Genomic DNA, 278,136 nt, shown 5'->3' on the forward strand with positions numbered 1-278,136 from the left:
ACTTATTTGATGCAAAAATGTTTGGCTTCGTCTACATAAACCTAAGAAGATCAGGTACGTGATTAAAGTTTATTAAAGTTGATAATATTATTAATGTAATTTTTTGAAATTAACCAAAAAATTTTGACCGAAATCACTCCTGAGGAAATGTGGTTATGCAGTCTAACGTGGAAGTCAAGATACTGCCTATTGATTTGAAGGAACCCATATTATACAAAAGTGACGGGAATACTAAAGATCTTTGTGGTGCTTTATTAGAATTAGAAGCGTTTATTGCATAAAGCAAAGCGGTACTCTTCATACTTGTTTATGGAGTTTTCCACTCATCCCTAGAAGTAGAAAGTTGGAAAAAAATCCACTTTCACCCATCAGGGAGAGTGGTCTGTGTGTGTGGTGGGTGAAATTGATTTTTTTCCATTTCAACTGGTATTTTGGTAACAGGGCGAGTGGGCGGCGTATAAATCGATGGTTCGATGTAAGAAAAGTGAGGGTGGTACTAATTACACGAAGAAATCCTGAGCAGTCTCTTATTTCAAATCCTTTTTTTAAACGGGTTGCACTTACCGTCTGTTTCCTTGTTCCCTAATCTGTCCTACTAATTGGAGGTCTATCCGATTAATTGGTCCTACTAGAGGGAGTAGGAAGTCCTAATTCGAAGGTGGCGATGTGTCCTATAACGACATTGCGCCGAATGCTTTAATCAACGTGGCATAACCATTCCTTGAACGACTGCAGTATTTCTTTTCAATGGTGCCAATTCTACTGTAGATACGTATTCATCATCAACACATTACCGGCCCACTACAAGGCTCGGGTCTCCTCTTAGAATGAGAAGGGTTTAGGCCGTAGGCCTCCACGCTGGCCAAGAGCGTATTTATAGACTTCACACACCGTTGAGAACATTATGGAGAACTCTCAGGCATGCAGGTTTCCTCACGATCTTTTCCTTCAGCGATTAAAGCAAGTGATATTTAAATTGCTTAAATTAAAAACGCACGTAACCCAGATATGTCAGTGGTGTGTGCCGGGACTCGAACTCGGTCTCTACGAAAGGGAAACCAAAGCTTTACCTGCTAGACTATCACCGCTTCGTGTGAATAGGTACGTAATACGTATTAATAATAACATCTATCCCAAATTATGTGACTAAATTCATCAAGACAGAGCTGTGTTTTAACTAAACATCTAAACACAAATAATAAAATCCTTAGGTACACTTTCGCATTAGCACGGATTATTGAATGAAGATTATATGAGGCGCCTATAGATAACTTATTTGAAATTTTGAAAATGACGCCCACCCCGAATTTCTAAGATGGAAGCTACTGTTACGGGTAGTTTATATGCCTATAATCGGATCATACCAGGGCCCCAAGTCTGCTATTTTACAAGATTTGTCATTATGACACCATTCCATTGCAATCCAATTATCATTGTGCCCAAAGTCGGTAGTCTACTAAATTCACAATGGTCTTACAATTGGATTGTAATTGGATGATAATTGCATTGTGGTAGAAAGGGAATCAGTGTTGCCATTTGGTCAAACTGTGTTTGAGAAGTAAAATTAAAAAAACTACCATTAATTAATAATGTCCAATTAAGCGAATTTTTGATTAGAAATATTTTTAAATGTTATTGATTTGTGTTCTAAAGACGAACTTTGTATCACATTTGGTAAAACAATCGAAGGAACCCAAAAAACAAATATTTTGTGTGCCAAATTTTGTCAAAAATAATTATATTTAATCTGTAACTGTCGAATTGACATTAAATTTCATTGACGTTATTTTGTGCTAGTGAAAATATATAAATTATAATCAAAACAAACAAAATGCTCCTCATCGAGCAAACTTCGTCGCTGCTTTTGGAGAGTTAGACAGATCAGCCTGGACACTGCAGCTGTACCAATAACGGACGTTGCCCGGCGAAGCGACATTGGGTTGCGTACCTACGCTCAAATTTTATAAATAAATTCCCACTGAAGAGCGAAAGTAAGTAATGCAATCTTGTACTGTTTAAGCATGATATGAAGTCTAAGTAGGTATCAAATTGGTGTGTTTCCAACAGTATCTCTGGTAATTTAATTAAAAAAAACACAAATATGGGGAGTAATCAAAAATTTAATAAAATTCTTAAATTCTTTATTCATGTACGCTTATCACAGGTGCTAATGAACTTGTACTTATCATGGTGGTGCTAACTACATTTTTTAACTTAAAACTAAAGCTAGGAGGTTTTCATTCCATTCTATTTTCTTTTAAATTTTTTATCTTTTATTAACTTGTGGACCCATTTAAGGTGCACAAATTGTGACCAGCATCCCTGTAACAGAGTAAAAAATTGTTGTAGAATAATTAAAAACAATAGATTAATAGGACAAAACACTATGTTTAACCCTTGGAACACATATACTCATAATATATGCCTTTGTCCACAGTCTTTTGACAAGAGCCTGCTGCAGTGCCCAACCTTCAAGCAGACCCTGGTTTACTCGTTGAAGTCTCTGTGAACCAAGTCCTTATGTGATAGAGCTTTCCAACTCGGCTCTAATCGTGAACAAAGTGATTTGCTGTTATCTGTTGAAGAATACTGTCCTCTATCTATAAGGAACTTCATCAGATAAAATAAATAATTCTTGGAATGAATATAAAAAGGGTAACAATAAAGGTTTGGATTTCAAAATGAAATTTGCTAATTAAAGAAAAAATTATATCCTCCTGCTTTTATTGGAAGCCAGCTGAAGAGTCTTCATTTTCTACATGTATTCATTTGTAAACTAAATTACTGTAAATAAAAATCATTGTTCAGTGTCTTATCTTTATTAACTTGTATTATTTGTCTCCTCATAGATTTATAAAAATAATTTTAATAACACACAAAAGTTAAATGCCTCTTGCAGAAGAATTGCTTTAATTGTGTTGTGGCTTTTATATTGTGCCAAACACAACATGCATCTGCAATCTTGCCAGCAGTGCAATTGTTTAGAGCAAGTATGCATTATAATGCATACTTGCTCTAAACAATTACCAGAAAAAGATATTTGGAAATAAAACACTTGACCATCAAACTATGTACATGAATTACTACAGTTTTCAATCTAGGAGACCCTAACATGCTATCTAAAGCATTTTATTTACTTTACCTGAAACATTCTTCCAATATACTTTTACAGCGCTCTACTGTATTGCATACAGTCACAAGTTTCATGCATAGAGTAGTGTGGTGTATCTCCCCTCTATAGTATTTAAGTTGTGGTCATCATAGTTTTTCACAGAGGAAAAACTCACCTGAAAATCCAACCAATCTTAACCTTGACGATTAAAAATCTATATTGGAATTAATTAAAAAAACCTAAAATAAGTAATACCTAAAAAAAACCTCATGCCCCATTATCATTTAATGGAGTTAAGTGTTGGCTGAGTGGGTGACTCTGCCACACATTGGAGTTAAGAGCAGAGCCTGGGTTGCAGGCACAATATATTTAAATCTGCGTCACAGATTGTTAAATAAATTGAAGATTATTGGCTAGATATATCACATAATATTAAAATATGAGTTCAATATTAAAGTTACTATTATAACAGTTAGGGAATGCAATACCTTAGTGTTATAATATTGCCTTTCATGAACATTTGGCCTTATCTGAAGTAATTTTTTTCATAGAAGCTGAAAAAGCATTCTTCTTGGTAAAGTACTCAGCATATAACTGGTAAAATATAATTTCTTCCTTCATCCATCACTCCACTTCAGCATCCTTATCACTCTGGACATTTAACACTTTTTATTAAATTTGGTGTTAAGCACCTCCGTTATTTGTCCCACAGCTCTTGAGGCAGTGATCTGAGAAACATTGTGGGGGGCCCAATCGTTATTTTTTAGGGCCAGATGCATAAAATGCTAGTGCTACCAGTAACTGCAACAGAAATACCAGCATTACAACCATAGTCTTAGCCAACTTAAAAATATTCCACCTTAATCTGAATATTATGATCTCACACTTCACAATTGAATTGTAATCAACAATAATATTGCTAAAAGGCAATGACTGCAGAATTGCGTCTCAATGGTCTCACAATGATCAATAGAACTGTCAAAATATTAGCAGACTACCAATTCGTGCGATCATTGAATTGTCATTGTGCAGCAGACTAGCAAATGTTCATTGAAGTGTCAGTGGTTTTCCATCGGAAAATCATAATGACACCATAATGACACCATTGTGTTAGCAGACTACCAAATATGCCAAAATTGACAATTATGAAGTCACTGATCGATCACTGACACACAATTGTAATAGCAGACTTGGGGCCCAGGAAGCGTAATTGCTTGGCTATGTGTCTTTATCGGTAGTTGGCCAGGGCGAGAGCATTCGATTATACCAGATTATAGAAAAATCAGAAATTATAAATTCTCATTTTTTTTGTCGGGAATCGAACCGGTGACCTAATTGTAAGACTACGGCGTTCATCACTGCATCAGATAGGTCGCGACATTATTTGACGCCAGGGTCAGAATGCGTTATATCTGCAGTGAAGGAATAGTGCAAATAAAGATAGAACGAAAATCGGAACGCCAAATTCCACCGCTCTTTATATAATCACGATAGATTCCTAAATCTAAAGATTAAAAGAATAATAGTTCGATTTCAACTTTGTTTATTATTAATCAATTATATTAAAAGTGAATATCATTATAATATGTATTAAAGTAGGCGAATAATAAATAATTAAGTTCTAGATAGGTATTTACATTGAGATAAGAGACCAGACTACTTAAAAAAATAATGGTGCTGCCACACAGAAGTTCACATTGTTAATAAACGTTATAAAACATGTTGCGATGGGGCCGAAGTGTGAACAAGGTTACGTACAAAAAATACTGTACTTGAGCGAACTAAGAACGTTCAAAGAGTATCTGAGGAAAACGAATCGTTATAAAAAAAACTGTGGGAGAACTTAAGCCAACGACAGCCCAAAAGATTAGGAAAGTTAAAGGGGCTGGGTAGGTCTTGTCTGTTGTAGTTCCGTGGGCCATTGTGGCAGATGTCCAAGAGTGAAAACCGCGCACCGGTTAGCGCAATGAAGGAAAACCTATGGCTAGGCTGGATATAGGTTGGATCGAAGCATCTGTTCTCCAACAGACCTGTGCAGCAGTGCACCTACGCTTCTAAGCTGTTGATAATAAAACATGTTGCATTTTCCTTCGTGTAGATGATTCAATATTATTTTTTGTCGTTAACCACACTTGTTAAGCGTTTTGTAACAATGTTTAACTTCTGTGAGATATCACCCTAAGACAGCGAACTGAAGAAGAAATGTAGGTAAGAGAATCTTTTAATCTTATCTTATAACTAAGTACAGTAATAATATTTCTACCTCTGCTAGGCATGTCGCATAAACATTATTTATTAGATTAGCAACCTATATTGATCAAGGCACAACATTCTTTTGGGATTCTATTCGGAGGACTAGGTTCGCAATGGACCTATATAGGTACAAAAAAGTATCTATGTGTGTAATTATGTATACCATAAAATATGTGAGGTATAGTTAGAATGCTAGTGTCATCCTTAGTGACACTGACTGAACAATTAAACATGGCCGCTGCATGGGGCCATTTTCAAATGTGAAAATTCATACAGAGCAACAGGAGCTGAGGGCAGTAGGTAGTGATTGTTTTTTGTTTTTTTTATTTTTACGTTATTTCTTAAAGATACATTTTGTGTTGTGAGCCGTGTACCAGCGTTCCAATGGTTTTAGGGTGGTATTTTGACTAATTTGCAGCAATTGTTACAACTAAAGTAATAATGTTTATACGCCAGAGATGATGGTACAGAGATATCAGACAATAATGCACAATTATTGCATTGTACTACACATTTAAATGTTGCGGGTGTACTGAATTTAAATATTCTCTAACATTTAACTAATCTACATCTAAGTAGTAACCTGGTGGTGTTAGTAGTTAATGATCGTGGTGAGCCATTGACCATTTTTGATAATTAAGAAACACTTAATTATTGTATGTGTAAAAAATATCATATTTTTTTCTTATTACCCCAGTTCCTTCCATGTTACATGATAGAAGGACGTACGTAAGCCTCTCCGTTTCTCTAATACTTACTGAAAGTAGAATTGAAGGTGAGGAATATTGCTGAAATAGCAAACAGCCTAGTATGCCTACCTACTTTGCTTCCTCAGTGTGTAAGAGAATGAGGAGCGTGTTCAAGAAAATCTAACCTTGCTTTAACGAAAATAATGTTCATAGTTTTTCCACTGAACTTGAGATAACTATATTTAACTGTCAAGTTAATTAAGATGAAACTCGAAAAAATTGTTTTGTATTAGTTACAAAATTAAAGGGTGGCCGGTCATCTAACCGCACTTCGAAGATGTCTTAGGTGCCTAGCCATAGTTTAGGCAGGTACAATGGGTCACCACTCCTACTACTGGTAAGTATAATAATTGCGTGCTAGTAATGAGATCCATCATAATATAACACTGAAGCCTATCATACTACTACTATAAGTACTTAGCAAACTAAACAGTATTTAAAACTAATATTACCTTTAAACAACGTCAAGGCTACCGAACTTACATAAGAACTAAAACCTATCCTGCAAATAGGAACAACAAAAATCACTATATTCTACTGACAGTAGTTCAACTCAGTTTAAGAAAAAAGAAGATGCCTGATTAGTTAAAAATAACGAAAAGTAAGTAAATAAGAAAATTTAAAAAAAAATAACATGAACAACCGTTACGTCAACGTTAAACATTATACAAATATCTATACCTCTTACAATATATAATGATTAAATACTTCTTATGGATATTTTAAAATTCAGTTCGCTGCCGCAGAAAGTACAAGGAATAGTAAAATTCTCAAAAGTTTTAACAGGTTGGTACCCACCTAAGTTTTTGCTATGTAGGCTTAGGTCGGTACATTTTGTAATATGACGAGTAAACGCGATATACATAGTTTTACTTTCGAATTATTTAGTTCAGAAATTAGCATAGAATGCTTTCCTTTTTTATTTTACTAAATCTCAATTTAATTCTTTAGAAGCATAACTTGTTTAAAGTTTTGAGGTTATGTACTTAGTGAACTTTAAATTTATTTAATTTGTATTGCTAAAAAGTCGCGTTTACTTGACTTTTTAAACTAAAATAAAGAATTTTCAATAACTGATTTCCAAGACTTTTTGGCTTTTCAAGCAATTATTGAAAATAAGATTGATCGTTACTTTAAAACGTTAGCTAAGATTTTGAAAAGCTTATGTAAAGCACACAATTTTCTTTTTATATATATACTAATTTTAATTAGTACACACCCAAGTCCAAACACTTAATTGCTAGTCGAAATGCACAGCCCAAACAATTTCCTACTCTAGTTCGTTTTGTGAACGAACTTAAAATTACAAACATGCCCAAAGACAAAAACGGACAGCTTAGGAACTGAAATCTTCGATCAATAATTAACTAGATTCCCGATAAGCATTACATTACTTATGAGATTATATACGGGCCAGTAGGCACGTCAGACTGTAATCAAATCCTGCAAGTGAAATTTTTACGAGTTTATTGAATTTCAACTTTGGTGGTTTTGGACATGAATAATAAATAATGTAAATGTAAAAAAGTTATCCTAAAGTTATCCATGGGAACTTTGCCTTGCCTTGGTATCGATTTTGGTTCTAGGCTCTGACGATTAATTTGTTTGTCTATTATTATTTATTTAAAAATGAAAATCAATCTAATTTGATAATAACCATATAAAATATGAGGTTTTTACATGATGCCTGTACTTTACCTTTTACTTCTAATATATATTTTGAAGTCGTGATTAAATCATCATTTAATTGTTTAGATGTTTTTCTCATTGCTATAAATATTAATGAGAAGTATTTTTTCTTCTAGTTCTAAGTATTTTTGATCGAAGACCGTTTCAAACTTTTCAGTTCTAGTACCAAAACTTACTTTGAAAAAACAATGAAAAATTGACTAAGGCACAAAAGACAATTAATTAAAGTACCTACTCGTACGTAACATTTGAAATTAGAAACCGTACATCGCTTCCATTTTTTACTAGGCACTTTATTAGTACCGATAGAGTAATCAAGGTACTAATATACTTACTGAGTATTCCTATTACGGAAACATTATAAAATAGGTATTTTGTAATTCTTTTGTACCTTACATCAATACAAATATCTTTAATGCATTTGCTTGAAAAGTTGATCTTATTCCCCGTTTTCAAAATTTTAAGAGTTGCGTATCCAATATCGACTAGCACCCTAAATTAATAGTTAGTCAATTTAATCCGAAATCTCTATATAAAATAACCATGTTATTAGAACCAACCTTCCAAGTCCAAGTAGGAAAAGGGTAGCCACACTTAATTTAATCTTCCATCAGAAAATTTCCGGAGTAGATTGATTAATTAAAAATTTGTATCGAGCGTTAATTAATCTGATTTGAATGTTGTATTTTTCCTGGTGTGTGGTAGGTACATGAAGGGTAGTCCTGGTTGACGTTTTACAAATGTGTTGAATATCGGCGCTTTTCAAATTTTCGCCTACCACTCGAGTTTTAAATCTGTGCCTCGACTTTAAATTTCCAACTTTGCGTACTTGTGTCACAATTAACTACTGGTAGCTAATGCAATTCTTTGAAAATTGCTTAAATCCTGAAAAAGATGTGAATTTTTTTTTCAACCTAGTAGCGCACAGTATTATAGGCGCAGAAAAAGGAATGCGCAGTTCTAATAATTAATAATTTCTACTCAATTGATTTGAAGGTCGGCGCATATGCTACTTTCCCACCGTACTTTTATCCTATACATAGTAGGTATTTATGTAACTCAGCGATCAAAGAATATTCTTGTGTATGTTGTTCAATAGAATATTATTAAAAACCGCATTGATATTATTAACTTTTTTTTTAATATTGAATAACAATTTTTACAGTTTTAACATTTTAACTTTTTGAATTGATAAAAGAATAATTATCACCACGATCCGTCCCGGAGCTTTGCCGCGAAACATGCTTTCGTGAGATAATTACGTTAATTAGTAACTATGGGGCTGTAAAAACCCAAAACGTTTGTTAATAATACCAAAAATTCATTATTTTCATTTATATTGTCCCAAAATACAAATTTAACGATATTTAATGGGGCGCAAGTCTTAAAAACCTAACATTAATCAACAATTAACAATCATTTGGGAACATTGGTAACAAAATATTCGTAGATGATTATCTCATTAATGCGTTGATGATCTCAAATGAATTTTATTAGTTTAATCATTCAGATTTACAAATGTTTTTGTTACTTAGTAATATTTTTTTGAATAAGTACTAATTCAACGGCTATCGCAGCACGTAGATGTACAATAGCAGTACTTACTCGTATATCGGTAAAATAAAGGTTCACTGGGCATAACCTTTTTGTTCTTCAGTTTCTTACCCTACAATAAAACAAATTAAATCTATGCCGATCACCTATGTTTTCATTCCTTGACTCCTGGTAATAACGCGTGTAACGCAAGTTTGATTAACGGCATAATTCAATTTGTTCCACTAGTAAAGTCATCATATTGAGCAACTGGATTAAAATTGAGGGGGAGATTACTGCCACAATGAATAGATTGGTTACAAAAGTTCTAGTGATGCGTGAAATATTAGGGAGGTTCTTCATCCAATGGTCATTCTCTCGCGCGGATGTGGTTATCTCATTATTGAATATACTTTAAAAATCAAAAATATAAACTTTTACGATAGTTATTAGATATAGTATTTCGAAAAACAAGTGACTTGGTCACCAGTATTGCGTACATTAAGTTAATTTGCCAATATGAAATTTGAAGCGAAGTTAGTGTAAGGACAGTATCAAAAATTTCCGGAAAGAGGGATCCAGGTGCTACTTTTACCCGACGAGGCTAACGCTTTAAAACGCTAGGAAGAGACAGTTTACTCTGCAGTCGGCGTCTCGCTATTATTTTGAATCTTTTTATTAGTAAATATGCTCAATGAAATATTTATGTTTTTGTATTCAATCATCGAAAGTTAGAGTTTGTATCATTTTTCAATATATAATTTTCATTAATTATCTATTAATATGCTGTTTGATTACGTACCTAAAATGCAATAAGTGTCGTTTTTTAAGGAGCAATGCAATTTAAAAAGAAAATAACGGGGTTAGTGGAACGTAAGGTAAGGAACTTGGCGAATCTCCAAGCATTCGATTTTTTAGTATGCCAGAGTCGGTCAAATTAATTGAATAAATCTTTCGCAGTCCTTTTTAATTAAGCTCGCACTAACAATAAATTCTTAGTATGTTTGTTATAAAATAATAATATATAAAAAATACCTTTTATAGTTAGGTAAATTCATATTCAATTAATACGTTTTAGTAGTGTTGAAATATTATGCACAACAAATAGTAAAAATAAGGTGATTAAAATCAGCAGATGTTTGTTTTTCTCTTAAAAAGAATCATTGTGAATAAAGTCACAGTAACCGAGTAGAAAGTAAACACAACATAAAAAAAACACCCACTATACAGACTTTCCCAGTGTGGGTGCCATAGGAAATTTTTTATACATTTTAAAATTGCTTAATTTGACTGAGGTTTTTTTAGTGACATTTCTTTAATTAACACTAAGTTGTTAACGAAATTCGCAGGCACACTTTTATTAGCAGACTTGGGTCCCTGATTCAACTATCAAACCAACCAATGCTTTACGCATTCATATTGGCAAATGTGAAGCATACAAAATTAATAGTAATTAAATATTATCATAAGGGGGTTTATGTTTCAGTAAATGAGAATTCCGGCGAGAGGATGACCGTCGATTAATCGCCCCCAAGAGAGAGTGCCTGGACAATGCGGGGGTCGGCCTTGCTTCCTTCACGGAACTCCTCGAGTGTGAGGCGGTCGTCATGGTTCTTATCCATCTGATCGAAGATCTTGTCGACGCGCTTCTGGGGTGTATTCTCGTCCTCTGGTTGTGGGGTTTGTCCCTGAAGCGAAAGAGTAAAGTCAAATGCAGGAAGTGCCAAAAATTATTGACAAGTATTGTATAAATATTTAAAATGTACATTTACATCGATTGCGATACATCGAAAAGAACAAACAGATATATTGGGTTTTCTAAAAGCATAATATTTGAACTTCAGGAAATTCAATTTTGTTGTTATTTAATACCCATTTTTGCAGCGGTTACAGTGAGTTGAAATATATCGTGTAGGTTTTTGAAAAGTTTTCGATATCAGATATTTTATTCCTGAATAATAAATATTGCTCAAAAATATTGATATACCAAGCAAAAAAATTATGTTTCGCCTGGAAGCGTTACAGTTATACCATTTCCTTATAAATAAGCCAAAATACACTGGCTATTTACGAGTACAATAAGGTTTATTGTATACCTAATTATTGTTAAAGGAAAGGAAGGAGTATTAAAAAAGTTTTTAGCACGGTCTTACTTTGCTAGACTGAAATTGGCTCTCATTTTTTTTTCTCCTAATAAATAGCTGCAGAAATATATGGTTCTTAAAATATATGGTACTAGCTGTTGCCCGCGACTTCGTCTGCGTTTGATATTGTTTTTAAAGTATTCAGTATCGCTAAGCCTTAAATGAGTATAGTAGTATATATATAACATGTGACTGTCAATTAATTATAGACAAATAATTTGCAATAAAATAAAATTGCGACTATAATTAAAGATCTAAGCTATCCTATCTCTTAAGTTGGACCAGACTGCTCACGGTGTGTCAATTTAATTTAAAATCGGTTAAGTAGTTTAGGAGTCCATCGCGGACAAACATCGTGACAGGAGATTTATATATATTAAGATGTAATATAAAGAATAAAAACAATATTAAGGTCAGTTAAGGTTGACAATTTTATTGTTTAGGATAGTTTTCTAATTATGAAAATTGAAATACACGTTATTTGGAGTTTAAACATTTCCTAGGTGGCTTACCTTCCTAGGTGGTGGTAGGTTACCACAAAATAGATTTTTTGATTGATGTTTCTCAAGTACAAAGAACTGATCTAATTCAGTATTAGATTAGTTCTTCGAATCCGTTCTATTTTGACTTTGCAATGTTACATTTTAGGCTTCTTTAGACTTATAGAAACAAATGCTTACCACCATCTGGTAGATCGCGTCGACTATGTTGTACATTTCGTCCCTCGTTATATATCCGTCGTTGTCAACATCGTAAAGACGGAAGGCCCCTGAAAATTGTTGGAAATTATATTAATTAGTATTTTTGAAGGTTTTTATGGGACTAATAATAATTCTGAGAATGCCTTTTTGAATTAATCACACAGTCACAAGTCCTGCACGAACCGCAGGAGTACGGTACACAAACCTACAGTTTTTAGCACGATGGGGTTGCATTCGCACGGCTGTTATACTCTGAGAAGGCAAACAGTGGCATAGCTATGTAACCAACGGGCATAGGTTCATGCAGCCGATATAAGTTTATTAAGAAGTATTTTTTTATAATAAAACAAAAATACACCGCTCATAAAAAACACGAAATTAAAAAAAAAATTGGAACGTACTTATTTAAAATTGCTATAGCTAATAACTAAAACGTTTCATTCATATACGCCATTTTTCTATGATCATGAATGATCTGAGTCTAAGATAGTAAAGTAGAAAATAAGTTAGATGCGTAGACAATGCACATCATGCTACAAGAAAAATACTGTAGACGTCAGCAGTTGATACAAAAAAAGACGGCAACAGATTATGAATTCTTTTTCGATCAAACCTAACCAGTAAATTGCATTCAAGTATATAGTAATAACCTGCATCTTATGCCTTGTATAAATAAATATGCTTACAGTGCAACTTTTCGTCCAAATTTCCCCTTGACGTAACCGAAAGAGCTCGTATAAACTCTTCAAACTCAATTGACCCGTCCTGAAAAAATCACATTGCATATTATGAGATATTATTAACATGATGAAGATGAAGAACATGATGAATCTATTTTTATACGTACAGTTAATAAATATTCGCTTTGCTTTAGTAAATAAAAAAATGCATCGCCGCGTAAACGCTGTGCATAAACATGGATTTGGCTTTTAGCACCTACTATAACTATTAACTATAACTCACATTGTTTTCATCGAAAACTCGAAACACAAGCGAAGCAAATTTGCTCGGGTCACCTTGAGGGAAGAATTGTTTGTAGATCTTTATAAAGCCCTGTAACAGAGATATACCAGTTGAATATAAATTACGATGAATCACAGTTTACTTAGCGGAATAAGAATACGGGTGATATTTACGACCCACATATATTAATCTGAGATAAGGAAAGTTATTTTTTACAGAAAGTTATCTGGTTTAAATTTCATTTTTCTTTAAGTATATTCCAATATTGTAAATGGAGTATTTGGACTGTATTTTATTCATTATCTGCTTTCTATAAAATTTGTATAAAGTGATTTCATTGCAGATAAATATAAACCTAAATAATAATATATATCTAGGTAAAAAGTCATTTCTTTTTCAAAGTTCTGTGAAAATAACATTATCAATTATCACTATGTATCTTTATGATATTTTGCTAACCTGTTCAGTCAGCAAGCCGTTGGGACAGTCCTTTAGAAAGCCTTTGTGCCTGAAAAAATGCAAGTAAAAAGTTAGATAATTACATACCGATATGCTTTGAAAGTGCTTAAACTATAGGGCTCTTTGTACAACTCTTAATACCTTACTCGATCGTTGGCTCACGTTCCAAGATCTTTGTTGACTCAGTATTTACCGTGAATTCTAACTCAGATTCTGTACTATTTTTTTGTTGTTCAAATGGATTTATTACAGACATTAATGAAGCGTTAGTTTAGCTATTTTTGTTGTTAGGTGATGTTGGTAAATACATTCGTTAATTTACGGTAATGCTACAAGTATTTGTCTACCAAATCAGCAAGTGTCACGATTTATAAAATAGTAGGTACTTACCAGAGTCGTATTTCCTTTTCGGTAACTGTAACAAACAAACAATGTTTTAGTTAAAATGTACGTCAAAGGTGATTATCTTTTTTTCCTGGTTAAAACAAACTATTTATTTTATAACAGCATATTAATTCAATATCCTACCCGGTAGATGAGAGTGGAATTTTATTCCAATTAACTGGTAGGGATGAGTGGAATAAAAAGGTTTTATGTACCAAGTATGTTTTTGTTAGTTTACGTATTATTATTATTGAATTATTCGTCAATACGATTTCTTAAAGTACTTAACTACGCACTACGTAGTACTTAGTAGATATTAGTTGTAGTCAGTGATAAATCTTTGATTTTATGACTTTATGACGGAGAAAAATATTCTGTCGATAAACTGAAATTTACGTAAATGCCATTTTTTAAGTCTTCCAACCGGGGGAAATATTTTTGTTTTTGTGTACCTTTTATAATAGGTGAATCTATGCTTTCCGCGCCGTGTTCAATGTGCAATTGAATTTCGATCAGCCTATTAATATAGCACTGTAGGGTACAGGCCCCATCACATAGTAATTCTTCAATAAGTATCCAGTTTGGCCTTAAATAAAAGTGATAGTTCTCAAAGGACTTCATTGATTATTATTTAATTATAAATATGTAGTCAAAATTTAGCTTTTGAAATTAATTTTTAACCAAAAACATGTGTCATTGTGAGATTTTATAACAGAGCATATTAATAATATTTTAAAAGGCAATATTAAATATTTTCTAGTATAGGGCATATACATTTACGATACAATATGGATAATCATAGAAATTATTCTTCTGCCACATATATTTTTAGGTATATTAAAAATGTTCGTATTCCGTGGAGATTTTTCCAATCCTAAAGGTCGTTTAATAATTCTGATTCTCGAAAATTTGCCTAGCAAAAGTTGCTAGTTACATAAAGACGTACTTTTAAGTTTTTACATAAAATTATAACAAATGTTGTGGAAAATACGTCAATCTGAGATCGTGGTAGGAGCAGTTTAAAAGATCTAAACCATTAATCTCAATGTGAATTAGAAAAATTTGGAGTCCAGGAAAGCGTCATCTACTCAAGGGAGGTTATCAACTTTTGGGGTCCACGCCACTCGTCTTTCTCCAAAATGAAAATAAAAACTAAGGTACTATTTTTTCAGAACCAACACCGTATTTCCAAAAAACTATTAAATACTTTTAACATATACTTATTGTTGTTTGCAATGATAAAATGTATCAACCTCTAAATTGGCAAAAGTGGTATAGCCTCTAAAGCTATAATCCGTTCTTTATAATATTATAATATATTATTATTTCTTTTCCTTTCTTTATTTATTTATATATACAAAGTTATTTTTCAGGCAGCATGGAAGCTTGGCTAGATAATCACATAAATTCGATTCCGGAAAAGTATGGGCTAATAAGTTTTTTAATGTTATAGTGACTAATGTACTGAGCATTCATAACATAGGTAATTTCTTCTTTATACATCAATAGATAATATGAGATATAAATGGCAATCAGTGTTTTTTGTATGGACTGCACTACACACTTTGCTTTGGTGATACTTTTCAGGTAATACGCAGTATTAGGTATGTATGGGATTTCTTTAATAGAAAAATTCATTATGTTCAATTTTTTATGTTAATGCTGAAATATTAAAAATATAGCATATAGAACATAATAATATTATTGAACATAGCTATATAATATTATGTAGAAGTTTCATTTTGTTATGTATAAATCATCTATCTAATATGGTTTATGATAAAGGCTCGTTTTTTATGTTATTGATTACATCAAAAAGCCTACATTTTAATATTATAAATATGTTATTATATAATAATTATATCATTGGTGACACCACCATAACTATTAAGGTTCGAAAACATCTGCATTTAGATAGACTTTGCATAAAATATTGAGTTTGTAAACTTAAGGTTACGATATAGTAGATAAAAGGCCGATTAGCGTTTTTGGAAGCGGAAAACGAAGTTCACTTATTTCATAAGTTAACCGACTAAAATATGTACGACTTCTGTACAGTAACAAGAGGTTTCCCGCGACTTTGTCCGTGTACATATTCTGAAAAGTTTTCTATACAAACTTTCATCCGCTATTCTACGGAGTATATGTCTATCCACTGCATCGGGTCGCCCGTCCGCTTTTAACTTCGTTTAATTGGTTTCTAAGGGATGTTATAGCCTCATAACTTCTTCGAGAATTGGGATATCAAACGATAGTTTTAAAGATTTTCTTGTTTTAACCAAAAAATGAATCTTTATGAAACCCTTGCAAAGTAAGCATTCATACTTGGTATCCCGCTCAATTTATTGACTGAATAGAGGAATGAAATTTTATAGTCTGGTGGCTTCATTCAAGTGAGTTGTCATAATATGAAACGACTTTAAGGCCCCTAAATTTTAAATTGGTGTATAATAAAAAAAGACATAACACTCCAATAAATTAAATTCAGTGGCGTATACCGTTAGAAGAAAGAAGGTTACGGGAATAATTATTTATAGTTTACTTTTAGAAAATGTCTACGTACAAATAATTATATAATTATTGAGTGTATTTTTCGTGTATAATCTAGTAACGTTTAATTATTGAATTTAGTTTTTGAACAATGCGATGTTACTTATTAAAAGGTACATAATATTATATCTGTCTTTACATATCCAAGGCCTAAGAAGCAGCTGATGTTTATTGGAATAACAAACGCATGGTTTATGCAAAATAATAAACATAAATCTATTAACAAGTTTGGAGAAAGCTTAATATATAACTAAGGTAGTGAAGATTTTACCTTATTTTGTTGGTGACACTAACGCGGAGTTGTTTAATATGTGGTGTTTAACGGTTCGTTGTGTATTTGGTGTTTGAAAATGGTCAGATTAAATAAAAATAAGTGTATGAATTATTATACCAAAAAGTTATTCATTTCAGATTCTCAATGTTATCGCTTTACTACAAAGTGCACAAGGAGGATATGAGTACCCAAAACCAAGCATTCCATTTGAGCTGCCAAACGTAGCTTTGCAGGACACTGGAGTAGAAATTTTGAAAGAAAATAATATAGATAAGTCTACTGTATCATACTCTTTACCGCATAGTGATTATCCATACTTGCAACAGCATGAAAACGAAGAAATAATTCAAGGTGGCCAAAATGCAAAAGAGGTTGCTGTTTCACAAAGCTCTTCGATAGCAGAATATAATGCAAACCCACAACCCTTATTGTCAGTGAATCAATTGATTTCAAATATTAAAAACAACGTGCCGCCCCTAGTTAATCTACTGAATAGTGAATATACGCAAAATATAAGAGAAAATGGTGGCCTCGAATATTTGGAACAAAACAACGTGATACCCCAAGCAAATTTCAATATTAATCAAGCTCCCAGTTTCACAGAGAATATTCTACCACAATCATTAAAAAACCCAAAAATTGAACTGCAACTACACGAGCATTCAGGTGATGTACAACATATTCAACCTCCAGAAAATGTAAATAATGTAATTAAAAGTATTGAACTACCCATTTTAAATTTACGAGATATCAGTGCACAAAGTAATTCTAATAACCTAAATGAACAGATACTGAATTTTCAAGATAATCAGAATATATTTCTACCAAATATTAATGTTGAACAACCTTCGCTGCACTATCAAGGGACCCAAGCTACAATTTCCGAAGAATTAAGTTTACTAAACAGCCAACTTAACTCATTATCATTGCAAACTTTAAATGTTGCAGCACCAGCTATCACTAAGAGTATTTATTATCATGTGCCACCCCCGGACCTTAATGAGCCACCTGCGTTACCTGCGGTATTACCACCTAGAAAAATATATAAAATTATATTTATAAAAGCGCCTACATATGATAATCTGTACAATCAACAGCTACAGACAGCACTTAACAGTAACTTGGCACCTGTTGAAGAAAATACTGTAATATACGTTTTAACAAAGAAACCTGAACTGCCTGAACAAGTAGTTATACCGCAACCAACGAAGGTTTCAGAGCATGAAGTTTTATACGTTCAATACAAAGGTGGTCAACCTACAGAAAATGATGAAAGTTTAAGGCAATTACCTCTTAATTCTGGTAGCGATGTTGCCATAGAAAGAAGAGTCATTAATGGTCATTAAAAAGGTATTTCAATCGTTAGTTATTAATCGTTAATTAATTTTATTTAAAATACTTCTGAATTTAACTAATTTGCCACATATAACTTTTTATGTTGGTAGTTTTTCGGGCTTTTATATAGAGTAAACATATTGATACAAAATATTGAGATAATAGATAGCTAAACGTCTATTCTAATTTGTACAAGTTGTACAGATCCTTTGATTTGTATAACTTATATTACAGTTAATCAAAAGGATTAGAAGCAATCCATAATTATTTGCCTATGATTTATTTTTATCTGATAATAATTGTAAAGATCATTTTAGCTAATTTTTTTAAGGATTCAAATAAAGATCGCGTTCCTTACATAACCTATCAGTGAAGTGCAAAATCGTTTCTGTAAATATATAGATTTTTCTACGTACGATACGTTTGTTACGTATAGATTGTTTTAAAGTAGTATACACAAGAAAGTTTTATAAAAACTAAGTAATGATGCTGCTAATAGTAGTAGCTATTTTAAATAGAGTTATTTAGGGTAACATACGTGCCACGAGATAATTTGATGTCAACAATTTTCTCGTCCTATGCCTATGAGAAGTCTAGAAAATGGGTAGACATAATTATTATCTCATGGTTTGCATGTTACCCTTTTAGATACATTAAGGCAGCCTTCCAATTCATACATTTAGTTAATGGTATCATAGTTGTTTAATCTGTTAATAAACTTATTTATAAAAAATGTGTTTTTTAATTTCTGATAAACTCAAAGTGAATTTATTAGTTTGTGGTACATTAGTGTTATAATAAAAGAATCTCACTAAGCTCATAGAGAATTTGGAGGACTGATCTCAATAACAGGTTCTAGGTATTTATCTTTCTAAAAAAATAAGAGGAAAGTAGCAGTTAGCAAAAATGTCTATCAAGCATACTCGAATTACAAAATAATGCCCAAAATCCTATTAAATACAACCCGTACCACAAAACAAATATATCACATAATAGTACTACCGGCACTCTACCCGTCATCAATCAATGTACAGCCGGCCTGATAACATGGAATATTTACGACCTCACATTACATAATTTGTGTTATTTGAATATATTATATTATACTAATGCAGTAGCAGTTCAACTTCATTTATATTTATTAATAATATCAAAATACATGGAATTAGAATTTTATAGTAACTCTGTTATAATAAAATAAGTAAAATACCATATCCAATATCTTTTTATGTTGCGGTCCTTGAGACCATCTCTATGTAGATCTGCGTAATCTTGTATAGCGGTGGTGCCATTGTTTTAATATTATTCTATGAGTTGGCAACTTATAGTGCAACTTGTCACACCTTTTTTTTCTTGCTGCTTGCTGCTTCTTTAATAATTAATCTGCAATAGCTAAGAAAACACATCACAATCTGCAGAGAATTTTAGACTTCACAACACAATTGCAAGCAATAGTGTAAAATACTTATATACATAAGTACTACTACATACACTACACTACTACATAAGTATTTTACACTAGTAGTACTTATGTATACTTATGTATAATACATTGCTACTTCACAATTGTACGATTCATGTTTAATCATGACTTATGGTGATATGTTTTTACACATTAACTGTAAAACATTTTTATAGAAAAGCCATTAAAAGAGTTGTTTACAATGTGTGGTATCTGAAGATTTATGTGAAAGTACACCGTCATAGGTTTAATTGTTCAGTTTTATTGGCACTCACCTATCTAAGTTCTATGTCGTAAAATTGAGAACATAAAACTTTATTGCATAGATTTTCATATGACAGGACATTAGAGCTTCGAATACTTCATTGCAACATCTATCGCATAGTAATCGACTTATGATTTAAATACTCCACCGGCTTACTTTTTATTAACTAGTTCTGGTTCCAGCTACTCTTCCCTAGCGAAGGAAATATTCGCGTTAATAATACTTTCATTTTGAAGTTTTATGCATGCGAAAGTCCCAGCGTGAAATTAAACTAACAACACGACATAAAATAAATGAAAGTAGTTTTTCCGAGATAAAAATCACTTATCCTGGATACTTTTCCTACACCTACTAATCGCAATGCCAAATTGCTTGCTCATTTAGGCATTGTAAGAGGAAGAGGTGAAGAACGAATTCCGCCTTTGATCTATCCCACATGAACCGGCCTATAACATTTCTGGATCATAAACTATTTCTTTGCAACATAAACGAGAGAGAGAGTTTGCGAGAGAACCTACGATTCGTTGTCATTTTTTCTAAAATTGTCTAGAATAACAACAAAATGTTATAGTTTTTATTCATGTTAATATTCAAACGTAACACGAGTATGTTTCTTTGTTACGTCTGCTAATAGCATTAGTTGCGATTCTTTTGTGTCTCCTATGCCAGTCTCTTTCCACTAGGAGCTTCCAAAGCGCTTTACGTTAAAGCGAAAGGAAAGAAACCTTATCAGCACCCTGCTCTCTCAGGAAATGAATATTAACAACCGTTACTTCTTTGGTAAATTCGATCTTGCAACGTATTTATATTGTCTTATTATGGACGTTATGAACATATTATTATGGACATATTTATGTTACTGTAATAGAAACAGGAATATATATATATAATACAATGTGAAGGTAGCATAAATTATAAAGTATACTATTTCCAAGTCAGCAATTAATATTCGATGAGCCCGAACGGTACAAATTTAAAATTATTAGAGAATATTGGTGAAAAGTATTTTTTTTTTAATTGTAAGGAAAAGAAAGTTTGTATATGCACATAATATAGGTCTGCAATTTTTCAAGTTATTTTCATATTACCTAGTATTCGGGATTTCAGCAAAAAAGTAGGAAACAGATCTTTTATAGTTTTAAAAATGCGACCTCCAAACGGTTCATTTATTTTGCATAGCAAGTAATGGGAATTTGTATAAAGGCCTCTTACTTTATCTATTAGGTAGTATTTTAGCTTTCGCTTAAATATTAGACAGTTTAAGATAATAACTTAACCAGAGGGTTACAAAAAGTATAAAAGTTTATAGAAAAGCCGGTATTTCTATTTTCAAGCTTTAGCCATTGATGCTTTAAGCAGCTTAACTGACCTTTGAGCTTGGTTTCTAGCGGCAGGTACAGGCACCGCTGGATGATTTCTGTATCCCACGGGATATTAGAAATTATTCGCAAACGAAGTTGATTGAGTTGACTAGTATGTAAGCGTATCTACATCAATTCTTCAAAAAAACTCGTTTAATTTTCTTTTATCTTTTAACTAAATCATTTTTGTGCGAAAAAAGTAATTTTTATATGCCATGAATCGGAATCAATTTTATTCACTCGTTAGAAATCGAAAAACTATGATCGAAATGTTACTGGGGTTAATTATTTACCTAAAGTGAAATCCACAATTAATAAATGAAACGGACGAAATTTTATAATATCTATCTAAGTCAGAGTCATGGTGGGAAAAATTAATAGCCAGATCTCTTCACAAGGTTTAATTAAGAAAACCTTTTTTTTGTTTTTGGGAGATAAAGGCGCGTTACTTCCATTCCTAATTAAAACAAAGCGGTAGATAAAATATAGTATATAAAGGAGCAAGGAGTATAAATTACTTGCTGACGAAATATTGCACAATTTAGCGACGGAGATAAACAAAGACGTGGATGATTTATTACATTTAACGGCGCCAATTTTGTTGGGCACAAATCTCTAAACTAAACAATATTGACTTTGTTATAATCTACAAGACAATGTTGTAAAAAAGATAGCACTACTTTAAGACAGCTCACTTTAATTCAGTATAGAAATTTTGTACAAGAGAGTTAGCACCTATGTGCCAGCTAGCCTCTGGGAGTACGATAAGCCGTTGGTTCCGGTTATGATCACCATGTGATGATAATCGTATAAGCCCGTCAACACACAATTAAGCAGGATGGTGGGACTAAGCTATTAATTTGTATGAGACTATTACAAATATTTTCTGTCATTTATTGATAATTATCATTGTTTTTAAAATTCTTAACAATGCTTAATTAAAAACACTACTAAAAAGTTACGTAAAAAAGACGTTCACCATCCGCTTGCGGGGCGGGGCTTGCGTGATGAACTTCCTCACAATACGCGCCGTCTCAAGGAATTCCTTCTGTATCCGACCCTTGATCCAACAACCAAGCCAAAGCTTCTTAAGATGTTGGTCCAAGCGAACGACTATTATTATTATTATTATTATTATTATTATTGAGACTATTTATTATTATTTCTGCGATACTAATATCTCGTGTACCTAAGATAAACTGTTTTGAGATCACAGTTGTCCGCATAGACTGCATTTGTATCGGTATTTCAGAATTCCCGGAATAAAACGTTAGGGATTCGTTTTTCGCTAGGGTTTCATCACCTGATTGCATGTTAAATATGCAAAATTCGCAACGATTGGCACACACAATGCGATTTCTAGTAATTACATTTACTGAGGATTATTTGTTTTTAAAAGTTTATTTTACATAAAAACTGAAATATGAATATTATTTGTATTATAATAATAATTAAGAATCAGTATTCATTCATTTAATTTCGGTTTAACAAAGGAACTTTTGTCTGTTTGTTGTTACTCTACCACCGGTAGGCAAGGACTATATCGAGTGTGAGTGTACTGTCAGTTTATGTTTTACGCACACCGAGTGATTCTCCAACTTAAAATGTCACTTTTTTTATTCTTTATTGCTTTTATAAGTGAATATAAATAGAGTAAATGTTGAGAAAAAACACTATTTTTAACACTCATGACTAATTAAAAATTTTTTTTTAAAAAGTTCTGTCTTGGACGTCCGTGTGTCTGTATGTGCGGATCCCGTATCTTGTGGTCACGATAACGAGCGAAATACTTCACTTATCGAGTTGGGTTTTTTATAGGCTTCAGTATTTTGAATGCCTGTTACTTTTCACGGTATAATTAGACGTAGTTTAATTATTATTTGTTTGCAAATAATCTCAATTCTATTGTAATGAATGAGATTATGAGGCGTGCACTTTTGGATTATCCAACTGTTTTTCTTTTTTTCGTGGAGCTAATCCTCATGGGCTCGTACCGGCTAAAACCCCTCGGTGTTCCAACCAGTCGCCTGGTGACTGGGCAACGGAAACGCTTTCGGAACTATCCGCGACTTCTCTTTATAAGTACCTAACCTAACCTTTCGCTGTATTTGTCCCACAAAATCCAGTCTCAGTCTCCTTCTCATCTCTTTTTATTTTTTCCTCAATCATTATCCCTACTAACATTATAAATGTCAATGTAAGTTTGTTGCGCTTTCACGCAAAAACTACTAAACTGATCCTCATGAAACTTTGTACACATACTCTTGGAAGTGTTAGAAGTAATATAGGATACTTTTTATCCCGACATTAAGCTCGTTTCTTTTGGGAGACGGGATGAAAGTGGTTGACGATTTTACACCATAACTCCGACAAATTATAACCGATTTAAATAATTATTTTTGTACTATAGAGGTTATAGCTATGTGTTTAATTTTCCGCAAACTTTGTGTAGATATGAATGTGGTTGGAGGAATGCCACATCAAAAAACAAAATCAAACGCACACGAAGTCGCGGGCAACAGCTAGTTATCACATAAACCCATTACCGGCCTACTAAAGATCACGGGTCTCCTCTCACAATGAGAAGGGATTAAGCCCGTTGTCCACCACGCTGGCCCAGTGCGGACTGGTGGACTCCACACACCAGAGATCATTATGCAGGGCTCTGAGGCATGCAGGTTTCCTCACGCGGTTTTCCTTCACTGTTGAAGTGATATTTTACGTTCTTAAAACTCACATAAGTTAGAAAAGTTAGAGGGACATGCTGGGTTTCGAACTCGGCCCCCGAAAGTGAAGTCGAGCCCCTACCCAATGCGCGAGGACCGCTTCTGCTTCTTCGACAATTATATTGGTAACCATTTCATCAAGACTTAGTAGGTGACTAAACATTTTCCATCTTCTGATTTCCTCATATTCCTTTCTGACAAGCGCCATATAAATCGATAAAAATAAAACAATTCTGCAGTGTCTACATTGTAATTTACTCAACGTACAGTCAGTCCTTTCTTCTATTATACAGTTGCGATGGCAAGATAAATAAACCTGTCAAGATAAATAGGGCAGAGAGAGATGAAAGAGACATCCTCTAAGGACCGTTTCAAATAACGTAGATAAGGCGTAGATCTTTCACGTCGGAAGCCTGAAGCGAATAGTGTGAATAATCGCACCGACATGCCGTTATTTACAAATAGATAACGATTGAATGCGTTTGATAAAACATTGAATTAAAATGTTATTATACATCGGCCCATTTTCAGTTACGACGAAAAAGGCAATGCCAAGTTAGTAACACCTAATCAAAGATGATTCCCAGGCCTTTCCTTTCACCAACCAATTTTCACTACAACAAAAAGACACGCTCCGCGTTTTGTTAAAAAAGGGGAGGTATTGCAGTGCCTCGGGCATGTTTGCCGATGCCGAAGTCCCCGACTTCTGCGCTATACTTCGTAAAAGAATTGTGAGTTTCTGGGAAACTGTCGAAAATTCTAATAATAAGCTCCTTAGAATCGTCGCTCTGGCAGCCCCTGGCAACGTATTTTTTAAACATTGACAAAAAGTGCACCAGATTCTAAACATGAAATAATATAAAAAAATTTGAATTGTAATTTAATTTATTTTAATTTTAGATTTTAATTAATTATTGTTTTTTTAATCTCAGTGTCTTTTATATTTATTTTATGTAAATCTCTTAATTTTGTATGTGGGTCCCCGTCCTGAAATAAAATCATTTTATTTTTATTTATTTATTTTAAAACATAAATCATATAACCTAACTTGCCTATAATTCTTGCCACTAGGTGTGGTATTTTAAGTTTATATTATCAAATTTTTCATTTATTGTACGGATTTAAGAGAAAAAAGTCGAATTTATGTTTTTTTCATCTGTGAAGTGTCAGTTTATGGCTTCCCTAAACATTACTTTTTACTTTATTTTACTCTTCGCATCACCTAAATTATTAGATATGCGTTTTAGCGTTTCCCAGGTTAAGTCAAAACGGGCATTAGAAAGACAATTTTAACTTAAAAAATTTGACGGCCAACCAGCGCAGAGGGCAGCGACCTTGCTTATCCAAGGCCGGGGGTTTGATTCCCACGAATGGAACATGTTTGTGTGATGAACATGAATGTTTTTCAGTATATGGGTGTTTATATGTATATTCACAAAAATATTCATCAGTCATCTCAGTACCCATAACACAAGCTACGCTTACTTTGGGGCTAGGTGGTGATGTGGGTATGGTCGTAGTATATTTATTTATTTATTTATTTAACTTTAATCTGATCGTCACTTTTAAGTAGGTACATCGATCTAGGTTAAAATAACTTTAGCGAATATTGAATTCACAGTTTTGAAATGCGTATGAAATATAGTCGTACTCATTGTGTCGGCTACCTCATCCATTTATTAACACGATGATTGATAGTGATTATCCTGTCCATAGCAATTCTATCGATGGTATTATTTTCGCGGGGATGTAGACAAAATCAACTGTGACATATTTCAATACAGAAACGTATGGGCATTGTTAGAACCACGACTTTCTGTTATATTATAGAGTAAGGATAAAGAGGTCCGATAAGCCGTTTAGATATATACGAGATAGCAAAGGTGCGGGTAAGTGTGGGAGTATAGACTCTGTTGTGACGCTATCGATACCTTGTTGGCATTTACCATAAAATCAAAGGCGAACGAACAACTGTAAATCTTCTTTGTACTGTGGTTACATCTCCAAGGAAAATTATAGTTCAGTGGGTATGGGTCTTTGTTTTATCGCGTTCAGTTCAGCGCGTTTCAACTAAAACATTCTCTCTCGCAAGGTCAAGTGCAAACAATTTAACACAAAATATAAATTTTGTGGTATACAGCTAAAATTAAATGTTGTTCATAGCATGATCTTATTAAACATAAGGAAGTACAGAAATTCTGATATAGGTAATTAATTTGGTCCCTCGGAATACGAACGCTGCCAGTATGCAAACAATCTATGTACCTAAGCTAGCAACTTGACACTTCTCTCCGTCGTATCTCTATTGCATGGTATGCGAGGTCGGCGAAAACAACTTCCCTGACTCAGTGGTGAGCGCTTTGGTATTATAAGTAGGAGGTCACGCGACCAACGGCAGGGACAATTCAAGAATTTTTAATTTCTGGTCTTTCTTTGGTCTGGCATGGATGGAGGCTTCGGCCATGGTTATTTACGACCCTTACGATAAAGACGTGCCGTCGTGCCGATTTCACGTTGCAGTACGATGCCGTGTAATATTTCCCTAACAGATTAGTCCGCTACTATTTTAGACTGCATCTTCATTTTACAGCAGGGGCTAACTTGAGAAATGAAAAAAAAACCAAGACAAAAAAATGCGGTCTACCGATTAATAAAAGTTTTGTTTTTAATTAGTATTTAATAAAAGTGTTTTATGCCTGACCGTTATTAGGTATTTATTTTTAAATCAAAATAAATAAAATTTATATAAATTTGGATCCCCTTACACATGAAAACGTTTAACAAAATCTAATCTAACCTAGCCAACGAATCGAACTGAGAATATCCGCTTTATTTCGAAGTCGAAGCCGGTTAAAAACTGACGTCTACTTTTGCTATACGAGCTGGTAAGTTTAAAAGCCCGCTTTGAATGTCGATTCTAAGAAATCTTTTGTCCCAACAAATAATGAGTTAGAACCCTTTCAGAGGTAATACCTACCTTCCAACTGTAATGCATTTCCCGTCATTAAAGAAACAAAGCTTAGGATTCGGAATGTAATAGGGAAGAACAATGAAAAATCAAGACTCTTTAGATTGTGGGAAAGGAATGTTATATCTTTCTTTATATTGAAATCTAAAAATCAATAACTGTTGCTACTGCCTGATCTTTTTGCGTTGAACTAATTTTTTTTCAATTTTTTTTGCCTAAATATTGGTATGGTTCCTACCACAGGTGGGATTTCTGGGGTGGGCAAAACTCGAAGAGGATTTATGTAATTTGATAAAAATATTATAAAAAGTACAGGGAGCGATGATCTTTATTATTTTTGAATACAAATCCGCTTACTTGCATTGAGCATGATATTAATTGTGCCCAGATGAGGGACGTTCAGTGTCTGATGGTGATGATACAAGCTTGTAGTGTCGGAAATCTGGACAAAGGCTTCGCCCCGTTTCTCGTCACAACTTCCTATTCTATTTTGTGCCTCTACGGTCCAGCCAGATGAAAACGTATCTAATTAATCGCGGCAACATCGTTTTGGCCTACCACTATGGCGCTGCAAGCTTGAGTTTGCAATTTTAATTAAATTTAACAAAATATTAGAAACACTCGGTTGTGTATATTCACTTTACTATGCCTATTATAAGAACACAAATATATATATATAGCAACCTGACACGAATAATATAAATTCGGAAAAAATTAAAATTTGTTCATCATCATTACCAACTCCATGCCCAGTACACATAGCACTTTGTCTTTCAAAGAAGAAGGGTTAAGGATGAAATCATTAACGGTGAAAACAATGGATATTAAATTCCTTAAATAGCCCATAACTTGTTCTTGTGCGGGCCAGAACTCGGTCGACCGAAATGTGATCTCGAGAGCTTGCATACTCTAGAAGTTCATAGGATGCTTTTTATCAAGGAATCAGATCAGATAGTGGTATATTAATTTATTTGCGATAAACTGGCAAGAAAAGAAGCTTGACAGTCAGTCAGTCTGCTGGGGGTGCCTATTCTAAGAATTTTCATAATACTCAGCGATCACACGATGACTTCTAATCCTACATATGATTGCTTTACATAAATACATGATTCATGTTTACATTAAACGAGGTAATTAACTGTGAATAGGATTGTTATTTGGGATGAAAAGTAGATTACATACAGTTGGGCTACGAACCACCGCTTTAAACCACACGCAAGTACTTTTGCGGTCCAATAATTTCAGGCGATATTTTCTAATCAACATTTAATTGGTATTTCATTCAAGGGAAATTGTAAGAATTTTATTTTAAAATAAAATTACCGAATGAAATCTTTGAGATCTCTGTCAATAAGTTCAAAGCATATATTAAACGTAAGCTAATAGAAAAATCTTAAACTTCTCGTAACTTAAACGATAGGTACACAAGCTGAACTTTAACTTCCCAGCTAAATATAATATAAGTGTGAGATGGTGATAATAAAAAAAATAGCTTTAGCCAGAGCGCGTTTGGAACCCTCGTAGCTCTAGACTTAAGTTGGCGAACGTATTGATCACCATCACCTCACAATGATGTAAACAAGCGGTGATAGAAACTGGTCTATCACCGCTTGTTTACTCCCGAAAGTGAAGTCAAAGTCCCATCTACTGAGATAGGACTTCGACATCACTTTCGGGAAACAGAGTTCGAATCTAAGATGTGTGTTTATAGGAATTAAAATATCACTTGCTTAAACGGTGAAGGAAAACATCGTGAGGAAACCAGCATGTCTCTATGATGTTCTCAAAGGTGTGTGAAATAAACCAATGGGCCAGCATTGTGGACTACGCCCTGCTCATTCTGGGAAGAGACCCGTGTCCTGTATTGGGCCGGGGAGGGGTTGATTTGATGATGATGGTTATGATATGTCTGAACGCTTCAGCCTGTGACAGGCGTCCAAGAATAAAGAATTTTTAAATATGAATTTGTTAACTAGGTATCACATGTTAGTCAGGATAACCGGTACTTTGCGTGTTCTCCGCGGCATGGAGATAGATAACGTCAATTTCTTACTAGTACGCCATGATAATTAGTCAAGCCTAAGATTGTCTACCTTAAAATGGCCAGCTTGACCCAGCTTCTTCATAGTGGCATGTGGATATGTGGTCGCACTATTAAGGCTGCGGTCTGTCAGATTCCATCGAAGAAGTTTAGACATTTATCGGGTAGATAAATCTGTCTCACTAAACTGCGCGGTTTTTAAGGAGTTATTGAAGACATCCAACAAACCAGGCCGCCTTTAAAAATAATAAAGATTAAGAAAACATGTAACAAAATATAAATATTTGTGCAGCAAACTCAACAATACAATGAAATGTACGCGACAAAAGCATTATGTTGTCCATAAAATTCCCGCAGTCGCCATCGTACAACGCAATATAGGCAATATAAGACACTTGCTATAGAATTGACTATAAACAGTCCCACGTCGCACCCTCTTTATCATCCGTATCTCTATTATGGGCCAGTGCATACCGAGCGATTCACTGCGCATAGTTTGCACTGTGATCCAGTAAAATATATTCTACAATATTTTATTTAGAAAATAATATACTAATAATACGATGTGTCCCACATACGTTGCAATATTGCATTGTCTCCCAAATCTATCATCATATCAAGCCATTACCGGGCCACTACAGGGCACGGGTCTCCTCCCACAATGAGAAGAGGTAAAGCCGTAGTCCATCAAGCTAGCCCGGTGCGGATTGGTGAATTCCACACGAGAGCACATTATGTTTTGTTATGAGCAGTTTGAGAACATTATGGAGAACTCTCAGGTATGCAGGTTTCCTCACCATGATTTCCTTCACAGTTGAAACTAGTGATATTTTAATTGCCATACCGATAACGATTCGAACTCGCCCCCCGAAATCTATATGGTGATAATTTTGTTCGACCTACTCTTGTCGGTGTTGGGTTTATACACTAAACTCTCTTTTTTAAGAGAGTGAAAGCCCTGCAGTGGATTATCCTCGTCCATCAATATCGTTATCAGCCAATAATGATAGTCATTTCTAATGTGCCAGTGCTATAATGAATTATGTATACATGTACCTATATATAATTCTAGTCATTTAATGCAGTGAAATATTTTCTTTATCCTCAGAATATTTCCTTCATTAAAACGGCTAATAAGTATTTTTTTAATATTTTAATACAGGGCAAAATAATGAGGGTCCAAACTTCTGTTATGAAACTACAATCCCTATTGAGTTATTGCTTTTAATTATCCCCTTCGTTAATGAAAGTGTTGTTGATGAAACTCCTGAAATGAGGTTACCTCTTATTTGTTTGAATTTCTGAACTGTATACAATTTCTTCTGCCCATATATTTATATTTTGAAGACATAATATGCGTCTTGGGCCGGAATGAAATTGTTTTACCAGATATATAAAGTAAAATTATTATAAATTGAATACTAAATCCAATATTATTCTACTTATTAATGAACAAATTCAGATCAATGTAATGCAACCTATGTAATATTCTAATTGATTCATTGGTTATGATTGTCATCACAGTATTGGGTTCAGGACAGTATTGGGTGCAATAACAATGCGTAATCATGATGCAATTGTCATTTATAAAACCGTTTCAACACATAGTGACATTAGCATGTTTATTTTTCCCATTACGAACTATAAAACATCCTTAGCTAATAATAGTGTGTTTGTAAACAAAGCAAACAATGGCCGCTCAGCCGATTTAGATTGCTGCTACGGTTAGTTTATCTTTGCAACTTCGCTGGAAAGTATCGCTATGCCTTCATTTTTAGTGCCTCTAGGAAGTGTATGTGTGATTTGTTGTTTTATTTAATATATCGATAATTTTGGTTAGAACTTATAATTAAAATGCAGTAAAATTTACAGGTTATCAAAGCGTTTTTATTGCTGTTGTATATCATGGGAATACAAAGTTTACCAATTAATAACAGAATCAGTGTGAAGTTCAATCCTAGTTTGGGGAAAGAAGAAATAAAAACGCAGTCGTCTGGAGGCATATTTGCCAAAATTCCTCAAGAGTTAAAGCCGGAAGCAACGCACGAAGTACTTTCCAAGGTAGTTCTCCCACAAGATGCAAACTTGGGAATGGGATCCACAAATCAGATTACAAAAATAATATTTCCAGCACAGCCACCAAATGATGATTCTAAAGCAAAAGAAAACAAGAATTATATTAATATACCGATTATTAAGCAACCTTTTGGTGATTACAACATTATAGTTGCCACTGCACCTAAAAACGTGAGAATTGGTAAAGGCAAAGATGCAAAACCGGTAGTTATATATGTTGTATTTCCTGATGAGGGTGGTGATCCTAAGTCTCCTAATATTCCCTCTATATATTTCGTTACTAAACTAGAAGAGCCCTTGCCTTTTCAAAAGAAGAAGGAAGATCCAATATTAGTTATTGACAGCAATCGAACAGTGACCGGATTAAAAAGCAAAGCAATGACTAAATTTGTAAAGTTCAAGAACAAAATGACCAATCAATTTGAAACCAGTTGATATACCAGTTGGTTCATCAGTTTATACTTAAATAGGACTCCATTTGGATAGTTCTTTCTACAACAATAATATTTACAACAACGTTTCTGCTGTTAGGAAAGGAGAACAGTACGAGATAAATTTTGCGCCATTTCACTTTTGCCCACTTCAGAGAGCAACGAAATTTGGTGTTACTTTATCAGTTCATTAGATTTTCTAGGCCCATACTATTTTTTTTTAATATTTATTGTTTTATTTCTTGCTCACAAAAAGCACTACTTGAAGAAGAAACTGGATTGTGTAATTCAATCAGTTAAATGTTGATTGTTAATTGAGTAAAAGATTTGGTGCTGATATCGACCGACGAATTAAATTAATGTAACCCGAAATTTCCATAGAGAATGGTACATTGAGTCAAAGGATGATAAATTTTATTTAAATCCGGTTTTACATAAGCAGTTAGAATACTTGAACTTAAAATTAAACCACGGAAAAGAAAAGATACTTAAATGTGATATGCTGCACGGTGCTGTAAAAAGTTAAGATTAGTTTCCAAATAAATTTAACTGTTTGCCAAAGGTCGGAAAAAAAAAAAAAAACTTTTCCTAGATGACGAATAATAAGAAGCCCAGGCAACTTTTTTGTAAACGTATGTTCGGTAATGGTAAAGAATGATTGGAAAATTGCGTCTTGCATTCCCAACAAAGATTCTAATTCATGCATAACTTATATTTATTTACTGCTATGAGGGACGGTTCTTTTAAGGAATGGTACCAGACTCCTCTCTCTAAGGATGTGAAAAATCGAACCGAATATATATAAAAAAAAGTGTGTGCGTGTAACCTTTACGAGCGTTTGAAGTAAAATTTTTATTACTATTTAATTTAGGGTGGCGCAAAAAAAACGACTATTTTTTTTTTTTGAGTCTCGGATGAAAAAATGTTAGTTTTTGATGTTTTAAGAGCCCTCTCCAAAGGACAGCTCAAAAAAAAATTTTTAAGAGGTCACTCCAAATTTTTTTAAATTTCGAAAATCGTCGAAAATCGAATTTTTTTTTTTTTTTAATTTTTTTTCTCGTTACGGTATAATTTTATAGACCAAAAAAAAATAAGTTTCTGAAAGTTTCAGTTAAAAATTTTAATTTTGAAAGGTCGCTCATAATTTTTTTTAATTTATTAGTAAATGACTTTAGATTTTTTCGAGTGACCTTTTAATATTAAAATTAAAATTCCGGCCATTTTTTTTCCTTTATTTAGTACAATAATCTATAAAAATACACCACGAGATGAACTAAAAATCAAGGATAACAAAAAAAACACATTTTTTTTCTAATTTTATCATTTTATTTAATCAACTACAACATTTTAACAGTATTTTAATGAACTTTGTTTGTAATTATTTATATATATATATATAATATATATATATATAAATAATAAATAATTAATAATATATGATATCGATCTAAATAAAGTTAAAATCGGTTATAATTTAAAATTTAATTTCAGAATTAATAACAAAGTTCATTAAAATACTGTTAAAATGTTGTAGTTGATTAAATAAAATGATAAAATTAGAAAAAAATTGTGTTTTTTTGTTATCCTTGATTTTTTAGTTCATCTCGTGGTGTATTTTTATAGATTATTGTACTAAATAAAGGAAAAAAAATGGCCGGAATTTTAATTTTAATATTAAAAGGTCACTCAAAAAAATCTAAAGTCATTTACTAATAAATTAAAAAAAATTATGAGCGACCTTTCAAAATTAAAATTTTTAACTGAAACTTTCAGAAACTTATTTTTTTTTGGTCTATAAAATTATACCGTAACGAGAAAAAAAATTAAAAAAAAAAAAAAATTCTATTTTCGACGATTTTCGAAATTTAAAAAAATTTGGAGTGACCTCTTAAAAATTTTTTTTTGAGCTGTCCTTTGGAGAGGGCTCTTAAAACATCAAAAACTAACATTTTTTCATCCGAGACTCAAAAAAAAAAAATAGTCGTTTTTTTTGCGCCACCCTACTATTTATTGATGAAAGATTAAAATGTTCCTGGGACTCCGCCATTTCATTTAACATTGACTATTTCATTTTATATGATAATTATTGAAATAAACTAACTTAATATTAAATAACGTACGTATGTTTTAAGGATATACTCATTATGAAGAGGCGAGCAAAACTTAAACTTTTGGAATATCTTGTAGAAAAGCTAAACTAGATTTCTTAACGTCAACGATGTGCTATTACAAAATAATGTTTACTATGTTTTTTGAACACATTTTCCTACAGTACTTTAAAAAATGTTTAATGTAAAACTGTGTTGCATGTAAAAGTTCCTACGTGCGATGAATGTTATTTGAATGATTAAGTATGTATTTGAATCAAATTCATTCAGTCATTATAAATTTTCTGTCTCATCATTAAAGTCTGGTACGACTACAGAATATAATTCTGTACATTAAGGTAATAGCATTTGTTACCTTTTTTAATGATATCGAGTCTACCGGTGATCCTATAGCGGGCAGTTACCTTGGCCAACGAATTAGTTTGGCCATCCAAAGGGGCAATGCTGCCAGCATCTTAGGAACTGTGCCTCGCTGCGGTGGTTTCGAGGACGTTTTAGATATTATTTAGTTTTAAATAGTTTATTTTAGGTTATATTTATATTTTAAAGAAACAAATATGTATCATTATAATTAAATAAAAAAATATTTTATTTTATTGAATATAAAAAAGAAGGAAAACTTTGTCAGAAAACTTGCATGCGGAATGTTCTAAAAGGGGTGTGGATTCTTCCAATCCGCACTGGACCAGCGTGGTGAACTACGGCTTCTCTACTGGCGCCGTCTTGTGGGCCGGTACTGGGTTGATTTGATGATGATGATATACAAACTTTCGTGTCGAACTGGGTATTTTTGAATTATTGTATGGTTTTTTTTAATTTGATATATCGAGTCTGCACGCCTGCGACAGATTTATTAAATTTGCCAATCCATAGGAAAATAAAGCTCGCAATCCCTGTTTGATTGTTGTGACAACAATATTTTTGTTTCAATAATTGTATTTCTTTTAGTATATACAGGTCATAGGACATAGTAGGTCAGGTACTTACTATGTCTTTTTGTTCAATAAATAATAATTATATATACTATAGCATTATACACATCGCCATATAACTAGCCCCAAAGTAAGCGTAGCTTGTTTTATGGGTACCTACTAAGATGACTGATGAATATTTTTATGAATAATATACCTAGGTAAATAGTTGTAATATACAGATTCACACCCAAACACTGAAAAACATTAATGTTCATCACACAACCATTGTCTAGCTGTGGGAATCGAACCCACGGTCCTGGACTTAGAAAGTATGATATAAGTTTTATATAGAAAAACAAACGCCTATAAATAAAAAGTGACAGATTATATAGTTAGTCCGAAGATACCTTAAACGTTAACCTGAACACTATTAGAATCAGTTTACTGACTTCGTTTCTACTTAACGTTTCTGGCCTATACAAATTGTGAGAATAAGTATTTTTGAATGAATGAATTGTCAGAAGTATTTTTGAATTGACGAAAAGCGGTGATAGCGTAGTGGGTTTCGGGCTTCCTTTCTTGGAGACCGGGTTTGAGCCCCGGAACGCACCACTGACTTTTTTAGTTACGTGCGTTTTTAATTTAAGCAATATGAATATCACTTGCTAAATGCCTGCGTGAGGAAACCTACATGCCTGAGAGTTCTCCATAATGTTTCAACGGCGGCGTGTGAAGTCTACTAATCCGCAGTTGGCTAGTGAGTAATGGTAGACTACGACCTAAACCCTTCTTATTCGGAGAGACCCGTGGCCTGTAGTGGGCCGGTAATGGGTTTTTTAAATGGAACACATTTCCTTTTTTCCTCCGACATGGTGATCGGATACTGTTTTAGGTCAGTACTGGATGATGATGAAGCAAGATGACCGAATGTAGTTTCACTTCGTGTGTTGGCCTATCTGCCCGCCTGTCCGAGTCCAATGATTGGGAATGAAGCTTTATGTTTACTTAAAATTTACAATTAATATACCTCAGCGAAAAAGTGTTTAAGTATACGAAGCTTTGTAAGAGATTGTTCATTTTTAAATTCCGCACTGACTTGTAGAGTATTATTAAAATGCACTTTTAAACGGAGCGATAGCAATTCATTAAAAAACTCATTTCTACTATTACCACTAATAGCAGTCATTCATAATAAAAGTAATACGCTTAAAAAAGCACAAATTGTTTTCCGTAGCAAAAAGCTTTTAACATCTGTCGATAGATGATAATAATACTGTCATGCACCGAGCATTTAATTAAGAATTTCAATTTTAATGAACCTCGTGGAACTACTGTTGTTTACTTTGACCTCGAATATATATGAAGTGATGTAGTAAGACGTCTTTTTTTTTAATTTTCAGTAATAATTAAAGGACTAAGCAGAAGGCCCAACTGTACGTGTAGCGTAACGACGGTGAGTGGAAACATCGCCTGTGAGTAGAGCAAAACTTTTCAGGTTAAGGCGTCCTGCAAATTGCTGGGCTGTGCCCGTAAATCTGACGCGTAGGTGTTAAGCCTCTTGTGCCTATAAATACACTGGCAAAGTTACAATGCCGCTTGGCAACAGCAATACTGATTTGCGGCAGACATAACCATGGCGTTAGTTCCTCCAAAGACGAGTTCTATAACAAAAAGTTCTAATGGAATTGGAGAAGTTAATCCCCGTTTATTATTGATCATATCATCATCATATCAACCAATAGACGTCCACTGCTGGACATGATCTTTTGTAGGGAGTTCCAAATTCCACGGTTCTGAGCCGCTTGGATCCAGCGGCTACCTGCGACACGCTTAATGTCGTCTATCCACCTCGTTGGGGTCGAACAACGCTGCGCTTACCAGTTCGGGGCTGCCATTCCACCACCTTGAGCCCCCAACGTCCATCCTTTCTCCGAACTATGTGCCCGGCCCATTGCCTCTTCAGCTTCGCGACTCGTTGAGCTATGTCGGTAACTCTGGTTCTTCTAAGAATCTCCACATTTCTGATTCGATTGCGTAGAGATACTCCGAGCATAGCTCTCGCCATCGCCCGCTGAGTGACTCTGAGCCTTCTTATGACGTTTATTTTTACACATATATTATTTCCACTTGTGCGCCAATGCTCTGAGAGCTGATAAAGCTATTGGAGAAGACAAATTTTTATCCTGGGCATTGGGCAGGAGCCCATGCTAGCCGTGTCGGTGTAATTACAGGCAGAACCAACACCTCAGGTTAATGGACACAGGGCGACACATTACAGGACGTGTTCCTTGCATGGCTTGCGAAGTGTTGCTCTGTTTATAGGCGATATTTTTCCGCTAACCATCCGGTGGGACATCTCCTTGGCCCGCGAAATAATACAATAAAAAAAAAGTAGTTTTATAATTACTATAGTAATTAAATAACGTTATAACCATCAAGTCTGATAAAGTGACCTGGATTAATGATGATGTTAAGACGGATGTTGTGTAACAGCAAGTAGTTCGAAGAGCAACTATTCAGTTCCAAGCCAACGGCCGACAATGTAAGCCGATAAGTTTACGGAAACAAGAAATGATACGGCTATTGGCGTAAGGTATACAAACTCCTGCAACGGCATATCAACAAAACAAACATGTGTATCTATATTGACTCGCTTCAGGAGTGTGCACCTTAATAAAGTACCTACCTTTTTGGGTAATATCATGAGCATACTCACTTGAAGTAAGATATATGACCTATATTGGGACTGCATAAACATGACGGGTGATTGCAGTCCAGGGCTTACTTGTAAAAAAACAAATGAAAGTATAAAGGGTAAGATCTCTCGGATCGTCTCCGATTAAATTTCCGGCGAGGATCATTTATGAATCGGCTTAGGTCTTGTCTTCTGTTGTAAGCGGACTTTCGGCAATCTACCTAGTAGTAGGAGTGCACCAAAAATCTGAATTACGTCAATAGTTATCGCCGCCACGTGCCAAAGCTGGCACTTCCAATACCTATAAAAGTCTCTAGTATAAAATATAACTTTTGCTTGTTGTTATCTGCAAACGCTGTTTTTGGACTGTACCCAAAAGTCCATTTCATTAGTGGATAAACTTGATACTTACCTACATTCTGAGTAGCTATGAAAAACTAACTAAGGTAACTAGAGAAATATTTGAATGATATTCCCGAGCGCCGCGCTGTAAAGTAAACAACTTCTGCGAGTTTATTTTGCAGAGATTCAACTACGTAAAATGCTACACCGGGACATGTAGTGGAGTGTCTGGGGAGTTTGACCTCGGAATCCAATTACTTTGAATAAATAAATGCAATAAGAACCTACCTTTTGAATGTTCGTTACATAAAATACTAAAAATTTGACTCGTTGCATAATTTTACGTCTTAATTCCTCAATGGGTTGGCAGACTTAAGTCATCATATCTAATTATCATCAACAGCCTATTAGTAGTCCACTGCTGGAGAATAGTCCTCTCCCAAAGGGAGGATTTGCCATAATCACCACGCTGGACAGACAGGTTGTGATCGCAGTAAATGGTAGTAGCAGTAGGGAGAACGCTGCTGCCCGATCCCCGTTATATTCCCTTAGTCACCGTGTAAAACAACTGCGGCAGGAGGACACGGCGATCATATATTACTAATGACGAATATAATGAAATGTTTATTAATAAATAACCGAGGTAAGGAGACCGCAGCGATCACCGCTGCACCAGGTAGGTTGAAAAAAAAAGGTCGGAATCAATTTGCCAATTCTTACTCACATCCAGGGGTAGCTGGAAGAGATCTCTTATAGAGATAAGCTTTCCTTTGAACACTTCATGAATCATGTATCTTATGTTCACAATCACAATTTATGGTACATAAATAATAAATAAATATACTGGTCTGTTCTCAAATCATAAAGCCTTTTTATGATTTAAGAACAGAAATTGCTATCAAATAGTTGAAGTTATTTATGTAATTATTTTAACATCGTTTATTAAACAGGTACGCTGTAATTTGTGTCGCGTTGCATTATAAATTATATCAACACAAGTTTTAATTGTAGATTACGATAACACAGTATCATCGTTAAATTAACGGTTCGATCAATGCTGGTCTCGCCTGAGGCCATTAGCGAAGTTCCAAAATTGATGTTATTATGAAACAGATTGATGGTGGCTTTTTGAACTATTTCTGTGATATTTATCTTAACGGACAAATTCCTATTGCTTTTTTTTAGACCTTTTTGGTTTAGTATATTTACTATTATTATATTTATTTATAGGGTTTACTCAATATCAATATTTTAGATATTGTCAAATGAAAATGTCGTGTTTGTAAAGTTTATTGTGTGTACCTATATATTTTCTAATCATTATATTTTATTAATTTACTAAATTTTATAGTAATTTTAATATTTTTGGGGAATATAACGCAGAATGGGAAGCAATAGTATTGTCAATGGCCTATAACAGTCCACTGCTGGACTAAAGAGCTCTCACTACGGGGGTTCCCCATAATCACTTCGCTGCTGGGCAGACGGGTTGGTGATCGCATTAGATGTTAGGAGTAGTATCAAGGATACCGTTGCCCGGTCTCCGATATATTCCCTTAGTCGTCTCGTAAGACACCCGCAGGCAGTGGAAGGGTGGTGACATCTGCATTCTTGTCTGTCTTCACCACGCGGCATAATATTAGATTCTTACATATGAAATTGGCGTTTTGTAAGAGAGGAACATAAGGTCGTTTCTTTTAATACAATATATTTATTGAATAAAAGTATTCACCATTGTTATCTATGAACATGCGCAATCTTTTCCCAATTTATAATCTTTTTCTCGAATAAAGCGCTGTAGCCAATAAGGGATTTGTATCAGGCAAGCCAAAGAGGGTTTTGGTTCGAGCACACGTTTTACTCCGTCATGCACACATTTGTAAAATACATAAGCTTAAAAGTCAAATTCCCAAAATTTTCTGCCTAATTATATCCTATCTAAAATACTGTTAAGCCATACCTCTTTTACCTTTTCTTCGGGGATGACAAAATTTGGTTCAAAGACGAACATATGATTCCAGAAAAGCGTTACATCTACTGTTCTTGCAGGAATAAAAAACGAAATAAAGAAGAAGAAGAAAGAAGTGCCAAAAGATAGAATCTATGCATCTTTATGTAGATACGCAAACACAAAGTATTTGCGTGTCTGTAGATCAGTGGATATATTTGAACATTGAAAAACATTTTTTTTTTCATAAAATGTTTATGTAATTCAATATTATATTTATTCGATCTTATACAATTAAACCTAATTTGAAATTAAATCTACAAGTCCAATAGTCCAATTTATTTTTATTGTTATATTTGCTACCTCAGTCTTCTTGATACCATGATAGGTTGAACGGACAACTTTGTAACTATTGATCTGGATTTAATACTTGGTATTTTATCGTTATTGCAAATTTCTGTGACATTGCTTCAATAACATCTCGTAGTCTTGTCTAGTCTGCGTTGGTACGTTGAACTGTTGTTGTCCCTCGACTACTTTAGTCTTTTTTTATTTTATATTAAACCAGGGTGCTTATTCGAAGACGCATCAAAGACAAACTTTAAAAGAATCGCAATTCTGATCACGTAAAACGTAGACAGCATTTTCAGCGTAAATCCTGTGGTTCTTGGTTGTCTACATAATCTTAATTTATATCGTCGTTTATGTGGCGCCAGTGTGAATTTTCCTCTTTAACTATATATAACACCCCAAATATTTTCTTTTTGCTTTTATTATAAATACAACATTTACAATCTAGTTATACTTAGAGAAATTAATACATGAAAATCTATATAAAAGTAGATAACTAAGTAACGCTAATTTGGTTGTATCCAAATCTTAACTTTCCTAATAGACTTTACTAAATTAGTGGTCCTTTTCACAATGTTGGTAGAAAATGTGTCGAGTTTTGCTTTGTAATGACAATATATCGAGACGAGGAATTTTATCTGTATAAGCAATGAGGTGTTATTCGAATTGTGATGGCGCTATTAAATCTTTTTAGGTTATATCAGTGGTAGATAAATGATCCTATATATTATTTTATTGATTTTAAAATTTATAAAAATTGCTATTTCATTAAAGTGTAGGTAAAGACACTGATAAAAATTATTAAACACTCACGAAACGAGCACTCGTTTACAGTGCAAGCCATAGAGCTGTGGAATACGCTCCCAATCGACATAAGGCAGTCTAAATTACTTAATATATTTAAGAAATCTGTCAAAAATCACTATAGTATACATTAAAGACGACTTGTAATAGTATTTACTGTTATTAAAGTATTTATGATATGTTAAAATATATATTAGTTTATTATTTATTTTTAATGTTTATTACATTATGTATTGTTTTATTTGTGTAATCTAGTTTAAGTATTAGTATGTATTTTTTGTTAATATGCACAACCTGCAGTTGCCTGTAAGAGATCGCTACGTAGCGATAAGTCCGCCTTTTGTGTACTGCTTCTGTCTGTGTTTTGTTTTCATTCTTCTTTTGTTTTTTTTTTTGTGTTCAAATAAGAGTATAAATAAAATGAAATAATAAAATCTTGTGAACTATATTGGTGAACTTGCTGGTCGAGGGACCAGCCAGTTCACAAAAGAGTCTAAGCAATGTCTTTCAATTCTTAATCAAATTCAAATAAATATTATATATGAGGAACCAAAAGATAATCTTTTATGATAAACAAACTACCAAATGTCATGATTAACACTAAATTGTCATGTTAGTTAACTTTTGTAAGGGCTTTGAATGAGAATAGTGTTTTAAAAAACATGCCTAAATGTTTCAATCAACTTACTGTTATCTCTAACGATCACAACTTACGTTCACAAACGTACAGGAAACCGATGAGTCAAAAGAAAACAAGATTGATTGAACATTGATGAAGTGATAGCGATATCTTGCAAGTAGCATCTGACGTTGGCTATACACGTTTGCGTTAATGTGATCATATGATAAGTGGAAAGAAAGTTCGTTCGTTTATGTTTAATCAAGGCATTAAATTAAGAGAACATTGAGCGAATAATAATAAAGCATAGTATAAAAGCGATGATAGCATAGTTGGTAAAGCTTATATATTCTGTCCCTGTAAGGGGGAACGGGCTCCCTTCCGGGGGAAAAGATCCAATCCCCGCACGCACCTCTAACTTTCAGAGCTTTGTGCGTTTTTTATTTAAGCAAGTAAAATATCAATTGTTTTAACGTCGATGGAAAACATCTTGAGGAAACCTGTATGTCTGTGAGTTTTCATAACGTTCTCAAGGGCCTGTGAAGTCCACCAATTCGCACTGGGCCGCCGGGGTGGACTATGGCCTAAGACTTCATTCTGACTTCTAAGAGGAAACCCGTGCCCTGTAGTGAACCTATTAACGTTGCATTTCTGGGCACATGGGATACTTGGATTTAGAAACTGGGTGGCGGGCTATTAGCAAATATTGTGGCCGTTTCTGTTATGCAATAATCTTGTACTTTATCAACATTATATGTTAGATTCGTAATTTTGTTGTTTTCTCTAGTGATGGAAACATTAATGAATATTTACCTATAAAATACAAAGTAATAGTTTCTAGGAGCTGTACATATCGTATATGTAACGCATCCACGTAAATTTATGCGGTATGGTGTCCAGTGGTAGCAATCAGTAATATGTACGATTTTATATGTCAGAACCAAAATCCAATCAACTCTAACCTTATGAAGAAGGATCAAATCTGCGGTCTAATTTGGATTTCATCCATAAACCGTTTAGCTAATTAAGGCTTTATAGTTTGTTGGTCAATGTAAAACTCGTTACATAATATCAAATGTTCAGTAAGACCGGTATTTTACGCCTACTTAATATACGCCCGTACACTATATTTGTATAAATGCTATAACTTAAAAAGAGCGCTGGTGAATTTACTCATCAGTTAGTGAGGTTTTACAATAACAAGTGAAAAAGTCTTCTTGCTATAAATTTTGTATTTACTAGCCGTGTCCCGCGGTAACACTTATTTTATATCCTTTACCAATATAAAGGCTATCAAACGCAATAGTATTTTACAAATCAGACTGGTAGTTTCGAAAATCTGCGAGTCAAAACACACAAACACACACTTTAGCTTTAAAATATTAAGTACTCCAGTTTAATGTTAAGTTAGTATGATTTATATTCATAAACTTGCAATATAACAGCAATATATACGCATCGCCCAACAACCAGCATTAACGCAGCGTGGTGGCTCTATGCTCTGTCTCTCCTATGAGAAGAGGCCTGTGCCCAGAAGTGGGACGTTAATAGACTGCGGATACTGTTATACGCATATAATATTATAAATTTAATATTTAAAGCAGGTTAACCGTTGGCGTTCGTTTTAAGTGAAATCTGCAATACCCAGTGACCAAACCTATGAATGATAATGAGACACCGAATGTGTTTAATTGTTTGTTTAATCCAAACAAGTACATAGTCAGTTATCTAGACATCTGAAATATATGGTTACTTGTTATATATTTTAGATTCAATTTCAACACATGCACGTAAGAAATATGATAGAACCTTTACTTTTGAGCTGTGGAATGGGTAAAATATTGTTTCTCCGTGAAAGCCTTATATTATCGTTATGGCACTCTGCTATAAAGGGTAAAATTGAACACTAAGTTATAATAACACTTACATGGGAATGCCCGTACACTATCTTTGAATCTTTACAAGAATGTAATATGTAAAAGATGAAATGCAATAGATAGTACCTACGCGTATAAATATTCTATGAATATCAATATCGTTGCCGTATCTTATGAAACACTTTGTCAACCAATAAACTGCCGTGAATTTGCCGAACAAAAATTATATATGTAGCACTTATTTCAATTCCATTTTCCCGCTAGATTAAAATATTTGTCAGAATAAAAGGTATTCCATCCATATTGACCTAGATCCATCCTCGTTTACCGAGTACTTGGTCTATATGTACCAGATATCATTTAAATTTATTAAGCCGTACCTACTGCAAATGAGCAACATAATATATCTTTAAAAACTTTAATATTTAAAACTTTAGCTTCATCGTGTAATTAAATAAATGGAACTTAGAAAACTGGAATTAAAAAGAAAATAAGTAAATAGTATACGCTATTACAACGTGCATGACCTTATTTGCACAGAAATAAGTGTTTTGAAAATATAAAATTATGAAAAAATATATTAAAGTGAAAGCAGCTAGCGGGCGTCAAGGTTAGGCTCAAGGTATTTGACGTTTACTGTGCGAACAAAATACCAAAAACACGTCTAATAAAATGTAAGGTTCCTCAACGTTTTTAATGGCGCATCCACACATGCCCGGCGGCACGGCCGGCGGCATGGCCGGCGGCCGGGCCGCCGGCCATGCCGCCGGCTCATGCATCTTTTACCTGCGGCACGCGCGGCTTTTGGTGCCGGCGGCAGTTTGCTTGCGGCTTCGATACGGAGTGGTAGTGTTGTCGTATTCATTTAAATAACAAAATGACAGAATTTAACTGGGATGATAGTGCTGTACTTTTATTAATAGAAAAGTATCAAGAAAATGAACTATTGTGGAACCCAAGGCATATGGATTTCAAGAATCGCAACAAAAGAAACGATGCTGTTAGGGATATTGCTTCTGTGTTCAACATAGCATCAACAGAAATTGAGAGAAAACTGAAGAATTTATCTAGCCATTATTTTCGAGAAAAACGTAAATTTGAAGAATCTAAAAGGAGTGGATCTGGACGGGATGATGTTCAATTGCCGAAATGGTTTGCTTATAAGGCGTTATCATTTCTTAATGACAAGAATGCACCGGTACCGACTCTGAACAGCCACACACCTAGTGTAAGTACCCATCAAATTCTTATAATTACCTAAGTAGACTAGTTGGTCGACCATAATAAATTTAAAATACATATTTCATTATGCAATATTTTCGTTAATAGGGGTAGGTACAAAGTTTTTGCTTCGCGTATTAATATTTTAGATACCTACTACCTACAACCCGGTAACAATACATAATACCACGGAGCGCGGGCGAGCATACTCTCGTTTTTGACCTTATGTAGTCGGCATAACACTTACCGAAAGCGAAGTATTCGGGAATAAGCGCTCGTGAAGAGTGTACAGGGTTACTGGTGAGACATTTGCAATACTTGAGGACGTGATATATGGCCAACTAGCTGATGCCCGCGACTTCGTTCGCGTGGATTAAGTTTTTAAAATCCCTTGGGAACTCTTTGATTTTCCGGGATAAAAAGTAGCCTATGTCACTCTCCAGGACCTTAACTATCCCCATGCAAAAAATCATGTCGATCCGTAGCTCTGTTGCGGCGTGATTCAAGGACAAACCAACAAACACACTTTCGCATTTATAATATTAGTATATATTAGTATGAAGTATGAAGTATGATATGTAAGATGAAAAAAAATATATAAAGAAATAATATCAATTATTTACTGAGTAAATGTAGCTTAAACTTACATAATTATTTGTATACACTATACATACATGTTATGTTTATAAGCTTGGTTTTTATTTAATATTTACATACTGATAGGATATATTCAAAATATAGTATTGAAGCTTGTTTGCAATTATTTATAAGATTTCCTTTTTATTTTCAGTCTTCTCAAGATAATATCACTCCCCAGACTACGCTACCTTCGACAAGGACTTCACGAAAGCGAAATATAGAGAGAGAACCTGAAGTTGATGAAGCTTTGCAATTACTGAGGGAGATCACGTCTAATGCAAGGCAACGCGATGATGCTGCTATATTTGCAGACTATATAAGTAGCAAGTTGAGGAAGATGGATCATTACACGATGTGTACAGTACAACATCAAATCCAGAATATTATCTATGAAGCAGAAATGAGAATGGGTTCGATGAATTTTGATACTAGTAATACTACTCAGCCTCTTCGTTATCAAAATGTTCGTCCAGGATACTTCACCGGCCAACCTACAACGTTAGCAATGTCACCGTCGCCCTCAACTTCGCGCTCTTACTCTGTTCAATCAGACTATGAAATGCAAAATAGCCCAGATGTCAATACAAGTGACAGTCTGTTACAAGTCTTGGAAAATAATTTAACCAAATAATTTAACCGAAAATAGTGTAATAGATTAAAATAAGGTTACATATTAAAATGACGAAAAACGCAATGCCTTTACTTAAAACTAAAATAAATGTTTATATTTTCGGTTAAATTATTTTATTTTAATAAAAGCTTAAAATTATTGATACATGTTTCTGATTCCTAAATAAAACAATTATTTGAATAATCATATTTTATTTCTTTCAAACATTATATTTGATATTGCCAAGGAAGCTGACCTTGTTCCGATAGAAAATAACATTTTAGCTCATTTCTAATTACACTTGGTTCTACATTTAGAGCGATCTGCGGTATATTTTGTTGCATTTCGTTCAAAACTCCATCAGTAGTTCTTTCATTTCTCTTCATAAAATTATGCAGATGCACACAAGCCATCACGACAATTTTTGCTTTCTCATTTTGTAAACCAATGCGTGAATGCAAAATTCTGAATTTATTAGATAAAATGCCAAACGCGTCTTCTACAACCATGCGCCCGCGACTAAGTCTATAATTAAAAACCCTCTCAGGTGATCCTTTTGCATGATATCCAGAAAACGGTTTTATTATATTCTGTGAGATGGGGAAAGCATCGTCACCGATGAAATAAAAAGGTACAGGTGTATTTCTCCCTTGTAATGGAATCGCTTGTGGCAGACTTAAAGTTCCATCTCGTATCATATCAAATAAAGTTGAATTTCGTAGAACTCCACCATCAGATATTCTGCCCTGACATCCAATGTCTACGTATAAAAAGTTATAATTGGCATCGATTAAAGCTAGCAAAACAATACTGAAATATGACTTATAATTAAAAAACTCAGAACCGCTATTAGTTGGACATAGTATACGTATATGTTTCCCATCGAGGGCACCTACGCAATTAGGTACATTCCATTTCTGCATGAAACTTCGAGCCACTGATAGCCATTCTCCATGTGTATTCGGCATCTGTAAAAAAAATTGTTTGTGATATTTGTGTGTTTAGTTCTAGTTATATGTATGTAAAATGTGTGTGAAGTTCCAGGTAGGGGAGAGTGGGTAACGGTGGATCAAGGGGTACAGTGGATCGAACGCGGCCTATATAATGCGCACATTTACACGATATAGCATTTTACGTTCTATTTTGTATTGCCCTTGACTCGCTACCGGGGTGCGACGGAAAAGTAAGTATGAAAGCAAAATATTTTGAAGTTTTAAAAATGTAATGCTGCAGTTTGTAAAAAGTATTTAATATGAATCAAAAGTCACATGGCGTCATCAGATATGACTATTTTTTTTAAAGAAAGGGAAATCCTTTCTTTAAAAAAATAGTCATATCTATAAACCTGAGAAAGGTAGCCCTAAGATTGCTATGGCAGTGTGTACCTTATTGATTTTGCTCAGGCTTTATTATAAAAACACATTCTAAAAGTGTTAAATTGTGGCAATATTTAGCTCTACAAAAAAGTTGATTCACTGTTACCCATTGCACTCTCCCCTACAGTATAAAATCAAATATTATAATTGTGTCTTGTACATGCCGTAACTGTGTGAATGTATGTGGTCTGTTTTGTTTTCTAATGTAGGTGTTCAGTTTCTAACTACCTAATGTGTTACGGATATTTTGTACTTACCCTTAAATAATTGGATAATGTAGACACCAAAGTTTGACAAACATCTAGAATTATTAAAGAAATAACTTGTGGAGACACTTTAAACAGTGTACCGAGTGAAAAATAAGAGTCTCCTGTAGCCAGGTATCTCAAAGTAATTGCTAGTCGATCGGAAGCTGACACAGCATTTCTCCAGCGGGTGTCAGTTTTTGATATCATGGGTCCAGTTAAATTCAGTAATATTTCAAATTCTTCACTAGAGATCCTTAGAAAAGTGTTAAATTTCGAACGAATATTTCTTCGGTTTATGTCGTCCCTTCTAAAATCTTCAAGTATCGGGGACACATTAGGCCTATTTCGAAGACTTGGTCTGACCCAATATCTTCGTTTGATTTTGCGGTTCTTTTTATGAATAATGACATACAACACTACACTTGCGATACACGCAACTATATCATAGTCCAACATCTTTCGATTCTACGTACACGACTAATTTCAACGAAAGTCACAACACTACTGCGTAAATTGCAACCGCGACTGCAGGCCGCCGGTAAAGCCGGCGGCAAAGTCAGCGGCAAGGCGGTCTGAAAGTCGGCGGCAAACCCGGCGGCATAAGCCGGCGGCATGTGTGGATGCGCCATAAGAGTTTTTCAGTAAAATGCTTGTATTAAAAAAAAGGTTGAGCTAAAAATCTATGTTATGTGAAAGTTGCTGACGTATGTATAAAATATGTGATTTATTGAATTGTTTGAATTTAAATATTACAACAAAGCTGCTTGCTTATCTTGTACTCATATTAAACGAAACAACCGCAATCCGCGTTAAGTTAGCCTAGTTAAGATAGGAATCGTCACGTAAGTAAAACGCGTAATGCCTTCTCTGTAGTAGGTAGGTTCCGTCTTAGTTTATTTTATTTTATTATAGTAATAATTGACGAACCAAGCAGATTGCCCACTCTATGGTAAGTGGCAAACTATCGCCTATAAACAGAGAAGTACGTCGCAGGATATGCAAGGAACACGTCTTAAAAAAGTACCGCCCGGTATCCATCTACGTGAGGAGTAGGAGTGAAACCTAATTAACCTATTACACAGTCAACTATGCTCCTCAGACCAAAATACTGCAATGCTGCTTAGCGGCAGAAATAGGCATGCCGATAGTATTTCCTCCGACGAGCTCTATCACAAAAAGCTGTAGAAGCGAACACGAACGATGCAGAATAAAAGCAATTGTTAAAATGTCTGTTTCCAATACAGCAATAGAATGCAATAAAATCGTCAAATATGCCATGCAGCAACGGTGCAGCTTCGGTGCAGCCGGTAAACTTGGCTGATCAATAATGCTAAAAGTATTGTGAGGGGGCCCTAATTGACACTTGTATATTGATTTACATCTCAGCAAACAATTCAAGCACTTCTGGGATGCTTGAAATCGGATACCTGATTATCGTATCTTTGTTTGTGTATTACTCTTTTGTTTATGTTTTTTTAGGGTTCCCAGTAACAAAGGAATACAAATGACGAAATGTTGATGTTCTGAAAAGTCTATTGTCATATTATGATAATTTTTGTAAGGTTTAGTTTTCGTGCTATTGATAAATAGCTTGTATCGAAAACAGACACTTAAATAAACCCTTAATTAGGTATTCATTCTTAAAATTGTTTTTTTTTGTATTTTAAATATATACTTTGATCCTATTTCTATTAAATTAATTCTATAAACGCGATTACAAAAAATAATTTCCGAACTGATGACGAAAAACAGAATTGTTAAAAAAAATACATTTAAAAATTTTTACTTAGGTATTCCGTGAGTATACTTGCTACTTGATGAATGTAAATTTATAAAAAGTTGCAGAATATCTAGTGGATAACACCTAAATCAGAAACATAATGTATCCATTGTATTGTTGTAAATGGTTTTATGTCTAGCAGTATGCTTGTTTTAATTGTTAATTAAACATTTTATAGGCGGCTCAGCCAGATGACATATATTAGTGTTTTGTAAAAGTTCCAATTACTCTGTACACAAATCTCTAATCTTAACTAAATGGGCTAGTCAATAAATAGCGCTTAGCGAAACGCCCTTTACTTGGTTATGTCCATTAATTTAGATTGTACGTACACAATATAAATATTGGACAAATTGTTTAAGTAGAGCAACGGCTCAGCCCTTTTTATAATTCTAGTAGAAGTATACTTCTCTAATACTTAAAAACTTATTGTTTTGTAAGAATCTGTATCTCAAACATTATAAAAAAGAACACACAAAACAAAAAGCAATTTAAAATAACACGTCTGACCCTTCAAAACCGATGATACATTACATTTTTTGTCACTCCGCTGAAGCAACTTTTTCTCGCCGGGAGAATTTTAGTTCTATACAGGATCCTTATAAAAACATGATACTACTAAACTATGATGATATTGGATTTTTACACTTAGCTTTTTTTTGCATATAGTAAATATGAATACCTCGAAAAATATTATACTTTAATGGAGGTAACATTGATTTTACTCTTTGCAAAGCGTTGCATTTGTGTTGTATATATTTTTTATTCCTAAGTTTTACAGATATTTATTTCAGACTGAACTATAGAGTAGCGTAAGATACAGCTTAATATAAAAGCGAAATACGATTTCAAATCTCAGAAACTTTTGGATAGAAGCAACCGTTACTTTGAATACCATGATATACTATGAAAATAATATAAAACTTAATTTGCTATATGTAAGAAAATTTGGTTTCTTCGGATATTTTTGAAAATCTATTTGGTTAAATGGTGATCAGAATGTTGTATGTAGGTACCTAAACAATTATTTGTTATTCCATAGCTGAATGAAAACTCTCGCCATAACCAAATGCACTCCAGGTATCCCGATACCAATTTTTTTTATAGGATCTTACTTAACAGAACTTGTACGTGGATATACTCATGGGAAACGTTAATGTTCAAAAAATTAACTATAATATTAAAGCTTTTGTAGGTGTATAATCACATGAATAAGAAATTGTTATACCGATAGTCGGACAACTAAAAATAAAATAGTCGGATCGCTAGACACTTGTTATTAAAAGCCACATAGTTTCCACTTTGTTATAACAATGGAGGTGTGTGAGTTATAGTGGAAATGGTTGGTGGCAAAAAAATGGGTCGCAAACATAAAAAGAGCACATAGGCACATATTAAGTGGGAGCGGTTCGGGTGACCTCATACCTAAACCACAACAACCTTAAAGTTACTTATCTATTAGCTATATTATACATTATACAACTATGATTTTGATATTCTATTTTTATGTGACACAATTAATCCTTGCAACATTATCGATGGGGAAATAGTTGGTTTTATTATACGTCACTCTGCATTAACTTCAACGATGCATATAATATGTGGAGTAGTTGGGTGGCAAACACATGTACCTACAAAAAAAGTAGGTACTATATATATTAAATATATACGCGTGTGCTATTTCGATGTTTATAATTTTAAAACCGCGAGAACAGATACTTTTTCCGGTATTAAATAAACGAATGCAAGTTATCAATACGCAAACTGTAACCAAGTTTGGCGTTGCTTTGCCAAAGGCTTGCAAGAAAATAATTTTCAATTCCTCAGAACACAATCCTGTTTCTTTTCCGGGATAAGAAGTTTTCAATGTTCATCTCCAGGAAGCAAGCCGAATTTCAACAAGATTTAACATATAAACAAACTGGGACATTTTGGTATTATATTATTAAATTAAACAAATGCAATTTTTCCTAGGTTACGGTAATGTTCACTAGTAATTTAAGTAGGTACTTCAAGCATAAAGCAAAAACGTACTAAGGAGTCAAAACATCATTGGCTTGATAAAACATGTTTCTAAGTTTCATTAACCTAATCCAAAATTACATAACCAACATAATTGCCTTATGTTCGCCCACACTTTATGGTTATTTTACTAACATCTAATTCAGCAGCTTTGCTGGCTAGTAACAGATAAAAACAGTAATGACGGGACTGTTACGATAATTGCATTTACACATATCGTTTGAGTTACTCTATTCCTATAAAAGAAAATCTTGTGTGAGACTTTCGTTTGTATAGCTTGAAATCCCGCCGGATTCTCTTGTTTCCCGGTTTCAAAAGTACGAGTTTCTATCCCATTTCACCATCATCATTTGGATGCAAGGTACCTCTATACCAAATTTAGTCAAGATTGGTAAGTATAGCTGTTACGACGTGCATGGGTAACAAAGGTTACTTTTTAAACGATTTAAGTAACAAAGGTTACTTTTTAATTTAAGCGATTTTCCGGTACTTTTCGGGACTACAATTTATTGAAATGAAAATGAAATAAAATTGAAATGAATTTTATTGTTAAAATATTAGTCATTTTACAATAGTGTTGGGAATCCTGAAGTAAGTTTTAAAGTAAAACCTGTGTCTCAGGGTCCCCGCTCTTCTCCGTTTACATTTATCTATCTTAACATAGAAAAACAAAGTACCTATAATCTAACATGCTAATAATAGTGTGTGTGTGTATGTTAGTGTGTATGTGTGTGTGTCTGTGTGTGTGTCTGTGTGTGTGTGGTGTGTGTGTGTTTGCGTGTGTGTGCATTAGTGTGTGTGTGGTTGTGTGGTTGCGTGTATGTATAGAGTCTCTAGAAACATACTTGACGTTTTAAAAATGATTATCTTATGCCTACCTGAAATATATGCAATTGGAATTTTGAATAATAAGTGCTTGCGTGTGTGTGTGTGTGTGAAAATTTATTTGTATTCGTCTACAATATTTTTATCAAATTTCATCAAAATTAAGTGCAGTTGTTGAATCAAACATCAACAACAATTAAACAAAGTAATAAATAAAATAAACAGGTACACATTCCCGTTTCAAACAGAACTATGGATTCTTTTATACACGCAATATACAAATATTTTGAACAAGTATTTGTTTTAATTCTTTATATAATAAGTAATTATATCAAATTTCATTAAAAAAAACACTTATTGGTTTTAACAATGCATTTAAAACCCCGGTATTTTTTTGTGAAAAGATTATTAAGTAGTTCAATGTTCTTAATATTATATTGATGTCGAGAAGTGTAAGAACTAATGTAAATTCTATTTGCAATACACAGATCTTAAAGACGAACTCTTACGCAGTTAGTGAACGGTGTACCTACTATGTTATAATGTCACAGAATATGATTATTGGCGCTCTCAGAACAACAACTTAATGGAAATGTTTCGAATCGGTTTTTAGGTTTGTGTTTATCGTTTAGCCTCTAAGGACAAAATTTTTGTTCTAATACTCTTTTTCCTATCACACATACAAAAAGAAGAAACAAGCAAAAAAGTTAAAGGCGCCTTGATTTCTGTATTAAAAAATTCTGTATAAAATATGAAGTAAGGTGATTATAACGTGCTTATTTATTTAGGAATGTTTTAAGCGGAATTAAATCGTTTTCGTAGTATGGTCATAAAACAGAAAGGCAGAGAAAAAATCTAAATCTGTTGCTATCTAAATCACGTGCAGTATGATTTATTTAAAGATATCACGTGCAGTATATTAGTTTGCTAAACTAATTTTTCTCACTTATTTTGACCGGTTACCATCTCAAAACCATCGATAGGCGTCTTTTTGAGCACAAATTCAATTTCAAAAACAACTGTACGAATCTAACCAGACGTCACACTTTTTTAAAGTTATTTTATTTTCTCGCAATCAAAGTGAAAAGTAGAGTGATTAACTCGCGGCAAAAACCCATTCAACTCGATTCTATAGCCTCCCGAGTGACAGCGTGGGAGCCTACAGAATATTCTTTTCTTTTTTTATTCTTTGTATATAGAGCTACTTACTTCATGACATATTATACTTTATTAATGCCATATTGCTGGTCATAAGCCTCATCTCTGATAGGAGAGAGGACTCAAACACGGATAATGATCGGGACAAACGGATGCATGTGCTCTGCTTGGTACGGGAAAAGGTCGTTGAACCCGCATCCACATTCTGAGACCGATCAATGAATTCAATTGAACCTATTGAATTTTGCTATCAACGCTCTTACTTTTATAGCTAACATGTTCCTTGTTACTTAAATATGTCATAAGTCAAAACCAATGCCAACTCAGCCGCCAAGTAACTTGGCACATACAACTGGGTTAAGCGAACACTAGGGCAAGTTCTCATTAGTACCAGACTCATGTTCGAGGATGCAACCTGCAACCTGCAAGCATCTGAGGATAGGTTCCAGTATGGCGCTGCCAAATATGCAAAGCATGTTCACTCTTCACCACTATATATCAACTGACCCGAATTTGACACATGTAATTGATGGCAAGGACTTAAATTTCCTTAAAGAAAATGGAAAGAATAAGGGAAATTACTCACTAACCTCTATTATACTATAGTAAGCATAATAAAGGTCAGCGTACCTACCAAACAAACATGATGTGATTGTGTGTGCAAAACCGTCAAACCAAAAAAGTACAGTTAAAAGTTACATAGCCGCTAATAAAAACGGCCCTAATAATGTTTAAAGTTTTTAATTTAAGTTTCTCTTCAAAGAGTACTGCGAGAATAAAAATATATTTTTGTAACTTGATAAAGTACTACAATCAAATCTAGTTGAGTGGCTAAGGATCGTCACAAAAATGTATAGTAGTTGGTATAACCATCGAAAAATAGCTGATTCTAGATTAGTACCTGCTTTTATGACATTAACTGCTCAGACGACTTTTAGTTTCCATTAGGGATCGGAAATGTTACACTTTATCATGTTTCTAAACTCGTTTGCGGCTATTTATATTTTGAAGGAAGTCTATAAATGTAGTCACGTGTTATCATCATCCTTTTATTTGAGGATTGTGTGTATAGAAGTGAAAGTTAATCAGATTGGTTAAGTAACGTTGATTTAAATTACTAATACGGTGAATGGTCGAAAACTGTGTTACAAAATCTGCGAAAGAGCAAATTATGGGCTTTTGATTTCGGTCTTCATTTTACACCTAACAATGACTATGCCACCAATGCCACGGTGGATTATGATAGGTACTGGCCACGAATTTGTATTGTAATATTGATTGCAAACTACTGCGCAATATAGATCGAAGATATTAAGATATGGTTTTAGTAAATTGGCCGACTACAATTATTTTAATAGGTACAAATTGCAATTGCTAAAATATAAGGCCTATACCACAAAGTGATAAAATAAATAAAAAGCTGTCAAATAGAGCCACGAAATCGCAAGATTGCATCACAATGAGATGTTTAAATAGTCATCGATTGTTCAGGTAGTGGCATGCATAGTAAGACCAAGATATTAAAAAATATTCTTAAAAATGAGAAAGAACATTTAATATAATTGCATAATTTTCTGTAGTAGAAGAGTTTTTTTGTGGCAGAGTTAGCCGGGGGAAGTACCAGTTACCGCCGTTCTTAGTTCTCCGTTACAGCTTTGCTATGTCCGGTGCTGCCAGTCTTAATACAGGCACATAAAGTTTAACAACTACATCGCAGGTTGATGCACAATGTGGCACTTTTTAAGACGTGTTCCTAGCACCTGATCTGCGGAGTTTCTATTTATAGGTATGGTTTTCCGCTGACATATAAATAACCATCGGCTTGGTCCATCAAACATACTTCAAAAAAATTGTACCGTCTTTTCCCTTATTTTTGATGTGAAACATCTATAGGCAGAGGGTAAACCTGATTTTTGGCTTGGCGACTCAAGCCGTGGCGACGCACCGCCACGCTATATTATTGAATTATTGTATTTCGTATGAAACAATAAAAATAAATATTAATTTTGTATTAATACAGTCATTATTAACTGACTTACAAAAAGGAGTGGTTATCCATTTGGTTGTATTTTTTTTTATTTGTGGATCAAATTTGTAATGCTTTATCTTTTCATTATGCAATATCTGCAATAACTTGCAGAAAACAATTTCGATGTTTCACATCTGCCAGACGTCCCGTGACGGCTCACACGTTTTCTTTTTGATACGTTCCATTTTAGTATATTACTAGCTGTTGCCCGCGACTTCGTCTGCGTTTGATTTTTTTTTTGTTGTGGCATTAAATTTAGTTGTTGATCTAAGCCTTAAATGAGGTGTTTGCTGCTGTCCGCTGAGGAGTTCTGGCCTCTATCTCCAACCACAGTTTGGGCAAAATTTAACACATATTATATATATATTATGTATATATTGTATGTGTCAGAGTTATGGTGTAAAATCGTCAAACACTTTCATTCCCTCTCCCAGAGGACGGTCCTTTATGCTGGGCTAACTTTATGTTGGGATAAAAAGTATCCTATATTAATTCTTACACTTCTCAGAATATGTGTACATAGTTTCGTGAGGAACGGTTAAGTAGTTTTTGCGTGAAAGCGTAACAAACAAACTTACATTGACATTTATAATAAAAGTAGGGATAGGGAAGTAGGGATAGGGATAGGGATAGGGATATCTTCTGTTTGCTTAAATCCATACCGTACCATACCCTTACCTTGATTACTACTAACGATTTGAGAGTATTTTCAGTCGTAATACTCTTTTCATTTAATATAACTATATTACGACAATATACATATGGCAATCTAGCCCCAAAGTAAGCGTTGCTTGTGTTGTTGGTAAGTTATCCTATTATGATAACTGATGAATATTTTTATAAATATGTATGATTCAGATTAATTCAATTCAAAATTCATTTATTTCAAGTAGCCCTAATTAATAAGCACTTTTGGAACGTCAAGTCAGTCTGTTTGTAGTGACTCTACCACCGGTTCGGAAGGCAGATTCCACTGAGAAGAGCCGGCAAGAAACTCAACAGATTGCTTTTTTCCAACATAATTTTAAAGTTTAACAATCTTTAGAATTATTCGGTTTTGTGAGAGTAAATAAAACAGAAATACTTGTAATATACAGAAAAACTGCACCACTCTGCCGTCAAAGTGCTTTTATGGAATGCCACAAGTGTGATTCAAGCCTAAACGATATATCGAAGCAATCGAATAGTTTTGATGCGCTTATTTGGATGTCGTAAGTGAAAGGGAATTTATATCTTTACGTAGCGAAGCGTTCGGACACCGATGCACTCTGCAGATCCTCACTTATTTTTCACGAGTGTAAGATGAAATAGATAAAGTTAGGAGTTACGCTTATAGCCGTATTGCGAAAGGTAATTACTTTAACGGATATTGTTTTGGGGCAACATCTTTGCAAGATCTTAAATATCTAGTGCATTTACTAGATTTAAGATAATTTTAGAATGGAATGAAATAGCTTGTTGGTAATACGAAATCGTGGCTTAAATAAATAAACAAAGAGCTTTGTTAATAAAAATTACAAAAATTGCAGAACAACCTAACAGGAAATCTAACCTCGAACTAGTTTGCGTATGACAAAGTTGCTTGGTTATATGTTTTTCGCGCTTGCAGCATCTATGAATGAATCCATCCATTCTAATTAAAAAGCCTATGTAAGTAACTTTTCGTAAGTAGAATTTGGACCGATAGAAATGTGTCGTATAATCTGTCCAACTTTCTATACCCTCTTTTATTAATATTATTCCGTTTATAATTCATTTATATTATTTCTAATACAGTATATTAAATTATATCTGTTATTGTATAAATTTTCAATTCACGCGGACTTAGGCTATAAATAGCTTGAACCGCTCGCTTCTGCAGTAAAAAGTGGTTTTAATATCAATTGCACATCGCCAAATACCGCCGTATACCCTATATGGCATTAGATTACGGAAGTAGCTTAAATAAACTATTTTAGAAGTATTAGCTAGCTGCCTAATTTTCTGTATAGCAAAGATGGACCTATTGAAGTTTGCAGTCAAAAGATAGCTATTCCAAGCAATACTTTATCTTCAACATTCTCGAACTTATAAGTTCCTAGTAGAATTTCATTGTCAACCTGTCTATAAATGGTAGAATTGAATGCATGTAGTGTTTTTTTAAATTCAATAGCAAATTGTTTGCTAAAGCCATTACGAAACCTGAGCTAGAGCAACATCAACTTCATTTAAATTTTCATTCGGCTGTAAACTAAAGTGAAACAGAAAACCTTACGTTATTTAATATGAGATTATCTGCACATATGGGTCAACAATTTATATTATTAAGCTTTCGAACTACAGTGGCTTTTGCAACTACAAATCTGGATGTGAATATGGTTAGGTGCTCGACTGCGAAAACAATTCGTTATAAAGTTCAGCTTCTAATTTATCTGGTGGAATCACCTAAAATTGGTACAGCATTAGATCTAGATATTTGTACACATTGCGCAGTTTATTGCAGCGCGTGCGCCGTGACTTAGCATGAACGTCAAAATACGTGCAATGATCTCAAGGTCACACCAATTTTTTCTAAATCGGTCCAAGAGTTACTTTAAGTTGAGCAGCAAAGGAAAGCAGAGCTGCGGAGTTGTGTTCTCGTCTGGATAGAACGCAGCTAACATCATTGTATTGTATTATTTACAAATGAAACGTGACAAAAAACCAGGATTGAGTGGTTAAGCTGCCTATAAGCTTAGGACTCCGATTGGTTCCACTTTTGGATTTTTGCCGCAGTTTAACATATAACCAATGTCTTCTTCTTTAGTTCTAACGATACAGATAAAAATAATCCAGATTAATAAATAAGGCGAGGCCAAACAACGGTGTCAAACCAGCGGCCTTCGCGGCGTTCAAGTTTGCGGCCAATAATACCTGTTTGTGCAGAAGTCATATTATGATGGGTAGAACGCAGGACTCAAAGTTTGACTCCCCTGAGGACGCGGGTGGGAGGCCGCGGTGTGGCCATTGCTTTACACTACTAGTACAAATATATTTAACAGGTACTTATATATCAAAAAAGAATAATATTTACCTGAAAATAACCACGGAAAAATAGTGCCCACCTAATGTTGATGATACTAAAAATGAAGACTTACGATAGTGTAAACTATTTTTAATTGTTTGCAAATTCTTTTTATAAAACGTCAATAAACAAAATAACATATAAAAAAATAATAATTAAAAAGCCCATCAAACTATCAGTTCTGTAAACTAAACCTAATTGTTACTGGCGAAAATTAATTTAACTATTGCACTCGTTTTTACACTCGTTTTACGATGATGTGAAACGGAGACAAATTATTTCAATTATGAAATAGGCAATAAAACGAAAATTCGATAAATAACCTTCGAGAAACGAATAAGATTAAGTTAGTTCTCTAATAATAATTACCACCATCGAGTAGCTTTTTCGAAACACGATATTATGTTATGAAGCGAATATAAACTAGTTTTAACCCAACAATCGAGTTCGGCCAGACGGCCGTATTTGTTCTCCTTTCTCTACTTTGTAGGCCCCGATTGAAATAAATATTGTCACAACCCTTTTATGGCCTTTCCTCAATTTAAAGCCAAAGATTGCTTTTTATAATTTTTTTTCGACAAGAGGGAAAATTTTACCTCATTTTATAAACCTGTGTCCAAATATAATAAAATTATAGTTATCGATACTTAGCCCTCTCTAAATGTTTTTCACGCCTATATTTGCATTACAAGCGCCCTCGGTAAAATGTAAATCAATAAGTCATCCAGTTATTGTCACTATGTAGTCAAGTTTGTTTGTAGCCCGGTAACATACATTTGAGCTGCAGGTCGTTTTTTTTTAATATCCTACAAGTTAGCCTTTGACCACAATCTCACCTGGTGGTAAGTGATGATGCAGTCTAAAATGGTAGCGGGCTATACTGCCTAAGATTTATCAAAAGAACAAAGAGACATTTTGCGTGCTGGACTAATAGCTGCCAATTCCGGCTAGCACAAAAATGTATTGTGTTGATGATACAAAACTTAATATCTGTTAGATACTCTGATAAGTAATTATGTTAATGATCTTTGTGGAAGATATGAATTAAAAATATGCGGAGACAGTTGTCAAAAAAATAATATTGCTAAAATCATGATTTGATTCCAAACTTAAACTTATTCGATAATTTGTATACTACGTCCGTGCGCTTCTCTTGTGTAATCGTACGTATACAATACAATGACGCGATCCTTTGAAACCGGTATAATGAACAGTTTCACTTGCGTGGGAGATCCCGTACTCGATAAATTATTCAGTACCCTTCGCACCTTATTTTAGGGTTCCTTTTTAGGTATATTTCAAGGAGACAATCAACGACCTTACGCTGAAAAGACAACGGTTGATCACAGTCGAATACTGAAAGTCAATAAATTAAGGCCATTTTAAAAAGTCAGCGTCAAGTATGGTTAATTGTATGAAAGAGATTCCAAACTTTTCAAATTATAAATAACCCAACTAAAGAAATAAAATAAAATATCGTTCTAAGTTTTATTATTCCTTGGTTGTCAAGTTTTTTTTATGATTTTTATTATTATCCTATTAATTGTAATTCTCCTTTTTTATAGGAAAAAGAGATTAAGGACGTATATACCCACCACACTGCTACTATGCGGATTTACGGGCTAACATCACACAGTAGTGGTAGTAACCCAGCTCTGGCTTTAAAGAGTCTTGGTGGAAAGGGTCAAATTCCTCAAGGGGTCCATACGGAGCATAATCCGTCGCTTGACAATCCGCCGCAAGCCATGGATTGCACGTTTATATCCAAACAACTAGGTACATAAAAACAATTTATGTAGGTGTTTGATTTTGGAGATCACTAGCAATCTGGAGCGCTTTTACCTGCAAGTTCACTCGCGTAAGTGTAGGAGTCTCTTATATAACGTTAACAAATCGTCCGTTATTATTTATTGTCAAAGTTACTGGTCAGAGCGTCATACATTTTTTTTAACGTTACTACAAGTTTGCCCTTGATTTACTCAGTCTAAGATGGTAATATGGCTAACTTGTTATATTTAACCCATAACGATACACGATTTTGTGTTACATATATATACACGGTAACTAGCCACGGCCGAAATCTGTCACAAGACCAGGCCAGAGAAAATTCAGAAATTTAGGATTCTCAAACCTCCCCTGCCGGGGGTAAAATTACTGATTCAATGAAACTTAACCTTAGAAATAAACTTAAGAATCTTCTAAACTATTAAAATACCGAAAACAAAAATCGTTACTCCCCTTAATATGGGAATTTACTATATTAATTTGATATATTATATATTTGAATAAATAAATATTATAGAGCTTTGTATATTAACGCTCTCACGCTATCACGCGCACGCGCACACACGCACACATGCATAGATACACTTGTAAACATAATTTATTGAATATTGATTATGGAAAATTCTAAAAATGTATTCTCAGTTTCGATGCACGTATGGCAATACAATTCCTCCTGAGAGGATCCGGAGGGGTAAGTGTATTTGAGGGTTCAGAGTAATTAAAGAAAAAAAAAACTTTTGATCTAATAAAAACATATAAGTTTCTGACTAGCGCATTGTGCTTGCATTTTTCTGTGATTTGTTTCGGTCTATGTGCAATCGATTATAGCGACCGATTGCCTTTGAGTGGATACCTTCACTCCTGTATCTTCATTTATTTTACGTTACCGGGAATCAAAATTAGGACTCCGTGATCATTATAACCGTACATGTCAATTAAAAGACCTAAAGGGGCAGTAAAACATCTTACACCTACATAATATAAGACTATTAAGAGGCTTAATCGAAGCTTTATAAAGCCAGATTATTTTCTCATTGTAACGGTTATTGGAGTAAAATACGAAGGTCTAATACCTATTTAATTTACTAAGAGGATAAAAAACATTCGCCTGCTTTTATTTTACTTATGTTTTTTTATGAATACTAATTTATTCGTATATAACAAAATATCCTCCAGTTATTAGCTTTGTTGCTGTATCATCGATGTAAAAAAGTTTTTATTGGGCCCATGTCCGGTGCTTGATGTTTCATTTATTAGATTTATTGGAACATTAATTTGACTTTATACTTACACAAAAAGAGACTAATATAGTAACTAAATATTGCTCCGATTATTTTTCTCTTTTTCAGACCAAAGGTCTCTATTAAGTAACACCAGTAGATATTATAATCATCCCCCTGTTGGTTTCTGTAATGTTAATAATTGTCTGACCATGCAGATAGTAAGCAATGGTAATTTAGATACCTGATCGTAAGTGGAAAATCATCGCCTATAGACAGAGTCACACTTCACCGACACTTCACAGGGCATGCAAGGACCACATCATGTAAAGTGTTGCCCTGTGTCCAGCAACCTGAGGCGTAGATTGAAGACTCATGTGCCTTTACACATTATTACTTTTTTTATTACACCAGCACAAACGCCCTTTGGACCGGGACCATTGCAACAATGCTGACTAGCGGCCATAGTGGTAGTACTTCCCCGGACGAGCTCTGTCACTAAAATCTCTACTACTACTGGTTAACATCCTGGGTAACATGTTTAACTAAGAATCACGAGGTCCTGGGTTCGACTCCCCAGGTCGGGGTAGTTGCTGTTCGGTTTTATTTTAAGAATTTTTTCTCCAGCTCGTAGTTCTTAGGAGACCACGCTTAGCCGGCTATACATAACGTTTATTATCACTCATCATAATCATTATCACATCAACCCAGTACTGGCCCACTAAAGAGCACGGGTCTCCTCACTCCTCCCACAATGACAAGGGGTTAAAGTCGTAATCCACCACGCTGGCCCAGTGTGCATTGGTGGACTCCAGACACCGTTGAGAACATTATGTAGAAATCTCAGGAATGCAGGTTTCCTCGCGATGTTTTTCTTCACCGTTGAAGCTATTGATATTTTAATTACTTAAAAGGCACATAACCTAGAAAAGTTAGAGGTGCGTGCTGAGATTCGAACTCGGCTCCTCGAAAGTCAAGTGGAACTCCTACCCAATGCGCTATCACCGCTTCGCTATTTGCTTTATTATCACGGACTTGTGATAATTATCGTTAAAGTCCGCCAAAACGCATTGCAGCAGGGTGTTGGATGCTCCTACCTCGCTTCTGAGAATCGAGGCCGGCGCCTAGTAGTGGGATATTTTTAGGCTTAGGATTATTGATGATAATGATGTTATTAAAAATATGTCAGTGCGGTCTAATTCCTAAAGCGTACATCCCAAACCAAAATACGAGTCAGTAATTTGATGTTTATGTCCGAAATTGGCCTTCACCTTTCCTCTATGCTTCGGAGAGCACGTTAAGCCGTCGTTCCCGGTCATTATCACTAACGCTTAATAATAATATTTATCTATGAGTTCATCATGCCAGCGGACTAATGGAATTCATATTATAAATTTCCCTTTCTTATGAAAGAAGCCTGTGCGCAGGGACCTTACTACTACCACTTAAAGCTTATTATAATATTTTTGTTGTTTTTTTTATGACGTTGAAAATATACTGACTGGCATTTAAATATAGTAAGGCATCCCCAGCAGCTGGATATTGATAAGGTAGAATTTAAAATCCCTCGTTGCGTTGTATCCTATTGGGTGTGAGTCATGACCCCATCCACTAATAACCTATAAAACTCAATGTTTTTTTCGATTATTAGAGTCTTTAGTACTTCGGTCTAAAGCTAAGGATATAATTTCAACGACTGACACATCGGGTTACGTCCTTGAGGAAGCTTGGCTTCTTAGTTGCCCTTAATAACTAAGTATAATCACAAGATTGTCTTACTCATTTCTGGCAATATTACCGAACTTACTGGCCAATCTTCTGAAGAAAGGTTGAATGATTATTTGTAATACAGTGGCGCCATTTTTCGTAAATCTAATTGGCAGCTCTTAAAATAAATCAGGTCTTAAATCTTTTCTTCGCCAAATATTCTGAAAATGTCAGCAGATTTGTGTACAAATGAACTGACAGCAATAACATTAATTTGGACGTATAAAGGATTTGTCGTCGAATATACTCATCAACCTAAAAAAAGGCACTTGTGAATACCCCAAATCGAAAGTCGGAAATCACATTCCCATGCGCAGCAATTTCGAGCCGAGAATAATGATTGATTTGCTCATGACGATGACAGACTGGGACTACTACAAATATGAACTTACACTCACGCTTGAAAAAGTGCATCCATTATGCAAATCAATTAGTTTGGAAAGCGGAATGCGGTTTGTTTTTATCCGAAATTCGAAAACGGCGGGCTTTCAATATTCAACGTTTATTTTTATTGTATTAATAGGATTTGCTTAACTTTGCTTTTGCTTACTTTAAAAGTTACATCAAGTTCGTACAGTACCGGTGTCAGTCTGTAATCTTTCTAGTTAAATTTTAACCACTTCTCAGATTTCCAATTGATCTGAATTTTTAAGCATTTGTAAGTCTAATGACAATTAAGTATTATTCTGGTACTGACGTAATATGAAATATTCGGGCATTAAATTTATCAAGAGTATATATTTTTATTAGTCAAGCCCTTTTATTCGATACCCATATTAAGGAAGTTGTGAAAAAAATGGTAATCCGCCATTTTGCGAGGGCGGCCATCTTGGACCGATTTTCATCAAACATAGCTAAGAACAACCCCGACAAATTCACCTTCCAACAAAAAACTAATTATAATCGGTCTATCCGCTCATGTGCTACGACGCCGGAGATAGATTCATACACACGTATGCACACAAGCATACCCGTCTAACTCAGAACGACCCGCCGTTTTAGCGTTGGGGGTTACTAAAAAGACGCAACTTCGGTTAGTTTGGGCTCTTTTGATTTCTCTTGACAAGGACTCTGATTCTAGGGAAAAACGATAAATGCTTTTTTAAAACCGAAATTTTCAAATTACATTCGAAATAAGAAAATGCAAAATATCACGGTTTGAACGGAGCCTTAGTTTAAGTAAAAAAGAATCTCAGAAAGTTTGAAATCTCTCAGGAAAATCTCGTATAAAAAAACAAACCATAAGTCATAAAGCACAACAACATAATAAGCAATCTGTTTTTGTTTTCTTAATTTTTTATAATTGTAACGTTTGCTTTTGAATCTAAAGTCTGCTCAAAGGACTTTCACTACGTACCGTTGTCTTTAGTCGCTATGTTACATTGTCGAATACCTTTGCCTGAACAACAGCGGACAAAAAAATAAACACAGCAAAAAGTATTAAAAACTGTTGAGCGACACGTAATTGTTATATGGGCTGAAGCCGCATTGGCTATGGAAAATTGGACGAAGTTATATTTAATTTGAATTTAAAGGCGAGTAGCCTCTTCGGAAGTTTCGATTGCCTAAGTTCCCGGCCTACAACGATGTAACTACTATTGTTTATGTTATGAATCGTAGCTTGAACGCACACACGGCCAAGTTTACGATTTATTCACTGTACTTCTTAATGTGAAATTAAATCGCTATCATATTCATACGGCGCGGACTGCATTTCAATTCGCTTAATTCGCCGCAAAATTAATGTACTTTAAAAGACTTGATTGAATGAAAGTGAATTATGGCACTCTCTTCGGAATGCGGATTAAGATGAAGCGATCGTTAAAGTTTTAAAGTGACTTTATGCCTACGAATTAAAAAAAAATATTAAACGAAATCCGACTTTTAAACCGACGCGGTTTAGAAATAAAATTGTTTGCTTATTATACAAGTGTACAAAATTAGGGATTCAAATAAATAGAGATTTGTTGCAGCCCTTTTAGTGGCGAGATTATTAGTATTTTCATTTTTATTAAAATGAAATTAAAAAGGCACCTACACTTTTATACACAAACTATTATCGGCTAACTATAAGGCAAAGGTTAGGACCCCGGGTGTGATAGTGCCCAACGCTGGCCAGGTGCTAGTTGGTAGACTTAACACGCCTTTGGGAACATTATGAAGAACTCCCAAATTTTTCTTATGTTGCTTTATTCCGATATTTCATCATCATCATCATATCAACCTATAGACGTCCACAGCTGAACATACTTGGTCTTTTGTAGGGAGTTCCAAATTCCACGGTTCTGTGCCGCTTGGATCCAGCGGCTACCTGCGATGCGCTTAATGTCGTCTGTCCACCTCGTTGGGGGCCGACCAACGCTGCGCTTCATGACGATATTTAAACGTACTTAAAAAAATAATAGTTAGAGATCCGTGCTGGGGATTGAATCTAGTATCGTGGAAAGGAAGGCCAAAGTCGTAATCACTGGGCTATCGCCGCTTCTTCTTACACTTAATTCTTATCCACTTGAGTATCGTATTAATTGCAGTTTAAAATGTATTTTGAACAGTCTTTTAAATTTATAAGCATTTTATCAGTCTTGCGGTTTCTTTGTATTTACAAGTACCATTTTTATAGGCCGTCTGGCAAAGTATTATCCTAAAATACAAATATATCTCTGAAATAAACAATCTAAGTTTGTAATTATGCATTTTTCTGGTTGGTGTACGCCAGACTTGTTATGGAACAGCTGAACGCGAACGAGCTCATGACCTAGGATGGGATCGAAACTAGTCGTACACATAGTTATGTTTATCATTTAAATAAGTATATTTTATTTTAAAACGCTCATTAAGCGTTGTATAATTATAAATGTTAATCGGTTTGGTGCAATCTGTTACCAGGTTGGAATGTAACATAGTGTACTGGAATTGCGCAAAGGTTTTATTTAAAGCGTGGGGGCAAAATTCGACACTAAAGTCGAGCGACTGAGTTAATAAGCAAGTGATGTTATCTTATAGTGAAAACAAAATGGTGCTTAAAACATCGAGTGTGGTATTAATTTGAAACGTTCACAAACTCAGTTGAATGTACATTTATATGAAATAGATAAAATGATAGTAAATGAAGGAACACTTCATTACACACCAAAACAACACAATGCTAGACGTAGGTCTTTCGTGGGAGTTCCAAATACCACGATTTTGTGTCCAGTACGTACGACTCTTTTGATGTCCTCAGTTAACATCGTCGAGGGCCTACCAACGCTGCGTTTACTGGTGGGAGGTCGCTGTTCCAGCACCTTGAGACCCCAAAGCCCATCTCCTCTATGACCTATGTGGACTGCCCATTGCCAATTCAGTTAAGCGACTCGTTTAGCTATGTCGTTACGTAGTCCTGTTTCTTCCACGGATCTCTTCACTCCAATTTGATCACTAAGAGATACTAACTAATATTAAAAATGAACGCTTTACGCCAAAAAGCTTTCTTTACTGGGAAGTCTAGCAGAGGAAAAGTTAACAGTGTCATAAAAGGGTGGACCTACACAAGAATAACTTAGAAAAGTAAGTAAAAATAGGACAAATATGAATACCATCATACTATGGAACCACTTTGAAAACATCATCATACATAATCATCATCATCTTTAGGCTAACAAATGCACTACCTGTCTACCCTTAAAATTTCATATTCCAGAGGGGGTGGCGGATGCTGTCCGTTCACCGTTATTTATATTACCTTAGTCGCCTCGTACCAAACCTGCAGGAAGACCCGCAGAACAGGTCGACAACTATATTCTTATCTAAAATACATACCTGATTAAAACTTCAATACATAATATGTAAGCGATAAATTGAAGATTTATATTTATACATTTAATTAACTAGACAACGAATTTAGGCTATATTACATGAGCGATTACGTTTCACCTTAATCTCTGTAGTGACCAAAATTCTTAATAGGGTTAGTGTGCGGTCATTTCGGAAGAGAGCGAAAGTGGATTTGCCAGATGCGGTCATTTTTTGGCCTAGATCGGCAACTCTAGTTAAGGCACTGCCGTTCACCTAAAGAGTACGTCACTCAAACACGTATGCTTTGCTTTGCGTAACGCGCTAACCCACGGTCAGTGAATGAGCATAAGTTGCCAAGGTTCGTAATAAATTATATTGTGATTAATTGGATGGAATTCGAACTATCTTTTTTAGTAATGTTCAATTTAGTTTTATTGCACTCTGACCCCTAGTATTCGTTTTATAATTTAATTAAATAAATATACTATGAAAATACACACATCGCCATCTAGCCCCAAAAGTAAGCGTTGCTTGTGTTGTGGGTACTAAGATGACTGATGAAAACTTTTTATGAATAAGATACAAAAATACTTATAATATACATATAAACACCTAGACACTGAAAAACATTCATGTTCATCACACAAACATTTTCCAGTATTACAGGTGTGGTGCAACGCCGGTATCCAATACCGGTCGTTTCATGCATGGATGCATTATTAAGGAAAGATTTTTGAAATAAACCTATATATATATGAGTTTTCGACTATATGCATATATATATATTTATAAATATATATATATATACTTTTTTCGACCATATATATAAAAAAGTATACTTTGACACAAAAATATGGTCATCGTAAGGATATTTTTACGCACGTACCTATTTTATTCTTTATGTTAGACTTTATATTGTACCTACCTACGGAAAATTTACCCTACAATATAAATTCTGTAAAACAAGGTTAATAGACCAACCCACAAATCGCAGACGCTAAAGAGGCGTTTTCTTTGTGCACGCGGCCCATAGACCGCTTTATCGGTTTAATCGTTTGTAATTAATGGTTTATTAAGGTTAGCTGACAATAGCTTTTGTAGAACTCTTAATCTGTCTATTACGAACGAAAATACGGCGTACATCTTGGTAAAACAGTAGGAAGGGTTGAGATTAGGGCTTAAATAGATTAAAAATTAATTAGAATAACCGAATAATTAATCTAACCGTTACTTTTCTGGCGCTTTTAATCGTTATTTTATAATATTATCTACATAGCATCCTGAGTCGGAAACCTATGCCTAATCGTAAATGCCTTTTTTATGAAAAATGTTACTGGCAGTATATAGATTCTATAGATTTTTTTTTATTTGCACAAGAGCAGCAATAGTTTTTATATTTTTTTTTATCGGTTCCGTCGTAATAAGAATAAACATAGTTTATAGAACAAAAAAAGGATACAATATTTGCCACTTTTGTATAAGTGACTACGATAAAAGTAAAATGTAAGTGTATCAACAGGTGAACACAACTGTCTCTAAGAAAGGAATAAAAAGTTCTTCAGTAAAAATCTTTTATTTACGACATACTTTCAAATAGTAATATTTTAAAAATAAGATAGTTGGATGTTTTTTTATACGTAGCTTATACCCCATAAACCACGCTATAAGAAGTACACCACAGAAAGTAAGGATAGTCACCCTGGAACAAGTGTTACAGGTGCGGTGCGACGCCGGTAACCAATACCGGTCGTTTCATGCATGGATGCAAACTGAAATCAAGTTTTGTTAGCGATTTCATCAACAGTTTCGAAACAGTTTCGGTTTCGTTACCTAAATAATGGGTTTAACAATTTGTTTTTAACATCACAGTAGGTATAACAACTTTTTTAAACAAAAAAGACCGAAAAGTTTGCCAGAGAGGCAGGATAAGGACTCGCCTAGAGCTGAAAAACGAGAAACATGATCCATTATCGTCATGAATGACCGAAATTTTCCCTACATACCCCGTGATACTACCACAGAGCTTAGGTCAGACTCCGTGTAACTATTTCCCTATTATATATAATTATTCCCTTCGAACGACGTTGCCTCGGTTCCTTTATATACACCTCTGGAGAGAGAAAACTTTAGTAGCGCGAGTTAGGAAAAACTCTTAAACATAGAAATTTTTGTCCCCGTGTTGTTTTCTTTACAGGTAAATTTTATGATACTTTCCTCTTCCTTTAAATTATTTATATTTGGTTTAAGAATTAAAACAATATAGTAATGGAAAAAAACTTTGAAATATTCCCATGTCTATGACGTCAGACGAACACACATTTCACGAGCTTCTAGGATAATAACTGTTTTGCAGGTGTAAGCGGAGTAGAAGTGCTTTATATGCTCTTTTTCAGTAGAATTGTTAAAAAAAAGTTTGTGTGTTTTCTTCAATGCCAGCAACATTTCAAAACAAGTCGATCTTAATATGCCTTTTCGGCCACAGCCATTGTAGGGTCCGTAGTTGCCCCTCTCAATATGCGGGTTTATAAAGGGGCTCTTTGTTTGATATTCTGAACATATTTCCACATCAATCAATACCAATGGTATTTGAATCGTAGTAATCCGAACGTTCACTTGCTAATAATAATACTTATAGAGGGGATGTTATGATTTAATTTTTAATCATGTCAGGTATATGGTTCGGAAACTAATATTTACTAGCTGCTTTACACAACCAACAACGTAATCTGCGTTTTTCAATAAACGGTAAGTTTTATCATAAAAGTACCTCAGACAAAAATTGTAGATCATAATATAATTATCTATAAAAAATGTATCAATACTGTTTGACCTTCGAGCCACCATTTCTGAGATATAACGATTCAAAAAGTTATAAACGTTGTTATCGTCATAATATGCACACATTTCCACGCCACCTCAGTGTACTTAGCGTACTTTTATAACTTTTTGAATCGTTATATCGTTAAATCAATGTATCATGCTTGTACATACCTAACAATAAATAAGTGTATAACAACTATTCTATATATAAAACCAAAAAGTACATAAATTCCGTAGTAGTGTTTACCTAATCTCGTTACATTACAATTATTATGCACCTCACGCCTTACAATGTTTTGAAAGGATCCACCTAAGTTTGTGTGAAATACGGAAATTTGTATGCAGGGTCTTGAACTCCTCCGTCAACATCCGAAACATACACACGAGCGTATTTGTTATAATAAATGCTAAGTACTCGTTAGTTCGTGTGGTGACGTAGGCTCGTGTGGTGACGACAGATGAGAATACAGCAAATGTCACCACCCCTCTTCTTTTTGCGGTGTCGTACGAGGCGACTAAGGGAATATAACGGAGAGCGGGCAGCAGCGTCCTCTGTGCTACTACTACCATCTACTGCGATCACCAACCCGCCCGGCGTGGTGATTATGGGCAAATCCTCAATTAAAACTAAAGGCTCATCCCAAGATAAGCCTTTAGACCAGCAGTGGACTGTATAGACGACGATAGATGATGAGTATCGACGCAAATTCTCAATAATAGCACGGCTTTAGTAAACTGGCGCTGTCCAACCCAGTTTGTTGGATTGTTCGCGTTATTGTTATAATACTCTAACCCTTACTTTCGTTTGACCGAATTGTTTTTAAGGTTTAATTACCTAAATAGTAGGTATAACAACTTTTTTAAACAAAAACAGACCGAAGAGAAACTTTGAAATCAAGTTTGGTGAGCGATTTCATCACAGTAAGAACCCCGTGGTGTTTCGAAACATTTGAATTAAGAAACCGTCCAACAATGTTTTTCTTTTATACAAGCAGGTACAACGCGTGACTACGCTTACACAGAATTTCTGTTTTTACATTTTTACAGTAGTATTGGAAACGAAACCGTAAAAATGTATAACCATACTTTTTAACAAAAAGAGACCAAAACGATATTTTGAAATCAAGTTAAGTGGTAAAATGAATGTACATTTTATTTTATTCGTTCGGAAATTCGTTTTCGCGACCGAATTATTTTTAAGGTTTAATTACCTAAACAGTAGGTATAACAACTTTTTTAAATAAAAACAGACCGAAGAGAAACTTTGAAATCAAGTTTTGTTAGCGATTTCATCACAGAAACAACCCCGCGGAGTTTCGAAACTTTGAAACAAAAACATTTATAATGTTTTTCCTTTATACAAGCAGATACAACGCGTTACTTCTCTTACGCAGAATTTCTGTGTCTGCATTTTTAGGGTTTCGTTTCCAACACCATACTTTTTAACAAAAAGAGACCAAAACGAAGATATTTGAAATCAAGTTAAGTGGTAAAATTAATGTACATTTTATTTTATCCGTTCGAAAATAATTTTTAGCAAACGAATTGTTGTTGAATGGAAATATTGATTTTTTTGACAAAAACACTATATGCCTCTTTATACCTATAGCTTAACCCAGCCGCGGTTTATTTATATGTTATTTCTCTCAAAAGTCTGCACCTATAATCGATGCTGGGATAGGTTTTACACATTTTTTATTATTGATTATAAATTTCAGAATATCGAGGTCAAATAATGAAAGCTACCGTAAAAATACATACATTTTCTTTCAAGTATTTAGGTTTCTATTACCTTAAGTCACGCAGCTTTGAAGCTGTTGCCTTACTGTTGCCTTTACATACAACTTCATGAAAATGTAGAGTTTATACTGTTCTTGACGCTTTGATTGTAGAATCATCGCATTTTTCAAGCGGGCCCTATCCTTCCATTAGGCGTGATTATCGTATTGGACTCTTACCACTGTTGCTTACATTCTGGAAGTAAGTTGTAAGGCAAGTTTGAAGCAATTATTTACGTAGTAAAGCAAAACATGTTCTATAACGATATCACCAATTTCAAATGATTATCACACAATTATTTGAAATTGATTATATTGGTCGTGATTTCGGTAGAATGTGGAGGTTAGGTAGGTACGTCAAATTGCATGTCACGGGCAGAGTCTATCTACCCAGCTAAATCAATATATCTTCAATTTAAAAATGTTATTATCGTAGTATGTACCCGTATATCCAAGACGTTGATTATCCACAACAATATGAGTTTAAAAGTCATTTATGATTCGGGTAATTTGTACATATATTTTACATTTAACTGGTAATATTAACAATGCAGTGTTGTATCTAGCAATGTAATAATTAATATTTTAAATGTTATCATTTCTTATACTGTCAGTAAAAATAATGTTGAACATTTCAGAAACTTGATTAACTGTGTTGTCTACTTCACAGTCGTGTTGGTTAAATTTTTTTTTTACTGATGTCTAAAAATAAACGGTTTAATTTATTTTATCACCTTATCTGGCAGTACGTACTTCGTTTAAATATGACATATTATGATATGTAATAATGTGAATTTAGTACAAAGCAAATCGTATAGCACAACACATTTTGGATGGTTGGCAACTAGTTCTAGACTATGCTTAATCCTAATTTGTAATCTTCCCTGCCCTGGATAGCTCTCAAATAACCCCGCATAATTCATAACCAGTTCGCTTTCTTGCACAGCTGCAACTTTTAGCTGGAGCAACAATGAGGCATCTGTTACAACCGTAACTTTATAACTTTGTTTTACTGAGCAATATAGCCGTACAAACTTAAACGGTATGCGCGAAACTTATTTCCAATGCCAAGGTCATCTTTTTTCAATAATGGACTTGGAAATAAGGTTAAAAATTAAATCGATGGAATCAAAAACTTTCAGCTGGCAGTTTAAATTAACCCCAATCTATATTGTTTTTTTTTATGTCAGTTGTCTCAACGATAGCTGTCTGTTAGCTACTCTCTTTTTTTTTTGCATTCAAGTCACTTTTCAGAGAAATACGCATAGTAAAAATCCAGACCACCTATGGTTCTGTAAAAGGCAATGGCTTTCTTAAAAATGTATCTTTATGAAAGTGATTTACAGAAGCTGAAGTCCACAATGAATTAAATAAATAAATAAATATAAATAAATATACTAAAGTAAGCGTTGATTGTGGGTGTGGGTAGCAGGGTCGCTGCAAACTGCGCCAATCGGCCGTCAAATTATTATATAAGGAATGGCATTCAACAATGGCAAGACCAACTTTCTTCCTAATGAAGAACCTTAAAAGTCATTATCTACTAGGAAAATCACGAAAAGGATAGAACTACTCAATTTAAATTGATGATTAACATAACGAGTCAACCTCTTTGGTATACAATCACAGAAGCCTTTTTCCAAGCAGCGTATAAACGGGCTTTGGCATTGAACGCGTTTCCATCCGTCGATTAACCTTCGTCTATCTAGATACCATCTGAACCGAGTAATTTCACCACACCACAGCGTTTCCTTGTAAAACAATCGCCGCCCTTCGTGTTTGTAAGCATTCGATTTCCAGTTTCAGTTCACTAGCAAACCGCTGACTCACCAATGCACCGAAGTCACATACATACGTTTGAGCGAAAATCAATTAGTTTGCAGCAGTCAGAAACCGCTCGCTGGAGGATTCCCATATGATTTAGATATTATACGCTTCCTCATTTTTCAGGGTTGTATTCGAAAATTCTCCGTTTGAATACTATTTACTTGTACAATGTTTTTTCTTAAAGTATACTTATTTCTTGTGTTCCTAACTTGTAACAGTTAATTCACTCAACGAAGGGTCTAAGAAACTAAGTAAGAATAATTTGTATTTTTTTGTGCTATTCATACTCCGGTTATCTCACATATATTGTAAATCACCTTACCGTTCTGACCACACCACTTGTCTTTCAGTAAGAAGATTATTGTATTAAGGGCGTTAAGCCGGAAAGTTTGTTTTGAAGTTCGGATAGCCAGAAGCATGCAGATGATGTTGGTTATGATGCCTTTTAGCAAAATATCAAACAGTCTAGTAATTCAATAAATTAAGTCACTGGACCAGACTTGTAAATAACGCCTCATTTTTTTCATATCAGTCGAAAATATTCACCAGTGGTGCATTTTTGCAATTGATCCTGCTAATAAATAAAAAATAAATTTATAAGGAGCACTAACTATTACTCTAAGTATTACGAGGAGTTTGCGTTTACGTGGCTAGTTACCAACCTACCGACAAAGACGTGCCGCTAAGCGATTTTGTGTTGCGTTGCGTTGTTGCGTAGACATCGATTAGGGGTACGACTACTACTAACAGGTTAGCCCGCTACCATCTTAGACTGCATCACCACTTACCACCAGGTGCGATTGCAGTCAAGGGCTAACCTGTAGAGGAACAAAAAAAATGGACAAAATAAGTTTTTGCAGGTAAGTAAATTCCTAAAGGCTGAGAAGGGCTCTTAAGATATTTATAAGAGTCTAATAAATAAGAAATAATCTCCAAATGGAACCACTTAGTCTAATAGAATCTATTTTCACTTTGTGCTCGTGTTTTGATCACTTGGCGAAATTTCGTTTATTACTTTTTTTGTAGCTTAATTGAACTCTTTAAGGGTTCAATTTATACTACAAAAACCAATTCCAACAATTACTTATTATTGTTATCCATTCATTATTTGTTTATTAAAGTATTATTAGGTGTATAAGGCAATGGTGACGTCGAAATCATTTAATGCGGATTTAAATGATATCGACGTCAATTTCAAATTGACTTGGTTTTTATTTACTTTTTAATAAGGTGGAAAGAAAACGGAGAAAGCGTTGTATGGAGTGTAAAACAATATTTCCCACGTAAACAGTAATTCTGCGTTGACATAGTCGTGAGTAACTGCTAGTAATGAAATAAGTAGGTATTATGACCACATCAAAGAATTTGTTTTGGTTATTCAAAGGGTAAAGCTGTCAGGGTTTTGGGCATAAAATTTCCCTGTGGTGAAATGTGTACAGTTTTAGATTATACTTACTCATTTGTATATCCGTATTAAAGTGTTAACCGGTATTGTAGCATTTTTTTGTGTGTTTATCGTTGTGATTATACACTATGCTTTCTCACTTCTTATATATGCTAACATCAAGGGACATCGCCTACTAGAGCAACCGATGCGAGTAATCGCCAGTGGTATTCGCACATTTGAAAAAATATTCCAACTACACTCTCGCTTCCTGTTACTCGCCAAGTCATTTCTAGTTTGCAGCTTAAATGGTTTCTTGCTAACCGGCAGTTATAGCTGAAGTGCCTAAGACTATGTAGGATAAACTACAACCAACTTTTTTTTTAACTTATATTGACATACTGAGTATTTCAAAATGGAGTTAAGTTCTTCGCGGATAAACAACGATATGCTATTTGGACTATATCACTGACTGAGAACTTCATAATTATCCGTAAAAAATAGCTAATATTCTCCTAGTCGCCTCGTACGATACCTGTGGGAAGAGGAGTGGTGGTATAAACTGTATTCTGATCTGCCTTCACCACGCGGCACAGAAGTTATCTTCGGTACGCGATTAAGTAATATTTTCTGATAATTTATTTACAGAAAAAACGGGCAACCTATCTCTAGCACGGAGTATCAGTTGCTTATTAAAATACACGTACACCTACAGACGTACATGCAGTCCAACAATAATGTAACCTAATTATACTCAACCTCTAGGTTTAATCTTACTAAAATAAATACAATCAAAACTGACTGTGGAAGATAATAATATTAAGAATTTCAACAATCTCTGTCAACAAAAGATTAGGTACGGTGCAGTACGCTCCAGCATAATCTGCAAAAAGTACTTTGAACGATAAAAGTTTTGTCGAAAATAATAAAATAATCTTTGTAACAAAAACTTAAAACTTTAGTAGTACTCTGTAAATGTGATGAGTTAAGTAAAGTCTATTTTTTTATCTGTCCCATAATTAGAACAATGTTGTCGTTACTATTTATTGTAAAGTTAAATTGTTAATAAAAACACATTTACATAGAGAACATCTCTTTTTATTTATTTTATAAAATTTATTTTTTTATATTTTTAAAACACACTTTGCACTTAAAAATTATAAAATAAATTAGGTTACATTATTGTTGACATTATGAGACAAGTTAGAAAGAATTTAATATTTGAATTTCTTTGGACGTGCGTATGGTGGTTGTTGCATAATAATGTTTAAAGAAGAAAAAAAAAACTGAAAATAGGCAAACTTTGTCTTAGATTAATGCATACGAGTATTTTTTATCCCGAGATAAAATTATTAAGTCCCTCTGGAAAACGCAAATTCCACACGCCAAAAGTTTCGTGATTATACTGTATATCTATAAAGTACCCATAAAGCAGCTGATTCGACTGGGCTATATAGGGGTGGCCTGAAGTATTCTTAACTTCTTGACTGGGTACTTACAAAAATTACCAATTTGGTTAATTCTACGCAGGAAAAAATCGAAATCAGCTCCGATGAAGCGGTGAAAACGCTTTCAAAGAATTTATCGACTTTATGCCGCGGACGACAATGCTTCGATACTTTGTTTTGATGTTTGTTTCTTTTTTCGATAAAAAACGGAAAGTTATTATTAAGATGAGTACCTTTTTTATTGTTTTTCTTACTAAGCAGATTTATTTCGGTCTAAAAGCGAAATGGTCTTTAAAAAATTAAGGAATGTCCGCTTTTGGTTTTACTAACAAATTACGAAATAACCACAAACAATGTAAACGGTTTGAATGTGTTTTACAAATTAGCAATGCGGTGTCGACGGCCTTGTTGTTTGTTGGGATAAAGACTTTATAAGAACATTAATTCAGATTTCGAAAAGGACATTATGTACAAACGATATACCTACTTAACGATTGTATATGCTACCCAAGATCTGGTCGACCTGACGACGTAGTGATTTTGTAAGTGGGAGGTTCCAATTTAGGATCCCAGCAAAATTCATAATTACTGGATTTTCCGTGTCTATTCTGCGAAAGATTTGGGCCGTGGCAAGTGACCGAATCGCCAAGCGATTAAGCTTTGCCGTAGAAATGGATTAAGGGTATCAGTTAGATACAACACCCATACCTCAAACAGGTAAGCTCGTCACTATCTAAGACTGCAACGAAATTAACCTTCACGCGAGTTTTCATAGCTGCGCTTCTTGTAACATTTTGCTAATCTACCCGCAAAGAGTATCCAAATACTCGTTTAAAATATTTGAGCATTCGATATATTATGACGACATTCGTAACAAGTTTGGTATTATGAATTATTGGTTTCGTGGATTGAGAAGCTCTATTTATTTCACCGTATAAAAGCTATTGGGTCATACATGTTTGTATTTGCGGATTGATTCCTTTTATATCTCAAAAGATTGCTTTTATTGGTTAGCATTGGTAGAGAGAGTTTTACAGAAATATTTGTAAGGAAAATATTTCGAACAGCAAAAATTCAAAGATTTATTATACAAAATATCGCAAGTGTAGTAGTCATTGTATGGAAATTGTAGCTTAGTTAACGTGTACCGTGTGTGTTAACCAATTTTAGGGTACTACTTCCTCATATCGACCCATTGCCGGCCCACTACAGGGCACGGGTCTCCTCCCACATGAGAAGGGGTTTAGGCCGTACACTCCACATACCTTTGACAACATTATGCAGAACTCTCAGGCATGCAGGTTTTCTACGATTTTTTCCTTCACCGTCGAAGCAAGTGCAATACGCACATAACTTTTTTTTTTTAATATTTATGTTTATAGACGCGCGCTTGACTGCAATCACACTTGATGGTAAGCGATGATGCAGCCTAAGGTGGAATGCGCTTGCCTTGAAGATGCCTATTCACTCTTGATTTGAAGGTACTCATATTGTAGGCACTGGGGGAAATGGAAGCTGGAAGGGCATTCCTAGCAGTGCGGATCAGAAACGATGCGAAGCGCTTCGTACGCGTCCGCGGTATTTCGACCACGTAGGGATGCAGATCCTTACGGTGCCTCGCGGTTCGATGGCTAAAAGGCGAGGGGGGAACCAGATCAAATAATTCTTGAGCACACTCTCCGAAATATATCTTAGAGGTGCGTTCAGGGATTCGGCCTCACGAAAGTGAAGTTGAGCTCCTAAACACTGCGCTATCACTGCTTCTTAGGTAGTACCTACTTACTGTCTATAAATTCTTAGTACCAGCTTGGGGATTTCCCAAGTGCATAGAGGAGCCCTGTACCCAGCAGCGACTTCAATAGGCTGATGAAGAAAAACAGGATCCATGGTTTCATCAGCCTATTAAAGTCGCTGCTGGGTACAGGGCTCCTCTCTCATAAGAGAGTGGGTATATGGAGTATACACCCACGAGGGTTGGCGAACTTTAACGATTATTGTCACATATTAGTGACGATAAACAGGGTCGACGTCGGCCTAACATTGATTCCTAGCTGAGCTGATTAAAATAATTTTTTAGTAGTAAAACTAAGCGCAAATTCTTGGCCCGAGCCGGGAAGGCATTATCCTCATGATCCGTAGGTAAAAACACTAACCACTTTTTTTTAATAATTTTAAGGGGAAAACCCTCATGGACATCCGTCTGGATAGTGCCAGACTCCTATCGGCTAAAAACCCCTCCTACCTTCTAAGCGTTAGTGTACCTGCCTTTTGGCTTACCACTAACGTTGTATTTCTTCCTTTTCATCTTTATCCCCACACTGTTATGGTTGAGTTTATTCTTTTTCTACAACATTAGTCTAAAAGATGATATAAGTATCTGAAATATTGCTATCGCTCACTTAAGGCATTAATTAAATTATTCAACTCCTTTTAACGACTTCAAGAATTTACGACACATTGCATTGACATTAGAAAAGCCTTTGCATTATATAAACCAGCACACAAAACATCTAAGGGTTGTCTCATAATATAATCTTGTCACAGAAATTTCGTTACATCTTTTTTTCGGCTCTGTTAAACTCATAAAAGAAAGTAAAAATTCCAAATTGGAACGAATTTTTTCCTCAACAATTTTTATTTTTACTGTTTAAGTAACTTTATGGAACGAGAAACCAAGCTATTCTGCGTAAACCCTTTTTATTGCACCTTAAATTCGAGATAGCGAACCGCTTCCGCGTTGTTATAATTTGTATGACTTGTCGTTAGCTAGAAATCATTTTGATACATTATTAAAAAACACCATCTTGCGTGGCAATGTCCGGTCCACGAATGGTGAGTATGATATTAATTACGAGACCTGAATAGACTTCTACATCTCCTTATCAACGTCATTTTAAGACAATAAAAGCGGCCTTTTGTATGAAAAAAGAATTTCATTATTATCACAATTATAATTACATTTTTTAAATATGATAAATCTTTTTTCCAACATTCATTTGCTGATTGAATTATCGAAAAAGTGATATTAATTTATGTTCAACGACATAGTCAATTATTAATGCTAACTTTTGGATCAGCCGCTATGCGAAAACGAGTGCTCGAAAAATTACGGAGCAATCTAATAATTTTTTGGCTGGCTTCGGCCATGGCTATTTGCTTACGAGTAGGTATAACAGGTCAGCCTGCTACCATTTTAGACTGCATCAAAACTGGTATAAAAAAAAGTAACAAAGTTTATATTCATCTTACGAACCTGTAACTAGTTGCACGTATTTTTCTCATACAAAACAACAAAGGCTGTTAATGACATAAAACTTATTAGTGTGAAAAACGTTCTAGCACTAGAGAAAAATGAGCATAAGATAAATTTAGCTAAGGCGCTGTGCAAACGTAGTACAAAATGTTTGCTGCACAGGGTAAATCCTGTTTGCACCGACCGATTATTGTAACTGGACTAAGTCTCTGAGTAGTCACTACTACTCCTAGTACTATGCCAAAGAATTATCATCATCTTTGGGTAAGCTCTCCAACTCACATTGGATTTGCATGGATTCCCTCTCTCCTAAGAGCTTGTACCCAATTGAGGGGCAAAAATTAACAATCATAAAACCCAAAGTCACTGATATTGCCCAAACCATCAGCGAGTTGAAATGGCAATGGGTAAACCTTCGATAACCATGACCGCTGGACTAGAAAAATCCTCGAGTGGAGACCGCAAACAAGCAGTCGTAGTGTGGGCACGATGGACCGACATAAAAAGAGTATCAAAGGAAGAAAGAAAGTAAAGAGAGTGTCAGTAGTTGAGCAGGGTGGAGGACCGGGAGTGGGTGCGCTCTTTGGGAAAAACCAAGTGCTGCAGTGGACGCTCGAAGGCCAAAATGATGACATCGATGCATTCTCTGAGTATATCTCTCATATGATATGCCGACAAAAAAATGCTTGTCACTTGGTGTTGCCTAAATGGTCTACGTTCGCGTAGTGCCTAAGTTTCGTTTTATTTTTCAACGCCAGTGAAATGGAGCGTCACATGGAAACGAGTTTTTATTTACTCGGTGAGAAAAATAGGGCGTGGAAAACCGTGGTACGCAAATACAAATAAATATTTGAGTCTTTTTCCTTTGCATTTTCGCGGCTCTCGGCAAGCATGATATTATTCTTAATCAGGATTTTCAAAACAAAGTTCTTTAACTCAAGACTTAGCTCTTGCATTATATAAGTAAGAGGATAGATACTTTAGTCTATACAGAAATAGATAATATCTTTTCCATACAGGTTGTTGGTTAGTATTTTTGTTTTTGTGTCACCTATGTTTGGCATTTTACACATCGTTAACTCGTATTGCAGAGACGGACATAGGATACTTTTATCCCGGGAAAATAAAGAGTTGGAGGAAAAATATTCAAATATTATAGTACTAGCTGCTGCCCTGGTATGAAGTAGCCTTTGTTACCCTCCGTCCTTTTAACTAACTATATTTTTTTTTTTCTTTATATTTATAGACGAGCGCTTGACTGCAATCACACCTGATGGTAAGCGATGATGCAGCCTAAGGTGGAGCGCGCTTGCCTAGAGGATGCCTATTCACTCTTGATTTGAAGGAAAACTAACTATATACCTATCAAATTTATTGCTTGGTTAAGGCATAAAGAACGACAAACAAACAAATACACTTTCGCATTTATAATATAAGTAAGGATGACTTATATTATAACTGGATTCCCTACGGTCCTCCATTTTTTTTTTCATTTTACATATTAACTGTACTCATAAAATCTAAGTTAATCAATAGCTATGAGATATATATATATACAATAAAAATGAGTATTGTATACTTACATTAATTTAATACGTTAGGTACTACTTTTTGTATATGACAAAGTTCCCAGGTTTCCGAGATGTAAGCTATCAAAGTTTTACTGGTGATCAGAAAATTGACTTTTAACTAATATTTGGGTCTAAGATATTGTTTCATGGTAATACAAGTTTAGATCAACAGGAGATGAACCGTCAAAGTCAATCTATAAAGTATATTCAGCTTAGAGTTTGTTTGTTATTCATTCCACGGCCAATTTGGACGTTCAATTTTAGTTTTTATTATGCACTGATGGCTCGACCAGTACAACTTTGATTGAACCGGCTTAAAGCTCGGAAACCAAATGCTCTGTGAGATTTATTCTGGTATAATTATTTTTGGTATTGGCATATATACATGTCTTTTGTGTTTATTTTGAAAATATAACGGAAAATGGTGAACCATTAGGTAACCAAATATGTTAAGCTGAAGTCAATTTGTTAGAGTATTACAATGATCAATTCGAAATTAGAGATAACTTAAAGCTTGTTTCTATAAATGCTACAGTTAGTTTATTTTTATCTTAACGAATGAAAACACTTCTATATACTTGTTTATCTATATCTATACTTATATTAAAACTGTAACTGGAAGACTTCTGTACATTTAATATATTTTGAAAATTTTGATTGGGGGATGCTTTATAATCGATACTGAGCCCAAAACAGATTTTTATTTAATTTTTGTCTGTCTGTCTGTCTGTCTGTCTGTCCGGGCATCACGTGAAAACTACTGAACGGATTTAAATAAAATTTGGTATACTGGTAGCTGGTATACCGGATCAACATATAAGCTACTTTTTATCCCGATAAACAATAAGTTTCCTCCGGGAAACGGGATGAAAATTTTTATCAATTTTACTTCATAGCTCCGTTAAATTTGAACCGATTTAAATAATTCTTTTTTTATTTGAAAGTGTATACTAACAAGCATATAATGTGTAATTTTAATGAAGATCTGATAAATATTGTTGGAGATAAAGGACATAACTCTTCACAGATACTAGCAAGTCGCAAGGCACCACGATTGAATGCATGCGTACCATCCTATTTCTGTAAATTGGCTGAAATATAACGATGTTTTCTAAAGATGTCATGCTCACTTTTAAGTCACAAAGTCGGGCCGCCCGGCCGCGAATAACATAAATAAAAGTGGACCTTGTAGCGTTGCAATTTGTTTCTAGGTTTTTTAAGATATTGAAACCTCTAATAACCGATTCGGTGCAGACGAAGTTGCGCTGGTCAGTTAGTTATTAATAAAATGATTATTATTGATATTAACGCGATTTATTAGTAAAAGCCAATAAATAGCCGGATGCTTATGTGATAATAGAAGAAATGTATGTTTATAGATGTGACGCAAGAAGTGAAAGAATTCGATGCGCCGATTAAAATTCAAAATAAAGCATAATTCCCTCGTTAGATGTTGTTAGAGAACGTTTTAGAAAGGTCAGGCTAAGGTTAAGTAATCCACCTCTGTACAATTATAATATGAATCGTTGAATAATATTTGTAAAGATTATGTTTTTATTACAACAATTATTATAACATGAAAACAAAATGATCTGTTGAACATTTTGTTTTATGTACGGTAAAGCATAATCACGACTGTATGTGAATCAATACTGTTGTATTTTTACGTCATGGTTGTGCATTACTGCAATAAATTAGTGTGTCTACCGAAACTTAATAGATCTGCTTTGAGCACACTCTCTAAAATATATAAAAAAACACAATAATCTACCTCCGGGTACATATATTTAGGTATTAATGTAATGTATGTTTAAGAGCATTTATTTCTATGTATTAAGGTTATGTTTGGATCACTATATATTTATCTTGTACACGAGTGTGAGGGTATATTTTAATGATAATAATTACCAGCTTTATTACACACCAAAAGTAAACATAATACATCCCTACCCCGATCCCTATCCCTACCCCTATCCCTATACCTACCCCTATCCCTATCCCTACCCCTATCCCTATCCCTACCTACTAAAATTATATATGTGAATGTAAGTTTGTTTGTTACGCTTTCACGCAAAAACTACTTAACCAATCCTCATAAAATTCTGTACACATATTTTTGGAAGTGTTAGAAGTAATATAGGATACTTTTTATCCCGACATTAAGCTCGGTTTCTTTGGGAGAGGGGATGAGTATTTGACGATTTTACACCATAACTCCGACAAGTTATAACCGATTTAAATAATAATTTTTGTACTATAGTGGTTATAATATGTGTATAGTAGGTGGTCGGAGATAAAGGAAAGAACTCCTCAGCGGACAGCAGCAAACCCCTCATTTAAGGCTTAGGGATACTGAATACTTTTTTTTTTTTTGGTTTCTACAACTTAATTTAATGCCACATGAAAAAACAAAATCAAACGCAGACGAAGTCGCGGGCAACAGCTAGTAGTATTATATAATTAGGGTGTAATTTGTGAAGCTTTGGAGCTTTGCATCGACTATCGTCTTATCGTCGTTGAGTTTTTATTACTGGTAGGTTGCGTTAACTTCTTGCACTAGACGACAAAAATAATGAATCTAGGTAGTTTTATTTGTTGTTATGACCACCCGGTTACGGAGTTGAGTCTTCGTTACACATAGTAGTATGAGGTTACATACATAATATACTGTTAGATAAGAAGGTTACTTCATGTATCGTCTGTATCGATTACAAGGGATCTGTGGAAAACATAATATGAGAATAAGCTTCGGAGCGAATAATGCTGTGTTCTTGATAATCTATATATTAATAGGTAAAAAACTTTGTACCTCTTTTTAAGCAAATTGCTGTAGCAAAGTTAAGGTTTGTATGGAGAAGGAATGCAGCAAACTAAAAATAAACTATAAACTCTTATTTCGCCGACTAAATGATCAATAATAAAAAAAAAAATAAGTGTACCTGTAAATAAATTAAATACGTAACACTCTGAGAATCAATCAATAATAATATGACTGCCGAGTCAGATTCAAATGTTTTTTTTAAATATTTTTAGCTTTGTCCATGTTGCATAAAAAACCAGCAGATGGAATTCATTTAACAGCGTAAATAAATACATCGACGCAACTTTTTTAGGGAGAGTTTAAAACTGAAACAAACATGACCAACAACTAAACTACTGAGTCTAACTGTCGGTCATGTTTGTTTCAGTTTTTAAAAATTATGTAGAACCTGTTTGTTTTCCTGGGTTATTTCGGTCTCCAGAATGACATCAAGATTACCGAGAAGAAGCTATGCACAAGCAATACAGTTTGTTATTTTTTTATCCCGCGGAAATGGTCTCCGGGTGCTTTTCGGAGTAAAAGCAATCAAGGTGAGCTAGGTAAAATCAGGTAGCCTGTCTCCTGGAGACGGCTCCGCTATACAATCTATCAGTATTTTATGTACTGTAATGCCTAATATAATGATAATTTATTAATAGTATTAGTCAATTTTTAACTTTAATGACAATTATGTATTTTGATAGTATTGTATAGAATACCTAGTCGTTCCATGTAATGCCGGTTATCCTAAGAAGTGGCGTGCTCTATGCACGCCACTTCGGGTATGCACAGGGTATGCAAATGATATAAAATGAAGAAAATCTCCAGTACGAGTTATTAAAAACTTAAGAATAGGCTTTGTAGGAGTTTATATTAGTAAGTATTTGAATTTTAGACACAATGTCTACAAGTGAACGGTATTTGTTTGGATATCAAATTATTAGTGATCTCGTACCATATCTTTCAAGGTATTAGTTACAACACTAATTCAATTCACTTATCGGAACGTTGGCGTCTATATCACGATATAAACGAGAAAAGCTGCCGTAATAGTAGCCGGACCGAAATATAAAATATCTCTTTTTTGTATTTATAAATAATAGACGGACAAAGAAACAGAGGATAAAATCATCGCCTATAAACAGAACATCACTTCGCAAACACACCTCCTACAAAGTCATGTCCTGAGCCTTTTGAGACTGTAATTACAGCGGTCAATACTCTCTTCAGGTTGCTGGGCAGCAGAAATAAGCATGACAGTAGTTGCTCCAGACGAGCACTGGCACATAAAGCTATACTATTACTAAAGTATATTATTTTTGTTTATAAAGTTATAATTATTTTGGTGCGCTGTGACGGCAGAGTTAGCACAGTTATGTGAGAATAGGAGAGGTAATAAAGGAAATGCAACCAAATTAAATATCTCCATCGGAGCAAAAGTCTAAGATCGTCGTTATCGCTATTAAGTATTTATGTTTTTTATATTAAAAAATAGCACATATTGTCATGTGTTTTTTTTAAATAATGCCCACAATTATAATTTTAATTGACATGTCTGTTTTTCACATAACTGTTGTAACAATATTTAATTATCGACGAAAGGCAAATCTATGCTTGAGTAAAATTAACACGGCTAGTAGAAATAGGAATTGGGTCAAGAAGGAGGTATTGGTAATTACCAATACCTCCATCCCAAATCTAAATTACTGGCAAAATACAAAATTAAAAAATGCTAAGTTATTAAAATTAAAAAATGCTAAGTTATTTCAAATAAAAATCAATTTGTTGCGCTAAAGATAAATAGCCTTTGAACATGCGAACAGATACAAGAGTTTTAATTTCTAACGTTGTTCAGTTTTACTGTCCCTAATTTTCTACTTATATTTTTATCAGCGCAAGTTGCTGCACAAAAGAAGGACAAATAAACAAGCAATTAATTTAAAAAATGGGTTTCCGTAATAAAAGTGTCAAGGGTTAGCAAGGATTACCAACTGAGAAACAACAATACATTTAATCAAAATCTGTTCGGCAACTTTAAAATGAGGCGGTAATAATAGAATTTCTTTTAAGATTCATGCATATTTTACGGCCGATTGGCGCAGTGGAAACACCGCTTTCTGATTCCAAGGCTGTGGGTTCGATTCCCATAACTATTTATGTATATTATTCATAAAAATATTCATCAATCATCTTAGTACCCATAACACAAGCTACACTTACTTTGGGGCTAGTTCACGATGTGTATATTGTGGTAGTATATTTATTTATTTATTATTACTATTTATATTTATAATTTATGAAACAACTATCCGAACCATTCAATACTTTTATCTATATCAAAATTTACTTGTATCGGTTTTTATAGTTACCAACACATCCATTTTCGCATTAATAAAAGTTTTCGAATTTAAATAAAGTCTCAACAATGTTAGATATCGAGTTTTATCTTTAATACTGATACTTTTTATATTGTTTATGGTTTTAGTAACAAAGCTAATTAAACTCACTACAGGAGATGCTGACTTCTCTGAATCATTAGTAATACGAACGGTCGGGAAAGAATTTTATTACAGAACATATCCAATTTAAAATTGTTTTTAACAGGTATCATAACATCTAACTAGATTTCATTGAAACCGCGCTCTCGTTAAAAGTTTTCAAACGTTCCAAATATAGTACATGCATATCGTATCCATACGTCACACCCACTACTTCTTTCCGGTTCAATTTACTGAGACGGCATCTGCACTGGCTCCGGCACTAAATTGGTGTGCGGAGCCATTGTGGGTGAGGTCCAATTTAAATGCATGAAATTCGGTGAGAACCAAAATTTGAAAGTACAATTCTTCAGGATGGCACGCCAATTGGCAGCTATGTCCTGTTGCCTCTGCGTTCATTTTATTTTTACACAGGTATATATATTTAAGCTTTGTACCACTGAGGTGTAAGTCTTACCACGAAGTTGGACCACCCCCTTAATTATCCTGGTCTACACCAATGGTATCCTTCAGCCTTCGAGCCTTAACTGTTAATTTATTACCAGTACTGTTTGAGGCACGGGTCTTTAATCAGAATGAGAAGGCTTTATGCCGTATTCCACCACGATGGCCAAGTGCGAACTGGTTAACTTCGTAGAACGTTACGAAGAACTCTCAGGCATATACATTTTCTCATAGTTTTCTTAAAACGTTAAAACAAGTGCTATTTAAATGCTTAAGATACATTTTACCCTCTAATTAAATAACCTACTTCTTTGGTATTTTTATATTATACATATCTTATATCTTTAAACGAGCAATTCTTGTATATATATTAATATACATTGAAAAAATATATATTAATATATATACAAGAATTGCTCGATTATATATATATATATATGTAATTGAAATCGGCTTCAACGATTTTCATGAAATTTAGTATATATAGGGGGTTTCGGGGGCGATAAATCGATCTAGCTAGGATTCATTTTTAGAAAATGTCATTTTATTCGTCTTTTCCGGTAATACCCGATTTGGTGCAGACGAAGTTGCACAATTCAGCTAGTATATATTAATATGAGAGTACATTCAATCTAAAAGCTTTCTATTTAAATGTATGCTTTGGCTTATTTATGGCAGATCCCTTTTAGATAAGATGAACTCCCATCCGTAAAAGTTGATCTTGTGGAACTGTAGAAGTAACATTAGGTATAATTTACGATCAAAACTTCACGCACGGAAGGTCCACATATACTTTTGTGTGTTGTCTGAACCAGCATTAAAACTAGGGTCGTGGATAAAGACTTTCATCATAGGTACTAAAATGTTATATAAGATTACCAAGTTGGCCTACGGGTTACTTTTGGTACGGTCGATCACCTCAGTTCGAATCCCGGGTCTGACAAAAATGGGTGGGTAGGTACTGTTCTGATTAGATATTCTAAGTATCAACGCGAAGTTACCGTTGCTGCTGCCCACCATCTTATACCGGAGAACACGTTAAACCGTTGGTCCCAGTTATTACCACCTATGTGATTATAATCTCTTAACGGAGAGATTTGCCCAGTAGTGGGACCTTCATAGGATTACATTTTTTTAGTTTTATAAGTTCATAATTGCTTGTTCCAATGGTTTTACAATTAAGGCACTCAGTAATTATAGTCGAACCTGTAATGAGTTCTGCAATGAGAATCGTAATTGGCACTTGTTATGAAAAACATTGAAGAGGGTTGTTTTAAACGCGAATGGAAATGTTTGTGCACACCTATAACCAATTTACCAATCAAATAGAGTTTTAATTCTTGTTGTTGACACTTTGCACGGTGCTCGATTACAACAAGCGTTCTTTGGATATTTGAATTTAATATAAATAATATTGAAATAGACAAAAATATTATTTGTATTGATCATCATTTTAAAACTAACTACAGAGCGTGGGTCTCTTCTTAGGATTAGAAGGTTTAATGCCATGGTTTAGGAGGTATAGTACGCTGGCCAAGTGCGGATTGGTAGGCTTCACATGAATTTGAGAATATTATGGAGAACTCTCCGGCATGCAGGTTTCCTCACAATGTTTTACTTCGCCATTAACGCATATTTAACTGCTTAGAACTCACATAGTTCCAAAATAAAAGACGCGTGTCGGGGATCGAATTCGGTCCCCGAGAAAGGGAAGCCTAAGTCCTAATATCAACGGCACGGGCTTCTTCTCTCATAAGACGGTTTTAGAGCGTAGACCCACTGAGCTGCTCCAATGCGGATTGGCGGGCTTTAACAACTATTATTACAAGTTAGTGATAATTACCGGGGCCGACGACTTAACAAACCCTCCAAGGCAGAAAACTATATCAGAAAACAAAATATCTAACAGTTATTTGCCCGACCTGGGATTCGAACCCTAGACCCCGTGTTCTGTTTCATTGTTTTAATTGTACTTATTACAAAAAGTTAACTTTATTTTGCACTCTACTTCTTCATTTACTAACATTATTTAAAATTGATTTAGAAGCTGAAAATATCTAATATCTATCTCTTTCATTTATATCTCAAAATCAAAAAAATTAAACACTTATGCAAGTTTTGTGTATTAAAAAGGATGATTTTATTTTTTACGTAGCAAATTAGTAATGGTGAAAAACTAAACCAAATTACTTGCAGTTACAATGCAAGTTATCTTAGTGAGCGCTCCAATTTCAAAATCCTGATCAGACAAAACTTCTTGAAGCCACCGATAGTTCATTTACTTTTGCTTTATTCGGCAGAGTATAACGCAATCTATATTACTTTCTTATTCTCAGAATTATCGAAGGACTTTATACATGAGTATACTTTTATAATATATTATCGTGTAATAAGCTTTTAAATAATGTCGTTATGTAATATTAAACAGCGCATTCAACTGTTTAACGACCTGAACCAATTAATGTAGGGTATTTATAAAAGGGTATATTATTATAAAAATATTAATATTATTCGAGCTAAATTGATTGTCTTTGCATCACCGTCAGCCAGCCTGTCCATCAGTTCGCATCGGTATATATAATTATATCGAACACTTACAACGAGAACAAGCCGAAAAGATAAAAATCTGTTGTTCTTTTTAGCGTGTATATTTTAAAGTTTAACTATTAATTATACATGTTGAATAAGATTATATCGGAATTAAAGAAATTTATCAATTATACGGTGACTTCAATTTAATAACCGGTTTTAACTAAACTGTTTGATCCCCGACTACCTCTTACTTTTCAGAGTTAAATGCGATTTAAGCAATCAAATATCATTTAAAGACGAAGAAAATTGTCTTGAGGAAACCAGCATGCGAGAATTTTGCATAAGGTTCTCAAAGTCATACGAAGTCTACCAATCCGCACTTGGCCAGCGACCACCAAATAACCAGATTTAACATATAATAAATAAATAAATAAATAAAGAAGATGTTTGTATTTATATTTCTATTATGTTCGTATCATCATCATCGTCATCATAACAACCCATTACTGGCCCACACCAGGGCAAGGGTCTCCTCTCAGATTGTGAAGTGTTTTGGCCGTAGTCCACCAACCTGGCCCAGTGCGGATTGGTGGACTTTACACAACTTTTAGAGCACTATGGAGATCTCTCAGGCATGCAGGTTAACTCCCGCTATTTTCGTACGCGTATATATTTCGCGATCATACGAAAAAATAGAGAATCCTCACTAAGAAAAGTAGTTCTATCCGAAACCAATAGCTCTACCGACTAGAGTCTTGATTTGTAGTTCGTCTTACAAGTTTAAGTAGAAAACTTTTCTTCCTAAGACGTGTAAGTGGTTCTACTTACTGTACTTTTGATTTTTTGTAGGTAGATACTACAAGCAGTGTCTTTGGACTAATTTAATCATTTGATGGTGTTTATTTTGAATGACTTTGACACAGAATTAATTCATTCAGTGGGTTTTGTATATTTAAGTCTGCCAAATTTTTTGGCTGTATCTAAAAAAGTGAGCGATAAGGATGTTTGTTATATGTCTAATAATCGAATCGGAATTTAGTGGTAGTAGACGATCTGGCGCTGCGGTGAGCGATATAATTTTAAATGGAAGGTCCTGCTTTCGATCTCCAGCAGGGGTACTTTGGGATTTGGCTGCGGCCGTGGCTAGTTAATACCCTACCGACAAATTTGTCGAGTAGAAACCGATCACGGTCAGGGTTTAATATAACTTCTATTCACACTTCCATAAAGTTTAGCCCGATAACATTGCAATAAAATAAATTGCTATGTAATAAAACAAAAAGTAATGTTTTTCGTGACGGCGTGAAAGTACTGGAGCAATGCATTATTGCTCCAGTACTGCATTATTGCTACAGTATGCTCAGTGGAAATTTAGTATTATTAGAAGAGTAAAGGTTCCTACTTTAATGTGTTGAAGTGCATAATACTTTGCAATCGATATGAAGATGGACACTAAACAATGTGCAAGGTTAAGAATCGAATATTTAAAATGAACAAGGTTATATAAATTTGTATTACTATGTCTAAGGCCTTAATACCGTTCAACCTTGTAGCGAGGCGTCCCATCGTTCGTCAAAAGTTACAATAAAATACGTACATATCGAGAGTCCGTATAGTATAGGTAACACGAAGCGGAAATATAGGAAGGCAATATCGTATCAAACGAGCATTCTAGCATGGCAGTATTATTTTAAAATGACAGTTTTAATTCTGAAAGAGCTGCAACAATATGGAAGTAAATTTGCTTTCAGCGATGGTAGTCAGCTCACCTTATTACTTTTATGCTTAGACTAGCTTTTGCCCGCGGCTTCGCTCACGTTCAATTTTTTATACGGCAATTTTTAACTACGAAGGTTTAAAAAAATGTCTCGCTGCTAATGGAAAATAAATGAACGTAAATTACTTGAAAAAAATCAGAAACTTTCATATAAATTCTCATCCCCTATTGCTTATATATTGTATATATATAGATGCCTTTGGAGTTGCAATTTTTTAAACTTGTGAAACACGTATTTCTTTATTTTTAATCGACAACCTAAACTATAAGTTTCATGGAATTTTTTAGCTTTAATACAAAATTTCATCCCCCATTTAACCCTCTTAGGGTTGGAATTTTCAAAAATCCTTTCTTTGCGGATGCCTACATTGTAATAACTATCTGTGTGCAAAATTTCAGCCTGATCCGTCAAGTGGTTAGAGCTGTGCGTTGATAGATCAGTCAGTCAGTGAGTCAGTCAGTCCCCTTTGCCTTTTATATATATAGATTTGTTTTTATGGTATGAAAATAATCATGTCAATATCACAGGAGGCCTGTACCCAGAATTGGGCTTTAATAGGCTTTGGATGATGATGATGTAATTCTCAGCGACTTTATCTATCTCGGTGTCAAAAATATTGATGCGTTGCTCTGGTGCAACATTTACGTAGGAGTTAACAAAAAAAATCACTAATAATAAAAAATTACATAAGATTTTTTTTTACTATATTTCATTATTAATACTATTTATATTTTTCATCTAGATTTTCAAATATATATCATAAGCATAGGTACAACGGAGAGTATAACCTATGATAGGTTATATTCTTCGATGTATCCGCGTCTTGGGTGTTGTTTTGAAAAATATAAATACATTTCAAAATTGGACAAGTACATTTCAAGTATAAAATAATTTACATATTTTTTACGGATGGCTTTCACACTATATCGTCATTCATTTAAGGTATTGCTAATGTCGTTAGTTTAACGCTAATATCACGTAATATTCACATTCAATATTCATTGATTAACTCTCTATGGAGGTATTTTTATCGCTCTTGAGTTGTTATCGTATGCGTAATAAACTTTATTAAGGCTGTCGAAATGCGCGAGGATTTTTTTTTAATGATGAAATAAAATTTGCCATTTACATAATCGTCTTAGAATTTTAGTCGATACAATAAGTATGTAAAATATTTTTTCCTGCGTAACTGATCTATGAACGACAGTGGTATTCTTTTATATGTACCTCCTTCAAATTACCTGATTTCAAATTGGATTTCCTTGAAAACCCGTCATTTTGGCTTCTAGTTAAAAAATAATAAACACGTATTTGCAAAATTGAACTCCAAACAGGTGAAACATTGGATAGAAATTTGTATCGAAGTACTTCGTTTCTCGGATTACATCCACAAAATTGGTATTTTAATTTTTGGTGAAAAGTAACCGAAATACCAATACTCCACGCAGACGAAGTTACGGGCGCCCTCTATTATTGAGATATATTTTGTCTGTGGTTATAGTATGTCGGTAAGTTTTTATTACAATTACTTTTTGCACCATTAACTGTCTACCTATCCAACTAAGCTCGCCACCGTTCAGGTCCTCTAAAAGGTTTTATACAATATGAATATACAGTAGAGTTGTATTGTGTCAGCAAGGTTACCTGGGTTCCCGATCCAGCGTGAAAGCTTTAATAATCGTAATGAAGTCAGGCGGGTTAAATTCACAGATTTACTTATTATCGTCATCATCATCATCACCTCAAACCAATACCCCACTACAGAGCACGAGTCCTCTCAGAATAAGAAGAGTTTAGGCCGTAGTCCACGACGCTGGCCAAGTTCGGATTAGTAGACTTCATACTGCTTTCAGAACTCTCAGACGTGCAAGTTTTGTCACGATGTTTTCCTTCACTGTTAAAACAAATGATATTTAGTTCTATGAATTAAAAAAATGCAAACAACTCTGAAAAGTTAGATGTGCGCGCTATGGATCGAAAATCGACGAAATCGAAGTCCTAACCTAGGCTATCACCGCATAGGTACTTATTTAACAGGAATTAATTTTTATGATGAGAATAATAAGTTTGGCCGCGGCATTGATGTAATGTTACTACTGGGCCTCGGTAAGTTACCAGTCTATAGTGAGTTACTAACGTTCTAATTGAGAGGTAGACATAATCGATTTTCTGTAGGCATATGTGTGAGCTAAGGGATCGGTTGGTATGGAATGACCAGGGTAACATATCAAAAATTTAATTTCCGTTATTTAATTGCGTATATTGACGCTTATTTTTGTCAAAACCGTCAGGAGATTTGTATCAAGTTTAACTATTTATTATAAAAAATGCGAAAATTATTGTTAGTACAATGTCTGTTTAAGTGAAATACAAATTGTTTTAAGTGCAATTTCTCCGAAACTATTTATCAACGCACTTAAAACTCACTGAATAGCACTAAGTCAAATCCTTTTAGCCTTGTGTTTGACTATGGTTCCACTCGACGACAAAGGACACATTTAGCTTAGAGCACACATTCGAATTGTATGACTTATAAATAAAGCTAAAAGCATCATATTGCATAAAATATTATAAAGAATAGTCAGTCCTCGATCTCTGTTTGTTTGAAATCGCAAATATTAACTGAACGAATTTTATTACTGTTTTCTCTAATTTTTGGAGTGGTTGTCTGATAAAAGGTTTATATGAATACTAGCTGTTGCCCGCGACTTCGTCTGCGTTTGTTTTTGTTTTTTGATGTCTATAGTACAAAAATAATTATTTAAATTTGTCGGAGTTATGGTGAAAAATCGTCAAACACTTTCGTCCCCTCTCCCAAAGGAACTGAGCTTAATTTCGGGATAAAAAACATCCTATATTAGTTCTAATACCTTCAGGAATATGTGTACAAAGTATCGTGATGAACGGTTTAGTAATTTTTGCGTGAAAGCGTTACAAACAAACTTACATTAACATCTATAATATTAGTAGGTTTATAGTTTTCATCATACTTATTCATTGGCCCGACCTGCAGTATCCTTATATCCCCCAATTATATCCCCTGACAAGGGATATAATTAACGTGCCCACCTGCTAAAGCACGGGAACATGGAGTAGGAGAAATTTACCCCGTTTTTTATTACGCATATTACCATTTGGATATTATTTTCACTTCTGCGAAAGTGTTCGGAGAGTTGATAAAGCTGTGTTTATCCTTTCCGGGGAGATAATTGTGTGCGGCCCATGCTAGCCGTGCAGAGGATCGAAACTAGGACCTTGTGATCTGCAGTCGTATATGCTCACCACTAGAACATAAAGGTAGTCAGTGGGCTGTATTTTTTAATTAACACGGTTTTATATAATTTGAAGACATACTTCAGTGATTGAACAATAAAAACTGAATAACGTAGTACTTAACAAGCAAGTACATTCACTTTCATTTAAAATTTGGTTAATTATAATTTACTAATTCTCTTATTTTAAGCACTTTATTAACTAAGAATAATTATATTACTTTTTCAACTTTTGTGTCAGTAAAACCGATAGGTATAGACTACCAGATTTGAGAACTATTTCGAAATATACTCTCAGATAACCTACTTTGTGGGTTTTGCAGAAAACATTTAAGTATGTCAAACATACTATCAGGTTTTGTGATTGTTGTACCATTTCAAACAACAATGATGATTTTAAAATTATTGCAAACGAAAAACTGTACTCCTTCGCATTGGTAGCGTGCCAAGATACTAAGTTGGGGTTTACCCTACTTTTAATTTGTTGGAATTTCTAAAAGCTTTTATCGGTTTTGTTTTATTAAACAATGCAATTAAAAATATAGTCAAAAGCCAAGTTCAATTCAAGGTTACGTATATATTTCTTTGTGATGTTCACAGTCATTGTATAGCGGCCTAAAAGGCGTTTGATTATAAAAAGTGAGAGTTCAATTATTTATTACTTAAAAAAGCCGAAGACACTTCTAGTTAATAATATTCTTGTGGAATAATTTGTATAACATGCTGTCTAACACGCGCTGGGCAGCCGTCTATTATAACTGGTAATTACTGTACCCTTGATCTTGATCCAGTTCACCGCCGTATATAATTATGTGGTATGTATCCAGTGGACACGATATGAATATACATTTCAAATATGGGCAATGGTTATCATTTCATTTACTTTTATCTATTAACTTTTCATAAAAAAATAGTTATAGAACTACTTTTTAAATAATTTTTATTTTCGTCAACTTTTATCTAAATTGCCATTCGGTTTTCCATAGCAACTTCTACCTTCCCTCTCATAGTAAAACCCAAACTGCAAAATTAAGTACCCGGTTTGGGAACAAAATAGGTACTTGAAGATTAAATATTATAGATCTAGTTACGTAGCTTCACACAATTATATTAATCTGTTTCAAAAAGTTAACTTTAATATTTAAAGAATTAGTCCTCTGCCTATTCAATGTCACACTGCTGTTTTAGAGCGTAGAACAACGCACGTTAAGCTGTCGGGACCGACAGCTTAACGTGTTCTTCGAGCCACGGGGGGAGACTACGCCAATTTCATGACAACGGGCGATTTCATGAACCTTCATGGTCCGTGGTGTTGACCACTAGACAAAAGAACACATAACAGTTATAGTACAAGTATCATACCTATAATACTTTAACATATTAATAATAATTCTATTCAATAAGACCATTGATGCTCAAAGGATTACGACCCGGAAAATTTTGCGTCGCTGCAGCTGTAGAATTTATAGTTCATTTCCAGCGCTATGGATGATCTTATAATCCGCTTATGTACCATATTTTGTGGCAAACTTCGATTCGGACTATAATTCACAATGCGATAATATTGCAAAGAGTATTTTTAATTAGCCTCACTTACATAATATCGACGATCAACGAGTCACCAGTATTAAACGATTATCAATTATATTTGCCTACCTCGTGCATAAATATTAGTTTTTTAATATCAATGTAGGCACTTATTCGTTGAAGAAACTTTGTTGTAATACATCAAATTTAGAAGGAGCATTGAGTATGGATTTCAAAGAATGGAAGTTTGTGTTAGAGTTTATTGAAGCCATTCAATATATACTTTTCTAGTACGTAATGTGGAATGTGAACACAAAGGAAAAAGGCAGCCGAACAAAACAAAATGAGCAAGAGAACTGATCGCTTTGCAAATATAGAGAAAAATATCCTGGATTCCCAGCAAGCTCTTTGAATTCTTACTGACCACAAAAGAGATCATAATAATAAAGTATTTTTTCTTTTTCTAGTACTATTTTTTTTTCTTAAATAACTATACAACTGTTAATCCTGCCAAAAGCATAGGACCAGTGTGGTGTGTCTATACTCTAAAACCTCTCCCTCCAATGTGACGCTCGTATCCAACTGTGGGATCACTTTGGAACGTTAATAGGTGATGACGGTAACTTTTAAATCCGGATGATGTTTCCGTCGGTGCACTTGTATGCCCAGACAGCTCTATATTAGTATCTGTTTTTAATGAGAGTCAAGTTTAATAATGACTGCAACAAGAAAAAAGGATTGCCTATAACTATTCTAAATATAAAACCGATAATTGAAGTTCTGGTTACTCAATTGTACTGACATAGGACATAGTTATCGAAACGCCATTTATATAACTGAACCCCTTGAAATTAAAATAAAAAAAACAAAAGTGTCAAAGATAATTTGTGTAAGAATCTATATATACGAGTATAAAAGAGAAAGTGTGTGGGTATGTTCCGTATAGGCTCCGAAACGGCTGGACCGATTTTAATGAAACTTTCACGGGAATCTCCGGATTGACCTGGCGAGTAATCCTGTAAAGTTTTGGTGACGATCAGAGCTCTCCTATTTTTGAACTGTCAAATACAGCTTTTATTTACTATGATGATATTCTATTACTGGGTGTACATGGGTGTAGATAATGATCTTCACCCGCTCGAGAAGACAATAGAAGAGAATGAATACGTAGAGAAATAAATGATTTAATATGTTATGAGACTTAAATTAAAAATTTAATGATGTAAGTTTATTGTTTAAATAAAATAACGCAAAATCTAGCCCGGCGAAGCGGGCTGGGTACCTACGCTAGTAGGTTATGAAACAAATAGCGTGCTAGCCTTGTGACCAGTCAACAAAATAGTTAATATGTTTAAATTCGTGCAAGGTTTTTTTTAACGCTACGCTTATTTTGGCCAAAAATAGTTTGAATACAAATCACTGCGAAGTTCAAAAAACTCTAGATCTTGTGTTTTCCTGAAGTAACTGATTTGCGAATGCCCGCGATAGGCTTATTAAAAAAGTTTTTAGTTTTAACTATCTACAAAGCATTACTAATATCAATCATCATAACATTTTCATACAATCTTTCAACCCCCATTTCCCTTTTTAGAGGAGAGGTTCTACTCAAACAATTTTATACAATGTTTCAACATGCATCGATTCCGAAATTAAGTTTGAAATGTTAATGTGACAGCTTTGTCAAAATTAGCTCAGCTATTCAATGATTTGCTCAGGAATTCCAACAGACACACAGACAAACATTTCAAAGCGTTTTTTGGGTTGATGCTGTCTTTGAAACAATCATTATATCAATCATCATAACATTTTCATACAATCTTTCAACCCCCATTTCCCTTTTTAGAGGAGAGGTTCTACTCAAACAATTTTATACAATGTTTCAACATGCATCGATTCCGAAATTAAGTTTGAAATGTTAATGTGACAGCTTTGTCAAAATTAGCTCAGCTATTCAATGATTTGCTCAGGAATTCCAACAGACACACAGACAAACATTTCAAAGCGTTTTTTGGGTTGATGCTGTCTTTGAAACAATCATTAAGACTTTATTTTTTTTTGTGGATTGTAATATAATTACGCCAGCCACGCCACTTCTAATTCACAGTTACAAACTTTGGAGTATCGTCTTTTAACTTTGGTGTATGCAAATAAGCTTTTTGAAGTAACAATGATTTTTATTTTAATAATCTTGGCTCAAACAAATGTGGAGCATTCCAACATATAGGTACTTCTTTGTTAGGCTGAGTATATATATAGAAATTGACAGCCTATATTAATTTTAATTTATGACTTTCATAGCGTCACTTTACTTAAAAAATAAATAAATAAATATACTACGACAATGCACAAATCGCAATCTATTTATAATATATAGATAAACACCCACACACTGGAAACCATTTATATTCATCACACAATCATTTTCCAGTTGTGGGAATCAAAGCCTTAATACTAATGTAATAATGTTTCCCATTGGTCATATTAATTATGCTTATCTCGAATATTGTGGTAATTTTTTAAATCCAGATTCTCAAATAGTGCTCCTTTTGTAACGTTATACTGTGCGGAAAGTGTTCTTTTTTGCACTAGTGCTTTTTAATTTTTCGTTTTTTAATTTACTATTGTTCCAAGCGATACATCCAAACAAAGAGTTACCCTTTTATTTATTTTATAATTACGTCATTTACCATTGTAATGATAAAATACTTTATAAAGTGGTTTTACTGTAGTAGCATAGTGCTTAAAATATACTATTTTTCATACCAGCCGCTGCACTCAGATGAATAAAGTTAAAATAAAAACCCTCGCACAAAAAGTACATACGATTTTCTGCATTGCGTTAGTTTAGTCTACCATATGAGTTTTATAAATAAAATGGCTTGCGTAAAATAATTCTTTTTAACCTCAATTTATTGCAGTATTTTCATAAACTGTATTTCCAGCTTCTAAATGAAATCTACCGGAAAACATGAATGATTTTTACAAAAAATATAACACAACCGCGATGGTCTTGCCTATTATGGTACATATCTAGCCTTTTCCACCGAATTAGCGTAACCGGCCAATCAAACATTTTTCAAAAGAAGGTTTTTTTTAAAATATCTTATTTTGTTGATTTGTCTGTTACGCTAATTCGGCGGCAAGGCTCGATACATTATATTTTTTTTCTTGTAAATAAATAAGGTCCTGTCAACTTGGCAGGATAAATGAAAAATATTTTATAACACAACTCAAAGGCTAAAATATCGACTCACGCTCTGACTGTATATCTGTTGGTCTTCAAAAATCTATAAATGTTTTAACTTTAAGAAAGTGCGAACGTTGTGGGTTGGGTGGGTTGCTTGTTTTAAAGTAGAAGGTATTTTCTATGTATATATTCCTATCTAAGCTGTCCCTTTATAAGATATATATTTATGAAAATATATTGACATTCCGACATAAAAAAATAAAAAAATCTAAATATGAAGCTAAATAGGTATATTAAAAAAATTCAATTCAAATTTGAAATTCATAATTTCTTTATTCATGTAGGCCTATCACAGGCACTTATGAAGCGTTCATACATATTTGTTTACATAATTGTAAGGTGATGGTGATAACTTCGTTCGCCCTTCATGATGTGGGGATTTGGCAAAGTATCCTGGCGGCACCTTATTCAGAGGTAGCCAGAATGCTATTGAAGAGCCCACAACAAACTTAGCCGGGTAAATTTTTTTTTGTTATCACCATCTTCCAGAAAATTTATATTAAGCTATGAAGCTAGAGCAATTCACAACCAAGCTTTGTTATCGTTTAAGTAATCCTTAATATTATAATAGGATTTATCTGTAAGCTTACGTTTTATATAAATTTTGAACTTATTGAGAGAAATCTCAAAGATTTAATTTGGTAATTTGTTATAAAATAATATACAACTGCCCTTGAATGAATTTGCAATTTTGTGTAGCTTAGTAAACTGCACAACGAGTTTATTTTTGCTTCTAATATTTATATTGTTACAGTGCATTTTCTTTTTAAATTTTTAAAACCAAATTATTAAAATACATAAAGAAATTAAATATTCATTTAGATCTTAGTAACGTCTTACTTTCTTAGTACGAGCCATTTACAGTGTTTACTCTTTAACAAGCGGAAGCGGTGTTAGCGCATTGGGTAGGACCTCGACTTTTCTTTTGGGTGGCCGAGTTTGAATCCCAGCACGAAGTTATGTGCGTTTAAGTAATTAAAATATCACTCAATTCAACGGTGAAGGAAAACATCGTGAGGAAACCTGCATGCCTGAGAGTTCCTCATAATGTTTTCAAAGGTGTGTGGAGTCCACTTATCCGCACTGGAGTCAGATGTTTGTAGCACAATAAATAAATAATAAATAAATATACTACGACAATACACACAACGCCATCTAGCCCCAAAGTAAGCGTAGCTTGTGTTATGGGTACTAAGATAGCTGATGAATATTTTTTTTTTTATGAATGAAATACACATAAATACTTATAATATACAGATAAACACCCAGACACTGAAAAACATTCATGTTCATCACACAAACATTTTCCAGTTGTGGGAATCGAACCCACGACCTTGGACTCAGAAAGCAGGGTCGCTGCGCAATGCGCCACTAGGCCGTCATAATTGATGCCGTCTACAATGATGTGATTCGGTCTGAAGAGCGTGAACATCATGCTTAACATCAGGTTGATAGACACAGGGTGGAACGTTACTGGTAAAAAGGTTGTGTGTGTGTTGGTTGTGATAGACCAAAAGGTTGTGTGTGTGTTGGTTGTGATAGACAGAAAGGGTGTGTAATGTAGTCATTCTAATTATCTAATGGGTAAGTTAGAGTTTGCAAAAGGTATATTCAGTAGGAAACAAAGTAAAAACAAAATCGTGGTCGTTATTCATCATAATACAGAATTTTGCTCACGCGGCAATGCGAAGCTTAAAAGGGTTTTCGTGTTGCATATTACACGAGATGAGTACACTTTTAAGCCATTCTGACTAAAAACTATTACCATAATTCTAAGCACATAAATGTGTTACGCCAAGTAAGGTTAGCACTTGAAGCTAATGTATACTCATATTTTGCTTTTTTCAATTCTTCACGTTAATGCAATAAGATTTAACACCATTTTTGAAGTGATAAGTTTATAAAATTTCGCGGAAACGGTTCGTTTTACCAGGATAAAAATTATCCTATATTTTCCAGGATGCAAGCTATTTCCATGCATAGGTAATGAAGGCTCTTTTTTTAAATTCTGATGAAATATTTCCCAGATACTTTTACGGGATCAAAAGTTGCCTATGATTTATAACTGCGTGGCTGAAGCGTGTTATATTTTTTTTAACTACAAATTTTAACTAAGCCCTTTTTTTTTAAATTATTACTTGTATAATCTTTGATGTATCGCATCGCACACCGAGCGTTTTATGGCAGCCAATTATTATTTTTTCCAATATTTGTTAGAGGAATATATTTTTTTAAATCCAATATTAGTTAGCGCTTAGGTACTTTTATCTTACCTGGTGGTAAATGTTTGTGCAGTCTAAGATGGTGGGTGATGGCGAGCTACACTGTTTGGCGGCTATAATAAACCCATTTCTATAATAAGTTTCCGCGCGAAAACGTACCGGACGCTTAATCGCTCGGATGAACGCACGGCTTTGTCGGTGGCATTACAGTCACGCGTGGCCGAAGCCTCTTACCAGACCAGTTCAGATGTAACCCAGAAATAATACATTACTTGCGGTTACAGGCGTTCTTCGTGAGCGTTTATTGCATTTCTTCTTAAGAATACCATTGGAACCGATTGTTTTCCTGCGATAACAGCCTAAGTTACTCTCCGTTATTTCAACTAACTCCATCAAACTTTCTGATTTATAGTATTTGTAAGGATATTAATATCTACTGCAACCTCGAGTTTATCGCGATAGTTATATCAAATTCTGTTAAATTCATTATAAAAAAGCAAAGTAATACATTATTTCTTCCAGAATAATACTGATGTTATATTAGAGATTGCGCCGTCACTTACCATTAGTTGTGATCTAAAAATAGAAGAATCTCGAAAATAGTTTATGTTGGAAAAGAACAACGGCTGAGTTTCTTGCCGGCTTCTTCTCGGTAGAATCTGCCTTCCGAACCGGTAGTAGAGTCACTACACACATACAGACTTGACGTTTCAAAAGTGCTTATATTAGGCCTACTTGAAATAAATGAATTTTGAATTTTGAATTTTTGAATTTTGATCGTCATCTAACCCAAACTTCAAATTAGTAACTGGTAAAGTGCGTGTTAGAATTGGCATGAGATAGGGTTCTGTATTCATGCTTCGAGGAGATATAAGATAATCCTACCAGTGCATATTTCTGTGTTAGTTACACACATATATATCTCTTATACATATCTCACTCTCTCTTTCTTATATATCTCTTATTTTAAGTTTATCAATATGGTTGGTTAGTTATCTAGCGCCTTCATCTCACTACCATGTACACATGTAATGTACGCATCATTAGTGCCATGGTTCCCATGCTAATAAATGCATAGATTAACTAAAAACTTAAATTATTTAATTTTTAATTCCTCTACAAGCCAGTTTTTCTCTGCTATCTCTCCTGCTAAGTGATGATGCAGTTTAAGATGATAACGGGCTAATCTGTTAGGTGTATTGTAGTTTATATATTTTATGCGATATCGTACAGGAACGTTAAATCACTTAGCGGCACGTCTTTGTTGGTAGGGTGGTAACTAGCCACGACTGAACCCTCTCGGAAATAAAGACCAAAAAGTTGTTTTTGAGGTTAAATATATAATACCGTATAAAGTTTTAGTATAAGTATTTCGTTTATTAACTGTTTCAGTTAGATGTAAGTTTTAATGTATACATTTAATAATAGATTTCCTCTGCCTCTAATAAAAAAAAAACTTTAACTATAAAACGATGGAACACTTTGAGAATCATCTTTTTTTGCTTGTTAGTTGCACTTACAAATAGCTGTTATATACGTTTACACGTATGGAAGCACGGACTGAAATAAATAACGAAATTACTTGTAAAAATAAGTTACTCTAATGAGCACGGAACTCTAATTACTAGAGAATAATTTAAGCCACATACAGACCTATTTAAGTTAAGTTATCTTCGCGTGAAAACTGGCAAGAATCACTGGAAAATACAGTTTTGAAATGGCAGCATTACTAATTAAGACTTAATTTCGTACTGTGCTCAAATGAAAATAACTTCTCACACTAGAAAACCGTAATTTTGGCTCTTAGCAAAATGAAAAATAAAAACTTTTTAACTACGAAGAGCTTGTTGGGAAAAATAATTATTCGCAACATGCTACGGATAGAGTTTTGCTCTCAGATGCCGCGCCACCCTGTTCAAAGTGAGTTATGAGTTATATTCGCGAAGTGTTTTGTTGGTCATTCGTTTTAAAGAAATATTTAGTAAATTTCATACAATGGGTTTTAGTTTCATAAATAGTAATATTCTAGCGCCTTTTGTTTCTTCCATATTTGTATTTCTATTTTTCTTTTTTTTCCCTTGCTTCAAAGTAGTGTAAAAATAAAGAGTTAAATAATAATAATAATAAAATTCTGTTTTGTTATAATTTAGGTAGGTATAGACGATGTTGTTAAATTTTACTTTTGACTTTTTATGTTTGATTTTAAATAACCGAGTATGAATGTATACCTCTATCATTAGTTTATGGGCCACAACCTAAACGATCCGTTTTGTTTCGTTTTAGATGTGGGTAGGTTTGTTATGAAAGGTGACGTCACAAAAAAAAGAAAATGGCGGCACATGTGAAAAAAAGTTTGTTCAACATATAAAAAACGCCTATACCTAAGGCATGGCTAAATTTATATAGCTTTAAAAGCTGTGATAATAAGATGACGGTTAGTAAGGTTTATGTGTCTGATTTGTGAGAGTGACATTGGATTGATAGTATAATAAAAATGTCATTTGGTGGACATAAGCGCACAAAATAAACTTTGCTGTAGGTTTAATAAACTTACCATACAATCGCACCTCAAAATATTTCAAACATTTGGTTACAAAGTACGTTTATTACCTGCCACTAATCAGCTTAGAAGGTAAAGGACGTACATTCTCTAAGACCGATAGTAAAGAAGACCATCTTCAAGAAAAAAATATCAATATTTCGTCAATGCTGTTAAGTGGTAAATGTTAGCACTCGAGCGATTTTGAGCCTTAAAGTTTATTGGGCGGCAAAGAGACGTCGCGGGTAGGCGAGCGGTGGGCGCTAAGGCAGCGTATCGAATGAGTCCGGTTTGACCACGGACCTCGTGGAAAAGAAAGGACCGTATACTTGTTAAATAATGACGATAGTTGCACGTTACCAAGTGAAATGCTCGTAGGGATGGAGTGCTCTGACGAGATGAGCATTTTGGTATTTAAGAGCGGGTCGCTGTGGCGAATGTCATCAGTTAACACAAGCTCACACAGCCAGGAGCATCTCCAAAAAGTGTTGTTCCTCTAGCGTGTGTCACTCTTAGCCGAAGCAGCGTAGTCTCCTTAAACCAGAGCCGGTGCCCACCACGCCTAATATGCGCGCATTCGTGGTAAGTCCGCTTGCGTGTTAATCTAATTCTAATAAACATCACAACCTTATTAATTCCAAACATAATATCAATTAATTTTAACGTTGATTAATTGTACAATTTTTATAATTTAAGACTATGTGGCACTTGCGACTTTTATGTAATTACTTTGTATTCTTTACACGCAGAAGTATTTCAGGTGACAAGTGAAAAAGTGAAGTGTTCAGTGACTATGTAGGCTTTAATTATGGACAATGGACTCTGTGCCAAATAGTGCTGAGAAATAAACATGTGTAAAGTGTTATGGATAGTGAAAATCGATATACTTCAATGCATACTTAAATAACTTCCTTAGAGAATTATACATTGCTACTCATAAATTTTTAAATTCAACAGCTAATCGTATGTCCAAAAAGCCTTAATTTACCCATATAATGAAAGATAATCTTGGTGGAACTAATCTTTAAGTAAAATGCTCTAATTTTGAAAAGAGTTACGAAACACTTCAAACCGTTTCGAATTTATAATAGTTTTGAGAGCACTATGGAACCCGTATATATGTAATCAATATTCTTTACAAGTACAATTTTCATTTCACTTACGTTGAACACTTTACAGAATTTAAATTACCTAAAATAAAAGTAACACTTCGATCTGTATTCTATGCACTTAGACCCAAGATTGCCGACCAATATTCGCCGTTGCGTAATATAGAACACCAGCGTAATCACTCTTATGTTTCACACAATCCAAGATCAGATTATGATAAAAAAATAATTACAATTCTGCATGGTAGTAATTAGTAAAGAATTTGTTAAAGATTCCACATCTGGACATTATTTAAAAACACAGCAGTTTATTATAATCGTGATTTTGTAAAAGAACTCAGTCATGAAAATATTATTTGTGCTAATTAGGTACACTTGCTTATTACAATAAATCCCGTGTCATATTGGTTAGCAAAAATAACCCTTATTTTATTTGTTGAAAGGTACTCGCCTGCGTGGCGTTGGTCTATGGCCGTCCTGAACCTCCAGTTGGCTACAGCTACTCAGCTCCATCTAGCAGCTATGGAGCTCCTTCTTTAGGAGGAATATCTGGCGGAGGACATTCATCAGGAGGAATCTCACTAAGCGGTGGTCACTCATCTGGAGGTATCTCCCTGTCTGGAGGAAACCTTGGTGGTGGATTCGGCAGTGGAATCGGCAGTGGACTCAGCAACGGACTCGGCGGTGGATTTGGCGGTGGACTCAGTGGTGGAATTGGTGGCGGATTTGGTGGTGACGCTGGTTTCGGCGGTGGATTCGGAGGCGGTTTCGGTGGAGCTCCCCTAGTACAAAAACACATCTACGTCCACGTTCCTCCACCAGAACCCCAGGAGCAAAGACTGCCCCGTATCACCCCCGTCGCTCCACCCCAGAAGCACTACAAAATCATCTTTATCAAGGCCCCTACCCCACCCACTCCCGTCGCACCAATAATCCCCGTCCAGGCTCAGAACGAAGAGAAGACCCTTGTTTACGTTCTGGTAAAGAGGCCCGATGAACAACCCGACATTGTCATTCCCACGGCAGCTCCCACTCAACCCTCAAAACCGGAAGTTTACTTCATCAAATACCAGACACAGAAAGAAGGCGGTGGTATTGGAGGTGGTTTCATCGGTGGCGGTGCTATTGGCGGCGGTTCTCTTGGCAGTGGCTCTATCAGCGGTGGTTCCATCAGCGGTGGTGGCATTGATGGTGGCCTTATCAGTGGAGGTTCTATTGGCGGTGGTGATCTCGGAGGCATTGGCGGAGGATCAGGAATAGAAGGTGCCCTGCTTAGCGGAAGCGGTGGTCACGGTGGGGCTGAAATCTCTACCGATTTCGGAGCTAGCGGTGGTGATGCAAGTATTTCAGTGGGTGGCGCCACCAGCTCTCAATATGGCCCTCCTGGTCACGTTGCTGGACCTCTTCATTAAGTCAGAACACAGAAAATTAATTAGGTGGTAGGACTTTACAACCAGTTACTATATTTATTGCTGAGCGAAAAACCAATACCCAAAAGTGTTATGGAAAAATTTATTTCGATCGACTTAATTATATAATTAGAAATTTTAAAATCTACCACCCGTTGCCCGCGGTCGGACGCTTTGTACATAGTCACCTCCCATGCGTTCGCCCGCAGGTGAGTAAAAGGGACTTTAAACTACTTAAGTGTTTTAAATCTCATCATTGAATATCATCTTTACTCGTTATTAGTGCACAGTGTTAATGTTGTTCCAATGGAAGTATTTTACTGCGACTGTTATGTTTATGTATTATAAATAGCTTTTATTTTTTGTAATAAAAAAGTATGATGCAATTCTGTCTGTTTCGTAATACCTGATTGGGCATGTGTGGTCCGGTCCAACCGTTGCGTTAACTGAAAGTAGTCGTGAAAGGTTGTCCCGGCATGAGGGCGGTCGGAGGCGAAACGAAAGCCTCCTTTCCCGGCCTCGATTGGCATTAGCTTCGATATAAAATTTAAATTGCGAATATGATAATATCGGAAGCGCTCGTTGCATAACCTATTGGACCAAGATGGATTTGGGAGCGGTGAGAGGTGCGCTTCAAGACTGGCACTACGCGCTGTGTTATTAATCTCCGTTTTAATGAATTATACTAGTGATCTTAGATTTGAGTAATTTCCTATTGTCTTGTTGCACTATAATAGCTATTCAGACCTAATATTTTAGAGAATTGTAGTTGTAACGTTTGGAATTGTACGAAATATTATTTTGTGATTATAATATTTCTTACAATTCCAAACGTTGCAGTGACTTCAATAGTTGCAGTGACAAGTTTTAAAAATGTAGTATATTTAGAAAAGGAGAGGGAGTTAGTGGACAAAATAAGATATTGCTGACTTAATTCTCGCTGCTTTAACATTTTTGGCATTAGTCCAAGTTATTTGAAATTTTAGACTTTACAGATTACTAAAACCTGTCATCTGCCGTGTGGTGAAGGCAGATCAAAATACGATTGTCACCACCCCTCCACTTCCGCCGAATGTAGTATGAGGCAATTTTGGGAACTTAACGGAGAACGGGTGCCAGTATTCTCTGAGCTACTACTCCACCACCACCATCTACTGCGATTACCAACCAATACCACCGCCATCACTTAAATTGTTTTTATTATATTAAGACCCTCGAAGTTAGCCCTCTCCCGCAATCTAACCTTACCTAGTGGTAAGTGAAGTAGTCTACAATGGTAGCGTTAGGCGGGTGCTAGCTTATATTAACCTTTAATTGGTTTGAAGTTAGTCTGAATACACCTGTTCGAAATTTAAAATTATACAGAGTAAGTATAAATAACTTTATGACCCTAGATGGCTACGCTCTGTTACCTAGGATTTGCGAGCTAAATAAGCGATGCGGGGTGGATATAAGCTGGAAAAACGAAGATTCGCTTCCCGAAATTCTGTACTGGATTTTTATCATTTAAAATTAGCAGTTAACTGCAATATAATGGGACTCAAAGTTACGTTAGTATAATATAGAATAGGATGGGAGCATGCTTACTTTACTAAATATAGCACTTTTAAAATCATATACACAATCTGTTTTAGCACAATCATCATCATCACATCAACCCATTACCGGCCCGCTTAAGGGCACGAGTATCCTCCAACAATGAGAAGGGGTTAAGGCCGTGTAGTCCACCATGCTGGCCCAGTGCGGGTCGGTGGACTTCACGAACTTTTGAGAACATTATAGAGCGCTGTCAGGTATGCAAGTTTCTGCACGATGTTTTCCTTCACCGTTGAAGCAAGTTATATTTTAGTTGCTTAAAACGCGCATAACTTAGAAAAGTTAGAGGTGCGTGCTAGGGATCGAACTCGCCCCTGTGAAAGTGAAGTCGAAGTCCTACCCACTGGGCTATCAACGCTTCCTTAACACAGTATCAAATTCAAAATTCATTTATTTCATGTAGGCCTAATATAAGCACTTTTGAAACGTCAAGTCTGTCTATGTGTAGTGACTCTACCACAGGTTCGGAAGGCAGATTCTACCGAGAAGAAGCCGGCAAGAAACTCAGCAGTTGCTCTTTTCCAATATCAACAATTTACATTTTAACATTCATTTTTCTATCTTGTGAGAGATGAAAGCGGAGCTGGAGGCTTCCAAGCAACCTTGTCATCAAAAAAATTCATCAATTGTATAGTAAACTCGCTGTAATGATTGTGTTTTATCTTTAACTTCATATTCTTTAAACTTATGCATTGGTAGGTCCAAAATTAACTTAGGAATCATATTATAAAAGCGTATATATACTCAATCCCACAAATGACTTCTGCACCTTTCGAAGACGATATGCAGATGTCAATTTACGACCATTTCTTGTAAGTCGACTGTTTATATCCACTTTTTGTTTATATAGACTAATATGTTGTCTTACAAATACTATATTCTTATAAATATATTGTAAGGCTACCTATTTCTTTAAATTTTTTACGGAGCTATATCGAATCAGAAGTAATAGTACTACTAACCAGAAATCGGTAATTATACCGCTTAGCAAACAAGCTGGTATAATGTGTTAACTAACTGGAGCCAAAGTTTACCATTACAACTTTGGGTGGTTTCTCACGTATCGGCTTCTAGCACTTCCTTGGTGGAAAAGAGTTATTTAACTTTGTATGACACTGTGTGAACTATATGATTTAGCTTTGGAATCAGTATGCCAGTATAGTGTTGGTTTTGTGTCACAAATATACCTAGTCTTATCAACGTTGATGGAATGTTATAACTTATATTATCTAATTAAAACTGATTGAAAAAGCAACATCACCGATCGGATGACGGAACAAACCCAAATATTATGTAAAAAAACTCGGAATTTTTAACTCCGAAGATTTACGTTTTATATTACTAATTATGAAGAACTAAATTCAGTATTTAGCGACTTGCTATCGGATACTTAAAAAATCGTTTGGGACTACTGCAAGGAAAAGTTTACTAAATATAAAAGTCTTAAAGTATAATACATAGGTTATTCTTTATTTAAATATAAGAATGAGAAAACCACGAAACAAGACACCATATTTCAGGACAAAGTAGATAAAGAGATATCGATTTGCGAATTCATAGTAAAACAGACTGTGTAATATGATTTCTAAAACGCGTTCGCATATTCATAAACTTGTTAATCTACTGTTAATAGTATATTTACTGTTAAAAATATTGTAATAGAAGAATCTTAATTATTGAGGTTGGAAATCATCATTATAACAGAGATAACTTGAAAACAAACCTTATTCTGGTGAGAAAGCCGACACCGAGTTAGTAACATTAGGTTAACCTAACTTTGACATAATTCCTTCTTTCAGAACTGGAAATTCCAGAATTAGAAGTTAGCCTGGTACTTAGGACTTCACTTCCGGAGGGCTGAGTCCGAATGCCTGAGAGTTATCCATAAGGTTCTCCTAGATGTGTTGAATCCACGAAGATCCACCAAACCCACTGGGCCAGCTTGTCGGACTACGGCCTAAACTTTTCTTAATGTGGGAGAAGACCCGTAGTCGGTAGTACCCGCTAATGGGTTTATATGATAATGATGATGATTATTTGGCGATTAAAAAATCGGTAACCTTATTAGAATACACACCCAGATTTGTCCTTAGCGTCCTGCTGCTTGCGTCCTAAGCGACGTTTAAGTTTGCTTCCAGCACGCGACCAATCACAGAAGCGCTTAAACGCAAGAGCCCTGTGATTGGAGCCCTGAGACGAAAGACGCAAAATTGAACGCTCCTAAGGACGCCAGTTAGAAACAGCGGTGTTGCCCTAACTCTCCCTCTTGCTTTTCAGTATTGAGATGCCATTGTGTGATTGGCCCCTGTTTTTCGCCCACTGACTTAGGGCCATCTACTTATGCTTAGTTATAAATATGCCGCTAAACTAACTAAACAGCATTGCCGAGGTCATTCAGATCATCCGCACTTCCATAAAGTGGTAATTATATCATGAGAAACGACACGTGCAAAAAGTTTCCCAGCTTTAGTTAGATACATGCGCATTTCTCTTGAGGATTTGTTTCCTGAACCGCCCTGTTTTCGAACTGTTATTGGTATAATTTCTAGTTCCCGGTTGCATTAAACTTCATACGTTTACTTCTGGTAATAGCAAAGTTGCGCAGTTATATACTTACTTATAGTTGGTGTACTTTGGTTAACTGCTGACATCTTCATGCATACCAAATTAATTTCGACCTATTTGGAACTATACTATTACCATTTTTAATACTAGTGGACCGATTAATCCCAGATTACTGGAATGATAAGCGTGAAAATGATCTTTTACTTCAAGATTATTATGGTAGTGTGGTACAAACTTAAGTATGGTAGTGTTTTCTATCCAGCTTTAAAGCGCCTGACTTAAATAACGAAGCAATGATGGCAAGAAGCAAAGCGAGTAAGTGAATGGATCAGTTAGCGAATGTGACACTGAGGTAAACTCATGGAGGATTCGAAATTTAAAAGAATTCCGAACAGTCGAATGCTCAAATAAAAAATGAGACTTGTAAGTATCTCGCAGGACCTTTATATGTTGAGGGTTCGCACCTAAAACGGGTTTTTTCAAGTGCGAAAAGTGGGAGACCACGCGTAAGTAGGTAAGTACCTATATTTATGTTTAGAATATTAATTAACACAAAAAACTTTCCGTCTGCTCTTTGCCCCGAATTTTTTTATATATTCCCATTTGATAAATTTAAATTATGATCCGAATAAACGGTAGTAAATTAATATCAAATCAAATACACTTTATTGTACACCAAATACAAAGCATTAAAAAAAAAAAACTACACAGAGGCGGCCTTAATATGAGTATTAATTAATTTAATTTAATAATCTATGGAGCAATATGACTGCACGCGCGATCTCCATATTCTAAAGATTATTAATTTAATATTATCAAAGTGTTTTTATAATTATACAAGTGTGCTGTATTAATCACTAAAAGTTCTGATTTTAGTGTTACTGTAGGTACTGTAATCTAGTTACTTGTTTGGTCTTAAATGAACTTTATTTCAATATTGGTAATTGCTACTTTAAAAGCAATTGAACTTTGCTTTCTGAAAGCAGTTGCAAAAGCTGAAGATTTCCAGTCGCTTCACGATAAATTCTTTTATCGTTTGGTGACTTATAAAAAAGCTCACGACGTCACAAACCATTTAATGGCTTTGATTGACCTACCTAATCTGATTTAGGTCTTTTATGGATAAGATATTGATATAAAAGAAACAGAAATATTTTTTGTTTATTAAAAATAGCTATTGAGGCAGAAAGTAACACAAAGCAACTGTGGATGCGACTTTTAAGTAAATTACGTACCTAATTTATTAAGCACTTAGCACATCACTGAAGTTTTATTAGTAAGCTTCTTGCTACTAAAAAGCGGCGCTTTGACATTGTCCATGTATTTCTAAACCCTACAGAGACCTATAGAGACACATGTCTTAAAATTAATAACTATGAATTAAAAAGTAATATAGGTACTACATAGAAGTAAGGTATGAGGTACTGTCTGTAACGTGTGTCTGAAAATTGAGATTAAAATATTTTTAACCGCAATTCCGAAAAGGTAATATTTTAAATATTTATTAAGTATATTTTGTAGTGAAGCAATGCTAGCCCCGTGGGTAGGCTTTGACTCCACTTTCGGGCGGTCGAGGTCGAATCCCAGCACGCACCTTTGACTTATCTAAGTTATGTGCTTTTAAAGCAAATGAAATAGCACTTGCTTAAACGGCGAAGGAAAACATCCTGGGGAAACCTGCATGGCTGAAACTTTTCAATAATGTGCTCAAAAGGTGTGTGGAGTTCACCAATCTGCACTGGGCCAGCGTAGTGGACTACAGACTTATCCTTTTATTTTATTTTGGGAAGAAACCCGTGCCCGGCCGTTATTTATATGATGATCATGATAGTTTGTAGTGGGTAATGTGGAAATATTACCTAATAGTTTTATAAGAAAATACTACTATATATATCTCACCAGAATAATTAAAAATACCATTCAAAAATTAACTAGATTAGTCCTTTTTTTAATTTGCCCTTCGAAAGAAGAGACATATTGTAGCAGGCGCAGCTTTGAGCTAAACTGTTATTATATACTACAGTGAAATAATGGTTGAAAGTATATCTATAATCATGACAACTCAATACATAACTACGAGGTACTAATAGTTGAACATAAGTATTAAACGTGTCGTGCCCAAAACCACCGAATCGTTCTTGAATGTCATGTAGATTTTTGCCAATAAACAAGATTTGTTTCCAGGCAATGGATTGGCACGAAAGTCTACATGTAAGGTAGAACACGCATGCTGTTATTAAAACTAAAATCCAGTTGCCAGCATTCTAAAATTAAGCGTTAATTAAGTGTTAGGTACAAATTTAAGGATAAAAATATCGAAGATTTTTATTTAATTGTAATATGTAGTTATTACTTGGAATGTATGTTGGCTTGTTCGTAACTTGAATGAATTGTTTCAACATAACCATTTATCCAATTGATGATTTTATTAAAAGAAGATTAAATTCATCAATATATCGATCAGTACGATGTTACTACTTCTGTATGTATAATTCTGTAGGGATAAATGGACAGTCAAAAAGGAGCCGCCAAATGTTACCTGAGCCGAAATCTTGATACAAGTAATATACCTTTACCTAATTGCCATATTCATCTCACGGTTATCATGTTCGAATACGAGTATTTTCTGTTAAGAAATTGTGCCCAAAAGCCCAGAGTTAGAAACTGCCACTCTCGTCCATGCCCCTGAAAGCTCAATCTGGCCTATCCCAGCTTGCACAACTAACCAGCATTTGATAATATTTATTAAAGTCCGTCAACCAGCCTTGAAGCAGCGTGGCGGATCTATTCTCTAAAATCCTCTCTCCTTTACGGTATAGTGTGAACTCTAGAGGTGACGTAACATGTCATTGAAATCGTACATTAAAGTCGCGGCAGGACGTGACAGTAATATCATTTTGTATCGTGACTTGAAATACAATGCAGAGATGATATAAAATGCTGTAAAAGTATCCAGTAAAATCCTCACTTTTAGCTAGAGTTTCTACCTGTGAAATCGGTCCATTAACTACTTGGCGGGGATTGAACTATAAAAAAAAATGGTACATTGATTGAAGCAAAACAGTCTGCGCGGTCTGGCAAAAATACTAGTAACTTTTTTTTCTACAAGTAATTAGGACAGCGTCGTGAATCTTTGTTCTAATTCCTTCTTTCCTATAAAAGAGAGGTCTGTGGCTTGTAGTGGGTAAGAATAATAATTACTCTTTTAATCTGCGTACAAGTAACATTAATGGTAATCATGGTTAAGTACAACCTGCTGTGTTCGTATAGTATTCCTATAACGTAACGTACTATATGAATAACAACGAGTATATTATAATTAATGTAGCGCAATAATATCTGTGAGCCAAAAATTATTAATCTAAACCCAAAATTATAATAGATAATTCTATCACTAAAAGCTTACCGTTTAATATAATGGTTGAACAAAATTTATGATGTTAGATGACAACACAATATAAACGCATAATTGCAGGTTGTTACTGAACTAAAACTGATTAAACTGATAACAATGGAATAATTTTGAAATTAATTTTGCAACGTGCCAAATATGCAATGTATTAAAAAAGAGAAATCAAATTTAGGGGTTGACATTGGAGCTAACATCATCTATCAGCATGAAAAAAGTTGATTTATCAAAAGTAGGTACTTAATATTTACATATGGCATCAGTACAGACAGAGTTTTATCATGAAATGACAGTCAATTTAATTTTTTTTCATTTGCTGGTTTAAATATTTTATTTCATCTTTCATTGCTGTCTGTGAGAAGGTTGTACGATGTTTTTCTTAGAAATGATTTACTTTAGACAGAATTAGATGAACCATCTAATTCCACCTAAATGTGCCTGACTAGAGCTTTGGGCGCTAATCTGGAGATTAGTAACTAAACCAGCAAGCGAAATTTCCAAGTTGTGCAATATTATTTAAGCTGATGGACGCAATTAGGCGATTCGTCTAAAGTGAATCATTTTTGGTGAAAATTGGTAATTATAAACAATAAGCGGTGTTAGCGCATTGGGTAAGATCTCCACTTCACTTTCGGGGGGTCGAGTTCGAATCCCAGCACACACCTCTAACTTTTCTAAATTACGTGCGTTTTAAGTAATTAAAATTTCACTTGCTTCAACGGTGAAGAAGAACATTGTGAGGAAACCTGAATGTCTGAGAGTACATAATGTTCTCAAAGGTATGTGGAGTCCACCAATCCGCACTGGGCCAGTGTGGTGGACTTAGGTCTTAATTACTTTTTATCGTGGGAGGAGACCCGTGCTCTGTAGTGGGCCGGTGATAGATTGATGTGATGATGATTATGATGATAAACAGTGTTATAAATGAAATTATTTCTTTTAAATTGTGACACAAATGCTATAATAGCGTCTTGGGCATCTTGCCCTTGGGTGACCTTATGGATGGCGTGTATATTTTGTAAATATTTTTTTAATAAGTTGGTTGTTTATTACTCTTAAACTTATTTCGATTAATTATAAGTTTTGAAGTAATAAAGACTTGTAGAATGGGAACTCTATATATTTTTATAAAGCACTTCCTAAGCCCTTAGGACATTTAGCGTTGAGGGTGACGATTTTTTCAGTACCGAGCTTCTTAGTTACGAAACCGTTGCCATAATTTGCGGTGGTTTTTGCAATTCATCTTTACCACAAGCTGTGCAGGATTCTACTACATAGTTCGAAATGATTATTCAACGGAATTATTCAATTATCTTATATTTAAACTGCCACTATTAAACTTCTCTATTAATCAATACTTAACACTTTCAATTGCACGATACATATGACATTTGACATATGACATACATATGATATATGATATATATATATATATAAATATATTATATATATATTATATATGATCACGATACATATGACATACCGAGCAGATCGCCTACCTGATGGTAAGTGGAAACCATAGCCATAGCATAGTGTTGCTTTAACTACCTACGTCAAATAGTTTGAAGTAGTTAAAGCGATACTCTTAGGGCATGGAACACGTGGAACTATGGCGTAGGTTTTAAGAATCACGTGCCACCACGCTCTTTAAACCGTGACACCGAATGCTGCTTGGCTGCAAAAATAAAAATGGCGGTAGTAAATGGTAAAACTCTGTTACAAAAAGCTCAAGGCTATACCTGAAAATCAGCTCTGCAGTTGTAAATACTGCAGCAGCATGCTGAGGTAGCAGCCTTTTCAGCTGAAGCACCTATCGATAAGGCATTTATTTTGTAATATAGTGTATAATTATTTAGTTCTAATGTAATTAGTAATGAGTTTTCAAAAGTTTATTATATTATATTCTATCATTTATTGATTTTCATTTTTTTTAAATTTATAACAATGCTTAAAAATAAAATAAAAAACACTATTAAAAATTTATAAAAAAAAAAACATCCACCCTTCGCTTGCGTGGCTTTTGAATGCCCAAGCAACCGGCTGTCAGTGCTCCAGAGTGAGGAACCTCCCCACAATACGCGCCGTTTCAAGGACTACTGCCTTCTGTATCCGACCCTTGATCCAACAACCAAGCGAAAGCTTCTTAAGATGTTGGTCGAAGCTTTTCGCGAGAAGACCATTGACTGAAACGACGATAGGAACAATAACGGTCGACTAAACATTCCACATGGCGGTAATCTTGTGAGCAAGGTCCAACTATTTAGATACTTTTTCCTTTTCAGCTTTCACCAGATTATCGTCATGTGGAATAGTAATGTCAACAATTATTGCACGGCGCACTGATCGATCGACAAGCACTATATCAGGTCTATTAGCTGTAATATACTGTCAGTGATAATCGTCCGATCCCTTATTATTATTATTATTACTACTACCGGGTGGAGAGTGCCTCTATTTATTCGCCTCTATAGAATCGCTTGTGGAGGTGCAGCATTAGAGAAGAATTTTGTAGTAAATAGGTATGATAGTTAGATGTGGTATGATGTACAATGCTATTTCTGAACTTTAGTTCAGTACACAATAACAGTTCTGACATTTCATAAAGGTAATGTGGCTGTAAATAAAGTATTAACTTGGCTATAAGCGATGTTATTTAGGTAGTGACATAAACGATGAATGGACAGAATGAGAATTGCATTTAATGTTGTTAAAAGTAACTGATATTTGGTTTATTACTGTGTAATTTCAAATTGTTATTGAAACAGTAGGTACTTCACTTAATCACTTTAACGAATAAAGTCATTATTCATCTACAAACCTTCAGGCATATAGTTAACACACCTTATGTCTTAAAACCTAAATCGGATGCCTAATGGTTTTGATAATGCGTAGAGAAGAATAACGTTTCACCAACTCTTAGGTGATGAGTACCGAAGTACAACACAGATTCGGCGGTGCGTAAACTTTAGGGAACTCTTAAAGTGACACTTAGAATATTAACAAAAATGCAAGAAATATCAATCAAACATAAAATTGCACTAGGTATTTATTTATTTATTTATTATATCCTTAGTATACTTACAGCTAGCCAAAACGTATACTAAGTCAGTTACAGATGTACTTTACAAAAATATTAGTTCATTTGTCTGAATATAATTTAGGAACTTAGCTAAACTTATACTTGTGGCAAGGATTGTCTCTTTGCGTGTTTTTCAAAAGCAAGAGCGAGACTGACTACAGGCTGAACCATATAGTAAGATAAAGCAAAGCTGTAATAGAGATTTAAAGTAGAATTCATAAGGCAATTATCGCTGTTTGTGAGCATCCTATTTGTATGTGTGGCAGTGATTAGTTTGGGATGGCATATTTTCTACTCTTAATAATGTTGCTGTTGTTGGAAAAACCGCCACCGCCACACGGTTCAAACGGGTAAGGTAGTAATCACCATTTACTCAGTCGGCTTCAGTGGCAACCCCATGTCAACATTGTACACCCTTTTGGAGATTTCTTTCGCAGACTCACTATATCTAAAAAAAAGCTCTCCCGCCTTAACCGCTGTGGCATTTTTGAATAAATATATTCATTTTAAATTCTTGATACTGTTATGACTCCAATACATTTTTAAATTAGATAGTGTAATGCTTGCTGTACAAGTGACTGAAACAGGTTTATGGTAAATAGAAAATTTCGGCTAACATTACAGCAGAACGGTAAGGCCGTAAAAAAATTGATCCATGTTTTTTGTATTTAGATTTCGTCTGAGGCCCCTAGCAAGGGTTAGTTTTATGGCTTTTATTTATTCCTCTACGCGAGAATATTTTCCAACATTTGGAATTGCAATAAGCTTGAGTATGTGGCCCTCCCAACCGTATTCTTTTACGATTTCACGAACCTTTAACAATTTTTCTAAGAATATATCCAGTTATCAACTCTATTAGGTCGTTTTTGAATTTAAGGTTTTATAATAAACAAAGAAGACGGCGTGGTTTTTTAACACAAGAAATATGGAAAAATCATAGGTATGTTATGTTTGTGTGCCAGATAGTAAGGTAATAGTTGAAAAGTATGGATACCGATTCATTACCTATTTCAGTAAATAATTTTCACTGTGCATCCACTGTTTCCTTATATTTCATAAGACAACCAAAGTTCAAATAATACTGACTCGAGGGTACAAACTTTCAAACAAAAACAAGAATCTTAAAGATATGAAACAAATATTTACAATATCTCACTAAAAAAATAACTTATTTACACCAAATAAAAATAGCCGTCAAGTCGAATAAAACAAAACCTTACTCGATGGGATTACTTCAGTTTATTACTTAGTATCCATCGCACACATGCACACTTTCTATGCTACCAGATTAGCTGGGCATAAAAATATTGAATTGTCATGCGATTCACATATGCATGCTAAAATTCACTTTCTCGTGTTTTCGTTTATCGGCATGATGATTATTAGATATTATAAATTCCCAAATTGCTCCCGTCGAGACTTGAAACCGGGACCTCCTACGTGAAACCACGCTAACATGCTGAACGTACGTTTAACTTGTTAAAAAAACTCTTCAAAACGCCTTTTCCCGTTAGTCCAACTATAAGACAAAGGGTGCGCATTCCTCAACAAATTAGAAACAAACATTGTTATATCAAGTACAAAAGAGATCGCAAGACGCTTTGAAATTGCTAACAGACTCTATAATAAGCATTTCAAACGGAAACCGAAGTAGAGTATCTATTTTGAATACCGAGCCGGATATTGAGATGGAGGCCGTAGATCTCCTAGCTTCAGGATATTAAGTGTCTTCCATTTCCATGGCAAAATTTACGTAAAGTCTGTTTAACTATAAATCTCCAGCAGCCTCTATTTGAATCAGACCTGAGCCAAGTATAGCAACATTATAACGTTAATATCATTTTGCAATGAGTCTTCAATATACTTCAGTAGATGTGTGAACATTAATTCAGGTCTCCGAAATGTAGAGTTCACATTCAGATAACGCAGACCCAAGCGGCACACACAAGATATTTGTAACTCCCTACAAAACCTTCTGCAGTTAACGTCCATTGGTTAACATTGTGATAAAACTGGTGGTCAAATTTATTATTATGACTATATTAGATAATAGGGTTAATTATAAAAAATACACTTAAATTTTATTTACAGTTTATAGAAGTTTCTAACCACTGATTATCTTATTACGTCAGTGTTTCTTACATTTCAATTGTTACACCACTTTTCTTAAAGTTCCATTTTTCGCAAAACCAAAGACAATAGATAATTATTACATAATGAAACATGTTCAATATGCAAGGAATTTCTATTAAGTGACTAGTTTCTAGGTTTAATAAAATATTTAATTTTAATCTTATTGCACGACGCATTTATTGTAAAAAAAGCCGCATTTTGCTTGAAGAATTTTCTTCGGAAATTCAGAAAAGAATGTGCTCAAAGCTATGAGAGAAGAGTAAAAAATTTCATATGCGTGTTATATAAAAAATTAAAAATCACACATTTTCCTAATTTGAATTTGGAATTGTCTTCTTCAAAATTTAAACTTTTAATGATACCAAAACTAGCCAGCCACTATAAAATCTTTTTGGCTTTACAAAGAGTATAGCCAAAAAGATTTTATTACAAGTTCATACATACTATAATGCGAAAAGACTTTTTACCCAACCTATTAGTTTAAAGCTGTTTCAGTTTTTCCTTATGTAATAATACAGGTGGTATTATTACATACGATATAGATTACAGGTATGCGGATAACTGATTAGTGTAAAATTGATTTCATTGACTATCACAGTCACATTATAATATACATACTGTTATGAAGCATCGGCCATCAAAATTTCCTACACCCTCTCGAAATAAGTACGTTAATATCGGTTTATTTGCACGAAAGTTTTTGATGCATTTGAAACAGTGGTGAGTGAGTCAGCATGACTAAATATTAGTCTCTGTCATTATTATAATTAAAGCCTTGTCTGATATAATATAATCTTTTTCTACTCAACTTGCAATGGGTGAAACTCGAGCAATCCAGAAGTAACCATTGTTAATTCTCGTATGAATTGAATCGTTTACTTTAGTAGATTCCATACAGAGGCGCACTTTGCAGAGACGGTTAAACATTGTCAATATCAAAAATATATTGAAAATCAAATAGAGTGCTGTATAGTTATTTCTGTTTGCTCGAATCCAAAAACCCTGCACGATAAATTGTTCTGAAAATATTGCGCGAAGAGGGGTCGAACATGATGTTGTAAAATGAATTTTGCGCGCAGTTTCGACTTCAATATCCTAGAGAAGCAGGGCCACAGTGCTAAGTGATTATAACTGAAACCGACGGCTTAACATGCTCTCCGAGGCACAATATAGCTACGTACCTACTTTCCTACTTAAACTTTGTTGTGAAATCGAAGCTTAACTTATATTAGTTTCGTTCTGAAGTCATTTCAAGTTTGATAGTGTAATGACTCGTAAATTAAACTTATTTCCGGAACATTGTCCATGGCACCAAGTTTCAGTGTGAACTGGTGTAAGCCTGTTATACACTGTACGGTAAACACATCACATAGTTTACCCAAACTTGTTTATAATCTATTTCCCCGCACAGCTGTTTGTTCATGCGAAAACACAAACTAGTATAGATCTCAAGAAATAGTTGGGGAAAAGTTTTACTTTATTATGCAATACAGGATACAGTAAATGTCCATCCAACAAGCCTTTTAAACCTAAAAGGCACCTACCAATTTATGAAATAAAATATGACTATGAAAATTATCGAAAATATACCCATCATCCGAAGTTATCATATCGTGTTTAAACACGATATGTTGGTTAACATTTACATTATAAAGCAGCGTGACCATGTTTAACACCGAGCCTGAAAATAGATAACCGCTGGAGCTTTTTGTTCCTGCGACGTTCGGGAATTGCAATTTAATCGCGTATACTGAACACGAGCTGAAATAAAATTATATTGAGCGGTGATAGTCTAATGGTTAGGACTTCGGCTTCACTTGAGGCGCCGAGTTCAAATCCCAGCGAGCACCTCTAAATTTTCTAAGTTATAATAGTTATATTGGCATTTGGTGTCCGTACTTTCTTTAGATGTATTAAAAACTAATATTATTTAATGTACAGGACACGCAAATAAAGATAGGTACTCTTTAGCAAATCTTATCTCACTTTGCTTAACATTTACCATATATTTACATCTTATTCTTACTGGAAAATGCAACTGGAAAATATTACTCATTGAGCTTGCCTTTCTTTAAGGGAAAGAGCACTGAAAATGAGTTCAGTAGTTATTTAGTTTATCCAATTCGAACGTCATACAAAAATAAATTTATTTGCGTTATAATATTTTAATAAGAAGTATAGTTTGGAAGTAGTATTAAGAAGTAAAAAAAATAGATTCATATTTGTGAGTCAGAATATCAAACAGTTTTATCGAGTTACGTAATTTGTGAGGTCATTTTGTAGGTTTAGTTCGTACTGAAAATCCACTCAAGCAAATTTCAAGTGCCCCATTTCCTTGGTCAATTTATAATGTAGCGTAAGCTCGCCTGAGTTGCTTCTGTAAATGGTCAAAGCTTCAATGGATGAACTAATGATTTTGAAATGCCCTATACCAGCAACCTACTCGTACATACAACTTGACAGTTACACGCTGATATCTCATAAGGTGACCTTAAAATAAAGTAGTCAAATAGAAATAACTAAACATAATTGCTAAATTGGCTCGTTAGACACAGAAAACTCCCATTTTCATCCTAGCGAATGATAACTCGTTCTCAAAGGAAATGGCGCTAAGCTATTTTATCATTATTTGGCTGCAGCTGTGACTTTGTGAAATACGCGCAATTACTCGCCTCGCAATCAAGATTTTCCGCAAAATATATTTAAACAAAGTTGACCTAAATTATAAAGCAGTTTTACTAATTAAAAAGCTTATTTATTAGAAAGTACTGGATTTTAATTTTACTTGCTAATCAATGCAAGAAAAAGAGACCAAGGGAGGCGCCACTGGTGGCTAGTAACTTTAAAATCCCTAATAAAAAAAAATTGGTTGTCTGTAAAGTCGGCTTACTGACGATAGTTGAACGTGACAACGTCGTAAGAAAATACTGATGGAATGGTTGCATTTATCAAAAGAAAATTTTAATTTTATTTGTTGGATAAATATTATTGTTGCTATAAACAATTGACACCACATTCACTTTTCACTGCACTTGATCCTTGCCGAAAACATGTAAATGTTTATTTTGTATAGAAGCTGTCCACGCAGACGCATCGCTCACTCAAGTAGGAGAGAGAAGGATGTCGAACGAGGAGGCCGACTGTGCCTCTTTGTCGCTCGTTCCGCGCTCTCGCTTGCACTTCAAGCCTTGAATGGAACGCCTCAGAGCGAGGTAACGCCGAGGTAATACGTCATGTTTTTTCGTGCGTGCAGCCGGCTCCATCGAATTATAAGATGTTGTCACGTCAATAAATATGTCTAGCATATGACGTGCTTCGGTTGATGTAATGTTGATGCTGATGATGATTATAGAAGCAAACAGCAGCTGGTTCATCAGTTATCTTAGTACCCAAAACACAAGCTACGCTTACTTTGGGACTAGATGGCGATGTGTGTATTGTCGTTGTATATTTATTTAACAAGGGATGAACTATGAACTATGTAGAATTATAAATTTTTTTTCACAATTAATCACCCGTAGAATTTTCAGTTGACGATGAAAAATTTACCAAGCTGAGCAAAAAGAGGATTAAGTATGTGTTCAGTCACAAGTTTCTAAACTTCAAAGTAACTAGACTTTGTTAAGTATGATTCATGTCTTCGTGAAGTGTCCTATACATTTAAAGTTTGTTGCAAGAAACTTTAGGTGATACTTATTAGTTAATGAGTTTTGGTATAACTCTTGATGTTGATTTATTATTATTTACTTTAACAAATATGGCAACTGCACGTATATTTCTGATTAACTTCTTGGAGGAAAGGTGCAGCCGTTGATCTGGACACTAACTCTAAAAACTGTGGTATGTAATTGTGGTCACCTTACTTTCTGATGAGGTACGGCCCTCTGCAAGCGATAGATGTTGAGATTATAAGATGCAATAACGGCGACACTTTCACGTCAAGAACTCATTTAACAATTAACAGGGAGTTTCTGGAGTGGCATAAATTCTTCGTATGCATAATCCTTACAAGAAATCTTCAACATCCATCACTCAAATAATTGAATATCAGTTTCTTCATAATAAAAAAGGAATTGAAAACAGTAAAATTTACCCTGCAGGTGACTATGTTAATCTCTCCTAATAATTGTGACCTAAAAAAAGCTTTTTAATTAAAGCACGTGGTTTTGACCTGCTTTATTGTCAGTGACCTATTTTGCAATTAAGGGAGTCTACTTGAAAGTGTTACAATTTTTCAGCACAAAATTCTCTATCGTGACTTTGTTTAATAAATAAATGTTGGTATAACGTAAAGCTAGCGAATCTACCAACACCGTGGTGATTTATTTCAGCTGACCTTTGGGAAGTTTGATTGTACGTGTGTGCTACTTTTCTACTTTTAGTTTTAGTTTCAGTTGCCATCATAATTATTAATTATTTTCCTAATTCTTAAATTCCAAATTTGAATAATGAATTTGTAAATGTTAGTTCATTGCCATGATCTATCATGTAAAAAAAAATTGTAATGGTGAAGCAAACCGAAAGGGTATAAAATATCGAACATTGTATGCACATTGTTTTGTTTTGTTAAAACAGGAAACATAAAAGCATGTGACCGCCTTTAGTGATGAGGCAATACAAAAAGCAGAGATTATTATACGTTGTTATTTAAAAGTAACTAAAGAATAATACAAAAGTTTTCATAAAAGTTGGCAATTGTTAAACATTGGTTGGAGCACACACTGCCAAAATTGTAGAAGATTGCTTGGCTGTTCGTTTTATTTATTCTCTCCACTAATGGGTAGATGTTTGGTGAAGCGATTGCACTGACCTATATTTTTGTTTAGCATGTAGGTTAACATTATTTGTAACAATAAAAGTTAAGTTCAGAGAATTTAAGTTAAAAAAACGGTACAGGGTTGACTGAAAGGACTACAACCAATATGAAACATCAAATAACCCAATAGATGACCTTATTGTGGTAACCTTAATACGTTACTTCGGAACGACGTGAAATTATATCAAGCGCAATAGACATTCTAAGCGTGTCAGGTTTGTGTCAATTACTTAGCTTAGAATATACCGAATATAGCTCAGTAATGGAATATCAAAATAAGTCTAGTGAGGTCGAAATAATACTTAATTATTTTAAAAGCGTTTTGCTTGTCAAATCAGTTTTGCATAATAAACTTTCTCTAGTTGAATACCGAAATCATAAGATAGTAGAACAAAGAAGTTTAGGCATATAAACAAATGCAAACGAGAAGAAGAGAAGACAGCCTTCTTTGTAATTTAAAGATGTGACCAAGGAATAGAAAAAGAAAAAAAAATGTAAAAGAAAGTTGTTCGAATTGTAAAAAAGACGCAAATATTTTATATCTTATTAAAAATATGACAGTTAGTAAACGTAGTTGGACGTTAATTAAAAAAAAAAACTTACTGGATGAATTTAAGAACTTAATAAACTTAATATTTTTAAACACTTAATATGTTGTTTACATAAACCCCATTCCATTTATTTTTGGCACGATTCCATTTGATTATTTCCTCAAAGACAATACTATGTATTTGGTGAATTAGAACAGGGTCGAGTCAACTCTAATAAAAGAGAACAGTAAAAGGTGACAGGGTAGCTTTCGTAACCTCGAGTTTCAGAGAAACTTTCAGTGACATATCGCATCGTATTCGTTAATATTGTTAAGAGGGCGGATTTCAACCAACATCGTAAAACTGGGTCTAACTTGCAAAACTGGAGCCAGTAAATGGTATTTACCTGCATTTTGGTACTGGATGTTTTAAGATCTCCATTTTTCTAATGATACAAAGGTTATTCGGAAGGATTATCGGGTCTTCGGAAGGTATGAGGTGGGTAAAGAGAAAGATGCAAAGAATGTCGACTCATTATTACTAGCTACTAGCAAATTTATAGTTTATATAGAACCTAATTTATTTTTCTTTGCATGTCTTCATTGTTTACTGTGTAATCCTTAATGTTTCTTTTCCTGTATGTTATACGTGCAATAAAGTGTTTTTTCTTCTTATTATTATTATTGTACTGGCCCAATTTCTTTTTATGTTTAATAGTATAAAAAAAATACTTAAAATTTGTTTTAATGGAAAAAAATACTTGTAAAGTAATATTAAAATCAAAGTGAAAGTTCTTCAGGATATTTTCTCTACCACACAAAAAATACTACGGATTAGAGTGAAAGGAATTATACCCTGAATAATCACTTACCGTATTTTATTACTAAGATAAACCCGTAACCAAAATAATTAGTAACACTGTTTTATTACAAATAAATCAATACGAGGGAAAAAAATCAATTTGGGGGGGGCATTTGTGATTTTCACGTCAATGACCTATAGCTAAAGTTTGCTCGAGTCTGTCCACGTTATAGCATTAAAAAATATTACGCGTAAAGACTTTGTCACTGCGGATAACAGCCCTCTTCGAGCAGCTAGTATTCATGTTATATTTTAATTTAGAAAATTTGTAAAATATAAACACTTTAAAATATTCCATATCAAGAGACACTGCATGTTTTTAATTGAAACTAGGCTTGGTGAAGTATGCGATGCAATTTTTAGTAACCCAACTTATAGAATAGATTAGTTTTCATACCATATCTGCAAAAGGATTTATCGTTTCACTGCATAGTTCCGCTCTCATGCGCTGATTAGATTCTTCCAACATCCTTGGAGGAAAGTTAGCCTAACCCGTGTGGGCGAGGCCTTACAGTGTAGCCAAAGCGGCGCCATTCGGCAAACTTCTTCCCTCGACTTGGCTATAAAACTAAGTTCGCCACTTACTTTCGAATACTACGCAATTATATTATAATTCAGATCCTCGAGACGATAAATTAACGCTATTAATAGATCCGTAAATTATAATATAAGCTCTTACATTAATTAACTAGGTGACTATTATTTCGCTGGGAATAGTCAAGGACATTTTGAGCACAGATACTATCAAGCGAGTCTATAAAATACATAATGGATTATAAAACAAAAAAAAGATAAGCATAATAGTAAACCTATTATATTTATTCTGTGGTGATGGAATTTCGGGCGTGTGTTTGTTTACAATCCATTATTGTTGATACTGTGAACATAATACTTAGTAAATTTGGTTGGATGGAAAAGAGCGCTGATTAAACGAAACGATTAGGTATATATGGTCGACCCAGACTTGAGCGAGATATGTCGCGGACAGCCTCTACCAGTGAGCCATCGGAAAGGAATTGTTTGTGTTTAGTTTCATAGGTTTAAGAACATACAGAACCCTCTTGCAACCATTATTGATTCAAAAAAACAGTGAAAACGTACCAGGCATGTCGCATGTCACATACGCGGAATGTTGCTGGACCGCATAGTTTTCCCATTTTCCCCATTTGTGGTAAACGTTTAGAACAATAGTGGTAAAAAAATAACTGTGAACTGCTAAATGGAATTGAAGTGACTAATAATAAACCTATTCGAGAAATACTACTAAAATTTAGTGTTTTTCGATGGTTCAATATTAGTTGTGTACACGAAGTTTGTTACATGAAAGTAATGTGAGAATATACTATTTTCACAACTCACGCCCCTTCCTTTAGATTGCTAGAAGCACGTGCTGGAGCCCATGCTATATTTATCAATACATGTCTGTGTGAGGGCAATAAATATTATATAATTAACAGCCAGTGGATACTGCCGAGGGTAAAATTCACAGTGGTGTACATAAAATTCTAAGTTACCTAATATTGAGATGTCGACGCAGAGCAAGGCTCACTGTTCACTCGTAATTTCTGGTCTCGTAACTTTCGCCATCTTTTTGTAGAAGTATAATAATAATTTAAATTGGGAGTTGGGCTAGTAATCAATATCATATATATTTATCACAAGACATGATTCTATTTTGTGAGTTGATTGCTAATTTTATTTTATAAACTAGATATGAGCTATTGCCAAAAACTATGTTTGCGGTTTATTTACTTTCGAAAATCGTACGTTTTATAAAGTAGATGTGATAGTAGTTAGTCATTATAAAGCTGGATGATTTCTACAATGCAATTTGCAGTGAGGCGCCGGTCTGCTTCGTTTCCTCACGTAAGTATATACATACACATCACATTACATATGATTGCACATAATAGATCGTAAGTAAAGCATTTTTACAGTACTGGAAATTTTTCGGCGTATTGTATGAGATTACTGTTAGGGCGCAAATGATCTACCGTGACAATATACCTATTGAAATACTACAATTTTTTGACTGCAATCCCAGTAACAGTTAGGGCTGAGCAAGAAAAATATTGACTATTGGGGTTAGTTTGGGGCATGCATAACTCGAGATTAAATCCTAAAATAGTAAGAATCAGTTTAATTCACAGTAAGAATAGGTTATAGTTATTTTATTTTATTGCAAAATGCATTTAACGAATCATAGTATTGTTGTTATTACATTGATTGCTTGACAAAGCAGAATCATAATATATTACACTTAGTTGGACGAGATATGTAATGCCTTTGTATGCCTTTGTTATGGAATCATTTGGTCGTGCATTTACGACCGACATAATCGTAAATGTTCAGCCACTAGAATACTTTAGGATATATTGCTTTTAGGTAGCCAGGTTAAATTGTTAAGTTATTATATTATAACAATGTAGATCTTTATTTACATGTTATAAAAAGTGCGTGATTTTAGCTGAGTCTAGAAGAACTAAATTTACAAGTCGAATCCCAAGCCGCACCTATATCTTTTCTAAGTTATGTGCGTTTTTCGCAATTAAAATATCACTTCAACGGTGAAGGAAAACATCCTGAGGAAACCTGCATACCTGAGAGTTCTCCAAGATATTCTCAAAGTTGTGTGAAGTCCACCAAACCGCACTGGACCAGCGTTGTGGACTTCGGCCTAACCCCTTCTCATTGTGGGACATTCGATGTGCAGACTTACTCGTAATTGAGTGTTTCAATACAGTTAGCACATAGACAACAAGATGTGTTTGTTCTATATTTTATTTAAAGTTCGAATGCCAATTACACATATTTCTAAAAATCTAAATGTGCAAAAACTTCACTAACCATAGCAGTTGAGGTCTTAAAAATAGATTACACGAATTACATAATAAATATAAGCCGTAGCTCATCAGAAGAACTTCTTCAACTTGTAAAACATGAGCCGTCAAAGAGTTTTTAAAACAAAAGGTTACTGAGAAGTCTGAAAAGGACAAAACCCTTTGAGCTACTGAAGTGTAGTGACAAGTGTATTAAGTGAAACTAGAGTTTATGCAACGGAATAAGATAACACGAACAAAGTACTTAACTTTAAATTTGCGTTTATCTAAACTAAAATATTTTATAAAGAGGAAATATTTCATCATATACCCAACCCACTACCTCAGTCGGAGGTGGATTGGTGGACGAGGAAATATTTGTTTGTTTGTTTTTTTAATAATTCCTTCGTAAAATTTTTTTTTTTTTTTTTAAAGCAATTCAGAAGAAAAAGCTTTATGGAACGCGTTATAAGCGCTGACTCAATGTTCTTTTTTTTTTTCAGGGAGAATGCTTAGCACTTCGTTGGGAAAAACTGAGCAGAAATGTGGGACTTGCACCTACTAAAAACTTTGTGTGACCTATTGTCGAGAGTAGGGACTGCAGGATAGGGGTACTTACTACTAGGAGACCCCCGCCTATAAAAACCCACTGAGCCTGATATAGGTTATACAGGAACTTTAAGAAATCATTTTTATACATTCGTAGATAATACGGAAGAATTTTTACCCTTCTTTTTGTGAAGTCAGTAAAAAAAATAATAAAAACGCCGATCTATCAAAACCCTCATTATCCTTTCCGTGGCTTGAATAACGCTTTGATCTTTATTTCCAGCGAACAATTTTTTAATTCTGTAAATGCGAGCATATGGTGTAGGCATGATAAAAATTGAAGTGCTTTATAAATCGTATTAAGTGCACCAATTTGAAAACCATTAATTGTTTCACGGTGCTTAATGACAATCACACAAGCAACGACGGCTGGTGAATCGATTTCACTTGTAATTCCACTTGCCATAAAGGAGGCTTAGTCAGCACAAATACGCAATTTGCCAAATCTTGGATCGGGTCTAGCAATCGCTACGCATAATCTCAAGGAACGATCTGTTTTTATCTTTCCCTAATATTATTCTCTCATAATATCACTTCTTAGTAGAAAATTAAGTCAGTCCCTATACCGTCCTTATCTATATGAAATTGATTATCTCAAAAAGGGGTTCTAATGAAGTTTTCAAAATATATAGTATCTCAGAGATGACTACTTGAGTATATATCATCTGTCCTTCCATTGGGGAGTCTACGAACAGAAATATTCAGTGTGGCATTGCTACTTCAGCACTTTGTGACCACTCGTCCATCGACCGAGTTATCTGGCCCACCCTTATTGCAACTTTACTTGAGCTATAACGATCGGTATAACCTTGGATCTTCACTTATAGGATTTGTTCAAAACCACGTAATGATTGTTCAATGACTTCATAGTCTGCTGAGTTTAAAATGACTATATCTTGTCTGGGCCACAGGCCATGCTTCAAAACCTGTGGTACTTTTTGTACTGTTTGACGTCTTCGTAGTAGAATTAGTAGGTAGGTACTGCACTTGAATGTGGCGATACTTAATTCCCCTCGTTAGCGGTAATAATTTTAATATAATTCGAATAAAACGAAGAAAAAAAGGTATGAGTAATAAAATAATAGTTGGGTTAGATGATTTGTAAAACATAATTAAAAGCTAGGTTCGTTCTGAGCCAACGCCACTCCAACCCCGTGGTTAACGCAATGTGAATCGCATTTACAGGGAAAATGCATGGGAAGGTTATAAATTATTCTCTGGTCTGATAGACGATATACTGGCGCCCGAGCCATATGACTGTGACATTTCCATTCGCACACGATGCAATATGAATTCCTCAGCTATTCACCTGTTCAATTTTCAAGTTTACTCACGCGATTTACGTTGCAAAAAGGTTTTATACTCGTATACTTGTACCTACCTGAGTTTAAATTTAACGAATATCTGTTATTTTAATTCCACTACCAGTTAGCTATTAGATAAATAATGTTTAAGAGGCTATGATTTAAACTTGGTTTTAGCAGGTATTATCTAATCCTTCCGTGCACTTTTTCAGCAATAGAGTTATACAAATGTGGAATGCCTTGCCTGAAGATGTAGTGACTGCAGTACTACTGAATCAGTATAAGACTAGACTGAACAAATATAGAAAAGACAAAGAGCACAAGAAATAATAAACGCATAGCGAAAACTGTTTAGTCCATTATATAATAATAATAAATGCAATATCACCCGGTGAGATTACCGGATGTTATTATTAAATCTAATTTAAGATAGGCTCAGGAGATTAATTAGGAAATCACATCACATCACACAATTTTGGATGAACACTAAGATACTATTATCAGACTTGGAAAGGGAACTGAAAATCTGTATATAATAAAAAAGACATGTCAATCATTTGTTTGGGATTATAAGAAAACTCTCTTATGAGCAGTAAAAGTCGACAGTCTTACACATGTACCTAATAAGAAAGTATAGCTCGCTTACTATTAATAAAATAGCTATAGGGTACAGGTAGGTACTTACAGTAGGTCGCATTTGTCAGCCGATCGATCGTGTCTTGCTTTAGTTTCGAGTTTTTCTTGCCCATTTTCGCTCTTGAACGCTATCGACTCTACCTAGTCTCTTGCTTAAACGAAGTTTTTATGCTGTCACTATCTAGTGACGTTTTACATAGTATTCAGCCGGATCCCGCTTGAACGCCAACCTGGAAACAGACATACATTTATTGTAATGTGTAAATATTGTGTGCAAAGTTATTACAGTCGTACGCTTCTCTGGGCAACGACGCTTTCAATCGGTATTTTAATAATATTATGCCTCGTAACCCGCTTTAGTGTATTAATTTTTAAAAATATCCCCTAGCTTTTTCCAGAATAACAAGAATGCTACTTTTTGTTACAGTGTGCAATCCATCTTTGTATTAAATTAATTCAATAATTGTTTAACGGCTTAGGAAAGCAAACAAACAGAAATATAGATACGTGACGCATTAAGGTACAACATTAATATTGATGCCTACATTTCTCAATACTTAATCTATTTCTATTCTATTCTTTTCTATAGAATTTGTTATGAAGGTAATGAGTGCTGCTTAATGATGTTAAATTCATTTAAACTGTTAATAATATCTATGATTCACAGCAAAATAAAAATGCTATTCCCGACGACTTGACGATTTATTAGTAAAATATCTCCAAAGTTACCTTTTGTTGTAGTAACGAAAATCTAAAGTACATTTTTCTTAGTTTAATAATAACAATTTATCCCTACACTATATAGTACTTTTGTTTTCCTTTTCTCTCAGATACATATTAGCAATTAGTTAACCTATACTTATACGCATGTTCGTAAGAGATTATTACTTATATATTTTACCCACCAAGTTTTTTATTTCGTGCTGGTAGAACCAACTATACAAACCTATGATATTAAGTATAGATATATAGTCGAACAACATATTTAAACAACAAACTGAGGGTGGGCGAATGACATACTTGTTCTTGCTCTTAGAGTTTTAATCACGAAGGTAATATTTACGTGATTGAAGGCAATCACGTAAATATTACCTTACGCAAATTACCGCGAACCTATTCCCGCTTCGCCTATTAAAATACTTTTAATTCGCTATCACACTGCAATTAATGTGTAAAATAAAAGCAGCACTATATATTTGTTCACATTTATGTCATTTTTGCCTTGAAATCGCTAATGGCTCCGTATTATTGTAATTTGAACAAAGTCAAAATTTTAAACGGCATGGATTTCAAAAAGCGAATTATGTAGTATAATAATTATAATACCTACTTAATTATTCCAACCAAGCGAATCCATTGCGGTTGAGCATTATGATATAAATTAGCATTTATATATTAATATTAACAAGTAATGTAAACGTAGTTCCGTTTTCCCTACAATTTATAAATGCGAAAGTATGTATGCTAGGTTGTCAAACTTTCACACAGTGCAGAGGACGGGTTGACGTAATTTTTTAGGACTTTCGGGACATAGCAGCTTTCTGCCACGATTTTCTTTCCTCTGATTAGTTTAGATTTAAAGCACAATTCGTGCCTTTTTTATTACACTTTCAGTTACTCGTAGCTACTGTTAAGACATTATACTCAAAATGGATTCGAAATTTTTATTCGAATAGTCATAATATATTCACGGATCAGACTTTAAGTTATAAACTTAATAATAGTTAAAAACTAAAATAAAACATAAAAATAAATATAAGCCGTCTAACTTTTCACTTGTGGGCATGCAGGTACCCAAAATGCTGGCGCTATTGCCCCTTTGAATTTCTAGACTGGCAACGGCTAAGTTGGGCTAAATAAGCGCCAGCTCGTGGGCACCATACGTCAAGACTAATTTTTGGGACACGATGTTAATAAAATTTTTCGTAGCTACTTAGAGTTGAATAATAATATCAACCTTTATTAATTGGTCATGGGGTCGGGAAGATATATTGCCAGTACTGATTGGTGTATTCGCGAAATCGTCAAGAGGTGCTGAATCGCTATGAGTACGTTTTAACTAGCCACGCCTGGAGCCTCCCACCAGACAAGAGAAAATTCAGAAATTCAAAACTGCCGCATTGCCCCTTCTGATAGGAATCCTATAGGATCACTGGTCGAAAAATTCTAAAACGAATTAAGATGAATTTAAGTAGCACGGTACTTAACAATCTTAGGTCTTGAAATAATACATAGGGAACTTATTGTACCTAAAAAAATACTGGTACTATTCTAGTGGCAAGTGGGTTTTTGGATTTGTGTTTTCTTTGATGCAACAATTTACGGATGTGTAGAAAATATATATATAATAATACCTGGTTATAATAAGAACCTTAATTTTAATACGGCAATCAAAATATGTGCCATAACAAAACGCATCGCAACGCAACGACTGTTTAGACACTTATTCCCTTACATTTAATTAAAGGGAATAAGTGTCTTATAACTCCTATCTTTATTTCCTTCCTACCCTCCTTTGGGGTTCGCAAATTTATGATAAAAAGAAATCAACCTCCGACTACCGTCGCGCGCGCACGTACTATTCGTGAAACAAAAAAAATGGCCGTACAAGTGACAAAAAATCGTATAAATTATATCGTTACGTGATGGTGGCGGCACGCTGTATTCGCGAAGGGGTACCGTGAGTTGATTCCTTTAAATCCAGATTTTTCCTTCTCATGTTTTCCTAATTTTTACAGATCTGTCTTTTTCGCCTATCAGAACAGTCCACTAAATATTATCGCTAAGGAATCTTCCGATTTGCACTCTTATTCGCTCGCTACTTCGCATGTTAATTTTGTAGATACTGAATTTGCTACGCAACTGGAAAATATTAATAATATTGAGTCTACTGATGATTCACCTGTTAAAAGGCATGCTTCGCGATGCACTATATCACGCAATTTTCACGATTAAAATCATATTATTATCTTATTGTGAACCGCTCAAATAAAAGTTCCGCATTATTTATTAAAATTCCGCAGTATTGGGAACCGCTGAAATAAAAAAACGCATCGCATTAAAATTGACTAATGAGACACTTTCTCTTTCCCTTTAAACTCTTTTCTTTATTTCCTTCCTACCCGTCTTTTTGGGTTCGCAAATGTATGAGAAAAAATCGAGTTACTACCGTCGCGCGCGCATTTACTATTCGTGAGAACAAAAAACATGGCAGCATAAGCTACGAATTTTTTAAAAATTAATATTATGGGTAAGTGAAAATAAGTGAAGTATTTTAGTGTTGTATTTTAGTTATTTTCACAGCATTATGTCCTACGGCATTTTATTATGGGGTAATGCTGCTGATATAGATTCTATTTTCGGCCTGCAGAAAAGGGCTGTACGTGCAATATATAAAATGGGCCCAAGAGAGTCATTAAGGGATTAATTTAAAGAAGTTAAAATAATGACGGTGCATAGTCAGTACATATTTGAAAATTTAATTAATGTCTATGAAAATAAAACAACATTTCAAAAGAAAATGGACTGTAACAATATTAATATTAGAAGCAAAAATAAACTCGTTGTGCAGTTTACTAGGCTACACAAAATTGTAAATTAATTCAAGGGCAATTGTATATTATTTTATAACAAATTACGAAATGAAATCTTTGAGATGTCTCTCAATAAGTTCAAAGTTTACATAAAACGTAAGCTTACAGAAAAATCCTATTATAATATTAAGGATTACTTAAACAATACAAAAGTTTGGGTGTGAATTGCTCTAGCTCCATAGTTTAATATAAATAAATTGTGAGATAGTGATAATAAAAAAAAAAATTACCCGGCTAAGTTTGTTGTGGGCTCTTCTTAGACCAGGGCGCGTTTCGAACCCTCGTAGCTTTAGGTTTAAGTTGGCGAACGAAGATATCACCATTCCCTTACAATTTTGTTAACATATATGTATGAACGCTTCATAAGTGCCTGTGATAGGCCTACATGAATAAAAATTGAAAAGAAAAGAAATTGAATTGAATTTACTGTGTGTAAGTGAAAATAAGTGACACGCTGGATTCGCTAAGGGGTACCGTAAGTTTATTCCTTTTAATGCAGATTCATCCTTAACGTGTTTTCATAATATTTATAGGTACATCTTTCTTTTTCACCTATCAATACAGTCCACTTTCTTTAAAATATAGCAGCACTGAAAACGTTTTATTCCCACCAATACCGGTGGAGCCGGCGGCGGCCGATCCTGTGTATTTAATTCGAGCAAAAAAAACACGTGCTGGTATCTACGAATATTATTATCGATTTCGTTCCACATAATAATCTATGTACCTACAGTCAAGTCTTATCCGCCGTTACCCCCGTTCGATGTAAGTTATAGCTGTTTTCCCTCGGAATATTGTAGGGCGAAGGCTGCGAGATGTAAACGAAATACTTATTTCAGCATATCTTCGGCGAAAACAAGCCATTTATAAGACTATAATAAATCAAATATACTGCTCTCGTGTTTAAGTTATTCATTTATTTGTCTTTATAATACAAATTTGAGCGTAAGTTTAATATTATTACATTTTGCAACCTTATCGATTCGACTGAAATTGAAGCATTGCAAGGTGAGCTTTATTATATGTGACATTTATTAGAAGTGTCGTTCAGTGGCGTGCACTTCATACATTCACAAAAGCTCTGCCTACCCAAATTTTTTTATATGACTCGTATTGAAAGGGAATTTTGTCATTTTATGCTCTGTTCCTACTTTATGCATACCCTGGTCGAAATCCCTTTGCACGCCATTGGTGTCGTTTGCAGCAAGTGACGAAGACTATAATACAACTTGTACATATATAAGTTTGCTCTATGAGACATACCCTAAAGCTTTTTTTTCTAATTTAATTTCAGCTGAGTTGGTGTTTAGTTGATGAGAGTTTTATGGCTACAATAACCAAAAAGTATTCTGGATACCCCTAAAAAAACTAATTGTAAAAAATATAATTGGGACCTATTTATATATATTTTTAATTTTATCGGTAAAATGAAATTTCTATTGAAGTAGTTATTTTTCGTTCTAAAAATGTATTTAATTCTTACAGAGCATCTGCAACAAGAGTACTGCTTACCTATTATTTAAAGACGAAAGCTTTTTATTTACCGTTACGACTAAAGTGCCTGTTTGCTCTGCAAAATAACTCCGTTTTCTACGAAACTTTTATTTATTACCTTTTCGTGCAACTGTTCAGACTACCCTCCGGGATAAAATGCACATGCGTACTCCATCACACTAATAGTAGGACTCTAAAAATATTTCTCCCAGTATTTTATTTCATTCGCTATTTCTTTTCGTATCTGAAACGAGGGAAAATGTTCCTATCACTTAAAGGAATCGGCAGAGGAAACAAATTCGCAATCGCAATTTTTCGCTGTGACATAAAAAAGAAAGCTTGGTAAACAAACTGGTAGGAAAATGCATTGAAGGTGAAAATTTTGATTTCGCTGAGCAATGCACGCAGAAATAATTTAGTAATTTCATGCTGATAAGAGATTTGTCATTTGGAACTTTATAAAAAATACTGTAAGACTGAGAAAACGCGTTTTATTACTACCAGTCATGTATTGAAAGAACCATAATAGTCGGAAATCTGGATAAGCTTACTTTTTACTTCAAATGTTTTTAAGGATTCCATTCTAGACTCTATTCTATGTACACATTTATAATACAGGTTACCTACACACCGACGTATAACATAATGGTATTCCTATTAGGTAATTAAAAAAGCGTTTATCTAGTAGGTAGATACGGTGTGCGTGTGTTATTTGAAAGAGTCGCTCGCAATATGAGATATTTTATAAATGCAAATACGCGAGAATGAAGATGTCCCACTCACAATAATTATTATAACTACCACATCTACTTATAGTCTAATAATCTACTTATCCTCATATCACACATATCACGGTTTACATGTACCTACTCATTTTGTAATATAATTCTTCCCCTCCTTCATCTCCTGAGGATGCTCCGGTTTCGGGGCGAATCGTGCGTAGAGTATATTGCCGAAGATCTGTTTGGTGTGGAGTATAAGGATTGAAGAAATTATAAATTACACCACACAGATTCTCCTGCTTTTCGTGGAGTATAGCAAATTAAGCTTAATTTTGATGATAAATTCGGAGTTTAGTTCGTTTTATGAAATTACAATCATGTTCTTTAAAAGGGCGATAGAAAACATCGGGAGGAAACCTGCATGCCCGAGATTTCTTCACAGTATTCTAAAAAGCGTGTGAAGTCTTAATCCTTTTCGTTTTGAGAGAATACCCGGGCCCTGTAGTGTTTTGGTTTGGAGTTAAATCTGCTTAATAGAGCCTTAATCGCCTTCGTCCTTTAATATGTAATCAATAAAAATAATTTCTTCACTATTCCTGAAGGTTTAGGCCAAAACCTTGCCAGCAGATGGGTTAACTATAAATGCCGCTTCGTTCAATAAAGATGGTCGCTTCCAAAACATGGTTAACCCATGTTTAATTCATAGTCTCAACACGAGAGCAAAATTGTTTCAGATCACGTTGCAAACGTCACCTTTTGCATTTGTATGGTGAATATTTCAACGCTTCTCGAATCTCGCTTCTGTGAATCAGTTTAAATGGATTGTGAATTCTTCCAATTAAATTTTTTAAAATTTCAACAAAATATTTGCAAAATGAAATTTTCAATCTTTTATACTTTGTCTTCGGTAACGGATGTTGAAGGTCGTCTCGAATGCGAATTGTCTTCGTAGCTTTAATTTTCCTTTTCAAATGGATCAACCCAGTAACAGAGAAATAAAGGTGAAGCTTTATTAAGAAGCGGTGATAGCCTAAGTAATTAAGTCTTTGGCCTTCCTAGTTCAATTCCCGGAACACACTGCTTCCTTTAGAGTAATTAATATGCATTTTAAGTCTTTAAGCTAATAGAAACCTGCATGTCTGAGAGTTCTCCATAATGTTCTCTCTACCAATCCGCACTTGGCCAGCATTGTGGAATACGGCTTTAACCCTTCTCATGCTGACAGGAAAACCGTTGTTAGGCTGGTCATGGAATAATAACGATGTTGACGATTTTGCCCAGATGTCTATTGAATTTACAGAAAAAAACTCTGGTAGAGATTCCTTTGAGACGCACAAACAGCACATTTATTTTTCTACACCTAAAACTGCACTCTAAACTCTTCGTACACAATAAATCAAACTTGAGAATTTTTATGGAAATCAAATTAAAATCTGCACTATTTCTTAACTCACAATAGTGTAAACTTGAATAAAAGACTCTTCCATATTTGAAATATGGGGTTAATCAATCTAACAGTCTAACATTAAACTTGAAGTCAGTTTGTCTGAACAGACGACGCCTTTGAAGTATGCATACAATTGGCGTTGATTGGATGCGAAGCCTGTAAAACTACTCGGATGATTGAACAATTAGTGAATCCACTGTGGCTGGTTAAATACGGCAATGGTTGAAGGGAATAGTAATTGCTGTGGGCCTAGATTAATTTAATACGAAAGTTCTACAGAATCTTGCAACATGCAAGCCGTAATTAGCCCTTATGGAACACTTCGACGCGGATACTTTGATGTAACTGAAACACAAGTAGTATTTCACTTAGCCTTTATACTGTTTGTAGAAGCATATTATTTTTTTAAAAGAAAGAAGGCATTTCATTTTAACTTTAGGATTACCTATGAGCTACGACCAAAGTTATATAAAAACATCAGCTTTTCAGATAAACTCCGTTTTCGAATAAAATATTTAATATTATGATAGGTAAAGTAAATTCAAAGTGACCATCTTTTGTTATTGAGAAGTAATATGGCTTTTTTTTTAGGGATAAATAGTAACTTCATCCTAGTAATCTCAGAGACATCACGTCGCTTGGTCAATAATGAATAATAGACGCATTTGAATACCTAATATATTGTTTATGCAAATGCATAGGTACTTGTTTATGCAGCTGTCGTACAGTTCCATCGATATGTGTATATATTGTTATACAAACAAAATAAGTGTCTGACGGTGGTTATGAAATAATTGCCTTTTTTACTATCTGGTTACCTAATATGTTTGAATTTTGCAATCTTTAAAAAGTCCTAATAGAGTCGGTCACGATTCAAAACCAATCCAGTATTGACAAGGTTTAACGTTGCTTCAGTTGCAATATACACTAATTCGCATTACTTTTTTTATTTCGCATTATTCGTCGTCGTGTGATGACGGCCAACCAGAATACGGTTGTCATTACACCGCCTCCTCCCATAGGTGTAGGATATGGCTACTAATGAAATATAACGGGCAACGGGCACCAGCGCTGTGCTACTACTATGGTACAGCGTGGTGATAAGCGTTCCCGTTGGTAGAGTCCTTTAGTCCAGCAGTGAACTGATAGGTATAGGCTGATTAATCGTTGGTATTAAATATAAAACTTTGAAGCATTTAAGATAAGCCGAAATAAGCATTAGTAGGCACGTAGGTATATACCAAATTAAATATTTTTGAATAAATATTTCATCCTTTAATTAATGTCCCACTGCTTCCTGTCTCATATATGAAGGAGGGATTAAAGAGATCTGGGCGTCTTTGTGAGATTTTCTGCCTGCGTTTAATTATTCGAAGGCGTGGAAAGCACTCTGTTGCTTCTTAAAAATTATTATCACATCGTAGTGATAAAAACCGAAACAGAATAGGTGCTCTTCGAGGCAACCATTTACTATAGTAATATAAAAAATATGTAACTTGAAGATGAAATTGTTGTTTTGATTTTGGTATATTTTTACGACTGCCTGACGTCAACCCTCCATGGAGACAGCTATCTATACCAGTACCTCTATACCTATAAAGGAACGTTGGAAATCGTGTTTTATGCAGTGGACGTGCTAACCAATAAACCTACGAGGCAGTTGAACTTTTCGGTTTTCTAATATTGTATTTCGTTAACATGTTTACCTAATTAAAAATTTATTATAATGGGAGCGGTCAAAATTAATAATGTATGCGGTGCGCTACCCGATATTAGTTTTTGCATATTAAACGTTCCAATTGGTTTCCCACATTTCAACTGAATTTATTAGTAGTAGAAGATAAATAGCCAGCTTAAATAACTATTTAAGCTGGCTATTTATCTTTCGATGATTAATAATTTACGCGACATTTTTATTTCTCTTGTAGGCAGATATTCACCCAAAAGATACTTTACGACGTTAAAACTTATATATAAGACTTCATGTGACTGCATTTCATATCATGACATAGTTTTTTTCGAAATTTCCGAGACACCACAAGTATGAGCTGATTTTAGACCATTATGGGATTATTATTACCATATTTAGGTTTAAGGCAAACGTAGTTATCACCATCACCTCACAATTCTGTAAACATATATGTATGAATACTTCATAAGTGCCTCTGAAAGGCCTATATGAATAAAGAATTTTTGAATTTGAATGTATAAGCACGGTTAGAAGACATGTAAGGGCTAATGTTCTAAAATCCTATTTCTATTCGTACAGAAGCAATTACCTTAGGGCAAATGCGAGTAGTACATTTAATTTCCGTTTCGGACAAAAGTTTGGAGCATACTGAAATTTATTTCCGCTGACACACAATAAATATTTCTCGTAAATATAACAATAGTAGCCACGAAGCAAATGCCAATTGTTTGAGGGGATGTGACCCAGTTACTACAGCGCAAATATGATAGTTTGAGGTGGTGTGGATTAGTTGCAACGATGTAAATACTAAATAGAAATCGTTTGAAATGGAGTGGTTTTTAAGCGACTATGAAATATTTAATAGCTTAATATAAAATAGGCGGAAGAACATAGCAATAGCTTGTAAAAGTGGGGCCTAGTTTGTTTTGCGCAAATATTAATACTTTGAGGTAGTATGGCCTTGTTGTGAAGTTGCGAGTAAATATAGTTTAAGTTGGTGTGGTTTCGTTGTAATAGCGAAAACAGCAATAGTATTAAGCGGTGTGGCTTATATGCGACGATGAAAATAGCAATAGCTTGTTACAGTGGGGCCTAGTTTCTATTGCGCAAATATTAATACTTTTAGGTGGTATGGCCTAGTTTGAAGTGGTGTGGCTTATATGCGAGGAAGCAAATAACAAAAGCTTGATATAGGAGGGACTAGTTACTATTGCGCAAATATTAATACTTTGAGGTGGTATGGCCTAGTTGTGAAGGTGCAAGTAACAATAGTTTAAGGTTGTGTGTATTCGTTGGAACAGCGTAAACAGCAATAGTTTGAAGTGGTGTGGCTTATATGCGAGGAAGAAAATAACAATAGCTTGAAATAGTGGGGCCTAGTTACTAATGCGCAAATATTTTTACTTTGAGGTGGTATGGCCTCGTTGGGACGGCGGAATGAAAAAGCAGATATGCATAAATCCTTGAGCTGGTGTGGCCTTGTTTGACGCAGGTAATGCAATAGCTTTAGGTGGCGTGGCCTAGTTGCGATATCGCTTATAACAACAAATTGTGGTAGTGTGTTCTAGTTGCTGCAGCGTAGGTAAAAATCTTACAAACAGAAGAAGACGTTAAAGCGTATTTTTATTATTATTTGCATGGTTATTTGTGAACATAAATATTTTTATTGAGATAAATAATTGCAATATTTCTACGTTACTTTCAATGTTTTGACGTAAACAGGTAGTATTTCGTTGGTTTTATCACTCCTTTATTATATGAACTCAAATATATTTTTGTCACAATCGAAACCATCAAAATGTCTCCAACTAGCTTTCTAAAGATTAGTTTCAATAAAATATAAAAATGAATACATTTCTAGATATTTACATTTGAATAAGCCATGACGGATTGACAGCCGAACAGACAAGTAGGTACACTCCCCATAAGTAAACTACAAACGGTAAGATCGTGATCAATTCGGTCAATTGAAATTCGTTTACTCATAACATTTTCGCGGGACGTAAAAATAAATATTAAACTGATATCGAAGATAGGAAGAGACAGCATTTGGCTGGAATGGTAATAATCTGCTGAGGTCAACTGGGTGTTATACTTTTAATATCCGATCCCAACAAAATTTGTTGGGAGCTGGGAACACGCCGGAATTTGTTTCCTGGGTCGCCGTCAAGATAGGGAAACCAACCAATACCTCCCTGTTTCTTTAATTTTTACGTTTATTAACCGATCGAAACGAGGTCTTACGTTAAACTGGGGTGAAATCGCATTTTGTCTGTCAGTCAGCCTGTTCGTCTCTCCGCCAGAACAGCTATGTATTATGGTGTATGATATACGTTTCAACATAAATATGTTCAAAGATCTCTTAATTTAATTGTGTGCATTAATTACCCAAATCCAAGTAGTAATCCACAGTTAAGTGTTTAAAGTGCTTAAGGTAAGCTTATAGTGTAAGGGATGATACGGGTATTAAAATATTTAACTTACTACATATTTAAGTGTGGATGTGTGATATATCTGGAAATCTATAAAATGAAAATCTTTGCCGGTAAACCCCGACCAAATGATTTAACTCCGATCCAAATGATTAAAACGATCATTTTTCTCCAAATGATATAAAACGATAATTTTTACAAATAAGTTATGTATGAGTAGCTAGTATATAATTTGGTCCTACAATAACTCAAGGCTTTGATAATATATTCACCATTATTGTCAAATAGTTTGTAATACACAAAAATGTATGATGTTAGGAATGTTTTTCAAATATAGTAAATGATAATCATGCACGTTTTCGCCGGACAAGGCTTGCCTGCGTAAGTAAGTAACGCCTAATCAAAGACGATTCCTAGGCCAACATTTGCGTTTCACCAATCGATTTCCGATAGGCAACTCATAATAATAATTGCATTAGTGTGAAGCTCTGTCTCCTGTGTTAGTTTAAATTATGTCTTCCCTACATCTATGGTCCTAATGACTAACCCTCGACAAATCAACAGGCAAAACTATTAAGTAAAGAAGAAATTAAAAAAACATGATATAAATTTCAGAGATGGGCGCGTAGGTATTTTTGGTTGGTGTGGGAGTAATCGCGTGTTTGTATTGTTTTTGCCACAAGGTATTGTAGTTTTTGTTTGTATTATCAAATTTTTATAGCATAGATTTCAGTTTATGAAAGAAAAAACCGAATTCATATTTTTTTTCATCTGAAAAGTGTCAGTTTATTAAATGTTTTTTTCCTCTTGGAATTGCCTAAATTACTAGACATCATTGAGGCATGAGTGTTGTAAATATAAACAACTGTTAGAGTATGAATACAAGCTCGAAGGAACCTTACATTATACACTGCGCAAGTAACAAATTCATTAAATATTCCTTAACCAATAAATTTATTATTGTAACAAAAAAAAACTCCAGAGTAATCTTCAATTGTATCTTAAAAATCAACAAATATAATATTCTGATGCATTGTATAAGTAACGAAGAAAAGGAGGAATTAATTCAGCCGGGCATGTTTAAAATAATGAACATGCATTCACGATGCTCGAGTGCTTCCGCAACTTTTTCAAACTTATTTTGTTTATTCTCTCGGGCAATAAATCGAAAGCCTGGCCTTCTAAAAGTTTTATTTATGATATAGTATTATTTAGCTGTCTCGTTTTTTTTTAAATCCCGTTGGAATCTTTCGTTTTATTGAGATAAAAATAGTATATACCCCTCTGACGCCAATTTTCATCAAGATCGGTGCAGTGGATGAGCCGAATATAGGTAACAACACAAACAAACAAATATACAAACAGGCACGCTTTCCCATTCTTAATATTCCTAAACATGTGTATGAGTTTTTTTTTTAAATAAATAATTATTTTTAATTATTAAAGCAAATATATTTTTGTAGACGTGTCTTTACTTTTATATGTTATGTTTTTAAGATATTTGTTTAAAAAATGACGGTAACGTGGACGAATTCATTCATTGAAAAAATCGCGATAAAAGGCCGCAAGTATCAAGAGATTCCATCCTCATAGTAAAAATAGGGATTTCATTCTAAATTTCTCCCTCGGCTTTACTATGAATGTCAAAAACTTTTTTCATTTAGTGCATTGTTTTTTTTTAAACATTTTTTTATTCCATAATTCAGGCTTAACAAGATAATATCTTTCAGTAGGAAATTTGAGTCCACACGCTTATTGGAAGAAAAAATTTATAAAAATGCAGTATTTGTAATTATGTTTATCGCGAATGTAGGTTTTAATCTACGCCATTAAAATTTGAGTTTCATCATAATGAAATCATCATCGTAAATGTTCTACTGGTCGGCACAAGGCTACCTTCTCCTAGCAGAAAGTGATTTGATGCCCATCTAAAACCCGCGCTGCTGAATTACAGTTGGACAGATTAACGATTATCATCACGTTAGTGATTATAACAGGAATGACGGCTTCGTAGATGGTAGACTCGGCCAATGCACTGGCCTTGGTACTGAGAAATGGATTTAGGTAAAGAAAACCCCAATTCCCTACAACTTTTGGCTCGACCCTTGAGGAAAACACAACGAAATTATCTTTTGGTTTATTCGACCACAATTACACAGACAGATATATATATATATATATATATATATATATATATATATATAGTACAGAATGTGTATGAATTTTATTACAAAATGTATGTTACCGAAAGGATAACATCTGGCACGAATCGTAATATTTTACGAGTAGATACCTACTCAGGGTCGAGTGCGTTTTATTTTCGCCTGTCGTATTTATTAAGGATGTAAAATAATTTGTAAATGTAATTTTGAATTGTTTTAATAATTATATATTTCACTATTCCATGTTAATATTCTATTTGCAAATGTTGATGTTGGGAAGACGCAAATTTTGAGTTTTTTCTCGCCTACTGCCTTCCGAACCATTAGTAGATTTAATACAGACTGTAATGCATATATAGAAGGCCTTCTGTAAATAAACGAATTTTCAAATGTAATTAAATTGTATAGGTACGACTAATAAAACATAACGAATCATTATAATGGGAATGCTATAAAAAAGACTAAAAGTTTTTAAGCTTATTATCGAACCTCAATTGAATAAGCAAGGAATTATTTTTGCGTCAAGGGCATTCCAATTTCCCTATTTCCTTTAACTTAGTTTTTATTCCGAGAAAATACGATAAGAAAACAAAGTTTTAATTAGATTGTCTGGAAGCTGACTAGAAACCAGTGAAATCAAGCCCGACAATGATCCATAATCGTGAGTACAAAAGTTCTTACTTTATATTCATCGTATAAACACCCCATTGGTCATTGGGAATCTAGAGAGGGATTTTGAGCGGATACCCACCAGCGGAGGGTAGATAATTTTTTTTATACATTTTTAATAGTCTTTCTTTTTATTAAGGATTGTTAGGAATTAAAAAAAATGAAAACCAATAAATGACTGAATAATAATGATAATAACTACATATTAAAACATAATATAACTGTTTCGTAACACAAGTTGACGTTTTTTATCGTCGTTTAACTGTCTTACCAACGACATCAAACAAGTCGCTGGGAGCCGTTGGAAATAAGCGGCCTAGGACTTTAATCGGTTGAAGTGATGATGACGATGATGAGAGATTCAATATAAGGTACCGATTGACTTAAAAAATAAAATGGCAAAATTTCATAAATAAGAGGCGTTAAAAATCCGTAAAAGCGACCGGGAGATTAACCATAATCACAAGTCAAAAAGTTTGTGACCTATATTGTAGAACCTCAAAATTACAATATTTAATTTAAGACTTAAAGTACTTGCTGTTTCATTAGGCTGGTAAAAATAGGGTAATATTTTTTAAATTAAATTAAGTATTTTAATAAACTTAACTTTCATATAATATTTTGAACTAAAATCTCTTGAGAGGTGTGCGAAAATTAATTTGAAACATGCTACGCTTGATATCAGTCATATGCTTAAAATATTATTTTGAGATGTAATATAGTGTATTAAACATTACATTTTAGGTGTAGCAAAGTTTTTTTGTGACAGAGCTCGTTAAATAACATGAGACAATAATCCTTCAAGCTCGACAGCCCACACTGAAGTAGCGTGATGGGTCTCAAAACACAATGAGGCTTAACCAGTTAACTAACTCCAGAAGTATATACCTACTGATGAATTAAAAAACCTATTTTATACTTTTAACATCTTAGAATAACACTCTGAAAGGCTAAAACTAAGCAAACATAAAAGAGTACGAGTAAGAGTAAGAGTAAACATAATACGCCTTCAATGATAATGTCTCATGCCAAATTGCGCGCGACGAAGTGGGTTGCCTCAGCCACGCCTTGTATTAAATTAGCTCAAAGAATATTGCGAATACTATTGGGAACTACAGAAAATAGTGAAAATAGGGGTTGTATCTTTTAAGAACTAATCACGGCATTTTATTTTAACGAAGCAGCAAATTCTTGTCTAAATAAGACACCAGTAAGAAATATACGCGCAGAACTATATATACGAGATATAATTAAAACTTTTAGTGAACTAAATATAATTTACACTATTACACTTCTGCTTTTGTTACTGTGAACTGACGTTGTTGTATTTGGACTGAATTTTCATTTGATATACCTATAATGGTACCTATAATTGTCACTCCCAAACCTGTGTCTATTGTACCCGGATCTCTGGACTAAATTAACTGTTCTAAAAAATAGTGCCATCCTTTTCCAGAGGCCAGTGTAAATGTTCTTAGTTCTCTTGCTCCTCATCTCTGTTTTATATCCTTCTTCTCTCTCAAGTTACGAGATTCGCCCTTGAAATTTCACATGTCACTCACACAATTCTCATTCAAAACCATAATTAAATCACCACCATTATGTTTTATTGATATCGGTCTAGTCGGAAAAGAGAAGAGTAATGAAGAAGGAATTTTAATATAAAGAAACCCCGAATACATAATAACATGGGCCATATTTTGAAACTTCACTGTACAGAGTCTAGTATCATTACCTAGGAAATAAATTACCTGATGAAAATGAGTTTTTTTTTATCAACAAAACTGGTAAAGAAATGCGAAAGCGTAACAAATGGACTACATTGTAGCGTCAAGTAATGTTTAATAATTACATGTCCAACGACGCGATACATTGGCGAAGTTGTGTCCAGTGAGCCACAAATCAAAAATTAAATGCAATTGCAGTTTAAAAGTTAACAGAAGTGCTGTGCCGATTGCTGTTGTCGAATGTTTAATTAAGTTTGTACAAACATTGAATGAAGAGCGGTTGAGATGAAATAAAACATTTGTATAAATGTTGAATCAAATCCGATAGCGACGAGTTGGTAACTAAATACCGACATTCATATGCATACTTATGCATTCAGAGCGCGAATGTGTAAATAAAGTGCGCCCTGGGTGTCGACCTGAAAATCATAGAGTTAATAGAGTTAGGAAAAACTATAACTTCGGTGGATATTGCAAAATGGTACGTGCTGCTTTGGTTAATCAAGCTTATTTGTTCAGTCAAAGGTCATGTGTATGATATTCAAGAGTAGTATTATATAGAAAACATACCCATAGTTTGGCGTGTCATGTATCATCGTTACAAGTTAAACACCTCTTCTATGAATATATATCCAACCGACGGTTTCCCATGATTTTAATTTTTTTTCCCGGGAGATCAAGGGAGAATAGATTACCAATGTTATCGTGGTAACCTAGTTCTTTCTACTTTCTTCATAAAGTAAGTTATTGAAACTACAAATGTCAATTTCTGAACAATCTGTAATCCCTTAAATTTAAATAAACTCCATATAAAAACAAATCATTTTTCATAGAAATTAACGTCCCAATACGAACACGTTCCTTAGGTATTATAATAAAATACGTTTTTCATATTTGCAAAAAAGTTTTAGTTGAAATCTTTTATTATGAATCGAAATCTACTAACAGTTGGTTTCTAATAGTAAGTAATAAGTAAAAAAATCCCATACAAAATTTCTTTTCAAAAAATTTTATGGAGGTATATAATCATATTTATAGCTTCTGACCTAACTTAGTGTCCGAGCGTCGAAATTAAGTTTTTTTATTTATTTAAGATTAATGGAAACAACTTTGTTATTAGATTCCTACACACTTGTAGAAACCTAGTTTACAAATTTAAAGTTTGTTCCTAACAGTTTTAAATTACCAAACTTTCATTCTTTATTTATCAAATAGGCTTATTATTTTATTGCATATTACTATTATTAACCTGAATATCGATTTAAAGGGCTGTGACTAAAAAAATACGCTGGACTGTAACGTTATCATACCGTTAGGGGATCCCTGTAGTTTGATGCCCCCCTGTCCCCATCTTACAATGTCATAATTAATGTCGGGTTTATTAAATATTTTAAATAGTACTTTGTCCTGAAAATAATACAAAAATAATACAATATAGGTGTGAGTCTACTTATCGACAATTCAATAAGACGATGAGATACGCTATATCAGGCTCCTGAAGCTTACAAGTTACTCGTATGGGTTCTCGACAAGTTTACTATCTTGATTTTACAACTTAGTTTCTATTCTGGTACTTTCAACGCCCGTTCGTTTGAAAAGAGTATTTTTAAAAGTTAAACTTGTTTCTTTATATGCAACGCTTGGCCCGCAAATTGCTTTTTATTTCACCGGTATTACGTATAAAGTGTTATTTTAATAATTGTCTTATTGTGTCTCATAAGGAACGGTAACAACTGTAGCAGTTAAAAACGGTGTTACAGCATTAACGCCCACCTCCGGATTTTCTAAAATACAAAAAGACTAAAAGACAAAATTAAAATACACAACTAACTAAAACAATTACTGCTTACAGTTTTTGCATCTCATCAATTGCATCTCTACATAGAATAAAACAAAGTCGTTATCGATGTATGTCTGTTTATTAGCAAACTCCCTCAAAACCAACCAATGAATTTTACCGTTTAGATATTTTTTTACTGTTGGTTTATAGTAAAATAAAAGTAATAATTATTTTTATTTCAGCCGGCTCATATTTTTTGTTAGTAAAAATACATTAATTCTGTATAACAAAAACGATGATAAAAATTAATACATAATATTTGAAAATGCAAATCACTGCCGTTCCAATCCTTTTGAAACAGCACAGCAGTGACCCACATGCAGTCCGACCTGCCAGCAATCATCTTCAGGATGCTTTTGGTGCTCCCCCGCAACCTTAGCATGTGGCATAGAAGCAGTCAACTCTCACTTCCGCAAACATCCCTGATGCGCTACAAAAGCGGGGCAGCTTCATCAACACCCTAAACGCATTATTATATTGTAGGTACTCGGAGAGCGAGCCCAGGCCTGGCCTGTGGGCCAAGTACTCAGAGAGTACTTGGCCCGCAGGCAGCACGTGTAAAAATTAGGCTCTGAACAATGTGTTAGAACACTGTGTATGTACTGAACAATGTGTTTAACTGTGTTAGAACACCGCGAAAACCTGCGTGCAAGCATATTGGTTCTCACTGACAACGTTGTCGTCTTTTAGGTCAGGGGTCAATATATGCCCAAGATATTTGTATTTGTGTACTTTCTCTAAAGTTATCCCACTAAGCGAGATAGTTGGTACTTTATATGGTTTTACCCTTAAAGATCTTCACCACACTTTTTCTCGTATTATAAGGTAAGACCATGTCTTCCCACATAAGCCCCACACATAGCCACCGATCGATGCACTCAGCAGAACCATATCACTGGCGTAACTTATGTTATTTAAACAAATCCATCAATGAAGCAGCCAATCGTGGTGCTGCTGAGCTCGCAGTGCAACTTATTTACGTATATAATAGATTAAAGAGGTGGGCTAATTAATGCTTAACTAAGTTATAATATTTTACAAGTAAGTTTTTGTATGGCTTACATAGGCTAGAATATATAATAACTAATTATTTATGTTAATATTTTATAAAAAACTTATTTTTTTTCTGTAACTTTTTGTTATAAAAAGAATTGATTTATGTTTACACTAGAAATTCTTATGCGTTAAAGTGGCTTACCTACTCATTTTTGAGAGTAAAATCTGCTTCTGTAATAGTCACTATTTCTTGGCCTAAACAAATATACTATATACATTAACGTTTATTTCAGTAATGGGTTTGAGTTCTTATTCCTAAATATTTAGATGAGAAGAGAGAGAATCTTAATTTGGGTCTATCCGTGGTCTGTGGCATTCATTTTAGTAAGCCTACTTTACCGCCACGAGCTTCGTTTGAGATAGGATTATCCTAACTAGATAGGCTACTTTTGTATACAAGCTTTAATGATAAAGTTGGGAATTATATTACAATATACTTATGAATGAACGATTTCATCTTATTATTAATGTGATTGTAAGCAAATAAAGGTTATAGTTCGATGAAAATAAAGTTTTAAAACTAAAACCAGACTATATCTATATATATATTTTTTTAAATAAACTTTAAACTAATAGCTAATTTTGTTTGTTTAACATGCGAAACACTGAGACAACTGGTATAATCAAAATGTAATGAATATACGGTCAAGCAAACAGACACATAACTCACTTAGCAATATCACGTATAACTAATGCATTTAAGACAATGAATTGAATCGTAACAATTGTTTCAATATCTGCTAATAGATGGCCGTAGGATTTGTATTGTTGACTCGCTATACGTGACTTGGTAATATCCTGAGAGTTAATTGAATTTCTGAGGCGTGGCTGTGGCGGAACTGGCAAAGCTCCTGTTTCGGCGCAATTGGGTTCCAGCCATTATCATCAGCCTTATCCGTTCAATTATAATTTAGTCTTGGTTAGCTTGCGTTTGCCTACCAGGATTTACAATTTATATAGGTAGGTAGTTTTTACGTTCGCTGATATTGGGTTTGAAATGGACAAGCTCCATCTTCTTTTAATTGTTACCTCATAATATGAACCCATTATCGGCCCACCACAGGGCACGGGTCTCCCCCCACAATGAAAAGAGGTGAAGGCCGTAGTCCACCACGCTGGCCCAATGCGGATTGATGGACGCCACACACCTTTGAGAACATTATGGAAAACCCTCAGGCATGCAGGTTCCCTCACGATAATTTCCTTCACCGTTGAAGCTAGTAATATTTTAAATAATAAAACGCACGCAAATTAGAGAAATAAGAGGTGCGTGCCGGGAGTTCAACTCGGCCCCCGAAACGAAGATGAGCTATTCCAGCTTCATGTTTTAATAATCCAAAATGTTTTAGTTCACTATCGATTACAATCACTTAACCTTAAAGCGTATTATTTCCAGCACAACCTTTAAGAAAAGCTTATTGTTTAGAGCATTAATAATTTTGCTTTTCTTTCTTGATATCACGGTGAGCTGGACGACAAAGTCCAATATTTCAACGAAGCTAATATGCCTTTTCAATATACATGTAAAATTGAAAGATTGAGTCTGTTATATCGCAGAGCGTTCACTAATTTTCATCAAATTCCTAGCTATTAGCAGATGCAATTTTAAAAGATTTTAATTTAGATAACTAGACAATCTGATAAAGGTAAGAATTTCCGGAAATAATGTGTGGGAGTCATTAATTTTATCTGCCTATCCTTCGTATAACTGAATGCATTTTAACAGTGAACTTTATATGTCCAAATTCACTAGGCTGAAGCATTTTTATAACCCGTATGGGAAAACGTTTTCCCAGATTGTACCATCTGTTTGTCTACTGTTTAGTGACAAAAATTCTGCCCAAGTCTCTCCGCTGGAAAACTGCGATTTTATTGAAAAGTCAAATATAATTCTAATCATATAATATTGTTAACTTAATTTAAAATATGTTTCTTATTTAAATGTATGCATAGGATTAGAGAAGTAATTAATTATTCCCGGAAAAATACTTTGGAGTCGCGGAAAATGTTTTTTTATTTAGGTACAAGTTTTATACATATTTTTTTTTTCAAAAACTTATTGTTATATTGATAGTTGTTGAGCCAGGCAGAATCATAATCACTTTTTCTATTTCATTGTGATCTATAAATATTTTTACAGTACTTAGTTATGAGAAATCCCACGTCCCAAAGAACAGTCACGGGTGTAAACTGATATTCTAAAAAGATAAAAAACAATAAACGCTCAAGGGGTTTTGTCGCATTGCGTTTCCGATTGGGCGTGTCCATTTCAAGCATTCGGGGTCAGGTAGCAATTTCGTGAGTCAATTAATGCTCGGTCAAGTCAAGTCAATATGGACAGTCTTCGGAATATTTAGAGCACGTGTTCGCGCACGTTCATTACAAAACAATTTTTGACTGTCTCCAATGCAACTATTGTGATTACATTCCATTTGGCTTTGATTGATTTATTTTCATGTATTTCAAATGCTTAATCGAGTGTAGTTAGTGTGGTCAGGCCTCTGAATGGTTAAAGCGTATGTAGCCACGACCGGCATTTGGTTTGCGAGTTTGGTTTGGTTTCCGTGCGGCCATAGATATATTATACAGTATACACTTTATTAGATAATGGTTATAAACGCAATTCCTTTGGGCTTACTATGAAACAAAGTTACAATAAACGCAAAACCCACGTTGAATTTCCACAAAATTAACAGTGACTCTGATCTATTTAACTTGGTTAAAATAGCTGCGGCCGGTGAATTGTTTCGCCAATGATTTTAATTTTATGAACAATATAATCCCCTTAAGTCGCGTTATTGTGGTTTTAATTTGATACTTAGCGCATACTTTTTTGGATAAACTTTTTAAATTATAGATAAATAATTATTATTTGATGGTTTCTTTTGATATGTAGCCGTTAATTTACCTATTGTTGTTTGTGCACTGCCTGTTTTCCATATTTCAAGATGGATGAATAATAAGATAAAATCACTAAGCTCATATGCTGGGAATTATACCCAATCGATATGGCCTGGATTCTAGTCGTTTCACTTCATATAATGGTCTAGAAAAAATATCTTTTTACATGAATAAGGGGTTGTGTTTTTCCGGTGAAACCGCAAGGCGTTAACTCATTTTACCGTTTATACTGGTTAGGATCTAGGTTTTTTGGGATGTTAAATTAATTAATTTCCGTATGTTGTTATCTCAAGTCTTAAGAAAAAAAAGGAAATTATAAACGCAGGTATATACTTAGTATAATTACTTGTTAGTTAGATTTAGGGTTAGACTTTTAGGTTAAAATAAAAAATAATATTCTCCAGTCTATGAGATGGACGAGAAAATGGGTAGATACAATTATCTCAACAACTAAAATTACTCAATACAATGAAAAAATGACAAACCAACGAACTCACTTTTGCGAATGTAATATTAGTGGGGAGTAATATTTCACAGTTTGTATTACGTGAACGCTGTAGGTATTACAATCAACGTTACGTTACACCGGCCTGTAACAATAGAACCTATAAATCATAGACCTACGAAGGCTATTTGTATTGTGTGAAATTAGAACTATGTACACATAATAGTGGTGATAGCCGAGTGGTTAGGGCTTCAGCCTTCCTTTCGATGAGACCGAGTTTGATCCCCGACTCTTAACTTTTTGCTGCTATGTGCGTTTGCAATTAAATATCGTGAGGAAACTTGCATGAGTTCTCCATAATGTTATCGAATCCATAATGTTATCGTGTCAGGTCTGCGAATGCGCTATTGGCCAGCTTGGTAGACTCTTTTACTGAGAGGAGACCCGTGCCCTGTTTAAGGTCGGTAATAGATTGATAATCATTATTACGATGATGATACAGATGTTGTGCATCATTAAGAATTTAATGAAAAATAGTATATATAATCTTGCTTTGATTTTTTATTATAATATAATTATTTTATATCTGTTAAGAATCGGAACGTTTTTAATATTACAGAAAAGATATTCGTGATTTATTTTCCAATAGATACGAAATTCATAACAAGTTCCAAATTTGAAACAACCGCTCGATTCTCTGTAGTTATTTTCCGTGTGCGGAAACATTAATTAGGCACCTATTGAGCATGTAGATCACATGAAATTTATAAACCTGAGCCTCGGTTCGTTCGGAAGGAAAAGCCCGTTCCGTGAATTGTATCTAACAGAGATTTAAATTAATGTATATCGTGTATGCCTGGATGGTCTAGACACGACTGACAGCACAAAGATATTTTATTAATTAAAACACAGAACGTTTTATGTGCAATGTTCGTAAATTAGCGGAGGAACGTAACTTCGATTGCAATTAATCTATCGGAGATACTGAATATTTCTTATTGGAAAAACTTTTGTCCGCCCGAAAATCAAACATATTACCTCGTGATCCCGAACTATAAACGAAAATAGAACGTAATTTGAAATTAATTATCATATTTTTTTTATTAGGCATACATTAAAAATCCTTACAAAAACATTATTTTAATATCAAGACAATGTTAGATACATAAACCTTGCCATTCATATCATGATTTTTGGACGTAGGTAAGTATGGTTAACAGCTGATAATGATTAAAATTAAAATATGTACAGGATGGGAGTAAGATGCCCGCGCAGCATGCTATACTATAACAATTCGTTACTAATCATTATAAACGTGAGTGGAACCACGGAACTAGTCCTACGCAATGCTTCATTTGCATCTATACAGAATCACGCTACAGCAGTAAATGATTTTATGTCCGAAGGGCGATAAACTGCCTACGATTTAGAGACGTTCTTTAATTGAGGCAAAAAATTAACTCTAGAGGTGTTTTTCCCTAGAGCTAGGACCGCTTCGCACCAATCCTTTTTAAAACTACACAGAGAACTATATAAAAACAAACTAATATTTAAAATTATGACAAAAGTCTCTGGACTCGTAGAACACTCAGACTTCTGTAACTTATTTTCACAAGACCACTTAAACACGGCCTTTTCAAGCTCTTGTTAAATAGCATGAGAAAGCTTTTTTACCTACGCAGAATGTATTTCTCACTTTTATACATTGTACGTAATGCAACTACACGATTGTACGGTAGATTGTGTATTATCATCATGACATATTTTTATGTTTTTTTAGTTTTTGACCGATCAATTAATATTATTACATTAGTATTAAGTTCCCATTCAGACTATTTACGTCGGTAATCCTAGTTATTACAATATTCATTACAGAGTACTACTCAGTAGTACAGTAGGTACAGTACAGTAGGATTAAACTGTACATAAATTAGAAACACACTTAGTAAATATAGATAGTTAGTCACTTAGATAGTTTGCTCATAGCACGCAAAATAACTAATTTTATAGGCAAAGTATTGCTACTTCAGGTAACATTATTGCAGTTTTCTTTTCTAATTTGAAAAAAAGTTTCTGTTGGTAAAAAAACCGTTAAGTGTATTGGGTACAGTCAAAGTAACAAAAAAATGTTTCCACTCTACAACTTAATGATATGCATTACCCGTGATTTTTTTTTTAGGTGATTTTTGGTTTTGAGCACAGACAGACAGACATACGCGGAGGGGGGACTTTGCTTTACAATATGTAGGGGCTTGCCATAGATTAGACAAATGTCAAAAGAAGTAAAAAATAGATGGCAGAATATACGCTCCGAGATGGGTAATTAAAAAAAAATGTGATGGTTATATGTTATAGAGAGTTCAACTTTATACATGCATTATACGGATAATATATCACATGACACATTTACTAATGGGCTGGTACTGGGTTGATACTGATGAAAAAGATGATATCTTTTGATATGTTTCTCATGCTTCGCTATCCTACTGTGACTCACTTTTCACCGATTTTACTGAGTCAATTAATACGAAATACCAAATGTGAACTCACTAAGGTACTCTAGTGGTATTCGCATTTCTCTTAACGCGCTCGGCAATTTATATGTTAATTCAAAACCTTTAATTGTTTTACTGTTGGCAATGTTAAAAGTCAAACACAAGCTACTGATTTCATATGAAGTAATATAGTAGATCATATAGCTCATAAGGAAAATCAGAAGGTATTTCTGTTTATATATAAATATTACTCATGAAACATACAAAATGTCTAAAAAATAATCATTTATATAGATCCACAAGAAAACCTAGCTGGTTCAGGGATGTCAGATTTTGTGGCATTTGCCACAAAATCTGACATCCCTGATCATCGCATGATCGCATCTGACCATCGCCTTGGGCGATTCGAAATGATATTGCATTAAAATGATTGCGAATGTTGGGATATCGAAAAGCGTAAGAAAATAAAGAATCTATTAGAATGATAGAAATCAGAAGAAAGAGTGAATTATAAATAAATAATAATGGGTGATGACGTGTTCATTAAACAACACGATGGAGCGTAGGATACATTCGGTTATATGGAAAAGATCAAGTTAAGGGTTAAATCTTAAGGATGATCGATGAGAAAGAGGATGAATGAGACTGCCAAAGGCCAGACAAACGTTGAAGAAATTTTAATAACTTAGTTTTGAAAACAATATATTCGATAGAAGCAGGCGTGGCGTTACTTTGCGGAAATCCATGATATATTATCAAAATTAAGCTTAATTTGCTATACTCCGCGAAAAGCAGGAGAATCTGTGTGGTGTAATTTATAATTTCTTCAATCCTTATACCCCACACCAAACAGATCTTCGGCAATATACCCTCTACGCACGTTTCGCTCCGAAACCGGAGCATCATCAGGAGATGTTGACTTTACAATGAATAATTGTTAAGTACTTAACAATATATTCGTTTTATCTATTTCATTTCAAAATTGTAACTTATTTGCAGATTATTACAGTACATAAATAGTTAGTGATTCTCGACACTTTATCATCATCATCATCATATAAACCAGCCCACTATAGGGCACAGGTCCCCTCCGACAATGAGAAGGGGTTATAGCCGCAGTCTACCACGCTGGCCTAGTGCAGATTATTGAAATCCCACACACCTTTGAGAAAATTATGTAAAATTCTCAGAAAAGTTGGAAGTTCGTGTTGGGATTCTAACTCGGCCCCCCAAAAGTGAAGTCTAGCTCCTACCCACTGGGCTATCACCGATTCACTATATCTATATGTCTAATACCCTATGGCTTCCTAAAAATATTAATTTTATATATTCAAAGGTGCATTATACAAACTTCGTAATTTAGAGCCAGCTCCTCTCCAGGACTGAATCGTTGAGCCAAAGGGCTCCAAGAAACTTCTTAACGCTTTATTAAATATGCTGCAGGCTGCCAAGCGGCTTCTAGTGAAAAATAAAATTTAACGGTTCGTTACTTGTGGATGTACATATTTTACAAAGGCCACATAAAGGTGCGTTGTTAGTGTCACCTCAAGTGCCACTGGAGTCTATATTCAACCATTGAAATGTTTTTCGTACCAACGTAACTTTCGGGCACAATTTAAAAAAACTGAACCTATATAACAAGTCATAACAGTTTTTTTTTTAATTAACGTTTAAAAGTGAGCTATATACTACATGATCACCAATCGAGATTGAGTAATTTGGAAGGTCTGTGTGAAACAACTTTAATGGGTTGAGGATTATAATAATTCCCATAGTATATTTATGTATATATTACGTTATGGTACCAATCATATGGATTTCAGTTATATGATACACATAAAATATATTCTACCTATTTTATTATTTTCATAAAATTTTACGTTTCGTAACTTGTTATAATTTGAAAATGAAGCAGTGTTGAATAATTAAGATATTTCGTGCGATAAATTTGTCGCTGATCGTCTTATCAGAATTCTCGTACGAAAACTAAGAGGTTATTAATTCAAAATTTGTAGATAGGATATAAAATGGTTACAAGATTAACAGAATCATACAGTCTTGATTATATGTTATTAATCGTAATTTACCTTTAAGTATAAATAATTAAGATTTAATCATAAATTAATCATTAAGTATTAATTATTTATATTTAAAGGTAATATACGTTGAAGTATAAAAAATGAGTACTCTCTTTACCTATAAATAAATACGAAAGTAAAATGTTTCGTACCCGAAAATATTGTTCATCACCATCACCTTGCCTGATCTTATTTTAAATAGTGGTCGGGTCTATATTTTGCCGATAAATTTGAAAAAAAATTTATGAGATTAATGGTGTCTTGGGAAACCATTGAAAAAATCAGCCAAAACCGTAACGTAACCATAATATTTGTTAAGCTATAAACCGATTTTGACCGGCTTATTCGAGGAATAATAGTTTTGATAAGAATACATTTCATGTATACATAAAACAATAAGAAAAATACCGTTCAATGAAGGGCTGCTAGATAAACTGCTAGAAGAATAAATAAGACCGATTTGCTATCTTATAGCATATAAAACAACTGCAACATTTTTATTTATTGTGTAAAGCAGTGGGTTACATATTAATTGACGAAGAAAATTGGATAGTCTAATAAATACTAAAATATATATTTCTGGAACAATAAAATATACACAAAATTCTTTGATAACACCCTCAAGAAAACGCCTTTTGTGCCTAATACAAAACGTTTAGGCGTTTTCTTGAGCAGGAGGTGGGTGTTAAATCTTTCAATGTCAATAGCACTTTGCTAATTCAGGGCTGTGTTATAATTTATCGGAGCTCCCTAATTCCTTTAATGATACAAAAAGTGATGAGTCTTAGAAATATAATACCTTATAATTTTTTTGGTTTATTTATTATTTAATAGATTTGTTTGCGTATCAAGAGATTTTCCTAAATCAAAATTTTCTGTAGCATCGATCACGGAGTAAAGATAAAATGGATTTACTGAACTATGAACAAGAACAACGACAAATCTAGACGCGTAATATGAAGGTTTGATTTGCTGGAAATTACGAGACGGTTGATTTCGCTGTTAAGGCATAACTTTTATCAAAATTATTACAAGTCACAACTTCGTCGGCGTTATCTTTAGTTAATAGACATTGCAAAATACATCAGCTCCGGTTTAACTTGGCTTATCTTAAAACACAATTGAGCTTTTATTTAATATATTACTGAAACGAACTTGATTTAAATGAATGATAAAAGTTAAACCCTAAAATAATATAAGTCTTTCATTCAAATTGTTCTAATATTGAAAAGTTATGTATTGTTTAGGTTGTTATTCTTCTGAAAGCCAAAGTATTTTTACAATAAAAGAGTCTTGAATTCTTCCATTTATATTCAAGCACTATCGTTGTAAAGGGGAAGCTAAATAGTTTATTGTACTCTTGGGCAATTGATTTCATTTGACTTGTGTGTGTGACGTGACTATGGATCAACATGTTGAGGATACATGACAGGATTAATTTCCACAGTAAGATACTCGTACATACTACATACGATAATTCTCCCACCACTTTTGAATGAAATTACTCTTACGTTACGTTAATTAACTGAGTGCAAATGAGTGCCTTCACATTATTTTAAATTTAAAAACTCACTATTTGGTCCTTTATATTAGCTAAACTTGTAAACGGCCAAAGGTTAACCTGAGGTGGTGTGGTGGTACCAGTTACACTATCACAAGTATACATAGCGGATTATTTGCTTTTACACAAAGTGAGATCTACTACTTTACAATGAAGAAAATAAATCTTTTAAGATGTAGGCTCTTTCAATCAGATCGGTGAAATCAAGATGGGGCGGGCAGAAAGCAAGGAGCTTGTGGCAAGGAATAGGGGTTATAAAATTCATGGCGTCACCACTCGCCTACAGGTCGCTATAAAGCTTTCTTTCGGTTAGCTGGTGTGTATGGAGGAAAAACAACAATTTTATACAATTAAAAAACAAAAAAGGGTATCGGCGATTGAGCGAGCCTACTTTATTATGCCATTAGTCACTTCCACCCTCAAGTTAATATACTTGCGACCCCACTTTACCCGGCCGTAGAAGGCTATAATTATAATGATACTAATATTTATCAAAAATATCATTATACTTCCGCCCTTTTGTGCCGATAATATTCTTTTTCAATTGACGAATAAATCTCAAGGCCGAGCCGCATAAAGTAAGATCAATTCACCCCGCTTTTTCTTTTTCAATAAGCTGACGTGAAATTGGAATTGATTTCCATATTATGACTGCTGGCGTATTGCTGTCCGCCCTTAATAGATAGTAGATAATATATTATATTCTCTAATGAAGAATGCAATTTTAAATTCAATCAAGAGTGTAAGATTTTATTAAATATATAATCCATGTAAAACATCTCACACATCGAATTCTCCGTTGCTTTTAAGAGTTTATTACTTTCGGTACGCATAGTAATTTCGGCATTGCCAAGAAAATTTTATTTTGATTTTTTTTTATTTTGATAGCGCAGCGGGTAGGACTTCGATTTCACTTTCAGGGGCCGAGTTCGAATCCCAGCATGCAGTTCTAAGTTTTCCAAGTTATGTGCGTTTTAAACAATTAAAGTATCACTTTCTTAAAGAATACTGCATGCCTGAGAGTTCTTTATAACTTCTTCAAAGGTGTGTGGAGTCCATCAGACGGCACCACGCCAGCGTGGAGGACTACGGCCTTTATCCCCCCTCATTGTGGGAAAAGACCCGTAGTGGGACGGTAATAGGTCGAATGTTGATTATAAACTTATATTCCATGATTACACTATATGTGCGGTCAAATTAGCTCATGCCTCAAAAGCGATATTCGATTGTGGCAGATGCTCACAAACGCGGTCAGGCAACTCAAAGAGCGAACGTGAGTGCTTATACAGTTGTAGAACCTAACTAATCCAGACAATATAATTACAACATGTTCGAGTAACATCTCAACTTCACCACCACCACATACCAAACCGTTATATGACTACAAAGACAGTAAAATAGCCAATCTATAGCTTTTGATTTCAGAGAAAAAATTGTTTTGGTTATCATATATTATGTTTTGTATACCTACTAGTTTATGTAATAAGAACTATTATGTTTTCTGATTACCATTTGTTCAATAAGTGATTGTTGTTAATATTTGCTGTATGTCTATAAACATTCTTAATTTATTACTTATAATGTCAATCCCTTGTTATTAGAATATTTGGGTAAAGGCTACGTTAACATCAGTCAATAAATATTCTGCCGACAGAGTGCCGCCGCTCACGATCCTCTGCCTTCCTTATCCAGCGCCTTCCGGCCACGGCCCATTGAGCTGGAGGTCATCCTATATTGTGCTTACAGGTACGAGGTCCATGCCTGAACACGTCTATTCCAGTACTCATTGGTTCAGTGACAAAAATGGCCTGGTCACTACACTCTAAAAGAAATTGGTTATTCCTAACAAGATAGTGATTGTTGTGATCAAGCATCTTGATTCCATACGAGCCTAACAAGAACATAGATACATCAAATAAGATGATAATGATTGTTTATCATAATTCAATGGACTGGGCAACTGTATTGCTCCTATTATTGTTACTTAACTAAGGCATATTCTTAACTGATTCAATTTACGTACTTGTTTAAGCTAAATAATTAAAAATGATCTAATCATACAAAGAAGTAAATAATAATAGAAACAACGTATTTATTTGTTAGAATCAATGAACATACCTACATTGTTAGCTCAATCTATAATGAACTTGCTGCTATAACTAATCAGCTTTTGTTGTTATGTTTATTATCATAATTGTTATAATTTATATAACGTCAACTAAGAGAAAATCTCTCTTAGTTGGCTTTCTTTTTTTAGAGTGTAGGCAAAAATCCTTGCTTCAACCCAACCTTATCGTCAAAGTATCTTAAGCAGAAATCTGCGTTTAATATAGTACATTGCACAGGATTTGCAAACTTTTGGCTGAGCTGCAAAATTTAGTTAAGCACATAACAATAAAATACCCGGCTAAGTTTGTTGTGGGCTCTTCTTAGACCAGGACGCGTTCGGAACTTTCGTATCTTGGCGATTGTAGTTAACTTTTGTCTGTATCTAGTAATCTATAATATAGATAGAATTTTGAATTTGAATGTGATTAATTAACTCTTAAAACGGAGATAGCTTCAAAAAGTCGGAGAAACTGTGTTCGACCCATAGCAGGCACCTCTGTTGCATGCTGGGGCTTGAACTTGGTCTACCCGAAAGTGACGCCGATGTCTTAATCGCTAGGTAACTACCGCTTCGCTATACTGCTTTTACTCCAATATTGCGTTACCTGAAAAATGCACTATTTACAAGAGAAAAGAAAATAGAGGTAGGTAAGAACTTTCAACGAAACAAACATTGTTCCTGCACATAAAGCAAGTGCAAGGAGAATATTTCAACTAGTTGATCTTGTCTCAGAACGCCACCTTTTTGGTGTACATAACTGGGTATGTGTGTGGATATGTGCGTGAGTGTGAATACTTGTGTGAACTATCTCTTTTTATTTTACGAAAAAATAGGGAATAAATTAATACTATTTAACTTCATTTAATCATGATTCTAATATGAGTTAGCCTTTAGCTAATATGCACCTGCAGTGGTTTCTTTTGCTTTGAAGTTGACAAATAAATTCGCTTTGGCGCAACGGCCCGTATCATCTGCAAGCGACGGCAAGCTGTCGAGCTGCCGATACCGTTAAAGCGCCGACAGGCTCTGATATCGGTGTTTGCCGCCAAGTCTGCGAGCACGCTAATGGAACTAGGCCAAAACTCTACACAGAGTTAAGTACACAAAAAAGTTTGATAATTTTACACACGCGGACAAAGTTTCCCACTTTACAACCAGTTATTATGCAAAAAAACTTTACCGTGCTCGTATGTTTATAGCAAATTAAAAAAATCCGATGTTATAGCATTTTTAATGGAACTATGGGTCGCGGGAAGTATAATTTAGTGTAGTTAATATAATTTAGTTTAAAAGCCTTCCTAACACGATTAGCTTAACCCGTTTGTATTAATTCGTGAGGCAATAATAATTAGTCGCCATTTTGGTGTGCATAAGAGTGTGTGTGTTGGTGTGTGTGTGAGTGTGAAAAAATTGGAATTTACGTTATTTCGAGACAACGATTCAAATCCGATTGGTGTCATTTATAATCGATACTTTAAAAAGCATTTTTATTTTTTTAGTACCTATGATTGGCTCAATCACTGCCACAATCCTGATTAAATTCTTCATTTGAATATCTTGAATCCTGGAAACGGACATAAAATACTTTTGAACACCATTCGTGCAGATTTATAAAAAATAACGTTTTTTAACTGTACCTATACCGATCTTGGAGAAATTTTGAGAGGGATAATTGATTTTCGAAAAGAACAACTGCTCAGTTTCTTGCCTTGGTCTTCTCGGTAGAATCTGCCTTCCGAATCGGTGGTAGAGTCACTATAAACAGACAGGCTCGACGTTTCAAAAGTATCTATATAAGGCCTACTAGAAAATAATGAATTTCGAGTTTTGCAGTTTTGAATTTGAATAATCCTGGAGAAAGACGTAGGATTTTTTTCCTGGGATAACTGGTTCCGGACGGGCGGTTTTATCAGAATAAGCGGACGATGACGCGTGCAACAGCTGGTTCTTTAAAATTATCAACAGCACACCGATTTTTCAAAGCACGCTCTCTAGTCGTCGCGTTGCTCCAATTCTGAAACATCTTTAGGCCATGCTGACTTTACAACGTCAGAATGGAAAAAAATACAACGTACAGCTTTGGTCTAAATGATCTTTTTGATTTTTTTCCACACAAGGTAGCTCTTGCCTGCAAATCTGTGGTGCGGTCATAGTGTTAGCCTATTAACCTGTTATGGCAGTTATATTTAACCTATAACCTTAATACTTTAGTGGCCCAAATGTCCCACCAGACCATACCATACAAAATTCTGAAACTATTTGTAGCACTCATTTCAATATGTATTATATCATCTATTTAGCATGCATTTTTATTACAGTAGCAACAATATTTATGCATTTTATGGCTGACCTACTTATCACATCTTGAAATATTATTTTACTGGAGAGGTTACGGTTGCACATTTTATGACAAATTATACGGGTTTTGGTCGAATATCTTATTTAGTATAGCAAATGAAATATATAATACGTACACTAAATGTAAAATAAATTACACCACCTCAAAATACTCTTAAAAAAATTAGGATATATTTACTTACCTACGATACACAAAAAGTTAACAAATAGACAATTAACTAAGCGAATAAAAATGTTAATGTTCTATGTTTAAAATAATCACTGCAAATCCTTCACTGCTGCACTGGTCGCTTCGAAATTTTGACACTACATTGCATATTATGCATATTATAATAGTAAATTTTATAAAAAACAGCCGCACCTGTAAAAGGTTCACATGCCTGGTACTATTATCTGTTATTCTGTGACTGAACTAAATGTTCTACTGCTTTGGGAGTACTAAGCAGCCGTTGTACTGACTGTCACTGCAATACGTATGTTATATAACAGGAAAAATATTTTTCCCTGTTTTTATTTACTTGGTAAATGTCATACACGCTCATCAATATTGGATTACTAATTGCATGTGTTGCAAGGTGTAATAGAGATTTTAGAGTTAATGCTTTATTATATAAATCTGCATGGCGTTAATTGTTGTGGTCCATATACCTACTTGACTATAGACACGGGCATAATTCATTTTGTTTAAACTTTAAAATGATGTTGGAAAAGAGCAGTCTGCTGAGTTTCTTGCTGGCTCTTCTCAGTGGAATCTGCCTTCCGAACCGGTGGTAGAGTCACTACAAACAGACTGACTTGACGTTTCAAAAGTGCTTATTAATTAGGCCTACTTGAAATTAATGAATTTTGAATTTAAATTTGTTAAATGTCACTTCAAACAGTGAAGGAAAACAAAGTTCTCCGTAGCGTTCTCAAAGGCGTGAAAAGAATACCAATCCGCGCTTGGCCAGCGTGGTGGATCACAGCCTTAACCATTCAACCACACTCTGAGAGCAGACCGGTGCCCTGTAGTGAGCCGGTAATTATTATGATGATAATCATTGTGATCCTGATTCTGCAATAAGCTTCTAGAGCTATCAAAGTAAGACAATTTTTACCGTCTGTGTGTACAGTCTCCCTAAAGTATAACCTCAGACTAAAACATAAAAGTGTATGTAACTTATGACGGGTACACAGTCATTTATTCATTACTAGCCGTTGCCCGCGACGTCGTCTGCGTTTGATTTTGTTTTTTGATGTGGCATTAAATTTAGTTGTAGATCTAAAAAACTTTAAAGTATTCAGTATCGCTAAGCCTTAAATGAGGGGTTTGCTGCTGTCCGCTGAGGAGTTCTGTCCTCTATCTCCAATCACAGTTTGGGCAAAATTAAACACATATTATAACCTCTATAGTACAAAAATAAATATTTAAATCGGTTATAATTTGTCGGAGTTATGGTGTAAAATCGTCAAACACTCATCCCCTCTCCCAAAGGAACCGAGCATAACGTCGGGATAAAAAGTATCCCATATTACTTCTAACACTTCCAAGAATATGTGTACAAAGTTTCATGAGGATCGGTTTAGTAGTTTTTGCGTGAAAGCGTAACAAACAAACTTACATTGACATTTATAATATTTAGTAACGATAAGAATTAAATCAACCTATACAATATATAGAATTTATTGCGGGTTCCAGTTTTTAAATGCGAAAACGGGCTTAAAAAAGATATTTACAAAGTAAAAAAAAAATTAGACAAAAAAAACGACTCTGTTAAACAACTAAAAAGCAAGAAATAAATATTCTCTACATTTTTTAGTCAGCGCCAAGTTTTTTTTTTCAGTTTTTTTAGTTGGTAGTTATCAACTGCTTATAACCCTTTACAAGATATTGTTTTTCCCGAGGCCGGCGTTTTAATGGTTGATGATGAACAGCTGATGGCGGAGGGTTGTGAGAATCCAGCACTTCATCATACGTTGTTTCCATGGTCTCCATCATCGGTTCCACCTGACCATATGTTCTTTTCGAAAGAGGATGCAAAAGTTCTCTTTAAATATACTTAAACTAGCCGTTTCCCGCCCGCTTCACTGGGCGAATTGAAAAAGTATTGGATAGAAGCAGGCGTTACTTTGCGGAAATCCATGATATATTATCAAAATTAAGCTTAATTTGCTATACTCCGCGAAAAGCAGGAGAATCTGTGTGGTGTAATTTATAATTTCTTCAATCCTTATACCCCACACCAAACAGATCTTCGGCAATATACCCTCTACGCACGTTTCGCTCCGAAACCGGAGCATCATCAGGAGATGTTGACTTTACAATGAATAATTGTTAAGACTTAACAATTATTCATTGTAAAGTCAATTTTTATAGAAAATTAATTGTGCATGTTTTTTATGAATTCTATTGGAATAAGTAACTAAATTTCTTTTCCACATCTCATGTGCTTGGAAAATGCATTCATTTTAATCTGTTACATTTCCGCGATCCCGCAATAAAAGAATTCGTCGGTTATGTAGTCTGCAAAAGTAAAATGAATGTAAAATTCTTAGTCCGTTGGATAGCTACATGTAAAGTTAAGTTTTTGAAACCTCTCAATGACTTTTTCTCCGCTGCCAAAAAGACGATTGTTGTAAGGAAATACACGAATATCCCTACATACACGAAGATCCCCACCAAATTTGGAGTCTGTAGAAGTTACAGGTTAGAAATAAAAATTTAGATTTTAACACCCACCCCCGCAATTCCTGTCGGAAGTAGACTTTATTGAAATCCATTTTGAGATGTTCTTTATGTGAATAATAAAAGATTCCTACCATATTTAGAATTTTTAGAAGCTATATTTCGAAATTGAATTTTTTTATTGTTAACACGAACCTTATTGGAGGTGATTCATTTTAAAATCCGCTCGAAGATCATTTTTATATTACATATAGAACACTCTCACTAAATTTGGAGTCTATAGGAGCTATCGCTTGGAAATTGAAAATTTTCATTGTTAACGCCCCCGCAATCTTCTTTGGGGTGGGATATCGTAAAATTTGTTCATATATCATTTTTACATCACTTATAGAAAATTCCTACAAAATTTGGAGCTTGTAGGAGCTTTAGCTGGAAAATTAAAAATATTAATTGTTAATACCCACCCCCGCAACCCCCTGTGGGGTGAGCTATCGTAAAATTCGTTCATAGCCTATTTCTACACCTCTTACAGAAGATTCCTACCAAATTTGAAGTCTATAGGAGCTATAGTTTAAAAACGGGAATTGTTCATTGTTAACGCCCCCGCAATCCCCTTTGGGTAATGAATTTCTTAAAATCTATTCATAGCTGACCTCTACATAGCAAAAGTAATATTCCTACCAAGTTTCACGTTTCTAAGTCTTATGGTTCCCGAGATTTCGTGGTGAGTGACTATATAGATGGGAATTCTTCGATTATCATCGAAATTTTTAACTTTTTATCGGGCTTTTTTAAAATTTTCTTACATACAAAACTTTCTCCTGACAATTCTGAAGATAAAAAAAAACCCAATTGGTCCAGCCGTTCTCCACTACCGTGAGTAGATTCTTAGCTGAATGTAAAAAACCATAATCCGTTTAATACACTCTGTTGAAATCCATGAAAACAAAAGAATCAAGAGAAAATGCTTATCTTTTGTTTTTATTAGCGGGATAAATGTTCATAAAAGTAAAACAGCAATAAAAAAATGAAGGAATGTTGGAATTCAAAAAATAGATAGCCATAAACCATCTAGGAAAAATTTCGCATCGAATGGTGGTAGTTTCATGTCGATACGATCAGTGGTTTAGGCGTGATTGAGCCTCAAAGGAAGACCATTTTCATTATATATATATAGAGAAATAAATAAAAGAAGATAGATAAAAGAAGATTGCTATCAGTAACTGAAATATTTGAAGATCTCCCTCGATTTCTCCAGGATCTCTCCACCACCTCTGAGATAGGTATAACATACGAAGGTTTATAATTATAAAAAAAGACACATAGTCGATTTGAGAACCTTCTCCTTTTTTTTAAGTCGGTTAATAAGTTATTTAAACGGTTCATTCAATGCGGGAATCAAATTTTATGAAAAGTAGTTTTTATGTCATGTTATAATTAGATTTCTTTCCCCCTTTAGACACTCGTATTATAAACCCTTATTTCTTGCCAATTACTATAGGTCAGCTTGAGTAGTCTACAGGTTTAAATTCCCTTGTGAGTTTCGCAATAGGCGGCATAAACGGCCGCTTCTTTTGATTGCATTAGTGATTTCATTTTTCACGACTAAATAGGATCGCAGACCCAAATCAAAATCATCATCATATAAACCCACTACTGGCCCACTACAGAGCATGGGTTTCCTTCACCGTTGAAGCAAGTGATAGTCCGTGCCCCCCCCGAAAGTGAAGTCGAAGTCCTTCCCACTGGGCTATCATCGCTTCAGAGACCTGAAGTACTTGTTATTAATTTTAATACTTGATACATCCGCACATTTCTTAGAAAAGCGTTTTTCAGACTCTAAGGATCTAAGGATCTAATTAATATCCTTTAGGGGGATTATCCCAAACGCACGTGTTGTTAGATTTAGCAAACAACAAATTCATTATTTTAACTAAACACGAAATGCGAATCAACAATACCCCTATCACTTTCAGCGCGTAAATAAATGTTTCATGTGACAGAGCTTTTAGTGACAAATAGTGCCGATGCATTCAACACTCAACGCTTTGTAACTCTAATTCGTGATCAAGGCAGTACGTGACTCGGCATTACCACAAGCGAGCGGTTTCTATGTTGTTACGACAACTTGACTAACAATTTTGAAGTGAATTACAGGAATTCCGAACGAAAATATCGTTATTATCTATGTGCTTTTAAAGTAGCCTAGCAGTAGATGAATTTATCTTTTGAATTTCTTGGTTCTTATTAAAATACTAGCGGACCGGCAGACATCCTTCTGCCTGGTAAAAGTCCAATTGTGTTTTTAAAGCATCCAGGGGTCCGTTGAAATGTACACACATTTTTTTATTCAAATCGGTACAGCCAAACGGTTTGGATATATCGGAGGAGTTGGTGACAAGCACACGCATAGAAACATACCTATATATTAATACAACTGTATTCAAAGGTAAATCAAATCTTGAATGAATGAATACACTTTTATTGTACACCAAAGAAAAACAAAAGTAGTTACAAAGATATAAATACATATCATAAGAGAGTACAATTTGGTGGCCTTATCGCTACATAGCGATTTCTTCCAGGCAACCAATGGCGGAAAGGGAAAAACATAGAAAGAGGTAGGTGGTGCAATAAATAAGATTTAAAATTATACAAATATATAAATAAAATATATATAAATATAAATACAACTATAATATATATATATATATATAAAATCTTCATGTTTTTAAATGAAAAAAAAAATAATAGTTTTCCTTCTACACAACCTTTTATTGATGAGTGTATTTAAGTGTGTGTATAAGTTGGATCACATGTACCTCGGGAAGGTTAAACTAACAACAGTAGTACAAACAAAGGGTATACAATATGGGCTTAATATATTTTTAATGTTTTCTACGGAAGGTTGACAAAGTGACTGATTGTATGCGTGTAATGGTGAATGTCAACAAAAAATCTTTTTACTTCAAGTTAGATCATGTCAGCTTTACTTATATTATATATGTGTGTTTTACCTTTACAAAGCCGCTTTGCCTCCTAACAAACGACATTTTAATGGCTTTGGGCGTAGATAATGTCAGGGACCTTTCTATAACTCTTTATATAAAATAAAAAATATCACAAGTCGGTTAGATTTGTTTTCATTTTCCGTTTATTTAATTTGTGTGATTTTCATATGATTTTAATTTTATTCTTATTGATTAATTATTCTTTAATTACTAATTGCGATAGAAACAACGTAATTAATGTTTATAAGCATTTCTTAAAATAAAACCGGCCAAGTGTGAGTCGGTCACGAACGGTTCCGTACCTATATATATAAAAATGGCAAGAAAACCATGTCTGTTGTATGGGAATCCCCATTAAATATTAATTTTATTCCGATTATTAGTATTTGTTGTTATAGTTGCAAGAGAATCAAGTTTTTTAATAAATAAAAAACGAATTTGTTTGCAGAGAACTTTACAAATAAATTGCAATGAGGAGCTTTCCGCACGTTTATTTTACAACTGCAGCGGTTTTGTAAGAACATTGAATGAATACTAAACTGGAAATAGAACTTCTATCAGTTGGATAAAACTTTGTGAACTTTAACGAACATACTAGAATATTTCATATGCCTGCGGTATGAATTTATGTGGCTTTGTGTTACCATACGTTGTTACGTAAATAAAGACAAAGCTGTGATTTAAAATGCACGTTGCTACGTTTGCGTAGAGCTTTTGTTTTCTGTCACAGGAACTGAACTTTTAGCCGGAATAATTAAAGAAACCTTTGTAATTTTCCAGCTCTGTAGTCAACATGCAAAGAAATGACGTTGGCCTAAGAGCTTGCTACATTTTGCAAAGATTACGTAAATTCCTTGTTCGGTTTCTTTGTGAAGGAAAACACACACCAATTTACTTTTCATATTTAACTAAACTCCTATTCAAAGGATGTCGGTATTAAAATATCAAAATAATAGTAAATAAGTTTTAGTAACATTAAACTTAACCACAGAGACGTGCGAAATTCGAACAAAGTCGACTGATCGTCTCTAAACTTTGTTCGAGTTCTGCAAGTTCGATAGACGATCAAGAACTTGAATAATATGAACTGATCGTATTTGTAACCAACATTCTAACGAGAAAGCTATTTACGGACTTACGGTTTTTTTTTTGTTGAAGTGTTTTTTCATACACTTGGAAATAATATAATTTAGCCACCATTTCAAGACAAGTTTTTCTTCAATTAAAAATCATCATATAAACTGTTTGGAATCCTTTTTTTTTATATTTGAAAGTGCATTTCCTCCAGTACACGGTATTTTGGTTTCTGAATCAAAATAACAAAAGAGCTTTGTCAATTCAACCAGATACGAGTTATTTCAAACTGTTCATGAAATAGAAAGCGCACGTAATTACAATTATTTATGATTAAGTGAACGTATCTAGTGAGACTGAACACCGTAGACATCAGTTAAGATAAGCTATGGGACATCAAGTTGAGAAAATGCATCTTTAAACAAACAGCAAATAAATTAAAAAAAAATCTGTAGATTTCAAAACTAGTCTACGAGAAGCATATATTTTTACATTAGAGAGCTAAATAGCTTGAACAAATTGTAACAAACTGTAAGAACTTTGGAAACTGCTACGAAGTTAAATTTTCAGCGCGTTCAAAATGCATCGGCTTATTCAGACAAAGTTTGTTTGATTCATTATTGTAGTTACTTTATTGAATAAATATCATTTGCAAAAAAAAAATAGCATTATATCTGAGATAATATGTCATGGGAGCGTTTTTAGGTTCTACGCGAGGCTGGACGTTATCAATCAAATATAACAATACAATGATCACAATGCTCAGCTTACTTACTTCCTATTGCCGGGCAGGTACTTTCTCCCCCATCGAACAGCAGGTTTCAGAGCACAGACTTTTACCATTATAGATAATGACGATGATAATTCTGATAGACACTAAAATACTGACTGAATAATACTGCTAATAAGCGCCATCTAGTATCACAATTTAAATTGTAGTAGAGGTAACAGAACTCGTCGAGGGTACTGCTACTGCCATGCTTATAAAACTGTGTTACAGCTATTAACGCCCACCTCCGGGTTTGCTTAAATACAAAAAGACTAAAACAAAGAAAAATTAAAATATTACAACTAAGACAATACAATTTACAATTTTATAATTTACGTGTTCGTGTACGTGTGCGACAGTGTGTTTGTGTATGTGTGTGTGTGTACATTGCCAAAATTACTGGCGAGACGTTATGTTACCAACGCGACGATGCAGGTTTTAAGATAGCTCTGTTTTCAAAATGGAGGTACAGGACGCGAGGTACATCAAATTCAGCATTACGCGAGGCTGCTCTTTTTAAATGAACAGATTTTGTATTTTTTTCGCACCTTGTATGTAATGGTTGTAATTTTTACACTTTATTTGTTTAATTTACAATAAAAAAGTAACATAGCTTGCGCAATAATATTGTATGAAAAATCTGTCTTTTTAAAGTTATAGATATGAAAATTTTTATTTAGGTTGACAATGGTAATGGTAAAGTAAACGTTTAGGGTTTATAAACATTCATCCCTTAGAGGGGTTGAAAAGGGAATGAATTTGAATTTGTAATAGCACGCAGGTGGAAGATACGACGCGTTGGGCCAGGGTTGATTGTGTATGTTTTCTGTATCAGAAGCCGGGCGCGGAAAAAGACGCGGTTAACCGCTAGTTATTTAATATAAGGAAACAGTTCATCTGCGACTAAGAAATAGGTATATGTCGGTATAACTAATAGTAACCCTGTAAAGCTTCATTATTTCTATTTGAACTATTTATGTATAACAGTGGAAAACTACTTTCAATACGAAATGTATATAATTATTACCGTAATAAGAAATAAAATTCAAAATTACATTAAACGTTTTAAATTAACTTACTACTTCAATATATTTTGTGCTTACAATGACTGAATAATAAAGGTTTCAAAAAGGATCAAGATAGGTATCGTGAATATTGAACGTTGACTCAATATTAAGTTAAACAAATACCCTCGGAAAAGGTCTCTGCCTTCCTTTGTTTTCCATACCAGTATTTAGACGCATTGGTTTTGAAATATTTAAAAGAGTTCCAATTTTATTTAATGGGAAAATGTAACCGATAAAAGTAGATAATTATTTTGATTTCTATCTTCTATCATGTCTGTGTCAGCGTAACCGACCGCGTATCAGCCTTCATCTCAAATAGTTACTAAATACTTAATGTTTCTAGTATAAACATGATAGAGAAATAATATATCCTTTCAAAGCGTATTTTCACACTCACTGCCTTTTTTTAAAACCTTTGATGTACTACAGTCTACTTCTTGGTGACCAAGAGTCTAAAAGTTTCATCTTCATCGTCATATCCACCAATTACCGGCCCACTGCAGGGCATAGGTCTCCTCCTACAATGAGAAGGGGGAAGGGGTTAAGGCCGTGGTCCACTACGCTGGCCCAGTGTTGACTTCACACACCTTTGAGAACATTATGGAGAAACTCTCAGGTATGCAGGCTTCCTTACAATGTTTTCCTTCACCGTTGAGGCAAGTGATATTTTAATTACTTAAAACGAACAAAACTTACAAAAGTTAGAGGTACTTGATGGGATTCAAAATCTGCCCCCGAAAGCGAAGTCGAGCTTCTACCCACTGGGCTAACACCGCTTCCTAAAAGTTTCAAAAAAAATTGGCTAGCAAGTATTGTATTATTTTATCTAGAAGAGCATATTCCGGAATATCATGAATAATTTCGAAAAAGGGTACTTTGAAGAAATTCCATACATGCTGATTAAAAATCATTTTTATTTCTTCTCTTTAAGAGGTAAAATAACAGGGATATCGGATTCGAAAAGTGCAGACTACGTAGTAAAATAGCCATCGGGCTCACCAGGTTTACGTTTTTTTATATGCAGCAGTCAATGAATGGAGGATTTCTTTATTGGGTATTACCTTACATAATTCAGTTTCCTTTGTATTTGCCAAATTTAATTGCAATTCAATATTTAAAAAAACTCTTCTCTATTTAAAATTCCAAAATTAATTTATTGGAAGTAGGCCTAATACAAGGATTTTTGAAAAGTCAAGTATGTCTGTTTGTAGTGACACTACCACCGGTGCGGAAGGCAGGCTGATAAGAAGCAGGCAAGAAACTCAGCAGTTGCTCTTTTCCAACATCTTTTTACAATTTAACAATCATTGTTCTATATTGTATGATATGAAAGAGGAGCGGCTTGCTTCCAGGCAACCTTTGGCATCAAGAAATTCATCAATAGTATAGTAATCACGATGTATTAAATGTGTTTTTATACATTGTTTCAACTTATGAAATATAATGGTAAATCTAATATTACACTCAGTATAATGGTATAAAAGCTTATACACAGTCCTACAAAGGTTTTCTGCACTTTCCCAGGACGATATAACTAATTTATATCCGTTTCTAGTAAGTCAATTGCTTATTTCCACTTTTATTTTTAATAAAGATCAATTTTTTGTTTTACAAAGATTAATTTTTTATAAATATATTGCGAAAAATAAGAAGATATATACCTATCCTATTTCTTAAAATTTTGCACGAAAAGATTCGCGTGATCTACGTTTGTATATTGATCGGATAGTTCTTTTTTGGAATAAAAATATAGTATCTCTATAATTTACGAGTAAATAAACTACACCCGATTGGTTAGGCCCCAGTACGCAACTACATAATTCATCATCAGCATCATATTATGAACCGCTTACCGGCCCACAACGGGGTATGGGTCTCTTCCCACAATGCAAAGGGGTTAAGGCTGTAGTCCTCCACGCTGGCCCGGTGCGAATTGGTGTACTCCACACGAGAAAATTATAGAGAACTCTTAGGCATGCAGGTTTCCTCAAAATGTTTTTTTTTTACGGTGAAATATATGTAATATAATATTATATAAATTTTTGTATTGCTTAAAACGCATTTAACTTAAAATAGTTAGAGGTGCGTGCTGGGATTCGAACTCGTCCCCCCGAAAGTGAAGTCGAAGTCCTACCCACTGTGCTATCACGGCTTTACTATCTAATTATTAATGAATAATCTAAACAAGTCACACACCTACATGAAATCTAGCATTATATTGGGTAACAGGTAGACTTTTCAGATTGAAAAATTCAGTTAATCGACTCAAACTCCGTAAAACAAATGATGATCTGTGACATCATACCTGTCTGAATTTGTTGGATGCCCTGATTTTTCCGATTGTGTGAAGTCTATGTGCGAAAGATAAATTTTCTAATCAGCCGTGTAGTGAACTAGTTATACTTTAAGGTAAACAAGGCAAGGCTAAGCTAAGGCACTTCGATGTTCTACACCATATTCCTTTTTCTTATATTTTCGTAGTAATTAAGAATAATTACAAAGTGACTTTATTATGCATTCGCCTTGCATATATTATAAAAAAAAAAAAAACTGCCTCTACTCCTTATTTTGCTTTATATATTAAAAGCTCATTTAGCTCTCTTTCTTTCTACGTTATACTTATTTTATTTCTTTCTCCTGTAACAATATGCGTCTAAAAGTGAATTTAAAATATAACTCTTAATTTTACCTACGATGAAATTACTAATATGCATATGAAATTACACTTTAATCTTTTTTTTCTCATTGCCATTGTCGTCGAGATTTTAAAGTAGGATTACAGAAATCCGACATGAGGTACATTAATATTGTTTAAGGGCTCTGTTAGCATATGTTAAAATAGGGTTTTATTTTCTTTAAAAATATACGGTACCTATGTTTGATATTTTAGTTGACCTTTGCGCGTCGAATTGACGATAGTCGGGTAACCGGCCGTGAGTCAACTAAATAATTTATTGAAGAAATTCGTAAAGTTCATTTCAGTACTACCTATATCTATTTATGAATTGGGCTGGCATTTGTGTAAAATTCAAATGGAGGTTAAAATTAAACGTTTTAGTTCCGCCTGCTATTTTCCTATCCATATTCGGATTTAAATAACATTAAGTATTCATTTCGTTGGCATTGACATTCTATATTTTCAGTACTGTTCTAATTTCTATTCTCGAAATTCATGATGCAGGCTCTCTTTTGCTTTTATCTTCAATATTAGATACTTAATTTCCTTCCTAAAAGAACGAAATTAAGTCAAGAAGGAATCCCCAAACCCTGATACTGTCAGACACATAGGCGTCATTACGGGTGGTCCGTTTGAACCTTGGTAGGCCCTAAGTAGTTGTTACCAACTTTCATGCACCTCTTGGAAAACTTTAAGTTACTGGAGTTCCAGCGGCCGTGCTTGGCCGTGTACGAGGTCGGAGAACTTTAACACCCTAGATATGTCCAATGCGAAAAGTGCAGTCTACCCTGTGGATTGATACCTACATTTTATTTGGCATTATTTATGGACAACATGATCCGATCAGAAGCAACGACTAAGCTTTTATTTGGCTCGCGCTATAAGCAAAATTAAACTCAGAGTGTTGAGTCTTTATTCGAAATCTGCTATTGAGCGGTATTAGCGTAAGCCCATAGTCGTTGTGGTACCAAATATTGTGTGGGAGAGCCGAGTGGTCATAGTTTCAAATAATCACGTTTTTTTATTTGTAGGTACCTCCCGGCTTCTCCGATTCACCCGTCCGTAATATAGCACACTTTAGTTTTATTAAGTGATCGTACAATAAACAGATTACTAACCTAGCACGGCGGTGAAGGTCGCCAGCCCTGGCCTTTCAAAATTGTAGCTCATGTTGATTTAGAATTTTAAGGAAATGGAAAAAGCGATAGAAACTTAAATTAGGTAAGTAAAATCGGTCTAAATTATCCTAACTTTTTATTAGCTTATAAAAAGGATCCATAAAAGAAATGCTGTATTTTAAGTTTATTTACGTAGCTTTAACTGATCAAGTTAAGCTCTGTATCCTTTGCTTTTATTAGTTTGCTTAAAATTTGTCCAGTGGCGCGGCGATGATATCGTCGTAATGATAGCAATGAATAATGTCCTTCAATTAGAAAATAGACTAGACAATTCAGGAACGGAATGAAGTTAGTCTTTACCGTACTAGTAAGAAAGCCTTCACATTTTCCCTGCCTTTCTCGCGAAATGGAAATCCAAGGAAATGAGGACGCATAAAACAGCCCTCAACCCTTATTTTACAATCAACGATATAAGCATTTAACCAATCAATCAAGCAATCAAATATTTAAAATTATAAAAAAAGGAAATAAGGCTACGGATAACTTTATGTTTTTTAAATATTCTTTTACCGATTAAAAACAATGATCCAAGAGGTATTAAACAGGTAATTTGAAATTGTGAGAAATAGCGTTCCTTAAAACAGCCTTGAAGCAATCAATAGCAATTCCCACTGTTTTCGGTTCCTTTAATTTCTGTAACGCTTCTCACTTTAAAAATGATTTGATTGGTGATAAAATATTAAATAAATAAATGTCTATAATTTTTTTTTATTTTAACCTAGTTACCAATAAATATTGAGGTAACTTTTTCAATTTAAAAATATATAAATGAAACAAATCGTGTGGCAATATGTAAATAGACTTGTACTGTATATATTTTTTCATGGGCGTCGCTTGTTTTTACTTAAATAGTTGACTAGTAATTGCCGTGAATTTGGGAGAATCAATATTTATGTGTATTTCAGGGAAAGAAGAGGACTTTATTACTATAGTTTAAATCATCTACTTATAAAAGGGTATCGTGAATAATAAAAATAATAAATTAATATCTGAGTTATAATGAAAGTAGAGCCTAAACCATTTTCTTTACTAGTATTCTAGTTCAATTACTATGATTGAACTAGAACTCACAAGTCATAGATATAAAAATACTGTTCGTAATAATACCACATCTTGGTGTTATTTATTATTGCTAGTCTTTTATTTAATATAATTTACAAGTTGAGACAAAAATCTTCATAAATTCTTTTGCGAATTTTGATGTATATATATATATATATTATATTTTCTTAACGAAGTAGATAATATTATATTCTTATTATGTAGCGGAGAAAATTTAAAATCTCTTAAAGTTTAGTTATCTTTACGGATGAACTAAGATTGATTATGTAGGTATATATAGCGTATAGAAAAACGATTGAATTCGAAGACGAAATCTCCGTAACCTTCTATAAGCATACTCAGCCGTAAAGATCTCAGCTTTTGTAACCGTAGAGCGTCGGTTGCTCTATTCAGAGTGCGCAGTTTCTTTTGGCGGTCACGTCATATTTGGAGGGATTATTATAAAGTATGAAAAAAAGTACTTAACATAAACAGTTGTTGATGAATTCCATTGATTATAATAACTCTAATAATATTATTAATATACAGGCCTGCTCTATTGGAAGATGACCCACTATGCTGTTATGATTCGTATTAGCGGGCACACAGAACATATTTTGCTTAGTTAGTGTATAAAGGGCGTGGTAGCTGGTGTCATTTCAGATGTCAGATAAAGGTCACTTTGCAGGACGTGTCCCAAGTATACCCTGCGAATTGTTGCTTTGTTGATAGGCGATGGGTTCCCACTTACAAACAAGTGGGCTATCTGCAGGGTCCGTCAATTATAACTATAGGAATGGAATCAAAACCCCACCATGCTGTTCTAATGCGTGTTTGCGCATAACGTACGAATGCGCCTTTAATATATAGAGCCAAATAAGGATCAGTTTGTTACCTATCCTAAAACCTACTGATGCGTAATCAACGTACTCAATTTATTTGCTAGCAAAACTGGGACGCATCACCGTTTCTATTTCTGTTATATTCCACGCTGGCCCGGTGCGAATTGGTGTACTCCACACGAGAAAATTATAGAGAACTCTTAGGCATGCAGGTTTCCTCACAATGTTTTTTTTTACGGTGAAATATATGTAATATAATATTATATAAATTTTTGTATTGCTTAAAACGCATTTAACTTAAAATAGTTAGAGGTGCGTGCTGGGATTCGAACTCGTCCCCCCGAAAGTGAAGTCGAAGTCCTACCCACTGTGCTATCACGGCTTTACTATCTAATTATTAATGAATAATCTAAACAAGTCACACACCTACATGAAATCTAGCATTATATTGGGTAACAGGTAGACTTTTCAGATTGAAAAATTCAGTTAATCGACTCAAACTCCGTAAAACAAATGATGATCTGTGACATCATACCTGTCTGAATTTGTTGGATGCCCTGATTTTTCCGATTGTGTGAAGTCTATGTGCGAAAGATAAATTTTCTAATCAGCCGTGTAGTGAACTAGTTATACTTTAAGGTAAACAAGGCAAGGCTAAGCTAAGGCACTTCGATGTTCTACACCATATTCCTTTTTCTTATATTTTCGTAGTAATTAAGAATAATTACAAAGTGACTTTATTATGCATTCGCCTTGCATATATTATAAAAAAAAAAAAAAAACTGCCTCTACTCCTTATTTTGCTTTATATATTAAAAGCTCATTTAGCTCTCTTTCTTTCTACGTTATACTTATTTTATTTCTTTCTCCTGTAACAATATGCGTCTAAAAGTGAATTTAAAATATAACTCTTAATTTTACCTACGATGAAATTACTAATATGCATATGAAATTACACTTTAATCTTTTTTTTCTCATTGCCATTGTCGTCAAGATTTTAAAGTAGGATTACAGAAATCCGACATGAGGTACATTAATATTGTTAAAGGGCTCTGTTAGCATATGTTAAAATAGGGTTTTATTTTCGTTAAAAATATACGGTACCTATGTTTGATATTTTAGTTGACCTTTGCGCGTCGAATTGACGATAGTCGGGTAACCGGCCGTGAGTCAACTAAATAATTTATTGAAGAAATTCGTAAAGTTCATTTCAGTACTACCTATATCTATTTATGAATTGGGCTGGCATTTGTGTAAAATTCAAATGGAGGTTAAAATTAAGCGTTTTAGTTCCGCCTGCTATTTTCCTATCCATATTCGGATTTAAATAACATTAAGTATTCATTTCGTTGGCATTGACATTCTATATTTTCAGTACTGTTCTAATTTCTATTCTCGAAATTCATGATGCAGGCTCTCTTTTGCTTTTATCTTCAATATTAGATACTTAATTTCCTTCCTAAAAGAACGAAATTAAGTCAAGAAGGAATCCCCAAACCCTGATACTGTCAGACACATAGGCGTCATTACGGGTGGTCCGTTTGAACCTTGGTAGGCCCTAAGTAGTTGTTACCAACTTTCATGCACCTCTTGGAAAACTTTAAGTTACTGGAGTTCCAGCGGCCGTGCTTGGCCGTGTACGAGGTCGGAGAACTTTAACACCCTAGATATGTCCAATGCGAAAAGTGCAGTCTACCCTGTGGATTGATACCTACATTTTATTTGGCATTATTTATGGACAACATGATCCGATCAGAAGCAACGACTAAGCTTTTATTTGGCTCGCGCTATAAGCAAAATTAAACTCAGAGTGTTGAGTCTTTATTCGAAATCTGCTATTGAGCGGTATTAGCGTAAGCCCATAGTCGTTGTGGTACCAAATATTGTGTGGGAGAGCCGAGTGGTCATAGTTTCAAATAATCACGTTTTTTTATTTGTAGGTACCTCCCGGCTTCTCCGATTCACCCGTCCGTAATATAGCACACTTTAGTTTTATTAAGTGATCGTACAATAAACAGATTACTAACCTAGCACGGCGGTGAAGGTCGCCAGCCCTGGCCTTTCAAAATTGTAGCTCATGTTGATTTAGAATTTTAAGGAAATGGAAAAAGCGATAGAAACTTAAATTAGGTAAGTAAAATCGGTCTAAATTATCCTAACTTTTTATTAGCTTACTAGCTTTTGCCCGCGGCTTCGCTCACGTTAAGTTTTATTTTTGATTTGTTAAATTTACTACAAAGGGTTAAAAAAAGGTCTTGCTGCTTATAGAAAAATATGAACGGAAATTACTTAGAAAATCAGAAACTTTCATATAAATTTTGATCCCCTATGAAATACGTATTTCTTTATTATAAATCGAAAACCTAAAATCAAAGTTTAATTGATGTAGCTTGAAAAATAAATTGATAAATGAAGAATATTTACAAACTTATTGATTATCTCTTATCATGATACGATACGCATAAAAATCCATACAACTAACTCTCTTCAATGTCACAGCGCTTGTCGTGGGATTAGTTGGTTATGGTATTGGGATATAGTTCGAGATGATATCCATCTTCTGCTCGCGGAAACAGAATTGGATATTGAAGCGCGTCATACGATCGGTGTGTTTCAGCGACACGTTGCTTGGTTTGATCTCGCTTAGTGATAATAATATCTCTTTTTGTAATTTCTGTACCAACAATTACAGCTGCGACTTCAGAAGCCACGGGTGCATTAAAGCGTCTTTCATGCTCATTCGAAGGTTTTTTATCTGCTCTAATAATGACCCTGAAATCATCTGTTGTCGCACCTTCTAATGCAGATTTAAAATCTCTAATCAAACAATTATTTTCATGAAGCATAATCCGTAATTTAGTAATAATTTCTCGGTTAGTTGTCGTACTGAACATGCATCGTCGGTCAATCTCTTTTTCTACGTTGCCCATGAAATAAATTTGCAAAAATTGGGGATTTTCTTCAGGTACTGGGAGAAGTGAACCAATTTGATGGTATACTTGTCCTTGCACTTTAAATGTGGGCATAAAATGATTATATTTTACAATATTTGTTACTCCAAACGATGTCATTTGAAAACAGGAGTTGTATTTTCTAATATGCTGAAGAAAATGTTTAGACTCCTTAGTAGTTCCAGATACGTTGGTAAGAAGAGGTTCTGGTGGTTCAACCAGTGGTGGTAAATGAACTTTGCCGTTGGAGCAACACAAACCGGCAGTTTCTTTTTGAAACTTCTTAGCGCGACAATGCGGACATACTACATTCATTGAACCAATGACCACATTGGGATGGATCTTGTAATCATATTTCTTATCGTAATTAAAGGCTGCTTTATTAAGATCGGTTTTAGTTCTTAACTGATTTTGTCTTAATCTTTGATCATCCAAACGTTGAGCTCGTTCGTCAGGTTTTTCGGCAGCTCTTGATGAAGACGCTCTTGATCGTAGGTCTGTAACTCGAACAACACGTTCACTATCTGTTTCATTAGCTCTCAAAGACGAAGCTCGAAGTCTGTTTGATTCTAATCGTGTTGTTTGTTGTTGCGGTGTTTCTGTAGTTCTTCTGGTTGCCTGTTGCTTCGTATTTCTCGTTGATCTTCCGATATTTGATTTTTTCCGTGGCATTGTAAATAATATTATTTGTGTAGCACCTGTTTTATCTATTTACATAAATAATTAATTAGTTAATTCTTTTCTATTTACAATTTAAATTAACTTTTTATTATTATTAAAGTCTTGAGTATACTTACTAATTAAGAGTATTATTGACTTTCATTAAATTACACTTACAATTAAAATTACAAATCAATTTTTTTAGTACATGATCATGTTATTTTAAAATAATAATTATAAGTTATTTTTTTATTTTATTGCTTTATTTTTATTTTCAATAACAAATGATATATTTGAAGTTAGCTGATTTGCTTTTTAAATAAATTATATTTTTTTGTTTACAAAAGAAGGTTAGTTATTTCTTTTATTTTCTTATTTAATATAATTTGTAAAATAACTCATTGAATTTAATGAGAAAACATTTTATTGCATTCATCAACCAAATTTGATGCGGCAATTTAAAATTTTGAATCAGTTGATCGCTATAGAACTTAGTGTTGCCCAAATTCAGTCTTGGTCTTGCAGTCTTGGTCTTGTTCTTGCGTTTTTGCAAGACCAAGACCAAGAACAAGACCGCGTATTTTTAGCAAGACCAAGACCAAGACTGACCGTGCAAGACTTGAGCAAGAACAAGACATAGCCTGCAAGACTCTTGCGTCTTGCAGCTAGGACTTAGCGCTATTTCACGGAGTAGTTAGGTGTAACAGTTCGGTGTATAGGTAGGTAGGTACGCTTAGGAATTCTATGAGACGCAAAAAACTATATCAAAGCATATGAAAAACTGGACCTATGCGCATTACGACTAATACCATAAAAATAGCGAATAAAAAAATATCTATTAAAATCAAACTGAGTGCATGCATAGTTATGTTTTAACCATCGGCACTTTGATAATGCGGCATCAAAGGTTTTGTACTTACTTCTCAAAGAAATTTGCCGCTTTTCGGAAGTACATGGTTATGATACACGCGCCGGCGGCTTCTTTTGAAATCTAAAACAATCGTTGCCGCCGCGCCGAAATCATAACATTTGACACTATTCATGCAAAATAATTTCGAATTTTAAGAGTACCTACAGGTGTTCCAAAGAATAAATAAGTTTCAGATTGGTGATTTTAGATTGGTGGAGGACGCATGAGACAGAGTATCCGATTTTATCGAAAATGGCCCGTGATTTTCTCTCAATACCTGCAACTTCAGTACCTGCTGAGAGGTTATTTTCTAAAGCATCATTAGTAATTAGAAAACATAGAAATAGGTTAAGTGATGAGTCAGCCAGATGGTTACTTTGTATTAATTCTTGGTCAAAAGAATTGATATAAAGTATCATAACCTAATGATAAAGCTGTTGATTTGTGTTGTATTTTATTTTTTATTCAAATAAATGATAAATCGTAAAATGCTTTTATTAAATTTCTTATAAGTTGAGGGTTCAATCTCTTTCTAGACAGATAAGTATTGTTCTTTAAAATACAGTCAAGTTATTGTAATTAATTTGTTTTTTTACATGTTTTAGCAAATGTAAGCTTATAAATCATAAATGTTTATTAAGAAACAGTTACTTCCATGGAAAACGACATATAGGTCAGTTGATTTTTCGAATTTCTTATCAAATCTTCAGTTATTTATTAATCTGCTTGATCTTTACTATGGCTATGTTAATTCAAGCTCACAATGTTCCAATTCTAATACGTTTTTCTAAGATTTAAAGTAAACTTTAATAAATAGTAATAGACTAATAGGTAATTGCAAGACTTGCAAGACTCTTGCTGCAAGACCAAGACCAAGACCAAGACTGGGAGCGCAAGACCAAGACCAAGACCAAGACCAGGTGTATTGGCGCAAGACCAAGACCAAGACTGGCTAAGTCTCGTCTTGTTCTTGCATTTGGGCAACACTAATAGAACTTAATGCATTGAAGCGCTATATGATGGTGATATTTAATAACATGGACATCATATTTACATTCTCCGTGGAAAAATACATGGTCATACCAATTTTTATGACAATCGGTTGAACGGGGCGGAAGTCGATACTTGACAGCGCCGCCTGGTGGGGAGTTACATCAATGGACATAGCATGTTCGTTTTCTCCGAGGAAAAATACATGGTCATACCAATTTTTATGACAATCGGTTGAACGGGGCGGAAGTCGATACTTGACAGCGCCGCCTGGTGGGGAGTTACATCAATGGACATAGCATGTTCGTTTTCTCCGAGGAAAAATACATGGTCATACCAATTTTTATGACAATCGGTTGAACGGGGCGGAAGTCGATACTTGACAGCGCCGCCTGGTGGGGAGTTACATCAATGGACATAGCATGTTCGTTTTCTCCGAGGAAAAATACATGGTCATACCAATTTTTATGACAATCGGTTGAACGGGGCGGAAGTCGATACTTGACAGCGCCGCCTGGTGGGGAGTTACATCAATGGACATAGCATGTTCGTTTTCTCCGTGGAAAAATACATGGTCATACCAATTTTTATGACAATCGGTTGAACGGGGCGGAAGTCGATACTTGACAGCGCCGCCTGGTGGGGAGTTACATCAATGGGCATAGCATATAAACCTTCTCCGTGAAAAAATACATAAGCATACCAATTTTCATAATGATCGGTCAAATAGTTTCTGAGTTTATCGATGACATATATACAAACATCCTCTTTTATATATATAGATTTTCTTAACGAAGTAGATAATATTATATTCTTATTATGTAGCGGAGAAAATTTAAAATCTCTTAAAGTTTAGTTATCTTTACGGATGAACTAAGATTGATTATGTAGGTATATATAGCGTATAGAAAAACGATTGAATTCGAAGACGAAATCTCCGTAACCTTCTATAAGTATACTCAGCCGTAAAGATCTCAGCTTTTGTAATCGTAGAGCGTCGGTTGCTCTATTCAGAGTGCGCAGTTTCTTTTGGCGGTCACGTCATATTTGGAGGGATTATTATAAAGTATGAAAAAAAGTACTTAACATAAACAGTTGTTGATGAATTCCATTGATTATAATAACTCTAATAATATTATTAATATACAGGCCTGCTCTATTGGAAGATGACCCACTATGCTGTTATGATTCGTATTAGCGGGCACACAGAACATATTTTGCTTAGTTAGTGTATAAAGGGCGTGGTAGCTGGTGTCATTTCAGATGTCAGATAAAGGTCACTTTGCAGGACGTGTCCCAAGTATACCCTGCGAATTGTTGCTTTGTTGATAGGCGATGGGTTCCCACTTACAAACAAGTGGGCTATCTGCAGGGTCCGTCAATTATAACTATAGGAATGGAATCAAAACCCCACCATGCTGTTCTAATGCGTGTTTGCGCATAACGTACGAATGCGCCTTTAATATATAGAGCCAAATAAGGATCAGTTTGTTACCTATCCTAAAACCTACTGATGCGTAATCAACGTACTCAATTTATTTGCTAGCAAAACTGGGACGCATCACCGTTTCTATTTCTGTTATATTCCTACTACGATAAAAATCCACACTGTGATGTTAGAAATGCGAAAGTTTTGTTTGTTTGTTCGTTCCTTTATCACGAACTGGAAAACGGATTTATGAATTTGTGTACAAAATAGTGACGGTCTACTTTTTATGCCACGGTCCTTTTAGGAAATTCACAAATAACCGAACGTATTTGGATGCTTTGAACCGTCGTAGCATTTAAATTTATTTATCAAATGCGCAGGTAGATTTTAAAATAGAACACATGGAACTTTCATATTAACAAACTTTGTTGAAAGCAAAAGTTAACTTGTTTGTTTGCCTTTTAACGCAACAACTTTTGCACAAATAGGTAATATAAGAACAGTGTGAAGTGAGCGAGGAACGGTGATAGCCTAGTGGTAAATGCTTCAACCTGCCTTTCGTTGGTAAGAAGTTCTATCTCCGGCCCGCACCATAAAAGTGTTTTAACACAATCCTACTTAAAAATTACCTTGAGAATCAAGGTATAAAAACATACCGGTAGGTATGTTTATATATCAACGAATGATTTCTGTACCTTTCGCAGACAAAAGTAATCAAAAAACCTATAAATTCATTAAGCCCGGTAGGTGGGTGGTGTCGTTATGTTGCCAAATTTTATTAAAATATAATATTTAGTGTGATATTTGAATCTAATACGCGGTATCTACTTTACCGGACAAGACGTCGTCTTCAGGGTCCCCTAGTTATATATAAAAAAGTAAAGTACACGCGAAAACAAAAAACTTATTAGACTGTTTCTGTTGACTATTTATTGCTTAGTTCCTAGCACAATGGAAAACTCTAATCGTTTTAATAATTAATATCAGACAGCAAAGCGTAGCAGGGTTAAGCTGGTCAGACCGTATAATAAATAAGAAGATATTATTTAAGAATTTAAATAGAGCGCTATAAATTGTCATAAATCGGAAATATGCTTATGTAAAACTGCACGGTGCGGTGCTCATGTATCGCTTCTGCAAACGTATAACCGGTCACCTGACAGCTCATTTCCTTTTGAATACGTTTCACTTTACTGAACCATAGCCAGTGTAGGCTTTTAGTGTAACGTAACCTTCATAATCTACACCTACATACAGTTCAGAATTTGAATTTGAATCGAAAATTATATAAGTTTCTCTTAGCTCTAACGTAACAACTCTTAACCTACAACCATATTCTTTAAAAAAAATGTTTTTTAATGTTTCATTTCAGTGCGGACTGTAGCCTGACTAAAGTTTCAAGGGATTCAAATAAGCCAAGAGAATCTTGCATAATTTTGTGCATTAGTGGTACTGAAGTTGGCTTCCTATATCGATGTAGTCTCAGAAGAAGCCCACTACAAACTTAGCCGCCTAGTGAAGTTTGTAGTGGGCTTCCACATCTTGTTCCTATTTATATAACAATAAACAATATGTACTGCAATATGTACTGGGTACAATGGTACTGTTTCTATGTCTATATTTCATATATGTCTGTCTGTATCTAATATAAATGTATTTTAAGCGAAGGCCACACCATTTTGTCTAACGCGTTATTTCAGTTTTAATAGAAAAAATCCTTAAAAAAAGAGCTTAAACTATTATTAAATAGTCACGGTGTATTTTTATGACACTTGTACAGTTATTTTTTTATAGTATTGTACTCGGAAATCAGTTTTTCAGTATTACTCCATCAGCTTAGTAGAGGTTTCGCCCTTTATATATATTTTTAATGAAATATTATATATGGTCCTCGCAATAATATTTTTTTTATTGTTGGAAATACTTAAAATTATACTTATTAACTTCTTAGCTACTAATTTTGACATGCCCGAGAGCAGCTTTGTTGATCCAATATAGCATCAATTAAACACGTAACCACGGATCAAATTTGATAAGGGGTTGCTGAGGTAAATCTGTCATTTCAATATCTTGGAAAAGGTGCCAATTAAAAAAAAATAGTGTCTAACAAAATTAAATACATGATTTAGGGTAATATATTACTTGATTGCAAATGCAATACTGAAATGGTTAAAGGGACAATTTTGGGTACTGTTTTAATATTTGACTAACGGATACCAGCAATTTCGTCGGCTTGGAATTCCTCAAATCCCGTTTCCCAAGAGATTAATGAAAATCAAAATATCATTGGAAATCGATTCAATACCTATATATTCGTTTGAAGGCGGCTTTTATAAAACTTTGTTACACTGAAAGCCACAACGCAAATTTTGGGGACAAACAAATCTTTTAAAATTAGTTGATATTTCCATATATGGCCTTCCTGGCCGTATTATTTAAAAAAAAGGTTAACATGTCATTCAATAAACCCTTAAAATTATATGCCTTAAAAAAACTACTTTGATTTCTATGCAACTCATATATATAAAGCGGTACGGTGCCAAGAACGATGAAAAGCTAGGCTGATCTTTTTTCCAGTTTTTCGTTATATTCCCTTAGTCGCCTCGTACGACACCCGCGAGAAGAGGAAGGTTGGCAACTGTATTCTGTTCTGCCAACAGACAGACGCGGCTGTTCGTATGTATTAATCTAAATACAAAAGTATATGTGTGCAAGAAGTACAAACAAACAATAGTGATCAGCTTTGTATAATAAAACAAATAGTTTTTTAAGGATAAAAAGTGTCCTGTGTATTTATAATAATACCAATTAATGCTCATTTTCATCAATAGCTGTTTAACCAGGATGAGTTTAAATTACTTATTGCATTAAGCTGAACAATTCGTTTTTTTAAACGTAGTAATCTCAACCAGGATTTTTTTTTGTTTAATTGCCAAATTCTTGAGGAAGTTAGCTAATAAAAATCGTGCACACCCTGTAACATTCTGACTCAAACTACTGTTAAGCTTCGAGAAACAAGAAATATGTCAGAAAAACCGCCTAGCGATTGACAGTTTTAAGGGTAAAAAATTTTGAGAATTTGTACTTGGAAAAAGTCGTGGAATCACTAGTAAGGAACACGTAGTAAGGAATATACAAAGTAATAGTACGAAAAGTTAATGTCTGAGTGGGGTTTAGGTCTATTTCAGAAATAAATACAGATCACTACATTTTGCATTAAAAATACCTAGACTGTCATTTTCTAACGCGTAAACTATAACTTTACGCGTCACGTCGACCCGTTTCTGTAGCTGTCAAAGCACGGCAAACCAACAAATATACTTTCGCATTTATAAGTTGGGATATGACATCGCCCTACTCGTTTCTTGCAACTTTTCTATTTCTTCGCTCCAATATAACTTGTGTCACTGCTGTTACGTAAGATCTATGTATCTTGGAATGTTACTCGCCTCGACTTCGGATTAAATCACTTGAAAAGCTTACCGTTTTTCTTTATATTTCAGTCGTTCACTGGCTTCTTGTTAAAATGTCAACAATGACATCTTTTGTGCTGCATAAAATATGCTTTACTACAAAAGAATGTAAAGTTGCGTAACTACCTATTATTATCTTCATTGGTGGAAGGTACCTACGCCTTGACTTTAATGGTTTAAATTTATTATAATTTGATACCTACCTATTGAAGTCAAATCGAACCGGGGTCTATTTCTACTATAGTAAACCAAAAAATTTCAAAACGCACCATTTTATTTTGATGTTACGGTAACAGTTCATACAGGCCAACACCATTGTCGTCACCCCGACACGGTATTTAACCCGGCGTCAGCTTGGTAGAAAGCTGGTACAAACAAGGCTGGACAAGCTGTCAGATGGATGGTCCCAGTGGCCCACCCTGAACCTAATCTAACCTAACCTTAACGATCTTTCATCATCATTCATGCAAATTTATCCATCCAAAAAGTGGATCTGTGTAAAAATGAGGGTTACTATTACTAATGAACAAACTACTAACTAATGTACATATTGAATTAAGTCTCTTTGTTAATAACTTTGGACATGCGACTCCATCCGCCTCATTACGAAATTTTGTTATCACGACAAGTAAACGTATTTGTAACGTGAGTACCTAGTTTATATTACTTTTTGGCTTTGACAAAGGAATAAATCTTTAATTTCGACTCGATTGGGTAGTGTGGAACGAAAAGAGTTCTCGAAGCTACCAGGACATCAAGATTTATTTTCGTTTAAAACTCCCCAGGGCCTCAAGTCTAAAGTCTACGGGCAGAGTGTGCGTCCGTGCAATCATGATTTTTCAATAAGGGCATGATAAGAAAGTTAAGGGCAGAATCAACTGGCGGGCGATGGAGAGACACACTTAGGGAGTATCTTTACGTGATTAATTCAGAAATCGAAGCTCCGTAAAAGAACCTTAGTTATTGAGATAGCTTAACGAGTTGTGAAGCTGAAGTGGCAATGGGCACTTGAATATAGCGACCCCACGCCTGGAATATTATAATAAGTAGGCCCCATTCAGTGGACACACGCCACTAAAGTTTTAAAATCAAATAAAATGATTCGAAAATCCTAGGGCCAGCAGTAGGCATCCGTCGATTGACATTAATCAAATAAGATGTTTAATTCTGGAAACCGTTCGGAATTTAAACTAAGATGGTTTATCGTAATCGCTGCAAGTAGATAGTTTAAGTATTAGTTGTAGGCTTATAAATTTTAGTTTATAAGTACTACTTCAGCTTCTTTTAATAAAGAATCCATCCTTAACTTACCCGGTTTATAAAAATGTTTATTAAAATATATACAGATTGTCTATATATTATTACTTAAACACGAAGCAGCAGCCGAAATTAAAAATGTGCAATTTATGAGTTGGCACTGTTCCCTTTAAGACTGAAATTATTTCGCTCAAACTAAACTTGCCCTATTAAATTAATTTATGGGCTAATAGTCATTAATTTTATAATAATAATTGTTGTTTTGATAACACTCTTTATGGTTGCAAAGTTGTTTTGAGAAACGATCAAGTATTTAAATGTTACCGAATTAAATGTAAATAAAAAAAATGTTCAATGGAATACAATGACGTAGAACTTAGGTCTTAGAGCGTTATTACATTAATTATAATTTATTTTACATTTTTATAAGTTACGAATTACACAGCAAAGATAGAGGAAAAATTCAAACCCCCAAAGTTGTATAAAGTCTATTCATATTGAGTATCCAGTTACCAAAATAGATCAACGATACTTTACACCATTATCATAACACAATAAATTCCTTGATGCTAAAATAATACTGCAATGGAGACGGCTAGGGTAAGAAAACTCACGCTAAGTGCACACGAGTGATTCTTATACTGAATAAATAAATTTCGTGTATCTCGGAAACTGCTTTGACGATTGGTAGACGAAATTTTTTATTAAGATGTTTTTGGTAACTTAAGAAATTAATCTCTGAGTGTATGTTTTCAAAAGATAGCTGAAGGCGGATCAAAAATCAGGAATTCATAGCAGTTTTCTTTAAATAAAGTATTGTACTAAAAGCATTCATGATTTTATGACTCCAGTTTATCCGGGGATGGATGTGAATTTCTTTTCATTTAAATAAAAAAATACGTTTCCAAAAGCGGCTCTAACAAATATGATGGTTATTATTATATTTATTTCCAACATTTTACTTACATATCCACCGATAGACGTCCACTGTTGGACATAGGTCTTTTGTAGGGAATTTCAAATTTCACGGTTTTGTACCACTTGGATCCGGCGCCTATCTTAACATCGTAAATTTATCTTACATTTTTCTTACCACCTTTATTCTAATATATATCTTTCGTAAAATTATGATAACACAATAACTATGTCATCGGTGAATGTAAAGTTATTTTCATTCATTAGCTTTTTTATTTAGATCCAGAATAGAATTAGTCCAAGGATACTGCACTGTGGTACTCTTTGATCATCAGTGAGTTACAAATACTAATCCAGTATTTTAAGGTACTCGTAAATGAGGTACAACCATGGTATCAAAGGCATTTGCTATATTAATTCCTAGGCATTTAAGTTTTAGTTAAATATTGACTAGTTTCATAACGGGATCTGCGATTGACCTGCCAGTTGTAAAGCCAAACTGCTTTTTAGAGATTAGTTGTAGTATAAATACTTATACAAATACCAACTAATCTCTAGAAAAGACTGACAGGACCATCCCTATATTTTCCTATCGTTGAATACCAAATAAATAATTGTTCTTTTTAGTGCCTTACGGGAAAATCCCGTTATGAAGACAAATGTTTACAATGGGACAATTTTGTCTTTTCTTTTATTGACAATGGCGAGGGATTATTGTGCCATTCAGCAGCACAATTGTTTTTTATACTTTAGTAATTAATACTTCCATTTCGGATTCATCTACGAGCTTACCAATGAATTGACGAGAATCAAAGTGTTGGTAACAACTACTCTAATACTACGACTCTGGAGATAAAACCTAATAAATAGAATCTCGGCTAAGGACTTGCAATGTAATGCTGCAATATAAACTCACGCCAGATGCAAAATTACAGCTGGCATATACTTCTAGTGTCGTTGGCATAACTGCGTCGGCAGAGCAAATTGAATGCTTACTTAACCTGGATCTGACGGCTTAAGTGGTCGACATGAACTGACCTGAACAGTGTAAAGGTAGGTACTAGACTTTTTGTGATATTAAGGGGATAAATAAAGTCTCTGGATCTCGTGACTCTGAATGACTGAAAATTCTGTTTTTATGATTATAACTATAAATAGAGATTTGAAGAAAGATAACTCTTTATGTGTGGCAATATTACACTTTACTTTTATTTTGTCTGCAATCTCACTGGATGGTAAGTGCTTATGTCTAACATGGACTAACCTGTTAGAGGTATGGCAAATGGCAGCATCATACCGGAACGCTAAATCGCTTACCAGCGCGGTTTTGTTGGTAACCTGCCACGGACGAAACCTGCCACCAAACCTGACCATGGTTGGTCGCCATTTTTACACCTACAGATTATAATGCAGTCTAAAATGGTAGCGGGCTATCATGTTAGGCAGTGTGGTAGTCATACCTCCTAATCGGTTTCTACACGACATTGCACTGGAACACTAAATCGCTTAGCGGCACGACTTTGTCGGTAGGGTGGTAACTAGCCGTGGCCAAAGCCTCCAGACCACACCACCAGACCAGATCAGAGAAAATTTAGGAATAATTAATTCCCGAATTGCTACTTCCGAGAATCAAACCCGAACTCCTACCTAAATTCCCTACCGTTGCGCCGGGGAGGTCGTCAGAATGAAGAGGTAGAGTTATTAGAATATATAATATATTTTTTATTGCGATAACTACATGACCATGGCACATGACGCTCAGCTCCGTATACTCATCATACACTAAAACAGCATCAAAAATTAAGAATGAAAATTCACTGTTCAGAAATTACCATAGCAGATAAGTAGCAGACCTTCTAACTATAAATAGTTTGATGCGAAGAGGAACTTCTACGTAACGGTTTGGAATGATATCATGCGGATGCTCAGGGAGACTGACTGACTTTGCAATTAAAAGGGGATTACAACGTGACCCCTTTGACCCGAAAGGTGACGGTTAATTCCACAACAAAACATTCCCAAACATAATGGCATCGTTCGTGAAAATATGCGACACAAAGACAAAAGTCTTTGTTCAAGGGTGAAGAAGATATGATATGCTTCGTGCCCCACCTAACATAACGTGGAGATGATATCGAAAAGAAAGCAGAAGACATAACTTAGACAGGATTGACTGAGGATTGTTTCACGTAGTGTTTGTCATCTTTCCAAGTCAAAGAAAACATGGTGTCCCGGTGCAATTTTATCGTTGTTTAGGGAGCTTCCGAAGTAATAAAAGGTTTTAACCTGGTGAGTGCCACTGGCCGCCGTTAGTGCGAAAGTGACTTAGCTGTGTGTTTTTTTTTTGGTCGGTAGAAGTCCATCATAAAGTAATTAAACCATACCTACAGCCTACAGGTATCAATGATGGTTTCCACACACATAAGGGTCGGTTGGAATTGGCAAACACTCAAAGTGCATCAAAGGCTGGAACGCAAAGGATGTTAGTTACGCGGTATGATACTAACAAAGACTATTTTGTAATGCAATGCGCTGATTCCCGCTACGGCACGGCAACTATGTGCGCTTTTACCAAAGAGAATATAAACACTACGTTGCTTTTACTATAAGATAATATATGATAAGGGTTAAGAGGTGGATATTTATTATTAAGTACTAGCCAGTATTTGTTTATCTCATAGCAGTTATCAGTAGAAGGTAACATGGCTTTTAAAAAAGCTTTTTAGGAGTGATTGATTGTATAACCGTTGGAATTCCAAACCAGCGATAGTCGTTGACATAACTGCCATTTTGATTTAGTGTAACTGTTTTCTACTACTGGTCTTGGGTTTACTTCCCGGGTTAACAAAAATAATAAAATACTAACATTACTATTTACAAAAAATTATAAGCCGTCTAGCTGTTCACATTTTTTTTGTTAATATATTTTTGAGTGATATCTTAGGGTGGTATTATAATAAATACATTTTTATGGTTAACTAATGGGCAGGTGTTTCACTGTCTTATAATAAAACTGTAACTGAAAGATTTCTGTACATTTAATACATTTTGAAAATTATTACCGGGGGATGCTTTATAACTGAGTCCAAAACAGATTTTTATTTATTTTTGTCTGTCTATCCGGGCATCACGTGAAAACTACTGAACGGATTTAAATAAAATTTGGTATAGTGGTAGCTGATATTCCAGGTCAACATATTGAATACTTTTTATCTGGATAAAAAATTAGTTTACTCCGGGAAATGGGATGAAAATTTGAACCGATTTCATTAATTTTTTGTCGAAGATAAAGGACATAACTCTTCACAGATAACTGCAAGTCACAAGGCATATGAACGCATGCGTACCATCCTACTATATTATAAATGCGAAAGTTTGTGAGAATGTACGAGTATGTGTGGATGGACTGATGTATGTAAGGATGGATGGATGTTCGTTACGCTTTAACGCCACAACGAATGAACCGATTTGGCTTTAATTTGGCACAAACATACAATATAGTCTGGAATAGCTCATATGCTTCTTTTTATCACGGAATAGCAAACAGTTCCTACAGAATCATAGCTATTTTCTCTAGGAGTTTTAGATTGACGTGGTTTTTTGGATAGGCATAGTTGTAATAAAGCTTTTGAGTTTGTTCGGTTGAACGCGCTAATCTCAGACAACGTTGATTCGATTTCGATTTTTTTTTGGATTGGTAGTATCATAACATCACGCTACGACCAATGGCTACTTACATTACCTTTTTGAGAGATGCGTCAACGGTAAACGTTACGCCAAATGACGCACGCATCTAGTGAGTGGGTACATCGGAGTTGTCGGAATTGTTTATTTAAAGTTCTATAAACCAGTCCGCGACAATATACGACTATTTTTTTAAAGTTGACGCATTCGCGGATGAAGTCGCGAGTGTCCTAGTATAATATAAAAATCTGCTTCAATGTAGTTAATGTTAGCAAAGCTTGGATAGAAGCAGGCGTTACTTTGCGGAAATCCATGATATATTATCAAAATTAAGCTTAATTTGCTATACTCCGCGAAAAGCAGGAGAATCTGTGTGGTGTAATTTTTAATTTCTTCAATCCTTATACCCCACACCAAACAGATCTTCGGCAATATACCCTCTACGCACGTTTCGCTCCGAAACCGGAGCATCATCAGGAGATGTTGACTTTACAATGAATAATTGTTAATCTTAACAATTGATTATAAATTACACCACACAGATTCTCCTGCTTTTCGCGGAGTATAGCAAATTAAGCTTAATTTTGATAATATATTTAGCAAAACTTGTAATTATCTCTAAGTTCCCGGATGGATGCGACTGGGGTTTAAAAAAGCACAGCTGAATTGAGCTTATTATGGAATGATTCAGGTTGAATCAAAAAAAAAACAACTGATAATGTACTCACGCTACATTGCTGGCTACAGCATTCATTATAGATTCAAGCCATTGTTATCAAGAAAGTGAAATATAGTCGATACCTACTCTCCATTTGTGGGTCAACTGAGCCCAAGCATAAAAAAGGAGATACGATCGTATGGAAAAATAAACCGAAAGCCCGCTGTTGCGTCGAATAATAAATTACGGGACGGTAAGAGAACTTTTATGACGGTTTATCATGCATAATAGATCTATCTGGATTAAGACGCAGAGAAATGCCGATGAGTCTTTTTATTGATAAAGATATTTAGATTGTTTTGAATAGCTGGCTATTTGGAAGGGAAATTCTGTTAGCCATTAGCATTCAGGACCTCTATCTTTATATTATTGAAGTAAAACTTCTTTAGGCGCGACTACGGAGTAACTCAGATTTTTTTCTGACGGAAGTAACGCTTACATCAGACGTCTGTGCAGTTTCCGATATTCTAAAATAATAATTTGGATTGTTCGTAAGTATATGTCACATACTCCACGCTTCTTGAATTATAAGCCAGCTAGTGGCAAATATCATAATCAAAAATATTATTTATTTCCAATATTTTCAAACGGATCAATTGTGAATAGCAAAGTAAATAAAAATTCAACAGTTAAAAAAAAAATTAAATTGCCAAGTTTTTTGAAAATCTCTAAATATACTTGTTTATTTATTACTTTTGTTATAAATAAATTATTAATAAATTTTCTGACGATTGCAACATTCTATAATATTCAATGACAAGGTTAAATTGACATGTGCTGATCTAACCTTCAATTTTCCACTTACAATTATTTAACAAATAAAATATTTATAAAATGTAAAAGTGATATTAATGAATTTTAAATATAATATAAAATGAAATAGTGAATATTAAATGAAATGGCGGAGTCCCAGGAACATTTTACTCTTTCATCAATAAATAATAATAAAAGTTTTACTTCAATTGCGCGTAAAGGTTACACGCACACTCATTTTCTTTAAGTTCTATTGTGTGTGATTGTAATGCAAAAAACATATAAGTTATTCTCGGAGGATTTTTATTTTATCTTACATTTAATTTCTGGTCTCCTTTGAACAATCGAGGCTACTGACCTTGAAGAAAGAGCATCCTTGCCCAGACCTTTTCTTAAAACTATAACTTTAACTAATCTCTAGGACTATATAAAGTTGGAAGGAGAGAGTATTGCTTTCCTTTATACTCTGTATCACCTGAAATTTTGAGACATGTGAGTTTAGTTTAGAGATTTATGTAAAACCAAATTTGCATTGGTATATTTACCTATTGGTATCTTACACTACTACATTGGTATGTAGTATTACAAATGTAATGAAGGATAACGTCCGGATGTTGTATCCATTCCGCAGTTTAGATTAATTTAATTCTCCATGCACCCTCGCAATCTTGAAAGGGTTTTACGTGTACCTAATGCCCATAAGTGCAAAACATACAATTGTAGCAAAAATGCCGTCTAAATTTCACCGCTGACCGCTTAGCCGATTATTTGCGCAACAGCGAGCCACCCGCTTGTCGCCAGAAAGCGCAATTAAGTGTAGGTTCTATTTTTTGGCACTTGTCTCCAAGGCTCTGTGGTCCATAATTTCGTGGCTTTAATTGGTAACAAAAATGTATGAGCTAATAATATTGTCTTCGTTATAAAGTTTAGAGTAAGTAGTAACATGAACAGTTCTTTTTTCGACAAAAGAACGATTTGAAAAATAAATTTTTAATTTGAATTATGCCTACGAGCATTGATGACGCCATCCTTTGTACTACTGATAAAGCTGAAGAGTTTATTTCCTGTTTGTTTGTTTGAACTCGAACATCTGGAACTATCCTACAACTAGTTACATTCCAGTAGCTTCTTGTTTGTCAATACAGTTGAACGATTACGAAACGCTACGTTTTCCGGTGCGGCATCGCAACCCTAAGATCTTATGACTTTATCGTCCATCCGTCCTTTGATTAGTAAGCTAGCTCTTTGCCACTTCAGCTTTGCAACTGGTATTCCTTTATTAATAAACGTGTTGTATCTTAATAAACATAATTAAGTTATATCCGCCTAGCATGCTAATCTTCATATTTAAGAAAATAATGAAATTCAATTACCTTAGTTTTGCATATATAGATAAACCATCGGAAGCGCTTAAGGTTCGATGGAGATATTTAGTTGGATGGTCAAAAAATCATACATCATTTGAATGATGAAATACACTTATTAAACCTACACCACAGAGAAAAATGACAAAATATTAATATGTTTAAGAGTTCCTGAACGGTTTTAGTAATAAATCTTAGTTTTAATTTATCTTAGTATTCTCATCATCATCATCATCATCACTATAAATCAAATACCAGCCAACTACACGATATGGGTCTCGCTCAAAACGTAAATGGGTTAAGCCAATAGTCCACACGCTAGCCAAGTATTTGATTTCGGATTGATAGACTTCACACGTCTATGAGAACACTTCATCTTCTTTTCTTATACGCATGGCTGGGGTTTGGAACGCCCTTCCGAGTTTTGTGTTACCTAATTCTTACAACCTCGGTATCCTTAAAACCGGAGTGAATAGGCATCTTCTAGGAAAGCGTGTCCCATATTAGGCCACATCTACACTTTCTATCAGGTGAGATTGTGGTAAAAAAAAGCTATGAAGAACCCTAAAGATGTTTTCCTTCACCGCTAAAGCAAGTGATATGTGATAAAATAAATTAAAGTGCCGGGGATCGAACTCGCTTCCCCAGAAAGATAGGCCGAAGCCCTAAATACTTGACTATCTGAATTTTGCTTAGCATTGTAAATTTATCTGAAGGAGTAATCCTTACCTTCTTAATCTTAAGAATAAATAGCAACAGAATACGTTGACAACAAGCAATTTCAGAAAATTGTCTCGTCCGTGATTAAATGAATTTATTCTCGAGGCGTGTCTTGTTCGAAATGCCTAAGGCTACTAAAATTGGATAACGTGAAGAGTCAGACTTCCCTTGGCTTTTCAAATTGTTTAATTTTGGCATGAGGAGTCATTATAATTTGTAATACTAATGTTAAGAAATTATTGTTGTATAAGTCAGAATATTTTAAAAGCTTCCAATTATATACTTGTACTTATGTTTGGTTAATGTTTTTTTCTGTGTTGTTAATGTTATAAAACTGTATCCGTTCATTCAGTGTATACATCTTCTTCTTCTTTTGATTTATATAAGCATTCATACATAAAAACATGGCCGCCTCGGGAAGCGTGGCAGTTGTCAAACATCAAAGTCGATAGGAGAATTATAATATTAAGTAAATAAGTAAAAGGTTTTCGTTAAAAGAATATTTTGTTCTTTAGCTGGAATGTATATTTATTTTTCTTATTATCCTTTGAATAACAAAATATAAATAAATACGAAAGACGTATTTATGTGGTAGCTTATAGTGGGGCAAGAAAAAATAAAAGATAACGTATAAGATATATCTTACATTCATTTTTATCACGGGTTAACTATACTGCCATGGCACACGAATAGAGGTCTGTCCTCTTATCAATTTTTTTTATTACATCTGGAACCGAATCCTACCACTTGTGACCCTAAACAGAACAACTGATTGAACACCAGCCTCTGCAGCAATATTGCAACTCTTTTTTCATGCTTTGAATTTGGTCTACTCTCTTCTGTTTACGCGAAATAGCTTACGCGAAAATATTTAAGAAACATTCATCATTCTTAGGCCACGTTTGCGAAATATTAAGCCCCAAAGTGACTTGCAATGTAACCATCTCCCCTCATCTTTTTGCTGGGCCGTTAATCAAAATTACTGAACATTAGAATTTACTGGGACATCTGATACTATCCTGTCAGTTAATTAAAATATGCGTGTCATCTAATATATGAGATTTAATATATATCATCATCATTATCACCTCAACCAATTGACGTCCACTGCTGGCCATAGGTCTTTTGTAGGGTAGTACAAAAGACCTATGTCACAGTACACGGTCCTGGGACACCTGCCTCCAGAGGCTCCCAGCTACTAGTCTGATGTCATCTGTCCACCTCGTTGGAGGAGCCGACCTACGCTGCGTTTACCGGTGCGAAGTCGCCATTCCAGCACCTTAAGACCCCAACGTCGATCGGTTGTTCGAGCTATGTGCCCCGCCCATTGCCACTTTAGCTTCGCAACTCGCTGATCTATGTCGGTAACTCTAGTTCTTCTACGGACCTCCTCATTTATGATTTGAACACGTAGAGATACTCCTAATATAGCTCGCCTGCCCGCTGAGTGACCCTGAGCCTTATGAGGCCCGTAGTTAGCGTCCATGTCTCAGATCTGATTCAGATTCAGATTATAAATTCTTCAATCTTAATACTCCGCAATAAGCAGATCTTCGGCAATGTACCCTCTACGAACTTTTGCTCCGATACCCGAGCATCCTCAGGAGAGGTTGACTTTACAATGAATAATTGTTAAGCATATTGTTGACTTAACAATTATTCATTGTAAAGTCAACATCTCCTGAGGATTTTCATTAATATATTATTGCAGGATACTGGTCTCCGCTCTTATTTTAGGAGACAAGAGTTCTGAGATCTGACTCTCCACGCTGTACCACCGGTTGGGTTTACTATTTTCACAAGCTACTTTTTATGACGTGCTCTCCGTGATATACACATGTCCTAACTCCGCTGGTATAAAAATTTCTTAACAGAAAATTACGACAATAACAGATCCAACCTCTTGATCCAAATGTAACCGTGATTCGTAGTCGAAAATGTCTGTCTGTCTACGAAGTCAACGAAGCAGTTAATTATAAATATTGATATGTAAAATATTCCCCTTTAAGATGGTTAACATTAGGTAAAACAACATAGTTTTATATTATACTTATTCACTGTGTAGCTAGTAACGTCAGCATAACATACCACCCTGCGTAAAACATATAATATGAGCGGATAAATCCCGAAAATTTTATTCTATTTCACCAAGCATCGTTGATTCTCAATGACATCGTGAAATTGGACAGGCGGATTATATCTTTTCCGTCGCTTACAGAATACTTCACGAGAGAGCTATTTTCAAGAATTATCTTCTTTTTTTTCTTTTTAATTTTATCAATACAATTAAAAGCCTTCGTTTTTAAAAATTAACTTAAGTAGCATGAGATCTGTACAACGGTTCAACATAATATGGTAAATATTATATAAATATTCACATATAATATTGATATTTTATTAAATCTATGAAGGACTTAATAGATTTCATCCATTCCAATATTTATAATGAGAAAGTGTCTTTTTAGTTTTTACTCCACGCCCTAACTAGGGAACCAATCACCTTCATTTTGGCATATCTTTAGTTAAAAGAACGGTGAGCAACAAAGGCTTCTACTTATACCAGGAAAATAAACGGTTGCCATTGTGTTTGTAACAAACCGTATATCCAAAAAATGCTTTTATAAATTTGATTACAGAGCACATACCCTCTCTCATTACCATCGACTTTCCCTCAAGGATCCACCAAATCAAAGTCAATCTAATATAAACCGATTCTGTTAGATTTCAACATAAATTCGTCACAACACATCCCGAACTCCTCCACTTCATCCTTTAGCCGGAATATAAAATCTACGTTGAATCCTCTTCCAGCAGAACTAAGCTAAGCTAATCTATGATATAAAGCGATTTATGACAACACATTTTACACAACACTTAACTCGGTTCAGCGTAAATACATAAGCTTCGTTTGATTCTTATTCAACAGACATAAGCTAATTTATAAAATAAAGCGATCCTATTGCTGGGTCCTAACATAACTCCGTCGCAACACATTCCACATTCTCATTCCACGCTTTAATGTTTTAATGCTTGCGCCGAAATATTCACTGAACCATCTTAAGTATTGATGTTGATTTGATAAATTTAGTCGGGAAATGGTGAAAAGATGAAAGTGCACAAGGCTGAGAACAGAAACGATGCGTCCTTGAGGCTTTCACACAATGCTCTACGCAAACGTAAAAAATAATTAGATAAAATAAATAATTAAGAAAAAAAAGTTCAAGATCTAACGAAAAGAGAATGGTAATAAAATTGTGCTTCCCATTTTTAAACCTAACCTGGTTCGAATAGATAGTATAGAAAGCCGAATGGCCAATAATTGCGAGCAATGACGTCGGTTCTGCCAATCCCTCTTTAATACTGCCCACTTTTCAAAACTTTTCGCGTAGTCCTTGCTAAGAAGTTTAACAGCTTTCTACTTACGATTTTATGAAATTCAGACATTTATTACTTTTCTATTTTACTTTTTTTTATTTTAGAATGTCTGAAGCAAAGGAGGTACTGTGGATTAGACATAAATTATAAATATATTACTAGCTGTAGCCCGCGACTTCGTCTACTTTTGATTTTGTTTTTGACGTGGCATTAAATTTAGTTGTAGATCTAAAATAATTTAAATTTTTCAGTATCGCTAAGCCTTAAATGAGGGGTTTGCTGCTGTGCGCTGCGGAGTTTTGTCCTCTATCTCCAACCAAAGTTTGGGCAAAATTAAACACATATTATAACCTCCATAGTACAAAAATTATTATTTAAATCGGTTATAAATTTTCGGAGTTATAAAATCGTCAAATACTCATCCCCTCTCCCAAAGGAACCGAGCTTAATGTAGGGATAAAAAGTATCCCATATTACTTCTAACACTTCCAAGAATATGTGTACAAAGTTTCATGAGGATCGGTTTAGTAGTTTTTGCGTGAAAGCGTAACAAACAAACTTACATTGACATTTATAATATTAGTACGGATAGGGATTAAAGGAACACCAACAGCTTGTTCACAATACATAGTAAAGGAAAATTACAAATATTTTGTCAACAAGTACAAGTGACTTCTCTTAATGTATCAAAATATGCATTTAGAGAAGTCACTTTGCTCGATCCATTAAATATTTTAGTCTCTAATTACCGAAGTCGAACATAACTTAATAATTATGTTTGAGAAATAAAACTATGTTTGAGTACGTTTGCTAGAGTAAACAAATTACGTTCAGCTGGTGCTACTTCGTCTTTGCTGGATTTATAAGTTTTATATTTGATAATTCTTGAAATAAATTTAAAGCGTACGTATATTTGCTTTTTATATCCGTAAAATTATGATTAATGCTTGCAACTATTAATTAATTACTTTACAACTATTAATTTATTAAATACTACTAATTAATTTAATATCAGGTGTTTATATCTAAAATGATGAGTAGGTTTAGATAAAATGACAAAAATGTAAAGTAAAAATCGGCAATATTTATAGGAAGCAAACAAAAGCAAATTAGATAAAATGAGACGAATAATAGATTTATCCGCATAAAACCTTTTTTTTTTAAATATCGTCTCGTATGTTTGATAACACAAAAAAAAAGTTGAAAAACTGATTTAAATTTTTACACCGCGTGGTTTTTTTTATATAATTGTGTTTGTATATACTTTTAAACCCAAGTTTCTACAGGAACGGATATAAACATAAGACTAAGCCATATTTTTTGAATAATTTCTGGCCCTAGTCAATGATTATAATTATCACTTTCCGTGAAAAGTAATTTAATAGAATAATTGTTTCGGTGTTGCTGAAAACATTCTCCAGCATAAAGTCTAGTTTAGGATTATAACTAATTTCGTCTTTGAAATACAGGCATAAAGACGGTGGGACAGAATGTTGTGTCCAGTGTTATTAATAGGGCTCAGTTTTGAGTAAAAGTATAATTATTTACCGAAGCCAACTTTAAAAGGGGAACGTTGAAACCAAACGTGTATATACAATATAAAGAAGAGAGTTCCGGAGAACAACATCGTTGACACAGGGCTGTAACTGAACGGTCAGTAAGTATGGCCCTTAACTATTCCTATATATAGGCGTGCCGGGACGTCAACTCAGTTCCCCCGAAAAGAAAGCCGCACTTACCGGCTCTCACCGCTCCCGGATCCTGTATCTAGCAGCACAATTATATGACAATGATGAGATGAGAGAGAAAAATGGATGAAGTGGAATTTTAAAACTTCTAGTAAATACTAAAAATGTAATATTGCGAGAGTAAGTATTTCTGTTTGTATTGCTTATGTGGCACACTTATCTATGTAGAATGGGCATGCAAACTGCAGCATCCTTGACCGATATCTCACCATTTAGAGCGAAGGTTTTAATCTGGGAATTAACTGATTTGGTCTTGAATAAAAAGTTTTATTTAAACTGGATTTCTGAGATTATATAAGATTTCATTGAAGTGGTATTTCCTTTGCAAACCAATAATAGTTTGTATAACGTATGATTAATTATATTATTATGCATTTGTGAAACAGACTAAAAAAAATAACAAAAGAGGCCATCGTCATATAAGTTTTATCATCGCAAATTTGACAGGTTAATATATATTCTTTATGTACTCAATTCTTCAATAAATTTTAATCGGTATTCAGTATTCTTGATAATGCAATGCAAAGATATGGTTAAAAGAAAAGTCTTGTTGAAGAACTAAGAACCTCTTTCATAAAAACGTAAAAAAAACAACATTTTACAGCCTGCAATGATTTATAGAAATATTACCAGCCCTTTAAATGTTCTGTTGTCCGATACTATATAAAAAAAATCATTTTATGTTAAAATATCGAAAAACTGAACTTGATAAAATCTTGGTAAAATGGCAGAGACATAACTGACGCCTTAGAGATGGAAGGTATAGGATACCTACTAAACATCACGGAAAAATTAATGGTTCTAACGAGATATAAAGTCGAGACATTCGTAAGCGGAACTAGTTTTGAATAAAAGAAATATGTCATGCTTACATTCTATGAACTTTTCTTTTTACACTACGTTTTCAAGAACGTGTAAGTTAAGCTGACAGCTGCAATGCCCGCGGCCGGCAATGTCAGTAAAGAAATCTGTATTCAAAGACTATTCATTTCTACAATAAAAAAATGCCATAAAAGTTTCCTTGTATATCAAACTGACTCATATATTAAAGGGATTTAATTATAAGCGTGACAATACCAATTTGTTACTAAGAATATTAATTGATAAGGTTGGTTTATAATACTCTATTAAAAACTCCCGAATATATATTAAGTAAAAACACATTTCAGTACCACGTGATAAAGATTCTACCAATCTGTACCGTAAAATAAATTCTGAGAAATTGAGAGTTAAATTTAACAATGAGTTTGGCAAATTGAGTAGTTGGAATGTGTCCGTACACTGTAATTGTATCCGAGCGATCAAATTATATATACCGAACCACAAATATCTATCATGCCTGAGGCTGCATTATCCTGTACCAATCGGATTTCTCTCTGGATCGCTCATTCAGCCCAGTGAAAAAAGCACTTCGCTTAATAATATTCGCGAATATACCTACATATTACAATTTTGTATTAAGATCTAAAGTAGTTTCAGATTTTGAAGGCTAATTTAGTTCTTCGATAGATCGAGATAAGTAAATCGAAGCAAAATGATAATATTAATTATTTTATATTAATATAGTATTAATTATTGCTTAAGTTTATAATATAGCCCTTGGCTATTGCAAAGGCATTTTCGGATATTAAGACATTCAATAAGCATAAACACGTTGACGACATTTGCAAATGATATAAAACTTTTATTTCTTGTTTCAGTGGTTTTAGTCATAGCCCTATTTCCATAAATTTAAACCTCTTGCAACGAATTCATGTCCAGACAAATGGACTGACAGACAGAGACACGGACATGGGACAAAATGCAAAATAACCCAAATAAACTCTGGGACTTCGCTTTATTCGGTCTAAATGGCCTATTTGTAATCGTGACCATTAATAATAAAATACTAATGAAATCGGTGCCACACCTCTCGAAAACACGAGTCTACCCCATCGTTGTAGCCTGACTACCTGGCATTTTTATTTCGAAATTATTTATACTTTAAGTAAGTTTCAGACAAGATAACTGCTTAAGCGACATGCCAGCAAAAAATTCCTACGTCATTTGTTTCAATTTTAAACTTAGAAATTTGAATAATATTGAAAACTACGTTTCTATCAGACAAAAAGAATGTGCGTCAGATAAAATTCCCTGTAGACCCTTGAATGAAAATATGGTAACTACGTGGAAAATAAAACCGTTGTTTGGAATGGCCATTTTGTTCCGTAGAAATATTAGAACTATTATCGAATAATCGATATTATTACCTATTTTTAAAGAATATTAAGCTACACTGGGGATTTGAGATAGGTTTATTCCCAAATCTCTTATTTTATATTAAAGTAATAAAATATAATCTGTACGTAAGTTATGATAGGTATAAGACACAATATTTATCTCAAGTCAATTAAATGTTTCAGAAAATCATTACCAGAAAATCATTACCAGAAAATCATTACCAAGTTAGTTAGAAACCTGGACGTACTAATCTTCATTACTCGTATATAATCTGGACGTATAATCTTCATTTGATAGAGTAATTATTAAAACATCTAATAATAAATCGATCTGTATATAGAGTTATTAATAAATAGAGTTCATAATAACATTATCTATAATAACTCTATATACAGATAGAGTTATGATAAGATGTTCTAATAATTACTCTATCGAATGAGGACTAAATGCGGGAGTACCCGATCGAAATTGTACTGCTAAAGAACGTCATAATATTAAAAGTAAACCGAAGTGATAATTCCCATACCTACAAAAGTTTTTGTTCGGTTTTTTAGCTTATCTTTTATATTTTATTACATTGTGGGTGCTTTTGATTTTAAAATGATAGATTGTCCAAAATCAAGGCAAGACAACAATTAAATCAGTTAAGCTATTTCCGAGTATTTCGAGATTTTAATAGTATTAGGTTTTGTTAGGTTGGGTTAGGTATATGTAAAAACAATTTTAAAAGGCGCATTCTAATTTGTTGGCAAAAACAACACTATTCGACTGTATCATCAATTTAAAAAAAGGTTAAAATCCTGGAAAGTTCGGTTTTATTTGAGAGGCGCCCCGCTTTACTACTCGTAGCTATCGGCTGCACAGGGGCACCCATAAATCTATTTAAACTGAACTTTAACATGTACCGTCCTCGTATAGCTTGATTGCACGATGTTCACGCACATTTTGAAATTCAACGAGTTCAAATGGATCGATTGGCTGCAGATTAAAAGAGGTTAACTTAATACAATAATTACAATAATACTACATCTGCCACCTACGTATCTATTTAATCGAAATAAAGGTTAGCTTTTAATTATCAACATATTTAAACAGTAGTATCAGTTAATCAAGGAATAAAAATTGTGTCTTATTTTATTTTTAACATAAAAAAAAAGTAAAGCAGTGGCTTACTTCTTGAAATTTTAATAAGTTCTGAGCGTGGAATACAGACTGAAGAATGCACCGGCAAACATGACGATATTTATCTACTGCGATCACCAAACTGTCTGCCTAGATGCGTGATTTTAGTCCAGCACTAGGCTAAAAGCCTGTTGATGATTTATTGGCTTAAAAAAAAAAAGAAAATTTTTTTTAGGCAGACAGGTTGTTGATCGTAGTAAGTAGATGGTAGTTAGTAGTTGCACAGAAGACTGCTGCCCGTTCTCCTTTAAATACCATTTACCAACACCAATACCAATATTTGACCTTTTTAAAAATCCAATTACTGATTCAGCTTGAGTTTTTTTTTTGGAAATGATTAAAGCTTAGACTAATTTTATGAAAACGGTAAAACCTTATTTCAATTGCTCTTATAAAGGAAATCGTGAAAGCCTGGTAGTGAGTGATTTGGGAACACATATTCCTATTAAATAAATTATATAAATATAATAATTATATAGTAAATGGGTATTTGCTCGCTGGTATATAGTAAATCTGTTATTAATATCGAATAATATCCTAATAAATTTCGATTGACAAAAAGCTTAAATACCTTTTTAATAAAAAACCTCTATCGTTACAACGCAAATCTACTTTTGTTCCACTTGTTACTGCCGGGGCCATAATGTTTCATAAAGAGATTCTTTCCTTGAACTCTCGCATTCTTTGAGTGCAAGCTAAGTGTGACGGCTAAAAGACGTCGCACTACGTCGTGACACCTAAGATAACCTACAGACGCCTTCAATTAAAGTTGTCTTGCAATTTAAAAACGTGTTTTATACGACCTCCCTGGCGCAACGGTGAGCGCTATTAATTTAAGTAGGAGGCCCCAAATTCGATTCCCGCAAGGGCAATTTGGAAATTTATAATGTCTAAATTTTCTCTGGTCTGGTCTGGTGAAAGGCTTTAGCCGTGGCTAGTTACCACACTACAAAGACGTGCCGCTAAGCGATTTAGTGTTCGGGTGCGGTGTCGCGTAGAAACCGATAAGCGGTACGACTATAGACTCCCGAACAGTATATCCCGCTAACTTCTTAGGTGAGGTGAGATTTATTGTTAAAAAAAACCTGTACGGTATATATGTTAAATATTACCTACTTTTGGGAAAATAATGCACAGAGTTTATTTTCTTTTAGTTTGACGTAGTGGTTAGCATGTTGGACTGCGGATCATGATAAATTCAGATCATTAATACAAGGACCGGCTTTCTCTGACATAAGACATTCTCAGTACTACCCAAAGTTGGGAAAGTTGCGTTGTCCACCCCTGTGCCTCGGTAAACCAGGGTTTTTGTTACAATAATACTGCAATATACATGCAAGTGATGTTTTGTGGTTAACCTATGCTTCTATCCTATTAGGATGGAGATTATAATCTGATTATGAAAAAAATCCATTGTATTGTTTTATTTTCTAATAATAAGTAACGTTTTGATTCGAAAAAAAAAAAACAAAATATTTTCTGTATAAGAAAATAGAATGATAAACAAAATTATATCAGAAGAATTGCATTTGTTGATTGCATTTAGTGCTTGAGTGAGCATCCCTGATAACGAAACGGAAATGGTGTTGGCACTGTTCCTAAAGAAATAGAAAAGAATTATATAATTTAAACTCTAACCAAAATCATTTGACCGCAAGGGAATCTTTTTATGTAATACACTGCTGCACTTAGCATCTGATTGTAACATATAGACACTGATTCTAAATTCGACACTATACCTATCTATAGCGATAAATCGATCTAGCTAGAATTCATTTATATTGGAATCTCGAAATCATTTATACTGGACATACGTTTTTGTTTTTAAGTCGACTCATTCGCGGACGAAGTCTCGCGGGTCCGCTAGTAGACACTTTCTGAAATTTATGAATCATAATATTTATATATATGCTATCGCGGACTTATTTGTAGGTACTATCAAGCTCTACTACTTTTCTATAGAACTCAGTCCTATATTTCTCATCGTTAAGGCAGCGTTCGTAAGAAACGATTTCGATCAACCATTTCTTCTCCGACTTACTTTGTAAATCCGACCCCCACGAAAAGTTCTTTTCAGGTTAATGTATAGCCTACGACACTCCACAATAACGTCGTTTCTATTGGTGATATAATTTTAAAAATCGGTTCAAAGATCCCGAGATAACGTAACTTACAAACGTACCTCTTTATAATATATCTATAGATAAACGGAGTATTGAATTTAATAGTTTGACGTACGTACGAGCGTAGTTAGTCCAAACTCTACGCCCCTACATACGTCAAAGAGGATTTGAGATGAGGTGAGTCAAAACCGAGGTGAACTAATATAAGACCGCCATCAAAATAAATAAGATCCCGTTCAGTTTGATTAAAATGAGCCAGCGGAGAGGAGCTTTTCCAAAAGGGGTCCAGAATGATAGCATGCGGATTCTCTGCGAAACTCTTATATTGCGATTAAAAGGGATTCAACCTTACTTCTTTAAACCGTAAGGTGGCGGCTATTTTACCAACAAAAACATTATTTATTTTATTTGTTTACTAGTTGTTGCCCGCGACTTCGTCTGCGTTCGTTTTTGTTGTAGCATTAAATTTAGTTGTTGATCGAGATCATTTTAAAGTATTCAGTATCGCTAAGCCTTAAATGAGGGGATTGCTGCTGTTCACTGAGGAGTTATGTTCTCTATCTCCAACCACAGTTTGGGCAAAATTAAACTCATATTATAACCTCTGTAGTACAAAAATAATCGGTTATAATTTGTCGGAGTTATGGTGTAAAATCGTCAAACACTAATCCCTTCTCCCAAAGGAACCGAGCTTAATGTCGGGATAAAAGCATTCTATATTACTTCTAACACTTCCAAAAATATGTGTACAAAGTTTCATGAGGATTGGTTAAGTAGTTTTTGCGTGAAATCGTATCAAACAAACTTACATTGGCATTTATAATATTAGTACGGATAGGGATTAAAGGAACACCAACAGCTTGTTCACAATACATAGTAAAGGAAAATTACAAATATTTTGTTTCTAATCAGTGTGACTAGCCACTTAAAGGTATGCACAGCATTTAACGAGGGTTCTTAACGTGGGTTGACTGCAGGCAGACGATCGTAAAAAACTTGCCAAAACCAAAACAACAAGTCTGGCCTTCAAGTTGGAAGAAAACATGCTGCACCAACCCTACATAACATGGGATACGGGCATGAAATAGAACAATGCATATATATTTAAAGTTAACGCATGGTACATTTTAGTCACGCACAATCGTAAATGTTTGTAGATAAATGTATGATATACAACGATATAAAATAATCTTTACGCTTTACTTACATTATCAAACGAGTTGCAATACTTGTACGATTATATAACAGAGGGAAATCAATAAATCAAGGACTTTTAAAATATTTCTTTTGAATGCCCTCTATAGGGGACGTCACAGAAAACATGGAATGCTCAACATTTTAATTGTTGAAGGTGTCTGGGAGAAGAATGAACGGAAATACAAAATACCACAAGTTCGTAACAGTTTATAAATATGACGTCACGTAATTTAAAAATAAATCGGCACAATGGCTTTTTAACGTTTCTTGCATTTTAGCAAAACGTAAAATATCCATTAAACTATTTTCAGTTGCTACTAATTATTATTGTAGAATGCAACTTAGTTTATTGGACACGACTTATAACTGGCTAGCGATAAAGTTTTCTATAAGATTGCTATTGCGATTACTAAATTCAGTACAAATCTACAGAATCATATACAAGTAATCTGGTATATACAGGCCTCCTAGTGAACTATTTTATTATGTATGGTTTTAGTTATTTTAAAAAATCTAAATTTGAAACTTCCTGTGATGCAAATATTGTTGTTCAGTATCCTTCTTATAATAAATGGCCATTTGATGCATAGCTCAGTTGCATCTTCATCTTTGGAGTCACGTGAGTCGAACATTTTTCTCGAGTCGAGTATTCTCGAATAATTTAAAACTACTGGAAGTTTTATTTTGCAACTCATGGATGTTCTCTATAAAATCATTCTTATATATTATTTTTTGAAACACGGTGAAAAATGACAAAGAACATCCCCCTAGTAACTCATTCTACTGTCTTCGACTATTCTACTAAAAACTATTTTCATTTTATTAAGTGACACTTACCAGCCTTTTTATGTGGCCTGGACCAGTAAACGTAGTGCAAATACGAGTTTACGACTTCAAAAACCTGAGCTTACTGTGTAGTTTTTATTAAATGTAATAATTTAAATTATATAACATATACATTTTTATAGTAATAATTGACGGATCAACCGGATGGCTCATCTGATGGTAAGTGAAAACCCATCGCCTATAAACAGACAACACTTCAGCGAGTTATTTATGGGAGGAGTACATCCTGCAAAGTGCGACGTTGATGAATAGATAGTAAAATCGTTTAGGCAAGAATCATCACACAATTTCCCCTGTCTAATATTCGGCCAAAATGGACGATGATTATACGAAAAAAGGGGAAAAATTTTGAAGTCTTACTTTAGTCCTACCACAATCCTGTGGTCTCTACAAAAAATCTAATCATGAAACATCATCATAATAATATTAATATTTAGTACACGAATATCTGTTTCGCTTTTTGGCTTAACACGGAGGTTATTGATTGAACGCAGTTTGCGGAAGTATTTAAATAAATGGTTGAAATTTGTATCAATCACAACCATGCGGTCGTGGTCGATTACCATACAATATAAATTCAGTATTAATGGAGTAATAAAATTTTCTATTAAATAAATAAAAAAATACTGTGATACCGATAGTGAACCCAAAACTGTAACTTTTTCCATAAATGTCAGTCAGTCGATTTGAGTTCATACTACGAGGTAGGACATATATTACTTTTTTTTTGGGAGATGGAATGAAAGTGTTTGACGATTTATCACCATAACTCCGTCAAATGTTAACCGATTGAAATAACTATTTTTGTTATGTATAGGTTATACTATCAGTGTAGTTTTGCCCAAATTTCGCTTAGATCTGATGAATATAATTGGCGATAGAGGACAGAACTCCTTAACGGACTTAAAGCTGAACGATACTGAATATTTAAAGCGTTGTCACTAAATAAAAAGTCAACAATCCATACAACGTGTCTGTCCTTGTTCGCACGGACTAGAACAAATAATAATATGATGCTAAATATTATATCATTTATATTCAAATTAATATTATATGCTGCCGCTTTATCGTGACCTACTTATGACGTACCTAAATTATGGGTTATTATAAGTGCTCGTGACCATACGTCGAACACTATAGATATATATATATGTTCACAGAGCAACAAATACTTTAAAAAATAAAAATAATCGAAGCCTTACAAGTTCTACAAAATGCCGGATCGTTGTTACAGCTATATAATATTACGGCAGGAGTATAAACGGGATGATGGAGATCGTTGCGATACATCGGAAGAGGTAAATTGGGTCAATGTTTTGCGATAGGATGGGTACGAGCAAATGTCATGGTCTGATGAGACTCCGGACGGCGACACGCCGCCTAGTCGTTCGGGGCTGCTTTTAATTCATAATACCAGCCGGCATAGCTATTTTATGTTTTAAGTACAGCCTCAAACCTTGTCGCCTGATAAATGCGATAGTATGTTTGTTGATGGGAATAATATGGAGAAGATTGACGCGTGATAGAGATGCCTGGAAAGAATAGAGGAGGTCTTCGTCCAAAGGGCGTAATGAGAGTGCAATACTGTTTATGTTATTATAAATAACATCAGGTTAAAAAAAATAGTTATAAGGAACATTTTGTCTTTAAATAATAGTTTGAATATTTGTTTTTAACAAATTAGTATTTCTTAGTAATAGATAGCTTTATAATATTATTAGCATTATTTATACTAATAATAATTCTACGTGCCTGATTAGACAAAGTGTTCCCATTAAATTTATGAATTTTAGAGTTTTTAGGGTCTCTTTCTTTAAAAGGTTGTTGCAATCTGCCTATTTATCCGGGTCCATCTAATCGTGAGTTAAAGTAACATTACATTAATTCCAAAATCTCTTCTGTTGAACAATTTTTTTTTTCTTAGCTTATATTACTCGTGGTCGACACAGATGAGCCGACAGAATTTGTGGGTGAAGCCCTAACCTGCAAAACATCATCTGTTCTCTCTCCACCCCTTAGATCGGCTGTACTATTTTTGGGTTCCCCGACTACCGCCCAAATGCTAAGCAAGGGGTCACTGACGTTTTGCATGCTGGAACTTCTAGCGTCAGCTCCAGACGTGCCCGTGCGATCGGCCCCGGGAAGCGATCCTATACTTTTTCCATTAATACGTTGCTCCATGTTCATAGGTCACCTACTTTGTTAGCCGCGTAAGTCTCTATTGTCCGCGTGTCCGCCCCCCATGTGACAAGATGTGATTAGCTCGGACGTAAAGTAGGATTTAGGGGGGTAGTAGGATTTAGGGGGGCTGTAGGATTTAGGGGTGCTGTTGGATTTAGGGGTTTCGATTTAGGGTGGAATAAAGCCCTTTATTAAAGTGTATTAATTTGTGTCCTTTTTTTACAATAGAGCAACGGATTAAAGTGGTTTTTTGCATGAAGATAGTTCATGCAAAGTTCCCGAGGGATAGATTAAAAGCGCAAATATTATATTACTTTACTCCAGCTGAATGGTTAAACGGATACCAATGAAACTTGGTATTGAGGATTCGTAGATATTTGAATAATACTTAGGATACGCTTTTTATGTACCTACTATTATAAAATAAAACGTGCACTCAGTGGGGACTTTATTCGCGTTTATTTTGGTTCTTTTAATCCCGCTGGAACATTAAATGCGCACAGGCTAAAAAGTCCATGACCAGTGCGTTGTTCTGTACATGTGCCCCACGTAAGTAACTTGCAAAGATGATGATAAAAAACGCGTTTAATTGTTTTTTTTACCAATATACCCCAAAAATGTATATAGTTTTTTAATACGTGTTTTATACATAAAGAACGTGAGGATTCGGTAAAATAATGTTGCCGAAATAAAATAAAAACATTATCATCAACTTTATCATTATCTCTACCAAAGGCATACATGGATGGCAGACATAGATTTTGTAGTGACTTCTACACGCTTACTGTTGAATGCTGTCAATAAAGGCTGCTGCCTATATAGACAGCATTCAACAGTAAGCTGCCTGTATTGTTCATTAACGACACGTACTTGCGCGGATGCAACTCCATTACCTTGGGACTCCTACATCCAAAACATACGTGTTATATATATATTTTTATAAATAAATAAATATACTACGTCAATACACACACATCGCAATCTAGCCCAAAAGTAAGCGTAGCTTGTGTTATGGGTACTAAGATGACTGATGAATATTTTCATGAATAATATACATAAATACATATAATAAATACATATAATAAACAGATAAAAACCCAAACACTGAAAAAAAATCATTTTCATAACATAAACATTTTCCAGTTGTGGAAATCGAACCCACGGCCTTGGACTCAGAAAGCAGAGTCGCTGCCGTCAAATGTATCTTATCTTATATCTTTAAACAGACAATTCTTGTGTATATATAATTGGAATCTCGGAATCGGCTCCAACGATTTTCATGAAATTTAGTATACAGGGGACTTCGGGGGCGATAAATCGATCTAGCTAGGATTCATTTTTAGAAAATGTAATTTTATTCTTGTTTTCCGGTAATAACCGATTTGGTGCAGACGAAGTTGCACGGGTCAGCTACTAATATTTAATAGTCCATATAGAAGATAGTGCTATAAGAAGTAGCTCGAACATAGTTTACGAACAACTACAATAAGCCGTTCCATTGCAAACTTTGTTGTAAGTAAGTGAGCCTAGCCTAGTAGGCGCCCATACTTACTAGAGCTTGCAAGTAGCAACTTCATCAACAACCCTCTTAGTTGAGTATCTAATGAGCTGCTCTTTGTGGTGTAAAATCAAAAACCTTACTTTTCCATCTTAAACGGGATCGACAAACAAATATCTCTTTATATAGTTACAGAGTTCTATAACTCTGTAACTATATAAAGAGTTATTTGTTTATATATAATGAATAAACTAAAACAAACTACTTAACCGATTTCAAATAGTCTTTAAATTATAGAAAGCTATATTTCCAGCGTGTACATAGGCTATACTGTATGTGTAAAGTTATGCAAATAAAGAGAAAAATCTTTATCGAATGCTTTATCCACGTGCGCTGAACCAAATATATGTAGCTATAAATAGGCCAAAAAAACCCAAATTAAAAAATAACTTTCAATCGTCACTACTAGGCATATAAATTATTTCAAAAAAAGTTTTATTTTATGAGGATAGCCTTTTATGATATCACCTCATTACCGGCCTACTACAGAGCACGGGTCTCCTCCCACAATGAGAAAAGGTTAAGGCCGTAGTCCACCACGCTGGCCCAGTGCGGATTGATAATAATAATAATAATAATAACGTTTAATTCAGATAAAAATCCATAGCTACAACAACAACAATTATCTTATTTACTATATTATAAACTAAAATTGGCCAAACCTATAAATAATAAAAATTTAGGAATCTCCTAACTAAGGTAAATACCCACTTGAGCACTTGGTGTGTGAGTGTGTACCAACACCGTGCTCCATAAAGGGATTATGCAGAACTCTCAGGCATGCAGGTTTCCTCACGATGTTACATATGTTGGATGTTACATGTTACGGATACATACGTGCTGAGTTTAGGAGGTAATGTAAATTTACAGGATCACATAACCGTGCAGTGGCGGGAGGGGAGTAATTACGTGAGTAAGGTAAACGCGCAGCACATATACTTTAATATAACATTTATTTAGACCCGCGGGTAAATTATGTAATCTATATCTATACCTACAAATAAATAAAGTTCGATGTGGAAATCGGTCTCAACAATCGGTCTACAAATAAATAAAGTTCGATGTGGAAATTTTCTCATTTATTGTCATAGTATCATTAAATTCATCCCTCATACTAAATTGAAAATTGTATAAGAGTTTCTCGTTTTTTATGGTATTAATATTATTGTATAATGTAATACTTGTATAATGTACATAAATCGTTATAATATGTTCCTATTTGAGGTGTTAATCAAGGAAATTAAAATCTGCAGGTTAAAAATGCATTTTAGAAAAATTTGCCCGTTTAGAATCTATAAGAATCTAATATAATAGACGAAATCCTGGTCAAACGCTTATCAATAGTATGTTTATTTAAACCATTACTGAACGGCATTATCGTTTAGACTTAGCTTTAACTAAGGTCATTTCGTAATCGCTTTACCTATGTTAAAACAAGTTAAAATTGGATTAGCTGAACGCACCATTTGACTACTATTTATAATCCTTGCTCTATCTCGTTACATTCATCGATCCTATCTATAAACTGTTATCTCTTTGCGTTATTCCAAACCTAAGCAATTACGGTAAATATACAATTGCGGAGAACAAAAAAAAATTACAGAACTCTTCACTTTTAATTAGTATTATTATTCATATTTTTTTGTATCTAGAATGCTGTAAGAGAAATCTCAAAACTTTTATTTTCAGATAAAGCTTGAAGTTAAAGATGTACAAAATAATACCCTCCATTCCTCGAAAATATTTCTTCCTTGTTAATACTCACATGAGTTGACAGATACTGTTACACTTAGGAAAAAGTTTTTATGCTCTAAAACGCGAGGCTTTGAACGAAAATAAATGGAGATTTCAACTGACTCTGTAGAACTCCAACGATACCTACGTTTAATTATCTTCACCGTACCTTCATTAAGTCCCTTGAGTTAAAAATAATAATAATAATAATAATATCTTTATTTTATCAAAATAAACGTATACATTTCATGAGTGTGAAGCCCTGTCTCCTGCGGTAGTTAAAACTGTGTTACAGGAGACAGTGTCTTCCCTATATCTATGGTCTTATTAACAAACGTTTGACAATTTACAGGGAAAATTATATAAAGGAAAGAAAAGAAATAAATAAATGAAAAAAACATAAAATAAAAGAGAATTATGTAAATTTTTGAGGCGGGTGCTTAGGTAGGTACATTTGATTTGTTTGTGGGTGTGCGCGTGTTTGTATGCGTGTGTGTGAGCGTGTTTGTATGCGTGTGTGTGGGCGTGTTTATATGCGTGTGTGTGCGTGTGTGTTTGTGTTTAATTTGTAATTTGTTTTATTTAAATTAGATATTCTTATGAAATATTTTCTCTGTACCCTCATAGTCGTAATCTTTTAGCCAAGATTTAATGTATGTCTTAATTTCTCTATTGGTCATGTCTTTTAAGGTACCTTTTTTTAAAAGGTTGTATAGGCAGGGTGCAAGGAAGTTATAGTGCTTACGTGCAAAACTACTTTTTATAATAGGAATTGGGCATCTATCAATTCTCTTTGAACAGGTGGGTAGAAAGGGAACCGTTTTGCTATAGTATTTTTGTATTTTAATTTATTTAAAGCAATTAAATACGATCTTTAAACACGACTGCTCGACAACGAGATCCGGGGGGAAGGGAAAATAGCGCTGTTGTTAAAAAAATTGCATTATCAATACATATCCACCGTAATAGAGAATTTTTAACAATATAAACCTTTAGTGTTGTTATAAATATTAAAACTCTTAAGAATATTAATTTACTCATAGTTTTAATTTTCATATTGCCTTCAAGCACAAGTTTTGCCAATAAATCTACCTTTTCCTTTGAGATAAAATTGTAGCCATGAGAACTTGCTAAGTATTTTGCAATGTTACAACATTGCAAAATACTTGGTGTTTTGTAGTACATATTGCGATCCTTTGACGAAACTCTGATCGTACGCCCACCGCAGTCTGACTTTTCCGTACGGCTTATAACTAGAGCCATCATTTGCATAAAACGTTTATAGGTACCTATCAATGCCAATCCCTTCACCTTGCTGGTAGTTTGGAATTTTTGAAGAGTAAAATCAACAAACGATTATAGACTGGCGTTTAGAACACTCTTATATGTTTATGGCAGTCTACAACGTGTAACAGAATTACCAAATACTGTTGAAGTTGCATAAGTATTTTCCATAAACAAATCACTCTGTAAAAATATGAAATCAAAATAAGCATAGGTACTTATTTTGCCATAAAAACTAATTCAAAGCATTTTAAGTGTTTACTAATAAGAACCCTATTGAAAATAAAAGAGCCACAAGCGCACCTACGCTATGGGAGACGTGCCTATTTAAGTGATAGGAGTCACTTGATTTTAATTTTGCATGTGATGTTTGGGTTGTATCTAATTAATCTCTCTTTTTTTATGTAAACCACTGCCATAGTTTTTATTGTGCAGTACGCTGCGTCACGAAATTTATGCGGGCGAAGTCGCAGGGCACATGTAGTTGTTTATAATACTACCTAATATGTAAGAAGAAACAATCATAGCACACTAAACAGACAACTCGAGGGACAATGATTTTGTGGACAAAACCCATTTTTTTTTATCCAGACGGAACTCTTAAATATGTATTTAGTTTATTTGGAAAAATTGGTAGATTAATGTTGGGGGATTATGGGGACTATGGAAACCACTGCCATAGTTTTTATTGAATAAAAACTATGGCAGTGGTTTACATAAAAACAATTCGCGTTTCGGTTTCATATATAAGTCTCAAAGACAGTAAATAATGTACCTTTAAAGCCAGTAAAGTAATATTTTGGTTTTCATTTACACCTTGAATAACTATTATTGCTTTTTGATTTTCTTTCTTTAAGTACATCCATCTACGTCTAAAATTAATTAACAAATTATTACTTTTATTGGGGGCACAACAGTCAAAATTACAGATGCGAGTAAATTGCGACGTAAGATAAAGAAAAGAAAAAAGAAAGAAAGAATATACAACATTCTAAAAATACATTTAAAATTTATGTATGAAACAAATAATTTTTCATTATTTTTGTCTTTAAATCTTGTTTATAAACTTAAAAAACTTAAGTAACTTGGATGCTATATTTCTGCATTGAATTTCATCAGCCCTTCCCTGAAATTGTAATTGTGGCTTTGCGTTTAGTGTTCCGGCTTTTGTTTAGCCATCGAAGCCAACCTTGTGACAATTTAATAATATCTTGATGAAACTAGTCAAATTAGGGCAACCCATTCTCCTCTATTTCCTCGAAAGGAAACTAACTTATGGCCTGAATAATCATGCCAGTTCCGCTCGATTTTGCCTACCTTTTTGGGTCAACGCCATTTGTTACATTAATTAAAGTTGCTTTTTAGGGTCACCCACGGGAACCCTTATAGTTTTGGTAAATTTCCTAACCTGTCTATGAGTCTATCTGTCAGAAGAAGTTCATATAAAAAATGGTATAAAGTTATGCATTCAAATAAACTAAATACCTATTTAAGAGTTCCGTGTGGATAAAAAAAAATGTGTTTTGTCCACAAAATCATTGTCCCTCGAGTTGTCTGTTTAGTGTGCTATGATTGTTTCTTCTTACATATTAGGTAGTATTATAAACAACTACATGTGCTCTGCGACTTCGCCCGCATAAATTTCGGGACGCAGCGTACTGCTACATAGTCTCCTACTACTTAGACAAATCAGATACCAAACGTAAAGATCTGTCAATGATACTGGAAGTGCCAAATATCCAACCTATCGTGGCTTGGATATTTGGCACTGATTAGTACTTTAACCTATTCAAACAAACGCCCATTATTTTACCTGGGTGGCTCCTAATTGAAACCTTCAATCACGTAAACATTAACGATCGCAAATGTACCAAGAACCTACTCCCGTTTGGCCTTAGTGAAAATACTTTTAGTTCCCTATACAAAATTACTGTATTAATAATTAATGGCCTAGCAACAGCACTACATATAATTCGATAGCGCTAGGTAATCAACGTTGACCCAAGTCAGTAAATGGATGGGCACCCGTCTTTGAAAATTCATAATTTGATATCCATCAGTCTTAGCTCCTATGACTACCATAGGTTACTTTGCGTTTCAGGAAGAATCGATCGAAGAAATCGAAGAAGTAAGTTGATTCATTTGCTCATGGTTGACAAAGAAAATTTCTAACATTTTTTATTTAATCTTAGCACTGAAGTCTTCAGAAATGTGGCAGCACGTTATTTAATATCGTTAAGCTTTAAATGGGGGTTGTGCTGCTGTCCGCTGAGCAGTTCCGTCATCTATCTCCAATCATATTCATCCGATCTACACGAAAATTGGGCAAAACTAAACTGATAACCTATCCAGTACAAAAATAATTATTTTAATCTTACCGATTTTTATTTGACGGAGTTATGGTGTTAAATATTACTATGAACTTGCCTGACTTTCGGTGTTCTATAGGTTATATTTCGGAGAGTGTACTCAAGAACTGTTTGATCTAGTTTCCCCCTCGCCTTTTTACCATCTACGTTTCTGATCCGCACCCCTAGGACCTGGAATTCCCTTCCAGCTTCTATTTTCCCCAATACCTACAATAAAAGCACCTTCAAATCAAGAGTGAATAGGCATCTTCTAGGCAAATAGCTGCATGATCTCTTACCGTCAGGTGTGATTGCAGTCAAGCGCCATCGTCTATAAACTTAAAAAAAAAATGAACAAACATGGTGCAAATTTTCATTTCAATTAATTCAGTAGTTTCAGATGCAGACAGACAGATAGACATCAATAATAGAAAAATTACAGTTTGGGTCCAGTATCGGTTATACAGTTCCCTCCAAAAAATTTTTTTAAATATCTATAATGTACAGAAGCCGTTACCACTAAGGTAAGGGTTATCCAACACCCTTTCACCTACTCAACGGTGAATAACAAGGAGTACTCCAATAACACCGAGGTGTTCACCTCAAACAAGCGTGCACTCGTTAGGGTTTAGTGGGTACAATGGGTCGCCATCGAGTCCCACAAACCCTTCCTCAGAAGGTATGCGTAAATGCATTGCATAAAATAAAGAACGTGTGTTGGCAGGAATTTAATCCTAGACTTCGAACCAAGGTCAAAAAGAAAAGCGTAACAAGAAAATGCAACCAGTCACGAGACTAAGCTACACACTCGGCTGACACTGCTGTTTTACGTTTGTATTTATTACACAACAAACTATTTCCTCAACTAAAGTCACATTAAATCACATTGAAACTAATGATTAAGGATCCACAATAAAAACAAAATAAAGGTCATTAATGCACGAACAGTTAAATTAAACTATCAGATTAATTTTCATTCCTTTATTTAGTTTTGATTTTTAAATTAAAAGCATTTGCTGAAATAATCTTTTAAGGAAGAGTGAGTTCAGAATTACCGAATTCTAAATTTCATTGGGGTTTATCCTTGGTATTTTAAACCTGGTAGCGCAAAATATTGCTTTATTAGTGCATCATGACGCATTGATAAATAATTTAAAGTAGCCAATATGCTACAATGTTTTTGATATTATTTAGTAATGTATGTTGATTTAACAAGGTTCGACTACAATCTGCAAAATGGGGTGGTGACTTTATGGAAAACGGTTCTGTCACGCGAACGCAATTTTGCAGTGATATCTAATTGACATAAACACCTATTTTCCACGACATTTCTATCACGAGTCACTTTCGAGTTTCTAATAATCATTTTTTATGTAAATACATATTATGCAAAAACTGACAAATTCGCACACAATAAACCATACGTTACGAGCTTTAGTTCACGCGGGCGAAACCGCGGGAAACGCTAGTTACTCATGTAAAATTAAAGTATAGCATACGCGTAACAGGTCCCGTTCACTACATGTGTAAAACAACATGTGTAAAACTAGTATTGTATTTTACCAAAATCAGTAGTCGTGAAGATTAAAGTAGGTAGTGGTCACTGCAATAGTTACAATTTACATACAATTACGAGTATGTATTTATGGTATAATTTTGCTAAAAGTTCCAACAAAATAAGCTTAACCCAGATTCAACTACTTTTATAGCGCAATAGTTAGCCATTTTCAAAGTAAAGCCTAGCTGATTAGCTAATTCAAATTTACCTACTATTCTTCTCGGAAAATATAGAATTATTCTGTATGATTATTTGAAATAAAATTTGTAATAGTACTGAATTTCAATAAGTTACGTTAAACAAAATATAAAAACCGAGAAAACAATACTTCCATCCGTTCCAATACCTTGTTATTATAATTTAATAGTTGCTCAATAATTTTTAAGTAAAATTTTTCAAGCAAGAAGGACCCGTCGTAGTAATAAGGTGATACGTATGCAAGTCTGTTTGTTTTCGAAGAACCCATTTCACGGCCCCACCCGCTTCAGGCGTAATTTGCTGGTTTCCCTCACCCTTTTTGTACACGATTTCGTACACAAAAATATATCTGTAGGTACAGATGGAGATATCTCTACAACATTTTTTACAGCCCTTTCAAAGGCTATTCGTACGACCGCTGTAGATTTTACTCTTAACAACTGTATTTTTTAGGAACTGAGGTACCTATTTTTCACTACAGTAATGTTCGTAAAAACCTGTCGGAATATATTCTTAGGGTAAATAAATTTTGAAGTACTATAGTACGTATATTGCAATAAGTGATGCTCACTTCAGTGTCAACAAAGTTCTAATTAAAACAGGTAAGTGCGAGTAAATACCATATAATTATTATACCTGATGGCCTATTCACTCTTGATTTGAAAATACCCAGATATAGGTACGAGTATATCGGGGAAGACGGAGTTTTGCGGTGCTTATCAGAGAGGAAGAAGCAAAGTGCTTCGTACCTGTTGATGGTATTTCTACTTCGTAACGGTGCAGATTCTTTTAGTGCCTCGTAGTTCGATGGTAGAAAAAAAATGGTTTAACAAAATCGAATAGCTCCTGAGCACACTCTCCGAAATTTATCTTGTAGAATACAGCTAGACAGGCAACCTTGCAAGTGTTCAAGGCTTTGAAGTCTACAGACTACAAGGCCGTTGCCAATGAGCCTCCTAGCACGGCGATCCACCGAATCCACAGCATCGAGCTGGTACTTGGCAGAGCCATCCCATAAATGGCTGCAGGACTCCAAGCACGACTGAACTTGAGCTTGTCCATACCTCATAAAAACGTATTGGCAGCTATTGTTATAATCAATATTAACCGATAGATTCTAAAACAATAAACATTGTTTACTACGTTTACTTAATATTTCTGATTGGTAAAAAAAAAATCATATAAGATAAAGATAAAGGCAAACACCGAGGGTAGAAATCCAAAAGCTACTCTTCTACTCCACGAATGCAGATTCTTCTGCGTTATCAGTTTTTCCGAGGATTACATGCCCATTTTCATCTATTTGCATTGCCTGTATATAAGATGAAATAGAAGTTCATTTATGTTATAATATATTATGCATTACCTCTTACATCGCGCGTCATTGTGGCTTCAGTATAAGAATTTATTTTAATAATACATAATTTATTTTTTCAACAAGCTACGGGGTAGTAGCTTGTTGCCGTTAAGGTCAGGTTTTTTTGCTTTTTTGTCAGCTGTGTTACTCAAATGGCCTTCTATAGAGAAGTTGCCTAAAAATAATTCTGTAAACGACAGTTAGTATTGTCCTATACAATACTTTTATTGATGCTCTAACCCACAATTTAGATAATTCTTTTACGAAGCCTCTATACGGGTTAGACACAATGTCACTACGTAGCTTACAGAACCTATCTTTACGTATATTAAATAAACATAAATAAAATCTCATACAACCTGCCTAAAGTCGTCAAGGCTTTGAGTGTAAATCCTGCGGAAGTACAAAAAGGGCATGACAGTGGCCACTCCAATTAATGTTAATGTAGAGCAAATAACTTGGCCAACGTGACATTTATTGCAAAGTGAGCAAACCTTTTTAGCTTTAATGTCGTCTAATCCAACTGGACAGAGATCCTGATGGATTATTTTAATGTAATAAAGGGAGTTTTCTGTCTCATATGTTGTTTAATATCAATGTGAAACTTGTTGCCAGAAAAGGCAATTAAAATATAGATGGAGTTATGGAGCCCATATTTTATTGGATCTAATCGCGTGACTATACAAATTAAGACACTGTTCCCAGCTAAGTTCAGAGATGATGTGATGTGATACGTTGTACGTGTACGTGATCTGGGACGTTTACCACTGTTTCAAAAGTCAAAGAGCTCACTCGAGTGGCATGGTATTTTAAGACGTGATATACCGTTCAACAAAGTAACTCAACTGTACAAAATAAAGAATGTTCTATGTTTATAAAATTATAATGCCACTGATTGACTAACTCAGTAAGACTTATCACAAAATCGCAGAAACGTCTTACGCCGATATTACCTGTGAAAACCTTGCAATTTGTCAGGTTTCTGTTGCTTGCTTATCCAATGTCTACCATTGGCTAAATAAGGATTATAGCTTAGCCTTAGGAGCTGAGATGGGGTTCGCCTGTTGTATTCACTGAATTTGTCTAGTGAATTATGATTTTTTTTAAGTCTATTAAGATAATTTTACAACACCTCTGAGTGTTTAAAATTCTTGTGAGTGACGTATGATACTGCTAGTTCTATTCTGCATCCAAAAAGGTTTTTTATCATTGTGAAACGTTATAAAGAAGAAGCATTTGCCGCATGTTTTCGTCTTTGGATCTCTGATTTATGTATGTCTGGACTTTCCGTCCAATGTATATAAGTTGTATGCCATAGGCTACTTTAACACGTTTCTGAGACTTTCGATGGAGGCTGTACCTTAAAAAAGCTTTGTATTAAACTTGGGACGTACTGTATGACGGACATACTTTGCCGAATTCCATGATAAATTATGAAATTTAAGTGTTACAGTAATTTTATAAAGTGGGTAAGTAATTAAACATTTGATTAATAACCAATGTTCATGGCATAGAATTTGTGGATATTTTCATATAAATACGACTGCATTATCGATATACTCCAGTCCTACATGGACTCGAACGATACAAAGATACCTCCCGGTGTCTTAGTCGTTTATCATAAGGTTAATTGCACGCCTCATACGCGAAGCATTGAGGTGGGTATTACTGTCAGTTTACGCACACCAAGTGATTCTGCTACTTAAAATGTCACGTTTTTATTCTTTATTGCTTTCATAAGCGAATATATTTAGACAAAAATTTAAAAAAAAACAATATTTTTAACACTCATGATATTTTTAAATCTCTTTTGATTATTTAAACTAATTAAAATTGTTCAAAACAGTTCTGCCTTGGACGTCCGTGTGTCTGTATGTGCGGATTCCGTATCTTGTGGTCACGATAATGAGCGAAATACTTCACTTATCGAGTTGGTTTTTTTTAAAAGGCTTCAGTATTTTGAGAAATAGAAGCCTATTACTTTTCAGGGTATAATTAGATGTAGTTTAATTATTATTTACAAATAATCTCAATTTTATTGTAATCAATGAGATTATACAACCCATTTAATTAAAAAAAGAGTCAGGTGAATCTTCATATTTCAGATCTTCAGGGTATAACAAACCGATACAACTCTTAAGCTGTTTTTTAATGTAATTCCAAGATGAAGAAGCGTATAAAAAAACAGGTTTGGTTTTTCTTGTTATGACTGAAACGTTATGATACGCGTAGAAATGCAATTAGGTGCGGCCAAAAAGCCTTGAAGCATTGAAACACCTAAGTTTGTGCTAATCTACAAATGTTCGTTACCTAATTGGATCTTGCTTTATTAATTTGATTATTAATAATTTGAATTGAGTCTTACTTATTTGCTAAACAGTCATGTACATCAGCACATCTACCCATTACCGGTACCTACTACAAAGCATATGACTATCTTTAAAGTTTAACTCATCGGACGGTCGGCGGGTCTCGCGACGCTAGTATTTTATAAATCTTTAGTGAGTTACTTTAAACTACTTATTAATAGTAGTAGTAGTTTAGCTCGCGCACAGATTTTCTGCGTGAAAAAGAAACTCAACCTGGCCTTACTGAATTAATACTCGAATGACCAAACCGAGGATTGAGAATTCAAATACAATTAATTGTTTTTTAGGTTAGTAGTAGTAGTAGTAGTAGTAATTAATAAAATATAAGGTTTTTTTTTTTAATGCTTATAGACGAGCGCTTAACTACAATCACACATGATGGTAAGCGATGATGCAGCCTAAGGTGGAGCGCGCTTGCCTAGAAGATGCATATTCACTCTCGATTTGATGGTACTCATACCATAGGTACTGGGGAAAATGGAAGCTGGAAGGGCATTCTAGATCCTAGCGGTGCGGATCAGAAACGAAGACACGGAGCGCTTCGTACGCGTCCGCGGTATATCGACTACTTAAGGATGCAGATCTTTAAGGCGCCTCGCGGTTCGATGGTAAAAAGGCGACGAGGGAACTAGATCAAACAATTCTTGAGCACACTCTCCGAAATATATCCTACAGAATACCGAAAGGCAGGCAACCTTGCGACGATGTTCCAAACTCTGAAGTAATAATATCAAATTTATTAATAAAGTACATCCTCGATGCATAAACCCGGCTCATTATATTTCACACAAACATTATCTATGAGAATATGTCGGTTTATAAAGAAAAGTTACGTTTATTTTCACGCCCAAGTATTTTCATAGAGAAAAGCACAATTAAGTTGCCTCTGGAGAGTGCGCCGTAGTCTTAGAGTGTATTTTCATTAGGCTAAAAGTTTCTGGGCGTGTTTTCATACTTACACAATAATAAAACATGTCGCAGCTCCAGGCTATTAAGCTAACTTACTGTGAACGCATTTGAAAAAGTTTTAATTTACATACTCATTATCTATTGTTATCTAAAACAACAGGTAATCTAACCAGCTAACAATAACACGGAGAGTTAGCGTGGTAAAAATATACGCAAGATATTGAAATGCTCAACATTTAGGGACCCGTATCAAATGTTGAAAGAAAAGTATTTATTATTAGAACCTTAAGTAAATTAATGATTTTATAACATCTAAATAAAACATAAAGTTTCACGTTCATATTTTTATGAATCAAATGTTTTTACTTTACCGTTATGTGAGTCCTTCTTTAGCAGATAACAGCGTAGTATTTAAAATCATCTTTATTCCATTAAGGGCACCTAATTTATCCAGAGGCTTTATTCCAAAAAATAGTGAAAAGGTGAATAACATTATATCTAAACTTCGGGGTTAAAAAATCTTAATACAAAACAGTCTGGAAGAACTGTACCCATGTTTCAAAGTTAATAGAGGTAAGATTTAATAAATTTAATTTATTTAATTTGTTTAGTTTTATTTTTGATTTAAAAATATTTTTGAAACAATTATCAATTTACTCGCTTCCTTCCAAAACACAGAATCCTCAGTGCGCCGATATTAGTGTCTACTGCGGGGGAGAAGTCTCTGGGCGAATAAATCTCTCCCAAGGGTGATTTTAAGCTACTCCGATTTTGAGTTGACACTGATGAGTGATAAATTTGAATACCAAGAATAAAACCCTAATATGCTTTTACAAATTATTACTTACATACAAACTTATCGGTGATTAATATTGTTATAGCTAAACGTGGATGTGGATAAACCACAGGAGCGATGTGATAGGTTTGATTCTATATGATACTAAACCACCGCAGGTGCCTACTTAATTTAATTTAGGACAAAGTAATGCAAGTATTTTAATCATAAAATTGTTTAAAAAAAAGTAATGCAAAAAGCCTACTAATAAATAAAGTCTGCCTGAGATGTTGAAAATACCTGCCCATATGATTATTTGAACAAAATTCCGATTCACTGATCCAAGGCCACCGGCCAAGATCTGAAAGGATATTCCACCTCAGCTTCGGACATGAGATAAGACTCTTTATTAACTGACAATAAAGAACTTTAACTAAACAAGTTTTAGTTTTGCCTTTTTGCATATATTGTAGCACCATTATCGTTTATCTATTTTTTTCTACTATTTTCTGTTAATGTTACATAATTAGGATATTAAGCTTCTGTTTATTAGCAAATCTACCATTATATACCATTAATATAGTATACTATATAAAATAACGCACATCGAATGACATGGGTTTTAGTTCAGTGTGAGACTAATGCTAAGCTAATATTGCTGATTAACATTTATGGTTTTTAACCCTCGACCCAATGGGCTGTTTTAAATTTCACTTGTCTGTGTGTGTGTGTGTGTGTCTGTGTGTGTTTGTGTGTGTGTGTTGTGTGTGTGTGCATGTGTGTTTATGGCATCGTCGTATTTCACAGCTCCCTCAATAAGGGAATCTAATGAAAGGCTTGCCTGGTAGAATAATTAACACTTTATGAAAGTAGGAGGTTTTGTTTATTTTTAAATTTATATATATTTTAAAAAGGTTTTTTTAAAATCACGTGGGAACCGTTTGTTGGAACCGTTTATAAACCGTTTATATGTGAAATGGAGTAAGTTGAAAAGGTCCCTTTCAACAAATTCAAAAATAAAATTAAATAGTTGCTTGGTTAGGTCGCACAGGAAGGACAAACAGACAAACATACTATAGCCGTTATAATACTAATGATTTTATTATTAAAGAAGTTATAGCACAGACGGGCGCGAAGCGGTGGGTCCGGATATTTTTTATATAGATAAATTTGAATAATTAACTTCTTAAAAGTTGTAGGCCAACGAAGTCGCGGAATAGGTACCATTAGTTATTCTATAATAATGAACCCTTTCAGGATTTATGAAAATTTCAACAAGTTAGGGAATAAATAGTGTGAGTTTAGAGAGCGTTCTAAACTCATAAAATATCAGTCCGATTTAAAAATGTTTTTCGTCGGAAGCCAAATAAATTTAGTAATTGTGCAAACGACTTAACGCGATGGGTCGGGGTATATTATGCAGAATATCCGAAGAAAGCTAAACATAGTTGTATGCGGTCAACCTATGGCAGTGTTAATCGTTAAAAAAGTTTCGCTAGCTTTAATTTCGAGGGTAAGCTATTTTCCGTCTTTAGAGCAGGGGAACCTAAATGTTCCTGGAATCTAAAAAAATAATTTTCTGACTTCCATTATAAACAAATTAAAATCAGATTAAAAATACAATCAAACAACAAAACCAAGTATAATATACTCGTATAGTAAGCAACAAAACATTATATTTCTATCACTTAGTGTGAAAATATTTCAAAGTATTATAATAGTGGCATATAAATAATATTATGAAAAACTTAAAGTCTCGTTAATATGATGAACTATATATAGGTAATATATTGAATAAAATCACAGGATAATTTTTATAACAAATTTATTTTCTTATAATCATTTCTCATACTTCGAAATCAGTTAAAAATTGAGTAAAATAAATTATTAATTTAACTAATAAACGCAAATTTTACGAGAGTATGTTCTTCAAATGTATAAGGAATTATAATAATGTTTCTTTTAATAAACATTATTTACAGAGAGAGAAACAAAAATATCCCTATAATAAATTCGGGTCTAAGCGTTCTCCGACAATGGGGGATAAGTAAAGTCCCTCTCCCTTTCGAACATTAATCACGGAATTCGACCTTCGTGTTGAAATCGTGCAAAAATAATAGGTACTTTATTAGGCCTCTGCAAGAACGCCTACCAGACATCGCGTCGTAGCCCGAAGCGTCGCATAACTCTACAAGAATCGTAAAAAATCACGGCTAAAATACTCGTAGGTATTATTCGATAAAAGAAGTTACGCGAAAAGACAAAAGAATGCATGTTCCTTCTGTTGCATAACAGTAAACAATGGGTTTAATGTAACTGCTATAGCTCTAACAGTTTAGCTTATTTCCATCTTAGACTACATCAACACTATTATAAGTTAAGATTGCAGTCAAGGGCTAACTTGTAGTGGATAAAAAAAAATATTAAAAAATATTTTGTCATTAATCGCTAGCTTTTCTGATTATAATAAACTGGTGCCGAATTCATATAAAAAAGAATGCCGTGTTAGTTTATAATCGTATAGTTATGTAGAATATTATTAGTCTGATTAGCGGAAAGCACGTCCGCCTAGTAGCACACGTTAACATTCGTTTAATAACCATGGCATCTAGATAATACACTTGAAATCTATAATCGTTATCGATGTTATCGTTTAGATTATTATTTCCAAAAATCAAAAGAAATATTTTAAGCAACCTCAAATGACAAAGAATCTGTGCATATAAAGAACAATTTCTATTTTTTTTATAAGTGTGCTGTTAAATGGGCAATATCGCAATGCTTTAAGTTTTATTACTAATCAGAACTGAAACTTAGCCAAATAGAGTTATATGGCAAACTTTGTATAGTATAGCTATTTCAAGTACCTTCTTAAAAAGCTAATTAGCTAGTCTTAGTATTGGGGCGTCTAAACATAGCTTTATGTGTATCTTAATAAATTAAGTGGCTGGGTGCTACAGTAGTTTATACCTTTCGATCATACACATTACATTAAAACACCTGAGACCTCACAGTAGGTACGTTGTTTGTACCGTACTCACAGCCTTAGCCCTCATCATTAACCACCACTCAAACCGAAAGCAATTGAAATATAGTTCTTGCTTAAAGTACTTTGCTACAAGATTTTCTAATTATTTTACTTATTTCAATATAAAATAACAAACTTTATAAACAAATAACTATTATAAATAACTTTAAATCATTGAAGTCCCGTTGCTAATGCAGTACAAACATTTTATGTTACCTTTATATTAATATTATACGGTTGAAAATAAAAAAATTACAAAACATGGTTTTAGAGAGATTTTTATTTTTTAATTATTTTATATTAAAAGTTTGACAAGTACGTAAATTAATGCTTTTAGAAACTACATATTTCGCCCAGCAGATTAGATGATCATTTAAAATTTTAAAAGCAAAATACTGTACGATCTCCAAAAGATGTTATATAACAAATTATTTTGTGATATTGTGTCAAAATAATGATAAACTTACCACGTTTGGTGAGTGAAGACCGGAGACGATACTAAGTTTATAAGAGCGACGTTATACCCGAACAAAAGCTATCGCAGTTTAAAATGTGGCCCGAGGGAGACAAGCGAAAGACGCGGCGCGGCTGTACGAGCTCGTGGCTCACGTACGGCGTCAATGCGCCGAGGGTGCGATTTCGTACGAGCTTACCGGTGACGCGGGAACAAGTCCGCACGCGGAGGCGACTCGAGTAGGAATCGGCGTCACCCTCCACCAGGGTTATGTAACGCGCGGAGTAGCGCAGCGGCCCCCGCTCCCCTCTTTAAGGGAAAAGATGAATGACTAAAGTTTCCTAACGGACGTTAGTCCATGGATCTCGCTTGTTTTCGGATCGCCCTGTGGTTACATAAAGCTGATTTGCACATGCGCGGGAATAAGTTGTCGCACTGATGATGCAGCTTGGTATAATTTGACGCCCGCGCCGGTGAATTTTTGACTGCTTCTCAAACTCTCATATGAATGTAACATCACGTGTTAGTGCCGCTTTGCCGTTAGGTCTTTTAAAACCTCGGCTGAAACGCAAACGCATGCCGAATTGAATCGGCTGAAACTCCAATATGTATGCCTTATGATGGAGTCGCTAGCTTTAAATCAAAACAATGTCCTTTCGAGGGTGGAACCAGTAAATAATTTACTAGAGCTTTATAGATTCTTTTGTTAGCTTCCATAACAATGGGAACCGTAGCTAGAGCTACAACGTCGTAGCATGTAGCATGAAGAAAAATGTCTACGATATGGCTACGACTACCTTTTACGATTACTATTTATTGCCCTAGGGTATAATCGTGTGCCAGTTGCGCCATAAATTAATTTTGTAAGTTTAGCAACCTGAAGACTGGATATGTGGCAGAATTATAAAGGTACTAAATTTGACGCTATCTTTAAACTCCTTTGAAAAACCAACCAATTACGTAATTTTATGACACTAATACTATGCATTTTTCTTACTTACTACTTTAGAAATAAAGATATATCCGCAGGACAACTTTGGTAAGTGGTCGCTGAGTAGTGCTAACTTGAGGTAGATATATCTATACTAGTTTTCGTAGCAGTCAGCCTATATCTTGCCGTCACAAATGGGATGAAGAGTTAACACTATGGAGTGCAAGTGTCCAATGGGGTAATAACAAGAAACCCTGATCGAAACAAGAGCTCTCAAATGATGGTTCTGATTGCACCCTTACACTCAAGTTGTTTTGGTGCAGCCATATTACGGTGCCTATCAACAGCCTTCGTCTCCTGCGCGCAGTAATTGCTCAAGCAAAACCATGCTGCGGGATAGAACGAATTCGATGATTATTTTTATCTACTAAGTCGTTGGTGCGGTTGGGTCCAATACTGTCATATATGCTCTAAATGTGAACTTACAAGAAAGATTCACGGAAATTGAGAGATTCCAGTGGAATACTTTGCTCGTGTATTGTTATTTTATAACCAGCGCTCATGTTATTTTGACATTTGGCCTATAAGGATAAAAGGACTGATACCGGTTTGAAGGTAGAGGTTTAAGAGTGTAACTTTATTATAAAACATGTGACTGCTATAAAACATCTGCTTAAAACAATAAGGTCATGATGTAGCTGAAAGTAAAGCACTCTTTTTTTATAATGAAGATAAATGTTCAGATCCTTTGAGTGCATATTAGAAACGCGTAAGTTTAGCTTATCCATAAGATGTTAACCATGTAACTAAACAAGCCCCTACTATGACTCGGGGATTGATTGTAGAAACGTGAGGGAATAATCCGAATAGTTCTAGCACTCACTATACGAAAAATGTATCGCGCTAAAAAGTGTCCGAAGGATAAGCCTTTCTTCAATGGTACATTTGGATGGTTTATAATCTATATAAATTATAAATATATCTTATAGATTACCGATATATTAAAAGGCAGTGTTACAGTATTTCCTTAATATTGCAACAAAGAGCTAGCAAGTCGATGACACTTTGATCTAAGCTATAATAAACATTTTTAAACACGTTACTTTTTAATTTACGAAAATGTCATTTGTTTTTTAATAATTGTAGGTCTCTTATAAAAATGTGTCGCTATAATAATGAATACATTTTTATTGAATGATTTGTTAAAATAAATTCGGTGGCCTAGAGAGCTGTGAGGTATGTCAATTGGTATTTGATGGTGAAGCCCCCATATCACAGCTCTTTTAGCCGAGTGCAAAGCATTTTTTTTGGATGAATATTATATTTTAATACATACTTGAGTTATAAATGGTGTAACTAACACAACTTTGCACCCTAGCACTAAGTACTGTTACTTTTTTCTTTGTATTTTTCCTATCGTGTTGCAATAAAGTTTTTCTATTCTATTCTAACTTTATTTTATATCTTATAGTGAAATTCTATTATAATATTAAGGATTAATTGCTTTAACTTTATAGCGAAATATGAATTCGACTGTGTAATGGAGATAACAAAAAAAACCGGCTAAGTTGTGAGCTTCTTGTCGGCGTTTGTTGTGTCTTCTATAAGAAGCGCGGAGCGCGTTTGTACTTTTTGAAACTGAAAGAAAACCAGACGGATTACTGACAAGAAAAATGGTTGCTTCTCAATTAGGCAAACCCGGAAGTTATAACTATCGTGTACATTGAAAAACAAAGGGCAGACAGCAGATTCATTGAGCACTGTCGTCCTTTATTACGATAACGTAAACAAATGCGAATATGAAGATTTCAAATGCGGAATTGATGAAGCATCTGCTTTAAAATCGGAATCTCGTTTCTTGCGACTTCTTTTAATTTACGAAAATAAAATATAAGGTATGTTAACAAGCGGCAGTCTATGCGTTTTACGTAGCCATTGAAGTGGTCCCGAAGACTAGATCCTCTTAAAACGATGGTTCTAACTTATAGAAAATGTGTTTAGCGAGGGTAAAATAATAAGTACTTCAAAAAACAAGAAATCTTATCACATCTGGTGTTATTTTTCAAAGTTCAGAAACAGTGAGTATAATCTAATTATTCCATAAAATTATAGCAATAATCCATGCACGACCGAACTTGCGCTCGGTATAGGGTAAAACGATGTTCCCGTGTGAAGTACTACTTGACCTTATTGATGAAGCCAAGTTTCTTGCCACCTTTTTGCCTTTGACTCAAACCATTGTCCGAAATTGAGTTTGAACGATATGGTAATTGGCATTTAATTTATTTCTGAAACCTTAATTTACAACTCTTCACTCCTATTTTCTGAGTTTATAAATCTTAAAAATACAGTTTCTGTAGCTTTGGTTCTGTATATTAAATGAAAAAATGCCTTGGAAAACTTGCTATGGGGAAATGCAAAATACGCGCTGTCACGCTAAAAGTTATATACCTCTCAGGTACATGATTCACAGGTGCTGGTTCTAATATGGTTTGGAAAAAGCGCTCGAATGTGAGAAAATAATTAAATGCGACGTATTGATGGCGACCGCTTTCGTTGGACACTTGCCGTATTTCTGAATGAAAAGTATTTAGAGACTGAAGCTTTTGTTGTTGTTGTGCAAGTCTTTTGTTGTTTGCGTACCTGGTCAAAAGTCCTAGGTCCACATTTCGGGGAAGTAATTTATGTAATTACTATTTTAATTATACTTATTAGTGCCCATGCCTTGGAGGTTGTCCCAACTGTTAATGCTTCCTCGTACGACAGAGGTGGTTTGGTTTGGTGCCTTTCAGTTGAGGATGCTGATAAAGATTAAAATGGCCTGAGTGTTAGGTACGTCCAAAGTCCTAAGACTATTTTTATAAATTTATAAATAAAATCAGTACCGGTTATTTATTCTTTTTTTTTTCAAGTTTATTTGAGTCAGATCTGACAGTTTCGTGGATCATATTAAGTTACCGAGGCATAAATCACCTAAATTCAATAAGCTATCGCAGCAATAATTGGTTACAAATACTACCATGATTGGACTAACGCGCTTATAAAATTATTGAGGTGCATACCTACGAATTACGAGAATGTAACTAGAAATGATTTGTACAAATAACTTGTAGCTCCGAAGGTAGCTGCAAGACTTCCTGTTTAGAAACTATGAACATTAATTAATTTATTTCACAATTTAATTAAAAACCTCACGTCTTTTTTATTCAAACTGTTTTCACAGTGTGTCCACTATTATATATATTTTTTGTTTGGTTTTTGTATCCCTACCCACGTTTTTATGTTTATTTCTTGTTATGGAAGAGCGGTGCCTTCTGACACAGAGGTAGTAATACTACCCTGAAAAGAAGGCTCCATCCTAATTAACCAAATAAACTATTTTTTTACGAGTATATTTGACTGAATATAGGTAATTAATATTGTTTTCGAAGACTTTTAAACAAAGAATGTAAGTTTTCAAAATTCAAAATTCATTTATTTCAAGTAGGCCTAATTAATAAGCACTTTTGAAACGTCAAGTCAGTCTATTTGTAGTGACTCTACCACCGGTTCGGAAGGCAGATTCGACTGAGAAGAGCCGGCAAGAAACTCAGCAGATCGCTCTTTTCCAACATTTTAAAGTTAAACAATCTTTAGATTTTTTCTGTTTTGTGAGAGATGAGAGCGGAGTGGCCTGCTTCTACGCAGCCTTGTCGTTTCAAACATCATTTTCATTATCAACATATCAGCGCAGTATGGGGTACGGGTTTCTTATCCGGTCGAGAAAGGTTTATCAACATCATATCGACCTATTACCACCACTCCGGCCCAGTGCGGATTAGTGGACTCCACACGCCTTTGAGAACATTCTGGATCTCTGTCATGAAGGTTTTCTCCACTGTCAAGTCTTTCACTCAGTCAAGTTATATTTTAATTGTATAAGCTTTGTGCGTTGTGTGCATAAATATAACTTGCTTGCTTTACTAAGAAAAGTTAACGTTGTGTGTTGGGATTCGTACTCGGCTCCGAAAGTGAACTCGAAGTGTTGGCTCACCCACTTGGATATCACCGCTTCCTATCCATTGAGCGAGAAAGGTGTAGGCCGTACCTATCAATTCCACTACGCTGGGCTAGAGAGGATATCAATACCAAGAATTCGCAAGCCTTTGAAAACATTATGCAGAACTTGCTGACATGCTGGTATATTTACGATGTTTTCTTTACCGTAAAATCAAGTCACATTTAATTGTATAAAACGCACATAACGCAGAAACCGATAGCCTAATGAGTAAAATTTCTGCTTTTCTTTTGTAAGGACCGAGTTTGAACGTTTACTATAACTCCCTACAAAAAAAGGAAAGCAGAAATTTTACTCATTAGGCTATCAACGCTTCCGTTTTCATTCGTTTTTAAATAATGATATAAAAGTAATAGTTATTTTTTTTATAAGTCATAATTTACCAAACAGATGGCCCACCTGATGGTAAGTGGAAAACCTTCGCCTATAAACAGAGCAACTCTTGGCATGCAAGGAGTACGTCCTGCAACATGCCGCCCTGTGTCTACCAATTTGAGGCAAAGGCGCTAAGCCTCATTTGCCTGTAATTACACCGGCAACCCTTCAGACCAGCACACAGAATTGCAACTATGCTGCTCAGCGGCAGAAAAAAGCATAGCGATAGTACTTCCCCGGACGAGCTCTACTACTACCAAAAAATGTTTTTTTTTACTGCATGCACAAACTAACAACCGTCTCTGGAACTATTTCAATTGTATGCAACATTGAGTGAATGCACTGCCCATGCATTGCCGCCACTTTATGAACGTGGAAGTAATATGATTGTAATGGTGGGCTTGGAAGCGTCGTTGCAATCCGTAATTTACACACGCTGATGGATTGCTGACGGTTGAGTAAGGTTATAATGATAGTCTAGGAGCTTAGCTTAAAAAATGTACATAGTATTCGAGTCGGACTTGTCATTCAGAGTTTAGTCACACCTCAGCTGAGAGCATGACCAAACATTTCGTAACTCTTCCAAAGTTCCTCATCATTGTCACCACCTGCCCAAAAGCGTCCACTGCGGAATATGCTCGTAGGCATTTCCGCCTACCACCCACGGTCCTTCGCCTTTCTCAACCAGCCGTTACCAGCAACGTAATTCCCATAAGGGTTCACTGATGTTTGACCTGTATTAAGTAGGAAGTATCACATAACGCAATCATATAATGAGAAATTTAATAATATAGACATTTTTTATATGCGAATAGGCGCCTTTAAGAAGTTGGTCATAGATCGTTTAAAATAGTCTTAAAATTAAATTTATATACTAGTATTCCGGGTGATAATAAATTACTGTTACAGACAAAGTTTTGCGATCACAATATATTAATAATTTCCTTCTAACATTTTTTTTTGTATTTTGTAGAAATTGTTGCAACAATAATGTTTTATTAGGTTTTGAATAAGCCCACTTAACAAATATTTTGTAATATGTGATTTACGCAGTTGACACCATAATAATAATAATGTGACAGTGTTGTTGTTTGTGAACCCAAATAAATAAATAAATAACGTAATGCAATTTTATACTAGCACATTATAAGCCGAGAAGGTATTTTATTCAAAGATATAAGCTCGCCTCTTGCACTCGGCCCGGTGACGCCTACTGCATAGAAAGCAGACTGCGAAAGGGCGATCGTGCGATCTTTTAAATTTTCATTACCTCCTAAACTATGTGTCCAAATGACATGCTGAGAAAGACAAGGTAGATATATGTAGGGTTCTCTTAATAAAAAAACTGTGGTAAGAAATAATATTATATGTCTAAATAGGTGTTGCCCGCGACTCCCTCTCCGTCAGCTGTAGTTCTTCAAATATTTTTAACATTTGTATTCTTGTTAAAAAATAAATCGTGTGTAGTTTTGAAAAAGTTATTTTTCAATTCAATTAACTATAAGGATTAAATATCTAAAAAGGATTGTTTTATCGTAAATTTTTTGAACTTCTAAATTTAATGTCCGATTGGAATAAATTAAGTAGAATTTTATTGCTTAATAACCTTGATGATAAATCTGAACTAAATTTCCGGCGATATAATAAAATTTTAAAACACAAAAACTTCTAATGCGTCTTAACTATAATAGTTAGATATATTCCCTTACGGTCATAATGTTGTATGTATTATTAATAGTTTTCTCAGAGCACGCCTAGTACGTAATTTCATAGGCTAAATTTAGCTAATATTACTTTGGGTGACATTATTTTTTATTTTCTGAAGGCCCCTATTTTTTCAGAAAAAAAACTTTTAGCCTATGGTACTTCGTGATAGTTTATTTTGGTGGGGAAATGGTTATAATCGGTCCCGTGTTTTTTATAGCAATTACTCGCTGAGAACGTTAAGTAGGTAAGAGTTTATCTTCTTCATACAACCAGTTAAATATTTTGTCTTTATAATATAATTTACTCATTATAACTTAGCGTTCCGGTACGATGTCGCGTAAAAGCCGTGCGACGTGTCACTAAGAAATTCTTCGATTGAAACTGACAAGTTATTTTTTTGTTTTATTTCACTACAATTTAACCTGGACTGGAATCTCAGGTAAGCGACGATGCAGTCTAAGACAGTAGCGGGCTACGATATTTGGGGTATGAGTATAATATAACTACCGCACCCCTAACGCGTTATCCCGCTACCAAAGTAAGTTGTTTTGTGAAAATACAGATGTATTTATATTTTATAAAAAAAAATATGTATCTAACAACAGATTTTAATGTTTTAGCGTCAGAAATATACTAGGGCTTTCATTATTGTTCAATCCCCATTTCATCCCGTGTTCATCACCATATGGTTTCAGTAAAACCCTTTTCTTTAGCAGATAACAACACCTTAAAAATAACCTACTTTCTGAAGTTTAATGTGCCTTACCTTGAAAACATGGACCTCTCAAATTATCATTTCACCCCTATATCACATTTGATTTCGGAAATAAAAATTTAACTAATTCGAAAAGCGGGTAGAGAATTAAACGCAATGTTTAATTCTCTAAGCGGTTGTGAAGTTCCCGATCACATTAGTTCCTGCATGGTGCAGTCGTCAGCGCTGTGGTCTTATAAGTGTAGGTCATAGATTCAGCAGGGGCAGTGTAGAAGTTAATAATTTAAAAAAAATCTCTGGTCTAGTCTGGTGGGAGGCTTCGGCCGTGGCTATTTACCACCCTACCAACAATAACTTGCCGCCAAGTCATTTTAGTTTATGCTTTTATTTAACTATAATAATTAATCCATTTTTATTGATATTACGTGTAATGGTGCAATCATAATTGTCCAAGTGGGAGATAATTATTGTTAAGGTATTAATTATAATTTCTTTACATTCTTAACATATTCATTCTACAGTCACCATCTCCTTAGGATGCTCCGGTGTCGGAGCGAAACGAGCTTAGAGCATAGGTACATTGCCGAAGATCTGTTTAGTGTGGCGTATAAAGATTTAAAAAATTATAAATTACACTATAGCTTAATTTTCAATACGCAGAATTAAGTTTGTTTGTAAAGATTTATTGCTTACTTCTAAACGCTATGCAATTTCATTACACAAGACATAATAATAATAATAATAATTAGATTTATTGCATAAATACACGTAGATAATCAGATGTTACAAATTTAGCCTTTGTTGTTGAAACAGTGTATTACCATTAATTTGGTGTGCAACTTACAATCATATTATATGAAATAAAGACATAAAAGTAAAACATTAAAAATGAAATTACAACTACAATTTGGACGCAAAAATATATAAATTATAATATCGATAGTAAATATCATCTAATGAAATGGAAATAAGCCGTTAAGTCAAAATACAAGTATATTTTAATGAAATAAACAAAGTCATTCTTGAATAATATCCATTATATTGTTGAACATAAAATTAATAATAATGTAAACAATAAAATTAATGTACATAAAATTGTCAAAAATAATAACATTAAGTAAATACAAAATTAAAACAACTGTCCATTTATTTTTATTGACAATTGGGGCAATTTAAGTAAATCGGGGATAAAAGGGAAATTTTTACGTCACAGACATATTTTCAATAAGCCTAAGTAATAAGTTTTATAATAATTACTGTGATATATGAATATAAGTTCCTTCGGAGGCATTCGATACTAAGGAAATTAAAAAAAAGTTCAGCATTCTTGCGTAATACCCCTTCAGGGTTGGTATAAAAGTCTACTGTAATCTTGAAATAATTTTGCAGTTAGGTTAATATTTATACTTAATAATAATAATAAGTTATTAAAACAAAACAACTGTTTAAACGATTATTAAAAAAAACACAAATAAATCGTTTAATGTCTACAGGGGATAAAAGTAAATACGGGAAAATGTCTGAATCCCACGGCCAAGCGACAGTTGAAAATAAACTTTTGTTTATATTAAACGCAGCAGTAAATCTACATAAAATTTGACGGCCGATTGGCGCAGTTTGCAGCGACCCTGCTTTCTTAGTCCAACGCCGTGGGTTCGATTCCCACTACTGAAAAATGTTTGTGTGATGAGCATGAATGTTTTTCAGTGTCTGGGTGTTTATATGTGTTTTAATGTTTATTCTAAGTATAAATTATTTAAACAAATATTCATCAGTCATCTTAGTACCCATAACACAAGCTACGCTTACTTTGGGGCTAGATGGCTATGTGTGTATTGTCGTAGTTTATTTAATTATTTATTTAATTTATTATTTAAAAAAATAAGAGTTTTTTTTTTTAAAAAGCATTACTTCCCTACTCAGGTCTTGCATTCGTTGACTCAATAGGCGTTAAATATTATTTCGCTAGTGTCAGTACTTAACTTGAAAGTTAAAGACAGCCTTTTAAAACTCCACTAGGAAAATTTTATGAAATTCTCGTAAGTCCAAACAGCAACAACAAGTAACGCCAAGTTGTATTAGTTAATATAGCGTAACGTTGAAAAGTGGCATGGTTCAGTAATGGGCACTAAAAGCACTACTTTAAAAGGTGGTCACTATCGAGAAAAGAATTTTAGAAAGTAAGTACCTACTCGTACCTGCTAACTTTAATGTTTTTTGCAAGGTACAAAATTTATTCGTTGGTTGACTAGCTTAAAATAATGATTATTTTGGCTTCTCTGGACGCCGTTTGTCGCGCAAATGTTCGCAGTATTACAAACCACGGAACCACGGAAATGACGATCATAAAACCACGAAATTCACCCTTTTTTGCTACCTACGTTATTATTTAGACTTTTTCCATTCGAAGTCTGTCACTAAAAATAATTCTGTTTACTACATCGATATTTCAAGTTTAAGGAGTCATTGTTAGTTGGCTAATGTTAACCAAGAAAATTTCTAACATTTTTTATTTACTTCTAGCACTGAAATCCTTATAAAGGTGGCATCATTTTATGTATTCATAATAGTTTAAGGGGTTTGCAGCTGTCCGCTGAGTAGTTCTGTTCTCTACCACGATATCTCTGGAGATAGAAAGTTCTACACAAAATTTGGTATACGAAATACAGTATAACCTATCCAATGCAAAAATAATTATTTCAATCTAACCGATTTATATTTGACTGAGTTATGGTGTAATATCGTCAAACCCTTTTATCCTCTCTCTCAAAGGAACTGAGCTAAAAATTTCAGGATAAAAAGTTTCCTATGTCCTACCTCGTAGTATGAACTTAAATCGTGCAAAGTTTCATTAGAATTAATTCAGTAGATACAGCGTGATGCAGCTATGATAATACAGACAAAAAAAAATGAAAATAATTACAGTTTTGGCTTCAGCTTTTTTTTTTTTCTGTTTATAGACGAGTGCTTGACTGCAATCACACCTGATGGTAAGCGATGATATCGTATCGATTATAGTAAAATTTGCAATGTACATATTTCCACCCTTTACAGTTTTATTATAAGCAGAGATTTTAATAATTTTAATAACTTAAAATTGCAACTCTTCGAGCCACGCGATGACACTGGTCTCATCCGTAGTAATGGTTAAGTTTTAATCCGCTCTATGTGTCTACAATATCTGCATATGATTTATCTCGTTGATAATCAAACAAATGGCAGCTTTCTTCATAATTAAAATCTAGCGATGATACGCTTTACGGATTACACAGTGTTTATTATACTCGTTCATACGACAAGTAACAGGTTACAAGTTTTAATTACTTGGAAAAATATAACGACCGTTAAGCATATACTCGTACTGTAATATATAGCGGCAGAAGGTTTTAAGCAATCTCGATAACGTATAAAATAGAAAACGATAAAAACAAATCCAAAAACAATACAAACAGTGCCAGAAACGAGTGATTTATCTTCGAACATAATCTAAACTGAATATCTCAGCATGCAATAAGTACAAACTTATCAAATTTTCCATCGGCGGTAAAACATGAATATTGCATTGTTTCTGAATATATTTGATATCGTACGAGTAAGTTGTAACATTATTAAACCCGCCCAGCTGCTTTGGAGCAGCGTGGTGGATGCAAGCTGTAGACCCAGCAATGGGGCATTAATAGGCTGCGGAGAAAGAGGAAGTGGATGAATGAAAACGTTTATTGCACTCGAAGCCAATAAATAAATATACTTAGAGAATACACAAATTGCTACCTAGCCCCAAATTAAGCGTAGCTTGTGTTATGGGTAGTATTATTACAGATGAATATTTTTATTAATAATAAAAATTTTATTTTTTATTTCATTTCTTTTATAAATATAACCTAAAATAAACCATGTAAAACTATTGTAAATTATACTTGTTAGTTTTAAAACGTCGTCCCTTTGAATAAGCTTTCTTAATTGTATGACCACCACTGTATATCCTCCGCCTGCAGCCAGCAATAGGAATTTTTTGAGCTGATGATGATGATTCTTACAATTTGACATGCGGTATTCGTATAATTGGCAGCTGCCAGGGTTGCTACCTGGCTAGGGCACTTTGGTTTCTTATATAACTGTTTATTTGACGGCCGGGTGGCGCAGTGGGCAGCGATCCTGCTTTCTGAGTCCAAGGTCGTGGGTTCGATTCCCACAACTGGATAATGTTTGTGTGATGAACATGAATGTTTTTCAGTGTCTGGGTGTTTATCTGTATATTATAAGTATTTATGTGTATTATATTCATAAAAAAATATTCATCAGCTATCTTAGTACCCATAACACAAGCTACGCTTACTTTGGGGCTAGGTTGCGATGTGTGTATTGTCGTAGTATATTTATTTATTTATTTATAACTAAGTTATAGCCTGGTCGTGACTACCACCGTGCCACCAAGTTATGTGCTGTTTTGATACAGCCGTGTTAGGGGTATGATTTTAATTTGATAATGAGTAAGACGACCCTCACATTTTAACTCCCTACCATCTTAGACGGCATAATTGGTAAATATCAGTTGAGATTGCATTCAAGCGATATCTGGTGGTCGAATTTAAAAAAACTATCGAATATTAATACTTAACCAATTCAATTCAATTTTATTTATTTTCCTATACAGGTAAATAGATCTTAACTGTACCACGCCAAATTGGCATGCAAATTGTTGTCAGGGTAGTGTTTAAAATTTTAATTTGTTACTACTAGGTACAATTAAGACATTGGCAATTACAATGTTTATAATAAAACAATACAATTAATAAAATAATAAATTACAATTAAGTTTATATGGGCACGTGTCGAAGAAATACAAACAGTTAATAATTACTAACGAATGTCATTTTAAATATTGAAATAACTTATCTTTTAAACATTTCATGTCATTACCAATAACCAATAAAGCAAAGCAAGTAAAATCTAAACTTAACTCGAAGGATTAGTTTCAATTTAGTGTTGTAAAAAAAGCACGGTCTACCTAATCCCCCATACCTACGCGAGCAACGGTAAAGCACTGTCGCGAATTGTCCGTGCGTGTGAATTGTCGAGGGCTAATACCCTAATGTATTGTGGGAATATACTTTTGGTTACTCATTTCACGGGGGATGTCGGTATGGTCATAAGACTTGTGTCTCGTCTAATAAAACTGTAATTTTCTTATCATCACACAGTCCATTTAACAATGCTTTGAGATACCAAAAATAATTGAAGTGAGTTTAAATTAAGTCATAAATGGTATTTAATTAATCATACCATAACATAGGTACATCCGTATATATAAAAATGTTATCTTGGTTTGTGTACGCTTCAAAAACTTAAAAAAGTTCTTCTCCGATCGAGCTGAAATTTTAGCATGATATATAATACGCATCAAGGATTGTTTTTATCTATTTTTCTCAACCATTCAATGACAATGTGCCACAGCGAAACGTGGCAGGTTACAGCTTTTCATGATTTTCATTATTATTTATTGGTAAAGTAAAGTAAAGTAAAGTAACTCTTGATAATGTGAGCCTTAAATAAATACTCGTCTTTATAGTAATAATTGAAGGACCGAGCAGATGGCCCATCTGATGGTAAGTGGAAAAACCATCCCCTGAACAACACATCGCAGGGTAGGATAGAATACGTCCCACGAAATGCCACTCTACGCTCGCCAACCACACCAGACCCTTTTGACCAGAACACAGCAATGCTGCTTGGCTGCAGATATAGGCGGAGCTAATGCTTTCTCAGACGAGCTCTGTCACAAAAAACTCTATTACCAATAAGCTCAAGAGTACCCGTAGTACTCTTGTATGAGCTCTTGTATGAGCTCTTGAATATGAAAATGTTTACTCAAAAGGGAAATAAAAATTCAATTTCGGACTAAATTTAATAGCCAAGTCTCATCCTTCCGATTCAATAGTATGCAAATCTTCGATACATCAGCATGACAAAGCGTTCTCTCGTACATTATGGTTAGATATTAGATGCATCAGTTTCCATCAAAGAAAGCTTGTTATGTAATGTTTCTAATAGTTTATCTTTTTCATAAAACGTGCAGCCGTGTTGAATAGAATAATGAAAGACATGTAACTATCGTAGGATACTAATTTTCTTTACTCAGCGTACTCACATTATAAAACATACTCGTTTTTGTCCCTGGGTCTGTGTTGACGATTATTCGTAATTACTATCATGTCAATTTTATAAGCATCCATTCGAACGGAGCCTGTCGGTCTGCGAGACTCGGTATATAGATACTTCGTTATATTATATAAAAAATATTAGTTTAAACGAGATAATCTCTAGAACTTTAGAATTTCAAAAATATGTTTGCATTTTAGCTCAACTCTTGGGGCTAAATAAATATAAATATAAAAGAGCTAAGTGCTGCTAAATGGAAGATTGAATGAAAGGATGAAAGATATTAAACTATTAATCTTATATCTATCACTCCTCCGAAAAGGCTTGACCGATTATTATGATATATTATGAAAATTAAGCTTACTTTGCTATATACAATATAATAAGTCCGAGGTAGAATATGTGATATCCTAAATACGAGTACAGTTATAACTAGTTAGGAGTCAGATACTCACCCACACCATGGCCAAATTAGGACTTTTTAACTAAATCTATTCTGTAATATTTGTGGGTCATAGTAAACCTTGTTGTGATACATATATATAAAATAAAAAAAAAAATTTAAAAAATTATATTTTTTATTACAGTCATCAAGGCTCATCTTTGTTGTCAGGAAACATGCATTATTTACATATAACTAAAAGATACTTACTTCGTTGTTTAAAAATTTTAACAATATTTTAAATATTGCATTTATTAATTTTCCGCTGTCGTACTAATAATACTAATGTTCTTACAAGTGCGGAAAAGGTCATTGCACCGGCTGCTTTATCTTGTTTGGACCGTTTTAGGGCTGGTTATTAAATGCAACCTCCTACTAGGTAATAACAAAACAAAGCAATATTTTCCTTTTTTTGTAATTCATATTAACAATCATTAATGTTTTTACACGTGTCCGCTGTGGACAAGGTTTACCAAGCGAAGCTATAACGCGCTAAGGATACAATATAGCAACGCTTTTCGCATCCTAATGAAGCTGCCTCGTTTCTGTAGTGCTAAATCAATGTTTGCTGCAGCGCGGGTTCCCGATTTCTTTGCCATTCTCAGCACAAGGACGGCTGCCTTCTGGGAAAGGCTTAGACGCAGCACCAATACCATCCTTTGCATTTCAAATGAGGACCTTAAAATCCTTTTGTCAAGTAGTGGGCTTGCGTGCACCAGTGCGTTATTATTGTTATTATTGTACTTTTAAAACAAATATATTTTATGGGACTATTGCCTGAAAATAAAGAATGATTATTAATTATTATATTATTAAAAGGTGAAGCTAATTAAAAACCACATCAAAAAGTTGATAATATATGTACTTAAAACAACTAACAAACCGTGCAAATATCAATTCATCTTCAAATTTTAGTTTCACCTGGACCCTGCAGAATGCTTTCTATCTTTCCATACATTTATTTATGTCAAGTGCACGGGTGACGTCGCGCATCAAGTGGCCAGCACGTAAACTTTATTATACTATAAGGAACGCCATCTATTGACAGTAATGCGAAGATGCAATTTCCCAACAAAATTACCACTTTGGATATTTTCTATATTTCCGGATTTTCGTCTGGGTTTTTCCCTAATATTTTTGTTTTAAACCATCCCAATTAATCTGTGGTATTGATTGATTCTCCAATATAAAAATCGGTAGAGCTATTCTCGAATTATTGCAAGATACGCACGACAGTTGATTGTATACTTGATAAATATTATGAAAAAGAAGATATACCTACATTAATTCCACATCAATTTATTTGAATTTCCTAACCTTGTAATGAAAGAAGCACTGACATCTATGTCAAATCTTTAACATCACGTTTCGTGGTTTCCTGAATACAAGGTCTTAAGCTCTTGTATTCATTGCAGATGCCATCTATCGCTATCTCGTCGTACTTAATACCAAGTTTCAAACCTCGTTTCAAACCATCACGCATAAAACCATTAAACGCAGGGTCATATCTGCGTGTAGTACTAAAAGTAATTAAATTACTATGTTTCTCAGATACGTAATATAGTAATATATTATTAAATCATGGGCAGCCGCTTTCTCTGTTACTATTTACAATATTCTACTGCGGGCACGAACTCTTCTGCGCGGCGTGGTGATTATGGGCAACTCTTCTAGTCTCTATTTATTGATGATGATACTTTGACATATACTGTACAGTGAGAATATAAATATAACGTTATAATATGGGCCAAAGGGGATATAAACACTATTTTTAGTACTCTCTGTATACATATATACTTGAATTCAAACATAAATCTGCATCCGATATTATAAAGAATTTTAAGATGTTAAAATTTAAAAAAAAAACGGGTAATTTATGGTGTATGTCTGTGATAGTGATGTCTAATATCATAGACACAGTTGTTTTACTTACTTATCTAACATTTTTAACGAATGTGTTGACTATTTTTCCATATTTAATGAAACATGGAAAATTTATTCCTATATTTAAATCGAGAAATAAAAATGACTTACATAATTACTGGTCTATTACAGTCTTACCAGAACTTGGTAAGATCTTTTAGAAAATTATACTCAATCAACTATTAAATCATTTCAATGTCAATAACCTTCTTCATCCAGAACATTATGGCATTACCAAAGGTCTTAGCACAACGGATGCGGGTGCTAAACTTATAAAACATGTTAATGATGCGTGGGAAAGTTTGCAGAGTGCCATTGGCGTTTTTCGTGATTTATCCAAGGCATTCGATTGCGTTGAACATATAACCTTATTACTTAAACTAAGCTAGTGGCTGTTTTCGGCATCTAAGATATTGCACTTAATTTGATTTCCTCTATTTTAGCGTTAGAACACATAATGTATGCATAAAAGATATAAAGTCTCAGGATACTTCAACTTAAATGGGTTGAGGTACCCACAAGACTAAATTTTGGGTCCTTTTCTGTTTTTGGTATATATAAATGATCTCCCTAATCATGTCAGTAACACTTGTGATACTGTGTGCAGATGATACATCTTTTATTTTCAAAACTGATAAAAGTAAAGATAACTCTTTCTCACTGGTTTACTATTAATAACTTAGTTTTGAATGCAAAGAAAAAAAGTGTGTGGAATTTATGTTACCAAATGTAAAGGTAGTTGTTTAAAAAAGTAATAAGTCGATATAAACAATCGACTTACTAGAAACGAACATAATTTAGTGATATTATCTGCATATCGTCAGATAAAAGTACAGAAATCCTTTGTGGGGATAGGTATCCTATAGCCTATCTATATCGGCTTTCATAGCATGATACCGAAGGTAATATTTGCTTAACTTTACCTAAGTTTAAACAATATATTCAAAGACATTTAACCAATCGTGGCTATTACACGATTGATGAATTTAACGACAAGGCTGCTTGGAAGCAGGCCACTCCGCTCTCATAACAGAACAGAAAAATTCAAAAGATTTTTAAACTATAAAATTATGTTGGAAAAGAGGAATCTGCTGAGTTGCTCGCCGGTTCTTCTCAGTGGAATCTGCCTTCCGAACCGGTGGTAGAGTCACTACAAACAGACTAACTTGACGTTTCAGAAGTGCTTATAAACTCGACTTGAAATAAATGAATTTTGGATTTGACAAAATATATCATCAAAGAGTATCATGACTTAGGGCTTGACTCAAGTTACGTTTAACGGACTATTCTTATTTTTTTCAATGATGTCATTTACTTAAGGCATGTGGCTGTTTAAAACACACAAGGATAAATTAATATTCACAAGAAATAGATGAAAACCTTATAAATAAACAAACAAGAAAATTCAAAAATAAGCAAATTAAGTAGTGCTTATATTTATCGTTGCATCAAACATAGTTTCATCTGCAAAAGGTTATGACCATATGATCAAATAATACAGAGTCGGAAATTCAATTATATCTTAATAATTGTATGCACTAGTGCATTACCTAAATGGAGTTTTAGACCAATAAGACATAGCATTCATGAAAACAAAACAAAATACAAAAAAATATATATATTAACCTAATGGTACAAATAAGTTCGACCAAAAAATAAGAAACGACGAAGTCCTGTTTCGAGTCACACTATTTAGTTAACAGTGATGGAGATATACGTAAAAACTACCTATTCTTACCAGCCTACTCATAGTAAAATAAAACAAATATAATATACATTTAAACATTTATTAAGAAAAAATATGTCACAGAGATATCATTGAAAATTTAATAATAATATTTTCTAAACGATATTCATTTGAAATTGTAATTCCTGTATCAAATAAATCCAAAAAAACTAGTTCACACGAATTTAATACTTTTTGGCAATTCAATAATATTTTGTTCTTAACGTTGTATTCCTCTGATCCGATCCTTTGTAATTCCTATATCAAGTAAAATTTTGAATTTAAAATCCCATTTTAATAAGAACAGCTACTGTTAATCCTAAATATACATCAATAGTTAATTACTAACAATTCATTCCGCTAATTATTAGTAAATAAGATTCGTGCAAAAATGCTCCATCTCAGAAAAAATTTCAGTCACCAGTCCCAAACATGACAAAATCTAGCAGATTTAACTTGGGATACTTAATACATGCGGTTGTATCTTTATAGTTCAAATATCATTTCATAATAAACCAGGGGTATGAATACATACAATACATAGACACAGACTTAAGTAAACAGATAAGTTTATAGAGGACTCACAATCCTTTCTTAACATTACATAAATTCGAAAGTGTGGCATTCTGTCCGTCTGATTGTTAATCTGTTTGTTTCATTTTGACAGCTCAACCACTGAACCCTGTATACGAACAAAGGCTACCTTTTATCCTGGAATAGTATGTTAGTTCCAAGGGAAGTACAAAACTTAAAACATAAATTTTCGGTAGGCACTCCCCAAGATCTTAACCTTATCATCCTTAATATACTCGTACGTAAACGAATGTTAGTCAAATTAAGTTGTTACTTAAACTGACAAATATTCGTTGAAGTTACTTCTGTTTTTTGTCACCAGACAAGATTGGACAGGAAATATTTGACTTTATAATAATGTCATCATTTTCCTGTCCGTTATCTATTACATCTTTACAACCCTACCTATAAAAGAGAAAAACGCGGAAGTAAGCAAAGTATGAGAAGCGAGCAAGAGGGATACAGTTTAACTCAAATCTGAAACTTATCCTAATAGATATACGCTTACTAGAAAACATCTACAAGCATACACAACATCAATTACATTGATATACGATACAGACACAATACTAAACACCTAATCAGGTTACAATAAAAAGAAACCACTGTAAAATAAATCGTAGTACTGTGCCATTGTGAACTTTCCTAATTTTATATAAAGATGAGACAGAATTGACTAATATAGCAACAATATAAAAATTAAGCAATCGAAAATTAATCCAAACATTGAAACTAACTTGCCCGGCTCCTATTGACTGATTGTTGATATTGTGAAAAAAACAAATATAAGTACGTTATGTTTTAAAACAGGTTATCCGGCGACAAACGAATTGTAGCCAAATATAGCAATTTGACACAATATGATGAAATAATGCTTCGACTATTTTTTTAACTTTCCTTAATATAATTAGTTTTTGAGCACAAACAATAAAAATCAAAAGTACGTTCCTGATGTAGTTTTCTGTGTTTCCTTTATTCACTGATCACAGTCGCAATCAGGTGTGGCACAGTATGGCTCAACTCCTGGGGAAAGAAATGGAATTTTAATAAATCAACACTACAATCATTATATTTTTGGGAATGCTCTGTTTACCTGGTAAAATTTCGTGGTCAAATGAAAAATCTTCATATCTAATTAATCTCGAGTCTCCCTGCCAAGCCTCTGTAAGAAATAGGGGTGGAGTTAAAGTTTTAGAACATAAAAACAACCTTAAAAAGTTATTATTTTGCTACTCACCAAGAAAAATTCGAGTGCATATCAATTCAAAAGCAGCCGGATGGGTTATTGGTTGTGAAACTCTCACATACATATCAGGTATGCGATCGAAGCTCATAGTAGACTGCAAATCAAACAAACAAATTATTCTAATTAAAATCTAAGTATAGTGTTTTCTTGACGGCCGATTGGCGCTGTGGGGAGCGACCCGTCTTTCCGAGTCCAAAGCCGTGGGTTCGATTCCCACAACTGGAAAATGTTTTTGTGATGAACATGAACGTTTATCTGTATTTTATAAATATTTATGTAAATTATTAATAAAATTATTCATCTGCCATCTTAGTACCCAAAAAACAAGCTACGCTTACTTTGGGGGCTGGATGGCGTAATGTGTATTGTCGTAGTATATTTATTTACTAAAATTCTTTTGAACGATAAATGTGGTGTGCCGTGTAGCGACTACAGAACAGAAACAATTTTTACCACCCCTCCTCTTTCCACGGTTGTCGTACAGGACGACTGAGGGTACGGAAAGCAACGTCCTCTGTGCCATTATTATCATCTATTGTGACTACCAACCCGCCTGCCCAGCATGGTTATGGTTAAACTCATTATTGCATAACCAGTGCTGCTAAGCCTTTTAAAAATAACACGTTTTATAATCATCCGGAAACTGTATTCCTTTGCATTTTTGGGATACAAAGTATCATATTATGTCCTTATCCTACCTTTTTGGAGAATTCCATTAAAATCGGTGAAGGTTGAGCCTGACCTAGATACTAAACAAACAGACAGACATACTTTTGCCGTGAACATTACTAGTAATTGCAGTAAATTGTGATAGGGAGTAGTAGACTCCCTATCACAATTTACTGCTAATAAGGTTGTTTATTTAATAAGGAAATTAGTAGTAATCGTTAAATTAAGAGTCAAATTCATTGAAGTATTGTGGTCCCGCCCTCGTATAATATGCGGCAACCTTAACTGAGTCTTAAAAAAAATTAATAATTAATCTTTTACAATATTATGCAGTAATCACCAGTATATCACTAGTTATGATTTAAATAGTAGTAGATAAATATCATAAAAGCATGCCTAAAAGCAACCTATTTACACATTTTATTTACTTTAGTGTTTTTTTTGGTTTACTTTTTTCTTTTCTTTGAATTGGTGATGGCGGATAGAGTGTAATATATAGTTTGGTTCGTGACAGCTCATTTTTGAACTACCATTAGTATCATTACTAGTTTTACCGTCTTTGCTATACGCTAATAGATAATGTTCGACGATTGGCAGAGAATGACGTGGGCTACGTACCCGATCGATGCGCCTGCCTGTGTTCCTGTCATATATTTCGTCAATAAAATGGTCGGCTGGGGGGCTAGTGTCAACATTGGCCAGATCGTCCGGCACCGAGCCGCCATTATCAGCTTGAGAATCATCTTGAGTATCAATTTCAGCCATTGGTTGATCTTCATTGTCAATCGTGGAAGGTTCGGCCACAGTGCCATTTTCTACCTTGGCCTCCCTATTTTCCTGCTCTACCACCATCTCTTTGTCCATTTTTAGCGTCGGTATCGTTTTTCTGGAAATAATATAGACATTTACAGTACATTAGCTACATACTGAGAGGTACGCCGGCAAATCGAATATAATATGTATAAATAATCGCTGTTTAAAAATAGCTCACAACTACCGGTAGGTGCACTAATACATCGCAAACATTCGAATTATAAAAATAATATGAGAACAAAATCGCGCTCGCATTAAAATAAAGTCAAGCTGACACTATATATATTTTGGCTGCTAAGCTTAATTAGTCACAAAAATGAGAAGAATGCTTACCTCCGATAGTAATCCGAGTTAGTGTCCCGAAAAATAATTCGCGTATGCACTAACTGCAAGGTGGCTAGTAATTGTGTAGCTCTGGATTTTGCCCGGGCGTCAGGACGCCTAACCAATTGCGCATGCCCGATATCGTCGGCTCAGGGAGAAGGTATTGATTGCAGGTACAGAAAAAGTATGCGAATGGGGTGGTTTGTATTTCATATCACGACACGACACCTTTACGACAAATGTATTGAATTGTTTTTACTAAATTAAAAAAGTTAACTTTTTGATTCTTGGCGTCCGTACTTAATATATCTTTTGTCAACAACTAACACTTCTTCAATAAGAATTTTTTATAGGATTATATAAAAAAATGGGAATTTTTATAGTTTGTACTCCTTAGGACTTCTGTTTGCTACATTTCTAAAACCCAACCAAGAGTAAATATAAAAATAATAATAATTAAAGAAAAGCTTCGAACAACATCTTAAGAAGCTTTCGCTTGGTAGTTGGATAGAGGGTCGGATACAGAAGGCAGTAGTCCTTGAAACGGCGCGTATTGTGAGGAGGTTCCTCACTCTGGAGCCCTGACCGCCGGTTGCTTGGACATTCAAATATTTATAAATTTATATATATTTTTTTTTTAAATTTTTAATAGTGTTTTTTATTTCATTTTTAAGCATTGTTAAAAATTTAAAAAGAAAATGACTAAGAATAAATGATAGATGATATATGTTTTAATGTTAATTTGCTATAAAATATATTTTCTTCATTTAAGTTTGCGTAGAGGAGTATTTTTTTTCCCGACTAAGGAATTATAATGATTTCAGCAGTCTAAAAACGTGTTCATTTAATTTAAACATTATTCATACAATTTTGTTAAATAAGGTGTCATTTTCTTCGTCTTAGCGCTTTGCATGCCATAAATAAATAGCGACGTCATTATATGACCAACGTGGTGTATAACAAGATAATCGATGACAATAAATAAACAAACAAACAAAACTCAGTGAAAGGTATCGAGCCACGTAACAAATAAAATATATGTAAATTTCAAAAATATGTAATTTCACTTGAAATATAATATAATGATTATAATTGTGATGATAAGGTTAATAAACCAATTCTCTGAAAGTATCGGTTGATAATTAGAAACTTTCAAGTTTGTTCTTCTATGCGTAATTCCTACTAAGGTGCATTCACGATCAAGATCATCATGAGATCAAGTTGATCATTATTCATGGGTAATTTTAAATCAGACTGTAATATCGTAGGCAGCGACGTAACAATCGCCAACATAGGCGAATGCCATGAGTCCCGGAGCCATAGAGGCCCACTTGAATACATCGCGAGCAATGGATGTTGGCGGATCTCAACGACCAACGTTATAACATAATTAAGTTAAAATAAAATATATGAGGTTCGTATTTTATAAATTGAATTTACATTAACTAGCTACGTGCACATATTAAACATAATTTATCAAACTTGGCAAAATAGCAATTGTTGTTAGAAATTGTACTTTGCGCAGGCATTGAACGAAAAGAAACTGCGACGTATATACACTTCTTTACTTTGAGGGAGGAGGTGTGTAATGATGCTATCATCATTACACACCTCCTCCTCTACCTCTATAGGTAGAGGATACTATATAATGAATTAATAGCCAAGGATGTATAGCGATATGCCTCATTGAACAAGCTACGAGGGTGCTAAAGTGGCTAATCAATGATATCTCAGTACTTTATACTTTAACAATATGTTTTTGATAAGTTAATGGGTGTCTAATAAATAAAACACATCACTGCTAAGCATTTATTCGGAAAAATTGTAATAGCTTAATGCATAGCAATAAATATATGTATATAAATATATAATTTAGTTCGTAATAAGTTCAATACCTTTACTATTGCAAAGATTCACAAAATAAAAACCGCCTTTTACATTAATTTAATAACCCGAAAACATATATTGATAGAATTAATTAAATTAACATCATAACAAATTATGTTGACAATTTTATTATATATATTATATTTATATACTAAAATAACATAATAATATACAGTTTATGTAACTAACGTAAGTTAAGGAACAGAAAAAGGAGGGATACCATTATATTAATATAAATATGCGCCCTATGGAACCACTACAAGCTTTAAAAAATGCGACAGCTAATTCCCAACGGCTGGAAGTTTGTTGTGTGTTTAAAGGTCGTTGCCCCTGTGAGTCATGATTTGACGCGAGGTGCACCCTGAAATTGAAAAAGATAATTTGTTAAAAAAATATTTTATGTACTAAGTAACGGGTCTTTATTCTGATGGTATACTTACAATCGATGAACAGTTGTTCGTGTGCTAATTGCAGCACTGGTTTGAATTCCTCACTTTTCATGTACTCATCTACAAATCAAAAGGTATTGTTAGATTCATATTTTATAGTTTTTTATTTACTTCAAGTTATGGAAACTATGACCAGTTAACTAACCGACGGCGGTGGTTATCATCTTCTTGAAACTTATTTCTTCTGGTGTTTCTTCATGGTCATCATCCTCAAGTTCAACGGGATTTGGATCTGGGTAAACCTTAACCGCATCCACAAAAAAGGTGTGCTCTACACCTCCCAAGTTTACTGCATACAGTATAATTTCTGGATCAGCGGCATTTGCTGCTCTGCGGGTGTAATATTCGAGAACCCGGTCAAGGGTTACATTATCCTGAAAGAAAAAAAAAATGACGTTTACTATTATTTATATCAAATGACTTAATAATCCAAATTTAGAACAGGATTTTAATATACGTACTCCACAATCTTCGTCATCATCGTAGCGCTCGAGTTGTTCCTCCTCACCCGGTTTGGCATTTTCAGCTTTCCCGTCAATTTCCATGACTTCCTCTTGTTCAGCAGTTTTGTTCATCGTTTTCTGATTATCATCATCGTTTTTATCGTTTGGTGTTGACATCATGTTTCAACTTTCCTGGCGATGTACTAAAATAAATAATAAAAGTAATTAAAGTGTTATAGCATTGAAGACCTAATGTGTCTTTGTCTTATTTTTATTGCACTATATTACTCAGCTACATTTTGACGCTAGCCAAATACGACGAACAAATCGCAATCATTTTCTCAAGACGTTCTTCGCTAAAAACAACACGATGAATTCGGCATAGTTGTCAATATATTCAACAAAAGATATATATATATATATATATTTATTTATATAAGATGGCTATATCTTTATATATATAGCCATCTTATATACATACATACGTATATGTTTCTTTTATACATACGTATAAAAGAAACATATAGTTAGAGAGAGACAACATATAAGCAAGAGATTAGGAAAATATACTATTCATAAATACCTCTTGTTTGGTAGGTCCGGTTTTTAGCACTTGAACCACTAAATAACGATATTATAATCAGTAATATGTACTTCAACAGCTACTTAAAGAGCAATATGCGTCATGAACGGTCGAACGTCTGGGCACCTCTAGCCCGGGCAAAGCGGATCTAGCCTTCGAGCGCATGCCTGAACTTATCAATCCAGACAGAGGCGGGGGAAACGGGTGGTCATCCCACGCAAATGGGGTGCATGCCACCCCTTCATGTGATATCGCAATGTATAATTAAATATGTAGGTACGTTGCAAGAGCCAATTTATAACAAGCGATAACAAGTCAGCGGTTGACTGCAATTTGATCTGCTGCTAATTCAGAAGTATGACAGCAGATTTTTAATCCTTCACCCACTATCCAAATATTGTGAGGCATTCTACCGGAATACTAAATAACTATACTTGAGCCTATAGAAAACTTTATCACAAGACAAGATATAAATTTCGTCTTGTGATTAAGATTGCTATGCTTGAGCCAAATTGGAGCAAGCATGTTTAATAGCCATGCGTTGCCTAGCAACCGACGTGACGCAGCGAGCGGCATACAACCAGCACCTTATTTGTCAACATAAAAGGTTGACTTTAAAACTAAGTTATTAATTGAAAAAAATATTATCACACATTTATATCTCCTAATTTAGACCATTAAAGTTGTCCATTTTAATATAAAAGTGGCAATTTTTTATTGAATTTTTGTCGGTAAAAAAATAACGTTAAATTTAATCAAATAGTAGCTAAATGACGTAGCAATTACACACAGTATAGATCAAACAAATATTCCTTAGTTTAAATTTGACTAAATACACTCATACTATTTGGTACACCCCGAGCACATCGACTTTTAAAAGTCTATATATTTCATCTATGATTATTTATGATTATATATACTACTGACTCCAAAACAGATTTTTATTTAACTTTTGTCTGTCTATCTGACTGTCTGTCTGTCTATAAAGTTTCCTCCGGGAAACGGGATAAATTTTTTTTTAAATTTTACTTCATAGCTCCGTTAAATTTGAAATTAAATTTTATATTTGCCCACTAAATTGCTTAAAAAAATATCAGAATGCATGTGGACAAATAGGGTTCCGCCTCAGCACGCGATCATGCAGCTCAGCAGCGATGTATGTATCAACTAAAAGAATGACAACTTACTAACTCAGTATACCACGTAAAATAATAGTAGGTTCTAGCTACGATGATTATGATGTTAGCATCACATCTATTCTAGCTTCTCGATTAACTCATACTAGGGTCCGCTAGTATATTAATATAAACGCCAAGTTGTGTTTTGCTTTTTAGTGGAGAATGTTATTACCTGGCACTTACTTTACTTTACTATTAAGTGTCATAAAATAAGAAGTTACAAAAGCCGTGCTGTTCAATGCTAATGACTTTCTGAACATGATACCTATATGAGCCATACATGAAAGCCAACTGATAGGACGGTAGTTTAGACATTTTTGTTTGTCGCCTGACACAAAGACAGGTAAAAAGACCAAAAAGAAAGCCACTTTCCAGACGGTTGGAAAAACACCGCGCTTGGTAGGCTATATAAAGGAAATTGTACACTACGGCAGCATAGTGCTACACACTATGCTGCGATCCGTAGTTGATGCGGGTAAAATCGCAGGGCACAGTTAATATATTAATATAACTATAAAAGCCAAGGTGTGCCTTTCTGTCTGTTTGTACCCATCTACATCATCGTTTTTATCAGGGATCATCCCGAGCTAGAAAGAAATTAGAGATTTTATGCACGCATGTGTTAGGAAATAGGGAATTACAGCACTTTATCTATCATAAAACCGATGATTATATTAAATACTAGCGGAATCGCGCGCTTCTTCCGCGAATAAGTCGACTTAAAAAAAAACACGTCAATTATGCCTAACCAAAAAACCACGTCAATCTAAAACTCCGTTGCGCAACACTATCAACCGAGGTAAAATACCTCGGCATAACACTGGATAACAAATTAAACTTGAAAAAACACGTAGAAACAAAACTACAGAAATCAACAATAATCCTAAACCAATGCAAGCGCATGGTAGGAAAACCTGGGGACTTAAACCACAAATAATGAAATGGATGTACCTACTTAGCAGTCGTCAGAAGCTCGCTAACCTACGCCTCAGTTATATGGTGGCCAAGAACAACACTTAAGACAACGCAACAAGAACTACAAAAGTTTCAACGACAAGGGTGCCTTGCAATCACAGGGTGCATGAGCCCGACCACAAAAACGGTGCTAGAGGTCACACTCGCCATACCACCACTACACCTACACATCAAAGAGGAAGCCACAATCGCTCAGACTTAAAGATGGTCTGTGGAAAAACACAAACACAGGTCATACAAAAATACTATCAAAAGAAAAGACAAAATGTCCACAACTGGAGTGGATATGTGAAAAAACGCGGAAGCGACATGTGCTAGACAGGAACTATAATGTAACTGTAGCAGGCATAACATACAAAACAAACACCGCCGTAATCGACGTCTACACGGACGGGTCAAAAACAAACTCAGGCACAGGGGCAGGAGTATAATGCCCGGAGCTGAACATAAACATTGCCCAAGCGCTCGGGAGGAACAACTCTGTCTTTCAAGCGGAGTGCGTGGATATTACAACAGCGGCCAGAGCTATGTTAAACAGTAAGGTATCAGGCATCGACATCAACATAAACAGTGACAGCCAGGCAGTACTGAAAGCTCTAGCAAAATACACGACCTCATCCAAAATCCTACAAGACTGCCACAATGCTTTACAAACCATAACACAATCAAACAGAGTAACTCTGAGATGGATGGATGGAGGTCATAACAGAAACTTGGGAAATGACACAACCGATGAACTAGCGCGGCTGGCCACATCACTGAAAGTGGTAGGACCGGAACCGATCATACCAATACCTTTCAGAGAATACAAAACATGGCTACATAAAAAGACGCAATCCTCACACTCAGAGCTATGGATTAACGGTAACGAGTGTAAACCGACAAAGGAGGTCTAACAAGACTAACAACCAAACTACTGAAACGAAGTCGGAAGAAACTAAGGACGGTAGTAAGCATGATAAAAGGACATTGCTCACTAGTCAAACACCATTTCATTTTAGGTATAACCGACAGTCCTCTGTGCAGAGCGTGCATGGAGGCAGATGAAACACCGACTCACGTACTACTCCAATGTAGAGGAGTAGAAGAACAACGCGCAGCATACCTTGGCTGCCCAGCATCACTCCCTGAAGCACTTGGTGACCTGGGCGGCCTGCTAAGCTTCTGGAGTGAGCTCGGCGTGCTGGAGTGACCCAGCGGGGAGCCGTACCAGTAGCACTACGTACAACGAAAGGTTCCGGCCGACCAAGTACGGAGACAAGCCCAGAGGAAGAAGAAGAAGAAGAACTCCGTTGCGCGGATTTTGAAACACAGATGGGGAAAAAATAGTGATGCTATCCTAAAGAAGCTGTTTGCTTTTCCGGGATAAAACGAAGCCTATGAGCTATGCCAGACTATATTGTAGGTATCTTTGCCAAATTTTAGCCAAATCGGTTCATTAGTTGTGGCGTTAAAGCGGTACAAACATCCATCCATACATACATCCATCCATCCAAACATCTATTCTCTCAAACTTTCGCATTTATAATATGAATAGGATGGTATACATGCCTTCGATCGTTGTCCCATATGCCTTGCGACTTGCTGTTATCTGTGAAGAATGATGTCCTTGATCTCCAATAATATTAATCAGATCTTCATTAATATTACACTATACATGCTTAGTAGTACACACTATCAAATAAAAAAAGAATGATTAAAATCGGTGCAAAATTTAATGGAGATATGAAGTAAAATTCATATAAAAACTTATTGTTAATCGGGATAAAAAGTATCCTATATGTTGACCCGGGATATCAACTAGGTACCACTATACCAAATTTTATTTAAATCCGTTCAGTAGTTTTCACGTGATGCCCGGACAGACAGTCAGACAGACAGACAAAAATTAAATAAAAATCTGTTTTGGACTCAGTATCGACTATAAAGTCATCAGAAATCTTCCAGTTACAGTTTTATTATAACCATAGATATCAAAAAACGATAGTTTGTATACTCATTGATAGTGTTTTGAAAATAGAATAATGGCCTTTAGTACACTATCAAAGAAAGGTATAGGATCTATGGCGGGTGACGCGAGTTTGACAAGATAGATTGGCGGGAAAACAAAGTTAACACGGAATTGAATTAATTCATTGAGAAAAGGAGATTAAGTAAAGTATGATGATAGAACGTTACAAATTGGGAATAGATGATTTAAAATGGAAACGATATACTTAACGAAATATTGTTGTGGCGGAACAAGAGTCACATGTTATATTACTGTTGATGGAGTTGTTGAAAGTTGTTGGTACTATGGTAGTACCTGATGTGGAATCAGATAAATATATCTCTTATATCCTTCGGGTTATTTAGGTATCATATATGGAGCCCTAGTATTATTTTATACAGACAGTTTATGTAGCAGACGTTGTTTGTATAAGTGATAATAGTAGTTATGTTTGACCTGTCTTATATGTCTTGTATCAAAGGGCCTAGCAGTAAAACATATGACAATGGTGTAGTTGTGTTTATAAGTCTTATTATAATTGATTGAATAAAAGAGCAACGGTAGAGTTTCTTGCCAGTGGTCTTCTCTTCCAAATACAGCATTTCGAACTAGTAGTAGAGTCATTTCAAGGTAACAAGTAATATGAATTATAGGGAAGCTTAATATACAGAGTCGGTCCAGTTGATTTATTTCACTCCTAGGGAAGTCAGCATTATAGAGTACAGACCCACAATACTGCTCTAATGCAGGTTGGTGTGCTTTAATGATATCATTTATAAAATTAGCACTTTAATAGTGTGTCATAAGTAAGGAAGAATCATGAGAATAAATACTTACTGCTAAGAAACTAGGTATTTAGCTTTAATAATACTATTAATTAATGAAAGATCTAAGTGCCATCCTGAACATTGTTAGTATTATAGTCAATAGTGGAAAATGTGGTGGTGGTATAAAAAGTGGAATATAATTCATGTCCAATTATGCCTTTCTCTAATGCAGTTTTCACTTTTTTTAGAACCATCCCATCAAAGGTGGACATAGTAAACTGTTTGATGTTTTTGATAATGCCTCATCTATTTGCTGCTATGTGCTTAAACAAAAACACTGGAGACAAAGCACCATGCTTGGGAAATTAAATTTAAGGATTTGTGGTCCGGGGATGCAATGGAATACCATCCCGCCAAATGTGGACATAGGACATGGTTTGATGTTTTTGATGATGTCTCAACTATTAGCTGGTATCTGCTAAAACAGAAACAGCCTGGAGAAACAGCATTAGACTTGGTGAAATTCCATTTAAGGATATGTGGTATGGGGAACCAATTTATATGATATATATTTTTTTCTTTTTGTGGTTTTTACTTTTCAAAGATAGTACTTACTATCTGAATCTACTGGCCACGTGGCTCTTTGTTTATTTTGCTGAAATAATTACCTTGGAGTCAAAAATAGATTTGATTTATATTTGTTTTGTTTGTTATAAACCAGCTTGTCAATTTGGCCAAACACAATGTGTGATAAGTTTGATAAATTTGAATTATCGTGTTTTATTTAATAAGTCAGTTAGCCAAATGGAATGGAAGTTTCATTTTATTTGTCTGTCCAGGTTATAATAAATTAACTGGTCAGGTTAGCTGAACGGAATGATAAATATTAAAATTTAAAAAAAAGATTATTGTTGGTAGAATAGAATATGATTATGTAACAGGACAATACATACAAGGATATAACTGAATACTTGAATAAAATAGTTAAGGGTCTATGATTGTGGTTGTGCAAAGAAACGGGTTTGGACTCAGTGTTTGGTTAAATTTGTGGGTTAGGTAAGGTCAGTGATCTTTTACTATGATGTTAAGATAAGTGCTTAAAAATGATCTCAATAAAATACAAAAATAAACTGAATTGCTGTTATTGCTGCAAAAGAAAATATTTAAGTTGCATTATAAATAATTATATTAAACTTAGGTCTACAGATGTTGAAATTTTCAAATTTTGTTTGAAATATTATGAAAGTCCTTTTATGATATAATCTGTTAAACAGGTGGTTTTATTGATGTTTAGATTGAAATACAACATTGAATAATAAATAACAATTAAACATAAACCTTTTGCTTTTATGATGAGATGATAAAAAAAGATATAAACCCTCCATAACAGAAATAATCTCATCTATCTTAATTTTAATATTAATTTATTTATATTTATATTATATATTACTTGACTTAAACAGTGAAAAAAATATGAATATCACCAGTAGGTGATGATTTTATGGATATCAATTGAGAGTGATGATGTTGTTGATATCACTAGTGGGTAATGGTTAAGTTGATATCACCAGTGGTGTTTTAGTATTGGCTAAGTAAGTCAAGCATCATTGATTGCTGATTAAGCTTTAGTGTTTGTGAGTAAGGAGCTGTTGGGACTTGTATTGAACAAAGGCCCTGGCGGTAAAACATGTGACAATGGTGTAATTGTGTAAAAATAAAAGAGCAACGGTAGAGTTTCTTGCCAGTGGTCTTCTCTGCTGAAGACAGCATTTCGAACTGGTAGTATAATTATATATGAATTATAGAGAAGTTTAATATACAGTATTGGAGTCGGTCCAGTTGTTTTATTTCACTCCTTGGGGAGACAGGGCTATAGAGTACAGACCCACAACACTGCTTTAATGCTGTTAGGTGTGATTTAATGATATCTTTTATAAAATGAATACTTTAATAGTATGACATAAGTATCCGTAATAGGGCGACCAGAGCGAGGTGCATCTTTGACATAAAAATTTCCGGATTGAAAACGCTTAAACCAAATTTGTGCTACTCTCTCAGACGCTGCACTAGGCCCATAAACATCGCAATTTTTTTTCTCGGCTTGCGTTGCATTTTTACCTTTTTATAGTAAAATTTTAAAATGTATAGAATTTCTTTATTAGATTTACTCATCTTCACAGTACGAAAAACAAATAAAAATCACACATTTTCCTCATTTGAATTTGGAATAATTTTCTTTAAAATTTAAACTTTTAATGATACCAAAACCAGCCAGATACAAATACTATATACTATAATAGTATATAGCCAAAGAGATTTTATTATAAGTTCATACCTACATACTATAATGCGAAAAGACTGTTTCCCCATCCTATTAATTGAGATCGCTTTTTGACAATAACGATATACCTGCCTCACATTTGTTAATTTTTATTCTTGTCAAATATTTTTAATATGTTTTACTACGTAACTTAATTTTTTAAATAATTGAAAAATACGGTTGGACTTTATTTGGCATTTAAAGAACACGTCCTATAGTATGTAAAGTGCCGCCCTGTGTCCATTAACGTGTATGTAAGCTGTAATTACACCATCAACAAAGCTAGCTGCAGCTGCAACTGTATCCGCAACCAGACTGGAACCCAGCTGCCAATGCCAATGCTGCTTGGCATAAAAAAACATGGCGGTAGTGCTTTCCCGGACGAGATCTGTCACAAAAAGCTAAGACTACTACTAAGCTACTTAATTTCGGTAGAAGTTGACTGGTAGAAATAGTCACTTTTTAAACAAGCATACTGTGCTATTAATATCAACCTTATTTACGTATCATAATCAAGTTGTAAGTAGCATACATGATAGATAACAAATACTCTGTCTGACCTGAAACTTGCTTTCTATTTTTAGGCTGTTAATTCATAGTGTAGATAGATACGTAATAGATACCAACTGCAGTTCCATTATTTATTTTTTTTAAATATAGGCATGTAGATAGCACGCATCCCGGAGACTTTCATCCTACCAGCCCATTACCAGCCCACCACAGGGTACGGGTCTTCTCCCACAATGAGAACGGTTTAGGCCGTAGTCCATTACGTTGGCCCAGCAAGGTTTGGGTTATTTATGGGAATATAGATTACTATTTCCATTTAAATTTGTTACATGTTGTCACATGAGAAAATTAAATGCAAGTCATTCAGCTGTTCTAGTAAAAATAAATAAAATAATTTAATGACGTGTACATGCTGCTTTTAAACGTGTAGGTACACGCTGCGTGGTGCTTTTAAGGAAAATCTAAAGACCATCCTTGAGAATAAATAAGATCAAGGATTTCACACTACTCGCTCAACATTGCCTAACATTTAAAAGCGAAGCAGCGCCATCTATCCGTCAGTTAACTACAAAAATATGGCAGGACATACAGTACTGCTATACCAAAATATGTCACCCCTATCACGGCTCTGAGTTCTAGACCTCAGATAAGTTTTGCAGTCTCTCAAGTTTGTTTAGCATGGTCTCAGATAAATCCAAATAGCAGACATCTGCATAATCCAAAATAGTGTTTTTACACGTAAAACACACGTACCTACTGCAAAATTACACTAGACTCGAGTATAGGTACCTAGTAAAGTGAGTACAAACATATTTGGTATCCGAAGCAAGTATAGATATAAGTTAGGCTTCGATTCTTTTTTGTTATAGGCATAAACATTATTAATAATGAAACAAATTACCACATTACACACTAATTTATTATCTGTTTAAAATTTATAAAGTCAAAAATAGGTATCTAGTAAAAAATAATCCGTTACTCGAAAAAATAGTAGGTAATATTATAAGGTAAATGTTAGACCGCTTTGGTCGAACAGATCATTTAAAAATTGAATAAGAGTACACAGTAAATCTTTAAAATGGACTCAATACGGTTTTAAAGGAATCTTTTATTTGATTACACGCTAACAGCTTTAAACTGTCTGATCATTGAAATGCATGTTGAATAAGAAATTCTGAATCAGGATCAGCACAGACTTCAGCCAACAGCACTTACATGGTTGACAAAACATTTTCCTTATCAATTATTCAAATATTGTTGAAATAACTTCAAAAAAGAGAATCAGTCTGTGGTGACCCTATAGTGTAATATTTAATGTACAAGAGTAGTCTACAGTGCTGTTAGGAAGGTTGAAGGAGGTAAAAATAAAAAACAAGAATTTTACCCTATGTTAATACGATATCAGAGTGCCTAGTATCTAAAGACTATTTTCTACGACCGAAACCTCAGACACTTACACATCAATATGAGAAAAATACATATAAAATCAAATAAGAAGATAAACATTATTAAAAAACCAGATTATAATATATAATAATATATAAATAATCTTACGAATGTGGGATAGTTAATTAGTTACTTAATCTCTCTTTTACTTTATTGATAACTAATAAAATATTATAAGTAAAGGTACCTATTATAAAATATAATAGAAATAAATAACTACGATTAACAAAGACTAATAAAGTCAGGTATAAATATTTAGGTATAATATGTAAGTGTTGTACATAGTTTCAGATCATTTAATTGTGAAAAAAAAATATTTTTCATCATATTAGTCAGTCTGAATTTAGATCAGTATAGAAAGACCCTAAAACTGTACCAACTAACAACACTCAACAGTGCCTTGCATATTCCGTTTAAATACACATGCGAACACTGTGCAAGACAGAATTTATCTGCGCTGACCCAAATGCAGATAATTTATATTAAATACGATTTAAAAATAAAATCATTTTATTTCAGGTCGGGGACCCATATACAAAGTTGAGAGATTAACATAAAATAAATATAAAACACACTCAGATTAAAAAAAAAAACTATTAATTAGGAGCTAAAATTAAAATTAGAATTAATTAAATTATACTTAGAATTCAACTATTTTATATTTGGAATCTGGTGCACTTTTTGCCAATGTTTAAAAAATACGATTGGATTTGAGCAAATTATACTAACATATGTATAACAAAATCTTAGAAATCACCAGGTTACTTTGAAATATGTATGTAATAGTTGTCTAACAGACGTTATGTTGATATTCAACTGGCAGCTAAGTATGTATAATTGAATTATTATACCAAAATATCTATTTTTATGGACCTGAAAGTTACTCATTACAATTACTGATGTAGTATGCAACAGTGAACTTACAGAAATTATGTGAAATACAGAAAGTTGACTTAACATTATAAACATAATATTATCTTAGCAAAATAAATTATATTATATTTGTAATAATTAGTAGTCGAAAGTATATATTATATAACAATGATATTCAAGCATATATAGTTACCGAGTACCTACGTAGGACATATATAGTTACTAGAAATGAGTAAGCGAAGATTGGACGAGTAAAAATCCAAGCAGACAGCTTAACCTAACTTATTACTAAAACAGAGTACCTATAGTACCTACTTAGTCATTAAGGCTAAGTATAACCCAATGACACTATTCTACACATCAATATGACATCAATATAGAATTAAGAAGAAACAAACAGCATCAATTTAATTAAATCGTAACTTTATATATGACAAGCAGGCAGCAAATTACAATATGCTACATGTTGTGGTATCGGGAGTTTCTTGTAGTAATTATTCGGATGTTTGATTAAATGTAAGTATAAACAATATAAATTAATAAAAATACTAATGAGTTAAAAACAATTATTTGTTACAGAAATCAAAATAACTGAAACGCAAAATGTAGGTTTTTTTTTTTCATCCTGCAGCTTACAGGCCCATGCCAGTCGGAGAAGGACATGATGACCCTGAAACAAAACAAGACTTTTAGTTTCTTCCAAGACAATCAGAGATACAACTAAAGTATAACATCGATTCTGAACTTACGATCACCATTATATTCTTCTTCTGCAAATTCAATAGCCGTCATTAACAAATGTTCCACTTCCGACCACTCACCTGCAAAAGTAATAAAAGTGACTTAAATATTTTTGCTGCATTATTAAACTGCACGTCTTACTATTTGCTTTAAACTTTACTTACAAAAAATGTAATCGCCGAACGGTGGCAGTTCATAAGGCAATTCATAAGGTTCTGCTAAGCGAGAGTAAACCTCGCTTTTATCAAAGGGTACCCAGATCTGTAAACAAATTAAAGATTACTTTCTAAATCATATTGTATCCGCATTCATCCTCTACGAGTATTAAGGTTTGACATACCTCATTGATTTCTCCATGCACACAGCGCTCATGCATGGGCCAATTCAGTCCCTTTTCGGTACTTTCAGCTTCGCTATCATCTTGGCTTATATCTGATTCATTGGGGGGGTCCGGTTTACTTAGATTGTCATTTTCTCCATCATTGAGTTCATTGCCGACATTTTCTTCTTCATTGATGTTTTCCTTTTCCGTGATGAGCGGTTCCGCCGCGCTATTTTGTTCTTCAAAGCCATCTGCTTCCGCAGCCATTTTTCTGAAATTAAAAGCTTCATGTCAGTTACAAATCCATAATTTGTTAGTTTATTAGCAACGTAGTGTTTACTTTTATCTAATTATATTTACTTATATCTTGTCACGTTTTTCAGCTTAGGCAACTTTCAAAGCTTCTATAAAATGTATAACAATGATGAATAAACACTTTCTTTGCAGTCGCATTGTACGCGATTAATTTGTAAGTATTCATAACAAATGTCATGATTAGTTAAAACGATCGTTAAATCGCAATGAACAAAGAACTCACGCTAATACGCCAGCATTGTAAATTGCTTAAAAATAATCACAAATGATGTAAAGTTGGTAATAATTAAGGACATGTAAGATTATGCAAGTACAGTATTATGTAACAAAGCCACATTCAAAAAAATCAATACTCACGTCTCCTAGCTTCGACCGCCGCAAAGTAAAATAATAAATATTTGAAGATCAGCGAAATTTTGGCAAATTTTGACGGAAAGGTCACGATATACAATTTTAATGCGAAATTAATCACACTATAACACTTATTCACTTAACAAATTTAATTAATTCCCGTATACGTCAGCATATAATCAAAGCAGCGCGATGTCTAGATTTAGCCCGGGCGAACCTAGCTATTATGCGCATGCCTGAAATCCACCTGGGGGATGGGGTTGGTTTGGTTTCACGCAGAGAAATCTGAGTTATAAAGCAATAGCAATACTTACTACTATCTTCTAATACTGACTTAGGTGGCCTGACGCTGGGGCCGGCTCCCAGCTACTCACATATAGGAATATAGATAGGTTCACAAGAAGTAAAACGCAATAACGTCTACACATACACGAGCACGATACACACTAGGTAGCATAGGTAATCAAACTGATTATTTATGTATTACTAGCTGTTACCCGCAACTTCGTCCGCGCTTGTTTTGGGTTTTCAAAAATATTTTGGTATGCTAAATCTGTCCAAAACAAAAAAAAAGGTTTTTAGCATGTACCAACCTTATCAATTAGGGGTGATTAAATATATTACGACAGATTCTCAGACCTACCGAATATACAAAAATTATATTTCGGAGGAGTGGGTCCCCTAACACAAAAATTAACACAAGAATTTTATTTATTAGATTTAATACAAACTTTTTAAGTATATTTTTACTAGAAGTACTACATTTTCGCTAGAAGTAATCTACACTTTAAATAAAACTGGACGACTCCGGTACATTTAATATTTTTTGTGAATTTTAATCAAGGCAAGCTTGGTTATAGATAATTAAAGAAAAACAAATAATTATTTAATTTAGGTCTGTCTGTCTGCCTGTTTGCGAATCACGTGGAAAGATTTAAGTGATTTAAGTAATGATACTGAATAGATTTAAGTGAAATTGGGTAATTTAGTACAGGTCTACTTTGCTATAGGGTTGGATTTTAATAAATCTTTTTATAGGCGGAAAGATTCAAAAGTCAAAATTAATTTATTGGAAGGAGCCCTGTCTGCCTGTATCTGGGCCAGGTATCACGCTGATACTACTTGATTAATTGAAATGAAACTTTGCACGATTTGAGTTTATTTTACGAAGTAGGGCATAGAATACTTTTATCCCGAAATTTAGCTTAGTTTTTTTGGAAGAGGGGATGAAAGGTTTTGACAATTTATCACCAAAACTCTGTCAAATGTTAACCGATTTTAATTATTTTTGTACTGCGTATATTTCATTATACGCAGTACAAAAATACAAAAAGAATATAGGTTACAGCGCTGAGTAAGGAACTGACCTCCTTATGCAACCAAAATGTTTACCCGATGAACCCACCGTTACTGTCAGCAAATTTAAACACGAGGCGATGTAGTTACGGCTGAAGTGATTGAATTTCGCCACTCAGCGCTGATATGTTTCCAATGCTCGATTTTGTCAAAGTTTATTGACCGTGCCAATAAAACTTGCATGGAAATTATACCTAATTATACCTTGCCACTGCCAATCAACATCTCGCCAAAACTGAAGTCCCCAGATGGTCTTGTCCGCCCGCTGTTTAGGCCTCAGCACACAAGAAATGTGACTCATATGGTTCCACACTAATAAAACGAGTTTCTTTGATCTACTGTCCTGGTCTGCTTGCTTCCAGCGGTTGATTTGATATTTATCAAGTATGAATTACTAATATATACAACCCGGAAATTTACAAAAACACGTCTGGGTGAAGCTGCAGAAGATAGTAAGGCAGAACTGTAGCTAACTCTGAATAGCTAAAGGCTGACCAGAAAACATACTTTAACTTCAACTTACTTAGTTTCTGCCCTGTACAAGGATGGGATACGCAGGCAGCGAGTCCAAAAGTCCCTTTTTAGTTTAACATGTTTTTTGTTGCGTATTTATGTATAGAATATATTTTATACCTGTTTTGTATAGTAATTGATGTATTTTTATGGGCCTTATTGAGTTATGATAATAAATTATAAAAAAGCGATTACGTGAAGACTACTTAAGGCTGCATGAAGACAACCAACATTTGGCGTCTGATGTTTCGTTGTACATTGACTAATTCTCCCACTCTCAACTCTGCACCGATTTGTATAGCCAACTTTCCATTGTTAGCCCCTATAAAAACACTATTTAGGTTTTTTCCACATTGTTTATATCCTTATACATTGATTGTACTTCTGTTTAATGGTGTGACAATGTTGGCGCGCAAGCTTGTATAACCTATAATAAAATCACCATTTGGTGATTCTGTGTATAAGCTGCGCTACATTGCTTAACACACCTTCGACTTAAAAACTGCTTTTCATGCGGGATTGTTGGTCTTTTGGTTGTTGTTGAGTCTTGGTAGCCAAATTCGACAATTATCGTGAATATATCGACCCCTTTACTACAGGTTTCAGAAAAACCTACCAACTTTCTCTCTTCTGCTACTTTAAGCTCGATAATCTTCTCATCAGTCTTCAACATTCGTACGTTATACGTTGCTAGCTCTAATTATCGGAGTAGGCAGTGGAATCTGTGCCAGAGATTCATCACAACCCTGCACAGTGAGTTATCGTTACCTCTACCAGAGTCAAGGGGCTGTCTTTTTTTTACAACACATACAAAGTTATAGCTAGTAGTGGCCACGCTAGTCCGACAGGTCGCTCTAGTCTAAATCGCACTTGACTGTTTCTTTGGCGAATATTTTGGGACATTCATAAATACCCATTAGGTAACTTAGCAAGCGATAATTACCGCTGACAAGAACCACCAATGTCAATGTTCCGGCTGTAATAGTGTTTTCAAATGACTTTCTTTTTCGTTTGAAATCCGCACGCTATAGTCTATTAAATAACACTGGCGCGGAACTTTTTACTTGTAACCTTCATTAAGATTTCGACCATACCACCTATGATATATTTTGGCAGCTCACGCCCGTAACGTTTCGTATTTTTTCCGGTAAAATATTGGTAAAATATTATACAGATAATGTCGTACTTCGTTCATGGGTACAAGTGAAAATGAAGCATATCGAGTACTACACAAACTACCAAAAATACGTTTGAAAAAATAAACAAATATATTCCTAACATGCACACATCGCCATATAGTTGCAAAGTAAGCGTAGAGAGCTGTTGTTATGGGTGTAGTACCCATAACAAAAGCTCTCTATTATATTTTTTTTTCATAAATAATATCCATAAATACACATAATATAAGTACATCTGGATAAACACACAGACACTAAAAATAAAGAAAGAAAGAAAGTTTATTGCATTTCCAAATAGAAAACTAGTTTAACATTACAAACGATAATACTAAATATATATGCAAAGGCGGCCTTATAGCTTGAAGCAAACTCCTCTAAACAATCTTTGGTTGAAGAAATATTCGTGTTTATCGCACAAACATTTTTCCAGTTGTAGGGATCGAACCCACAGCCTTGGACTCAGAAAGCAGGGTTACTTCCTATTGAGAAATTGGCCGTCAAACGTCAATAATATAAAGCGAACATTCAATCAACACCATTATATAATCAATTTTTTGGTAAATGTTAAAGGTATTTCCAATAATTAATTATCTATCACGCAATTATTTGAAATACCGATGCCTGGTCAACTACCCTATGGTAGTTGTTTACAACTTGCAGTATTAAGTGTTAATGTAAAGATTTTGCGCATCTATCTACTTTTTATTATATTGATTTATTATCATACCAACCGATCGCATTGCCGGTAGAAAAATATTAAAAACATAGGCTACAATTGCGTATTCATAATCTATGCGAAATAACAAATAAAACGAAATAGATTAAACGATTTTACATTTCGTAAATATCACTTTAAGTTACCTAATGAATAAAGAAAAAAATAAAATGGTATTTAAAATTTAAACTATCAACGTCACTTTGAAGTGAAAAACTATCCCTAATTGGTTTGAGATTGGCACATCCAGCCTACTTACATAACTAATGATTTAAGTTATAAAATTGGAAATTATTACAAATGGTCTTCTAGCAGCTTTGACGACCTCCCTGGCGCAACGGTGAGCGCTGTGAATTCAAGCAGGAAGTCCCCCGGGTTTGATTCGCGGCAGAGGCAACTGGCCTGGGAGGCTTTTGGCCTAGCACCCTACCAAAAAAGGCGTGCCCCTAAGCGATTTTAGTGTTCCGGTGTCGCGTAGAAATAGATTAAAGATATGACAACCATGATACGAGTACTGCTCAACAGGCCCGCTAGCCCGCTACCATATAAGCCTGCATCACTCCTTATCACCAGGTGAGATTGCAGTCAAGGGCTAAATTGTAGTTATAAAAAAAGTATTTGTTTTAGGAATGAATAAAAGCTTGACGACTGGCAATAAGAACCCTGTTAACCCTCCTGTTTTTGTTAACCAACGCGGAATCCAGTTTGGGATTAGAGACAGTCTATCATGTAAACTTCATTGATGTTCATGGTCGCATCAAGAAAGAAATGCCTACCTGAGATTCATTGTTCTAAGTTAGATTGAGTCGAGTTGAGTCATAATTATGTAAATTATTACTTAGAGATTTCTTGGTACACATATTTAAGTAATACTATTATTGTATGAAGACTGTATGACATATAAATTTCATATTTTTTTAAACATTTGGAAAAAGGACCTAGGTTTAAAATATGAATTTAATCATATTTTTTTAAACCCAGGTCTTTCAAACTAGCCTTGAATTTAGTTGTTTAAACTTATAACCTAAATGCTGTTTTTCTGTGGCAAAAATTAAGAAGGTAATTACTAACTGATTAAAAATTGGATACCACTATAAAAGTAGCCACCGCGAATGTACCTACAAACATTCCGTAATCTATTCTTAACATTGTGCATTTAACATAGATACTTACCATGCGAATCGTTTAAGTCTGCCGTCGCCATCCTTTGCCCAGCTGTGGTTTATTAGCAATCATTCTTACTAAGTTTGCGCTTTTTGCGCGTTTAATGCCACAATAGTGCACAAGATGGAAGAATAGTGGAATTGTACGACATTTTTATGAGCGCAATTTCGTAGAGAGATTACATGATAAATAAAAAAACAGTTTATCACATTTAAACATTTAATTAGAAAAAAATTAAGACTATACTTAACAATGATAGTACAAAAATAACTAATAGGTACCTAATAATTTCATTATCAAAACATTTAAATATAGCAACCGGTGGTATTGGCTGGAACTTCATCAGAACAATTTTGATCATATTAGTAATGAAATACTTGTTTCTCTTTTATAAATTTTTATCAAAATGATTATTTTAAATACCTTAAACTTCTTATAACGATAAATAAAACCGGTACCTTTGATTCCTTGACCCCGTCTTCGTCAAATCCTATCTTATACCCTTGCCCGTTATTAGGTACCTAATATATTTTTATCACGTAAAACGTTAAAATATCTAGGCGATAGTTTCCTAGGTCAAGTACCGACGTAAAGCAAATAGTGTGTCTAATTACACGATTATGCTAACATAGTAACTTATTTTAATTACATAGTGTTGCTGGCAAATAAATAAATACTTATTGAACAATTTCGCAATACAATGTGAAAGATGACTAATTTCTTATTATTTTTATGCTGTACACCTACTTTAATACCAGTGTATTCCAGAACAATAATACTGATTACAATAAAAAAAACTAAAATAGGGGGACTCTCCCTAGCACCAGACAGCAGGTAGTACTGGGCAAATCTGGTCAATTTTATAATTTTTATTAGTGTTTTCACCTACACTAGGAGGAGTTATCATTCATTTAAAAATGCATATAAAAAATTTCGGAATTTGCATTTTGCATTTTAAATGTAAAATCTAAACATTAATTACGCTCTAATTGATGTTCATGTAAAGAAAGACATTAAACTCAACTGACCAAAACCCCCGCAGCGCAGGTGGCGGCAATCTCGTCGTACTTATACATTGTACGTCAAAATTATTTGTAACATTAGCAAATGTCAGAAAACATTATTTTAAACTAAACACCGTTTTTTGTTCAAATATTGATAAGCACGCTTTGCATTGATATTCTTCTTGAGCGGATATTTTAATAATCTTAATGAACTATTAACTAAATTTGACTACAGTATGACATCCCCCTAAGTTCGCACCATAACAGCAACGCAAAAAATACGGTTTTTTTTCATCTCGCTTATATAGCTAACAAGCTAGAATTATCTCATCATTTTTACAATGAAAAAATAGTCTCCGTGGATATAAGAGAGTGTTGAGTCATTTATGTTTGTGATTGTTTAAATAACATTTAATTTTTATTTAATTTTGTTGATTTATTTGGATTTTTATTCTGATAAGGTATCTGTGAATGATTATTGTCTGACTTAAAAGTTTTTTAGCCTTTAAACTTTGACTTGAAGGTTCAAATTTATACTTGTCCGGTACAAGGTGCCAAATTTCAATAACCCCAAAAAGTAAGCCGATGATTGATTCCTTTTTGAGTGGTTGTTTTAATGAAACTGGATAGTATCTAATCAAAACATTATTATAATATTATTTAGTTACTAAAATCTTAAGTGTCCGGTACTGGAGGGCCCCCCCTATTATATTATTATAGTTTTCTAATAATTTTTGTGATCATCCTCCAGATTAATACATCAAGATAAGAATGATAAACATTAAAACTAATTACTTTACTACATTTTTATTAAAGATCCGTTTTCTTTTAAAAGCCTCCTCCAACCTTTTACATATTATATATACCATATATAATCTGTAAAAGGTTGGAGGAGGAAGGAAGGTATATTTTAATATCGGTGCTAATGGATAAAAAAAATTTAGCATCCAACTGAACTCTGAATATAAGAAAACTATGTTTTCCAGAGAACTGAGAACTGAGACCTTCCAAATGAGGTTTGATAATAAAGCAAAGAGGAAATACTTACATAGCTATTAGATATAGACACTGAATAAATAATTTACTTATCTAAAAATAGTATACTAGACAGTATGATACGATATTATAACGGTTCCGAGCCAGATATTACTAAAACATGAAGATTGTTTTCTCGAAATGAAATGAGACACGGTAAAGTAATATAGCACTTTTATAAATTAATTTTCTTTTACTTAATTTGGCAAACCGTTCTCGTTCTCGTTCAACTCGTTCAAAATTATAATTCTAATCCTTAAAAGAAAACTGAGTCGATACTCCTAACATCCAAACATGATTGTAAATTAGCATGCATACTTACACTTCTACTGGTTATACACAATTAACAATTAATTCATTTAACAATAATAAGCAAGTATAAGAGTACCGAGCCGAATCGTCTAATAATAATATTAAATTACATTAAAATCAATTCTTTTCTCTAAATCTCTAAATGCTATAATATCGTGCAAAAAATCTCCTGCAGTCAAAAAAAAAAATTGGCAAACCACTTGTTCAAAAACACGTTTTGTATTCCTTAAAGAATACTAAAATGTTTTCGGGAATGTCAATAGCATCTTAATAGGATTTGATGTTAGTGTGAATACTTATATCGCTTAAGTATACAGACACTGAACATATAATACATCTAAGTTTTAAAGCAGTAAGATAGTAGGGCTAAAAATATTTATAAGTAAATTAATAATATTTATAGTAATATTTATAAATTAAAATAAAATTATTAATATTTATATATATATAAATATTTTTAGCCCTACTATCTTACTGCTTTAAAACTTAGATGTATTATATGTTATAGACACTAAATAAATAATATATTTATCTTATAAAGTACTAAGTTAGTATGTCTTAATAGTAAGAGTGTCCGAGAAAAAAAATCGAAGAAATTAATATTATTAATCGATTGGCTTAATAATAATATTAATTTCATCGATTTTTTTCAGCCTCTCGAAATTGTATTAGACATGGAACAGTAATATCGTACTGTTCCATCATGATGATAAGTAAACTTAGATGTTTTCTGGATAGTCATCATCATCAACCCATTACCGGTCCACTACAGGGCACGGGTCTCAGTTAAGAATGAGAAGGGTTCAGGCCGTAGTCTACCAGGCTGACCAAGTGTAGATTGGTAGACTTGACACGCCGTTGAGAACATTACAGAGAACTCTCAGGCATGCAGGTTTCTTACGATGTTTTCCTTCACCGTTTAAATCAAGTGATATTTAAATATGCTTAAACTAAGACGCAGATAACTGCAAAAAGTAAGTGGTGCTTGCCGGGGCTCGACCTTGGTCTCCACGAAGGGAAAGCTGAAGCCTTACCCACTAGGCTACTACCGCTTCTCTGGATAATCGATAATACACAAATATGTTTGTATATTAGCATCAATATTTACAAAGCTACAAGATATAGACATTTATTTACATCGATTTTTTTTCCTTTTATTCACGCGCAATAAAACACCAGCCTTTCGAAATTGTATTAGACATGGGACAGTAACATCGTACTGTTAAAAAGTGAGTGGTGCTTGCCGGGGCTCGACCTTGGTCTCCACGAAAGGAAAGCCGAAGCCTTACCCACTGGGCTACCACCGCTTCTCTGGATAATCGATAATATACAAATATGTTTGTATATTAGCATCAATATTTACAAAGCTACAAGATATAGACATTTATTTACATCGATTTTTTTCCTTTTATTCACGCGCAATAAAACACCAGCCTTTCGAAATTCTATTAGACATGGGACAGTAACATCGTACTGTTCCATGAAGATGATAAGAATACTTAGATGTTATCTGGATAGTCATCATCATCAACCCATTAATGGTCCACTACAGGGCACGGGTCTCAGTTAAGAATGAGAAGGGTTCGGGCCGTAGTCTACCAGGCCCACCAAGTGCCGATTGGTAGACTTGACACGCCGTGGAGAACATTAAGGAGAACTCTCAGGCATGCAGATTTCTTACGATGTTTTCCTTCACCATATAAATCAAGTGATATTTAAATATGCTTAAACTAAGACGCAGATAACTCCATAAAGTAAGTGGTGCTTGCCGGGGCTCGACCTTGGTCTCCACGAAGGGAAAGCCGAAGCCTTACCCACTAGGCTACCACCGCTTCTCTGGATAATCGATAATACACAAATATGTTTGTATATTAGCATCAATATTTACAAAGCTACAAGATATAGACATTTATTTACATCGATTTTTTTTCCTTTTATTCACGCGCAATAAAACACCAGCCTTTCGAAATTCTATTAGACATGGGACAGTAACATCGTACTGTTCCATGAAGATGATAAGAATACTTAGATGTTATCTGGATAGTCATCATCATCAACCCATTACCGGTCCACTACAGGGCACGGGTCTCAGTTAAGAATGAGAAGGGTTCGGGCCGTAGTCTACCAGGCCGACCAAGTGCCGATTGGTAGACTTGACACGCCGTGGAGAACATTAAGGAGAACTCTCAGGCATGCAGGTTTCTTACGATGTTTTCCTTCACCGTTTAAATCAAGTGATATTTAAATATGCTTAAACTAAGACGCAGATATCTCCAAAAAGTAAGTGGTGCTTGCCGGGGCTCGACCTTGGTCTCCACGAAGGGAAAGCCGAAGCCTTACCCACTAGGCTACCACCGCTTCTCTGGATAATCGATAATACACAAATATGTTTGTATATTAGCATCAATATTTACAAAGCTACAAGATATAGACATTTATTTACATCGATTTTTTTTCCTTTTATTCACGCGCAATAAAACACCAGCCTTTCGAAATTCTATTAGACATGGGACAGTAACATCGTACTGTTCCATGAAGATGATAAGAATACTTAGATGTTATCTGGATAGTCATCATCATCAACCCATTACCGGTCCACTACAGGGCACGGGTCTCAGTTAAGAATGAGAAGGGTTCGGGCCGTAGTCTACCAGGCCGACCAAGTGCCGATTGGTAGACTTGACACGCCGTGGAGAACATTAAGGAGAACTCTCAGGCATGCAGGTTTCTTACGATGTTTTCCTTCACCGTTTAAATCAAGTGATATTTAAATATGCTTAAACTAAGACGCAGATAACTCCAAAAAGTAAGTGGTGCTTGCCGGGGCTCGACCTTGGTCTCCACGAAGGGAAAGCCGAAGCCTTACCCACTAGGCTACCACCGCTTCTCTGGATAATCGATAATACACAAATATGTTTGTATATTAGCATCAATATTTACAAAGCTACAAGATATAGACATTTATTTACATCGATTTTTTTTCCTTTTATTCACGCGCAATAAAACACCAGCCTTTCGAAATTGTATTAGACATGGGACAGTAACATCGTACTGTTCCATGAAGATGATGAGAATACTTAGATGTTATCTGGATAGTCATCATCATCAACCCATTAGCGGTCCACTACAGGGCACGGGTCTCAGTTAAGAATGAGAAGGGTTCAGGCCGTAGTCTACCAGGCCGACCAAGTGCCGATTGGTAGACTTGACACGCCGTGGAGAACATTAAGGAGAACTCTCAAGCATGCAGGTTTCTTACGATGTTTTCCTTCACCATATAAATCAAGTGATATTTAAATATGCTTAAACTAAGACGCAGATAACTCCATAAAGTAAGTGGTGCTTGCCGGGGCTCGACCTTGGTCTCCACGAAGGGAAAGCCGAAGCCTTACCCACTCGGCTACCACCGCTTCTCTGGATAATCGATAATATACAAATATATTTGTATATTAGCATCAATATTTACAACGCTACAAGATAGAGACACTAAATACATATTATATTTATCTTACAAAGTGGGAAGATAGTATGGTAGTATATACATCGATTTTTTTCCTTTTTTTCACGCGCAAATAAACACCAGCGTCTTGAAATTGTATTAGACTCGAAACGGTACGAAACTATTGATTTCAAATACTGTTATATAATATGGAAATCGCCTGCAATCTGATAATTAAATAGTAGAATTTTATCAATGAAATGAAATTAAATATTTAAATATCAATTATATGGTTTAGCTTCGAACACAATGAAAAAACAACAATTATAAAATCTTTTACATAGTCACGAAAAATACTTGATATTATTATCTGTTATTATACTTATTATAAAACTGAAACAGTGTCTTTGCCATCCGAAAATAATAATTATTCTAGATGCTTTCCGAGTTTTGTCTGGCTTTTTATTTGCAATAACGTCACGTTGAATTTAGTCAAAGGAAATAAGTAAATAAAAATTGTAACAATTTTGATGTTTTGCTCAACGTTCCGGCTATAAATGAAAGGTTTTTTTAAGGCAAAATGTATGATATTTTTTTAGTATTACGAGCACCATACGATACCATAGAACGCAACTTTTATAACCGGTATTGTTATAAAAATAGCATTCTTCGTCTCTTAATAGTCGTATTATAACTCTGTATATATTAGTGAAATAAATTATGTTTTTACTAAGTTAAGATTCATTTGTACACAATAAAATGGTTTGTCTATGTAGATTTAAAATTTGGTGG

At 34.3% G+C, this 278,136-nt stretch overlaps 7 protein-coding genes across 9 annotated transcripts; 2 read left to right on the forward strand and 5 right to left on the reverse strand.

Annotated features, from left to right (window-relative positions):
- Nucleotides 1-10,641: 10,641 nt before the first annotated feature.
- Nucleotides 10,642-230,043, reverse strand: LOC120636100 (frequenin-1). Of its 2 annotated transcripts, XM_039907397.1 has the most exons (9): nt 229,832-230,043; nt 135,652-135,777; nt 130,496-130,676; nt 13,994-14,018; nt 13,604-13,652; nt 13,145-13,234; nt 12,868-12,946; nt 12,161-12,249; nt 10,642-11,024 (listed from the first exon to the last, which is right to left on the reverse strand). In XM_039907397.1, the coding sequence occupies exons 3-9, from the start codon at nt 130,557-130,559 to the stop codon at nt 10,857-10,859; spliced, it is 564 nt and encodes a 187-aa protein (XP_039763331.1). In that variant the 5' UTR covers nt 130,560-130,676; nt 135,652-135,777; nt 229,832-230,043; the 3' UTR covers nt 10,642-10,856. The 2 variants fall into 2 exon arrangements, with proteins under 2 accessions (XP_039763331.1, XP_039763332.1); XM_039907398.1 differs by lacking the exon at nt 135,652-135,777.
- Nucleotides 30,718-32,092, forward strand: LOC120636099. The gene is made up of 2 exons (XM_039907396.1): nt 30,718-30,761; nt 30,842-32,092. Exons 1-2 carry the CDS (start codon nt 30,732-30,734, stop codon nt 31,478-31,480), a joined length of 669 nt encoding a protein of 222 aa, XP_039763330.1. The 5' UTR covers nt 30,718-30,731; the 3' UTR covers nt 31,481-32,092.
- LOC120636098 lies at nt 45,783-47,854 on the reverse strand. The gene is made up of 2 exons (XM_039907395.1): nt 47,238-47,854; nt 45,783-46,572 (listed from the first exon to the last, which is right to left on the reverse strand). The coding sequence occupies exons 1-2, from the start codon at nt 47,682-47,684 to the stop codon at nt 45,832-45,834; spliced, it is 1,188 nt and encodes a 395-aa protein (XP_039763329.1). The 5' UTR covers nt 47,685-47,854; the 3' UTR covers nt 45,783-45,831.
- On the forward strand, nt 104,136-106,092 carry LOC120636103 (glycine-rich cell wall structural protein-like). Its single transcript, XM_039907399.1, has 2 exons — nt 104,136-104,153; nt 105,124-106,092. The coding sequence occupies exons 1-2, from the start codon at nt 104,139-104,141 to the stop codon at nt 106,090-106,092; spliced, it is 984 nt and encodes a 327-aa protein (XP_039763333.1). The 5' UTR covers nt 104,136-104,138.
- Nucleotides 230,044-248,037: 17,994 nt separating the features above from the next.
- Nucleotides 248,038-251,572, reverse strand: LOC120636220. Its single transcript, XM_039907592.1, has 5 exons — nt 251,488-251,572; nt 250,960-251,227; nt 249,664-249,766; nt 249,520-249,588; nt 248,038-249,449 (listed from the first exon to the last, which is right to left on the reverse strand). The coding sequence occupies exons 2-5, from the start codon at nt 251,203-251,205 to the stop codon at nt 249,403-249,405; spliced, it is 465 nt and encodes a 154-aa protein (XP_039763526.1). The 5' UTR covers nt 251,206-251,227; nt 251,488-251,572; the 3' UTR covers nt 248,038-249,402.
- Nucleotides 251,573-253,515: 1,943 nt separating this feature from the next.
- LOC120636309 lies at nt 253,516-254,962 on the reverse strand. The gene is made up of 5 exons (XM_039907736.1): nt 254,841-254,962; nt 254,276-254,460; nt 253,960-254,188; nt 253,806-253,874; nt 253,516-253,726 (listed from the first exon to the last, which is right to left on the reverse strand). Exons 2-5 carry the CDS (start codon nt 254,435-254,437, stop codon nt 253,680-253,682), a joined length of 507 nt encoding a protein of 168 aa, XP_039763670.1. The 5' UTR covers nt 254,438-254,460; nt 254,841-254,962; the 3' UTR covers nt 253,516-253,679.
- Nucleotides 254,963-264,682: 9,720 nt separating this feature from the next.
- LOC120636642 lies at nt 264,683-267,055 on the reverse strand. 2 transcript variants are annotated; one of them, XM_039908206.1, is made up of 5 exons: nt 266,943-267,055; nt 265,981-266,233; nt 265,805-265,901; nt 265,649-265,720; nt 264,683-265,569 (listed from the first exon to the last, which is right to left on the reverse strand). In XM_039908206.1, the coding sequence occupies exons 2-5, from the start codon at nt 266,227-266,229 to the stop codon at nt 265,532-265,534; spliced, it is 456 nt and encodes a 151-aa protein (XP_039764140.1). In that variant the 5' UTR covers nt 266,230-266,233; nt 266,943-267,055; the 3' UTR covers nt 264,683-265,531. The 2 variants fall into 2 exon arrangements, with proteins under 2 accessions (XP_039764140.1, XP_039764139.1); XM_039908205.1 differs by lacking the exon at nt 266,943-267,055 and adding an exon at nt 266,635-266,877.
- Between the last annotated feature and the right edge of the window lie 11,081 nt (nt 267,056-278,136).

The sequence above is a fragment of the Pararge aegeria genome, chromosome Z, assembly GCF_905163445.1.
Source record: "Pararge aegeria chromosome Z, ilParAegt1.1, whole genome shotgun sequence".
In the NCBI taxonomy this organism is placed as follows: domain Eukaryota; kingdom Metazoa; phylum Arthropoda; class Insecta; order Lepidoptera; family Nymphalidae; genus Pararge; species Pararge aegeria.

Bases quoted from the DNA above. Each gene is read 5' to 3' on its own strand.
- LOC120636309 (XM_039907736.1), bottom strand. From the start codon at position 254,437: ATGATGTCAACACCAAACGATAAAAACGATGATGATAATCAGAAAACG. The intron at 254,189-254,275 runs GTACGTATATTA...TTTTTCTTTCAG, and splicing joins ATGATGACGAAGATTGTGGA to GATAATGTAACCCTTGACCG. The intron at 253,727-253,805 runs GTAAGTATACCA...TTTCAATTTCAG, and splicing joins CGAACAACTGTTCATCGATT to GGTGCACCTCGCGTCAAATC.
- LOC120636220 (XM_039907592.1), bottom strand. From the start codon at position 251,205: ATGGACAAAGAGATGGTGGTAGAGCAGGAAAATAGGGAGGCCAAGGTA. The intron at 249,767-250,959 runs GTACGTAGCCCA...TTTGATTTGCAG, and splicing joins CAGGCAGGCGCATCGATCGG to TCTACTATGAGCTTCGATCG. The intron at 249,450-249,519 runs GTAAACAGAGCA...TTCTTTCCCCAG, and splicing joins TGACCACGAAATTTTACCAG to GAGTTGAGCCATACTGTGCC.
- LOC120636099 (XM_039907396.1), top strand. From the start codon at position 30,732: ATGCCTTCATTTTTAGTGCCTCTAGGAAGT. The intron at 30,762-30,841 runs GTATGTGTGATT...TAAAATTTACAG, and splicing joins TTTTAGTGCCTCTAGGAAGT to GTTATCAAAGCGTTTTTATT.
- LOC120636098 (XM_039907395.1), bottom strand. From the start codon at position 47,684: ATGTTGGACTATGATATAGTTGCGTGTATCGCAAGTGTAGTGTTGTAT. The intron at 46,573-47,237 runs GTAAGTACAAAA...TTTTTTTTACAG, and splicing joins CATTATCCAATTATTTAAGG to ATGCCGAATACACATGGAGA.
- LOC120636100 (XM_039907398.1), bottom strand. From the start codon at position 130,559: ATGGGCAAGAAAAACTCGAAACTAAAGCAAGACACGATCGATCGGCTG. The intron at 13,653-13,993 runs GTAAGTACCTAC...GCATTTTTTCAG, and splicing joins GAAAAGGAAATACGACTCTG to GCACAAAGGCTTTCTAAAGG. The intron at 13,235-13,603 runs GTTAGCAAAATA...TCTCTGTTACAG, and splicing joins ACGGCTTGCTGACTGAACAG to GGCTTTATAAAGATCTACAA.
- LOC120636642 (XM_039908206.1), bottom strand. From the start codon at position 266,229: ATGGCTGCGGAAGCAGATGGCTTTGAAGAACAAAATAGCGCGGCGGAA. The intron at 265,721-265,804 runs GTAAGTAAAGTT...TTACTTTTGCAG, and splicing joins GTTCGGCGATTACATTTTTT to GTGAGTGGTCGGAAGTGGAA. The intron at 265,570-265,648 runs GTAAGTTCAGAA...GTTTTGTTTCAG, and splicing joins AGAAGAATATAATGGTGATC to GGTCATCATGTCCTTCTCCG.